Source organism: Sciurus carolinensis, chromosome 3 (assembly GCF_902686445.1).
Source record: "Sciurus carolinensis chromosome 3, mSciCar1.2, whole genome shotgun sequence".
NCBI classification, from domain to species: Eukaryota; Metazoa; Chordata; class Mammalia; order Rodentia; family Sciuridae; genus Sciurus; species Sciurus carolinensis.
In genome coordinates this window covers 20050923-20311723 of record NC_062215.1, presented here as the reverse complement: position 1 = coordinate 20311723, position 260801 = coordinate 20050923, and the positions used below count along the sequence as shown (strand labels likewise).

General features: G+C 44.3%; 11 protein-coding genes, 1 long non-coding RNA gene and 1 other non-coding gene across 24 annotated transcripts; 8 read left to right on the top strand and 5 right to left on the bottom strand.

Annotated features, from left to right (window-relative positions):
- Positions 1–3147: 3147 nt before the first annotated feature.
- On the top strand, positions 3148–23807 carry LOC124980612 (signal transducer and activator of transcription 5A). Its single transcript, XM_047546373.1, has 19 exons — positions 3148–3301; positions 4098–4235; positions 4683–4839; positions 5911–6000; positions 8695–8869; positions 14104–14234; positions 14444–14595; positions 15060–15215; positions 15523–15702; positions 17331–17418; positions 17520–17642; positions 18007–18099; positions 18571–18777; positions 19369–19463; positions 19559–19689; positions 20294–20449; positions 21059–21113; positions 21415–21519; positions 22459–23807. Exons 2-19 carry the CDS (start codon positions 4108–4110, stop codon positions 22619–22621), a joined length of 2385 nt encoding a protein of 794 aa, XP_047402329.1. The 5' UTR covers positions 3148–3301; positions 4098–4107; the 3' UTR covers positions 22622–23807.
- A 1411-nt stretch (positions 23808–25218) lies between these two features.
- Positions 25219–85698, bottom strand: Stat3 (signal transducer and activator of transcription 3). Of its 6 annotated transcripts, none has more exons than XM_047542881.1 (25): positions 85470–85698; positions 83289–83362; positions 52654–52806; positions 51346–51490; positions 50325–50423; positions 45709–45804; positions 45473–45554; positions 45053–45147; positions 44753–44904; positions 43544–43702; positions 43318–43410; positions 42490–42549; positions 38461–38490; positions 38267–38360; positions 38126–38173; positions 35351–35434; positions 34334–34432; positions 34085–34220; positions 33275–33327; positions 32977–33071; positions 32720–32859; positions 31815–32027; positions 28358–28400; positions 27955–28017; positions 25219–27315 (listed from the first exon to the last, which is right to left on the bottom strand). In XM_047542881.1, the coding sequence occupies exons 2-24, from the start codon at positions 83330–83332 to the stop codon at positions 27993–27995; spliced, it is 2238 nt and encodes a 745-aa protein (XP_047398837.1). In that variant the 5' UTR covers positions 83333–83362; positions 85470–85698; the 3' UTR covers positions 25219–27315; positions 27955–27992. The 6 variants fall into 6 exon arrangements, with proteins under 6 accessions (XP_047398837.1, XP_047398834.1, XP_047398838.1 ...); XM_047542878.1 differs by having other exon boundaries at positions 27955–28067; positions 31818–32027; XM_047542882.1 differs by having other exon boundaries at positions 31818–32027.
- Trnaa-agc (transfer RNA alanine (anticodon AGC)) lies at positions 56297–56369 on the top strand. The gene has a single exon. It is a non-coding gene; the product is annotated as a tRNA-Ala (tRNA).
- A 15986-nt stretch (positions 85699–101684) lies between the features above and the next one.
- Cavin1 (caveolae associated protein 1) lies at positions 101685–116096 on the bottom strand. Its single transcript, XM_047546018.1, has 2 exons — positions 115464–116096; positions 101685–104161 (listed from the first exon to the last, which is right to left on the bottom strand). The coding sequence occupies exons 1-2, from the start codon at positions 115935–115937 to the stop codon at positions 103460–103462; spliced, it is 1176 nt and encodes a 391-aa protein (XP_047401974.1). The 5' UTR covers positions 115938–116096; the 3' UTR covers positions 101685–103459.
- Positions 116097–137065: 20969 nt separating this feature from the next.
- Atp6v0a1 (ATPase H+ transporting V0 subunit a1) lies at positions 137066–196009 on the top strand. Of its 5 annotated transcripts, none has more exons than XM_047544342.1 (22): positions 137066–137166; positions 139779–139939; positions 149297–149375; positions 150726–150823; positions 151351–151479; positions 158091–158194; positions 158530–158656; positions 160647–160729; positions 162135–162228; positions 164760–164972; positions 167458–167608; positions 169354–169493; positions 169811–169968; positions 170408–170498; positions 174823–174941; positions 175827–176043; positions 176431–176538; positions 181434–181541; positions 182672–182689; positions 187437–187554; positions 187817–187988; positions 194415–196009. In XM_047544342.1, the coding sequence occupies exons 2-22, from the start codon at positions 139823–139825 to the stop codon at positions 194506–194508; spliced, it is 2538 nt and encodes an 845-aa protein (XP_047400298.1). In that variant the 5' UTR covers positions 137066–137166; positions 139779–139822; the 3' UTR covers positions 194509–196009. The 5 variants fall into 5 exon arrangements, with proteins under 5 accessions (XP_047400298.1, XP_047400297.1, XP_047400300.1 ...); XM_047544341.1 differs by lacking the exon at positions 137066–137166 and adding an exon at positions 137510–137589; XM_047544344.1 differs by lacking the exon at positions 137066–137166 and adding an exon at positions 137511–137589 and having other exon boundaries at positions 158112–158194.
- Positions 163551–205517, bottom strand: LOC124979736 (uncharacterized). Its single transcript, XR_007107675.1, has 3 exons — positions 204450–205517; positions 186816–186969; positions 163551–163614 (listed from the first exon to the last, which is right to left on the bottom strand). It is a non-coding gene; the product is annotated as an uncharacterized LOC124979736 (long non-coding RNA).
- On the top strand, positions 202972–209611 carry Naglu (N-acetyl-alpha-glucosaminidase). The gene is given in 9 exon segments (XM_047544346.1): positions 202972–204853; positions 204856–205067; positions 205069–205094; positions 205952–206099; positions 206719–206790; positions 206792–206866; positions 207047–207132; positions 208068–208326; positions 209476–209611. Coding segments are annotated over 8 exon segments (1014 nt in total). The 5' UTR covers positions 202972–204711; the 3' UTR covers positions 208321–208326; positions 209476–209611.
- Positions 209612–211437: 1826 nt separating this feature from the next.
- Positions 211438–213254, top strand: Hsd17b1 (hydroxysteroid 17-beta dehydrogenase 1). Its single transcript, XM_053743360.1, is given in 12 exon segments — positions 211438–211465; positions 211467–211515; positions 211604–211728; positions 211730–211771; positions 211773–211797; positions 211946–211958; positions 211960–212003; positions 212006–212122; positions 212243–212295; positions 212297–212337; positions 212768–212942; positions 213031–213254. Coding segments are annotated over 12 exon segments (897 nt in total). The 5' UTR covers position 211438; the 3' UTR covers positions 213217–213254.
- Positions 213255–217173: 3919 nt separating this feature from the next.
- Positions 217174–221179, top strand: Coasy (Coenzyme A synthase). The gene is given in 16 exon segments (XM_047547291.1): positions 217174–217210; positions 217543–218253; positions 218823–219037; positions 219281–219412; positions 219549–219611; positions 219613–219712; positions 219715–219741; positions 219827–219892; positions 220058–220135; positions 220138–220161; positions 220328–220381; positions 220384–220417; positions 220528–220567; positions 220569–220625; positions 220628–220684; positions 220786–221179. Coding segments are annotated over 15 exon segments (1710 nt in total). The 5' UTR covers positions 217174–217210; positions 217543–217553; the 3' UTR covers positions 220849–221179.
- Positions 221180–221322: 143 nt separating this feature from the next.
- On the top strand, positions 221323–225329 carry Mlx (MAX dimerization protein MLX). Of its 3 annotated transcripts, none has more exons than XR_007107923.1 (7): positions 221323–222104; positions 222478–222514; positions 222982–223071; positions 223346–223452; positions 223703–223802; positions 223984–224175; positions 224585–224717. XR_007107923.1 is itself a non-coding variant. In XM_047547289.1 (7 exons), exons 1-7 carry the CDS (start codon positions 222063–222065, stop codon positions 224871–224873), a joined length of 765 nt encoding a protein of 254 aa, XP_047403245.1. In that variant the 5' UTR covers positions 221323–222062; the 3' UTR covers positions 224874–225329. The 3 variants fall into 3 exon arrangements, 2 of the variants coding, with proteins under 2 accessions (XP_047403245.1, XP_047403246.1); XM_047547289.1 differs by having other exon boundaries at positions 223984–224083; positions 224585–225329; XM_047547290.1 differs by lacking the exon at positions 224585–224717 and having other exon boundaries at positions 223984–224301.
- A 1866-nt stretch (positions 225330–227195) lies between these two features.
- Psmc3ip (PSMC3 interacting protein) lies at positions 227196–230959 on the bottom strand. The gene is made up of 7 exons (XM_047543771.1): positions 230901–230959; positions 230722–230822; positions 230477–230566; positions 228456–228567; positions 227797–227942; positions 227631–227684; positions 227196–227258 (listed from the first exon to the last, which is right to left on the bottom strand). The coding sequence occupies exons 1-7, from the start codon at positions 230932–230934 to the stop codon at positions 227196–227198; spliced, it is 600 nt and encodes a 199-aa protein (XP_047399727.1). The 5' UTR covers positions 230935–230959.
- Positions 230960–232135: 1176 nt separating this feature from the next.
- Retreg3 (reticulophagy regulator family member 3) lies at positions 232136–254829 on the bottom strand. Its single transcript, XM_047546979.1, has 9 exons — positions 254519–254829; positions 243102–243208; positions 239894–239924; positions 238833–238959; positions 237990–238074; positions 236573–236710; positions 235436–235518; positions 234646–234778; positions 232136–234241 (listed from the first exon to the last, which is right to left on the bottom strand). The coding sequence occupies exons 1-9, from the start codon at positions 254755–254757 to the stop codon at positions 233784–233786; spliced, it is 1401 nt and encodes a 466-aa protein (XP_047402935.1). The 5' UTR covers positions 254758–254829; the 3' UTR covers positions 232136–233783.
- A 223-nt stretch (positions 254830–255052) lies between these two features.
- On the top strand, positions 255053–260476 carry LOC124980124 (tubulin gamma-1 chain). The gene is made up of 11 exons (XM_047545358.1): positions 255053–255182; positions 255495–255607; positions 255810–255977; positions 257552–257620; positions 257901–257980; positions 258398–258524; positions 258751–258837; positions 258933–259082; positions 259508–259660; positions 259742–259903; positions 260087–260476. Exons 1-11 carry the CDS (start codon positions 255134–255136, stop codon positions 260282–260284), a joined length of 1356 nt encoding a protein of 451 aa, XP_047401314.1. The 5' UTR covers positions 255053–255133; the 3' UTR covers positions 260285–260476.
- Positions 260477–260801: the final 325 nt, after the last annotated feature.

The following is a 260801-nucleotide window of genomic DNA, read 5'->3' as shown; positions in this document are numbered from 1 at the left end:
GCTCAATGATTCTGGCCCTGCCTTCCAGGTTGTACACACAGGTGCCATGATTCAGTTCAGGATGTGTGTAGAGTATACTAACTAAAAACTAGGCTGCAGATCATTATTATTCCTAGTAAAATATGTTCCACTTTTGGGATCTGTATTCCTATAAGATTTTTTTTTAGTCCTTCTTTACTCCTCACCTTATGCTACAACCTGGAATTGGGGGTGAAGGGCAGTTGGGGACAATGAGACCAGTCTCTAACCCTGGTTCAACCCAGACCAGGCAGTTTTTGATCTTCCCGAATCCCATCCCTGAGGCTTCAGTTTTCTCCCCCATAACCTGAACCCTTAAAATCCTTAGGGTGTTTTGTGGTGGGAAATAGCAGAGAACAAGCTGAGGGACTGAAAGCAAAATAAACCCCAAATTTAACATTCACGGGTAGTTGTGTTACCCAGAGCCACGACCACAGTCACCTCTGCCTCCAACCCAACTCTGACACTCTGCCCTCCTCTACTCCCTCAGGTGGCCTTTGCCCATCCTAAGAGAACTCCAAAGTTCCACCTCCTCTGCGCTTCATCTCAGAGAACAGAGGCACAGAGAAAGGGAAAGAAACGGGCAGAAGCAGAAACAGAGAGCCGGGAGAGAGAGAGAGCGAAAGGGGGTGGGGATCAAAGCAAGAGGAGGAAACAAACAATAAAAGACACAAGATTTAGAGCCTCACAGACAAAGACCCAACAGGGAGAGAGCTAGAGACTAAACAGTGAAACAGCTGGACAGAGGGAGGGGTGTGGTGTGGGGGCACCTGAGGACTCTGAAGACCCTTCCACTCCCTTTTAGGTTAGCCTTTCCAGTTCTGTTCACTGACACCTCAATAATAGCTCTTTAGGACCCAGGCTACCCACACCCTAGCTAAGCCAAACCCAACTCAGCCAGATGTTTGGTGGGTGGGGCTGCCAGCTGGAGCTGCAGGCCCCTGCAAGCCTTGGGGGAGGAGTGTGGAGAGGCAGCTGCCTGAAGTCGGCAAGCAAGGTCCCTTCACTTAAGCAGCACCCTCATATCACCTTCTTCTAGGTGCCCCAATGTGAGTCCAAGCCAGGGTGGTCCTCTGCTTCCAGTCCTTTCTCAGAGGACTAGGAAACTCAAGGAATCTGCTCCTATCCATTTATTTTCATGTTTTGCCTGCAGCAAAAGGCTGGTGAGCAGTCAGGCAGTGTGGTGCAAGCCTGTAATCCCAGCAACTCAGGAGGTTGAGATAGGAGGACAGCAAGTTTGAGGCCAGTCTCAGCAACTTAGTGAGGCCCTAAGCAACTCAGTGAGACCCTGTCTCAAAATAAAAAATAAAAAAGGGCTGGGGATGAGGCCCAGGGATAACACCTCTGGGTTCAATCCTCAACAACAACAACAAAAAGGGCTGGGGGAGCCTGCCCACCACTTGGTGAAGGATTAAGATCTGCCACTGGCCAAATCCCTTCCCCTCTCTAGCTTTTGTTTTCCCATTTGCAAAACTGTCATGATCACTTTCCTTTTCTTCTTTTTTTGTGGTACTGGGGATGGAACTCAGGGCCCTGAGCTTGCCAGGCAAGCACTCTACCAGCCAAGCTATCTCCCCAGCCCGTCAAGATCACTTTCAGCTCTGATATTTGATTCTCATTCCAGGTGATCCCTAGCTGTACATGTGTTTGATCCTCCCTCACCAAAACTATTGCTCAGGGTGACTTGAGCTTCTTCCTACCTAGGTATGCCCCCAGGAACATCTGAAAAGCAAGGTTTCCTCAAATCCTCCATGCACCCCCTTACAGTTTTCAATTCCTTTCCTCGTGATCCTGCCAAGTAAGTCACTGTGGCCACACATGGAAGGCGGGGAGAACCCAGACATTTCAACTTCTGCAGAAAAACTGTTTTTTTTCTCTGAAGTTAAAAAAAAAAAAATGAAACTGAGGGCGGTAGTGAGGGAAAAGAAGGGGGGAGTAGGAGTGAGAAATGGAGAGAAAAGGGCAGATCCAAGAAGGAATTAGGGAGGGAGGAGGCAAATGAGAATTATTCCCCCAGGACACTGGGCCTTGGCTCTGTTGGGCCATGTGTGGGCAGCCAGGCTGGCCCCTCCTTTGGTACTGCCAAAACCAGATGCCAGGCAGAGAGGAGGCCCAGAGGAGAGGGAAGCTGGGCAAAGGGGATGGAAAGCTTCCAGGATGGCCTTACCCAACTCCTCAGGTCTTGCGGGGTGGCAGGGGTGGGGAGGTGACTCTTGGGGAAGGGGACTGTGACCCAGGCAAGGTCCCAGGGAAGAGATTCACTGCTGAGGCAAGGCTATAGGCAGATGTGAGGTTGTGGGGATTCAAGATAGCCTCCTTGAACCTTTCCAAAGACAGGACCAGCCTGGGATGTGACTGGGCTGGGGAGAATGAAGGGGCAGAATAGTTAATGGATCAGTCAGCTGTGTGTTCCTGGGCAACCCCCTTCTCCTCCCTGGACTTAACATTTCTTACCTACAAAGTTCAGGAGGTGGGGGGCAGAGGATTGAATCATATGATTGCCAAGGTTCTTGTCTGCTACTACTTCAGGAAGTTCAGACGGTGAGAGTAATGGAAGGAGGAAGGAGATGAGGTGGTGGTGGTGAGGTTGGTTCCTCTGGAATCCCCAGTCCTTTCCCTCTCTAAGGTTTTGCCTCTGAGGTCACAAAAGCTGTGGCCCCCCAACCTACATGAAAACACACACACACACACACACACACACACACACACACCACACACACACTTTTTCAATCCAGAAACTCAAAGGATGACACTTGCCAGAGCTGGGAGTCATTCCCGGCTAGTCCACCCCTTCCCTCCACCCCTTTTATATAGATGAGAAAACTGAAGCTCTGGTTTGGGATTTTCAGAGCCCGGGATTTCCCTCCCAGGCTCTCTAGCGTTTCTTGCCCACAAGTCTCGGGACGCTCCCGTCGAGCCGCAAGCGGGGGCTGGCTGGGACTCCCGAGGGACCCAGCCGTCGGGGCAGCCTCCACGCGCGGCGCCGCCCGGCCTCTCCACCCGCTGAGCCCGGCCGCCGCCGCTGCGCACTCGCCGGGAGCCAGCGACCGAGGGCGGAGGCAGGGAGGGAGCGACAGGGGCTGGGAGGGGTGCTGGCGAGAGCTCGCGCGCTGTGTATGGTCTATCAGAGGCAGCTGACCTTTGAGGAGGAAATCGCTGCTCTCTGCTTCTTCCTGTAGTAACAGCCACCGCCGCCGCCGCCGCCGCCGCTGGGAGCCCGGACCGGGAGCAAGAGCCGCGGGCGCAGAGCCCGCCCCGCCGCCCGACCGCTGGGCCCCACCAGGTGGGTGGCGGGCGGCGCGTTCCGGGCTGCGCGCTGGGAGGACCAAGCGACTCCTGGCCTGGCCGGCCCCTCGGGCACCCGCCACCCTGGAGCCCGACGGCCGGGCGCTGAGCAGGGATCGCTCCCGGCTTGAAGAGGGAGTTTAGGCGCAGCGCGTAGAGCGGAAGAGGGACCCGATACCAGTCACCAAGATGAAGGGAAGCGGCACTGGGTGGGCGCCGTCCTGGCACGTAGTGGGGTGGGGCGCTGTCGGGCCGTACCGGGAGCGAGGGAGTCACTGGAGCACAGCCGAGGGGCACACCAGAGACTAGTGTCCATCTCCCCAACTCGCTCTTTTTGACAGCTTCAACCACGTGCACAAGGGGACCGGGCTGTCCAGTGGCTATGGCTGCGTTGCCCTAACTTTGAATTGGAATATCCACCCCTTCCCAGAAATTAAGAGTCGGGGTCCAAGGCAGGGAGGGGGATTTTTGAAGCCCTCTCCAGAGGGCCTGTCGGCCTCCGCTGTCAAGTTTCTCTTTCAGTTTCTAAGCTGTCCCCCCTCTGGGGAAGCCCCAGTAGTGTGAGGGGAGAGGAAGAGGAGGAGGGCACCTGCCTCTCAATACCCCACCCCAAACCTCAGCGGGTTCCTTGTTGGAAGGCAAGGGCAGTCTTCCCTCCTTACTGTCTTTCTTCCCTCGCAGGAAGGCATGTCTGGGGAACAGGGGAGCCTAGCCTGCGGTTCTGGGGTGGGCATGAAAGAGCTGGTCCGGCCTCTACTGTAGGAGGCACCTCTTAAGCCTTCTGTTTGCCCTAGGTGAAGGGCCATGGCGGGCTGGATCCAGGCCCAGCAGCTGCAGGGAGATGCCCTGCGCCAGATGCAGGTACTCTATGGACAGCACTTCCCCATTGAGGTCCGGCACTACTTGGCACAGTGGATTGAAAGCCAGCCATGGTAGGATCCCTACCATCCAGGTTTTTTTGGTCTCTAGATCTCCTCTCTCTGGTTTCTTGTGTCTCTGCTGGTCCTGTCTGTTCTCTGCGGAAGGGGTGGTGTCCCTGGGAAAGGGGAACAGGGAAATTGGAGCCTCTGAGGGGACAGAGAATGTTTCTAGATTCTAAGCTGCCAGGAACAAGTCCTGTGAGCCCTGGAGCACCCTTAGTGAGGAGCCTGAAATTTTCTTTTTCTTTTTCTTTTCTTTTCTTTCTTTCTTTCTTTTTTTTTTTTTTTCCTTTATTTTCTTTCTTTTTGTGTGTTGCTGAGGATTAAACCCAGTCCCTCACATGTGCTAGGCAAGCGCTCTGCACTGAGCCCCTGGAATTTTCATGTCATACTTTTAGTACCTGACCTCCTTGCCAGAGAGGTGTCACAGCAAGTGTCTCTCCTCTGCTCTGTCCCCAGGGATGCCATTGACCTGGACAATCCCCAGGACCGAGCCCAAGCCACCCAGCTCCTGGAGGGCCTGGTGCAAGAGCTGCAGAAGAAGGCAGAGCACCAGGTGGGGGAAGATGGATTTTTGCTGAAGATCAAGCTGGGGCACTATGCCACGCAGCTCCAGGTGGGTGTGGACACTAGGTCATCTGCAGGGAGGCCGTGTCTGCCTTCTCATTTTAGCATCAGCACCTCTGGGTTTTCTGCTGGCCTGGCCACTGACTCACTATGTGGCCAGGAGCTTAGTGGTAACTTTTCTTCAATTTCCCCCACCCCCTCTTTCTAAGTCAGACCTGTTGGATTCCTTTAAATTATTACAAAGCAAGAGGTAGGAGTGTGGGGGAAGAGTGAACCTGCATGGTGGACAGATGGAACAGAAGGGATGGAGGTAGACCAGGTCAGGATACCTTTGCTAGAGAAAGGAAGACTAGTGGATTCTAGAAACAGGGAAGGAGGCATCCCTCTTGGGGCTCTTTTTCTGAAAGGCGGGACAGTTGCTGAAGAACAGAGTCGCCTGGGAGGCAAGAACTGGATAAAAGGGCTTTGAATTAGGGGTTGGAAGGAAGATGTAGCCTCTGGGGGAAGTATAAAAGAAGAGCGGGAGGTTTTGTGAAAGCAGGAAAGGGGTGTGGGTGGTAATCATGGTTGAGCATTTATTGGAACTCCCTTGTTTTCTTAGAGAACCCCCCTTAAATCCAGAGTGCCAGGGAAATGTCAGTCCATCCCAGAAGGAGGAGGAAACAGGAAAAACCTGAGGGGAAACAAAATCAGAACCCAGGGGCAGGAGTATAGTAGAAAGTATCTTGACATTGCCATCAGATGCTCAGGGCCTTGAGTCATCTACTCATTTATTTGACTCTGGACAAGTACTTAGCCTCTCTGAGCGTCAGTTTTCTTACTTGTGAAAAGGGGATAATAATTTCTTTATGTGATAGGGATTCCCTGCTATGAAAGTCAAAGGAAATGTTAAACTGAAAGTGCTTCGTAAACTGGGTTTTCTGTCACTGTAAACCAAATAAGAAGATCTGTGAGGGGAGGTGGACCAAAAGAGAGATAGAGGTGTCTAGTGATGGCTCCTGAGGCTTCCTGGGAAGAGCTGAGGCAGGGGACGAAGGAGAAGAAGGGGTGGACATGGCACAGGGATCTGCATGGCTGGAGCAGAGAGTGACCACTGGTGGCTGCTGTTGCATCCTTTCAGAACACGTATGACCGTTGCCCCATGGAACTGGTCCGCTGCATCCGGCACATTCTGTACAACGAACAGAGGCTGGTCCGAGAGGCCAACAATGTGAGTACCCTGTGGGTTTGGGAAGAGGAGCTGAGGAGTCCCACTGCCTTATGCCTTCCTCCCCTGACACAACTGTGTTTTTGCAAAACACTGGCATATGGAGAACACCAAAGATATAGGAGGCCTAGGCAAATGTGAGAGGCAGTGTTTGTGTGTGATAGTGTGGAATGACCCCCAGTTCAGTCCCTGGCTCAACCATTTACCAGTCCTGTGACTTGAGCAAGTTACTTAACCTCTCTGAGCCTCCTTTTCTTCTTTTTCTCTCTTTTCTTCATAGTGCTAGGTATTGAACCCAGGCCCTCATGTATGCTGGTCAAGCACTCTACCCTTGAGCCATATCCCCAGGCCCCTTCTATTGTAAAATAGGTATACCTACCTTATAGGGTTATTATGATGACTAACTGAGACGCCATGTGCACCAAGGTTGGACAAACAGACCAATGGAACAAAAGAGGGACTCCTACCCACCATCACCCCCCTATCCCCGCTACACACACAAACACACACGCACCTGCAAACTCCATCTTTGTCAGAGGTGGCATTACAAATCACCAGGGAAAAGATCTGACCTTCAGTAAATAGGGCTGGGACCAAAACAAGAAATGTATCCTGCTGGTGTCTGTGAGGAACAGCAAAGGCAAGGTCTGTGTTAGAAGAAAGACAGACAGGTTCAGAAAAGCAAGACCCAGGAAGCAAGAGGGGGACTTATCTCCCTCCTTCTGAAATCTAGTGGCATTGAACATACACATGAACATTGGAAGTACTGTATTATCTGCAGGAAAGCAAAAGGAATTTTGTAAAGTGATGTCATGAAAGGCCTGAGAGCAGTGCATGAATCACAGGTGATGTTATTTATTTATTTATGTTATGGACACCTATTGCAGGAATTTTACAGTTCACTCAGTAGATGTTTATTGAGGTCCTACTAGGTGTCCAATGCTGGGCTAGGACAGGAGAAACAGATAAAGATTTTGTCCCTGCCTACAAGGAATCTCAGCAAAGATAGCTTCTCCAGAGGTGAGCCAAATGCTCAGGGGACATATATGGGAAAAGTGTCTTTTCAGATTGGGGCAACTGGCAAGGGAGTGTCTTGAAGAAGGAGCAGGGCAAGAGGGAGGAAAGGAGGAAGGATGAGTTTCATGACCCAGAGTAACAGCAGCACACGAGGGCAGGAAGGCTTCAGTCATGGACTCACATTCGAAGTCTTGTGAGTGGCCAGTGTAGCTGAGGAGAAGGAAGCCAGTTGGGGAGTAAATGGGTAAAGTTGGAGAGGGAGTGGAGACCAGGTTACAGAGGGTCTTCCCTGTGTCCTGAACTTGTAATCACAGAGCTACCTGTGGGCGTAGAAAGGATGCAGCCCTGGTTGAGAAACACGTGTCTGAAGTACTGGTGTGGTCACATCAGGGGCTCAGTCCTTCTCCTAGCCATTAAACCAGTCTTAAACATCCCTGGTGTTCAAGAGCTCAGGGACAGAGAGGTCCTAGCCCTTGGGGACCTCATATCCTTATGCAAGAAAACAGACTAGCAACAAGTAAAAAATACAAGAAAAAGGCACTTTCAGATAAGGATAATGTTGTTACCAGGCTCAGTGGCGCACACCTGTAATTCCAGTGGCTCAGGAGGCTGAGGCAGAAGGTTCACAAGTTGAAAACCAGCCTCAGCAACTTAGCGAGGCCCTTAACAACTCAGTGAGACCCTGTCTCTAAATAAAATACAAAAGAGTTCTGGGGATGTGGCTCAGTGATTGAATGCTCCTGAGGCCTGAGTTCAATCCCCAGTACCAAAAAAAAAAAAAAAAAAAAAAAAAAAGAAAAAGAAAAAAAGAAAAGAAAAAGTAGTGCTGCTGTAAATTGGCCCTTCTGAAAAGGAATGAGTTAAAGGACTTGCCTCCAGAGAATTGGGTGTCAGAATGTTCAAATCTGATGGAACAGCGATTGCAAAGGCCCTGAGGCAGGTATGTACTTGTGTTTTCAAGGAACAGAGACAGAAAACCCAGGTTGCTGGTGTGCTCAGGCAGCAGGGGATCTGGTTGGAGGCAGGCAAAGGCTATTTATCCTTCAGGCTGGCTGAAGCTATATGAAGGAGTTTGGATTTTATTCTGAGAACAGTTTATTGGAAAGTCCCCGAATGCTTGGTTCCCTTTCAGCCAGGTGTTGAAGGAATGGTGAGGTTGAAGGAGGCTGCCTTGGTGGATTCCCTGTAGCTTCATTTTGGCATCCCCGGATACCACCTGTTAGAAGTTGGGCTCCCCCCGCCCGGCACCCCCACCCCTGCTTCCTTCACACATAAGAAAGTCTTGAGTGGCAGCATGTCTGATGTGTTCATAAGTCCTGCCCTGCATCCCCAGCACCCAGCACAGGTCTTGCTATTTGCTCAGTGAATAAACCTGAAATGAGGGGTCATCCTCATCAGTAGAAGACCCAGGTGACACCTGGTCTCTGTTGAGTTGAAATTTCTCCAAAGGAAATTCACTGGACCCTGTTTGGGATAGTCTGGTGGAGGCTTTTTGTGAAATAGAAATTTCTGCTATGAAGATGCCAATTCTGGCAAGTGACTGTCCTGAGTCAGATGACCCTTCTTATCCCAGATGTGGAGTTTGGGGTCGTAGCATCAATGTTCCCCATGGCCTGAGGTTTTCTCCCCTCCTCTCTACCCAGCACTGCTCCTTGTGACTTCCACTCAATCTGTCTCTAGTGCAGCTCTCCTGCTGGCATCCTGGTTGATGCCATGTCCCAGAAGCACCTTCAGATCAACCAGACATTTGAGGAGCTGCGACTGGTCACACAGGACACAGAGAATGAGCTTAAGAAGCTGCAGCAGACCCAAGAGTACTTCATCATCCAGTACCAGGAGAGCCTGAAGCTCCAAGGTGAGGAAGAGGGTGCAGGGCCAAGGGAACCATGTGTGTCCTGGAGGTGGGAGTGAGGATCATTCTGTGAACTCCTGCAGGTTTGGGGCTGGGTCAGTGTCCGTCTCTCTAGACCTTGCCCAAAGCCTGGAGTCACGGCTCCCCACCTAGATTCTAGGCTAGGCCCTGTTCCTATGTAATTCAACCCTAATGACAAGTTTGTATAGTAGATAGCTGTGTTGCCCCTATTTTTCAGATGGTACAAGAGAGTTCCAAAGAGAACAAACAGTTTAGTCCAGGTTGCCTATAATTTGCAGAACTGGGTCTCAACTAGAGCTATGTTTTAGAATCCCTAGCCCGATTGCAGGTGTTCAGTGACCCTCTGAACAAATGAAGAGATATGGGCAAAGTTCCCCAATCAGACGGAGGATGTGGGAGGGGAGTTCCTTGGTTGAGGCAGGCTAGAAAGAGGTGCTTTAGGAGTGCCTCACAGGTTGTAGACCTGGGGTGGGGGTGACAGTGAAAGTTCCCCTGTCTCCTAGGGCTGTACTTTGCCAGCGCCTGTCATGGTGAGAGTGCAGGAAAGAAAGATGACTTAGAAGGAATTAACTCCTGGTACAATTTGAGGCATTTTGAAGTGGCCCATTTTCCACCCCCTCCAGGCTGGCCCCAGAGATGTGCCACTCCATCCTGGAGAGAATAAGAAGGGCTGTGCTTCCTTTTTCCTTCCTCTTTCTCCTTCTGGCTTTTTTTTTAGATGTTTATTTTATTCATTTACTTATATGTGCTGCTGAGACTCGAACCCAGTGCCTCACACATGCTAGGCAAGCGCCCTACCACTGAGCCACAACCCCAGCCCACCCTTCTGACTTTTGAGGTAGAAACTTAGGTCATTGATTTTAAATCTTTCTTCCATATATATACACTCATACACATACATAAACACATATGTGTATTTTAATGTATATAGATTATGTAAATGTATCTCACACAGAGAGATTATGTGTATGACATTATAAGTTGAAGAAATGAGTTTTACTTTAAGCACTATTTTAGCCACACCTCATTAGACATATTGTCTATTGCTCTCATTCACTTTGAAACTTTTCTAATTTCTCTTGTGATTTTACCTTATATGTCTTTTAGGAGCACACTGTTTCATTTTCAGCTATTTTAGGTGTCATATTGGTGTCTCCTGTTGGTATTGATTTCAACATTGTCTTGTTATTGATTCCATTGTGATCAGAGAACATGCTCTGTGTGGTCTCAGTTCTCATAAATTTATTGAGACTTTTTTTATGACCCAGCATACACTTGATCTTGATGAATATATCCTGTGTACGTGAAGAGAACATATGTTCTATGGTTGTTTCCTTTAAAAATAGCAATCATCTGTGGGGTGTGGGTGTGGAGTAGCCAAGCTACTCCAGACACTGAGGCAGATTGCAAGTTTTAGGCCAGCCTGGGCAATTTAGTGAGACCCTGTCTCAAAATAACATTTTTTAAAAAGGGATAAGGTATAACTCAATGGTTAGGTGCTTGCCTACCATATGTTAGACCCAGGATTCAATCCCCAGTACCACCAAAAAAAAAAAAAAAAAAAAAAAGAAGAAGAAGAAGAAGCAAAAATAAAAGGATAATTTTTATAAAAGCAAACAAAAAATATGTATAATATCTATTTTTTCTTTTCTTTTTTTTTAAATTTGTTTTAATTGTCAATGGATCTTTTATTTTATTTTTTATTGATTTATATGTGGTGCTGAGAATTGAACCCAGGGCCTCGCACATGCCAGGCAAGTGTTCTACCACTGAGCCACAACCCCAGCCCTCTGTTTTTTCTGAAATAAAATTTGGTGGTAAGAATGGAATTACTTTGCATATAGTCATGTGCTGTATGATGACATTTCCATCAGCAATGGATCACATGTATGCTGTTGTATACCTCATACATGTAGTAGATTATATCATCTAGATTTGTATGAGTATACTTTTACAATGAAAACATGATACCTCTTGATATTCTTAGAGTGAAAATATTATCTGAAGACACATTTCTCAGAATATGTCCCCATTCTTTTTTAAAAAATACTTTTTAGATGTTAATGGACCTTTATTTTATTCATTTATTTATATGTGGTGCTGAGAATGAAACCCAGTGCCTTACACATGCTAGGCAAGCGCTCTACCACTGAGCTACAATTCCAGTCCCATGTGTCCCCATTCTTAAATGATGGGTGACTGTATTTGCAGATCTCTTCAGTGTTAGGTTTAATAAAAGATAGCTGGGTCTTGCTTTCAATCTGTTGTAATATCTTGTAGCTTCTGGAAAGTTCCACAGTATACTTGTAAAAATATTTAAGGTGAAAAAGGAAAATAGTCTTATGAACTTATGAAAAAAATTGATTTTGTGGACACCCTATAAGGGTCTCAGGACTGTCTAGGGTTCCCTTGACCATACTTTGAGAATCACAGATCATGATCTTCTTTGTTTTGGGGTTTTGCTTAATTTTTTTATCAGTTGCTGAAAGAGAGGTATCAAATCTATTACAATTATGGAATTGTCTACTTCTCCAACTCATTTTGTAGATATATGTATTTTGAAACTATTACTAGATATGGAGACATTTATATTTATTATGACTTTCTCAATGATTGACATAATCATTATGAAATATCATTCTTATTCTCTGTTGGTATTCTTTGTTTTGAAGTCCACTTCATTAGATACTAATAAAAATATTTCAGCCTTCTTTTTCTATATTTCCCATAGCATATCTTTATCCAGGATTTTTAGATTTTGTAATACAAAGGACATATTGTTGAGTTCTGCTTTGTATTTATTCTAACAATCTCTGCTTTTAATTAAGATGTTTTGTCCATTAACATTTAATGCACTAAGTAGTGTATTTGTATGAAGGACTGACATCTTGTGTTTACCTTTTTCTATATTTTTTATTTAGTTGTACATACGATGGGATTTGTTGTTACATATTTGTACTTGTACACAATATAACAATATAATTTGGCCAATATCATTCCCCTGCATTTTCCCTTTCCCTTTCCTCCTCCCTCCCGTGGTCCTTTTCCTCTACTCTACTGATCTCCCTTCCTTAAGGGCTGACATTTTAATATTTGTTTTCTGTTATATCCTATTAAATCTTTGTTCCTCTGTCCCTTCTTTTGGTCTTTTTTATTATTTAATTTTTTTTCTAGAATTTCATTTTCATTTAATTATTTAAGTTCTCTTCCTAACCCTGCCCTATCAGTGCTTTCTGTACCCTGACCCAGCACAATGACCAAAACATGGCAGATGTTGAGTAAATGTTGGCAGGATGTTTCTAGCATGTCTTCCTCCTCCTGAATCCAGAAAACGAGCAGCTCCTTCATGAAGTAGAAATAGGAGATTTCAGGCTATGGTTTCTACCTAAGTCCTTCGATGACAATATTTATGAGCCTGGATGTGGGTTTCAGCTGCCAATATATAGGTTTAGGTTTGGATTCTGGTTTAGGTTTGCACTCACTATGTATATGGTGTCAGCTCTGTTTTATCTGCCTTACCATTACAAATACAAGATATTGATCTGTTTGTGCAAGTGAAGGCCCAGGTCCCCAAGAGCAGGGCAGTTACCTCAGGTCCACCTGGCTTCCTTCCCAGAAACACCTGCAAATGGCCAGGAGAGACCTACATGGGTCACTTGCATGGGCAAGCTGGGTATAGATGTTGGGATCACTACCACCCACCCTGTCCTGTGGGCCAGCAGGATCTTCAGGTCCTTCTATTATGTTCCTGGCTAATACTCTTCACATGTAATACTTACTCTCCAATGAGATTGGAACCATATTTCCAAGTTCTGGTTCTGGGTTTTTCCTGAATGTCCAGCATTGCTTTTGTCTGTCCCACCACTGGGGCAGGGACTAAGTCAATGTGACATACCCCTCAAGCCAGCTGGGAACTTGACAAAGACATGCCAACATATATCTTCTTGATTCAAACTGAGTAAGGATGCTGGACTGTTCAAAGGGTTATTGGAGCTGGGCACAGTGTTGCACGCCTGTAATTCCCGTGGCTCTGGAGGCTGAGGCAGGATTGCAAGGTTAAAGCCAGTCTCAACAATTTAGTGAGGCCTCAGCAACCTTGTGAGTTCCTGTCTCAAAATAAAAAATAGGAAGGACTGGGGAGGTAACTGGCTAAGGGACCCCTGGGTTCAATCCCCAGTAACAAAAAATAAACAAATGAAAAACGGTTATTGGAAGGAAGTAATGATCCCAGCACTCAGGAGACTGTTATGTTGGGAGGGGGATGGGTTTGCAGGCCGGGGAGGGTGGACAGGTGACTTTGACTGTGGACAAGTTTGTGGTTATCAGTCCTCAGGTGTTTCTTCCTTTACTCTTTCTACCTCCCCCATGTCTTAAGGATCTGTTCATAGATAGTTTGGAAAAGGTAGGGAGGCCTCCCTCCACCCTCCCTGGGATTCCCAGCAACTGGCCATGCCTCCCTCCACCCTCCCTTTCCTAAGGGAATCTTGCTGAATTGTGTCCCAGGAGGCCTGGACACTCCCTCCCTCCCTCCTGGTGGGTTGGCTGAGCTCATGTTGACTCTCCCTGGGTGGATGTGGCAGGCACCTTCTAGCTCCTAGGGAGACTCACCATCCTGGGGAGGGACTGCCAAGTTCAAGGATGGGACAAACAAGGGAGCAGGGCCTCCCAGATGAGGCTCCCATGCAGGTGAGGGGTGGGGCAGAGCAGCTGCTTGTCTCTGTCGCCTTTTCATTCTCGTCCTACTCCCCGGTCACCAATCGGGACCAATCTTCATAGAACCCAGGCCTGCCAGGCCGTTCCTGGAGCATTTTCTGTGTCATTTATTCACTGTCCACGGTAAGGCTCTTAGCAATGCCACGAGTCTCCCGTTTCACACGTGCGGAACTGAGACACAGAAAGAAAGTCATTTGCAAAGTTCACGGGGGTGGAGTGGGGGTGGGGGTTGGGGGCAAGCGGGGTCCTGTTCCCCTTCACTTGTGAGCACCCACTGCCCAGAGGGGAGGCCCAGTCAGGAGGCCAGTGAGCAGAGCCCAGAGCTGCCTTCTGAAGGTGCTCCTGCATCTTTGGGCACCCATGACTGTACATGGGAGGCCGACTGGCCATCAGTGGGGTGACTGCCCCTTGAGGTCTTGCTCCAGAACGGGTGAGTGGGATGCTCTGGGCTTCATGGTAGATGGCAGGAGTGATGGTGGTGGGTGTCCTGTCCCCTCCTCCAGCCCAGTTTGCCCAACTGGCCCAGCTGAACCCCCAGGAGCGCCTGAGCCGGGAGACGGCCCTCCAGCAGAAGCAGGTGTCTGTGGAGGCCTGGCTGCAGCGTGAGGCCCAGACTCTGCAGCAGTACCGCGTGGTGAGTAGGATCCTGGGTGTCAGGGACTGGATGGAGGGGCAGAGCCAGGAAGGGCAGGAGGCCAGACCCCTGTTCCCTGGGGTGCTGTGAGGCAGAGAGGTGGGAGAGGGAAGGGTCTCCTGGGCCTGCCTGGCTCCCTGGGATGGTAGGGGAGGCCCTGCAGGGCTGTTCGCTGGGAGCCCAGAGGGCTGCTGTCCCCCTTGCCACAGGAGCTGGCCGAGAAGCACCAGAAGACCCTGCAGCTGTTGCGGAAGCAGCAGACCATCATTCTGGACGACGAGCTGATCCAGTGGAAGCGGCGGCAGCAGCTGGCCGGGAACGGAGGGCCCCCCGAGGGCAGCCTGGACGTGCTGCAGTCCTGGTGAGGCTGTGGGGAGGCGGGCGGGGTGGCAGGGCTCCAGGGTGCGCTGCCCGCTGCCTCTTCTGCCTCCCGCCTTGGCCTGAGCAGCAGGCTCCTTCTGTCTGTGACGGCTCTCATTTCGCCACTGTCCTGGTTTGAACGTGGACTTTGGTCCCCTGATCCCTGCTGCTTTCCCCAGGGATGCAGTCACGTGCTGGGGAGGGGGGCAGGGCTTTGGTATGCAGTGACTCGGGCTGGTTGGCCCCAAGTCGGGGTGGCCCCTCGTGTGCATCGTCTGCTTGTGGAGGGCAGGAGCGTCCTCCGTGCCAGTGGGTTGGTGGGGTGGGGAGCGCCTGTGCCGTCCTGGTGGGGTTCCTGAAGATGCAGCTGTGTTGCTGGGGTCTCCCTAGACTGGGAGCCCCCAGGCTGTGGCCTGGGGTGGGGAAGAAGCCATCATTCCCCCGTGGGCCTGGGACTCCTTGCAGGTGTGAGAAGTTGGCGGAGATCATCTGGCAGAACCGGCAGCAGATCCGCAGAGCCGAGCACCTCTGCCAGCAGCTGCCCATCCCTGGCCCGGTGGAGGAGATGCTGGCCGAAGTCAATGCCACCATCACAGACATCATCTCCGCCCTGGTCACCAGGTGACTGCTGCCTCTTGACACCACCTAGAGCATGCGGTTGGCATGTGGGAGGCGGTAGGTGCCACCCAGACCTGAGGCTCTGCCCAGTCCCGTCTCTGCCTGGCACCCCCTCTCGGGGCACCTCCCGTTGCTCTGGCCGCTCGGGGCAGCCTCCCCCATTTTCTGGCGTGGACACGGTGGGAGATGCCTCCGCTCGGCCTCCCCTTCTCGCTGGGAAGAGAGGCCCCTTTCCTCACAGGGGGACCCGCAGCCCTCCCCGCACACGCCTGCATCTCATCCTGTGTCTGGTCACTCGTGTCCCCTGCAGCACATTCATCATTGAGAAGCAGCCCCCTCAGGTCCTGAAGACCCAGACCAAGTTTGCAGCCACCGTGCGCCTGCTGGTGGGCGGGAAGCTGAATGTGCACATGAACCCCCCCCAGGTGAAGGCGACCATCATCAGCGAGCAGCAGGCCAAGTCCCTGCTCAAGAACGAGAACACCCGCAAGTGAGTGTGCCTCTCCCTCCTGCCGGCTCTTCCCACACTGGGGGTTGGTGCCTGTATCCTGGGACAACACAGCCTCTCTTCCTCTTGCCTGCGGGCCCAGGTGTCCTGTCTCCCTGGTTCACTCTGTCTGCTCCCAGATGCAGTACACTCCTCCCACTCAGAGGCCTTTCCCAGTCTCTCTGGTGCCTGGCACTTAGTAGGTCAGCAAGTATTGTGCTGCCACATGTCTGTTCAGAGCAGCAAGGACTCAACTATTTCTAGACAGATCTTATGTCTCTCCTCCAGCCATTTACTAACAGAGCAAGGTGCTGACTCAGAGAAGTGGTTACTGGTGTAGCTTTGTGACCAAGGACACATTCAGGGCATCCTGGAAGGGGGTCAGGTTTGCAGGCCATGGTCTCAGGTTAATAGTGGGACATGAGGTGGCGAGTGACTGAGCCTGGAAGGGGAAGAGTTTTTCAGACACAGAACTTGTCCTGTGTCCTGAAGAAAAAGTATGAAGAAGATACATGTGGCCAGGGGTGGGGTGCAGAGCCAGGGAAGGTCACCCACAATGTATGTGGTGCATGAAAGAGTGAGTTACATGGGAGACCTGGACCCATCCTGTATCATCCAGTTAGACTGTTTGCGAGTGCCCACCCTGTGTCCTAGGGAGAGTGTGGTAAACAAGCTCTCAGGTTAGTTGGAGAATCACAGAATAGTGCATTTTTAATAATAAGGTGTTACCAAAAAGTGTGAAAGGAAATCAAAATGATGATATCATAGCTTTTGGATGTGGGAGCCGGGCAGGGTGGTGAGCAGCGCTAGACAAGTCAAGAAAGGCCTTTCTGAGGAGACAGTTGAGCGTAGACCTGAATGAGCAGACAGTGAAGAGTAGGGCTAGGGAAATAGCTCAGTTGGTAGGGTGCTTGCCTCACATGCACAAGGCCCTGGGTTCAATCCCCAGCACTGCCAAAAAGGAAAAAAAAAAAAAAAAAAAAAAGTGTTTGGTGTGGTGGGAAGAGCAAGTGCAAAAGTCAGGAGGCAAGTACAAGGCCATGTGGCTTGCATGTCCTGAGTGAAGAGAGGAGAACTCAGACCAGGGAATAGGGCAGGAGTTGATCATGGGGATCCTTGTAGGCCATGGTCAGGGTTTTCATTTTAAGTGAACTAGAAGCTTCCAGAGGCCCTGAAAGTCACATCTCAATCTCAGTACTCAAGATGCTTTTTTTTTTCCACTAGGGTGTGAACCAAGGGGCACTTAACAACTGAGCCACATCCCCAGCCTTTTTTATTTTTTTATTTTGAGACAGGGGTCTTGCTGAGCTATTTAGGGCCTTGCTAAATTGCTGAGGCTGGCTTTGAACTTGCGATCCTCCTGCCCTCAGCCTCCCTAGCTGTTGGGATTACAGGCATGTGCCACCACACCCAGCCCAAGAAACTTTTAACCTTATGCTAGAGACCTAGACCTCACCCTCAGAGACCTTGCCTTGGGTACAATAACCCAGAGTGACCAAGGAATACTCAGGGGGTGGGGACAACGGTTGCTGGCAAGGGCCAAACACTGTGAAATGACAGTCTGAGCTATGGACAGGAGGTTGCTCCTCACTGGGGCCTGTGTGGAGCTGGGGTCCCCCTCTCCTTTGCAGTGAGTGCAGTGGTGAGATCTTGAACAACTGCTGTGTCATGGAGTACCACCAAGCCACGGGCACCCTCAGCGCCCACTTCAGAAACATGGTGAGCACAGGGCCTGGCCTCAGAGGGAAGGTCTGCCCAGGGCCAAATCCTTGTAACCAGGCAAAGTCTCCCTGTCCTCCTCTGGCCTCCCTGCCCTGCAGTCGCTGAAGAGGATCAAGCGCGCTGACCGAAGGGGTGCAGAGTCTGTGACAGAGGAGAAGTTCACGGTCCTGTTCGAGTCTCAGTTCAGCGTGGGCAGCAATGAGCTTGTGTTCCAAGTGAAGGTGAGGCCCCACGCTCCCATCCCCACAGGTTACCCTGAAAGGCGGGGGATCTCTCTGAAGCTACCTGTTTGGTCTGGGAAAACCTGAAATCTCTGAATCTCCTCACTCTGTCATCCCACCATGCTGTCAGGAACCCCACTCGGCCGGCAGCTGTTTGCTGCATCCTTACCTGGCGCGGGCCCGGGGAACTTGGTCAAGGAGTTGAGAAGGAATGTGTTTTTTTCAGTTTGCTTGTGCTTAGCATTTGTTGGGAAGGGCCTGAGTTTGGAATTGTGGGTAAGGAACGAGGGCTGGCAATCCTGTCTAGGCAGAGAGCAAAATGGTGCTCATGCCCTTTCACCTCTTACTCCTTTGTCTTCCCTAGACCCTGTCCCTTCCTGTGGTTGTCATCGTTCATGGCAGCCAGGACCATAATGCCACTGCCACTGTGCTGTGGGACAATGCCTTTGCTGAGCCGGTGAGTCCCTACAGGATTTCCACCTTGGCCCCCGGGGCCCTAGAACCCTCTGTAGGGTCAGTCCTGACAATATGGGCCCCTGCTGAGGGGGTCCTCACCCCAGAACCAGAGCAAAGATGGGATGAGCACAGTGAGCGCCCCTGTTCTTAGGCCTGTCCTGGGGCCTTCAGAGTTCCAGGTTTCTGTACTGGGCTCTCTGAAGTCCAGGAGCCTGCTCTTTGGTCCCTTTTCTCTGAACGTTGTTTGCCTTCTGGCTGGGATCCCTGGTCTCTGTCCTCAGTCCCCCCCGGGTCTGGGTCTCCATCCCTGCGAGCCCACTCTCCCTGTTTCCCTTCCTTTCTTTCCCCTTGTGTTTATGTCTCCTTTCTGGATTGTCCTTGCTCCTCTCGTGGTCTCTGTCTGTCGTATGGATGTGGGAACATTTCCAGCTCTCAATCTGCCTTTTCTTCCCGTTTCTCCTCTCCCTCTCAGGGCAGGGTGCCGTTTGCCGTGCCTGACAAAGTGCTGTGGCCACAGCTGTGTGAAGCACTCAACATGAAATTCAAGGCCGAAGTGCAGAGCAACCGTGGCCTGACCAAGGAGAACCTCGTGTTCCTGGCGCAGAAACTGTTCAACAGCAGCAGCGCCCACCTCGAGGACTACAACAGCATGTCCGTGTCCTGGTCCCAGTTCAACAGGGTGAGGAACCTGGGCTTACAGCTGCCTGCCGGACACTACCAGGGTCCTGTCCTTCCTCCCTGCATCTTGCAGACAGGCTACTGCCTGGGGTTCGGGTCCCACCCTCCCCCTGCAAGCAGAGAGATGGCGGCTTGGACCCAGGAAATGCAGACAGGGTTAGCCACAAGGAATTGCACTCAGTCGTGTGAGCCAGAGCAGGATGTGGTAGGAACCTGGGGCTGGGATTCAAGTCCTAGATCTGTTACCTAATTTGTAGGCCCCTGTGCTTCAATTTTCCCATCTGTCACATGAGAGGGTAAAGCAGAAATGACCTTGGAAGGCTGTCCAGCCTGGACAATGCTTTACAGCTCCCACCCCCAAGCCAAGCAAGGTGGCATGTACCTGCAATCCCAACAACTGGGGAGGCTGAGGCAGAAGGATCACAAGTTCAAGGCTAGCCTCAGCAAATTAAAAGACACTGTCTCACACAACAGTCCTCCACCCCAGCACCCGAGGGGGTTGTGCGGGATCCTTATGTCTAGAAGTGTGGAGCAAGTTCACTCTCGGTGACTCAGACCCCAGCCCTGACTCTGGGTTTCCTGGGACTCTTAGGAGAACTTGCCAGGCTGGAACTACACCTTCTGGCAGTGGTTTGACGGGGTCATGGAAGTGCTGAAGAAGCACCACAAGCCCCACTGGAATGACGGGTGAGGAACAGGACCACGGGTCGGGAGGCCAGGGGATGGCCCCGGGGACAGTGGCTGCCAGCCCCACAGTAACACCAGGTGCTCCACATACCCAGGGCCATCCTAGGTTTTGTGAATAAGCAACAGGCTCATGACCTGCTCATCAACAAGCCCGATGGGACCTTCTTACTGCGCTTTAGCGACTCAGAAATCGGGGGCATCACCATCGCCTGGAAGTTTGACTCCCGTGAGTGCCCACAGCACCCTCACTCCTACCCAAGGGCCCGGTGTCCCATTTCCTTGCTCCACATCCTCCTTTAGGCCTTCAGAGGCACCCCCTGGGAAAAGCAGGAACTGAGCCCAGTGTGGGAGGAGTGTTGCTTGGAAATGTAACCACTTCCTATCATTTTTCATCTTGGAGAACCTAAAATCACTGGCCCCACAGACTCCAGAACTGCTGAGTGAGTCCCCAGCTGTTTCATGCTGTCCCCGCTCAGCCATGGCTGGCCTTGCTGATGTCCACTTGCCCAGTGTGCCCACTTTCCCATGCCAAGGGGCATGCATGCTAGGGTTGTAGTGTGAGCTAGGAAAACCCCAGATTTTTTTATGAACCCTCCTTCAAACCCCAGAAGCCAGGCACAGTGGCCCACACCTGTAATCCCAGCGACTCAGGAGGCTGAGGCAGGAGGATCACAAGTTTGAGGCCAGTCTCAGCAACTTTGCCAGGCCCTCAGCAATTTAATGAGACCCTGTTTCAAAGTGAAAAATACAAAACAAAATAAAACGAAACAAAACATAAAAACCCACAACCATGACCTTCTCCTGTGGGAATAAGATTGTCCCTTTCACAGCTGACCGAAACCTGTGGAACCTGAAGCCATTCACCACTCGGGATTTCTCTATCCGGTCCCTGGCTGACCGACTGGGGGACCTGAGCTATCTCATCTACGTGTTCCCTGACCGCCCCAAGGCTGAGGTCTTCTCCAAGTACTACACTCCTGTTGCAGGTGGGTCCTACCACCTGACCGCCAGGGCCCCCCAATCCCCTGGACAGTGCCGTAGGGCTGGCCAGTGAGGGCTTCCCCAAGAGAGGCCAGATGCCGTTTCCGCTGTGGATTTTGGTCCCTGGGATGGTGGAAGGGGACTTCGGGGCTCACAACTGTGGGGAGGGGAAGTGAAACGGGTCCTGGCTTTCTTCTCTGGCAAGCTAAAAGAGCTGAGTTCTCTGCTGAGTCGCGGGGGCTAGGATGATTCCCACCCTCGCAGGCCTCTGCCCTCTTCACCACACCCCACCCCACAACCTGCCCCCAAGTTGAGTGTAGGAAGCAAAGTGGACAGGTTTCTCCTCTTCAGCCTGCCCCGGGTCGCTTCTCCTTGTTTCTGTCTCTTGGCAGGGGTGGGAGCAGGAGGAGGCAGAGTACAGCCAGAAGAGGAAGCAGGGAAGGGATGGGACTAAAGCCAGGGGTCTTGGTGACACTCAGCAGGTGTTTTAAGGAGTCCTTGGGAAATCTCATCCCAAGAAGGCCCCAGGGTAGTGTGGGCAGGAAGCGGAGGGCGTGGGTGGGCTTCCACTCATGTGCCCCTCCTGGAGACCTTGCTTCTCTTTCCCTGCCAAGGGGGCAAGGCGGTGGACGGCTACGTGAAGCCACAGATCAAGCAAGTGGTCCCAGAGTAAGTGTTGGGGGCCCTGCTGCAGGCCTCCTGCTGCCTCTCCCCTCCCCCACCCCGGATACTGCCGCCCCTAACCCTGATCCCCTGAGAAACCTGGCCTAGCCCTGGGTGGGGAGGGACTGGCCTGATCATGCTGTGGCTGGCATCCAGGGCTCCATTCCCACAGCTGGGGACCTAGGACCAGGGGCGCACTTTGTCCTTCTAGACTCCAAAAAAGATGTAAAGGTGCCCCCAGATCCCTCCCCAGGTCAGCTGCGGCCCGGCCCCTGGCAGCTGAGGCTCTGTTCTCTTCGCTCTGCAGGTTTGTGAACGCATCTGCAGACGCCGGGGCCAGCGCCACGTACATGGACCAGGCCCCGTCCCCGGCTGTGTGCACCCAGGCGCACTACAACATGTACCCACAGAAGTAGGTTGTGTTCTTCTGGGGTGTGTGGGGAGGAACTCGGCCCTGGCCTCAGGCTGGAGCCCTGGCTGGAGCCCTGGAGGGCTGGTGGCGCCGAGGAATCCGGAGCTCCTCTAGGTCTGAGCCCACCAGCCCAGGTCTAGGTGGGTAGTTTTTGGAAGGTTGAATACAGGGTAGCTATGAATGGGGTGATTGTGAGTCAGGTGGGGGCAGGGTAAGGAATCCATTTCCTTCTGTGGTGGTCTGCGCTGGATGGCCACAGGTCTGGGAGGAGCAAGTGGCTGTGGGACCACCACTGGCATGGCAGTCAGGTTGCTTACACCATAAAATGGAGTGAACACCTGCCTTAAGATGCTGTGAGACTGAAATAAGGTGGTTAAAAGCTTGTTGTGCGTCCTCAGTAAAAGGTGCCTGTAGGCCATTGAATGGCATTGCAGGTCGGTACAGTTCGTTAACCCAACCACCCCATTTACAGATGAGCTCAGGGACAGGGAAATGAACTCCTGAGATCATGCTATGAGGTAGCAAGAGATGCAGGTGGGCTGGGCACAGTGGCGCACGCCTGTAATCCCTGCAGCTTGGGAGGCTGAGGCAGGAGGATCTTGAGTTCAAAGCCAACCTCAGTAACTTAGCAAGGCCCTAAGCAACTCAGTGAGACCCTGTCTCTAAACAAAATATTAAAAAGGGCTGGGGATGTGGCTCAGTGGTTAAGTACCCCTGGGTTCAATCCCCAGTACCAAAAAAAAAAAGATGCAAGTGGAAGTGGGGTGTGTCCCAAAGAGCCAGTGAGCAACTGCTATCTAGCCTGGAGCAAGGGATACCTCCAGAACTGGTTCTGTCCTCATGAGACTCTGGGCTGAGTGGGAAGCAGGCTGGGGACTGTCCTGGAGGACTTGAGGCTGTGAGATATGCCAGTTCCCCTGACATCCCTTTGTTCACCAGCCCGGACCCCGTCCTCGATCAGGATGGAGAATTTGACTTGGACGAGACCATGGATGTTGCCCGGCATGTGGAAGAACTCTTACGCAGGCCCATGGACGGTATAGACTCCCGCCTCTCCCCGCCTGCCGGTCTCTTCACCTCTACCAGAGGCTCCCTGTCATGAATATTTGAATCCACGCTTCTCTTTGGAAACAGTATTCAATGTGGAGAGTTCGTACCAGTTGTGATTGTAGCATTGCTGTGCATACCGATGCCTTTGTGTGCGTGTGTTTGGGTACGAGGTGGCCCACCTCGCCTTTGCAGTTCTGGGTGAGTGGCTGAAGCAGTGGTGGACTTTGGGTTCAGATCAAGACCTGCAGGAGCCCCCTGGGTCTGTCTGCCTTGTGCAAGAATTGGAGCTTCTGTCATTGTAGGCCCTCATTGCTTGCAAACCTCTTCCCCCGTGTCCTTTATCTGCTTGCGGCTATTTAAGTGAAATTATTCCAGAGAGGGAAAGGGGACCGGTTAAAGTTCTAAGCTGAAGTTTTACTCCTGAGCTAGCAGCTTCGCCCTCCTTATGCCTGTGCACATATATGTACACAGGTGTGCATCTGTCCTCAGGCACACATGGTGGTCTAACTGATGCTTTCCCTCCAGAGAGAGGTGGAGGTTCATTCTTGATATTTTATAATATAGCCAATGTGGACTCCAGATTTTTCATGAGCCCTCTGAGAGCACGTCTAAGCCATGGCCATTTCCTGACACAGTGGAGTGGGTTCATTTGAGCCAGGGCTATTGGAGCTGCTCTGAGTATGTAGTGCCCTGGCCTCTTGTACTTGAGTCCAGGGGCGTGGGCTTTGAGTCTCTGGCACCTTCGCCCCTGTTCCCCCTTTTCCAACCCACAGCCTCTCCCTTCTAATCTGCCCTAGGCTTCTTTCCTCACCTCTGTTGGCAACCTGCTAATAAGAAAGGAGGAAAAAACTGTTTCAGGACATGGTGGGTGAACAGAGGGCCTGAGACTTGCAGGGCTAATGCCATCCCTCCTCGGGGAGAGAGGAACTGCAGCAAGGGACAAGCTGCTACCCCCTGGTTGTGCAGGCTTGTGGGGTCTGGAGCAAGGCGTTGAAGCCTCTCCACTCTGCTGGGAGGTGGAACCTGGAACCAGCCTCATGCCCAGAGGAGGCCTCACTCCAACCTCACATGCTCCTCCCTGAAGCTACATGACAAGCAGCCAGGGCAACTGACCGCAGAAGATCGGGAGTCCCAGATTTCAGCCTCTCTGAAGGGAGGTGGAGGCAAGAAGAGGAATTCTTTTGTACTTTGTACATAGACCACACATTTGTGTAAAGTGTTTTTGAATAAAATATTTTCATAAATTTCTGGGTCTTCCTCCTGGTTTGGGGGGCTGGCGGTGGCCTCCCTGGGTGACGGCGATCACTACAGCTGGAGGCGTTTTGTTCCTGTGTGGCCTATGCTGTACGTTTTAGCCTGAGACCACAACTCTGCTCCCTTCTCTGCCTACTCTAGGGGTCTGACCACCCCTAGAACAGTATCGATGCTTCTCAGAGGGCTAAAGAACTAGGTGAGGGGGCACCATGAACGCAAGGGCTTGAGGTCTTGAGAAAAGAAGGGGCAGGACTCACGGTGGGTGGGGGCCCATAGGCTGAGCAGAGCTGAGCTCTAGGCCTCTCTTTTATCCGCCGCTCCTATGAGCAATTTTGAAGCTGGCATCTGAGGGCCAGTTCCAAGGTGATTGTCAACCCTCCTGGGGCCAAGGCATCTGAGAGCCAGGAGGAAAGTCCATCCTCCCCTGGCCTCTTCCCAGAGACCAGCAGGTGGCACCATCCAACTGCCGCTATGGCCTGAGTGTAAGGAAGGCTGGTGGGGAGGAGAGAGGACCAGCTTTCCTCCCCGTAGACCTCCTGGTGCCCAGCTGTGGTTAGTCCAGGAGGTGAGGCTGGGGCCCTGGACTCAGGAACATGCTGCTCCCTTGGGTGTGGGGTGGGGGAGTAAGGAACCGTGGGCGGGTTCTTTCAGAACTCAAAGCAGGGTGGGGGGCAGGGGCTTACAGCCTGCCCCAGGGAGGTGCAGGGGCCCAGAGCAGACAGGTTGACGGGGTAGAGGGCTGGGGGTGGAGGGAGGCAGGCGCCACTACCCGCCTCAGCCACACTATCTCTGGTTGCATCTCTGCAGGGGAAGTGCAGTATCTCACACTGGCTCTGTCTTCATGGCACTGGGGCTGTGAGTAGGGGGAGGGGGTGCTGATGCAGAGCAGGCACTGGTGTTGGTGGCCTTTTCCTGAATTATCGCCACTGACTATCCAGGGGCCCCACAGCAACCAGCCAGTGAGATGTCTGTGTGTTGTTCCCACTGAGTGAACTGAAGAAAAGGCGATAATGGGCAACTGTAGCCAAAGGCCTGGGAGGGGACCTACACCCCAACCCCCCTTTAAGTAGCTTATCGGACCCCAGACAGGACACAGCAGCTTTGGGAGGGAGGAGGGAAGAGAGGAGGGAAAGGGCTGCTCTGACACCTTTGTGTCACTGGACGATGACCCCGTGCTCCTGGGTTACCCCTCACCTGGAGGCTAGTGGCTAACATAAGATGGGAGGCCGGGCATCACCTCAGGAATGAGAGGTGAAGGGACTCTCAGACCTGGAGCTGGGGCCTCTTCTTCCCAAGGTCCTCTTGCTCCTGCCTCAGCTGGTCCTGTGTGGAAGACCCCTCCAGACAGAAGCAGGGCAGAGGGAGCCTCCGCCAGCCATAAACGGAGTTCTATCAGACGGTTCCTATATAATTTTTATTTCTGGAAGTTAAAGTAGATACAGCAATATACAAAAAAACAAACAACAACAAAAAAACCTACAATAATATAAATTTTTACACTAGGAAGTATACATTGGAATTCGAATGCAGTGGCTAGGACAGCAGCTTACAAACCACGGGAATCCCTTGGCTTGGCTGGGGATGGGCAGGGGACAATAGATGAAAAGTGGGCAGACCCTGCGGACTGTTCTTTGAAGGGGGGGCCAGACCAAGCCTCAGCTCCTGTCAGAATGTTGCTATAATCAGTTAAAGCCAGATACACATGCTACCTAACGCCATGAACTTTATAATACCCGTTCAAGAGAAGCCCAAGCCCTTGCCCTAGGTCCCTAGGGATTAAACCCAGAGGTAAGCCCCAGCCTCACCTTTCTACCTATCTCAGTTTATGAGTTCAGCTTATTGTGTACTAAAGAGTGTTACTGGAGAAGGGAAAGCTTCCTACACAAATAACCGTCTTGAGACCAGAGGACACAGGTGGTCAAGGCAAGCCCCATTTGTCCTCACCCTCTTAATCCAGGCTATAGTTAATCTGGGTCTAACAAATAGAATTCTAGGTACTCTGGTCAACTGAGACAAGGCAGTTTTGAGTTACCAAGTCCTCCTGTTCAGAGAAGGCCCATGTCACCCCTGCTAAGAGTTCTAAACTGCACAGCGGAGGTGAGCTGACAGCCTGAGTCAGGCAGGGCGAGAGGATGGCCACAGCAGGTGCAGGCTGCCTCACCAGGGCGTCGAAGGGAGCAGTCACCAGCACCAGGCCAGGTGTGCACCCCTCACAGGAGGGCCAGACCTTGACTTTATCAGTCAGACTTTGCCCCATGTTAACAAGTGAGGAAGGGCTACAGGTGCCTTTGGATGTCACCAAGAAACTGGGGGAAGAACCATATTCCCTGAGCTCAATTAGACACCGTGTTGGGGACAGAAGTCTGAGTCATGTTCAGCCTGTATCTCTCTCTCTCTCTCTCTCTCTCTCTCTCTGTCTCTTTTGTCTCCTGAGGTTCTGAGACCAGAATTCCTAAAACAAATGGGACAGGGAACCTTTAGATAGGGAAGGAGCTGTGCCACTAGCAGGGTTCTGTGGGAAAGGAAGCCAGACGGATCCTAGGCCTGATAAGGAACACGCGGGAACAAGCTGGCTCTGAAACAGGGGCCAAGGTCCAAGGAGAAAGAGAACCAGGGTTGTCCGGCCCTCTCCCGACCTTACCCGCTAGCAGGCTAACACTCCAAGGAAAATAAAACTGTTTAGAAAAAGAGTCTGGGATGTTTAGTTCTCCTTGACCTTCCCAGTTCAAAACCAAAGGCCAAGCCACAGCTTCAGATGTCTGTTAAGGGTTTGCTCTGAAACCCATTTCAGGGTTTATATAAATTATCAGCCTGAAGATAGCTGAACACTTAAAGCACCAAGGAGGCCATTAACTGAGTCGTCTTAAATGCAGAAAGGCTATGCTGCTACAGTGTGTTTTGCCCTTTAATTATTATTATTATTTTTTTTATTTAAAAAGAAACCTAGGGGCTTAGATAGTCCTATCTTCTATTTGGACGTTAGCAAGGTTAAAAGTGCAATGCCAGGAGTACGCAGCTACAGGCAGCCTGTGGCATTAGCTCACAGAAATGGGCAGAAGGATGCCGCTGGCACCAGGAGGCACTTGTGTAACAACAAATGACAATAAGCTGCTGAGAAAGAGGGCAGGGGAACAAAAGAATACAAGATATTTCCATTTTCTTCTGCTGGCCACCCCCTCCCATGCCCTCCATCATGGTCTAGAGAAGGTTCTTCTTTACATTTAGATAAAAGCACATCACCCACACTCACTCATTTCTCTATTTTAAAAAGTGCCCAGATTGCTCAAAGATAGCAGAAGTAGGAGATTAAAAAAAAAAAAAAAAAAATCTGGAACCACAAAGGAGTTTCAGATGCTCTGGGGTTTGGCTGCTTAAGGGGCGGTGGAACAGGGGTAGGTGCCTCAGTCACATCTCTGCAGCTTCCGTTCTCAGCTCCTCACATGGGGGAGGTAGCGCACTCCGAGGTCAACTCCATGTCAAACGTGAGGGACTCTGTAGAGATAGACAGAAAATGCTGGTTCAGCCACCTGACCCTGAAGCTGGCAGGGCACACCCCGCCTCCCCAGCCCTTCAGGGGACAGGGCTTAGGTTACCATGCTAATCAGTCTTCTGCCCCTTCAGGCCCCAAGACAGGGTCAGAAAAGTCAGCTTTCACCCCATCCCTACAGGGCCCTGCCCTCTGGAAGGGATCAGTTGCTTTCCTACCTGACTCTCCATGTTCAAGAAGATCTAAACATGGCAGTCATAGCCACTTGTGACTACCAAGTGCCTGAAATGTGACTAGTCCAAATCAAGGTGTGCTGTAGTTGTCAAAAGCCCACATTTCGAAGACTCAGAATGGAAAAAATGCAAGAATACTAAATTTTTTCTTACATGTTGAAATGACAGTACATCAGATTTACTGGGTTAAATAAAATACATTGTAAAAATTAACTTCATCTGTTTCTTTTTATTGTCTTTAATGGGGCTACTAGGAAATTTACATTTATATTCATGGTGTGCATTCTGTTTCTACTGAAGAGCTCTAGAAACTCCTCCTACCTATGTGGTGACAGGCTCTGAACACATGAACATCACATAAAGAGGGCCAACATGCCTCATAGGGACAAAGCCAGAGCACCAAATACTCACCAAACTGCCCTCCTGCTGAGGGCTCAGCACCTTCACCATTATTTCCAAACTGCATCAATGAATCTAAAGTGCGGGGGGACATCGGCAGGTCAATGGTATTGCTGCAGGTCGTTCTGTAGGAAATGGGGAGCGGCAGGAGGGGAAAGGGCCGGGTTGACAAGACACAATGGAGGAAAAAAAAAAAAGAACAAAACACACACACACAAGCCATCAAACTCTGGTCTCCAACAGAAAAATAAAAGCTCAAGCTTTTTAAACACACAAGGTCACTCTGAGTACTAAACACAGCCCAGGAGCTTCCAACCCTTCACGGGATAACTCTCACCCGGTGTCCTCCCTATTCCTGGGGGATAACTGAGGACATCAGAAATGAAGGCAACATTTGGGAAAGGAAGCCACTTACGGTGTCACACAGATAAACTTGGTCTTCAAGTATGGGGCAGCACCTGAGGAAAAGAAAACTGGGCTTACTGATGATGAGCTATGTGAACAGGGTACAAGGAAGCTATCGGCCTCACCATGGCAGTCACCATGGCAGACACGAAACTCCATCCTTACACAGATTTCTGGAAACCTCCGTCTGACCCTGGGGGTTGCCCTCCCTCAGCGTGTACTATTTGATGTCCTAGGCACTTGCAGTCTGAAGTTCAATTCTTTACACGAGGTCTTCCTGAGCTGTAGAGACTGTGACATACCCTGTCTCACCTGAGCCTATACTAATGCCAACCTTGTGTTCAGTCTTTCTCTAGATTATGTGAAATTCAACTGTCTCCATGTGGTTTAAGGACTCTCTTCTGGCCTGTCATATCTCTTAGATAATTTCTCTGCCTGCAGGAACCAACTCTATGTAGACTTGGCATGGTTTTCTGCCCAGATACCAATACCACCCAGTCTTTATTTCTATTCCTACTAGCACTATAATCTTCCTCTAACACACTTTTCTTTCTTCCTTCCTTCCTTTCATTCTTCCTGTACTGGGGATTGAACCCAGTGGTGCTCTACCACTCTGCTACATCCCCAGCTCTTTTTTTTTTAATTTTGAGACATGATCTTGGTAAACTGTTGAGAGCCTTGTTAAATTGCTGAGGCTGGCCTTGAACTTGCCACCCTCCTGCCTCAGTCCCCAAAGCTGTTGGGATTATAGGCATGTGCCACCACACCAGGCTTCTCACACACTTTCCTAAGAGGACATAGTAATCTCCCAGTAATCTTCCAAACGAAAAGCAGCCTGTATATACAGGGGAGATGTCATTGTGGTGCGTGCAGTACAACTGATCCAACTAGAAGTCAGAAGACTAGAGGGCCCTGGTACATCTTCAATAGCTAAGAGTCCTAGGACAAGGCACTTTCTCAAGTAGAGGAGAAGAAGAAGGTGCCGATTGTCTATAATCCCCATCATTTGTAATTCTTAGTCTATAAATAGAAATGTGAGATTAGAATCAATGAATTTTGGATGCTGAATGCTTGCACTGAGAAGTCAAGGAGGCCTGGAGACCCTGGCATGAAATCTTGAGGATTCAGGTGAACAAATCACACAGGAGGCAAGGAGCAGGGTGTGTGGGTCAAGAAAAGCACAGACACACGGGTGGGATGAATAGAGAAACTGAGGGATCAGAATGCATGATGACAGTCTGAGGGAAGGCACTGGGGGGTGGCCTGTAGATGGCCATCCAAGTTTATTTGTTGACCAAGAAATAGATTAATTCAGTATAGAATCCAAAGGAACTATGGAGGCAGAGCTCTGGTGTCTTATAAATTCAAATCTTTTTGGTTCAGACCTGAGAAGAGCTGACACCCTAGATAGGAAAGGATTTCATTCTCCAGTGATCTCGAGAACTGAGGAAAACAGCTTCACCCTAAGATGGAACTGGGGAAGCCAAGAACCAACACCCAATAAAGAAGAAAAAGCTTATTTATGTGTGGCACTATACAAGTTTGTGAATGTACTTTATCTAATTTATAGGTGGTTCAGAATCCTTCCTTCAGGCCAAAAGAAGATACTGTGTGGGATTCTGGTGGAGAAGTAAGGAGGAGGGATGAGACCTGGAAAGAGGATCTATCTCTGAGAGACTTTCATACCATAATGCTCTCAAGATGGAAAAAGAGGAAATGGTCATAGGTTCACCTCCCCAAAGAGGTCCATTTGAACATTCATGTCCCCTCACCACAATTATACCAAGCCCTCAGTTCAAGCTCCTGTGCTCACTCATGAGGCAAGCAAATCTTGGGTAGTTAGTTTCTTTATTGTGATTAGTGCCTTGTCCCCAAGGAATGTCTCCTGGCAGGAAAGGATCTGCCTTCCAGCCCACTGGATGGATGGAGATGGAGGATGCAGCCTCAGACTGGGAGCTGGGATCTTGAAAACAAAATTAGCCCAAAGGACCAGCACTTAGACCTCAATGTCCTGTGCAGAAAGAACAAAGGGGAGTGTGAGAGAGGTTGATAAGCAGATCTCCTAACTGAAGCACAAGGTGGAAAGAGAGATAAGGGGCAGACAGGAAGTGAAAGCTAAACTCTTCCACAGCATGAACTGAGTTCAGTACCAGAACAAAGGGAAAAGGAAAGTCAACTGTCAACGAGCTCAAATTCCCTCCTCCAAGTCTCACTGCCCCGCTACACTGAAAAATCCTTAGAGGGAATTCCTGTAAAAGGGTGGAAGAGCAACCAGTGGGGTTGTGCATGTGTGCGCTATGTGGACAAAACCAGGATTTAAAAAAAAAATTTTTTTTTAGTTGTAGACAAGACACAATACCTTTATTTTATTTATTCATTTTATGTGGTGCTGAGGATGGAACCCAGTGCCTCACACGTGTGAGAAAATCGCTCTACCACTGAGCCACGATCCCAACCCCAAAAACAGTTTTTTAAAAAGCAACTGAGACAAGGAAGTCAACACCAAAGGATTACTTTAAAGAGCCCTCTGTTGGCTCTACAATTAGGAAACATTAAATAAAGGGCTGGGGGGGCTGGGGAGATAGCTCAGTTGGTAGAGTGCTTGCTTTGTAAGCACAAGGCCCTGAGTTCAATCCTCAGCAGCCAAAAAAATAAAAAATAAAAAAATAAAGGGCTGGGGGTGTGGCTCAGTGGTGGAGCACCTGCCCAGTAAGTGTAAAGCTTGGGGTCAGTTCCCAGTACCGAATGAATGAATGATGAATGAATGAATAATATAAAGATTTGGCAAATAGGGATGCCTCATCAGAATGTGGACAGAGACCAGAGAGTCAAAGCAGTAAGTACTAAATGGGAACAGACCAGAGGACTCTACCTCTATGCTGGGGACAGCCCCAGAGATTACAGACTAATTTATATTTAACTTTTAGAATATATATGCTCTTGTACATTAAGAGATATCTCATTTTCAACAGCTGCTCATTCTAAATACCAATTTCACACCCCTCTCACCAGTGTTTGTCCCTCCTACAAACCTGACACTCCCCACTCAGCTGTAAACCATGCTGCAAGACACTAACAACCATCTCTTCCAGCAAGCCCTCCTTCAGCTCATCTGACAGTGGCTGTGCATTTAGTGATGGTAAAAGAAAGCACACCAGACTCAAGGCCGAGTCTCAACTCTCCAGGCATCTACTAGATAAGAAGTACCAGCAAATTCCTCTCATTTTCTCTTTTCCATGTTCTAGGCGGGTGCACATGCGCCTGAGACAGAGACTGCTGACTCTGATCCTACCCTTCCCTTGAATCCTTAGTCACCCCAAAAAGTACTCACTACAAAATTATTTCCTATAAAGAGGAATAAAGATTCCCCAAAGTTATTTGGACATTTGCCTGTCTATCCTCTAAGAACCTTACAGTTTCCCACTTAACCCTAGAAATAAGTGCCATAAATGTGGAAAATCAACAACTACCTGGGTCAGCTTCAGGATGCTCCTGGCTTTCTGGCCGACAATACTTTCCAAATGCCTCCTCCTTAGGAATGTCGGGGTAGAGATAGACTAGTGGAGACACCAGGATATTGGTAGCATCCATGATTTTATAACCCATGATGATTTCAGCAAATGACATGTTGTTCAGTTGCTGCTTGGTATATGGTTCCACCGACTGGATCTGGGTCTTTCCTAATGGAATTTGGGAAGAAAAGATAATGAAACCTATTGCTGGTAATCTCAGAGAAAATGACTTTTCCTTAAGGAGGAAAGAGTTATGCCAGCCCAGAGTCTGACACCCTGAATACCCATCCAGTTTCCTGGCACGTGTAAATGTTGGGGTTGGCTCTCCCCACCTCCTTTTTTTCTTTTGTGATATTGGGGAGTGAATCCAGGGGTGCTTTACCACTGAGCTACGTCCCCAGTCCTTTTTTAAAAAAATTATTGTTTTTTATTTTTAGACAGGGTCTCAGTAAGTTGCTAAGGCTGATCTCAAACTTTTGATCCTCCTGTCTCAGCCTCCTGCGTAGCTGAGGTCACGTATGTACCACCATGCCTGGCTCAGGCCGATTTTGGGAGAGGTATCTAGTTGGGCCCCAGGCAACAAGCTTGCATAAGAAATATTAATAGGGTAGGTAATAAAGGAGATGGAATAAAGAATAAAATTTAAATCATAATTTCTAGATAGATATCAGACACTGGAGCAAGCAAATTGGCAAAGCAATTCTTTAGCTGGGAGAATTTAGAGAGAAGTTAATCCTTTAAAAAGTATGAGCAGGGGAGGCAAGTTTGAGGCTATTTCTGACCTCTAGGGGGCAGTAGGTGCTTGGAACTAGTAGCAGCCAGAAGGTGGCCAGGGGTGGGGTAAGCAGAGTCAGGCTTACCACTGATGTCCTTTTCCACCCAAGTGAAGGTGACTCCTCCTTCTTTGCTGCTTTCACTGAATCTCAGCAGGAAGGTGCCTGGGGGCTTGGTGCTTAGGATGGCCCGCTCCCGCTCCTTACTGATGAAGCCCATTATGTACCTAGAGACAAAGAGGGACAACAACATTGTTACAGGGCATCCCCAGCCACTGGCTTGCTGAGAAAGTCTGTGACGTGTTCACCCTGGAGCCCTCTGCCAGACAGGAGTTTCAACCTACCCTTCATTCCAAAGGGCCAAGATGTACTTCTTCACAAGGTCAATGATATTGTCTAGCCAGACCCAGAAGGAGAAGCCCTTGCCAGCCATGTTTTCCTAGAGAAAAGAACAATAGGAAAGCCAAGTCTACCACCATCCAGACTTTTCCTTCCTGGGGCACAGTACACCTCCAAACCCTCCCAGCCCATCTCCCCTTCAGCAGGTCCCACTGGCTGCTGGAATAAGAGTTCAGACCTTTAGGCTTTGTGTCCTCAACTACTCACAGATGAGCACTCCACTCCCAAGAGGCGACCACTTACTTTGCAAAATTTAGCCCATGTGATCTGACACCCTGAATAGTTCACACCGGGTCCTAAAGAAAAAAAAAAGTACAAAAGTTTCAGCTTTGTTCAAGATCTTATTTCTCAAAAGAGAATGCACATATATTTGTCCCACGATGGGCCATGAACCACTGGCTTTCACGTATGTGAAGGCAGACATTGTGTGTACATGCCTCTGTACATATGTGCACAACACACACATGCAAACACGTATACTCAAACCTGTCACTAGATCTCCACACCTGAGCTGCCATTTAGCCCAGCAGAGGGAAGGTGATATATGGAGCCCCCTTGCTCTTCCTAGCCAGGGGTGGTGATCCTGGGGACCAGGCATACAGTAACAAGCTGATAGCTAGGATTATAAGGTTATATTTTTTGACAGAACAGGATAAAGCTACTTCTAGTCTAGATAAGCCAAAAAGTATTCTACTTAAGTTTTTTTAAGGGGAGAAAAATTAAAAACCAGCCTGTGGTTTACTGAAGAGATAGATGGGGAATGTCAAGCCTTTACTTCCATCTTCTAACACACACTTAAAGTATCTTCTAAGGTTAGACAGAGTACTTCCCTGGAAGGGCGAAGGAGACAGCCACCAAGAGAAAAGAAATCTTCCTCCCACCTCATAAAAACGATCACCAGGATGCAAACTTCCTCGGTGCCCTGACTTTCCAACCTGGCACCTGCATAGTGCCTTGCTCAAGGCAGACCCTCAGGAGACTGCCTGAAGGAACAGCTCCCAAGCCAGAGTCCTTGTCTGAGGAGGCAGAAGGGAGAACAGGTAAAAGGTGGACCTAAGAGTTTCTCTGCCAGCGTAGTCAACTGCTCGATGCTCAGGCCTCGCTTTGTGGTGGAGGAGAACTGCCAGCTCAGCACCTCAGCCACTTGATCCCAGGTTCCAATTGGGGGCTTGGTGAAAAAGTTCACGTTCTATTGAAAAAGAACATATTTGCTCATTTAGATGAGAGGGCAGTGCTAATGACCTGCCCCAGGTACCAAGAAGTCACAAGAGAACGTGGTTCCTGAGAGGATGGGGCACTAACCTTGGGGTTGTTGGTCAGCATGTTATACCACAGGATTGACGCCCAGGCATTTGGCATCTGACAGATGTTGGAAATCACCACAACCGGCAAGGAGTGGGTCTGTGGAGTATGTGGGGGATAAGTTAGGGAGGCAGAGGGGTTTTCATGGCTTCCAAAACCTCTTCACCTATACTTCCCAGGTTTGGAGTAAAACAATGTGCCAGAAACCACACCTGCTAATGCTTCCGGGCAAGGAGCATGACTGAGTCAGCCCCACGCTCAGAGGGAAAGCATGCCGAACACAGGCCGCAGGACTGGCTGAACACAACCAGCAACTTGTACAATCCGACTGGCTCAAAGCCTGATTCGAGCCCCCAGATTTCCCTTTTTTTTTCTTTTCTTTTTTTAAAGGAAGAAAGATGCATTTTGGTTCATGATTTCATTTTATTTATTTATTTATTTATTTTTATGTGGTGCTAAGGAACAAACCCAGCGCCCACACATGTGAGGTGAGCACCCCACTACTGAGCTATAACCCCAGCCCCAGATTCCCCATTTATAAGACCTAGAAAAGACATTCTCCAAAAACCCAAGAATCTACGTTTTTCTCATAAAACACAGAAGACTCAGAAATCAAAGCCTAGGATTCCTGCTTTTCCTGGTCTAATTTAATTTAGAAATCCAGAGGGCTTGGAAAAGAATGCAAATGCCCTGATTTTCTGCATGCTCAAAACAGTGGTTGCTAAGGATTTTGCCCAAACTTTATAGAGTTGACCCTAATCATTTTCTGAATACACATTCTTATATCAAGTCTGCCAAAAGCCAAGTATTCACATGTTTTCTAAGCACTCAAGCAAAATTTTATTCTTGGATGGGATATCAAGGATCTGTTGGAGAAAAATAACCAATAAATACATAAACAAACACAGTGCTTAGCAGACAGCCATCATTCCACCTTCTCCAGTCATAAAAGCTCACTAGATGTTCTTGTCCTGAGTCACCCCGCATGTGGGGCCATCCCAATTCTGCTGAACTTACCTCTAGGTCAATCTTGAGGCCTTGGTGATACACCTCAGTCTCAAAGGTGATCAGGTGCAGCTCCTCGGTCACAATCAGGGAGGCCTACAATAGCAAGAAAGAAGAGAGAAGGGAACTTGGTACCAACAGCCAGTCTTAGAAAGTGACATGCCACAGCCTCACTACACTAAAAAGGGTGAGCCAACAGATGGCCAGACAAACTGCCAGAGACACACACTGAGCACGCGCTCTCCTCAACACGAAGCCCTCCTGATGCTGTCCTTCGACCTGATCTTTTACTCAGATTTTTATTATAATATGACCAGATCAAACAGGCCACTTATAAAAGGTGTAAGGCACAAAAAGCAACAAAACAATGAACACTCACGCCAGGAGTGGTGGTGCACGCCTGCAATCTCAGTGACTCGGGAGGCTGAGACATAAGGATCTCAAGTTTAAGACGAGGCTTGTGCAACTTAGGGAGACTCCAAATAAAAATTAAAAAGGGGTGAGGATATAGCTCAGTGGTGGAGAGCTGCAGGCTCAATCCCTATACTTAAAAAAAAAAAAAAATCTGTGAATCTGCCATCCAGTTTGTTTATCGGATTTTCTTTTCCTTCCTTTCTTCATCTTTTGTTGTTGTTGTTGTTGTGCTGGAGATCAAATCCAGGGCCTCATGCATCCTCTACCACTGAACTACATGAACTACACCCCAAGGCCTACGATCCAGTTTAAAAGATCATTACCACTGAAATTTTGTGGATGCCTTTCCTCAACTGCAGCTCTTTCCCTCTTCCTGTAGAAGTAACCACCATTTTATTTTTGGCTTTATCATTTCCTAGCTTTCCTTTACAGTTTATTTACTTCTCTAAACAATCCGTGTATTGTTTAGTTTGAGATGTTTGTGCACTTCAGATAGATTGAATCCTACTCTGTATTCTTTTGTGTCTCACTTTACACTCAATGTGAAATTTGTTGTGGGCACCTGCAATTTATTCCTTTTCACAGCTATATAGTGTTCCATTGTAGGACTATACCACAAATCATTTCTCCATTATAATGTTAATGAGTACTTATTCGGGTGCATTTAGAGCTTAAAATCAGGTTGTGCCGATATTTTGTAAGTCTCCTGCTACTTTAATGTTGAATCCTGGGAATACCTCTGCTGGCTTATAGGGTATAGTTTTTTGTTTGTTTTGTTTTGTAAGAGTCAGAATCTCACTGTGTTGCCTGGGTGGGCCTCAAACTCCAGGGCTCAAGTGATCTTCCTGTCCCAGGCTCCTGAAGGAGAATAGCAACCTGATTTTTTGTCTGTTTGTTTTTTTTCTGGGGATTGGACCCAGGAGCACTCTGCCACTGAGTTATATCCCCAGTCTTTTTTATTTTTCACTTTGAGACAGGGTATAACTAAGTTGCTAAAGCTGGCCTCAGACTTATGATCCTCTTGCCTCAGCCTCCCGAACTGCTGTGACTACAGGCATGCACCACCATGCCCAGCAGCAACCTTAGTTTGAACAAGAATTACCAATGAATTCTCAGAAATTGAATTACATTTTTTTTTCTTTTTTCTTTTTGGTGCAGGGTCCTTGAACTTGCTAAATTTATGCTTTTTAATCACTAAGCAACATCCCCAGTCCTTTGAATTTATTTTTAAAATACTCATTTTCTGATTATGAAGGTAATACTTTCATTTTAAAATGCAAATATTACAGTTAATATCAAATAGCCTTGTCTATTAACAGTACCACTAATACATGAGCACTGTGGGTATATATTTCTCCAGATGTTTTATTTTTGTTTCTTTGAGACAGGCTCTCTCTAAGTTACTCAGGGTTGTCTATACTCCTGGACTCAAGCAATCAATCTTCCTGCTTTGGTCTCCTAAGTAGCTGGAATTACAAACATGGGTAACCACGCCTGGCTTCATAAGTTTTAAACATATATGAATACACGTAAATCAGTGTAGTGTGTTTTTTTTTTTTAAATGTACTACTCAAATTATTTTACATCTTGCTTTTTCTTTCTTTCCCCCCGCCCACTACTGGGGATCAAACCCAGGGCTCATGCATGCTAGGCAAACAATCTACCCTGAGCTACATCTGCAGCTCAGAGTGTTGCAATTTTTAAAAAATATTAAAAACTAGTTTTTGGTCATATGAATCTTATTTTTTTTTAAAGTTTTTTGTTTTGTTTTGTTTTGTTTTGTTTTTGCGGTACTGGGGATCAAACTTAGGGACTTGTGATTGCGAGGCAAGCACTCTACCAGCTGAGCTATCTCCCCAGTCCTAAAGGTTTATTCTTAACACTAAGAATCCATTAATCTGAATCAACGGCAGGCAAAAAATAAATAAGAAGAATAAAGACAAGTTTTGTTCTTTTTTAAAAAGTTTAACTCAGATTTGTTACATTTATACCCTCTATTCCATCTCATTCAGAAAAAGAGGTCAGTAAAAATGGAGCCAGCTGGCAAAAGTTGGAAGTTAATCTGGAAAGCCCCATGCAAGGTGGGAAAGCTTCCCTCCTACCAAATGGGTGTGGATAACAACTCAGCAGGGGACTTCCCACTTCTGAATGAGGCGCTAACTCCCCAGACACGTGGAGAAATGCTCCAAACCATGGAACTCCATAGGTATGGGCCTTCTGAACACCTCAGATTGGCCCACAGTGACTTTTCTGAATAACAACAGCTGAAATAACAGGTTAAAGCCTCTAATTCTGGGCAGTAAGAGGATTCTCTCTCTTTCTCTCACTCAAAAAAACCCCTCCTGGTCGGTTTTCATACCCAACAAAACTTACATCACAATTGGCACGGCCCCCATTCCCACATCTTTGCTCCCTCAGCGTCTGTAAGAAAAGAAAAAGTCACAAGAGGCTGTCCCAGACCTTTAGTTGGCCAGAGGCCCTTTGTGAAGGGGGTCAGGACCTCCTCCCACATACCAAGTGCTTGAATTCTGCAGAGAGGCTGCCGTTGTTGGACTCTTCCATGTTCATCACTTTTGTGTTTGTGCCCAGAATGTTAAATTTCCGGGATCTGAATCACAGGAGAAAAACCAACCACACGGTTGAATGAGAGGCCACAGAATAAAGTTAGATTAAACAAAACAAAAAGGAAGCTTCCAGGCTGAACTTACCCTCTGAGAGCTGCAACATCCCCAGAGTCTCTGTTAAGAACACAGATTGAGGTTAATGAGAGGACCCGCATTTCTTCAAAGAGCCTACTCTGACCACTTGTTATTTACATGGGTGGAAAACTACATGCTCCTGGAAAATTCTTTAAACTATTTAGTTACATTTCAGATATGAAACATAAAACCCTGTACATGCTTAAGTAATAGACACTCCAGAGGAATGCTGGTCTTTACATTCATCAGAACACAACATGCCCACAGCCCATAGGCCTAGGGGTGAGGACATGATCCACTTGTTTCAATCAGATATAAGGAAGATAATTCTATCCTAGGCTGGACTTATATTCTATAAGCTCCAGTCGAACATAAGCAAGAAAACATGTGACCTTAACTGCTGCAAGCAGCCACATAGCAACCCAGAAGGGAAACTTGGAGGACAGGTGATGCTTAATGATGGCAGAGAACAGAGACAAAAGATCCTGAGTCCTGGAGGACTTCTATGAGTCATTGATGTCATCATCATTAGGAACTTGCTCAAACTCTGCATTTCCAGTTATACTGGGTTGCAAATTTCCTAATTTAAGCCACACTGGGTTTTCTGTAAAGGTTTGCTGTTACCTGCAACTCAGAGCAAGTACCTTCTTTGAGACAGCTGGATATATTCTTCCAGTGTGATCACTCTCTTTTAACTCTGCTTTTGAAAATATCACTTTTTTATATAGTCACATTTCTCAGTCTTCCCTTTTTTAATTTGGGTGCCATTTTAGAAGTTCTTCTCCATTGTTATATTCCTCTACACTTATAGAATTAATAATAGATAGTTTGTTAAAGAGTACATTCTACGTGTGTTTACAGGAGAAAACATTAATTTTAAACCATTCATAAGACTTCTTTACATACAACACATTCTATTTATTTATTAATTTATTTTGGTACTGGGGATTGAACCCAGAGGCACTTAAGCACTGAGTCACATCCCCAGCTCATTTTTACACATTAGAGACAGGGTCTTGCTGAGGTGCTTAGAGCCTTGCTAAGTTGCTGAGGCTAGCTTTGAACTCGCAATCCTCCTGCCTCAGCCTCCCAAGCAGCTGGGATTATAGGCGTGTGCCACTGTGCAGGCTATCTATTTATTTATTTTAGTCCTGATGATTAAACCCAGGGCCTTGAGCATGCCAAATAAGTGCTTTATCGCTGAGGTAGATTCTCAGTCACCATACATCACATTTTAGAACATAATAGTTCTCATGATCAGAAAGTTTTCCCTCATGCCTAACTTATGCGTATGTATTTATTCATTTATTTTTATTTGCAGCACTGGGGATTGAATTTAGGGGCACTCTATCATTGAGCTACACCCCTAGCCCTTATTTTTTATTTTGAGACAAGGTCTTGCTAAGTTGCCTAGGCTGGTCTTGAAACTGCAATCCTCCTGGGTTGCTGGAATTATAGGTATACACTTGTATAGGTATATATGTATACATAAACTGCTCGCAATATATGTATGTATGTATATGTGTATGTGTGTATTTACGTATGTGTATATATGTGTGTGTGTATATATATATTTTTTTCTTTTTTTGTATTACTATTTTGTTGTATAATTGACAACCAATAAACTGCACTATTTAAAATGTGCAATTTGATGAGGTTAATTTATGGATATACACTATACACACCTGTGAAGCCATCAGCACAATCAGAAATGTATCAGTTACCCCTAAAGTGTGCCTATGCCCATTTGTAATCCATTTCCCAGGCCCACACTCTACCCTACCCCTGGACAACCACTGCTTTCTGTCACGTAGATCATTTACATTTTTAGAACATGTGTATATACATCTATATATCTCTTTTTTGAGTTCTGGTTTCTTTCACTTAGCATAATTACCTTGAGATTTACTCATGTGTTACAGTTATCAATCATGCTTTGCTTTTTGTTGGTGAATATATTCTATGGATATAGTACAAATTGTTTATTCATTCACCTGCTAATGGACACTGTGTATACTTGCTTTCATTTCTCTTGGGCTAATACCTAGGAATGGAATGACTGAATCATAAGGCAGATGCATGTTTAACTTTTTAGGAAACTGCCAAACTTTTTCCAAAGTGGTTGTGTCATTTTCCTACTATTTATTTATTCACCTATGTTCTCTAGATACCCTTGTTAAAATGTAAGTATGCTAAAATCTATTCATATGGACTATTAAAAGTAAAATTTAAATTTCCCAATTGAATTCTTAATACCAAAATCTCCTAAAACCATCTGCTGAATAATACATCTTTTCTTCATTAAGGTAAGATTCTATTTTAAACATGTACTAATTCCTTATCTAAACTAGAGGTCTATTTCTAGATTTCAGATTTTGTATCTGTGATCAATAAACTTATTCCTGTCCTAGTAACACACTAATATAGTAACTGGAATTTTGTGATACATTTTAATATCTGGGAGGGCAGCCTCCCATACCCTCCCTCCCCCAATTGCTTTCATTTCATTTAAAAAAAATTAAAGGTGGTTGTGGTAGCTCATACTGTAATCCCAAAAACAGGAGACTGAGGCAGGAAGATTATAAATTAAAGGCCAGTCTCAGGAACTTAGCAAGGCCCTGTCTCAAAATTAAAAAATAAAAAGGGCTTTTTTTTTTTTTTTTTTTTTTAAATAGAATAATGGTTGCCAGAAACTAAAGGGAAGGGGAAAGGAGGGGCAGTTGTTCAATTGGTATGGAGTTTCAGTTTTGCAAGATGAAAATGTTCTAAAGACCTATTGCACAACAATATGAATATACTTAACACTACTGAAATGTATACTTAGACGTGATAAATATGGTAAATTTACATTAAACGGCATTTTTAATACTAATTACAAATCTTTTTATTTAAAAAATAAATTGCTATCTTTTTAATAAATAAATTTGCTTACTTTTTCAGCCATAGCAAGAAGATATAGAATTTTTTTCAGCTAAGATATAGAAAAGCACATTATAGATTTTAAAGAATCCTATTCATATATTGGTTGTCGCTACATTACCTGGGAAGAATCAACATCTATATAATAAAATCAGGAATATGACTTGTCTCACTTTTAAAAAATTAGAGCACTATAGTTATAAATAGTAGTTGGATTTGTCTCATCACTTTTTAAACTATCACTTCCTCACTAAAATTTCAGTTTTCTTCAAATAGATCCTAAATATTTCTGTCAATTTATCACAATATATGTTTAACTTCTGTTGTTTATTGTAAGATCAGGTTTCTATTATAAACCTAAAACAAGGTTAAAGTTACTAATTATTGCATATTTCTTTATTACACCTACACCTCTGTCAACTTCCTTCATTTCATTAATAATTACTTTCCATATTCTCATAAAATTTCCTGATAATTATATTACCTAAAAACAAGTATACATTTTTTTCTATCTCTTCAAAGGCTAAATACATTTTAAATTTTGAAAATACTGTCATTATATGGTATTTTGTGGGGGAGGGGAGGTGCTAGAAATTGAACTCAGAGCCTTTTGCATTCTAGGGAAACATTCTACCACTGAGGCATATCCCAAGAACCAGGAACATTTTTTAAAATCCATCCTTTTTATATACTATCCATTTGGCATAATATGCATGAATTACACTTATAAGTAAAATACTAAATAAAGAAAAAGAGGGACTGATGGTCACAATAGCAATCACGATTCAAGTCTATATCACCAGTATTATTCTGGCATGAAAATGATACAATATAAGGCTTCTGGAAACATTTGTTCACAAAACAAAGATTTCTGAACAGAGATAGTCTCTACTGTCAAACTATATCTGTCAAAGTTCTCATTTTCCTGTTCCTTGTTTTTTTTAAAAAAAGGGGGCTGGGGCTGGGACTCAGTGACAGAGCACTTGCCTAGCACACGTGAGGGCTGAGTTCAAAGCTTAGCACCGCATAAAAAAATAAACAAATAAAATAAAGGCAAAGGTGTCCATCTACAACTACAAAAAAAAATTTTTTTTAAGAAATATATTTAGGAATACTTACTTGTCAATGCACACTTTAATCTTAAGCTGATAATTCAACTCAGGGAATTTGACCAGCAATCTATTAAAAGAAAAATCCAGATAAAAAAAAAAGTCAGTATGCTCCCCCACACCAAACCTCCAGTTTAGGTAGTATAAAGTTCATAACTCCTCATTTCTAAGAGGTAAAGAAGTCACAATTCCAAATTCATCCTCCAAGAAAGGCCCACTTAGGCCAAAAGGTATGGATAAAAACCTAAGAACTAAGGAGCTGGTCAAAGTTGTGGAAGATTCACAAAAGGACAATAAAAACCATTTAATGAAAAATATCACAGGAACATGCTCTGCAGCTGGTATTACTTCTATTAAACTTATAACTCAACACCAAGCTGGTCAAGATGATGCATGCCTATAATCCCAGTGACTCAGGAGGCTGAAGAAGGAGGATCACAAGTTCAAGGCCAGCCTAGGCAACTTAGAGAGGTTCTGTCTTAAAATAAAAAGTAAAAAGGTTGAGGGTGTAACTTACTGGCAGAGTGCCCTGGGTTCAATCCCCAGTACTATACACACACACACACACACACAGACATACCATGCTGACAAATTTCATATCCACAACACTGACTGTGAGGCCTTAAAAAAACAACTCTGAAAGTAGGTACAGTGCCAGTGCCTGTAGTTCAGCTACCCAGGCCAAGGTGGGAGGATCACTCGAATCCAAGAGGTAGAGACCAGCCTGGGCAATATAGCAAGACCCATCTCAAAACAAAACAAAGCCTTGGCCACCCACTCGGACCCTAAAGGCATCCCTCAACAGAATTTCCACCCAAGAAGAAGTGCCATGGCCTACCTGACTTTAGTGGTAAACTGAACACCAGTCTTGATGACTAACGGCCGGTCAGGATGCATGGGCATGCAGGGCTGCCGCTCAACCACAAAGGCACTGAAAGGGAAAAGGACAGCTTGTCACATGCTACTGTGGGGACAAGTCCTTGTTCTGTTCCTCTGAAGTCAATCACCTCAGGATATTTTGGGGGGTGAGGGGATGAGGGAAGGTGACAAAGATTTTATGTCACCTTTTCATCAAGTTTCTGAATAGCTCCACGATTCTCTCCTCCAGCATTGGCCGGTGCTGTACAATGGGGTCACCTTTGTAGGAAACTTTTTGCTGTAACTCCTCCAGTTTCTTAATTTGTTGGCGGGTCTGAAGTTGAGATTCTGCTAATGAAGTTATCCTGCCAGTAAAATAGGAAAGTTCCCAGTTACCTGAGTAAACAGATACAGGTGGGAAGGGGAAGGAAAAAAGGAAGGGCATACCATAGGTACAAATACCACGAAGAAGGGCCCTCAAATAACAAAGGGGAATTTTCTTCTATTGTGGTGAAATATACACAGCATAAAGTAGACTATTTCTAACCATTTTAGGAATATAATTCAGTGGCATTTGCTTTCTTTTTTCTTATTTATTTATATGAGGTGCTGAGTATTGAACTCAGGACCTCACACGTGCCAGGCAAGTAACTTACTGAGCCACAACTCCAGCCCATATTTTTCTTTCTTAATTTTAAAGTTTTAAAATTTTTTTGTAGTCGTAGATGGACAGAATGCATTTTATTTGTTTATTTTTATGTGGTGCTAAGGATTAAACCCAGCCCTTGCCTTTTTTTTTAATAGTCTCTTCCTAAAATATCAAATTACAAAGAGGGGGTTGGACATAAAGGAAGAAGTGTTAAAACTTGCAGCACTAGGAGGCACTGGGGGAGTCATCACTGGAACATGAAAGCACCAGAGCCCAGGTAAGGTGGATATGAACTATGGAGTTGGGCAGCTTTGGCCAAGCCTCTTCACCAGCGTGGGTCTGGTACATGAAGGAAAGGGGCTGATGTGCATGAACCCCACAAGTCTTTTCAATGTCAATTCTGAACAGATATTATGCTTCAAAATGTTAATAACATGCATACAGAAAAAGTGAGCAGAGAGCAAGGTGTGGTGGTGCACACCTGTAATATCCGAAACTCAGGAGGCTGAAGCAGGTGGATTGCATCTTTGAGTTCAGCCTCAGCAACTTAGTGAGGCCCTAAGCATTTTGGGAAGACCCTCTCTCAATATTTAAAAATATAAAGAACTGGGGAAGTAATTCAGTGGTAAAGCACTGCTGGGTCCAATCTCTAGTACCAAAAAAAAGGCGGGGGCGGGAGAGTACTAACTTTGTGGGGCTGTGGTTATGACTGTAATTCAGTCCAGCTTTCTACAAGGAAAAGGAAAGTCTCTCTTCCAACTCTTACCAGTTTTCCAGACGATCCAGGCAGATGTTGGGAGGGCCTCCAATGCACGCGATCTGTTGCCGCCTCTTCCAGTCAGCCAGTTCTTCGTCAGTAAGCGTTTTTTGCACGTACTCCATTGCTGACAAAAGCCCCGCCAGCTCACTCACGATGCTCTGGTTGGAAACCAAAACAAAGTCAGAAAACATTTCCCCAGACTGTCTCTAACCACATTCTCTAGTCAGTTCCAGAGAAGGAACTTATTAGAAACCAGTTCTGCCACAAGACATGCAAGGCACCAGGGAAGCTGTCCAAGGCGCTTACTCTTCGCATCTGGTCCAGAGCTGTGAGCATCTGCTCCAGCTGCTGCATCTTCTGCCTGGTCACGGACTGGTTGTTTCCATTCAGATCCTGCATGTCTGTAGGGAAAGGAAAGACACCTTGACCGGAGGGAATACTCTCAGCCTTCAAAACAAGGGTCCCGAGCCAGGTGCAGCGGCGCATGCCTGCAGTCCCAGCTATCCAGGAGACTGAACCAGGAGGATTGCAAGTTCAAGGCCAGACTCAGCAACTTAGCAAGGTCCCATCTCAAAACACAGACAAAAAAAAGAGGTACCATTAAGCACCAGGAGTCCCTTGCCCCCCACCATAAAGTCTAACACAGAGTTAAGACAAACAAGTCCTTAAACTCAATAACAGACTCACTTTCTATGGGAGATTTTAACGTCTCTAATATTCACTTGCCTCCTTGACTCTTGAGGGTTTTATAGTTGAAATCAAAGTCATCCTGGAGATTCTCTACCACTTTCATTTTCTGTTCTAGATCCTGTTTAAAACAAACAAACAAACCAAAAACAGAAGTTTAAAAATTTTAAAAAAAGGTTTCCTTGGGGAGAGGGGAAAAAAATGTCTGAGAAGAATGAAAAGATACACGCAAGACCCACACTCGATTGCCCCAGCAGCGCAGGGACCTACTTTACCTGTACTCGCTTCCGAACATCCTGAAGATGCTGCTCTAGCATTTGCTGCTTTTCTGTCACCACAGCAGCTGTGGGGTGGTTGGCCTGGCCCCCTTGCTGCCAAACACAAGGTGAACACACATGTGAACACACAGAACATGGGGAAAGGAACACCCCCACCTGGCCTCCATTCCACCCTCCCTACCCTCTCTGCTTGGTTTGGGATCCCCTGCCACTAGGAGAGGAGAGGACACAGGCAGTGGAGTTGTGGGCAGAGTGCCAAGGGAGCCCCCACATTTTACCTGTGTCACTGGCTTTTTACCAACAGGTCATGCTATAAACCCACTATATACTGAACTAGGAGTCCACATGTTGAACTAAGACATAGTCCCTGCCCTCACACAGTTCATGGGTAAGGATGTAAGGAAATTTCAGAACAGGCTGGGGTGGAGCTGTGGTAGATATACGCTTGGCAGGCCTGTGGCCCTGGGTTCAATTTCCAGCACTGTAAAAATAAATTCAGAATAACTGATAACAGCAGATGTCAATCTACTGAAACATGGTGTCCAAAACATTTCTGTGGAATAAAAACACCATGCTGCCCCAGGGATGAAATTCTGTATCAACGGATATGCTCTCAGGGAGGAGAGGCTAGTACCTTGAAAAGGTCAATTAGCACATAAAATTTTAAAATGATAGGTTTTGTCAAACAACAGTAATAAAAGATCTTGGATGGAAAAGACCATGTAAAAGCTAGAGATCAAGATAGTGTGGTAGTGGCCCAAGGACAGAGATGGCAATGAATGGAGCAAAATCGAAAGTCCAGGAAAGATGTTATCTTCCCAGTTGCTCAAGCTAAAAATCCTCAGGCATCTGATTTTTCCCTTGATTTCACACTGACTCACCAACCCTCCTGGTCCATTTCCTGCAATCTTTCAAATCGATCTCAGAGTGTCAAGGGCTCAGTTCAGGCCCCACCTGCTGTTCTTTTTGCTTCTAATCTCTCTTACTTCCAATCTGTTCTCTACATTGCTACCAGAAGTCTCTAAAATAGGTATGAATACACCAGTTGTAAAGGCAACCCTTCACACCTTTCCCATTCCCATCCAAGCAAAGAGAGTACAAACTTCTTGGAAATCTTGGGAGGGCAACCCTCGCCCCTAGTTACTCTCCCAGTGGTGGGATGATTCATTTGATTGGTAAGATCGAGAAAGACTCTGAACAGAGCTATCTTCAAAGAGCCCAGCCATGGAGCTTCTGTCTCCCTCTCACTGTTGCCTGCCTGAGCTTGCAAGGGGCAGGGGCAGGGCCTAGTTTCTAGAGGTCTTCCTCTTTGTGTTCAGCAGGTATCAATCCATGGCATCTTAAGCTTTGTAAAGCCCATCTCTCCACCCCAAGTTCTAATTCAGGGGACAGCCCCTGTGGTGACCAGCTTAAGCCATGCTTTCCAGTCTAGTTCAACCAGAAATACAGCTATTTTCATTTGCATTTGGCTCCCACATCCAGTTCTCAATTGGTACTGCTCTTAAAGGGAGCAGAACCCAGAACACAGAGCTAATTCAAACAATCTGATAACAACTTGCCCCCTTTTGTGTCTCAGTGGCCACTAACCACCCATTCTTCTCCGTACACAGTGTGCTTTCATTCTTCACCTCCCTTCACACTGTCCACTCAGCCTAGCGTGCACCTCTACCCAAGCACACGTGAACATGTTCACCTTCACTTTCACTTTGATGTTCACTCTCCTGTGAAATTCTCCAAAGCTTCCCTGGTCAAAATGACTCACATCCTCTTCTGTGTTTTTCTCACCTTGAGAATTTGTGCACCAATAATCCCAACTAGTTTCAGAGCCCCTAACTAGGGGTTACATCTTTTTCTTTCTTTCTTTTTCTTTTTCTTTTTTTTTTTTTGGCACCAGAGATTAAACCCAGGGGACTTAACCACTGAACGACATCCCTAGTCCTTTTTTTAAATTTTTTTTTTTTTTTGGTGCTGGGGATCGAACCCAGGGCCTTGTGTTTGCAAGGCAAGCACTCTACCGACTGAGCTATCTCCCCAGTCCCACCTTTTTTAATTTTTGAGATGGGGTCTCACTAAGTTGCTTCGGGCCTTGCTAAGTGGCTGAGGTTGGCTTTGAACCTGAAATCCTGCCCCAGTCTCTGGAATAGCTGGGATTACAGGCATGCACCACTGAGCCCAGTGGATTATATCTTTTCTTTTATTTCTTTATGTGTTTACCTATGCTGGACATTTAAGAATGTGCTGGGTTGGTACAGCCACTCTGGAAAGCAGTATGGAGATTCCTCAGAAAACTTGGAATGGACCCACCATTTGATCCAGCTATCCCACTCCTCGGTTTATACCCAAAGGACTTAAAATCAGCATACTATAGTGATGCAGCCACATAAATGTTCATAGCTGCTCAATTCACAATAGCTAGTTTGTGGAATCAAACTAAATGCCCTTCAGCTGATGAATAGATAAAGAAACTGTGGTGTATATACACATGGAATATTACTCAGACATAAATAAGAATAAAATTATGGCATATGCTGGTAAACGAATGGAGCTAGAAAATATCATGCTAAGTGAAATAAGCCAAGACCAAAAACCCAAAGGCCAAATGTTTTCTCTGATAAGTGGATGATGATACATAGCAAGGGAGGAGTGGCAGATGCAGGGGGAAGAGAAGAATGGAGGAACTTTTGATTGTGTAGAGGGAAATGGGGCGGGATGGGGTGGGAGAAGGAAAGTGGACTGAGACAGACATTATTACCCTATGTACATGTATGATTACATGAATGGTGTGAATCTACATTGCGTACAACCATTTTGTGTACAATGAATCAAAATGCAGTCTGTGAAAAAAAAAAGTCACCATCAAAATAAATAAATAAAGTATAAGCAAAAATAAAAGAATGTGCCAGGTGATATAAATGGAGAAAATAAGAGTGAGCCCTGGACTAAGGCCACAAATATCCAACTTTTATCAGAGTCTGAATATTTTCTCTCAGGGCCAGATGGTAAATATTTTTTGCCTTCTGGGTCATACAGTCTCTGCTTTAAACACTTAGCCATGCTACTGCAGCATGAAACATGCCAGAAATAATTCATAAATGAATGAATGTGGCTGGGTTCCAAAAAACTTCATTTATAAAAATAAGCCATATGCAGTGACATGTGCCTATAATCACAGTCACTTGGGAGGCTGAGGTAGAAGGACTACTTGAATCCAGGAGTTGATGCCAGCCCAAGCGACCTGGCAAGAGTCTGTGACTTGCGGGGGGGCGGGGGGGGGGGGCGCGTTGAGGAGTAGGGGAAGAGGCTGGATTTGGGCCATAGACCCCAGGTCCTACAGGGCTAAGAACATCCTTGGAGTGTTATCCATGTTGGCTCTCTCACCCACATCTGAGTGTATCAGTTTCCTGTGAAGGGTCTTCAGTGGGTTCCATTCCTCACAGGAGTGCTGATGTTGGTGATGGTGATGAATAGCAGCAGCAGAAAGCAATTAACACTTATTTCACACTTCTGTGTCGGATATGATTCCAAGCATCTTACATGTATGAAGTAATTTAATTCTCTGAGGTAGGCACACTGTCGTTCTCATTAGAGGCCGCGAGTGAGTAAGTCGTTTTCTTAGGATTGTATAGTGAGTGGTAAAGCAGTGGGATCCCAACGCAGGGAGTTTGGCCCTTGTGATGAACTGCTCTTCCAAAGCCTAGTTTCTAGGTGTGACTAATTAAAACCACTTTTATGTGGTCCCTGACTCACTTATATCCCCTCACCCAGCCAGATGCTAAACTTGCTACGTTGCTCCCAAGAACATACATGTTTATGTTCCCATCTGAACACCATCTTTCAGCCCAGCATGCTCTCTTGTCATTGCCTGTTACACCTATAGTTAGTCTTGAGGCTCAGCTCAAACCCAGCCTCCTTTCTCTGTGATACATTCCCCATGGTCTAGGTTGACTTAGATGTTCTTTCTTCTATCTCCTTAATAAATTGTTCTATTTAAAACACACAAAAAAAGTGCCCAGCATGGTGGCCCAGCCACTCAGGAGGCTGAGACAGAAGGATCATGAATTTGAGGCTAGCCTCGGCAACTTTATGAGGCCCTAAGCAACTTAGCGAGACCCTGTCTCAAAATAAATTATATTTAAAAAGCCTGGGGATGTGGCTCAGTGGTTAAGTGCCCCTCGGTTCAATTTCCAACCTCCCCCTGCCCAAAAAAAAAGGGTGTCTTTTTTTTTTTTTTGGTGGTATAGGTGATATAAGGTTTTTAATGTTATTTTTCAAAAAAAATTTTTTTGATACCAGGGATTGAACTCAGGGGTACTCGACTACTATGCCACATTCCCAGCCCAATTTTGTATTTTATTTAAAGACAGGGTTGCTCAGCACCTCACTTTTGCTGAGGCTGGCTTTGAACTCACGGTCCTCCTGACTCAGTTCCCTGAGCTGCTGGGATTACAGGCATGAGCCACTGCACCTGACTTTCAATGTATTTTTATGGCTACCAATCTATTTTAAGTGTTTTTCCTTCTTTCCTAATACAGTTAATATTTGTTTTATTGCACTGTACAATTGTTTGACTTTTTGTTTCTCCTAAACGCGTGCTGTTTCTTCCTGGGTCTCACCTGGGCTGCAGTGGCTGCAGTCTGGAGGAGGCGGGATTCTTCCCACAGGCACCTGGCCACTATTCGGGCGATCTCCATTGGCTTCTCAAGATACCTGCTCTGTATGTAGGAGAGAAAGACAATGAAAAGTTGCAGCAGACTTTGGAGATGTGAACTGAACTTTGTTAACTTACAACTAATTTCTGTAAAACTGAGGAAAGCCTTATATGTACTACATGAAACAAAAGATCAAAGGCCTCAAAGCCTGGCAGAAATCAGTGAGGGAGACAGGGGAAAAAGGAAGAAGAAAGGTTACAAGGACAACAGCATATGAGCCTAGATCTTTGGACAGTATGTTACCCTGGTTTTACAGGGAGGTACCTCACTTTGTCCAGGAGTATTCAATTTCTGGTCAAATTTTTTTTAGTATAGGGACTGAACCCTGGGGCACTTAACCACTGAGCAACATCCCCAGCCCTTATTTTTTAATTTTGAGACAGGGTCTTGCTAAGTTGCTTAAGGCCTTGCTAAATTACAGAGGCTGGCCTCAAACTTGCAATCCTTTACCTCCAGAGCTGCTGGGATTACAGGCGTGTGCCACAATGCAGTCAATTCCTGGTCAAACTTTTAACAATTAAAAGTAAGAATTGCCTAGTGCAGTGGCATATATCTGTAATTTCAAGGACTCAGGCAGCTGAGACAGGAGGACAGCTTGGCAATCTAGTGAGACCCTCAGCAACTTTGCAAGACCCTGTCTCAAACTTCCTGTGAGAAGTAGGTGTTACTAACCTGCTAAAAAAATATGATCGACATTACAACAATCACTTTATTACTTCAACTGTGACATAACAAGTGAATTTCTGGTAATGATGCTCAAGGACGAGTATACAGAAAATTAAGACAAGGCTAATTACTTCTCCGTTGATTGAAAATACAAATAGGCTCTCATTATGTAGTCAAATGAGGAAAGAAGTACTTCCAGGAAAGAAGCTAACATCCTACTGTGCAGATCCACTATCTCCTACACATTTTCCCATCCCACCTGAAGGAACTGCTTGATTCTTCGCAGATTGTGCTGATAGAGAACATTGGACTCTTGTAGGAAGCGGCTGTATTGCTGGTCAATCTCACCCAAAAGATTATGAAATACCAATGTGGCATGAGATTCTTTGCTGGCTGCATATGCCCTAGGAAAAGGAAACATAATAAAAATGATTCTGAAACCTACACATACACGCACAGAAATCATGAGGAGAGAGAAAAAAAAAAAAAAAAAGCAAACCTGATACTATAACCCAGTCATCATTTTCCACTTTTCCTGCTCAGCAACAATAAATGCCATCAACTTAATAATTATCAACTATTATTCCAGATATTATTAGCAACTCTCATAGTCTGTAATGTACATAATATTTGAGCACAGTGGACAGATATGTCATTTTGCTTTAAATTCTCATCAAGTCTGTGGTCAGATTAGTACAGATAAGCACTTATTAGTATAATAAGAATGGCCTATCTCCAGCACCTCTGAATCATGTCTTGGACCCTCACCAAATCAGGGTATGTATTCTGAAAGAACTAGATCATATTAATATAGGCCTGAATTAAATCAAAATTAATAGATAGACCTAAATATGTTAAAGAAAATAGTTGCCATTATCTCCTATATGAATGGAATCTATTTCTTTTACCCCGTGTCTACTTTAATTGAAGGGAATCATATGCATTGACTCAAATTTCTACTTGTGATGAAATTCTCAGATTAAAATATTTCTACCCCATCACTGGAGTATCAGAATACATAGGATCATTTCAAGTAAATGAGATCCAAATCAACCTTTAACACATCTACCACCAAGCAGTCTTTTTTTTTTTTTTTTTTTTTTAAGTTTTTAAAAAAATTTTTTGGTTGTTGATGGACCTTTATTTTACTCATTTATTTATATGTGGTGCTGGGGATCAAACCCAGTGCCTCACACATGCTAGGCAAGTGCTCTACCATTGAGCCACAACCCCAGCCCGAGCAGTCTGTTTTAATGTGCTTTAATGTGCTTATATGCCCTTCTAATATAAAAAATGCTTTATAAGACTAAAGTTACCTCTTATCTCTCCTGATCTCTTTTCTCCCCATCACTTGTATGTACAAGCTTTTTTTTTTTTCTGTGGTGCTGGGGATTTGAACCCAGGGCCTTGTACTTGCAAGGCAAGCACTCTACCAACTGAGTTATATCCCCAGCCCTGTACAAGCTTTTTGACAAAATGGCTAGCAAAGTGTGAAGGCAGAACAGATTGTCTCTCTTAATTCAAACTAAAACTTAACAATTTGGGGAGTTACCCAGGAAGAACTTACCAGTCTTGACTCTCAATCCAAGGTGCAAGAAACTGCCGAAGTTCCATTGGGAAGCTGTCACTATACAGTTGATGAAGCTGCTCCAGGTACCGTGTGTCAAGCTGCTGTAGCTGATTCCATTGGGCCATCCTGCTGGAATCAGAGGGGTCCCAACTGTAAACCAAAACATTCATATGGTCACCAAAAGTCCTAGAGGGGGTAAATAATCAGAAAACACCCCATCTACCCAACACAGATATCAGGTCTATGACTTGGAATATTGGGAAAGATCCTGCATGTTTTTCCCAACTTAGAACATTAGAACAATATATACACACAGTCTTTGTCTCTGGAGTAGCACATCTGTGTGTGTGTGTGTGTGTGTGTGTGTGTGTGTGTGTTTGTTACTAGGGATTTAACCCAGGGGTGCTCTACCTCTGAGCTATATCCCCAGACCTGTTTTTTAATTTATTTTGAAACACGTTCTCACCAAGTTGCAGAAGCTGGCCTCAAACTTGAGATTCTCCTGCCTCAGTCTCCTGAGTAGCTGGGATTATAGGTATGCACCACCAACACAAGTTTCTTTTTCAAAAGGATGACAAGTAGTCATGATGCCAAGTTTTAGAATTCATTATCTACGAGAGGTATGTGTAGTTGTAAGATCACTTAAGTGCAAGATTTCTAATTCCTCATCTATAATATGGAGAGCGTGATTCCCACCCATCAGGGCCTCTGAGATAATATTTCTAAAGTGCCCAGCTCCATGAACAGCACACAACAGATATTCAGCAAATGTCAGTTTATTTCCCCACAATACTTTTTAAAAAATTTATTATGTTTTTGTTTTTGTTTGCTTGCATTTTTTATTTGAATATATTTTTTTAGTTGTAGATAGACACAATACCTTTATTTTTTTTATTTGTATGTGGTGCTGAAGATCAAATCCAGTATCTCACACGTGCTAGGCAAGTGCTCTGCCTACAACCCGTCACCCACACTTCTTTTAGGTGAACTTTGAAATATACCCAGCATACCAAAATAACAGGATGTGGATGTTCAAGAAGGACCAAGAGCTAATTCCAAGTCTACAGGTTTAAGAAGATAAATGGGCAAGTGCCTGGGACTCTCCCACTCAATAAAAAGTAATTTTGATTTTTTTTTAGTTTCTAAGTCTGGGATGAGAAAAAAGGGAAGCTAAATACCAGGTATACACGTTGTTCCTGGGTTCATCAATAGCTCAGTGAAATGCTCAGGTATGAGAAACCAACCCAGTTAATCACTTTTAGTCCTCTCTGTGAATAGTCTGAGTCACGGAAATGTCAATGCAGAATAAGTAGTCTTAATAAGATCTAAAAATAGCTACAATTAAGAGCCAAAAACTAAGAAGTAGTACATACACACCAAACACTAGCTGGAACAAAAGTCTGGTCAAAGCTCAGGCTCCAAACTGAAGCCTTATAACCATGGCTATAGTAACATCAGTAAGAAACTAAAGGTTTAGATCTCTCTCTCTCTCTCTCTCTCTCTCTCTCTCTCTTTCTCTCTCTATTTTTAAGATCTCTCTTAAAGCATTCACATTAGGGTCAAGTTAAAATCTGCCTAGTATACCAAAAGCATCAAGATCTGCAGTCTGCTTCTCAGAACCTTATCCACATAAAGATCTGTATGTGAAATTTATGTAGATTCTACCACATGCCAATGTACTGAAACTCAAGACTCCACAGTCCAATATGGTAGACACTAGCCACTTGGTGGCCACTGAACACTCAAAATGTAGTTGCTTCAAACTGAGATAAGCTATTAACGGTAAAATACATGCTGAGGGCTAGGGTTGTGGCTCTGTGGTAGAGCATTGCCTGGCAATGCATGAGGCACTGGGTTCAGTCCTCAGCACCACATAAATAAATAAAATAAAGGTACTGTGTCTATCTACAACTTAAAAAATACATGCTGAATTTGAAGTCTTAGTAAAAAAAAAAAGAAGAGCATAAAGTATCTCATTAATGTTAAAATGATGATGTTTGGATATTTTGGGCTAAATAAGTTGTATTTTAAAAATGATTTTACTGATTTTCTTTTTGGCAGTGCTAAGGATTGAAGCAGGGTCTTGTACTTATTAGGCAAGTGCTTTACCACTGAGCTGCATCCCCTAGCCTTTTTATTTTCGTTGTTTTTAAACTTAAATTTTTATTTATTTATTTGTTACTGGGGACTGAACCCAGGGGTACTTTAGTGTTAAGCTACATCCTCAGCCCTCTTTATTTGCGGGGAGGGTCTCACTAAGTTGCCCAGGCTGGCCTTGAACTAGAGATCGCCCTGCCTCAACCTCCTGAGTAGCTGGCATTTTAGATATGGACCACCATATATTGGTTTGCCCATTTCCTTTTTACTTCTTTTAATATGGCTACTAAAAATTTTAACTTCATATATGTGACTTATATTTCATTTTTATAAGGACACTGCTGCTCTAGGCCATAACCAAGTAGCGGTGGTTCTCCTAATTCAGGGCCCAAAGAAACAGTCACCAATTTATCATCATATATTCCAGTGTTATAAATCAATTAAAAAAATAGAATATTTAAGCCAGGTATGGTGGTATATATCTATAATCCCAGCAGCTCAGGAAGCTGAGGCAGGAGGATTGCAAGTTCAAAGCCAACCTCAGCAACTTAGCAAGGCGCTAAGCAACTCAGTGAGACCCTGTCTCTAAATGAAATACAGAAAAAAGGGATGGGGATGTGGCTCAGTTAAGTGCCCCTGGCTTCACTCCCCAGTATGGGGGCGGGGGGAAAATATTTAATTGTGTATCTTGGATACAAATGCAGAACTATTACAGACTATTTCCTGAAGTTCCAAGTTAAAACCATAAAACTGCATCCTCCTACACCTGCTCAAATATAGGAAAAATGGAGGTCAGACATTTGCATTTTCAAGTAACACACATGAAAACTGTCTGATTAACTTTAGTCCATAACTTGGAGACTTTTTGTTGTTATTGCTGCATTTTGATGTTTTAGTTGGGGACAAGAGTTCCAGGGAGTAGTATAATAATAATGCTATTTCTTAAACCAGAGAACACCAGAGTTCTTTTTTTTTCCATAAAGTTAAAGCACCAAGAATGATCTATTTTATGTTTTACTTTTCAAGGAACGCATTGGCAAACATTCAAATAGTTATCTCCTTATAGGCTGCTAAGCTACAAACTATATTTAATTATTAGCAGCCTCGGGGTAATTAGACCCAACTTGCTTCACAAGAACAACAATATCTTTAAGAGATGACTAGCCACATTGTCTGCGAAAAATCCTTGCCAACTGACTTTACTGTAATTGTTTTACTGGAAAAATTTAAGAGTCCACTTTATTACCCAATCTCCACTCTGTTTTTTCAAATTATAAATTAACCTAAAGAATTCCACTAAATTCTAATTAAAATATTTCTTATCTACAAAATAATTCTAAATTTGTGATTCAATAACCATGTCATCAAACCCTTGAACACACAGGGTGATCTGCACAATTTGATCCCTGAGTACCATTTTGGGTGCCTGGGAGAGAAGCCCTCACTCCACATATCCCTGGTTTAAGGCATTTCATGGGGCTTAACTCTCTCATGGCATTTACTAGGCTTAGGTTAGCAGACTATAAATGCTAGCGTAGGGGCTGGAGATATAGCTCAGTTGGTAGAGTGCTTGCCTAGCATGCACAAGGCCCTGGGTTCAATCCCCAGCACCACCAAAAATAAATAAATAAATAAATAAATGCTAGCGTATAAAGGAAAGGTAAAATGTGATCCTATTTTTTGAAACTGAAGAGAAAAAAGAAAAATGAAACAGCCAGTCACCAAAGACTTTCTGGACTTTTTGAAACAACAATTTCTCAGTCCCTTGGGGATAACCAACCAACAAGAAGTCATAAGGCAAACAACTATTACCTTATGGGGAATTTATTACTGTAATAGAGATTACTAAAAATGTTTGTTCCAGGTCACAGCTCTCATTTACATACTTTAAATTATCCAAGGGATATGTTGAGAAACACAGGACCACTTACAAAGAGGATTCATGACATCATTCACGACACTTCTTCCTAAATTGAGGTTTGGACTTCACATCCACGCACCAGTGGATTCACACTAGGGGTAAGGGAAGGTGAAGAGAGGGGTGGAAATCAGGTGCATATGATAATCTAGAACAGAAAGTGGTCTAAAGATAATTTCTGTTCCACGAGATTCTTCTTTGGGTGTTACCCACACATTATAGAAATATTTTAAATAGAGTTCACCCATACTCTACCTGATGCTTACACTAAGCTCTTCTTTGCCATCAGGAAAAGCCTAGTATATAAAATAACAACAACCAAAAAAAAAAAACCAAAACAAAACTTGCACTAATTTCCATAGAAACCAGTATTTTTAAAAAGGTAACTTTAAAAAGGTGATAAAAGTAAAAATGTTCACTGTGGAAAATTTAGAAAAATACAAAAAAAGAAAAGAAAACAAAAGATAAAATTATCCACATTCCACTGTCCAGAACTACAACTACAATTGGTATGTCGATACAATTTCTTTCTTATTATGTCAGAGCATGTGTATACATACACACACACACACACACACACACACACACATATCTTAATTGGGATCATAGTATTAATTATAGCTTCATATTCTTTTTTTTTTTTTGCGGTACTGGGGATCGAACTCAGACCCTTGTGCTTGCGAGGCAAGCACTCTACCAGCTGAGCTATCTCCCCAGCCCTGCTTCATATTCTTTTAAAGCTAACTCTGGAGTAAATATTTTTCTATGAAAAGAAATTTTTAAAGGCCACAAAACAGGTATCTGGTTCTATTAGTATTTTCAATACAATCCAGCAAATCCAATTGAGAAGTCACAGAATTTATTTAATTTGCAAATTCCAATTTACTTATTCTTGCTGTAACATATTCCAAAAGGGATTTGAGGTGGCTATAAGCTCCTTAAAGTAGATTAGGAAGGAGGAAATGAGAAAAAGAAAACACAATTAAGGCTGGAGAAAAATATTCACCTTTATAAATTCATTGCAGGGTAAATAGTGTCATGGATGGCAGGGAGTCCACATTTAAATACTGAGCTTTAACTATTTAGCCATTCATAGTTTAACCACTTATAATTACTCTAGACATAAAGACTTAGGGATTTCAAATGAAAGTTAACTCAAAATATGTACATTTATAAAGTAAATACATAATCTTATTGCTTACAAGTCCAAAAAGTACCTTTATAAGGCTTAAGACTTGCTATCTGCCTTTACAGTAAGAAATGTATCTATAAATCTAGTTTTGATTTCCTAAAAATATAAGACGTTAACACTTGAATGCCCAATCTAAAACAAATTATTATAAGTATTGTAATGTTCAAATATGTTCAATTACAAATAATAAGATTTGTTTTAAAGTCAGAAACTAACCCTTCCTAGTAAAAATGAGTATCAGGATATAGGAGAACTTGTTCCTTACTTAATATTATAAAATGTGAATATGTAAAAGAAGCATAAAATCACTGGAGAGTAGAGCTCAGAGAAGTAAAGTAAATAACTTTTTCTGTTTTTCATTTCTTTGCAGTGCTGGGGTTAAACACAGTGTTTCCCTCATGCTAGACTAGCACTCTACCACACAGCAAGATCCAGAGCTTTTTATGGACATTCTGGAGAAATACTAACTCAAAAAAACTGATTATTTCACTTTCTCGCTTTTAAAATTCTAGAATCTCAGGCAGCCAACATTATTTTTTCCATTCCAACTCCTAACATGTTATAAAATCTTATCACTATCACTACTATTTGTATAGTTATCTGGTTCATATCCAGCAATATGAAGAATGAAATTGTATTAAGTTTACATTTAGCTTTAAGAGGCAGCATCCACCAAGAATGCAAATAGCAAAAAGAAAAGAAAATCTAGTGCTCTGATACATGAAGAACAAGAAGGATTTAAAAGACAAAACTAGAATCCAGGTGGGGTTATTCACTCCTGTAATCCCAGCTGCTTAGGAGGCTGAGGCAAGAGAACCACAAATTCAAGGTCAGTCTGGGCAATTTAGGAAGACTCTGTCTCAAAACAAAAATTAAAAAGGCTGGTGGTGGCTCAGTGGTTGAGGGCCCCTAGGTTCAGTTCCCAGTACTGTAAAACATGAATAAATAAATAATTTACAGTATTGTTAGCACTTGACGAACACTTATTGACACCTTTCATTCTTACAATATAAGAAATAGATACTACTTAAATCTTTATTTTTTCAAGAAGAAACTGAGGAACAGAATTTTAAGTGGTTTACCCAAGATCACACAAGGAGAAAAGCCTTGGGGCTGGAATCCTAACCCAAATAGTCTTTTGTTCAGAATTCCTGCTATTAACCACTATGAGAATTTTAGAGCTGGGTACGGTGGTGCACACATGGAACTGACTTGGAGAATGAGGCAGGAGGAGTACACGCTCAAGGTCAGCCTGGGCAATTTAGCAAGATCCTGTCTCAAAATACATTAAAAAAAAAAAAAAAAAAAAGTTGGGGATGCAATTCAAAAATAGAGGAGTTTTAATTGATTTTTACGCAATCCATGAGTCAACCATGATATCAATCCAAAGTGATCTTACGGTATTTTAATAGACACAACAGTGCTTAAAGGATCTATTAGTCTCCCTATAACTGGCCCACATCTGGAATGCTATTCTTATTGTGTACATCACAATTTAAATGAAGTTCTAAAAAATAACCAAACCCATTCAGGGATGTCACAAATCAGTGAGTAAAGAATCCAAGACCTTGAACAAATTTGCCAGTAAGGAGAAGTAGACAGCAGGAAGTAAAGTTTGGGGAGAAAAAGGATAAATTACAGAAGAGTGGTTCTTCAAATATTTGGAGATCTGTAACATGAAAGGGACCAATTACTCCAGAACCAGACTCTGATTCCCCATAACATCCACTTCTCAATTCTGCCCCTTGGAGTATATCCTTCTGTATACAGAGGTTCCACCAAGGTTGTAGACTAGTATCACGGGGATCAATATCAACAAAGGAGAGAGGGGGAGAGAGAGAGAAAGATGGAGAAAGAGGGGGTGGGGGGGAGACATAGAGGATGTCTGGGGTCTACAGCAGATGCCAAATCTGAATCTCTGAGACTGTGGGAATCAGATTTTGCAATTTAAAGGCTCTTCAAATGATGCTAACTGATGTGCAGTCCAACAAAAACCTTGGAATTAGAGCAGAGAGATCTAGGGCTTAACTCTGGATGCACATCAAAATCACCTGAGGAGTTCTGAAAAGCCAGATGCTGGTTTTTAGCTCAAATCTATGGAATAGTAACCTTCAGGGATAGGGTCTAGGCAGTTGTAATGAAGCAGAACACTATACAGACTGTACAAAAAGACTATGGCATGAGATGAGGTTTGGAGAAGGCTCTTTTAAAGCCATACTTGAAATCTGAACTTCCTTCCAAGAGCAACGGAGAAGTCTTTGAAAAGTTTTAAGCACAAATGACAGATCCATTTACATTTCAGAAAGATCCCTCAGGCTTCAATAATCAAGGTGAGATATGGTGGGAAATGTTTTGAGGTGGACATCTTCCAGAGATAACTAAAGAAGTCAGGGTACCAGGCGCGGTGCTACATATCTGTAATCCCAGTCACTCAAGAGGCTAAGGGAGGAGGATTGCAAGTTCAAAGCCAGTTTCAATAACTCAGTGAGGCCCCAAGCAATTTAGTGAGACCTTGTCTCAAAATAAAAAATAAAAAGGATGGGGGATGTGGCTCAGTGGTTAAGCACCCCTGGGTTCAATTCCCAATACCAAAAAAAAAAAAAAAAAAAAAAAAGTTGGGATGATCAGACTTGATGAGTCTTAGAAAGGGAGAATTAAGGGACACTCTCCTGGGTTCCTGGTGCATTTGGTGTTCAAATGAAGGTAAAATGCTCACCAGAGGAATGTCATAGCAGTAATCTCAACTAAACACTGGGAAGGCAACTAAACACTATTTAGTCTATAAATATACCCAATCTCGATACCTTCAAGATGTTAAGGTTGCTGCAACCCAAGAATAAATGCTGTGGTAAAAGAAAGTTGACATTTAACCAAAAAGGGCCAAATATTCAGGGTTGGTATTCTAGTTGACTAATGAACCCTGCCTTTCCCCCTCAGGAAAGGAGTCAAGTTGAAAGAAAATCAACCAGAAACCTAAGAGCCAAAATACACCTGGGCCAGCACAAGAGCTTTTAATGGTCTGGCACATCTGCCTGCTTTCCTCCAGGCCTTTTTCCACAGTGTGGGTGGAGAGACCTTTTCAAGGCATAAACACGATCTTGCCACTCCCCTACTTAAAACCCTACCAATGACTCTGCATTGTTCTTAGGCTGAAAAAAAAAATTATATATGTATCCTATCAAGGTAGGATCGTGTGGATACCAGAGACATATTGCCTGGATGTGAACCCAGACTCCACCACCACTAGCAGGCAAGCTACTGCCAGTTATTTATGCTCTTTGTGTTTCAGTTTTCTCCTCTGGGAAAAAAGGGGGTGAAAATCACGTTCACAAGCAGAATAATTGTAGTAATTAATTGAGTTAATGCACACAAAGTTCTTAGGACATGGCTGGCACTTGGTATGTGCGTAAGCATTATTAACATGACGGATGGCCTGGCTGGCCTTGCCTCTCTCTCGGCTGCCACTGCTTGCTGGCTGTTCCTGGCACTCACTGCTCTTATTTCAGCTCCTCAGAGACACCCTGCTCCTTCCTGCCTCAGGCCTTCACACATGCCTTCCTTCTAACACCACCACTTAGACCCAGACACTGGGCCTCTGCCACTGAAGTGGCAATCACCCTGCAGTACTCCAAGGTCCATGAGGACTGGAAAAGTCTCAGCTTTTGCCTACTAGCATGTCTTGCCACCTTCCCAGCATCCAGCATAGTCTCCAGCTCATGTTGAGTCCTCAAAAAATATGTACTGAATCAATTAACCACTGGAGTGAATAACTACTACATGTACTACTACTACATTCAAGGCCAGTCCTCAAATTTAGTGAGACCCTAAGCAACTTAGTAAAACTCTGTCTCAAAATAATAAATGAAAAAGGTTGGGGATGTGGCTCAGTGGTAGCGAGCCCCCAGGTTCAATCCCCAGTACCTTCCAAAAAAGATAATTTTTTGAGAATAGGATTGGGAGTTTATATCAATGGTAAAGGGCCACTGGGCTGGGGAGATAGCTCAGTCGGTAGAGTGCTTGCCTTGTAAGCACAAGGCCCTGGGTTCGATCCCCAGCACCCAAAAAAAAAAAAAAAAAAAAAAAAAGGGCCACTGGATTCATCCCCAGTACTACTAAATAATAAGTAAGTAAGCAACAATATAGCCTCTGAGCAATAATCATAGGTTGGGCAGGCAAATCGTCATTCAAGATTTCTCAGCTCAAAGGCAACAAAAGAGAGGAAAAAGACAAGTTGCTGGAAAAGCCTTTTAGTGCTATTATCCTTGACCAAATAAAAAAGTCAAAAAAGCATCCACTACTTTAAAATGTTATGTAAACAGGCACAGTCCCACACGCCTGTAATCTCAGCAACCTGGGAGGCTGAGGCAGGAGGATTGCAAGTTCAAAGCCAGCTTCAGCAATGGTAAAGCGCTAAGCAACTCAGCGAGACCCTGTCTCAAAATAAAATACAAAATAGGGCTGGGGATGTAGCTCAGTGGTCGAGTTCCCCTGAGTTCAATTTCCAGAACAAAAAAAAAAAAACCTCTACAAGCCTGCTTCCCCTCTACTCTTCCCATTTTAGTGAGTGACAAATCCATGCTCACACATGCTCAGGCTAAACATGTTGAGATAAAGCCTTAACTCCAATCTTTCTCCTCCTACTCATCTTTGCTCCCTCCATCCACTTCCATTCCATGAACAAATCCTGCTGGCTCTACCTTCTAAGTATCCCTAGAATGGGAGCACTTAATCACCACTACAATCTTAATTCGAGTCAGCAGCATCCCTTCCCTAGAAGGCTGGACCAAACTCCTGCTGGTCTATATGCTTTCACCCTCACCCCTCTAGCCCATTCTCTGAAGTACAGGTCCTAATGTAAATCAGATCATCTCATTCCTCTGCTCAAAGCCTTCTCAGTAAAGAATCCAGCCCCCTGAATAATCCATTCTGCCTTGGGAAGCCTCTCTGACCCCCTCCCCTGCAGCTCTCCCTTTGCTTACACCTGTCTCCTTCCAGCTCCTGAACACACCATGCCCATTTCTGCTCCAAGTCTTTTATATTTCTTCTTTCAATCTGGAAAGTTCTTCCCCTGGATAGCTAAATGGCCACATCCTCACTTCATTAGGGTCCCTGCACCACTGTCCATAGACAGGCCTCTACTTACTATACAGCACATCTCCCCTGCTGAATTTTTCTTCCCAGTACTCATCCTCCTTTGATATGCAAGAGTTGTCTTCTGTTATCTGCCAGAGACTGGTTCTAAGAAAGACCCCCATGGATATTAAAAGTCATGGATGTTCAAGTCCCTTAGATAAAATGTCATAGTATTTGCATATTACCTATGCACATATTCCCACTTTAAATTCTCTCTACATGACTTAAAATGCCTAATAAAATGTAACTATTATGTAAACAGTTGTTATGCTGCATTAGTTAGGTAATGATGACAAGGAAAAGAGTCTGTACATGCTCTGTGCAGACACAACCATCATGGGTGTGTCATGAACTGGACTTGAACTGGACTCAAGGCAAGCAAGGCTCAAACAATGAGAGCCGCAAGACACTGAGGATCTGTGCCCTGGTGGGAGGCCACAGCAGCTGCCCCCCATCACTCTGTTCACAATTCTTCAGCAGAGTGCTGGGGCCAACTGTGTGTTTCCTTTTTGCTTGTCCCCTTCTATTATCACCAGCTAGAAACCCATGGTTCATGAGAAAAAAGACTGTCTTCGGTTCACTGCCACTTGCCCAGCACGTTGGCATGCTCAAAGAATTGTTGAATAAATTAATGAAATTTCAATATGTTTTTTAATGTTATATGTTTCTAGCACTGAGAGGACTGAAGTTGCATCAGAGGCATCATATAATGGCATAAACTGGTCATTCTTAAGTATGAGCTAATAAATACAAAAATTTATGAAAATTTACTTTAAGTGATAAAGTTTCCCAATAAAGGACTTACACTAAAATCTAAGTTTCAAAAGAAAAAAAGTTTATAATTCAAAATTCTTATAGAGCTGTTTCTCTTTAAGCTCCAGTGATGAGACTTGAGCATCCCTTGTCTTCTACAAAAGGTTACTTCATGGCATGTGTCTGTTGGTAGTACTTGAAAATTCTAAGAAATAAGACCATAACTAAATACTGATGTGTAGTCACTGAAATGAGAGATCTCGTAAAATAAAATCACTTGGATAAGATCAGAGATCGTCCAAAATGATAGGTCTAAGGTTCAATCTATAGTCCATAGTAAATCTCTATCTCTATTGACTGCTTTCAAATGCTTTATCCTCAAGAAATGTGGGCTCCAGCTCAATAAAAAAAAAGCATTTTTGTTATTGTTGCTTTGGTGCCAGAGATTGAACTCAGGGCACTTAACCAATGAGCCACATCTGCAGCCCATTTTATTTTTTTATTTATAGAGACAGGGTCTCCCTAAGTTGCTTGGGCCTTGCTAAGTTGCTGAGGCTGGCTTTGAACTTGTGATCCTTCTGCCTCAGTCTCCTAAACCACTGGGATTATAGGCGTGAGCCACCATGCCTGGCATTTTTGTTGTTTTTATGAGCTCTTAAAATACAGAAAAGCCAACCTCCTCATTTTATAGATTTGGATATAGAATAGCGATGAGAGCACAGGCACATCCAACAGTCAACCTCTCAGTTTTTAGTCTAGGCTGCTTCCCCAACACTACAACTTAAGAGGCAAGAAGTGGATCGGGCCTCTAACTCTACAACTGGAAAAGTGTGTCTAGAGAAGGAAAAAAGTCTGATTACAAAGAAAATCATCTACCCAGTCAGGAAAATGACATTACTATTGTTATTCGCCCAAAATGTTTTGTTGCTGGCATTAAGGAAAAAAAAAAATCACAATACTGTGACCTCAGCAGATCAAAATGCAAAGAACCAAATGCATACTTTCTCAGAGGTCTTCTTGCCAACTTATGATATTTAGGCCACCCATAGAGCGGTCACTGGTTCACTGAACATCCGAGTGCCTCTTTACCAAGTTCTCTGCTAAAATGAGGAACACAGAGGTGGAGAATTTAAGACACCTACCAAGGTGTCCACCAGGACAAGAATGCACACTCTGGGAGGCACTCCTGAACTATAACTCCAAAATAATAAGGTAAATGGTGTTCCTAGGGGTTGTGCAATCCAGTCCCCACTGTCTAAGAAGATACTGGATACTGTTTTAAAAGAAATGCGTACAAAACTAGATGCGGTGGCCCATGCCTGTAATCCCAGTGGCTCAGGAGGCTGAGGCAGGAGGATCAAGAGTTCAAAGCCAGCCTCAGCAACTTAGCAAGGTACTCAGCAACTCAGTGAGACCCTGTCTCTAAAATAAAAATACAAAGTAGGGCTAGGGATGTGGCTCAGTGGTCGAGTGCCCCTGAGTTCAATCCCCGGTACCAAAAAAAGAAAGAAAGAAAGAAAGGCATACATATAACAAGATAATTGCATGAAAATGAACTAGGTGCTACAACAGAAGGCATATATTTTATGAAGCACTGTGATTCTAGAGAGAGGTCATTCTGGAGAGGAATGGGCAGCCAGTCTAAGTACGAGGAGTAGCAGGTACAAACAAGGACTACTCAGGAGAACAGCATCTCCTGGTTAAGCATAATCCAAAAGTCTACTAAAGCGCCAAAAAACAGAGGCAAAGGGTGTCAACTCACAAGGACAAAGAATGTGCAATAAGATGATAGTGAACAAAAGATGTCAATAAAATTCTAGAACCCAGAAAGTGTAGTGATGATTAAGTGGCCTAGTACAGCTGAGAAAAGTGTAAGTGCCTGCAGAAAACATCTTTAACAAGCAGTACACTATATAAACCCCTTCAAGTTGGAGGTGGTAGATATGGTTGAAGGCTAGGACAAATGTATCAACTGAAAACAGGAAGATGGGTGGAAAAATCTATATAAAGAACATTTGGGGCTAGGGTTGTGGCTCAGTGGTAGAGCACTTGCCTGGCATGTGTGAGACCCTGGGTTCAATCCTCAGCACCACATAGAAATAAATAAGTAAACAGAATAAAGGTCCACTGACAACTAAAAAAAAAAAAAAGAAGAAGAAGAAAAAAAAGAACATTTCAATTCCCCAGACAACTACCTCTCTCCAAACTCAGCAGGAGACAGTATGCTTATTGTCTGAAGAAAGTCAAGTAACTTAGGGACACCATGCACAGTTGAGGGCAAAACAACCACAAAACTAAAGCACAGAGATTTACTTGAGAGTCTACATATAACAACTCCTGGAACCTGGCAGCTGAGGTCCCCCACCTCCAGAGTAAAGCTGTGCATACAACAAACCCAAAAAGCACACAGACCATTCAATCTTTTAGTGAACAAAACCAAGAACTCCTACTACACTTTTGAAGAAAATCTCCAATATGAAGGATAGGGATGAACTCAAGTAAAGAGGTGGGGCTGGCAGAGCTCAGTGGTAGGGAGAGCATTTGCCTAGCATGTATGAGGCCCTGCGTTCCACTCCCAGCTCTGCAAAAAGAGAAAGGAAAAGAAGAATAGCAAGAGGGAAGGAAGGAATAGAAAAGGAACTCAGTAGTCAGAGAATATAAAGAACAGACAAAAATTTCACAAAACTATAAAATAATATCCTCAGAGAGGTAAATTATACACATTAAACAGGAATAGGATCAAGATGAAGATTAATATGGCAACTGGGGAAAAGAGCTTCTAAAAGTGGAAACGTCAACCAAATTAAAAATTGAATAGTGGGCTGGGGAGATAGCTCAGTTGGTAGAGTGCTCACCTCACAAGCACAAGGCCCTGGGTTCAATCCCCAGCACCGCAAAAAAAAAAAAAAATTGAATGGGTCAGGCACAGTGGCACATGCCTAATCCCAATTACTCAAGAGACTGAGTGTTGCAGGTTTGAGGCCAACCTACCAACTTCGTAAGACTCTGAGTCAGAATAAAATTTAAAAGGGAATGATGGGGTGTAGTTCAGTGGTAGAGTGTCCCTGACTCAATTCCCAGTATCAAAAATAAATAAATAAATAAATAGATGGTTTGAAAGACAAAGCCAAGGAAGCAAACAAGAAGAAGAATAGAGAAAGAGAAGGCAGTGGTGGGTGGAGGGCACAAACCAATCACCCTGAGATTATCTGTCCAGAACAATGATCTGACCAAGAGGATTCTCAGAACAAAGGGAGAACAATGGCCAGAAGAAATTCTCAAAGAAATAAGAATATCCCTTTCTGATTGAAAGAGAGTCATCTCATACTCAGCACAATGAATGAAAACAGACCCACAATAAGGCCCATCCTGTGACATTTCAGAACAGTGGGAATAAAGAAGTTGGACAGGGCTGGGGTTGTGGCTCAGTGGTAGAGCGCTTGCCTAGCATGCAATGAGGCACTGGGTTCGATTCTCAGCACCACATAAAAATAAATAAATAAAATAAAGGTATTGTGCCCATCTACACCGAAGGGAAAAAAAAAAAAAAAAAAGAAGTTGGACAGGTTTCCAGAGAAAAGAAACAGGTCTCTTAGGGAGGATCACAAAAGCACCAGACTTAACACAAATACTGAAGGATTCAAAGCCAAGCTGATACAAAAAGCTCAGTCCTTATCCCCAATATCAATTCAGTAATAAGGACAAGGTTGTGAGAAAGAGGAAAAAGAAGTTTTATTATTTTGCTAGCAAGAGAATATACAGTGGACTCCCAGGGGCTATGATTCTAAATGTCAGGGGGAACAGTGGGCTTTTAAAGAGGGGACACAAATGCTACACTCCAACTGTGCCCTGTCAGGTATCAATTCATTTGTAGCCTTGAGTGATAGCTGGTCCCTAGATCCCCAGGTCCAGCCAAGAAGTCTGGATTCCTTCTTTCATGTGGTCCATGAGCCAAAGGACAGATAATTCAGCCTAGGATGGGAAGAAGGTTAATCTTGCTTCCCCCATGGTTAGGGAGGAACAGAGGGAGAAGAGGAAGGAAAAACACATGTCAGTTATAAAATAAACCACAGTGCCCAGCAGCAAGTGTTATTTTTATTCAAAGCATGAAGTGGACCCCTGCTGCACACAGAGTGCACAATGCCTTCCAAATATGAGCTAGATTTAGCACCCACCCAAATGATCGTTCAGGTGTAGAGAGAGAATACAGATACTTCAGATACCCAACAACTCAAAAGTTTTACTTTCCACCTACCTGTGCTTGACCTCACTGGACAGGCAGCAAAGCCAGGAAGAGGAAAAGGGCCCTGAGAAGAAAAGTCCAGCACGGGAGAGTGGTAAAGGGTAACCCTGATCTTGGTAGGACTTAGGGGCAGGGAGAATGAGAGGTCACCAACAAAACCATGAATGATGAATTATCAATGTAGTTCAGTATTTAAAGTCAAATGCCAAGCCCTTGACAGAGCTGCTGGAACACATGGGGAAAGTTAGCTATAGGTATAAGAAAACTAATTATTAAAAATAAAAATATTTAAACCAGGTAAGATAAATATATATGTGTGAAAAGGAACATAATCATAGTATAATGCTTGGTCTAGATTAGAACCATATTTAATCAAAACAAAATGCACTATTCAGTGTTTTAATTAAAAATTATGAGGCCACCAGGAGTGGTGGCTCACACCTGTCATCCCAGCTGCTCAGGAGGCTGAGGCAAGAGAATCTTGAGTTCAAAGCAAGACTCAGTAAAAGTGAGACACTAAGCAACTTGGTGAGACCCTGTCTCTAAATAAAATACAAAAATAAGGCTGGGATGTTGCTCAGTGGTCGAGTGCCCCTGGGTTCAATTCCTGATACCCCCCAAAATGGCTAGAGATATAGCAGCTCAGTGGTAAAGTGCCCCTGAATTTAATCCCCAGTATGAGGGATTGGGGGGGCGTATAAACATAGAAGTGAATACCAGAAGAAAAAGCTAAAAGTGTTTTAGGGCTGCCTCTGGGAAGCAACAGTTGGAGTGAGATGGAATGAGACAAGAGACAAGAGACTGGTGTTTTCTTTTACTTCCGTTGTTGTTGTTATTATTATGATGGGATTGAATATATTATGATGATGATGATGGATGATGATGATGATGATGGGAACCCAGGAATGCCCTACCTCTGAGTTACATCCCAAACCCTTTTTATTTTGAGACAGGGTCTTGCTAAGTTGCTCAGGCTGGCCTTGAATGTGAGATCCTCCTATGGATCACAGGCATGTGCCACCATGCCCAGTTTGAAAATGCTGTTTTCAACATAAGTATTTCAGCATTCTTTGATTTTTAAATTATTTATATGCACTGATTAGATTTAAAAAAAAAGTTAACATTATTTTTAAGTGTAATGCTTAGTATTGAAATAAAATTCTAAAAATAGGTGGCAATGGTCACATGACCCACACCTGACTCTCTGATCCCAGTGTCTCAGAAGGCTGAGGTAGGAGAATAGCAAATTCAAGGTCAGTCTGAGCTATTTTAAGGAGAACCTGTCTCAATAAAAAAGGGCTGGGGATATAGCTCAGCTGTTTAGTGCCCCTGGGTTCAATCCCCCACCCAAAAAAAAGTAGTATCTTTTTATCTTCCCTCAGAAAAAATCTCCTTTATCAACTCATTCACCCATTTACTTATTCACTCCAAAAAGAAAACTACTCTGTACTCAAGGGCAGGGTAGAGATTGTGAGCAGGACAGACAGGTCTCTGCCCTCACAGAGATAGAGAAAACAAAGAGTAAACTAGTAAGATAATGACCATGATAAGAGCAGTAAAGATGACAGGATAGTGACTGGGGTCAAGATGACATACTTCAGATAGGGAAGGCTTCTTCTAGGAAATAAATGCTGTTCTCAATCCTATAGGAAAACTCACGCATAGTGGGGCATTAGGGATTGAACCCAGGCCTTCTACCACTGAGCTACACCCCTTACCATTTTTACACTTTATTTTGAGAGAAGGTCTCACTAAATTGCCCAGGCTGGCCTCAAACTTGATTCCCCTGCCTCAGTCTGCCAAGTCGCTGGGATTATAGGCATGTGTCACCACTAGTGAAAGCACACATTTTTCTGTTAAATTTCAGCTTGGAGTTTCCAGGGCCAAAACAACAGTGTATATTCAAACCTTGAAATGAGAGACCTCTAATCTGAGGCTTTTTTTTTTCCCCCTGTAGTAAGGATCAAACCCAAGGGCACTCTGACACTGAGCCACATCCTCAGCCTTTTTTACTTTTTGTTTTGAGACAAGGTCTCCCTAAATTGCTGAGGCTACCTTTGAATTTGCAATCCTCCTGCCTCAGCTTCCCCAGTTGCTGGGATTCCAGACATGTAGCAACACGCCCAGCTTTTTTTTTTTTTTTTTTTTTTATTCCAAGTGTATGAATTTTTACAATTTTTTTTTAGTTGTCAATGAACTTTATTTATTTATTTATATGTGGTGCTAAGAATTGAACACGGTGCCTCACACAAGCTAGGCAAGTGCTCTACCACTGAGCCACAACCCCAGTCATCGGCTAACTTTCTTTAGGACTAGCATTTCCAACTTCTCACCAAGACTTAGGCCTTATCTCCTGCCTAGAGTGGCTGCTTGCTTGCTTGCTTGCTTGCGTGTTTCCTTCCTTCCTTTCTTTCTCCCCTCCCCTCTTTCTTTCTTTCTACTGTGGATTGAACCTAGGGTCTCCCGCATGCTAGGCAAACACTCTACACCTGAGCTACATCCCCAGCCCCTACAGTAATTATTCAACCAAAAATCCTTGGTGATGGACATAGATAAATGACCCCTGCCATTACACACTGGCTTCTACTCCTGTTTTTGTTGAGATTGTGGTTTTTGTTTTGTTGGTACCAGGAATTGAACCTCCGGGGCACTTAATCACTGAGCCACATCTCCAGCCTTTTATTTTTTATTTTAACACAGGGTCTCACTAAGTTGCTTAGGGTCTAGATACATTGCTAAGGTTGGCTTTGAACTTGCGATCCTCCTGAACTCAGCCTCCTCAGCTGGGAGTACAGGTGTGATCCACCATGCCCTGGCTCATGTTTGTTTTTGATTCTGAAGATTTCAATTTATCCAGCATTTCTAGATGTTTTGTACCAGAGGGTTTTCAAGGTATCTACCTAGTCTACACAGAGCGGAAACAGAAGTCAAATGAGAAAAGTAAAGGGATTTGAGAAAACTTTACAGGTAGAACCAACAGGACTTGTTGAAGATTTGGATGGAAGCAGAGGTTATGAGAGAACAAAAGGAATTAAGGATGACCTCTAGATGTTTGGTTTGTACAATGGGTAGACAATGAACTATCCTTTACTTAGATGGGGAAAGAGATGAAGAGAGAGGCACAAGCTTATGGACAGAAAGCTAAAGAGTTATATTTTGGGGCTGGGGTGTAGCTCAGAGGTAGAGTGCTTGCCTAGCATGTGTGAGCCACTGGGTTCGATTCTCAGTACCACATGTAAACAAATGAAATAAAGGTCCATTGACAACTAAAAACATTTAAAAAAAAAAAAAAAAGAGCTATATTTTGGACAAGATATACAGAAGGCAACTACAAAGTGTCCAAGGGGAAATGTCCAGTAAGCAGTAGGATGCCCAGAGATGCCCAGGCAACTGGGTAGTCATCAGGGTGGTTAAAGCTTCATTACAGTAAAGGCCAAAGTCATGGATGAGATCACCTAGGAAAGAGAATATGGGGAAAGAAGGAAAGAGAGATGCAGACCAAAAGAGGCCTGAGGCACTTCAATATTTAAGATAAGGGAGAGAAGGATGACCAGGAAAGAAACTGGGAAGGACCAAGGGAATAGGTTGTCACAGAAGCCAAGAGAAAACTGCATTGAGAAAAAAGAAGTGTTCCACTGTGTCTATTACTGTTGGAAGGATGAGCAAAATGGCAGCAGAATAGTGTCTGTTCACTTTGGAAAAGCAGTGATCACAGGCCACCAGCCCACCCCCTTCCTTCAACTAGGCTCATGTTTCTAAACTCCAAGACAAATGCATCAGGAGGCACTCAAGCCACTCTCATTACTGTTCTTCCTAGAACTGAGTGCCTTAAAGGCTTACAGGACTCCTTGGAAGATCATCTTCCTACTTCTTCTTTTTTTTTTTTTTTTCTTTTTGGTACCAGGGATTGAACTCTGCACACTCGGCCGCTGAGTCACATCCCCAGCCCTATTTTGTATTTTATTTAGAGACAGGCTCTCACTGAGTTGCTTAGCGCCTCATTAAGTTTCTGATGCTGGCTATGAACTCTCCATCTTCCTGCCTCAGCCTTGCAAGGGACTGGGATCAAGGCATGCAGCACTGTGCCTGGTTCATCTTCTGACTTCTTTTTTTTAATCTGAGCCCCCAAAAAACAGCGACGAAAAAGGACCTGAGAAGAACAAGCCTAGAAATAATGATTCTCCTTCCTCAAAAGATCATTTCTCAACTATTCCAACCCTCCTAGGTTTCAGCAATGTTCAGATCCTAAGGAGAATTAACACTTCATCCAGGGTGTTATCTGAGTGTATGCACAACTGTGGTTCTGTGGTCTGCCTTATCTAAACAAGAGAATCAAGAAATGAAACTAAAAATAAGAATAAACACACATGAGAGTTTAAAGGCTAAAATTATGGAATTACTGAGCAGAGTGAGGGGAATACAAGCATTTCCTTTCCTTGTCCCCAGTAAAATACTACAAGCAGCCCAGTGTTTATTTCTGCATGGGCTTGAATTTTAGAAGAAAATTTTACACCAGCTAAGGTTTGAAGTGGATTGGGTGAAGTGACACATGTCTGTAATCCCAGCAACTCAGGAGACTGAGGTAAAAGGATCTCCAGTTCAAGGATAGCCTGGGCAACTTAGTGAGACTCTGTCTCAAAATAAAATATAAGTGACTGGGAAGTAGCTTAATGGTAGAACACCCCTGGGTTAGATCTCTAGTACCGGGTGGGGGTGGGGGATATGTTATATAATTTATATATATTATAAAATTTATATATGTTCTTTGTATAACTCTCTCTCCTAAATATACAAAGAATTTTTTTTCTTTTTCTTTCTTTCTTTCTTTTTTTTTTTTTTTTTGGCAGGGGCACTGGGGATTGAACTCAGCAGCGCTCAACCACTGAGCCACATTTCCAGTCCTTTTTATTTTGAGACAGGGTCTCACTAAGTTGCACAGGGCCTCAATAAATTGCTGAGCCTGGCCTCGAACTTGCAAACCCCATCCCTCAGCCTCCTGAGTTGCTGGGATTATAGGTGTGCACCACCATGCCCAGCTATACCAAAAACTCTCAAAACTCTCAGCAATTAAAAAAAATTTTTTTAAACTGGGTATGCTGGGTACAGCAGCACACTCCTATAATTCCAGCAATTTGGAAGGCTGAGGCAGGAGTTCAAAGCCAGCCTCCGCAATTTAGTAAGACCCTAAACTACTTAGCAAGACTATGTCTCAAAATTAAAAATAAAGAGAACTGGGGATGTGGCTGAGTGGTTAAACAACCCTGGGTTAAACCCCAGTTACCAAGTAAAATAAAATTTTAAAAAGTTGGGGCTGGGGAGATAGCTCAGTCGGTAGAGTGCTTGCCTTGTAAGCACAAGGCCCTGGGTTCGATCCCCAACACCCAAAAAAAAAAAAAGGATTTTAAAAAATCGAGCAAAAGCTGGGCATGGTGGTACACACCTATTAACCTCAGTTATTTGGAAGGTTGAGAAGGAAGATCATGTAAATCTGGGACCAGCGGAGGCAATTTAGGGAAATCCCATCTCAAAATAGAATTTTAAAAGGGCTAGAGATATAGTTCAGTATAGAGTGCCCCTGGATTCAATCACCAGTACCATAAAACAAAAAGGAAAAACTGGGCAAAAGATCTGATCAGACACTTCACCAAAAAGAATATACAGGGGCCAGGGTTGTAGCTCAGTGATAGTGCCTAGCACAGGTGAGGCCCTGGGTTCGATCCTCGGCACCACATAAAAATAAATAAATAAAATAAAGGTTAAATTATTTTAAAAAGAGAGAGAATATACAGATGACATAGAATGAAAAGATGCTCAACATCAAATGCCATTGGGAAATTGCATATTAAAACAGTAAGGATGGAGGACTGGGGATATAGTTCAGTTGGTAGATTGCTTGCCTTGCAAGCACAAGGCCCTGGGTTCAATCCCCAGCACAGAAAAAAAAAAAAAAAAGTAAGGAGATGCTACTAAACATCTATTAAAATGGCTAAAATCCAAAACATTAATAACATTAAACGCAGGTGAGGATGTAGAACAACAGGAACTCTCATTCATTGTAATTCAGAATGCAAAATGGTACAGTTACTTTGGAACATGGGTTGGCAATTTCTTATAAAACCAAACATACTCTTACCATATGATCCAGAAATTGTGCTCCTTGGTATTTACCCAAAGGAGTTGAAAACTAATGCATATGTACCATGCATGAATGTTTACAGCAATGAAAAGAAATGAGCTAAGCCACAAAAAGATATGGAGCACATGTATGAGACTGGATTCAATCCCCAGTTCTAAGAATTGTTTTTTAATGAAATTATAATTCAACAATGTTAAGTGAGGATTGGTTATGACTTAGAAAAACGGTGTAGACTTTGAAATAAAAAATGAATAAATAAAAAAGAACACTACTCCAGGGGCTAGGGCTGTAGCTTAATGGTAGAGCCTTTGCCTAGCATGTGTGAGGCACTGGGTTCGATCCTCAGCACCACACAAAAATAAATAAAGGCATTGTGTCCACATACAACTAAAAAAAAAAGAAAGAAAAAGAAACATTCCAGTTTCTGATATCTAATTTCTAAAAATCGCACCCATTCAGAACTTAGTCTTAAGTATGAATTCACACTGGATGGCCAATCACTTAGCCAGAGGGCACCTTGAAGTGACCAAGATAATGCAACAATCCTATCAAGAAGTATCATTCCCATTTTACAGATAAGAACAGAAAGGTTAAGTGAGTACATGCAGATAATGGCAGAGCTAAAATAACTTGGGCCTTCAAACTCCAGGGCTTGTCTAATTATCTGCATTTAAGTCTTATCTCTACTATAAGATCTCTGACAAGTAAATTTCTTTTTTTAATTTGTTGTACATGAGACCTTCACTATATCACATGTAACAAATTAAAGTTAACTTTATTAAGACCATGTCTGAAATAAATCAACACTTCTTATAAAATTTAAAGACAATGCCCGCCCTCCCAAGTACTTGAGATTGAACCCAGGGGCACACTCCCACTAAGCTACATCCCCACTCCCTTATTTATTTACTTATATTTTTTTTTACTTATTTTTACTTATTTTTTTTACTTATATTTTTATTTCTTAGGCTTGGTTTCACTAAGTTGCCCAGGCTGGCCCTGAAGTGGCAATCTTCCTGCCTCTTCCTCCCCACATTGCTAAGATTACAGGTATGCACCAGAAGAGGGAGACTGAGGCGGGCTAAGGCAAATCCAAGGCCAGCCTCAGCAATCCAGCAAGACCCTCAGCCACTTAGCAAGACCCTGTCTCAAAATTTAAAATTTAAAAAAAGAGAGCCGAGGGCCTGGGTTTGTGGTTCAGTGGTAGAGAGCTTGCTGTGAGGCACTGGGTTCAATTCTCAGCAATGAATAGAAATAAGTAAATAAACTAAAGGTCCATCAACAATAAAAATATTTTTTAAAAAATTAAAGAAAGGGCTGGGGATATAGCTCCGTGGTAAAGCACCCCTGGGTTCAATCCCTAGTACTAGGAAAGAATGAAAGAGAGAAGGAAGGAAGAAGGAAGGAAGGAAGGGAGGGAGGGAGGGAGAGAAGGAGGGAGGGAGGAGAAAGAAAATAAATTAACCCAAACAGTTAGAAACTGCCTTAAAATGTTCATGGATATTCTAACAAAATCAGACTAAACACTAATCTGGTAAAGTCATAATTCTTTAGTTAATAACAATTTATCAGATTAATATTCAGATGTTAATATCAAGGAGAATAAACAAAATAAAAAGAAATCTTTCTTTACAACATGTCTATAGGACCATTTATCTTTATCTCCAAAATAAAGATTTTTAAGCCCTACGGATAAGATTTCACTAATCTAAATGTTTTATACTCTATGGTCCTTGTAAGGCAGTATTTCTTTTTCTTTTTTAAAATTTGGTACTAGGGATTAAACCCAGGGGCACTTTTACCAGAGTCACATCCTTAGCCTTTTTTATTTTCTGAGACAGGAACTCACTAAATTGCAAAGGCTGGCCTCAAATTGTGATCCTCCTGTCTCAGCCTCCTGAGTCACTGAAATTATGGTCGTATGCCACCCTACCAGGACAAAGCAATACTTCTCAAACTAAGGACCAATTTGCATCAAAATACTAGCATGCCTGTTAAAATGAACCTAGAGCAACTAAATCTTACTCTTCAGTGCACATCCATAGAATCTTCCTTCATTTTTTTCTTCTCTCCCCCCACCCACTTATTTAAACAAAAAACACAGGGATTCTTATAGTTAAACAGTATTCAAAACTTTCTGCTGTCAGGAGCTCTTTTAACATCCTCAAACTTTGGTGACCCCCAAGGAAATTTTGTTCATGGAGATTATATCTATTAGAATGTGTATAGCAGCTATAAATAGGTATTAGACAATACCTATTAGGCCGGTCCACACAAGTAATCCCAGTGGCTTGGGAGGCTGAGGCACGAGGATCGTGCACTGAGCCAGCCTCAGCAACTCAGTGAGACCCTGTCTCTAAATAAAATGTCAAAAGGGCTGGGGATGTAGTTCAGTGGTTAAGCACCCCTGGGTTCAATCCTCACTACCAAAAAAAAAAAAAAACCAACCTATTAGAAACTATGTTTTAACAATTAAAATTGACAAAATTTTAAAATATTTATTAATTCATTCTTTAAAAACAGTAAACGCTAGCATAAATAACATTTTTATAAAAAATAACTAAATTTTCAAAAACAGAGTGACATTATTAAAAGTTCTGGGTATCTAATGTCTGGCTTAATAGAAAACAGCTGGATTCTCATAACTGCTTGCATTCAGTCTGTGGCAATATGTTGTTTTGGTTGAAATACTTGAGAAAAATTTGATTTCACCCAGATACATTATTTGGAACAGGGAGAAATTTCTATCTTTTCAGATCATTTTGGATACTCTTTAATATTACACCAAGAATGAAATAGTGATAATTCCTTAAAGTCAGTTGCAATGTGGAATCCAAGACCATGTTGATGAACTTCTCATATTCGGTTACATTAAGATCCATTAGTCTATCTTGCATTTTGAATATAATGTCTGCCATGTATGATTTTGTAATATCACGCATTAGTCATTTTGAAAACATTTCAGTACTCAAGTTTTCAAATGCTGACATTTCATTATATACCATCCCTCCAAATTGCTTTTGTTAACACTGAAAAATGCCACTCCAACTGGTGATACACACCTGTAATTCTAATTACTTGAGATGTTGAGGCAGGAGGATGTTCAAGGTCAGCCTGGGCAATTGAGTGAGACCCTTCTTCAAAATAAAAAATAAAAAGGATTGGGAAAGTAACAACTCAATGGTAGAATGTCCCCCCCACACCCCCCAGGTTCAATCCTCACCACTACCACAAACACAAAAAAAAAAAATTTCAGAAGAAAAAATCATTTTCGTTAATATTGGGAAACTGTCAAACTCACAGTAGTGAGTATAAGTTTTCTCAAATTTTAATTTTTACTCTAAAACTCTAATTTTATCATTGGCAACAGATATTGTCAGTTGTTTTCCTTGAACAGACAGCTTCCCTTCTTTCATTTTTGAGAAAATGTCTGCCACTATCCAGCTGGCCTCTCAGTCATTCTTTCAAGTCAAAATAGTATTTCATGAAAAAAGCAAACTACTGAAATCACAACTCAATTCAGAAGTGCTTGTTCAGAAGACAGCCATTACACTTCAGCATACAGAAACTGCTTTATTTTGTGCCTCCCAGTTCATTACAGAATATCAAAGACATGTCCTCAAGGGTTGAGAGAATGAAATTAATACTGTTTATTGTTTCACTAGGGATATTCTTAAATGAAACCAGTATTTTTTCCTGAGTGAACTGAATATAATGTCAACTGGTATAAGTGCAAATGTCAATTAAGATAAAATGCAAATATCTATATTATGAAAATAGTTTCATGTTTGGGTTTTCTTGGGGTTTTTGTTTGGTGGTTTTGGTGCTGGGGTTGGAACCCAGGGCCTTGTGCATGCTAAGCATGCACTCTCTCTTGGAGCTATAACCCCAGCTCCCTATTGGGTACTTCTAACCCAGGATCTCAGCTCTCTGCAGACACGGAAATATTTCTTTGATTAATAAACTTTATTTATTTATTTATTTATTTATTTTTGGGTGTTGGGGATCGAACCCAGGGCCTTGTGCTTGCAAGGCAAGCACTCTACCGACTGAACTATCTCCCCAGCCCCTAAACTTTATTTTTTAGAGCACTTTTAAGTTCACAGCAAAACTGAGAATACAAAGAGTTCCCAAATAATCCCTGTCCCAATCACACATACAGCCTCCCCGACTATGGACATTCTGCACAATGGTATTAGAAACAGGAATCTTTGATGGCTCCATGAACTTAAGAATCTCCTATATGCTAAACCTTCCACAGGATTCTACTCTTACAGTGTACTCCCACACAGAACCTGGCCTGATACATGAATTCACATTGTATATTTCACTCTAATGAAAAGAGACAATCACACAAGAATCAAGAATAGGTATTGATATTGATCCAGAAAACTTCAATTATTCCACTTGCCCATATGCATAAAAGAGTTACCATCCTAATTATGTTTTATTTTTATTAATGTTTCAGTAAATTTGCTTTCCCTACACATATTGATAAAAAAAAAAAAAAAGGCCCACATACAATACAAAACTGATTTGTCAGGGAAAGTGAGTCTGAGATTAAATATTTATTGTGCTTGAACCACAAGTAGAAAAAAAAAATTTCAAAGGCTGACTATTTTAATGCTAACTCGATGCAATATTGCACTTTGGTTTACAGAAGAGGTAATTACACAGCTAGCATCGGGGTTTTGAGGTTTTGAGGATTACATTTAGGGTGGCAGCGGGGGCGGGGCGAACAAAGGAAAAGTCTAATGCGTTTAGATTCTGCCAGAAAAACAGTGCTGTTGAAAAATAAAACAAAATTAACAGTAGAAAAGATGCAGAAAACATGCATTTTAGGAAGCTTTCACCCAAGGAAGTGCTCAAGTTCAGCCTCAAATCCTCTCAAAACAAGAATAAGAGGTCACAGCATACCACAAACTAATGCAATCAATCAACAAAATAGGAAAACAGGTGGTTGACACAGACTGGGCAGTTTCCTAAATTAGGCTCACCTTCGCTAATCCAAATCAGTTTTCAGAAATGGCTTCTACAAAAACTACCCAAACATCCCCCTAATAATTTACACTCCTCCTCCACGATATGGAAGCCATTATTTACCAGAAGTTTTACTTTCTCTTTCAAGCTCTGCTGGCTTCCTCCTGCCCCACATTTGGCCAAGAAACAACTGTGTAGCCTTTTCCTTTCTGTCTCCTCCAATCCAAAATTGGAGAATTGGGGTGAGAAAATCTCTTTCATGTAGAAGCCAAGTGGTTATTCCATTTGCAAGGTTGTTTTGAATACTGATTAGTTTTCAAAGGAAAGTTACAAGGGCAGGAAAATAAAGCTCTACACCTCTGATTAACTACAATTATACACGTATACACCCCCTCATATACATTGACTCATGGTACATACATACAAACACCAATAGATGTGAAAGGACATCTAATTCAGCTGAATAGTGCACAGCAAATCAGTTCCCAGATTCATACAGATCATCCATACCATCTGGGACGCCTCCTCACCCCCAAACTAAATGATATCCCAGCCAGGTACCTGTGGCTCGAGCCCATACCTCCAGCTACGCATGGACAGGCAGAAGGATCACTTGAACCTAGGAGTTGGAGGCCAGCTTGCGTAACACAGAGAAAACCTGTCTCAAAAACAAAAAATTGGGCTGAGGATATAGCTCATTTGGCTAAGTGCTTGCCTAGCATACACTAAGGCCCTGAGTTCAAATCCTCATCACCACCAAAAACAAAACAAAAAGTTGTCCTGTTTTCCCAGTCTGACCCAAAATTAAGTTCTTCTCATTGACTTCTTTCTGAGAAACACTCTAATCACTCCTCTAACCTCTCAAACCTTCAATATTATCTGTACTTTTTGTGTCATGAAAAACCCCAAGGGACTATTCCTGAGTGGTAATCAACTTTTAATGTGTTGAATATTAAATAGGATGTAATCAAAGCTTTTGGAGAAGGCAAAGAGACTTACCACAAGGGCCTTTGTGTAAACAGGAATTTACAGTTTGCCATGTCTATACCTTTTACGTGAAGGCCTCGGTCTCCTCTACCACAATGTAAATCCCCAGTCCCTATTCATTTTGTTTTTTTCCCAGTAGCTTAGAATCTCCCAATTACTCTTTATTTCCTTTGGGTCATTAATGACTATCATGAATCATAACTTGCCCAACTTTGTAGTTAGATACTGCAGTTTGTAATAATTGTGATTATTAGCATTTGAATGTTGGCTATTTACCAGGCACTATAAAAAGTACTTTATGGTATAAGCATTATCTTGTTTAATCCTTACAACTCTATAAGTGGACCTGATATCCAGGTGGATACAAAAACAAACCCAAAGAAGTTAAAGCATCTGGCCCAAGATCAAAGAGATGGTGGATCTGGGATTAAAGTTCAAGGTCTCATAGTCCACTCTTGTAACTCCTATAGCAACTATGCACCATGAAACCCTCAAACACACTGCACAAGTGTTTCAATACTACAATAGTTTACCTTTTAGGAAAGTTCAAAATATAAGTTTCTTTGCTGATGCAATGTAAGTCAAAAGTTAGGTGAATGTTCAGTAATTAGTAAAGTTACTTATTCCTTTTTTTAAAATGGTACTAGGGAATGAAACCAGAGGCACACTATCACTGAAATACAACCACAAACTTTTTTCTTTTTCTTTTTGAGACAGGATCTCACCAACTACCCCAGGCTGCCTCAAACTTGTGATCCTTTTGCCTCAGCCTCCTGAGTTGCTGGATTACAGGTGTGAACCACTACACCCAGAAAAAGTCATTTATTCCTATAAATGGGGCTAACAAAAGGGAAAGGCAGATAGTTCAAACATTATTTCCTTTTGGGGACAGATTTGCCTTCCTTATTATTCTTTTGATTCTTAGAATGAATTTACAGTAAACATATCCAAGATAAACTGGTAAACAGAAAAAGTTGCAAAAGATCTGGAGAAATACTAAACTATTGGTATGATAATAAATTTAATTTTTTATAATAGCATGTATTACTTTTGTAAAATGGACAAAACAACTTATTTTAATGACATTTAAACTCCATTATTGAGAAGGGACCAGAGATGTGACTCTGTGGCCTCCTCACCCTCAGTTTAGTTCTCCTAAATTAAGAACTTCCACTTATAGCTCCCTGAATACACTGTGCTGTTTTAAGCCTCTGCACACTCATGTTCTTTCAGCCTTGAATGAACTGTTTACAACTGAACTTTGGCAGAATTTCTATTCATCCTGCAAAACCCTATTCAGGTGTTCTTACCTGCTAAAGACCCATTGTAATAAAGTCTTTCTCTACACCATGTAGAGAACTAATCTCTTTTCTTGGACATTTAATAAGAATTTAGACTTACAGAGCTCTCACCATGTACCAGCATAGTGCTAAGCATTTTATCTGTCTTTTCTTACTGAATTTTCAACAATACCTACAAGAAAGGTACTCTTAGCATCCTCTCCTTTTACAGATAAGAAAACTGAGGCTCGGATTCTGATTAGGAAGCAGCAGACCCAAGACCTGATCCCAGATCTATTTGATTCCAGAGCCTGAGTCTTGAACCACTACCCTCATTGCCTTAAATCCACACTGGCACAGCACACATCCTGTTCTCCCCAACATTTCTAGTTCTATGAAAACAGGGATGATATCTCATTCTTCTTGGATTCTGCGTAGCACAATAATTGGCTTTCGGTGTATATGATTGCTGATCTGAATTAAGAATTGTGATAGTCCAATGGGCATGGTGTTGCATGCCTGTAAACCCAGCGGTTCAGGAGGCTGAGGCAGGAGGATTTTGAGTTCAAAGCCAGCCTCAGCAAAAGCAAGGGGCTAAGCAATTCAGTGAGACCCTGTTTCTAAATAAAATACAAAATAGGGATGGGGATGTGGCTCAGTGGTCAAGTGCCCCTGAGTTCAATCCCTGATACCAAAACAAAAAAATTGTGATAATCTTAACATGACAAATGAGAACTGACTATAAAAGAAATTCATTCTTCCAGATGCTATTCCTTTTAAATATTGGAAGCATTTCAAACAATTGATCACCAAATACCATCTGGCCAGTATGACTAAAGTGCACCAGAGTAAGCCAAGGTCACCAGCAACAAGTGTGTAAGCACCATAAAAATTCTTTTCACCATAGTCAACAAAGTCAGAGACAGCTCAGCAATGTCATCCCGCTGTATCTCACAGACTGCTCCAGAACACCAGCAGTTCTTCAGGATTTGGGGATGTCCCTCAAGTACTCTTTAGGTGATTTTTAAAATAAGTTACCCAAAAGTTATAGGACAAAAAAAAAAAAAAAAATTCAGTATGAAAGATATAAAATGTGAGTGATGGGGCTAGAGGTGTGGCTCAGAGGTAGGGCAATTTGTCTAGCATGATGAGACCCTGAGTTAGAGCACTAGGTCAGGGAAGGTGTGGGAGTGATTTGTAGCCAATCAAAAATCCTCAAAAAAATACTTCTGCACTTAAACACTCTATGCTTTTTTCACCTCTCTTTGCATGCTGGCCCCATGTGTAAGGTCAGACTCAAGTGACAACTCCCCTAGGACAGAGGGCATACCACTGAATTACTCTGTACAAATCAGAGGACCAGGCATGTGTCTGACATAGGAGGTACTCCATAACTCTAGCACTTGGCCTCAAAATCCTGTACAAGTTTCCCCTCCAGGACAGAACTGCAATTCCTTGGTCTTGCATTCAAGACCACTTACTTACCTTCCTAAACTCCCAGGATTTTGTTTGTGCTATATCCCCATACCTCCTTACCCCTAGCTCTTTATACTCATTATTTGGGACCCGGTTCACTTCTCTCCTTTGACAAGACTACCTAGACAATTCTAAACCTTGTAACCTTTCCTTACTTAAGAGATCTGTACCATTCAGTGTAGCACTATCCAATAGAACCTGCTAAGATAATGGAAATGTTCTAGATCTGTACTATATGTTCTTTTGTATATAACAGCTACTTGTTGGGCAGCACAGGCATAATGCCTCAATAGCTCTTTGGTAACATCAACCTGCTGCATTGGATGGTTAAAACATTCAAATTACCCCTGTAGACTGAAAATTCTGTGAACAAGTCACATCTTATTTTTCATAGCAAGTCTCATAACATTGATAAAAGTATTTGTGGATGCGCATACCAGTTCTCAGAAAATATCAGCAAAAAGGTGCTGGACTCAGGCATCTGGAATGATGTTCACCATCTCTGCCCCATCTGAATATCAAGACACAGAAGCAGGAAGGAAAAAACAACTTTCTGTAGACACAAATGACCACTGATCAAGCCACAAGGCACTCAGGTTTAAATGACATTTAGGTCATAACTTCCCTTTACATAAAACTTGCCTAAACATCTCCATTAGCAGGTAGGTAAATTCTGATGGCAAATTATACGGACAAAAAAGTTAATTACTTCCCAAGTTAGAAATAGAAGTTACACAGTAAAATGACCTAAACCAGTCCTATTTGTAGGACTGTTTCACCTGTTTATTGAGCATGTATTGCCACTGAAGTCCTTCAGCCTACTGAACATATGTTAGAATCACTGACATTTTTCCCAACAGGGCATATATTGGCATATATATATACTTAGAAGTATCAATAGTCAAAAGAACACAAAATACATAGAAGGCACAAGTTTCACCACTGTGGTACCTTCACCCTGGGTGTCTTGTCCCTTTGGCTTCAATTTCTTATTTTCAAAATAGGGTTAACATTAAGTGAACTACCTACCACACAACCCCTTTGTAGATAAGTCACAACTATGGGTTATTTCTAAGTGGTTAGTCTTCCCAAATGAACTACATAAAAAGATAAAAGATTTATGAATTTGCTAATGGTTCTTAGTGAAGTATATGCCAACAAATGGACTAAGATCAACACTCCAACATTTTTTCCCCCAGATTTCTTTATCCCATCCCACTGTGCAAATACCTGAGCAAAAATTCTGCAAGTACTTAGGTCTGGCACATGTAATGAGGAAACAAATGTGTTGACTCAGGGAACACAGATATATTTAATATAAAATATAACAGAAAATTGGCTGAATCAAGTCATAACACAGTCTAACTCCTCATGTAAAAAACTGAGATTTACTGCTTTGATTTATTCAAACCAATGCTTCATCAGAACAGTCAGTCAAAAATAAACAACCCAAAGAATAAATAAACCCTTTAGATGTAAAAAACAGTAGGTACACACTATCTACATGTTTAATAAGAAAAAAAAAAAAGACTTACCACACACTTCATATTACAAAGTGATATGTACTAAATGTTAAAAAAGCAACGTGGATGAGAGTTTGAATTTTGCTAACTAAATGCAACCACACCCCTCAACAGGTAAAGTTCGCATACAGGGCTTGGCCAAGGCCAGCCTGTCTTTGTTTCCCTCTATTCTACATTTACCCAAGACCTTGGCTCTGAGACAGAAAACTCCCACTCTTGATTGGTTCATTCTGTCCCATGCAATTAAGCAACACCACAATCCAGTAAACGCAATGGTTCAATTATTTATCTTCTAGTCGAGGTTACCAGGTGTTTATAAAAGAATAATATCAAGGAGGAAAGAGGTTTATTGCTCTCTAGAGAAGGCTTGACTGGGTATTTGTCTTTTTTTATTTTTACAAGGTAGAGAGATGCACAGCTTAGACCTAGAAAAAGATGGGGATGGGGCAGAATTTTTAGAGTATGAGTCTGTCAATTTCCCTACAGGAAACTTGATTATTATGCAATAATCCTACCCACAACCAGCCAGCCCGTGAGGCTATAGGGGGACACCTATTCCCACCTCCAGAGGGGCACAGCTGGCTTCTGAAGGGGCAGGAGCAGGCCAAGGCGGAGGAAGTGGCAGAGCCCGCGAGGGGGGCAAGAGGCTCTTTCCAACACGCGCACCACCACCCCATCAGTGATCTCCGCCGGCGTGACAGTCGCTCCCGTGCCCAGACGGTCCCCAGAGCCCCAGGGAGCAGGAAGTTGGGGGGCTGTCGCTCACTCTGGCCATCCCCAGACTAGTATGTCCTCGCTCCATGATTCTGTTCCTCGAGCTCATTCCCACTCTTCCTCTGCTTCTCCCCTTTCTCCCAAGACCGAAACTTCCTTCCAGCGCCCCCTTCTCATCCGAGACCTGCTCCTGTCATCCCAGGGAGTTGTCCCTTCAGTGCGATCCTCCGTGACTTCTCATATACCCCCAGCTCCACTGAAGTGTTCATTCGCAACTACCCCCAAACACTCGCGAAGGCTCCCAGACCCTGCCGCGCCTCCCCCGGGTCCCCACGCCAGTCGGCCGTCTGGGGACGCGGCCCCACCCTTCGCCCCCTTCACCTGTTTCTCCAGCTGTGAAGCCCGACAGGCCGGGGCTGCGCTTGCGCCGGGTGCGGGTGGCCGGGCTCCCTCAGGCCGCCGGGCCTCTCCTAGCAGACGCAGAGACGCAGCGCCGAGCTGGGGTGCTCGTCAAAGATCCGGTTAGGGCTCGTTCCCTCCGCTGCGACGTCGGAACCCCAGGCTCCCCCTCCCGGTCTACACCGCCGCAGCTCCGGAAACCGCTGAATTACAGCCCCTCCAGCCAATCCCTACCCAGCCCCTGCCTAGCCAAGACACGCCGTCATGCATAATTCATGAGACGGCCAGTTTGTTTGGCCACCCAGAGGCCCCCAGAGCATGGCTGTATATCCGAAGCCCCACCCACAGACCAATGAAAAGAGCCCCTAGGAGAAAGGGCGGAGTCAAAAGAAGACTGGGTACGCCCCCGTGCTGGCTGTTCCAAGAGCTTAGTGCTCCTCCCTCCGTAATAACCGGGGAAGAGCCCAAGTCTTGGGCACAGAATTACGGGGGGAGGTGGGGAGATGACCGGAATGTCCTGCTGAAAACTCAGCTGAGTTCCTGGCAGTGCGTGACGTCAAGACACTTTAAATGCCCTGATACGGCTCCCTCCTGCCCGCTCTCCCTTTTCCCGGCCCTTGGCACACGTGGGGCGAGGTTAAGAGCTTCTTACCACGTGGGAATCAGCCAGTTAAGACTCCCAGGTATCACCGGATCCTCTGGGGGCCCTACTCTTGAATTGGGTGTCTGAGGACAACAAAAAAGAACATGGGCGACTCCTGCCTGCTTTGAACTTCGGTTTCTGCGTGAGTCGTGGCACACACACCCGGAAATATGACGTGAAAATAGAGTAATTACTAGATTGCTTGGGGAGAAGATAGTGAATATAACCCCGTCCTCCTTCCATAGCTTCAAGCATCAAACGCCAACAGCTAAGTTACTCGCTGGTACAAAGAAATGCAGACATTATATATATATATGTCTGCAATATGTATATGTATGAAGACTGACACATATACACAGTATTTGACATTTTTAGGCTTCTGAGTCGAGTTACCTAAAATTGCCTTTTTCTTTTCCACCTTGTCTATTTGATATGCAAGTTTTACAGAATTGAAGCCAATAACTCATAGGAAATGTAGACATTTTGGCTTACACAATAGAGGATGAACTTTGCGGAACGGAGTGTGCTGATACTATCAGGGTTTTTTTAAAATACCAGTTGTTAGTACTTCTGTTTGTTATCTTCGTCTAACACAAAGAGGGATAAAGATAAAAATCTAGCTGACTGAGATTGTGAATGCCTATAATTCCAGCGACTAGGGAGACTGAGGCAGGAGGACCCCAATTTGGAGACCAGCCTCAGCAACTTAGCGAGGCCCTAAGCAACCTAACCAGGTCCTCTTTCAAAATAAAAAATGAGAAGGGCTGGGGAGCCAGGGATGTAACTCGGTGGTAGGGTACCTCTGGGTAGAATCTCTAGAACAAAATAAATAAATTAATAAAATCTAAAAAGGGTTCATTATCTTACTATAACAATTTTTTTTCAATGAAACTAATACATGGTCGTGTTTTTTAAAAAAAAAAAAGAACAGTTCAAATAGGTTGAAAATGTTAAATGAAATCTTCCTCTCCTTTCTCCATCATTCTTTCTCCCTAAAGATAGCTATTCTTATTAATTTCTGGTGAGAAAATCAATGACTCTTAACCTTTGATGGGTCACAAATCCTTCTGAGAATTGATGGAGACTATGAATTCTAGCCTCAGACATAGACAGCACAAACTGAGCATGGTGGTGCATTCCTATAATTCCCAGCTACTTGGGAAGAATAGGCAGGAAGCTACAAATTAGAGGCCAGCCTGGTCAAGTTAGTGAGACCCTAGCTCAAAAAAAAAATGAACTCGGGATGGTGGCACACATCTGTAATCCCAGCAACTCAGAAGACTGAAGCAGAAGAAACACAAGTTTGAGGCCCTGTCTCAAAATTAAAAATAAAAAGGGCTGGGGAGTTAGCTTAGTGGTAAAGTGTCCCTGAGTTCAATCCCTGGTACCCAAAAATAGTAATAATAACCAATAAAAGAAAATGTGCATACCTGTAATCCCAGCAGTTTGAGAGGCTGAGACAGGAGGATCTCAAGTTCAAAACCAGCCTCAGCAATTTAGCAAGGCCCTAAGAAACTTAGCAAGACCCTATCTCAAAATAAAAAGGGCTGGGAATGCAGCTCAGTAGGTGTGAGTACCCCTGGATTCAATCCCTGGTGCAAAAAAAAAAAAAAAAAAAAAAAAAAAAAAAAATGAAGAAGGCCTGGGTTCAATCCCAAATAGTATGGAAAAGAAAGAAATATACAGCACAGTATTTTACTCACGGATTCACATGACTCTCCAAATACCTGAAGCCTATCTGAATCTGGATGATTCAGACTTCTTGTACCACCTCATATCCATTTGTATTTGTGTGTGTGTGTGGCTTGTGAATCAAACCCAGGGCTTCACACATGCTAAGCATGTGCTTTGCCACTGAGCTACATTCCCAGCCACCATCTCAGATCCAAGTGAGATGTGAGAACCTCTACAGAGCAACTGGTAGGGTCACTGATGGTGGACTTGTGTCTCCCATTGCCTGGTAGACCCAGACCAGTGTGAAAATTGCCATATTTATTTATGGACAGTGTTTGTATTGATCACTGTTTATCTTTATCTTCACTACTGGACAGATATCTCCTACAACAGTAAACCGTCTTTTAGTTGTGGTATCCCATACAGTTGATGGTTCCCTGATAACATAGGGTATGGTATTTGTTTAATGATTTACTGCTGACAAACCACTGACATACTTGTTATCTCTTTTCTTTCTCAAAACAATCATGTGTAGTGGATAGGAGAGACCATGCTATCCACTGATGGAGAAAGAAGGTCAGGGATGGGGATGTGGCTCAGTGGTGACGCACTCCTGGGTTTGATCCCCAGTAAAAAGAAAAGAAAAAAGTAAACGAAAGCCAATGGCCCTGTAATCCCAGTGGACTGTGAGGCTGAGGCAGGAGGATCTTAAGTTCAAGGCCAGCCTCAGCAATTTAGCAAGACCCTAAATAATTTAGTGAGACCTGTCACAAAATTTAAAAAATTTTAAAAGGGGCTGGGATGTAGCTCAGGGTAAAGCATCCCTGGGTTTAATCCCCAGTAACAAAACAAACAAACAAACAAAAAAACCCTACTATGACACTCTCAAGATCACAGAGGTGCTCACAGGTAAAACAGTTTAGAGCTAGGATTTTGGATTCCACAACTTTGTCCTTCCACAACTTTTGCCTACCTCCTCTGACTGCCCAGGAGCTAGCCTTCTTTTCCTTCACAGTCCTCCCCACCATTCACACATAAAATCTACCCCCTGAACCTATCTGTTCATCTTATGAAAATTTTCTTCATCCCTGCCGCTGTTCTTTTTACACACTTTTTTGGGCAGGGGAGAGGGGAGGTTGCTGGGAATTTAACCCAGGAGTGCCTTACTACTGAGCTACATCCTCAGCTCTTTTTAGTTTTTATTTTAAGATAGTCTCCCTAAGTTTCTTAGGGCTTTGCTAAGTTGCTGAAGCTGACCTTGAACTTGCTATCCTTCTGTCTCAGCCTCCAGAGTTGCTGGGATTACAGGCGTGCACCACCATGCCCAATCCTTTTTCCACACTTCTTCCAATCCCCTGCTTGGCTAAATGCTGTAGCTTCTTTCATTTGATTTTGTCTCTTCACTCCATCCCATCCTTCCCCTGGCTGCTATGGACATCATCCTAAAAATTAAATACACAAGTAAATATTTAATCATGTCACAGTTTACTTTCAAAGCTCTACTGTTAAACTGAGCACAGTGCTACATACCTGTCATCCCAGCAACTCCAGAGGCTGAGGCAGGAGGCTTGAAAGTTCCCTAGGCAACTTAGTGAGACCCTGTCTCAAAATAAAATTTAAAAAGATCTAGGGGTGTAATTCAGTGGTTGAGCACCCCTGAGTAAGTTAAATCCCCATAACCACCAGAAAACCCCAAAACAAAACAAAACAAAAAAAACTTTAGTGTTCCTTGATATCTACAGGATAAAATCTAAATTAAAATTTAAAAATACCACTGACAAGCATAATCAATGTCCTTTTTTTGTGTGCCCCCCCCACCTAGTGGTAGAGATTGAAATTAGGGTTTTTTGCACATGCTATGTGAATGCTATACCACTGAGTCACATCCCCAGAGCTCCCTTCTTTTCTTTTTTGGTACCAGGGTACCAGGGATTGAACCCAGGGGCACTTAAACACTGAGCCACATCCCCAGTCCTTTTTGTACTTTATTTAGTGATAGGGTCTCATTGAGTTGCTGAGGGCCTCGCTAAATTGCTGAGGCTGTCTTTGAACTCTTGATCCTCCTGTCTCAGCCTTCTGAGTTGCTGGGATTACAGGTGTGTGCCACCACGCTTGACTTCCCCTTCTTAATTTGACACAAAGTCCTGCAAATCCTGAACCCCTCTTACATCCTTATCCCACACACTCTAGGCTCCCACCCTGAATACATCAGCTTCCTCCAAACATGTCAACCCCTTCTGTAACTTTATGCCTTGCAGGTGTTCTTTCCTCCTTAGCATATCTTCCTTTTCCACAGTCCCAACCTGAGAACTCTTACTTGTTCTTCAAAGTCTAGTTCCCACATCACCTCTTCTGGACTTTTCCTAGATGCTTCCAGGAAAAGTTAATCTCTTTCTCATCTAGAACAGCATTCACCACCTTGAACTGTCATGCGTCTATTTATTAGGCTTTTTCCTACAACATTTATTATGCAATTACTATGTTCCAGGGACTATAATAATCATTTTACATAAATTATCTCAATTTAATCCTCACCAGAACCCAGTGAGAGGGGGTATTATGATTTTTATCTTATAACTGAAGAAAATAAGGCTTAGGGAGTGAAAGATTAGTCCAGAACTGGTCCCACAGCTAGAAACCAGGGGCAAATTTAGACCAGGTGTGATGGTACACACCTATAATCCCAGCAATTTAGGAGGCTGAGGCAGGTTCACAAGTTCAAAACCAGCCTCAGCAACTTAATAAGGTCCTAAGCAACTTAGACCCTGTCTCAGAAAACAAAAAGAGCTAGGGATGTGTCTCAATGGTTATGCACCCCTGGGTTCAATCCCTGGAATTTAAAAAAGAAGAAGGAGAAAGAGAAGGAGAAAGAAGGAGGAGGAGGAGGTGGAGGAGGAGGAGGCAAAGGGGAAGGGGAAGGGGAAGGGGAAGGAGAAAGAAGAAGGAAGGAGAAACAAATTAGGGTCAAACTCAGAATGACAATCAGGTCTGACTGACTCCAAAACCTGGACTCTGCTAAGATTCTAGAAAACATCTCCCTCCAAGCTTTGAGTTCCTGGAAGCTCTAACCCCTTCAAGCTCACTTACATAACTCTCACATCTAGAATTTAGCCCTGAACTCACCTAACAGTTGAGTTAATCGGGTGGTAGAGCACTTACCTTGGGTTTCATCCCAGTAGCACAAACACACACACACACACACACACACACACACACACACACCAAAAAAAAAAAAGAAAGAAAGAAAGAAAGAAAAAGAAAAGGACCTGAGTTAACTAAATATTAATAAATAAATGTGTTGTATCGAATAATCATATATGCTATAGCAAACACTTTATGGACTTATGGAGTGTTAATTATCTACTAATCACTGACTGCTGTGAGCCTGTATTAGCCCATGTAACACATCTGTAAATTCATTTAATCCCATGAGTAAATGTTATTTTATATAGTGAAGAAAAGGAGACCTATCCAAAGTGACTTATCCAGGAACATAGAGCTGGTAAATGGCAGAGCCCAGATTCAAATCCAAGTATATCTGATTCAAGAGCTTGAGTAGACCTCAGGCTTAAGCTCCCTCTTGGATTCCCAAGGAAGAGTCTAAAGGAGAGAAAGAACACTGCCCTCTACCCATCAAAAGAATAAAGACAATGTGGATGCTGGGTGAGTCTATGATGGCTTATAAACATGTCTACAAACTCTTTGCTAATTCTCCTATATAAAAGTAGTCTTAACGGAGCATTTGCCTACCATGCACAAGGCCCTGGATTCAATCCCATCACTGAAAATAAATAAATAAATAAGATCTAATCCATTCTGCATGACTCATTTCTAACAAATGGAATGCAGTGGAAGTGATGTGGCATGAATTTTGAGGTTAGGCCAGACAGCTTCCACCTGACTCTTTCTCTTGGACATTCACACTTGGAACCCAGCCTGAGTCCAGCCAAGGCCCAGGTGACAGCAAGCATCACCTACAAGTTAGCCAGCCTCATGATTCCAAGCCCCTGCTTTTAGGCCACTATGATGGAGGCCAAGTAGAGCAGAGATGAACCATTTTTGCTGAAACTTCCCCAGATTACAAATTCACAAGTAAAGTGACTGTCATTGTTTTATGCCACTAAGCTTAGGAGTGGTTTGTGGTTTTTGTTTTTGCAGTGCTGGTGATTGAACCCAGGGGCACTCTACACTGACCCACATCCCCAACCCTTTTTATTTTTTATTTTAAGACAGGATCTTGCCAAGTTGCTGAGGCTGGCCTCAAACTTGTGATTCTCCTGCCTCAGACTCCCAAATTACTGGGATTACAGGCATGTGCTACCCTCCTCAGCAGTACTTACTCAGGATAGTTTTCCATTTATCACCTCAGAGACACTCAGGAACCTAGGCTAGATGAGGACCTGAAACTGATGAGACTTAGTAAATTTATAGAAACTTTCATTTACTGCCCTAAGTCAAGAGAGATATATGGCATCCAGGTGTGGTGGCACACAATTATAATCCCAACTACTTGGGTGCAAAAACACTTCTTGGGCATCAAGCAAGCATTTCTTTTCCCTCCTGCCTGAAAAGCAGTTCCTCACCACTCAAATCTGTCAAGCCTAAGCTTCCTCCTACATTGATTGCCCTGTCATTCTGTTCCTCTAGTGGCTTCCTGTGACCCTTAGGATAAAGGAGTTCTTCATCTCATCCCCTTCAAGGCCCTGCCAATGACTTCCCTGCTGCCCACTGAATTCCAGCCAGTCCATTTCCCAGCTCAGGATCTTTGCATCTGCTGTTCCTTCCCTTCCCTGACTCTGGCATAGCCAGTTCCTTCTCACCCTTCCCCTTACTCAGAGAGACTTTGTCTAACCACCCACACCAAAAGTTGCTCCCAACCTATTCATCTTTATCTCTTTATCCTGTTTCCTGTGAACTCTTATCACGATTCTTATTTTATTTATCTCTTGGCAGACTTCCATATCTGTCTCCTCATCATAGTGTCAGTGCCAGGAAAATGGATCTTGTCTGTTCTTAGGTATTCCTTTGTCTCACCAGTACTGGGCACAGTGCAAAGCATATAATACATGCTCAATAAAGAGTGAATGAGGGGCTGGGATTGCTCAGTCAATAGAGTGTTTGCCTTGTAAGCACAAGGCCCTGGGTTCAATCCCCAGCACCCCCCCCCCAAAAAAAAAGAGTGAATGAAAAAAAAAAAAAAAGAGTGAATGAGGGGCTGGAGTTGTAGCTCAGCAGTAGAGCACTTGCCTAGCATGTGTGAGGCACTAGATTTGGTCCTCAGCATCACATAAAAATAAATAAAATAAAGGTATTGTGTCCATCTACAACTACTTTAAAGAAAAAAAGTGAATGAGGGGTTGGGGATTTAGTTCAATGGCAGAATGCTTGCCTAGCACACAGAAGGCCCTAATTTTCATCCTTGGCCCTAAAAAAAGGGGGCGAATGAATGGCTGGGCCTGTTGTCCTTGAATCCCAGAGATTCAGGAGCCTGAGGTAGGAAGATCCCAAGTTTGAGGGCAGCCTCAGAAACTTAGTGAAACCCTGTCTCAAAATAAAAAATAAAAAGGGCTTTGGGGCTGGGCACAGGGGCACACACTTCTAATTCCAGTGGCTAGGAAGCCTGAGGTTGGAAGATGGCAAGTTCAAAGCCAGCCTCTGCAACTTAGCAAGGCCCTAAGCAACTCTGTGAGACCCTGTCTTAAAATAAAATACAAAAAAGGGCTGGGGATGTGGACTCAGTGGTTAAGTGCCCCTGGGTTCAATTTCTGGTATGTAAATTAATAACTTTCTCTTGCTCCCCACTTTCTGTCTCTGAAGATACTTCCTCCTTCCAGTCTTGACCTTTTGTTTCCTCAAGTTCCCCCTCTTACCATCATTGCTGACTTGTTCCACCAAGGTAGCTTCTGCCCTCTCCTTTCTAGAGGACAGAGTTCTTGAAGGCCTACAGGAACCACCTCCTCATCAAAATTGATGCCTTCTTCTGAGTTATTTAATTTTGTTGTAGAATCTGGTGCTGTTGGTTATTCTCCCTCTTCCTGCTGAGACACTCTTTCCTTTTTTTTTTTTTTTTTTTTTTTGGTATCAGGGATTGGTACCTCGCTAAGTTGCCGAGACTGGCTTTGAACTCACAATCCACATGCCTCAGCCTCCCAAGCTGCTAAGATCACAGTCTTGTGCCACCATGTCACATTTATATTATATATCCTTATTTTATGAGGATAAAAAATGAGTGGAGGAGGGACTCATAGAAAGGAACTGAAATTGCTTCCAAATCCAATGAAGAATTGAACATCCACATCATGGGAACAGCAATTCCAGGGACAGGAGTTTGTGGAATATTCCACTGAACCTCTTTGCTCATCTTGATTTTACTTGAAATGTTCAGCTCTGTGTCAGGTCAAAATATAAGTTCCTGAGCTGGCGACATAGCTCAGGGGTAGGGCGCTTGCCTAGCATATGTGAGGTCCTGGGTGCCATCCCCGACAAAAAAGAAAAAATACCTTCCAAGTTACTGGCAGCAGAGAGGATTTCACTGACTCAGATAGGACCAGATAGCCATCTTTGACAAAGCCACTGTTGACAGGGATAGGAGTCTCTGGTCACCTAGCAGACAGGAAGCCTGGAGGGTAGGGGCTTTTCTGAGCAGGGGACATCCCATCTCATTTGCATCAGGATTACCTGAGATGTTTATGAAATTGCCCTACACCTTTTTTTCTTTTCTTTCTTTTTTTTTTTTTCTTTTTTCAGTGCTGGGAATTAAACCCAGGGCCTTGTGCTTGCAAGGCAAGCATTCTACCAATTGAGCTATATCCCCAACCCTTACCTTTTTTTCTTTTTGAGGTGCTGGGGATGGAACCCAGGGTCTGGTGTATACTAGGCAAATGTGCTACCACCGAGCTCCATGAACTCCATTCCCAGACCTGTCCTTCTCCTTTCTGGTCATCCTATAGTCTAATTTACTTTACTGGTTCCCATTCCTCCCAGTATCCTCTGACGGAGGGCACTCCTGCCTTAAATTCTTTTTTCCCCCCCAAGTGTTGAGGATGGAACCTAGAACCTCACGCATACCAGGAACTCGAACATGCTCTATCACTGAGCTGCCCCCAGCCCTCCGCCTCCAATTCTAGTTCCACCCTCTCCCCCACCAAACTCCTTCCCTTGGAAAACTCATTTAATCCTACCATTTCAGCAACCACCTTTTTTTCCAATTAACTCTTATGCTGCATCTCATTTGGTGCAGATATACTACTTTCTGTCCCGGGTCTGTAGGGACTTCTGCAAAATGACACCTTCTATTTTCTCCTCTATGAACAGAATTCTGTTTTAGTTATAATATTCCATCATTCTACTAACTGTTCCTCAGGACTTCCCTCAGCCATCCTGCCCCTATGCCTTTCTGCACACTGTTCCCTTTGCCTGAAGAAATTTCCCTGCCCCATTTCATTACCTTTATTTAATTAAAACGTATTGAGAGCCGAGCGTGGTGGCACATGCCTGTAGTTCCAGCAGCTTGAGAGGCTGAGGCAGGAGAATCATGAGTTCAAAGCCAGACTCAGCAATTTAGGGAGGCCATAATTAATTTAGTGAGACCCTTTCTCTAAGTAAAATATTTTAAAAAGTGCTGGGGATGTGGCTTCAAGGTTAACCACCTCTGGGTTTAATCCCTGGTATTAAAAAAAAAAAAAGGATTGAGACTGGGCAGGGTGACCCATGCCTATAATCCCAGCAGCTCAACAGGAGGATCAAAGCCAACCTCAGCAATTTAGCAAGACCCTGTCTCTAAATAAAAATTTTTGCTGGGTATGGTGACGCAGCCTGTAAACCCAGCAGCTCAGGAGGCTGAGACAAGAGGATCACAAGTTCAAAGCCAGTCTCAGCAACTTAGTGAGGCCCTAAGCAACTCAATGAGACCCTGTCTCTAAATAAAATACAAAATAGAACTGGGGATGTGGCTTAGCAATTAAGCATCCCTGGGTTCAATTTCTGGTACCTGAATAAATAAACAAACTGTATTGAGCACCTGCTATTTTAATAGATACTTCTTGGTATTCTGCCTGGCTCACAAGTCCTCCTTTCCTGGGATTTGTTCCTCCCAACCCTTCAATCATACACTAGAATGAATTCCTTCAGTCACATCTATTATATAATCCTTTCCCCCGACCATAGATTATTAAATCCAAAGTGAACACCGGTGTTAACTAGTTTAATCAGATTCTCTCTGCCAGGAATCTGGAACTTGAAACTGAGAGACACAGAGCCAGGACGCCCTGAGAGCTGAGTTCCATCAATGCCAGCACTTCTGAGAGGGCAGCCCATCAACTCCCTTCACAAAAGCCCCTGGAGATCCCCTAATTCCTACCCTTCCTCGATGACTGTGCTCAGTGATTCCATGGAGTCCAAGGGATCTCTTGGCAGTTATCCAGCATTAACTTCCTTTTCCCCATTAAGCCACCCAGTGTCCTTTTCTTTATAAGTCATGTGTCACATAATGACCTTTTCTGCAAAGATGTTGTAGTGTTCACACAACATCCAAACTGCCTCAGGACTTAAGTCATACTTGATTGTTCTTTCAACCAAATAACAATAACTAATACAAGGATGTTTGAAATACTTTAGGTTCTGGTGATTTGAAAATCAAGTAATGTGCTGAAATCCTACCTGCATTTAGAATAGCAATTTAAAAGTCACCCTCGTCCTTTAAGTCTTCCTATATTCCCCAAGCAGGATCAATCCTCTCCAGCGTGTTGTCCTTACACTTTGCTCTCTCTCTCTTACAGTCAGCTCTTTGGGCTGTTTCGAACATCTGCCTCTCTCACTAATTGCAAACCCTTTAAAATCAAGGGCTAGATCTTGTCTTTTTCATCTTCGTCTCCTAGCACAGGATCACAAACTGACCATTTGGAAAGAAGATCTGTTGCTTCGTCTGCTTCTCTTCCTCTCCCCTTTCTTTCATTTAAAGATATTTTTAGTTGTAGATGGACACAATACCTTTATTTATTTATATGCAGTAGCTGAGAATCGAACCTAGTGCCTCACATGTGCGAGGCAAGTGCTCTGCCACTGAGCCACAGCCCCAGCTCTTCCTCTCTCCTTTCTATTGATATCAGCAAACCAATTCTCCTCTGCAAATAGTTCTCCTTTACTCTTTCTTATTTTTTCTTTTTCTTTTCTTTCTTTCTTTCTTTCTTTCTTTTTTTTTAAGAAACAGAGTCTGACTGTGTTATCCAGGCTGGCCTCAAATTCCTGGGTCGAAGTGATCCTCCTACCTCAGCCTCCTGTGTGGCTGGGACTACAAGAATGGACAACCACACACACCCTACTTTCCTTCGCTTCTTTTGCAGTGAGGTGGGGGAATGCTGTGAACTGAACCCAGGGCTTTGTGCATGCAGATCACGTGCTGTATCACTGAGCTACACTCTCAGCTTTTTTTTTTTTTTTTTTTTTTTGGCACCAGAGATTGAACCCAGGGATGCTTGACCACTGAGTCACATTCCCAGCTCTTTTTTTTATGGGGGGAGGGAGTGAAAGGGGGTACCTGGGATTGAACTCAGAGGCACTCGATCACTGAGCCACATCCTCAGTCCTATTTTGTATTTTATTTATAGACAGGGTCTCACTGAGTTGCTTAGCCCCTTGCTGTTGCTGAGGCTGGCTTTGAACTCACAATCCTCCTGCCTCAGTCTCCCAAGTTGTTGGGATTACAGACATGTGTCACCTCACCCAGTTTTTTCTTTATTCTTAATTCCATGTTTCAAGTGAGTTCCATGACTTCTATTTTGTCAGAGGCACAGTGATTTGGATATGTGACCTGTTGGAGTCAATGGCCATCATATCTGAGATTCTGGCTAGAAGAATTTGGACAGAGTTTCTCTTGGGCTGGGGATATAGCTCAGTTGGTAGAGTGCTTGCCTCGCATGCACAAGGCCCTGGGTTCAATCCCCAGCATCGCAAAAAAAAAAAATAATAATAATAATACCTCTTCACTGAGTTTGCTCAGCTGTTAGGGTGTAAGCCTGTAGATATGATGGTCATCTTTACCACCACATGGGAAAAATATGATTATTAACACAGATTAGTGTGTTGTAACAAAACACAGAGAGGAGTTAGAAGAGATAGATTCCTAGTAATCCTGGAACTTGTTTCTGGGGATTTTTTTTTTTTCAAATAAAATTTGCCAATTTTATTTTATCATTTTTTTTTTTGTGGTTCAGAGGATCAAACCCAGGGCCTCACATGTGCTATAACTCCTGCCATCGGACTTTTTCAATTATATAAATTCCCTCTGGGTTTGTTTTTAACTTCAGTGTTTGTTTTGGTTTTGCTGAAACCAGTTTGAGGTGACTGTATGACACTTTCAAGGGGAAAAAAATCCTATAATTCACATGTGATCATTCAACAAGATTTTATTGACAGAAAGTCCTACTGAGGTCTGAGAAGGAGATGATTAGCTTGACTAGGGTTGGGGCTGGAGAGGAAGGTGGTTTAAGAGGAGAGGTGGAGGGGTCTGGAGGTGGAGCTCAGTGGTAAGACACTTACCTAAAAAAAGACACTTGCCTAGCATGTGTGAGGCCCTGGGCTTGATCCCCAGCATGACAAAATGTAAAAAAATTTTAAAAATGGACAGATGGAAATGGGGAGGTCATTCCACAGAGGGGGAACAACCTGAGCAAAGGCCTGAAGGCCTGTAATCCCAGCAAATCAGGAGGCTGAGGCAGGATTCCAAGTTCAAGGCCAGTCTCAGCAATTTAGCGAGGCCCTAAACAACTTAGTGAGACCCCGTCTCTAAATAAAAACAAAAAGGGCTGGGAATGTGTCTTAGTGTTTAAATGCCCCTCGATTCAATTCCTAGTACCACAGAAAAAGAAAAAAGAACATGTTGAAGAACAGCAAGACCTGGGGTAAGGACCAGATTCTTAGAGGGCCTTGTGAGCTGTGCCGTGGAGTTTAATTCTTTGGGAATGGAAGACATTTAAGCCACAAATCATGTTTTCTTGAAAAAAGAAAATTCAGACGTTTCTTGACTTACAATGGGGTTATATCCAGATAAACCCATCATAAATTGAAAATAAGTCAAAAATACATTTAATACACCCAGCCCACTGAATATCATCGCTTATAGCCCAGCCTGCTTAAATGTGTTTAGAACATTTGCATTAGGCTACAGTGGGATGAAATTATCTAGCACAATCCAATGCCTGTTTTATAATAATGCTCAATATCTCCTGTAATTTGCTGAATACAGTACACTGTATAGTATCAGTTGTTTTCCTTTGTGATCATGTGTCTAAGTGGGAGCACCAGCTCTCCACCCCTGACCAGCAGCATGAGAGTATTAAGATTGCATTCAGGTAACCTGTGAAAAGATTGCAATTCAAAGTATAGGTTCTATTGAGTGTATATAGTTTTACTATCAATTTGAACCATCATTAAGTCAAACCACTTAAAGTTGGGGACTGTTGGTGCATATCTCTGGCAGTAGGGTGGGGAATACAGTGGAAAGAGAATCTAAAGGCAGTTCAAATGCTTCAGGTGAGAGCAGATGAGAGACTCAACTAGTCCAAGATGGCTGCTACTGTCTTTTCCTGACCCCATGGAAAGTTACCTCATAAAGACTTGGAAGATGTTAGAGATGTTAGAGGAACTTCCATAGGTCCCAGGTGACATTTAACAGGATCCTTTGGGAGACAACACCCCTACTTTATTGTCTGATTGTAACCCCGGAAATAATGCTAATGAAGGGTGGACAAGTTCATGACTTGTAGAAGATGCCGTGTGGGTGTGGGGCCTCAGAATGTCTATCAGCTCCTACTGGCAGCCAGTTGACTATTTCTCCAATGCCTGCCACTGGCATCCCCGCCTCAGACACTAGGGGAAAATCGAGTCTGATTCAGAAAGGGGTTCTGGAGCAGCAGCCAGCACTGGGAAATAAAGAAGGAATGCCACAGGGTGCCAGGGTCCCCAGGAAAATGGCTGTTCAAAGAATGAGGACCATTCTTTACAAAGTGGAAGCCATAATAGAACTGGGTGAGGATGTCACCAGGCATAAGTACCCTGATCCTGAGAAACGTTCCTTCTTGCTAAGGGTTTTGTTAGCTGAGAGTGCTGAGGATTGAACTCAGGGGTGCCTTACCACTAAATTCCCAGTCCTTTTTATTTTGAGACAGGACCTTGCTAAATTGCCCAGGCTGGACTCTTAACTTTCGATCTTCCTGCCTCGACCTCCCGAGGTGCTGGGATTACAGGTGTACGCCCGCACGCCTGGCTCTCCTCTTACTCTTGTGAGGACCCTCATCCTTTGTCCAGGTGGAAACCAATCTGAGAGTTCTTTCTTTCAGCTTTTTCTTATTCTCTGGCCAAAGAATACATTTTCCTTCACTACGTGACCAGCACTCAATTTTGTTGTTTCAAGATTCTGAAGGGGAGGAAGCACCCAGTTTGGCTTTGAAATTGGTAACGAGGACAGTAAAGCAAAGTGACTCATTGGTAGCAAACCAGCAGCAAGTAGACGGGTGTGTGGGGGGAGTCCCTCATGGAAGAAGCGGGAAGAGCCTGTGGGGGGTATTTGGGTGATGGTGCTGCAGGGAAGGCGTAACTCTGCACCTGGGGTCCTCCCATCATTCCCTGCTTTTTGCAGCTGCTTGTCTAGGTTCCAGAAGAAGGATCCCTGGTGTCTCTCCTGGCAGGAGGGAAATTTACCGGCTCCCAGGCTCTGAATTTCAGCATCAGCGTCCATTTCTTTTGGTGAAAAGTCAATACGCTGCACTCTCCTGGAAATGTGTGGTCACAAGGAAGATTCATCCCTTTTGAGGTACTGGCAGGAGGCAGGGGTACCATCCCAGATATGACATTATTTTTATTAGGGACACCCCTCTTCAGGTGATTCTGAGGCAGGCAGAACCACATGATGATCAGTCTGTTGCTCTAGGAAATTCCTTACCTGTGGGCAGGTGGGGACAACCTGCTCACTGGGAAGAGAGGCAGCCATCCAGGAAAAGGTTCCCATGACAGGGATGCGGGGAGAATGAAGTCTGCTGTGTGGATCTGCTGGTGTCCTTTTTCTCTGATATCAAGCCGTCTGAGGCAGAGCTTCCAAGTTCCCCCTCTCCAGGATGCCTCCTCCAGGGCTGATTCTAGGGCAAGTGTTGTGAGAAGCCCAAGCTGAGAAGAGTGGACATGTCTGAGGATGGACACCCTGATGGCTGGCAAGTGGACCCCCAGAGTACAGGGCTATAGACTGTGACCCTTAAACAGACTGTGGAGCCAAGCTGCTTGTCTTTGAATCCCAGCTCTGTCACTTACCAGCTGTGTGACCTTAGAAAAGTCACTCTTTCCTCTTCTTTCAAATGGGGGTACCATTTGAAAGAATTATTAGTTATCAGAATTATTTGTTATCAGATTCAATAAATAAGTCCATGCCAAAGTGCTTAGAACCAGTCCTGGCAGAGTCTTAATAGTCTCAAACAGCTGGGCATGGTGGCTCATGCCTGTAATCCAAGAGACTCAGGAGGCCAAGACAGGAGGATTGCAAGTTTGAGGCCAGCCTCAACTTGGAGAAGCCCTAAAGCAATTTAGTGAGACTTTGTCTCAGAATAAAAAATAAAAAGGGCTCTGGAGATGTGACTCAGTGATAAAGCACATCTGGTTCAATCGCCAGCACCAAATAATAGTAATAATAATAATAATAATAATAATAATAATAATAATGGCTCAATACATTGGCTATTGTTATTCTGTGCCCCCCCTCAACACACACAACTGTAGGGAAATTTGTATCAACAGTCGTTCCCCTATTTCTCTCTCCTGCCTTCCCTTCGTGGCTCCCTTCTGTTCTGTTCAGCTCATCATAAGCCACTGCCTTGGAGAATACAACCTAGCACAAATCATTTTAGAAAAGCAGGTTTATTGGTCGGGCTGCTCACCAGGACACAGCAACATGAGGGGCTCCCCAGAGCCCATGAGAAACTGCATCTGCCCACAACTCAGACCCCTTCAGTTCATCAGCACCAAGGGACCTTGTCCCACAATCCCCATCCTCCCTCAGCTGATGTGTCTCCAACCATTCAGAGGAGAGAAGGGAACCAAGAAAAGGAAAAGGCTGGGGTGGCGGGGGTTGGGGAGGGAGAAGCAAAGCTTTGTATTATATAAAAGATTTGTGTTCCCAGGCTCCCCACCCCCACCCCCACCCCTTAAAACAATTAGCTGAAATTCTAAAAGGCAAAGCTGGGAAGATAAGGAGGAAGAAGTGGGGATTGGGGGGAAAGAAGGGAAGCCTCCTGCCCTTCCTCGGGGCTGCAACTTGCTTCTGGAGAAAAACAGAAGAACTGAAGTTACTGATAGCCCAGCAGTGCACTGCAGGAATCAGGCCGCACACTGGAGGCAGCACGCCCTTTTCCGCAGGTTTCAGGAAAGGCAACCCCAAAGGCAAGGAACACAGCAGGGTCTGGGAAAGTTCTGCAACTTCATGACACCAACTCTAGGGAAGGTCTCCTACAGAAGCTCCCAGGAGGGGGCTGGGGCTGGCTGCTCTCCGCTGTGCTTCCCTGCTTCCACCTCTGGCTCTCCGTTCAAGGCCTGGCCATTAGCACCTGGCTATTTTCAACCTGCCTTCCTAACTCCCAGCTCTCCACGGCCTGCTGCTGCCCCCTTCTGGGACCTGAATTTTCTCTCTGCTTTCAGAACTAGGCTTCCTCTGAGGGTAGTACCCAGATCCTAGCTGAGGGATCAGGCAAAACATACCTCTCTCCTCTTTGGATCATCTCTTTCTCACATTGTCCTCCCTTCAGCTCCTGAAAATAGTCCTGCCATCCTGAAAACCCCATTAAGATGGGATTCTTGTCCTGTTTTCTCATTAAGCTAATAAGGCCACTTCTCTCTTCGCCCATTTCCATCTCCTATGTTCCCGTTCTCCTTCCCAAATCCACAGCCATGTGCTCCTGTGTGCAGATGCACAGAGGAGGAAGTGGGCCCCTCCCCCTCCTCTACGTGCTCTCCATGTCTCCGTAGCCCTCTGGCCCCAGGTTCTGCTTGCGTCCAGGCTTCCTTTTTGGGGCTCTTTGTGGACAGAGCCTGTGCTGGACCTTCATCTAATGTCAAGGCTCGCTCTGCCTCTCTTCCTCACTCCTGAGGGTCTTCCCCCAAAGACCTTCAGGTCTTCTGGTAGGAGACATCCTGTGTGGGCAAGGGTCCTCTTTAGGGGTCAAGCTTTCCTCTTGGTAATTGTGGTTTTGGAGCCTCTGGGGTTGAGGATGAGAAGGAAGGGGAAGAGCTCAGTGAGCAGGAATGATGCAGCTGGGTGTGAGGGCGCTGTGCGAGGCTGAGGGCAGGCAGCCCCCCCATGGGGCCCAACCATGGAATTAAGCAATTTCCTCTGGGATCCCCTGACTTGGACAAACAGGGCACAGATCACTTTTCTTCCCATTTCCACTCAGACTTGTGTCCAGATTGGGGATGTCCATGGTGGGGGCTGCCTCCCCCTCCAGTCTAACAACTGTGACTTGGAGGGGTGTTCCTTGAGGGGAGGTGTTTTCAACTTAGAAAAATCTCAACCAGATCAGGATTGAGAGAGAATGCGAAAGAGAAAGTTTGAAAAGGGAAAGGAATGGGGTGGTGTCGGGGATGGGGAGCGGCAGGGGAAGGCGCTGGTCTTGCGTCCTGCTCAGTCGCTGTCGCTCTTGTCCACCAAGACTGCATCCGACTCCTCGGTGATCTCCAGCAGCGTGTGCACGTCGGGGCTGCTCCCACGCAGCAGGTCGGTGGCCTCACCTCGCTCTGCACCAACCTCCTCGTCATCCGGGCCCACCTCCACCATCTCAGTGGCCTTCAGCACTTCCACCTCGCCCTCGCGGATCTTCTTAACATGGAAGGTGAAGGGCGGCACCTTGTACACCGCGGTCTTGGAGCGCGCGTAAACCACGTGGTCAGGTGTGAAGGACTTGCGCAGCTTGTCACGAGAGGTCTTGAGCTTCTCCCGTCGCTCGGCTGGGACAAGGCGCGTGCCCAGCTTGTTCATGCGCTTCTCCAGCGTGTGCCGCGTCTTCTCCAGGTTCTCCTTGGTCTTGAGGCGGGTCTTCTCGAGGTTCTCACGGGTGCGCACCTTGGTCTTCTCCATCTTCTCCTTGGAGAAGGCCTTCTTGAAGTCGTCCACGCGCCGTAGGCCGCTGCGCTTGATGCGCTCTGCACGCGATTCTTCAATGACCTCCTCTACCTCCACCGCCTCATCGGAGGACAGCTCAAGTGCTGCCGTGTCCTCCTCGGGCCGCTCTCCTTCTCCCAGCTCATCACCCTCCTTCTCCGGCAGCGCCTCTGATTCTTTCAGCGACTTGCTGACACTCAGTTTGGCAGGCAGTTTCACTTCATCCTAAGGGGAGAGGAGAGTGGAGATGAGAGGGTGCCAAGGGAGAGGGCAAGTGAGGATTGGAGGAACGCGAGGCTACCTGGAGGCAGGATGGTGGCAATTGGAGAGAGGTGAGATTTTTTTCACCTTTGTATCCCTAGCACCTAGCACAGAGCCGGGCACAACATAGGCACTCCATACACGTGCACTGAATGAATTGTCACTATACAGACTGCACAAGAAGGGAACAGAGCTTCTGATGGGAAATCGACCTACATTATAATTGCACTTTGAATATCTCTGCTATCCTGCACCCTGCCCTCTCGCCTTTGGTCACGTAACTGATTAAGTTAAACCACTGCAGCCTTAGGGCTCTCTAACTTAAGAAATGGCAGAGCGCCCCCTAGTGCTCTAAATCACACACTGCCCAAATGAGGCCGAAAAGCAAGCGGGGTTGCCAGTCTTCTTAGGTTGAGTAAGGATGGAGGATGAGCTTCAAGTCGGGTAGCTTGAAGATAAAGTTAAGGGAGTGAGTTTCCCCGAATTGAACCACTTCAGAACCAGCCTCGGGGAGGAGAGCTTCTCCCCCCATCCCTCCTCTCTTGACCCCCTCATGCTATTGGGATCACCAGTGGACATCATCCCTTCCCCATGTGTAAAGTGATGGAGGAAAGAGGAAGAAGCCGGTTGGAATCCAAGGACATGTTTTTCCCCTAGCCTCGACATTTCTTCTGGTTCTGACTTCCCTAGTTTGTCATGGGAGGGAGGGTTTGCTTTCTTTCTTTTCTTTTGTTTTCTTCAGTACTGGGGGTTGAACTCAGGGATTCTCTACCACTGAGCTACAGCTTCAGTTTTTGTAATTTATTTTGACAAAGGGTCTCCCTAAGTTGCTTAGGCTGGCCTTGAACTTTGGATCTATCTCAGCTTCCTGATTAGCTGGGATTGCAGGCTTGCACCATGGTGCCAGACAAGGGTTGCTTTACTATTCTTGCTTTTTCACCCCAGGTCTGATTTCAAAGAACCAGGGGTGGGAAAGTTGTCCCAGATTGCCCATGATCCTAGGGCTAAGCCAGCTCTTTGATTTTTCCTCTTTCCCCTAGAGTACCCAGCACTACTCCTATTTTTCCATTCTGGGAATATTTTCCAAGATCCTGATTCTGGATCAACATTTCAGCATCACCCCCCCAGTCCCCACCCCACACCACCACCACCAAAAAGGAGAGCATTCTGAGCACAGAAAGGGAAGGAGGACTGATCCAGAATGTAAACAGGGGCTCTTATTTAGCCCAGATTCTCCACAGGCACTTTAAACAAAGAAATGAGAGATGTTTCTTTTTTTAGGTACTGGGGATTGAACTCAGGGGCATTCTACCCAGCCCTTTTTTATTTGGAGACAGAATCTTGCTAAATTGCCTAGGGTGTCCTCAAAATTGTAATCCTCCTTCCTCACCCTCTTGAGTAGCTGGGATACTGGTGTGTGCCACTCCACCAAGCCTGACAAGAGTTTTTCCTAAGGGTTTCATGAAGATAATCTCCTGGACTTGTAAGAAAATCTCATCTCCTGAGAAAATGAACTGAGCCCTTTTATAGAGAACACATACACATCTATATGTAGGCAACTCTGCACCACCTGCCTCAGAAATTTCTTCCCCACCCCCAACCTCTTTCCTCTTCCCTCCAATCCACATCTCCCCCACCCCAGAGTTTCCTGGTTTATACTGAAAACTAGGAACACCTCCTCCCAACTTCCTTCCCTCCCTGTCAATAGCATTAGCAGGGACAAAGAGCGAATGCTGACTCCACCTCTTCTCCCAACTGGGCACCAGCTTTGCTGGGCACCAAGCCACCTCCCGCTCTCTTATTCTACTACACCTCCCAGCAGGCAAGGTGACCTGGACACAGGGCATGCTGGGACTTGTAGTCTCCACCTGTCATGGGTGGCTTAGAGCTATCCCAGGCATCCTAGGGCATTCTGTCCATCACTCTGCCTCTTATTCACAGAGGCACTGAAGGGGTGCTCTTCTGGTTCTGAGCAGGGAGGTTCCAACCTCTCACTGCATTCCCTCTGATTTCAGTTGTATCCGTTGGGTCTCCTGCAGTTATCCTCTCCCCGCCTGCTACTGGAGACTTATATCAAGATGTATGTCACTAGGACTTACATGTTATTTTAGGATTCTCTAAGATCTAAAGTATCTGCCTCCCTCCACCCTGCCCATTTCCACCTGGAATTTACCTGTAGCCCCCGAATCAAAATATTTTCAGCTCTGATCTCTTCTTCACAATCTCCAGGACTAAAAACCACCCACATCCCACCAGAGTGGAAGAGAGCTCCTCTTCACTAAGCTCAAACAATGTGAATGTGCTGGGGAGGGATTAAGGACAACAGCAGGGAATCATCAGGAAACAGTCCCAGCTACTGGAAAACAAATCCATATTGTCTCCTGGCCCCACCCAGCCACCCCACTTCTCCCCACTGCTCCACCCTAACCCCGATAGGCCCTAAGCAGGCTGATTTCCTTGGTCTCTGGCTTTCTAGATAAAGGTCTTTGCCAGCTGAACTTGGAATCAAGGGCTAAGGAAAGAGCTGCAGGCTTCCCATATCAACCCCATTTTCCCAGTATCCAGTGAAAGGCCTCAAACTACAATATCTGGGAGCAATTCCAGTGAGGGGTTTATTCTTGGATTAAGGGGAATCTCCCCAGACCGGAAAGGTATGTGTAGGATATAACCCACTCATTGTGGGCTTCCTCAGAGGAGCTGCCTTCTTGGTGGAAGGTCAGGAGACAGGAAGAAACAACTTGACCTGAATCCCCGAACGAGTCCAGTAGGCTGGCCCTGGGGAGAGTGTACCACCACTAACTGTTCCCCTCCATTAATGGGTTTATCTTTTCTCCCCTTTTCCAAGTCAGGTTTCCCTGATGACTCACAACCTTGGAGTGCAGTCTTGGGCCCACCTAGTTGGTCTGTTGCTACAACAACCATCCTCCCCTGAGCCTGGGCACATAGGTCAGGCACCTTTGTCCCACCTCTACTTCCCTGGCAGAGCTCCTAAGCCAAAGAAGGGGTCTCAGGGGCGGCAAGGCTGGCCAGCTCTGCTTGTTCCATTTTCCCATTTTTATTAAACAAAACCACCACTCCCAAAAAGCTTGGTTTCCAGAGTTACCTTTAATGACCAGGTCTGAACAAAAGCATGCACAACTTCCCTTAACCCCTGGCAAGCACACACAGCTCAGAAGGCATGAGACCGTGATGGACATAGAGAAGGCCCAAGGAGGCTCCCAGTCTTTTCCACCACCACCACCATCAAACTCCCCATAGAAACTTACAATCTTATGCCTTAAGAAAGTCTTTATAAAATTACAAATTATGCACCCAGCCCTTAGTCAGGCAATTTAAATTTGTTAGGAAGAAGGGACAAGTGCCATACAGCTCTGGGTAGGAGCCTCCCTACTTAGTGCTAATTAGTTCTGCCCCAGACTAATCATTGCTGGGAAAGACACTGGAGAGATCATTCAGAGACCCAGAGTCTACTTAATGGATATGTTGGAAGAGAATGTATAATGGAAGAAAAATGAAGAGGAGTCTTAAAAACCCAGGACCTCCCCTTTAGGTTACCAAGATAAGGAGATGATAGCCATCAGATGCAGAAGGGTCCTTCCTTTTGTTGTAGCCTGCATTCTCAGACAGGACTGATATTGCCCCCAGGAGGGTGCAAATTGATTCTTGGCTGTAGGAGAGACAGATAGTACAATTGTTTGTGGTGCTGCAAAGGGCCCACCATACATAAACAGACAGATGGCATATTCATTGCATTAAAATTTCATGGTGGAGCTGGGCACCATGGGGTGTGCCTGTAATCCCAGCAACTCTGGAGTCTGAGGTAGGAGAATCACAAATTTGAAGCCAGTCTGGGCAACTCAGCTAGACCCTGTCTCAAATTTTAAAATTAAAGCCAGCGGTGGTGGTGGTGCACACCTGTAATCCCAGCAACTTAGGAGACTGAGGCAAAATTCAAAGCCAAGCTCAGCATCTTAAGTAAGACCCTGTCTCAAAATAAAAAAAAACAAAGAGGGCTGGGGATATATATATAGCTCAGTGGCAAAGCACCCCTGAGTTCAATTTCCAGTAACAAAATAATAAAAATCATTAATAGATAAAAATCTAAAAGGGATAATGACGTAGCTCAGTGTTTAAGACCTTGTCTGTTATATGTGAAGCCCTGGGTTTAATCCCCAGTACTGCACATTAAAAAAAAAAAAAAAAAAGTCTTGGGGGAGATGGAAATTAAGGGGAAAAGTATGTAAAGGATTCCTTAGGGATATGATCATTAAAAAAAAAATTTTTTTTTTTTTTTTTGAGAAACTGTGTGGTATAGGGCAGCAGTGGATCTAAGACAGAGCCAGCTAAAATGTCTCCCTTCTGCCTCTTCTCTGAGTTGGCAGCTTTTGGGTGCCCCACCCAACACAGGATCTAGCAAACATAAGGGATCTCTTTGCAAAACACTTAAAAAAAAAAAAAAAAAAACTGGAAAAAAAAAAGTGTAAATGTTTTCCTCAGCTACAGGGAGCCAGAGGAGCGCATAGAACAAACCCCAGGCCTGGGCCTCATGAGGACCCCCTCCAAAGAAGCTTTGTGCCAAACTGGCCTGTCCCAGGAGGCGGTGGGCAGAGAGGATCAGAAGCCATGCACAGTTTCATGCAGATTCATGCAAGGCAGCCTTAGGGAACATCTACTATTAAAACGCAAACCCGGGATTGGGGGTGTAGCTCAGTGGTTCAGTGGTTGTCTAGCAGGCGTGAGGCCCTGGGTTTATCCCTAGCACTGAAAAAAATAAAATATCTAAATAGAAACTAAGAAAAGGGGAAGCCCCTTCCCTTTGCCTCCCACCCCCACCGCACACACCACACTCATCGGAACTCCGCATAACTGGAGAGTGACTTCCCAGTGCTCATGACCCAACCACAAAGGGGGCAATGACTTGGAAGGGCTGGCCATCCTGGCGCTGACCACAACCAGTGAGCTGACAGCCTGGAGTGACACCCCACACCACAGGCCCCAGGGGACCAGGAGACCCTAAACACCCCCACAGGCTGTTGGCTCCTCTGGGGTGGGCCGAGGCCCAGGCTCTGGGTAATAGGGCAGCGTCCTAGGTGTCTGCTCAAAGTCTGGGAGCTCAGGCACTGTCTCAGGCTTCAGGTCAAAGGGCTCAGTCTCAGGCAGAAGGTCAAAAGGCACGATCTTGGGTGTGGCCAGGTCAGAGGGTGCAATCGGCTTCTTCTTGGGCTAAGATGAGGAAAAGGGGTTTAAATGGGGTTGGGGATGGATGCAGAGACCTCTGTGGCATGCAGTGTTGGGGCTGGAGGAGACACACAAAGTATCAGGGTGGAAAGAAACTGCTTTTGAAATGCTTCATCAAGAGGACCCTGGGGCCAAAAGGGGTGTGACAAACCCAAGCCCATGAATTAACAAATAGTTTACACAGAACCTTCTTCCTGCCGGAGTCCATCCTTGGGCTCCCAACTTCTCCCCTTATGGAGTCACAGCTGTAGGATAATCATGGCTACTGGGGGTCCAAGAGGTAAGGTCAAAGAGGCTATTGGGCATGGAATTTTCTAAGAGGCTAGTTGATAGAATTTAATGGGGGAGGTTCAGAGGAGTGAAAGAGAAGGCACCCACTTCCTCGTCCTCAGAGGCAGGCGTAGCTAATCCAGCTCTCGTTATTCCCAGAGGCAGGGTGGGCCACTGGGTGCCGCCCAGGAACAAGGAGAGGGACAGGCATGGAAGAGGGACATCCTGGCGACTTCCTTTTGGCCACATCCCCACCTCCTGCCTCCCATGCCACCCTCCCCCCACTTCTACCCAGGGTTTGGAAAATCAGACACTAAAATGCACAGAGAAATCAGGATCTAAAACCAGGCTAGTTTTATGGCAGGTGGGCCTATGTCCTGGGACACTCAGCAACTGCTTCCATGTCTTCCTCCTGGGACGGGAGCTGAACTGCCGCTCTTGCTTTAGGCCTTTAGAAGTTAAGAGAGAGGGACAGTTGGTGACACTACCAGATGCAGACAATAGCAGTATTCAGTAAGGTCTATAGTCAAAAAAAAACCCAAAGCATCAGGTCCTAACCTGCCCTGTGGAGTGAAGGGAGGAGGTGGGAGTGGTCGGGAGGCTGAAGAGGAGTCAAAATGGCCCTCTCCTTGGGCAAATGCAGAGTCCATGCCAGGGGATACCCATGACTGGCCAGGAGCTCAATTCTTAGACCCTTCACCCCTTCCCTCCCACTGTCCTTGGGCCAGGCGCCACTTTGCCTTTAATTCGGCCTTTGTGAAAGCTGAGCAGCTAAGAGCCACCAGTGCTGTAGGCGACCTGGCACTTGCGCTCACCCACACATACAGCCACCCGGTGCTGTGACCATGCAACTGTCACTCTCAGAGAATAAAGGTTGCAGAACCAACCCTAAGCCAGGGCCAGTATCCACCCTGATTCCTGGTGCAGAGCCCAGGAACAGGAGCATGTGGGAGCGGGGAGTGTAGCGCGAGGAGGAATATACCTGGGCTCTGGCCCCTGTTTCGACCCCCTAAACACTTGAGTGACAATAGGCAAGTGACTTCCCCCTTTGGGCCCCAGCTTCCCAAGCTACACAATGAAGGAGATGAAGCTGATTATCCTTAAGGTGTTTTCTAGTGCAGAAGGTCTATAAGGACAGAATGATGACATATTCACAATGGTGTGGTTCCAAAAACCAGCACACACCACGGCTCATCTGCAAGGCTGTTGCTTAGCAATAATACCCCCTACCTTCTCACAATTAGTTGTCCACTTTATGCCACTACCTCTCCTTTTTTACTTTGACCTTTATAATAGTCAGATTTTACTTTAATGAAGGGAAGTGCAAGCAGATAAGATTTCTTTCAGTTTGGGCACACCCCTAAAAATACCCTTCCTGATTTGGGTTCAGGGACCAAAGCAACAATAACCACCCAAACTCAGCTTTTTGGAGGACAAGAGCGGCAAGCCATATTCCCCATGGTCACTAGACTTCGAGGGTGAAAGGGACCAGAGCACCAAGCAAGGAGTATTTCTGGACAAAGTTTTGGGGTTCTTCTAGAGCAAGGTAGCCATGACTTACCTTGAACCCAAGAAGGAAGCAGTTAAAGGTCAGGTTAGGATTTGGGGAGCAGAGGCTAGGAAGCCCTCATTCCAGCCTCCCTACGTTTCCTTTTTCTCTTTTAGCATATATGTGTCTTTAATTTTTTTTTTTTTTTTTTTTTTGGGTGGGAGCGGGGTACTGGGAATTGAACCCAGAGCACTTTACTATTAAGCTGCATCCCCAGCCCTTTTTATTTTTTATTTGGAGACAGAGTCTTGTTAAGTTGCTTAGGGCCTCCTTAAATTGGTAAGGATGGCTTTGAACTTGTGATCCTCCTGTCTCAGCCTCCTCAGCTGCTGGGATTCCAGGCATGTGCTGCTGTCCTCCCCTTAGTGTCCATGGGCCAACTAATCCATTAAATGTTTCCCAGTCCTGTCCCAAAGAATTTAGAGCAGGTTTGAAGGGGTGGGGGTGACACACGCCTGTGATCCCAGCAGCTGAGGAGGCCGAGGCAGGAGGATTACAAATTCAAAGCCAACCTTAGCAATTTAGCCAGACTGTAAGCAACCTAGTGAGATCCTGTCTCTCAACAAAATATAAAAAGGTCTGGGATATGGTTCAGTGGTGAAGTACCCCTGGGTTCAATTCCCAGTACTAGAAGATAAAAAAAAAAAAAAAAGAGCAGGTTTGATGGGTTTTATCTGCTGGTCACCAACTTTGCCTCATCAAAACTACTCCAGAGCTGGTCACAGTGGCACACACCTATAATCCCAGAGGCTGAGGTGGGAGGACTACAGGTTCAAAGCCAGCCTCAGCAATTTAGCGAGACTATAAGCAACCTAGTGAGGCCCTGTCTCAAAAAATAAAGGTCTGGGGGTGTAGCTCAGTGATTAAGCACTCCTGGTTTTAATCCCTGGTACAAAACAAAACAAAACAAAAAACTATTCCAGAACACATTTATTTTCATTCCATCCCCTTTCTGGATTCTCAAATAACTCTAAAAATTATCCAGCTGGGTGCAGTGACACAGGTTTATATTCCCAGTGACTAGGGAGGCTGAGGCAAAAGGATCAAAGTTTGATCCTTGTGTACATGCAGGGACAATTTAGTGAGAACTTGTCTCAAAGTAAAAGATGATTCTGGGAGCAATGGTACAAGCCTGTAATCCCAGAGAATTGGGAGGCTGAGGTAGAAGGACTGCAAATTGGAGGCCAATCTCAGCAATTTAGGGAGAACATGTCTCAAAATAAAAAGGGCTGGAGATGGAGATATAACTTGATGGTAAAGCACCCCTGGGTTCAATCTCCAGTACCTCGAGGAAAAAAGAAAATCCAAACCATTGCTCTGTAACAATCATAGCTCCACCCAAGAGGCATGGTGTTCTAGAGCAACTGCCTCCATATGCACAATCTGGCCTGATCTTCCCAGAAGCCCTCAGTCTACCAACTTCTTTTACTAGTAAAAATTTCCTTCTCTCATTCACTAGCTGTTGCCTAGTTAAGTGTCACCAGATAGGATGGGATGCCAAACTGCTATAGTTTGGCTGTGGGTGCACAAGGGATTCCCTCCTTTCCTCACTGAGAATGGGGGTATGGGTGACCAGATGTCCTGATCCCACAACTGGGCCCTTCCTATCCTTTGGTGCACTCCTCTACCCAGCCCCCAATGCCACATCATCACTTCCCACATCTGCGGTGGAAATACAGTCTCTCCTCCCTACAACCCCTTCAAAAACCCACACCATCCTGGGAGCCACTTTTCCAAATCTCCCTCTCCTTGCCTGGCCACCCAAGTATCGTCCCTCCTAAGCCTGACTTTCCCATAAACACTGCTGCCCCCAGCCTTCCCTATTAGGTCTGCCAAGACACACAATTATTTTTACTACATTCTCTTCTCAGGCCACAGACCTCCGCAGCCTGGGAGGAGAGGCCTCTGCTTTCCTCCAGCAGTGGAGGCCCCACCCCCTCATCCCTACCTGGCACAGCCTTGCTAAAGCTCAGAGAAATTTTGCATCCTGAGACCCACCCCTCTTCCTGGAATTTTTTCCCTTAACCTCAGAGCTTCTCCCAGGGTAGGGAACATTCTGTTCTTAGTTACTACTGTGGGTTTGGGGCTCATCCTAAGCCACTCTTGAGGCCTCAACTCTCTGCCCTCCACTGGTCCTGGGTTAGTACAGATGCAGTCAAAGCCACACTGTGACAGGACCCCCCCCCACACACACACACACACACAACACACACATCACTGATCCTGCTAAATGCCAGGGAGGGCGTTTCAAGGGAGGCCACAGGCCCCTGTAGAGAAGTCTTTCTCCCTCCATACCTCCATACCTGTCCTTTTCTCTCAGACTCTCCAACTTTAGCACAGAACTTTCCCAGGTTCCACAGTCTGGGACAATCAGGGTTAGCTCTCCTCGGCAACCCTCTACCATACTAGGCTCTGGAGAAAAGAAAAAGTTGGCTGGGTGTGATGGCACACACATGTAATTCCAGTGACTCAGGAGGCTGAGGTAGGAGGATGGCAAGTTTGAGGCCAGCCTTAGCAATTTAGCAAGACCCTGAGCAACTTAGTGAGACCCCATTTCAAAATAGAAAATAAAAGGGCTGGCTATGTGACTCAATGGTTAAACACCCCTGGGTTCAATCCCAGGTACCAAAAAAAAAAAAAAAAAAACACTTGGTTTTCTGCCCTAGACCCCTTTTCCTCTTTCCTGGATGCCACCCCAGGCCAGGCAGGTCTAAAAAAAACAAAACAAAATAAAACAAAACAACTCACAACCCCCTCCCCACGCTGCTGCCTCCAAGCAGATAGATTAAGTGGAAACAGCTCTGGGAAAACAGTTTTCTACCAGACAAGGCTGTAACTGGGGGAGCAACACTTTTTAAAGCCCAAGAAGTGCTCTTGGGAGAAGAGAGCCAGAGGAGGGGGATCAGTGCCATGTTTGCTTCTATCCCAGCACCACGTCTGAGTGCTCGGTCGCAGAGATGCTGGCTCGTCACCTCAGTTTCTCTGTTCTCCCCAAACCTAGTTCCAGTCTGCATACCTAACTGTCTCTAAAGAGACAAAGACAAGAACTTAACCTCTCCTCTAGCCTTCCTTTTCCTTACTCTTGGTCGGGGAGAGGACAGGGAAGAGAAAGCATAAACTATCCCCTACGGTCTCCATGATCCTGACTCCTTGGGGTAGGAGCATCCACCAGCTGTGGGGTTCTGGGCTGGGCACATTCCTGCCAGCCCAAGATCTACAAGTCCTTAGCTCAGACTCACCCCTAATGAGGCTGGGGAGGGGGCGTGGAGAGGAGCAGCAACACTGAGATTCCCTGCTTTATTTGGGATTATGATGCAAAAACTACATTTATATCCAGGCAGGAGGAATGGGGAGAAGGGCAAAGGAAGCAACAAGAGGGCGCGTCAGCCTCCTCCCGCCCGCTCTTCTGCCGCTCCCAGTTGCAGCCCCCACTGGCATGCGGGGTGATTCACCGCGCCCAGAGCGCAGAACTCTGCGGATGCTGTTCACCCACCTCCACCAGACCCTCTCGCACTCCTAACGCCCACTCTACCCCGCCCCACCCGTTTTCAAGAGGCCAAGGGCGCCCGCACGCCGCAGGCTAGGGTGTCCCCAAGGACCTGAAAATGTCTGGAGCCAGGAGCAGAACGCAGTGAGGGGATCAGGGTGGAGTGGGCAGCTAATGCGGGGGCGCGGGGAAAGGCGAGGGGGGATGGCGGCTGCATCCCACGCCTGGCGCAGCCCCCGCCGGTGCGTGCCTGAGCCCTGAATCACCCGCTATATCGGGCCCGCAGCGCCCGAGGCCCCAGACCCGGGCCCCGCCACCAGTGTCCACTTTCGGCGGGCCCTAGCGGCCGCCAGGGACCCCTGGCATTCCCCGAAACTTTTCCCAAGTAGGACAACGTTTGACAGAGTCAAGTTGGGAGCAATCTGCCAGGGACAGCGTTCCGGAGTCCGGCCCTCTAACATTTCCGCTGCAAGTTGGAGCCCAGAGGGTGGGGCCTGGAAGGGAAAGCACAGGGTGCAGAGCGCGCCCCTCTGCGCGCCCAAAGAGTTGGCACCCCCTCCCCCCACCAGCTGGGATCGCCGGAAGGAGGTTGGATCTCCGGAGCTCCTGGGTCAGGCTGGCTCGAGAGCCGCGCCGCGGGCAGGTCTCCCCACCCCAAGCCTAGGGCCGGAGACACTGGCTGGGTCGGGGAGCTCTGGGCGCGGTCTGTCTCGCGGGCTCACCTGGTAGATCATGACTTTAAAGTTGCGGCGCCGTAGCAGTTCGGCCTCGTTGACCTCCAGCTTCTTAATCTGGCCGGCCTGGCGCTCCAGGCTGCCGCGCACCGTCTTCACGTTGACGCTGACCTTGCGCACCTTCTCCAGCAACTTGCTCACAGTGTTACTCGTGGTGGCGTGTGCCTTGCCCAACTTGCTCAGCTCTCCCTGGATGCTCTGCACGGCGCCCTCCATCTCCGCCTGCCGCTCCTCCAGCTGGGCTTGGGTCAGCTGGATCTGGTCGACCGCGCCGATGATTTTGTCCAGAAGGCTCAGCACCAGCACGCCGTTCACCTGGTCTGACTTGATCAGCTCTTCAGAGCCGGCCCCCGACCGCTCCTCAGCTGCCGGCGCCCCTACGGACGAGGGCTCCGCGGCCTCGGAGGCGTCGGGGAACCCGGAAAACGGCCGCTCGACGATCTGGAGCGTGATGTCCTCCATAGCTACCCGGAGCCGTGAGGAGCCGGCCGGGTGGAGGTGGAGCGGGAGACCGGGAAAGAAGGAAGAGCCGGAGAGGGAAAAGCGAACGAGTGGAGAGCCGGGGAAACTCGAGCCACGTCCGTGCGCACCGGGACCGCGGCCAGAACTGTGGGGCGGGGGATCCGCGCACTGCCCCGCTCGCAGGCCAAACCCAGGAGTCTCGTCGCCCATTGGCTGGCCCTACCCCAGAAAGGGAGGGACGGGGCAGAAGGGGAGACCGATGTGGTGGTGGGTGGGGCAGTGGAGGGGGACCCAAGAGCCAAGTGCCCCACCCTGCCCAGGATGGTTGGAATAGTTGGAGCGGGAGACCAGGGCCCCCGCTGGCAACAGAGGCGGCGGGAGCGGGACTGGGGCGGAGGAATGTGAATGTGAGCTACAGAAAAGAATCAGGTCCTGAGAGTGTGCTCTACTTTTCCTATGACTTTCCCTCACCCACCCACCCTTGTCCACAAACACTCACTTCATACCTTTGAGATCCAGAGCTGGAAGTCAGGTGGACCCTCATATCCTGCAATTATGTATAGACAAACTATTGTATTTGCCTGTGCCTAGTTTTTGAGAGCGAAAGAATCCTTGCCCTTTGAAAAGAAGGGAGAGAGAACTAGTTAAGGTCTCCTTAGTGGCCAAGGGCTGCAGAACTCCCCTAGATTCTTAGAATTGTCCTAACAGTGTAGGATTAAGATGGGCAATAAAAGAGGAGAGGTGTAGCTTACGGGTAGAACACTTGCCCAGCATGTGTAAGACCCTGGGTTTGATCCGCAGGAAAACACCCCCCCACACACACACACACAGCAATAAAATAGTAGTCTTTTAAAGCCTTTTACTCACCTCTCACCAAAATCATCTTCCCCTATGTCCCTATATGCCAGAGATCTAGCTGACACCAACCTCAGAGCGCAGGAGCTAAAAGTTATTCATTTCTCTAGATCCCAAAGACTAGTGGTAAGTAATTGGGGTGATAATCCAATCCCCCTCCCACTTGATAGGAAAAGGAGAGCCAAGAGAAGATAAGTGACTTAGCAGAGGTCTTTTGCAAGTTAGCATTAGTACTTGGTAGAGGTGTTTTTTTGTTTTGTTTGTTTGTTGTTTTGGTGTGTGTGTGTGTGTGTGTGTGAGAAGAAAGTGAGTGTCGTGTGGTCCAGAGAATGGAACAGGGTTTTAAACATGCCAGGGAAGTGCTCTGTCACTGAGCCACACCACCATCCCTGGGATTAGCACTTGAACCCTGGTCTTTAGACTCCTGCTCCCTTGTTCTTTATGCCTTAGTACTCTGAATCTTTCATTAGGACAGGGAAACAGGCAACCATGACCACCCACCTCAACCTGCTGTCCTGAGGCTTAACTGAAGCATAGTTTCATGCATGGTGGGAGAAAGGAGCAGGCAGTTCTAAGCAGGCCCAAGAAAGGTCCTTAGTGAGGAGGTCCAGAAAGAGGCTGCCCTCCTGCCTTCTGGCCCTTTAGCACAGCATGGTCACACTGAATCTCTGGAATGACTTCAGCTCCCTTTTCCACAGAAATGCTGCAAACCTTTTCCCTGCTTAGGAAACCAGGCTTGGGTTTCCCCAGCTGGATGGATAATGGACTCAGCAAAAGGTCACTCCTAGTTTGGCGTCCATTATCATTAGGAAGAGTGAAAAACTGCTTTGTGGGAACCCTAGGGGTCATCAATCCAGTCAAAGAACTCCCCCACTCCATAAAGGAGCTCTGTGTCTGGGATAGTGCTTAAAAGACTACTGAGTAAAATACTTTCCCCAACACTTCCAACAGTTTTTTTCTTCACCAACCAGTGGCTTTCTCATTTCAAGTTCATGTGGAATGAGCTGGCATAAAATATCATATTTTATATGCCTATATGATTGCCAGAACTGTCATATTACCCACTTGTTTAAGAATTTAAGAGAAATGGGATATTCCTCGCTTGGGGAGACCCCTCCTTTTTGGGAACTCTGCTTTCTTTCTAGTACTCTAATCAATCTTGTTACTTTGTTCTTCTTCTTCTTTTTTTTTTTTTTTTTTTTTTTTTTTTGCGGTGCTGGGGATTGAACTCAGGGCCTTGTGCTTGCAAGGCAAGCACTCTACTAACTGAGCTATCTCCCCAGCCCCCAATCTTGTTACTTTGTTCTCAAAAAAAATTTAAGAGAAATGTATTATCACAATTTAAATTCCTTCTGTTATGAACAGATATAACTTTGAGGAAAGAGTGGCAGCAGAGGGCTTTATTGAACCTTCCTAAAGTTCCTATATTTTTATATTGATTAGATTATTTAAAGATAATTTGCAGGGTACATACTGCAAATAGTACACAAAGTAATACATTGTGAAGTTTTATTTCTACTCCCACTCCAGCAACTAGTTTCTCTCCCTCCTAGGAAGCCATTGTTATAATTTTCTTTTAGAATCTTCTACAGAAAATTTCTGCACTTTACTTTTTTCAGTTATTAATATATCTTAGCTATTAATACATATTAGAATTATTCCATGTAGAATTGCCTTGCTTTCCAATGGATGGATGTACTATAGTTATTTAACCAGTTCTCTACAAGTGGACATTTACAGATTACAAGTTAAACCTCCCTGGAGTGGGGGTACTTACCAAAGAGGTTTTTATTTTTTTTATTATTTTTATGTGGTGCTGAGGATAGAACCTAGTGCCTCAACGTGCTAGGCAAGCACTCCGAATATCCAAAGAGGTATTTTAGTGGTTGATTTGTGTGTGTGTGAGTGTGTGTGTGTGTGTGTGTGTGTGTTTACATGCTTGCTAAAAGTTGTTAAGTTCACACCACTCTGGCTTTTCCATCAGGAAAACATTTCTATTCCATTTCTTCAAAAAGGAATGTCAGTATTGTGGATGAGTCAAGTTATTTTCCAGGGATAGTCTAATGAATACACCTCTGACTCATTTAATGCCTGCTTAACACCATTTTTTTGTGAAAGAGCCCTACCCTGGCATAGTTATGTTGGAAAAGTGTCTGCATCCATCTTTCTCTCGCTGTACCTCTTCTTACCAAATACTAGCTAAATCCAACAGGGGGCATGCTGAGCCTCATGCACTAGGTTTCCCAGCACAGATAGCCCTGGAGCAGAACAATCTTTTCCAGAACATTTCACTCCATTTCATTGAAAATAAGCAATTTCTCTTTATTTGTAATTAATTGCAGTTAGCATGCCGTTGCTTGCATTCAGGCTTGATGCTTTGCTCCAATTTTCCATTGCTAATTCTATTTGCTGAGAGGCACACCGTTCCATTGTGTGCTTTCTGTCGCTGAGAAAGAGTGGAATAGTGAGGTTAAAGTAAACTCCTTTGACCCAGGAAAAAAAAACAAAGCACAAACAAACCAACCCCACCAGGATGCAACTGTGTCAGCAACTAGGATCTCACAGTGCTCTATTGTATTCTTCCATCCAGTCATTTGTTCAATAAAGTGTGATTACTTGCATGAACCAGTTGCTGGGTTAAGGACTTTAATAAGGGTAAATGAAGTCCAATCCCTCCTGTTGAAAAGTTCACAGTGTAGCAAGGGAGACAGAAGCATGGGTCGTTTCTGATGCAATGTGGAATGTAAGGGGAGGTGGTCACTACTCCTAGGGGAGTGGGGAAGGGTCCCCAGAGTGGGGGAGGGTCTCCAGGTACAAAGAAAGGGATCTCCCCAACTCTAGTAACAACATGGGGTGTGAAAGTGCACAGAGGAATAGCCAGGCCTTGCTTATCTCCTCTTATCTTGTTCTCCCTCATTCTTATCCGTTTACATTTAGGGGAATCAGTAAAAGGTGTGATATGTTCCAGTCAGTTTTGGATCTGTTCTGGGGGATCTCCCAGGGAGACTGTGTGTTTTGTTAATAATAAACAATTGGGATGGATGATGTGTCTTCACATCAGAAAAACCAAGACCAATCCTCAGCAGCTGGCTCACAGCTGCCACAAACAGCAATGACTTGTTTTTTGCCAGCTTTATATATACTATTCTTGTCTCTCTGCTATATATGAAAGGTGCCTATACTATTTCTCGCCCTCAAAAAGCCTATCATCTTCTTTTTAAGTCTTACTATGTTGGGCAACTTTTCTATGCTAGAAAATGACCAAAATTACTTATTAAGTGCTAATTTAAGCATAATTTGATGCTAGAAACTGGTAATTTCTAGCATTATTGAAGCAGTAATTCAGAATAATGGAAAATATCAAGGAAACATGTTAGGAGAAATGACATCAAACCTTTTCTTTTCTCAGGCTGGTGCTTGGCTAGCATTGCCAAGTCCTGAGTTCAATTCCCAGTACTGAAAAAAGAACAATCTTTCTTCCATAAGCACATATTCCTTTTATCCTAAAAACAAAATAAGCCGGGCACAATGCATAGGCCTATAATCCCAGTGACTCAGGAAGCTGAGGCAGGAGGATTATAAATTCAAGGCCATCCTCAGCAATTAGTGAGACCCTGTCTCAAAATGAAAAAGACTGAGAATGTAGCTTAGTGGTAAAGCACTCCTGGATTCAATCCCAGTACAAACATAAATAAATAAATAAATAAAAGAAAGGGCTGGGGATAGCAGGATATGGTTTGCATACATCCGTAATCCCAGCAGTTAGGGAAGTTGAGGCAAGAGGATGGCAAGTTCAAAGCCAGCCTCAGCAATTTAACGAGGCCCTAAGCAACTCAGTGAGACCCTGTCTCTAAATAAAATATAAAAAAGGTCTAAGGATGTGGCTCTGTAGTTAAGTGTCCCTGGGTTCCATTTTTGGTACCAAAAAGTAAAATATATAAAAATACAAAAAAAGATCTGAAGCTGCAACTCAGTGGTAGAGAGCCCCTGGATTTAGTCCCCAGTACTGGTAGGGGGGACCTACAAACTTCAGTCTTTTTTTTTTTAGAACTTGGGATTGAATTCACAGATGCTGTTCCACAGAGCTGCATCCCCTCCTTTTTAAATTTTGAGACAGGCTCTCGCTAAATTGTCCATACTGGCCACAAATTTACCATTCTCCAGGCTCAACTTCCCAGTCTCTGGGATTACAGGCAAGTGCCACCATCCCTAGCTAAGAACTCCAGTCTTCATAGGTTTTACCCTCCTGTCTGCTCAAGTTGGATCAACCTGTTTTCTCCTCTGTTCATCTTTATCGTCTTCTACAGCTGCTATAGTGAATGCCCGCAATTCAGTCCTGAAACTTCTATATAGTTCTTCTGAAAAGGTGTCTTCTCTGCTACAAGAGCACTTAAAGATCCCTAAGAGCCAAGTGCAGTGGCTTGCACCTGTAGTAACAACTACTTGGGAGACTGAGGCAGGAGAATCACTTGAGCCCAAGAATTGGAGACCACCCTGGGGAACATCCTGGCTCAAAATGAAAACAAAAACAAAAAAATCATTAAGAAAGTCTATATTCCACCAATTATCTCTTCTTTTTTTTCTAATATATATATATAAATATTTATATATAAACATAATATAATAAATATATATAAATATATATTATAATAAACATAATATTTATATTTAAATATATATTTATATATAAATATATATATATATATATATAATATATATATATATATATATATATATATATTTTTTTTTTTTTTTTACCGGGGAATGAACACAGGGTCTCTTAACCACTGACCCACATCCCTAGCTTATTTTATTTTTTTGTTTTGAGACAGGCTCTCACTAAGTTGTTTAGGGTCTCACTAAATTGCTGAGGATGGCCTTGAATTTGCAATCCTCTTGCCTCAGCCTCTGGAGCCACTGGGATTATAGGCTGGCACCACTGCACCTGGTTCTAATTTTATTTGAATATTGCATGATTTGACACAACTGATTATTTGTCTTTTGGATTCTTCTCTCTTGATCGTAGGACACCATAGTAATTTTTATTTCTTGTTCCATTTATTAACTTATTTTTTTCTTCACTTTCTTAAAACAATAACGTATTTTAAAATTGCTTTAAAAAGGGACTGGGGTGGTAGCTCAGGAGTAGAGCACTTGCCTAGTATATGTGAGGTACTGGGTTTGATTCTCAGCACAGCATATAACAAATAAATAAAGGTTCACTGACAACTTAAAAAATATTAAAAGATGGCCTAGGGCTGTAGCTCAGTGGCAAAACGCTTACCTAGTATCATGTAAGGCAGTGGGTTTGATTCTTAGCACCAAATAAAAATAAACAAATAAAAATAAAGGCATTCTGTTCATCTACGACTATAAAAAACTAAAAAGAATATTAAAAGAATTGCTTTAGGGCTGGGGCTGTAGCTCAATGGAAGACCACTTGCCTAGCATGTGTGAGGCACTGGGTTCAATCCTTAGCGTTGCATAAAAATAAACATAAAATAAAGGCATGCTGTCCATTTACAACTACAAGATTAAAAAAAAAAAAGAATTGCTTTTAAAAGGGGGGGAATAAAAAAACTAAAAAAAAAAAAAAAAGGGAAGAAGCAGCTTTGAGACATAATTCACATACCACGCGATTTACCAAAAGTATATAATATAATTCACTGGATTTTAGTATTTTTCAGAGTTGTGCAACCACAGTCAACCTTAGGACATTTTATGAAATTCAGACTTAGTAAAGAGAGACTCGATTCAAAAGACTTTTTTCAAGGGGAGGACAGGAATGTCACAATAGGGGAGGGAGTCTATTAAAAGAGGGAAAAGGCCATAACTCTAAGGCCTGCCAGCATCTCAAGGGCTGGGTCTTTCTTTTATAGAGAGGAGTAAACAAAGCCAGAAAGAACCAGATGTAGAGAACGGGACAGAAGGTAGCATGATTGCAGAGTGGATCCCAGAGTGTTTTACTCTGAGGCCAGCCCCCGTGAGGGTGGGCCAAAGTTCAGGGGCCTGGAGGAAGGAGGAAAGCCTCCACAAGGTCCAGTTAACCAGCACTTTGTTCTGAGTGATCAGTGGGAGCAAGCGGTTCAACTAATCAATAAGGAGAAGAAGGGAAATTTGAAGGGTCTGTGTCTGTCCTGGTCATAGGTAAACCAGGAACACATCTCTGAGTCACATGCTCAGTGTTTCTATTTTTTAATTTGAGACAGGGTCTCACTAAGTCCGTTAGGACCTCGTTAAATTCTTTACAGTAAGCCATTCCCCAGAACATAAAAATGTCAAGGAATCCCTTCAATCTTCATTGTTTTCCAGGAGTCCAGGACTCAGGAAAGATTCGTCATTGTCACCCCATACCAATTAGCTGTCACTCCCCATTTTTCCCTTTCCCTAGCCTCTGGCAGCCACTAATCTTCTCTAATCTAGTCTAATCTATACTAATCTACTACTGTAAATTTTCTGATTTCATATAAGTGGAATCATAAAATTCATGTAGCCTGTTGTTATCTGGTCTCTTTAACTTAGCACAATGTTTTCATGTTATAGGTCACAGCAGGTATTAAGACCATCCCTCTTTATAGCTAAATAGTATTCCATTGTACAGCTATGCCACATTGTGTTTATCCATTCATAAATTGGTGGACATTTGAATCATTTCCATTTTTAATTATTCAGAATAACTCTGGTTGGGTGTGGTGGTGGTACTTGCCTGTACGCCCAGCAACTTGAGAAACTAAGGCAGGAGGATCACAAGTTCAAGGCCAGTCTAGACAATTTAGCAAGACCCTGTCTCAAAATTTTTTAAAAATTCAAAAAGTGGGTGCTATGGTGCATGCCTGTAATCCCAGAGAGTAGTGCAAGTTTGAGACCAGCTGCAGCAATTTAACGAGGTCCTAACGGACTTAGTGAGACTCTGTCTCAAATTAAAAAATAGAAACACTGAGCATGTGGCTCAGTCGTAAAGCACCTCTGAGCTGAGTTCAATCTCCAGTACTTAAAAAATAAATAAAATAAATACATTTAAATAAAGAAAGAAATAACTGCTGTGACATGCATGTAATTTTTCTTTTTTGTGTGATACTGGAGATTGAACCCCAGGGCTCTTTACAGTTAAGCTAACATCCCCAGACCTTTTTGTTATTTTTTCATTTTGAGACAGGGTTTTGCTAAATTGCCCAGGCTGACCTTAAACTTGTGATCCTCTTGCCTCAGCCTCCCAAGTACCTGGGATTGCAGAAGTGTGCCACTGTGCCCAGCTTCATGATGCTTTCTTAATTTAAGATAGGTTCTGTCTCCAGTCCTTTGATCTTCTTTCCATCACCTTCTCTCTTTCCTTTTCATCTTCTCTTCTGGCATCCTCTTTACTCTGATGCTAAAATAGATATCTTGGCTGGCACAGTGATGCATGCCTGTAATCCCAGCAGCTCAGGAGACTGAGGCAGGAGGACTGCAAAGTCAAAGCCAGCCTCAGCTACTTAGCAAGACCCTAAGCAATTTAGAGTGACTCTGTCTCAAAAAATAAAAAGGGCCAGGGATGTGACTCAGTGGCTAAACCCCCTGGGTTCAATCCATGATACCAAAAACAAACAAACAAACAAAAATAGGTATCTCTTCTGGGTGTGGTGGTATGCACTGTAATCCCAGTTACTCTGAAGGCCAAAGTAAGAGGATTGTAATTTCGAGGTCAGTTTAGACAATTTGTTGAGACCCTGTCTCAAAATTTAAAAAGGGATGAGGATATTTTGGTGGTAAAACACCCCTGGGGTCAATCCTCATTATCACAAAAAATAAAATAAAATAACCACATGTGAGGCACATGACTATAATCCCAGCAACTCAGAAGGCTGAAGAAGGGGAATCACAAGTTGTAAGCCAGCCTGGGCAATTTAGTGAGACCCTCTCTCAAAACGGAAAATAAAAGGGCTTGTTATGGTTTGGATGTGAGGTGTTCCCCAAAAGCACTTGTATTAATGCAAGAATGTTTGGAGGAAATGATTAGATTTTGAGAGCTGTGGACCTAATAAATTCATTCAAGTTTGAATGGACTAATTGGCTGGTAACTATAGGCAGGTCGGGGATGTCACTGGTGTTGGATCACTGGGGTTGTGCCCCGGAAGAGTGAGTCTTCCCTGTGGCACATCTCCCTGGTCCTCTCTGCATCTTGGCAGCCGTGACGGGAGCAGACTTCCTCTCCTGGGCCCTTCCACCATGATGTGCTGCCTCAGCTGGGGCCCAGAACTATGAAGTCGACTGTCTGTGGACTGGGATCTCTAACCGTGAGGCCCAAATAAACTGTCCCTCCTCCACGTTGCTCTTGTCTGGTATTTTGGTCACATCAACATCAAAGTTAACTAAAATTAGGCTGGAGATGTAGCAGTGGTAAAGAAACCCTGGGTTCAGTCCCTAATACTACAAAAATCAATGAATTAAATAGGTATCACTGGTCCTGGAATAAGGAGATATTCATATTTAAAGCCAAGTGGCACAGACATCAGCTCATCAGAGTGGATGTGACCGTCAATAGTGCTAAAGCAGAATTTTAGTCTCTTAAAAAACACCAAATGATTCTGGTATTTTTAGCAGTCAGCCTTGGTTCTAGCCAATCTCCCAGTTGCCAGGCACCCCTTTCTCTCTCCTTATGGCCCTTGTAGGATGTCCCACCATCACCACAACTCAACACATATAAACTAAATATCTTTCCTCCCAAACCAGACCCTCTTTCTTATTTATGTGGATGACACCATCATCCTCTCGAATCGCCACAGGCTCCAACTTTGGAGTTATCATTAACTGCTTCCTTCTCCTTACTTCCCAAGCCAAGTTGAATCCCACATCCTGCTGTCCTTCCCCCATTATTGTTCTCCTGTCATTCCCATTCTGTGGCCATCTCTTTGGTCCTATTGTTCCAGCTAATGCCTGCATTCTTCCTGTACTTTCCTAGTTTGTTTCTGTGTCTCTAACCTCTTCCCTCCAATTCATCCTGCATATGTAGCACTGCCAGTTAATCTTCCTAAAACGTGTCTTGGATCCTTGTTTCCCGTCTGTAAAAAAATCCTTCAGGGGCTTCACCTTACTTACTCAAAATAGCAGAAATTTATTAGTGTTCGGATGCCAGGCTTTGCCTGGCACCTACTCCTTAATACATATTGATTGTTATCATTAGTGTCTCCTGTTCTTTTACATTAAATTCCTGCTATTCCAGTTTGCCCCATGGATCCTGTTCCTAAGATATTCCATAAGCATCTTTCATTCCTCTTGACATCTCCTGCATTCGTTATTACTTCTTTCTGTGTATATGTTTGCTCTTTGAAGTAAGCTCTTATAGGACAGAACTTCTTGGCAATCTATCCAGTGCCTAGGACAGATAGATGTATTTAAAAGGCACTCAGTTAGAATTATGGCTTGAAATCAATGAATTATAGCATGTTAGAGCAGTAAGGGACTCTACTGGGGTCATGTTCTTACAAGATCATGTATCACTAGATAATCATCTAGTTAAATGTTTTATATGGGAAAAATAAGACCCAAAGAGGCAGAGTAAATAAATGGAAACTTGATTCAATGTCAATTATTTTAGAAAATTAATTAATGAAGTTTAAATTATAAAATTTATTTTATTTTTTGCAGTGCTGGAGATCTAACCCAGGGCCTCGTGCATGCTGAGCATGTTCTCCATCACTGAGCTACTTCCCTAGCCTTAATATAATAAACAATAAAAAAAAATTTTTTTTTCCTGTGGTGCTGGGGATTGAACCCAGGCCCTCCAAGTGCTCTACCACTGAGTCACATCCCTAGCCCCAATTTTTAAAAGAAACTCAACTTTATTATTTCCTTGTTTCCTTGGTTAGTCTTGATTGCAAAAATTTTCCTAGTAGACTTAATCCTCCTATGATAAACAGATAAGTGGAATTTGAAATGAGAACTACTCATTTGCTTACTTGTAATATTGAGCATAAATCCCTCTATTAAGAAGAGGTGAGGGCTGGAGTTGTGGCTCATGGTAGAGTGCTTGCCTGGCATGTGCAAGGCCCTGGGTTCCATACTCAGCACCACATATAAATAAATAAATAATAAAAGATCCATTGACATCTAAAAAAAAAAACACACACACACACACAAAAAAGAGGTGGGAGGCTGGCCTTGGTGCACACCTGTAATCCCAGCAGCTCTGGAGGCTGAGACAGGAGGATCTCGAGTTCAAAGCCAGCCTTAGCAAAGGTAAGGCGCTAAGCAACTCAGTGAGACCCTGTCTCTTAATAAAATACAGACTAGGACTGGGGATGTGGCTCAGTGGTTGAGTGCCCCTGAGTTCAATTGCCAGTACCGAAAAAAAACAAAAAAAAAACAATAACCAAAAAAACAGAAGGTGGGAACTGGTACAGTGGCACATGCCTATAATAATCCCAGTTACTAAAGAGCCTGAGGAAGGAGGATCACAAGTTTGAGGCCAATCTCAGCAACTTAGCAAGACCTTAAAATGGATGTAGCTCAGGGGGAAAATGCCCCTGGGATCAATTCGCAGTACCAAATAAATAAATAAATATTTTTTGAAAGGAGGTGGGTTGGGGTGCAGCTCGGTGGTAGAGCACATACTTACTACGTTGGAAGACCTAGGTTTGAGCCTCAGCATCACAATAAATAAATAAATAAATAAATAAATAAATAAAGGTGTCTATATATTTTATTTTATTTGTTACTGGGAATTGAACCCAGGAGCACTTAACCACTGAGTCATATTCCCAGCCTTTTCCCTTTTTTAAAAAAAATTTATTTAGAGACAAGGTCTCCCTGAGTTGCTTAGGGCCTTGCTAAATTACTGAGTCTGACTTTGAACTCTCGATCCTCCTGTCTCAGCCTCCCTAGCTGCTGGGTTCAGAGGTGTGTGCCACCATACCCAGGTGCAAAAATAATTTTAAGAAGGGACTACCTTTTTTAAGTGTCTAGCATCATCATAGGTAAAACTGGTGGCAATAATGATTTTCTCTTAAATAACTTGGAAATACGACTAGCCTTTAGAGTTGTTTTTTTTTTTTTTTTTTTCCTTTAGTTGTAGGTGGACAAAATACCTTTGTTTTATTTATTTGTATGTAGAGCTAAGGATTGAACCCAGGGTCTCACACATGCTAGGCAAGTGCTCTACCACTGAGCCACAACCCCAGCCCCTATTCTTTAGAGTTTAATTTGATTAACACAACTATGAATATTTAGAATGTCTCCATAAATCCATGGAAGTGACTTGGTTGAGTTTAACCAGAGACAATACTAGACTAAAGAAAATAAGGATCCCTGATCAATACAAGAGCAAAAGATTTTCCTAGTTTAAACTGAATTATTATAAACCCTCCATCAATGGGAGTTGGGGTCAGCCTCTTCCTGGTCTAAATGAGGCCTAAATGTGGGAAGTACCATTTCTGCTTTTATGTACCCCACCCCATTATCGCAGCTGCCTTTGTGTTTGTGTCAATAAAAAGTCAAATCCTAAAAAAAAAAAAAAAAAAAAGCCCATTTATCCAAAAATACAGAGGTTAATGTAATGTTTGGTTAATTAAGTGTATAATCTGATTATAATAGAGTATACATAATCTATTAGAACAAATCTATTTTATAGTATATGTTTGCTGAACATATTGTTCATAAGTGGCGATGCATCTTAATTGGTGTGTGATTTCAGTAAATTAATTCACTTCTCTTGTAGTCCTTCATTTCTTCTTCTGTAATGAGAAAACAAAAGTACGTGATTTCTAAAGTTCATTCTAGTCTGACATGTGATTCTATGATTCTAATCTTCGAGAGTTTGGATGCTCTTTAGGATCTTAGAGTATTTCAGAAAAAAAATCATTTTGAACATCACTCAAATAAAATCTTCCACAAATATTTATTGAGTGCCTATGAACTACCAAATGCTTTGTTAGGAGATGAGGATTGGGAGATGAAAAGGCACTATCTTTGCTATAAGGAGTTTATAGTCTAATCCGGAAACTGGATATGTGCCTCAAAAACCACAATGTAATGGGGGAAACTGCCATGAAAAGAAGAACAGACAAGAAGCAATGAAATTACAGGGGAAAGAATGTGTGCATTTACCTAAGGGAGATAGGGGACGTTAAGAATTGAACTGTGTCTTAAAGAGTGAACAAACAGGTTGGGTTTGTGGCTCAATTGGTAGGGCACTTGCTTAGCACATGTGAGGCACTGGGTTTGGTCCTCAGCACCACATAAAAAATAAATAAATGAATAAATAAATAAATAAAAATAAAGGATTGTGTCCATCTACAATTAAAAAAAATGAATGAATAGGCAGAGCTGGGCATGGTGGTGCACACCTGTAATCTCAGTGGCTGGGGAGGCTGAGGCAGGAGGATTGCAAGTTCTAGGTCAGCTTCATCAATTTAGTTAGGCCCAAGCAATTTAGCAAGTCCCTGACTCAAAATAAAAAGGGATGGGGATGTGTCTCAGTAGTTAAGTCAACCTGGGCTTAAAACCTGGTACCTAACAACAACAACAAAAAAAGCAGCTGAGTGTGGTGTCACCTGCCTATAATCCCAACTGCTCAGTTTGAGGCAAGCCTGGGCAATTTATTTTTTATTTTTAAAAATTTTTTTAGTCGCAGATGGACACAATACCTTTATTTATTTATTTATTTTTATGTGGTGCTGAGGATCAAACCCAGTGCCTCACACATGCTAGACAAGTGCTCTGCCACTGAGCTATAACCTCAGCCCCAGCCTGGGCAATTTACTAAGATCCCATCTCAAAATAAAATAAAAAGGGCTAGAGATGTAGCTCTACATAGAGTGATAGAGTGATAGAGTGCTTGTGTAGCATATGTGAAGCCCTAGATTTGATCCCCAATACTGGGGGTGGGGAAAGATATGATAGCAGCATTCTGGATATGTTTTGTTTTGAAAATAATCCCGAGCTTGGTGTTACTCAGTAGGCTGTAGCAGGAGAATTGCTTGAGCCCAATAGTTCTAGGCAACATAATGTGACTGTCTCAAAAAATAAGTAAAATCTCAAAGATAAAGTCATTCTTATATTTTAGAAATGTATACTGAAGTATTTACATATGCTATATCCCATAAAGGATGATTCAAAATAGTTCTGGGGGAAGAAGTTGGAGTATTAGGTAAACAAATTTGGCCATGAGTCGTTCACTGTCAAAGCAAGGTGATAGGTACACAAGGATTCATTATATGATTCCCTCTACTTTTGACTACATTAGAAGTTTCCCACAAAAATATACATAGGTATATAGATATATGCACATACTAAGGATGTTCCAAGGATGAAATATGTTCCTATCTGTGAAGGGACATGTCCAAACAGTTGACTTTCAATTGGTGGCAAGAAAAGTGCATGACCCTATACCTTCTCTCACATGAACCAGTCAAGAATTTGTGTTCCAGACTGGGTTTCTTTTGCAGTGCTGGCTGTAGAACCCATTGCCTTGCAAGATCTAGGCAAGCTCTCTTCTACTGAATGATGTCCCCAGCTTCCAAGACTGCTTCTGTTAAACATATTCTGTTGTAGGTTAGAGGAGGCCCCTTCCCTTCCATTTTCTATTTTGTAGAACAGATTACTCACCCCCTGCAGTACTAGGGATTGAACCCAGGGTCTCACACATGATAGGCAAGGATTCTACATTTGAGCTACAATCCCAGCTCAACTTTCTATTTGGAATCAATACCAAATTTTCAAAATAAGCCACTTTCCATAAGCACAGTAAGTGTTTAGCAGCTGTGCACATTTAAGCAAAACTATTTCATTTGTGGAATTTGGCTCTTTTCCCAGGAAACAGTGTTTCCATTTCACAATGTAACGGAACAGGAAGAGTGTGAACTCTTGTTCAGATATAGATTCCTTGTTCTTCACTCATTTTTCCACATTTCCATTGTACTTTGGGTGTGAGAGGCCAGCTGTGCCTTGGTGGAATGACTCATGTGTCCAAAAGACACATTTTTCTATGAATCCCAGGGGCTTGTGATTGGTGTGAAAGAACAATCAGCACAGACTCTGTTCCTGAATCCGTCTTTTGACTTGAAAGAAAATTTAAATGTTTTTTCATGGGCTCAAATTGAAAGAGGCAACTGAACTATTCAGATAATTCATGCTCTAAGCCCTTTGGTGTTTACAAGTGGTTAAGAGTGGCTACTTGCCAGGTGTGGTAGTGCAGGCCTGTAATCTCAGCAACTCCAGAGACTGAGGCAGGAGGATCACAAGTTCAAAGCCAGCCTCTGCAATTTAGGGAGATCATAATTAATTTAGTGAGATCCTGTCTCAAAATAAAAAATAAAAAAGAATAGCAATGCAGCTCAGTGGTTAAGTACCCCTGGGTTCAATCCCTGGTACCAGAAAACAAAAAACGAAACACACACACAAAAGGAGTGACTACTTAATAACCACAAGGAATATGAACGAAATTGAAGCATAATCTGTCCTTTAGGTGTCTAATAATCTCAGGGAGTCAAAAAAAAAATAAGCAAGAAGTAGGACTTCCAAACAAGTGGATGGTATCCAATATAAATGGTTATAAAATAGATTAGTCAATGTTTACCAGCTCCAGAATAAGAGTAATTAGAATGGGAAATGACTAGTGCAGTCCATATAGCCCATCTCGTAGAGTGCCTGTCTCTCATGCTGGAAGCCTGGATTTGATTCCCCAGCACTCTGAGATTGTGGAAATAAGAAACAAAGAATGGGAAAAGATTTTTTTTTTTTTTTTTTTTTGGCAGTACTGGGAACTGAATTCAGGGTTACTCTACCACCAATCTCTATCCCCACCCCCTTTTTATTTATTTATTTATTTATTTATTTATTTATTTATTTATATTTTGAGACAGGGCCATGCTAAATTGCTAAGGCTGGCCTCAAACTTGTGATCCTCCTTCCTTAGCCACCCGAGTTGCTGGGATTACAAGTGTACACCACCATGTGTGGTTTGGGAAAAGACTATCTGAAAAAAAAAAAAAAAAGGGTTTCACTTTTGAAGTGCTTAAATTATGCCTGGTGGTGCAGTGGCACATACCTGTACAGGAGGATCAGGAAATCAAAGCCAGCCTCAGCAACGGTGAGGCATTAAGCAACTCAGTGAAATCCTGTCTCTAAATAAAATACGAAATAGGGCCGAGGATGTGGCTCAGTGGTCGAGTATCCCTGAGTTCAACCCCTGGTACTCCGCCCCGCAAAACAACAATTAAAAAAAAAAAAAAAAAAAAAAAAACTGTCTCAAAATTAAAAAAAATTTTTTTTTTTTTTGTACTGGAGATTGAACCTAGGGGTGCTTCACCACTAAGTCACATTTCCAGCCCTTTGTATTTTATTTTGAGAAAGGGTCAGGGTCTTGCTAAGTTGTTAGAGCCTTGCTCAATTCATGAGGCTGGCTTTGTACTTGTGATCCTCCTGCTTCAACCTCCAGTTGATGGGATTATAGGTGTGCATCACCATGCCCAGCAGAAGTAATTTTTTTTAAGCCAGGCTGAGAATGTATGTCAGTAGTATAGTGCTCACGTAGCATAAAACAACTCCACTAAAACACAAAATCTCCAGCCATAAGTAAAACTCAACCATATCACTACAAATACAGACAACCCGCATCAGTTTGCCACAAGTTAAGAAATTACATTCCCAGTTTTTTCTTTCTTTCAAAAATGTTTACTAAATACATACTGAATGCCAGGCAATAGAAATATAGCAGTCAATGAGATAGATAGGGCCCCTTCCCCTCTTATTTTATGTCCTAATATACTTCAGATCTCTCCTTCCACCATTGAATTGACTAGATCTTTTCTCTTGAAATTTCCCAATGCATTTCTTCGCTCCAGGACACTCTCTACATTACTCACCCAATATAGATACACTTGTCACATTGTTCAGTCCAGAAATCTTTAGAAATCTTTTTTTTTTTTTTTGGTACTGGGATTGATCCTGGGGTGCTTGACCACTGAGCAACATTCCCAGCCCTTTGGAGGGAATATTTTATTTGGAGGGAAGTTCTAGCTAAATTACTTAGGGCCTTGCTAAATTGCTGAGATTTGTTTTGAACTCCCAATCCTCCTGCCTCAGCCTCCCAAGCTACTGGGATTACATGCCTTGTTCCATCTCAAGTTTTCTTTCTTTAGGAAGCCTCTTCAATCCCAGCATCTCGGGAGACTGAGGCAGGAGGATCACAAGTTCACAGCCAGCCTCAAAAACAGTGAGGCACTAAACAGCTCAGTGAGACCCTGTCTCTAAAATAAAATACAAAATAGGGCTGGGGATGTGGCTCAGTGGTTGAGTGCCCCTGAATCAATCCCCAATACCCCCTCACCCCCGCAAAAAAAAGATGCCTCTTCACATGGCATTCCTAATTCCCACAAGTTAAAAAGGTTCCCTGCCTCATGTGTCTGTCACAGGAATCGTGAGGGTTGAATAAAATGTCACATGCCTTGGAAACATTCATATCTCCTAGTCCATATAATCACTAGCAGAGTTAAAGAAAATTGACCTTCCTTTAACTTCAAAGGAAGTCTCAAAATCTAACAAGAAGTGTTTGTTTATTGCCAAAAGACCTTGATCTTAAATATTCACAGGTTTTGAAAGTAAAAGCAGAAGTGTTATTTTGAGGAACTCAGTGAAATCATGAAAAGGAATACTTCTATGGAAACAGACTAAAACAACATTTCAAGAACAATGGTGAAAGTTTATCACAGGTCACCTAAAGGGTGTAGTGGACTTAGCTCATCTAACAATCAGATTCCTTTTTTTTTTTTTTTTTTTTTGGGTGCTGGGGATCGAACCCAGGGCCTTGTGCTTACAAGGCAAGCACTCTACCGACTGAGCTATCTCCCCAGCCCCAACAATCAGATTCCTGATAGAAGAGTTTAAGAATTAGAGTTTAAGCTGGGTGTGGTAGTACCCATCTGTAATTCCAGGTACTCAGGAGGAGGCTGAAGCAGGAGGATCATCTACAAGTTTGAGACTAGCCTGGGTAATTTAGTTAGACCCTATCTTAAAAAAAAAGGGATTAGGCAAGGTGGTGCACATTTATAATCCCAGTGACTGAAGCGGCTAAGTAGGAGGATTGCAAGTTTGAGGCCCACCTCAGTAACTTAGTGTGACACCCAGTAACTTAGCAAGACCCTGTCTCAAAATATAAAATAAATAGGGTTGGGATGTAGCTTAGTGGTAAAGCTCCCCTGAGCCCTTGGGTTCAATCTCCAGTACCAAAAGACAAAGACAAAGAAAAAAAAAATTGAAGGTCAGCATAAGCAACTCAGGGGACCCTCATCAATTTAGCCAGACTCTGTCTCAAAATGAAAACATAAAGGACTGGGAATGTGGCATGGTGTTAGAGTACTTGCCTAGCATGTGCAAGGCCCTGGGTTCAATCCCCAGCAAAACAAAATAAGCAAATAAAAAATAAAAAGCAGTGGGGATGTAGCTCAGTGGTAAAACACCCCTGGGTGTTCGATCCTTAGTACCAATAAATAAATGAAATAAAAAGGACTGAGGATGTAAGTCAGTCCTCCTTGGTTCAATCCTCAGCACCAAAAATAAATAAAGAAATGAATGAATAAAATGTTTGGGGATATGGGCACTGGGGTTGTAGCTCAGGTAGAGCATTTGCCTAGCACATGTGAGACCCTGGGTTAGATCCTTAGCACCACATAAAAATAAAAAATAAAGGTATTGTGTCCATTTACAATTTAAAAAAAAATCTCATAAATGGCCCATTTGTAAAATGTCTGGGGATGTAGCTCAGTGGTACTTGCTTAGCATGTATGAGGCTCTAGGGTTACATTTCCAGCACACAGAAGAAAAGTAGCATTAGTTTAGATGCAGTATTATTGGCTAAGCATTACATGAAATTGCTCGCATCTGGTGAGCTCAGTGGTAGGGCACTTGCCTGGCGTGTGTAAGGCCCTGGGTTTGATCCTCAGCACTGCATAAAAATAAATAAATAAAGGTTTATCAACATCTAAAAGGAATTTTTTTTAAAAAGTAGTTAAATTTAAAAAATTTACATCTTTTAAGGCCATGGGTGGTCAGTAGAATATTATTTTATTATTTATCTACCATTTTCTTTGAACTCACTATGCTGCCCAGGCTGGCCTTGAACCCAGGGCTCAAGCAATACTCCCATCTCAACCTCTGGAGTAGCTGAAACTGCAGGTGTGAGCACAGCTCCTGGCCTAACAGTTTTGTTTTTTGTTGTTGCTGTTGTGCTGGGAATTGAATCCAGGACCTTGCACTATCTGTGAGCTACACCCCAACCTGAATAGCATTTGAAATTTGATGTTTTTGGACACATACCTCAATACCACCATATCCTCTGTTAAATGGGTATATATGCCTCTTAGGGTTATTGTGAGGATTAAATGAATTCATATTTACAAAGCACTTAGAAAAGTGCCTAGCACATAGTGGAGCTATTAATCATTGCACTCATTTCTCCCTTTTGTAAATATGGGAACTTTATTTCTCAAGGAACTGTAAACTCTTCTAGAGTATTAAGTGTGTTTGTTTCATTTTCCGATCCCTATCTAGTACTGTGTCTGGTACATAGTAGGTCCTCAGCAAGTATCTCTTGCCTAAAAAGCATTACCCAGCAGGCACTTAGATATTCCATCTCTGAGCCTTGGAGAAGAGAGGGGAACAGAAAAATAGATATGAAGCCCACACATAGACATTTAAGCCAAGGAACATGGAGGGAAAAGAAATTCAACACTGGGGAAAAGATTGATGGCAGGAGATGAGAAAAAGAAACAAACAAACAAACAACAACCAGAAAAGAAGCTCTGAGAGGCTGTACTTTCAAGGAAGACATGAGAAGAGTTCAAGGGAATTGAAGTGAGTCCAAAGGAAAGGATGTCTTAAAGATGGAGTATGAAAAACTTGTGGTTAACAAACAGCTGACTCTGTGGTTAATCTTTTTAAGTCTCAGAGGAAGGACGTGACAGTCATTGTGTAATAGTCCTCTAAAACTTGGCAGGTTTTCAAATATGGGTCCCTATCCGCCTTGCCAGGAAAGTTGAGAAAAATAGGAAGCAGAGAAAAGAGAAGGTGGTTTGGATCTTTCCAAGACACTGCGTATCAAGAAAATTGTAATGAAGTCAAGGTGTATCTTCACTTACAACATGAGACAGAAGATTCAAATAAAATTTCCATTTTTGCCCTTCATTATTTTGTTTAGGCTATTAAAGCAGGGTTGATGATGCTTTTGCCAGGAAGACAAAATTATCAGCACTGGTTTTTAATCTGAAATATCTCCCTCTTTATACTTCAATCTCAATAGAGTTCCACCACCACCCACCCACGTAGAATCGAATAACCGGTTTTCCGGGTTCTTCCTGATAGGATTCTGGTTATTGCAAACTACCTGGGATCCCTACTCCTTTTTCACAGAAGGGAGGGAAGCAATAATTATTGACATTTTGACATTTGAAAAAGGAGCTTTAAAAATAATCATTTTGCATTAAAAATATGATTATACCAAATTTGAGGAACTGAAAACCCCTAAGCAGTCAAAGGGGTTCACAGGAATCTGTCAAATGATTGAAGACATGACTTTCACAACATATGGTCTTCTGAGGTTTTTCCTATTATTTTGAGAAAAATAAACCCTGGGGCGGTTGCTGGAAGGAATGAATCATGTACTTTTTTGTGTTTATGGTGCTGGGATTTGAACCTAGGGCTTCGCATAGTGGTGGACAAGAACACTACCCCTGAGCTGCACTCCCAGTCCAATCGTGTATTTTCCATATTAAGCATACGAGACTCTTAAAGCTCTCAAAAAGTTCTTTTTTTTTTTTTTAAATTCAACCCTTATTTTTTATTTATTTGTTTTTTTCTGTGCTGCAGAGGATCGAACCTAGTGTCTCACACCGTGCTAGGCAAGCGGTCTACCACTGAGCAACAATCTCAGCCCTCAAAAAGTTCTTAAATGATGTCACCCTTTCCTTCATGAAGAAAAAGGTGTGAATCAATTATCTGCAAAATAAAGAAGGGCAGGCAGCTTGCCTGAAGAAAAGTGTTATAGAGAGGGGACCCTGAAGGGCTCGGAAACCCACAGCACCCAGCACCCAGCTCCACCCCCCCCCACCCCCACTGCTAGCTTCGCTCGGGTCAGTCTTCACCGCGGGGAGTCATTGCGCAGGGACCAAGATGGCGTCACCAGACTGAGGCTCGCCCGCCCCCGCGAATCCGCATTGCGGCAGCCCGGGCGAGACGGCACCCTATTGGTCAACTGCGATGAGGTCATCGTGGAGGCGGGGGCTGGCGGGGGCCGGCGGGGGCGCAGGGGCGGGGTCTTGCTGACGCACGCACGTCGAGGTGCTGCTACCCGGAGCCGCGGAGGCTGCTAGCTTGGTTGCGGCGGCTGCTGGGCCGGCGGCCGGAGGTGAGCGGGGGTCATTAGTATAGTGCGTCCGGGAGCGGCCTTCGAGGAACGCAGGAAATCCTTCTATATCCCTCTCGCGAGTCGAAGGAATGAGCAGGGATCTTAGGGCTCTGAGAGAAAATGGGGAATCATCCCCCACCTTGGGCACCCCTCCTTTGGGCAGAGGAACCGGAGGTTCGCTGCCCTTTTGAAAAGACCTGAATCCCCTTCCCCATTTAAGGAGGAGGTAGAGGGACTGAAGTTGTTTTTGGGTAGGCAGAATAATCGGGGGTGCTTGATGAAGGGTCTCCTAATTTGGGGAATCCTCTCCTTTTTCTCCCTTACCCCAGGGGTAGGTGTGCCCGAGTCCAGAGAATTCCTCCTTTCTCGCTGGGTAGGACAAGGAAATGAAGCATGTGAATAATACCTTGGTGGATGACCGCCGTGAGTTCCTTGGAGGCAGGGCGCAGGGGTCGCCCTGTTTGGACTTACCTTTTGCAGAATTGCTCTTAATGTTTCATTTTGCGAAACCAGTGGTTTGATTCCAGTGGGATAGAGATTCCCTAGAGATTCTAGGGAGATCTGTAATCATTAAAAAACAAGAGGGAGGCCACTCGTTGGAGGCTACCATCATTGGCAGCCCCTGGACTATACTGAGCAAGCATAATTTTATGCGTTTGGAGGTTGTGGACTCTATCCTTACTGAACGTGATGGGGTGGGGCTGGTAACAGCTGATTTGGATGATTCAGGTACACAGTCTTAAAATCAACCCACAGTCTCTTGAGAAATCTTTACTTATATTGGAGTGTGTGTGTGTGTGTGTGTGTGTGTGTGTGTGTGTGTTTGCCGCCTTGAACATCAAATGCAGAAAGGTTTTGTTCTTCAGATTTCTCAATATGTCTCCCAGCCTTCCAGAATAGTGAATCTTCCTTTTATGTCAGTCTCACTTATCAATAGGGAGTATGTATGACCTTATGATACTAAAAATAGTGTTTGTTTTGCTGCGGTTAGATACTGTAGAGTCCAGTGTTTTACATTAGCTGTTTGGGAATAAATAATTACACTTTCAGGACCACTGATAGCGCCAATTGTCTTTCATTCGCGGCAAGTGTTTTCCCAAAAAGGAAACCTTTATTGGCTTTTGTGTGAGAAAATTTGACTGGAAGAATGTAATTATCTCCTCCATGGGGATGAGAAATAGAAAGCTACAGACGTGGAAAGCTTTTTCTCTGTGGCTTGTTAAAATTGCTTTGTCATTACAGATGTGTTCCTGTTTTGTTTGATTTCAAATTGAGCTTAATATGCAGTCTCCTTTTTGTTAGATAGTAGTTATTAGGATTCCTTAGCGGAGGAATGATATTTTCTGAGGAGTCTGGAAGGTTAAACCCCTTATGTAGCCATAGTTTTAGGTTAGTGCTGGAGCTTTGGCCTAATGGGCATTGTCAGTGGAGGGGAGAAAACTAGTAAGGATGCAGACATCTTTTATAAGAGGACAATCAAGGGTTGGGTGTATGGCTCAGTGGTAGAGTACCTGCCTACCATGTGCAACACCCTACGTTTGATTCCTAGTCACAAAGAAAAAAAATTAATCAAGATCTCTTCTGTTAGTTTTCTGCTCAAGAACAACAAAAAAACTGTGCAGTGTGAATGTCACTCTCATATTATATCCAGGATATTTAAAGAGCTGTTTGGAGTTCCCAGTTCCTATCTTTAATCCGTATACATTCTTATGTATTGGGTTGCCCCAAGTATTGTCATTTGATCTTGATGTTGACTGCGGAGGAAGTGACTTTACATCTGACACTGCAGTCCTGGACTCAGTAACTGCTTTTGCAATTTTTCTTTTCTTTTTTTTTTTTTTCAGTACTGGAGATTGAACCTGTGGGTGTTTTTCTACTGAACTACCTTCCCATTGTTTTTTTTATTTTTTCAAATTTTTTATTTTATTTTATTTTATTTTATTTTTGCAGTGTTGGGGATTGAACCCAGGACCTTGTGCTTGTGAGGCCAGCACTCTACCAACTGAGCTAGATCCCCAGCCCTGTTTTTTATTTTCTATTTTGAGACAGGTTCTTGGAAAGTTGCTGAGACTGGTCTTGAACTTTTTCTATTCTCCTGCCTCAGCCAGCACACCAGACTACTCTTTTTCCATCTTTCTAAGATATCAAAACAGTTGCCGGGCACAGTGGCGCTTGCCTGTAATCCCAGTGGATCAGGAGGCTGAGGCAGGAGGATGGAGAGTTCAAATTTAGCCTTAGCAACTTAGTGAGGCCCTAAGCAACTCAACAAGACCCTATCTCTAATAAAAAATAAAAAGGGGCTACAGATGTGGGTTGGTGATTAAGCACCCCTGGGTTCAATCCCTGGACCAAAAAAACCCCAAAACACCCAAAAAACAGTTATTAGAGACCTATCAGAGGGCTGGAGTTGTGGCTTAGTGGTAGAGGGCTTGCCTAGCACATTTGAGGCACTGAGTTTGATCCTCAGCACCACATAAAAAGTAAATAAAAACAAAGGTATTGTGTCTGTCTACAACTTAAAAAAAAATGCAAAATGAAAGAGCCTCATTGGAGTGTTGTTTTTAGTCCTACAGGTGATTTCCAAAGTCATATCATTTTCTCTCTTCCCTCAGGTTGGAGCAAATTCCAGATACTCAGTTGACTACTTTCTGCTACCATGGGGGAGCTTTTCCGGAGTGAGGAGATGACGCTTGCCCAGCTATTTCTACAGTCAGAAGCTGCTTATTGTTGTGTCAGTGAATTAGGAGAACTTGGAAAGGTTCAATTTCGTGATGTAAGTAGTTAATGGGGCTGCTTCTTGATTACTGTATTCACTTTTTCTTGTCATGGCCAATGACTTTATCATGAATGATTTGTTTTTTTATTTGCAAATTATCATATTAGGCTGGGTGCAGTGGTTCATGCCTGTAGTTCCAGCTATTTGGGAGACTGAGGCAGGAGGATTTCAAGTTCGAGGCCAATCAATTTATTGACCCTGCCTCAAAATAAAAAATAAAAAGGACTGGGAATGTAGCTCAGTGGTAGACCCTGGGTTCAATTCCTAGTACCACAAAGAAACAAAAACAAAACAAAGAACATTTTAGCACTGGCTTACTATTGGTTGCTTTAAGTTCTCTTTTCAGAGGTGAGACTGTTTTGTGCAGCCCTTCCATGCTTTTGCTAGCTCCTTTTTTGAGTCATCCTAAGCACTTTTAAAGTAATTGTTGGGATGCCAGAAGAGTATTCCTACTAGCCTGTTCTAGCATTTTAAAGGCTTTCACTTTGCTCTGGGGGCTCTTTAACACACATAAATAAGATATTTTTAAAAATTGTTATCATTCTTCCATACAGTAGGTTGTTTTTTTTTTTTTTTTTTTTTTTAAACAATCTGAAGGGCTGGATTGTGGCTTTCTGGTAGAGTGCTTGCCTAGCATGTGTGAGGCACTAGGTTCTATTCTCAGCACCACATATAAATAAATGAATAAAATAAAGACCATCAACAACTAAAAATATATATTAAAATTAAAAAAAAAATCTTAGGCATCCCTACAGATTTATAGTGTATAGCTAAACATATATTGCTAATCCATTATTTGAGCACTTGGAGAAGATAGCAAAAGAAAATGAACAGGCTTGGGGATAGAGCTTAGAAGTAAAGAGAACACTTGCCTAGCATGTGTGAGGCCCTGCCCTGGGTTTCATCACCATCACTAAAAATAAAAAATTCATGCCTCATGGGCTTTATAATCTGTTCAGGAAGGCATAATATACACTGCTAAAAGGAGGGAGAAGTTAATAATTCAGCACTCCAGACCCTGATCCTCCTGTTACACCATCTCAAAACTCCATGTCCTCTCTTTCATAATATTCACTGTTGACGTGATTTTATATTTATCAGTGGGAGTGGTTGATTTAAGTCTTTCTCCTCTATTATCCTTTGTGTGTGTGTGTGTGTGTGTGCATGTGCGCTTGGTATTGAACCCAGGGCCTTGTACATGGGAGGCAAGGACTCTACCAACTGAGCTATAATCCTTCTCCTCTATTATCTAAGCAGCATGAAGACAGGGGCATTCTTTTTGTTCATTAGGATTTTGTACTGGGGATTGAATATGCGGTGCTTAACCTTTGAGCCACATCCCCAGCACTTTTTTTGTGTGTGTGTGGTACTGGGGATCCAACTCAGGGCCTTGTGCTTGTGAGGCAAGCACTTTACCAGCTGAGCTATCTCCCCAGCCCCCCAGCACTTTTTGAGACAGGATCTTTCTAAGTTGCTTAGGGCCTTGCTAAGTTGCTAAGGTTAGTCTCAAATTTGTAATCCTCCTGCCTCACCCTCCCAAGTTCCTGGGATTATAGGCGTGCCCTACCATGTCCTGCTCATTTTTGTGTCTTTTGTATCTCGTGTCCATACTCAAATACTCAATCAGTCAAATACGCAGTCAGTATTTGTTGAAATAAATAGATGAATGAAAGAGAGGTGATAACAAAAGGATGGAACTAATTAATGTAGGCCTCTTGGAATTGGCAAGCTTTCAATTTCTCAGTTTGAGCTGAAATTGGACGAATGTAGTTCAGTGACTTTGTCTTGTTCTTCATTCTCTTTGAACCATTTCTCTTTAACTGTTCTTCTCCTTGATCAATTTCTTTTTTATTCTGATGAACTCTTTATCTTCTAGCATTTCTTCGATCCTCCCTGTCCCCACCTTGGGGGTCAGTGTTTACCAATATCTCTGTTCTCTCTGGGTAAGCTTCTCTGACCCCACAACTTTCTTTATTACTTGTTTTGGTGATCTGTCTAGTCTGAAATCTTTCACCTTTATTCAATGAGTCCCAGAATCTGTTTCTCTGATTCTTACTTGTTAGACACCATCCCTGCTATTTCAGCTCTGAGATTATTGTCCTCCTGCAGTTCTGTTTCTTAGGATCAGTAGGTCTGATTCTCAGCACCTTACTTTTCACTAATTATTTCATTATCATGACTTTCTATGTTCAATATTCTTTCAGTTTTTTTAAAAGTATATTTTTAGTCATAGATGGACACAGTACCTTTAATTAATTAATTTATTTTTATGTGGTACTGAGGATTGAACCTAGTGCCTCACATGTGGTAGGCAAGTGCTCTATCACTGAGCTACAACCCCAGCCCTTCTTCCAGTTTTCTAGACTTGGAACATAAGTCAGACCTGTCATATTTAATTTGCATTTCTTCATCTAGTTCTATGGTATCTCCTTTCTTAACATCTATCGTCTTCTTACCTTTTACTTAAACTGTATTTATTTTTTGTGCTTGGTATTGAACCCAGGGCCTTTTGCATGGGAGGCAAGAATTCTACCAACTGAGCTATAATCCTTCTCCTCTATTTATTTGTTTCAGTCATACAAAGTAAGTATAGAGCCAGGCTCGGTGGTGCACACCTGTAGTTCCACCAGTCTGAGAGGCTGAGGCAGGAAGATTGCAAGTTTGAGACCAGCCTGGGCAATTTAGTGAGAACCCATCTCAAAATAAAAAATAGAAAGGACTGGGGATGTAGCTTTGTGGTAAACTGCCTCTGGGTTTAATTCCCAGTATCTAAAAAGAAAAAAAAAATAATAAGTATAGGGAATAGTATAATGAACACTTATGGTTCTGCTATGTATATAAGAGTTATACATTCCTGCAGATTCTTCTATGCCATTTCTCTCCCTTCTTCCCCTGAGATAATTGTATAGTCATTTTTTCTTATTGCCATGTCTTTTTAAATTTTTTGTATTTATTTATCACTAAATAATATGTAGTATAATTTTATTTATTTATTTATTTATTTATTTATTTATTTATTTATTTATTTATTTTTTCTGATACTGGGGTTTAAACCCAGGGCTTCATGCTAGGCAAGTGCTCTACCACTGAGCTATATAGCTCCAGTCCTAATTTTTTATGTTATAAAACTATATAATGGTATCCTACTATATATATCCTTCAGCAAAAACTTTCTTTTTTTGAGTGCTGAGGAATGAACCCAGGAATGCTGTGCTACTGAGCTACATCCCCAGCATGTTTTATTTTTTTTGTTTTGAGATTGAGATTGAGAATTTGCAATCCTCTTGCCTTAGCCTCTCAAATAGTTGGGATCACAGATATGTGCCACTGTGCCTGCTTGTAATTTTTTTTTTTTTTTTTTTTTGCGGTACTGGGGATCGAACTCAGGGCCTTGTGCTTGCCTCGCTGAGCTATCTCCCCAGCTGAGCTATCTCCCCAGCCCTTGTAATTTTAAAAATGATTTAATAAATAAATATTTTAAACACTTCTCAATTTTAGTTTCCAGTACAGGAAAGATTGATAGCTATAACTGCCATAAGCAGAAGTTCTTTGGGGTCTTAAATAATTTTTTTAATATATATATTTTTTTAGTTGTCAGTGGACCTTTTTTTATTTATTTTTATGTTGCTGAGAATCTAACCCAGTGCCTCATACATGCTAGGCAAGCTCTCTACCACTGAGCTACAACCCCAGACCCTTAAATAATTTTTAAGAGTGTAAAAGGTCCTGAGAACAAAAAGTTTGAGAACCACTGTCCTAGAGAAACTATCTCATAGATTATACCAGAAAACATATACAAGAGTCTACACTATAAAACTGATAATTAAAATCAGTCTAAATGTTCATGAAAAAAAAAAAATGTTCATGAGCAGGAAAAACTGATCAACTGTGTATGTGCTTAATATAACTATACAGGAGTTTAAAGGAATGAACTAGAGCTGCCTGTATCAAACATGATCAAATTTCAGAAACGGGGGCTGGGGATATAGCTCAGTTGGTAGAGTGCTTGCCTTGCAAGCACGAGGCCCTGGGTTCAATCTCCAGCACCAAAAAAAAAAAAAAAAAAAAGACAAATTTCAGAAACAATGTTGGTTGGTTGGTTGTTTTTTTCCCATACTAGACATTGAATCCAGGGCCCTTGGCATGCTAGGCAGTGCTTTACAATGGACCTACATCTTCAGTCCTGTCTCAAAATAAATTATAAAAGTACTGGTGATGTAGCTTAGTAGTAGCATGTTTGCCTAGTGTGTGAGAGGTAGTACCTACAATATCATGTCCAGTACCTCCAACAAAAAATTGCAGTGATAAACTGACTACATATTATAAATAATGTTTTTATGAGTTGGTTATGGTGGCATATGTCTGCAATCCCAGGGACTTGGGACACTGAAACAGGAGAATTGCAAGTTTAAGGCCAGCCTCAGCAAGTTAGCAAGACCCTCAGCAACTTAGTGAGATTCTGTCTCAAAATAAAAAATTAAATAAAAGGACTGGGGATGTGGCACAGTGGTAAAGTACCCCTGAGTTAAATCCCTGATACCAAAAAAAAAGTGTTTACTGAAAATAATTATTTTCCAAACAAAAACTAATAAGAGTGGTGTGGATTTTTCTTTTACTTTTTTTGATACTGTAGAGGGACCCTAGGACCTTTTTCAAGCTAGACAAGAGCTACACTCAGCCCTGTTTTTACATTTTTTTTTTTTTTGTCTGAATCACTAGAAGATGGATAGATCTCATATCTACTTCATCATTCATTCTGTTGTGGTATGCATCATGAGCCTCTGCAAAACTTCATGGAGGGGGTCTGGGGAGATAGCTCAGTTGGTAAAGTGCTTGCCTTACAAGCACATGGCCCTGGGTTCAATCCCCAGCATCGCAAAAAAAAAAAAAAAAAAAAAAAAAAAACACTTCATGGAGGGCTGGGGATACAGTTCAGTGATAGTGCTTGCCTGGCATGCTCAGGTTTCTGGGTTTAGTCTCCAACACTGCAAAATAAATAAAAGAAAACTTCACTGAATACTCATGAAAAAACGAGAATGATATCTTTGTATTATCTTTGTGCTGCTCTGGGGCTTATAACTAAGAAAGGTCTTTGCTGAGTGTTGTGTGCATCTTTGTTAGATGTTGTCACAGTGTGTTTCACAATGAAAGTACCTTTCCGTTCACACTCCCATTAGTGCTGTCATTCCACAGTTTTGTCAGAACTTTTATGCTTAGTCTTACATTTTCCAATCTGATGGGTATGAAATGATATCTTATTGTGGTTTTTAATTTGTGTTTTCTGCATTAGTACAGTTGGTATCTTTTCATTTGTTTGTTGAACATATAGGCTTCCTCTTCCATGAAATGTGTGTCTGTATAGTCTGCTTGGGTTTTTTTTTGTGTGTGTGTGGGTGTGTACCAGGGATTGAGACCACAGGCACTTTACCACTGATTCACATTCTTAGCCCCTTTTTAATATTTTATTTTGAGATAGGATCTCTCTGAGTTGCTTAGGGCCTCCCTAAGTTGCTTTGAACTTGATGATCCTCCTGCCTCAGCCTCCTTTGCCTTTGCAGTTACAGGCGTGTGCTACTGCACCTGGCTTCGTCTACTTGTTTTTCAGTTAAATTGTTTGACTTTTGCTTATTGACTTTTGGAATTTGTTAAAAAACATTTTTTTTTTTCCATGTATTCTGCATACTGATCTTTTTCTGATCCTTTACTCCTAAGTTCTTCCAGACTGTGGCTTTTCTTTTCCTTTTGCTTATTTTATACATATATTTTGGTACTAGGGACTGAACTTAGGGGTACTTTACTACTGAGCTACATTCCCATCCCATTTTGTTTTTTTATTTTGAAACAGGGTCTCACTAAGTTGTTGAAGCTGGACTTGAACTTAAAATTCTCCTGCCTTGGCGCTGGGGCTGTAGCCCAGTGGTGGAGTACTTTCCTGGCATGTGTGAGGCACTGGGTTCGATCCTTAGCACCACATTAAAAAAATAAAAGTTATAAACAAAAAAAAAAATTCTCCTGCCTCACCCTCCTGAGTTGCTGGGCTTACAGATGCGTACCACTGACTCTGGCTCCCTAGCTCTGGACATTCAGAGATTTTTTTTTTTTTTTTGTACCAGGGATTTAACCCAGGGTGCTCTATCACTGAGCCCCATCCCCACTTCTTTTTTTAAATTTTTCTTTCTTTCTTTTTTTTTTTTTTTTATTTTGAGGCAGTTATTTGCTAAATTGCTTAGGCCCTTTCTTTCTTTCTTTCTTTCTTTCTTTTTTTGGTGGGGGCAGAACTGGGAATTGAACTCAGGGGCACTCAACCACTGAGCCACATCCCCAGCCCTATTTTGCATTTTATTTAGAGACCAGGTGTCACCAAGTTGTTTAGTGCCTTACTTTTGCTGAGGCTGATTAAGAACTCATGATTCTCCTGCCTCAGCCTCCTGAGCCACTGGGATTACAGGCATGCACCAGGCCCTTTCAAAGTTGATAAGACTGGTCTCAAACTTGTGATCCTCCTTCTTTAGTCTCCTGAGTCACTGGGATTTATAGGTGTGTGCCACCATGCCTGACTCATACATTTTTTTGATAGCCACAATCCAATGATCACATTAAAGAAATTTAACATTAATGCAGTTTCATAATGAACAGTCATATTCTGATTGCCTCAGTTGTTTCAAATAATGTCCTGTGAAGCTATAGGTTCAAGGTGCTTGTTGTGTGTGTGTTTTTTTTTTTTTTTTTTTTTAAAGCCTGTGTTGATGGAATGAGGAAGGAGTGAGAAACACAGGGTGAAATTATCAATAAAGAACCACTGAGGGGGCTGGGGAGATAGCTCAGTCAGTAGAGTGCTTGCCTTGCAAGCACAAGGCCCTGGGTTCGATCCCCAGCACCGCCAAAAAAAAAAAAAAAAAGAACCACTGAAAGGGCTGGTGAGGAATAGCCAGGGAGAAATGCAGTCTATTTCTCAAATTCTACATAAGTATAGCTTGGCATTTGGTCTTCTACAATATTAAAATTTTTTTTTGTTGGCAATGGACCTTTGTTTTCTTTATTTTTATGTGGTGCTGAGAATCGAAACCAGTGCCTTGCACATGCTAGGCAAGTGCTCTGCCACTAAGCCACAACCACAGCCCCAACATTAATATTTTTGAGGAGTCCAGTCCATTTGTTTTAGAGAAGGCCCCTCAGTTTGGAGTTGTCTAATTGTTTCCTCATTATTTGTTTTAAAAGTTAAACATTTTTTGGCAAGAACACTACATACATGAATGTCCTTTTCAATGTATGTTAGAAGGCACGCAGTGTCATTTTGTTCTATTAGTGAAGATAAATTCGATCACTTGATTAAGGTATTGTTTACTGTATTTCTTCATTGTAAAGATTTCTTATTCCTTTTGTGATTAATAAATAATATGGGTTGATTCGTTGAGACTGTGAGTATACTATTCCCCAAAACCTTTGTATCTTTTTTTTTTTTTTTTGTGGTGCTGGGGATCGAACCCAGGCCTTATACTTTCGAGGCAAGCACTCTACCAACTGAACTATATCCCCAGACCCCTTTGTATTTTAATAGTTTTTTAAAATACCTCTTAATTGTAGGTGGACACAATATCTTTATTTTGTATTTATTTATTTTTATGTAGTCCTGAGGATCAAACCCAGTGCCTCACATATGTGAGGCAAGCCCTCTACCAGCAACCCCAGCCTGTCTTTATTTTTTTAATATTTTAGTTGTCCATGGACCTTTGTTTTATGTATGCTGTTTTTATGTTTTATGTTTATATGTATGCTGAGACTCAAACCCAGTGCCTCACATATGCTAGGCAAGTGCTCTACCACTTAGCTACAAGTAAGTTTAACTACAACTAAGCAGTCCCCCCAGCCCCTCTTAATAGTTTTTTTTTTTTTTTTTTTTTTTTTTTTTTTTGTGGTGCTGGGGATTGAACTCAGGACCTTATACTTGCAAGTCAAGCACTCTACCAACTGAGCTATCTCCCCAGCCCTCTAAATAGTTTTTGTATCCCTTGACTGAACCTTTCTTGCGTTAATGATTACAGTAGTACTTACAAAAGTGACTTTCTAATTCTGTTATTTCCTGTTTTTTCTTTTTGCAATACATTTTTCTGTATTTTGTTGTGAAATTTATTTTAAAAGTATTTATGTTTAGGTTTTGATCTACTTGTGCTTTTTAAAAAGTATTTTTTTTTACTTATTATTATTATTTTTTAATGAGATGCTGAGTATTGAACCCAGTGCCTCATACATGCAAGGCAAGCGCTCTACTACTGAGCCACAACCCTGCCCAGATCTACTTGGACTTCATTATTATGAATTGAGTGAAGTAGGGGTCTGATTTATTTTCCCATGTGAAAAACTAGTTATCTCAAAACAACTTTTTGAGTAGTTATATTATTTTATTACTTTTGATCTCTTCTCTAAAATACCAGGTTTTCATACATATTTGCATCTGTTTCTGGGTTCTCTCCTGGTCAATTAGCTTGTTTTTTATTGCTGTGGTTCTAAAGCAATACTATAATTGCTATAGCCTAATACTAAGGTTTGATATTGTGTAGGATACAGGTTTTCCCATCTTATTTATCATAATTGTCTTGGCTCTTCTGGTCCCCGTGCTCTTCCATAATAATTTCATTTATTTATTTTTGGTACTGAGGATTGAACCCAGGTGTGTTTAACCACTGAGCTATATCACCAGCCCTTTTTATTTTTTATTTCGAGGTAGGGTCTTCTTAAGTTGCTTAGGGCCTTGCTAAATTGTTGAGATTAGCCTTGAGTTTGCAGTCCTCCTATTTCAACCTCACAAGTCACTGGAATTGCAGGTGTGCGCCACTATACCTGGCAACTGAGATTTTTGTTCATAAGGAAGTAGGGCAGAATGCGATGTATCTGTCATTCTTGTCTTATTCCTGACTTTAAGGGAAAAAAAAAAAAAATATATATATATATATATATATGTTTATTTATTTATTTATTTCCCCCCCTTGTACTAGGATTTGAACCCAGAGGAGCTATACCACTGAGCCACATCCCCAGCCCTTTTTATTTTTTGTTTTGAGACAGTCTCACTAGGTTGTTGAGGCTGACTTCAAACTTGTGATCCTTCTGCTTCAGCCTCTGCAGTTGCTGGGTTTATAGGTGTGTGTCACTGTGCCTGGCTCCTTTGCCCATTTACCTCTGTTCCAGCTTTAGCACAGTCACAAGGCAGTTTATGTGGATCAGTGAACAGTTTTGGTTAGTGTTGGATTATACAGTGACTCAAAGTTAGGTTTTCAGTTTGCAGTATGTGTCACTTTTGAACAGAGGAAATAGATGCAGTATTTGAATGCTTGGTATTATGTTCTTATTTCTCAGTTAAATCCAGATGTGAATGTTTTCCAGCGGAAATTTGTGAATGAAGTTAGAAGATGTGAAGAAATGGATCGAAAACTTCGTATGTTCCTGTTGGTCTTATATGATGTTCTTATAATGAATCATTTGTCTTAGATTAGATGTTAGTCCTCTCAATAGAAATATATGTGAGAAAAATAAGAAAAATCTTGTGATCATATTTTAAGATGAATACATATAGATTATGTGGAGTTTGGGGTAGGTAGTGCTTACTGGAAACCTGTTCTGACAAGAGCCTGCAAGCCAAAAACACTGTGGTTATTGTGGGATTTTAACAGTACAACTACATTACAGAATTCTGAGTGGTAAGACTCAGCATCATCAATTTTAGATATCAGAACTACTTTTTAAGGTGAGCTATTTATGAGAAAAGAAACTAACATTCATTAAGTTCCTGTTGAGGGCTAGGATACTAATGAATGAATGAATACTTTGTTTCATTCATTTCCCACTACATTCCTTTAATATGGTATTATCTCATTTAATAATTGAGGAGACTAAAGATCAGAGAGGTTTAGTGATTTACCCAAGAACATAAGCAGTTGTGATGGAATCAGTATTTTAAACCAGATTGTTCTGTCTGTCTCCAAACCCATGCTCTTGCCATTTTACCAAACCAGTTTAGTTAGCTGATAGGGTGAATTTGGTCCCCACTTTAAAAAAAAAATGTTGGTAGTTGTCCCCTGGAATATTGGTTTCTCTTTTGGTGTTTTAGGTCCTTTATGTTTTTTCATTTTTATTTTTTTGGTACCAGGAATTGAACTCAGGGACATTTAACTACTGAGCCACATCCCCAGCCCTCTTTTGTATTTTATTTAGAGACATGGTCTCACTGAGTTGCTTAGTGCCTTGCTTTTGCTGAGGCTGACTCTGAACTCGAGATCTTCCTGTCTCAGCCTCCTGAGTCGCTGGAATTAAAGGCGGGCGCCACCATGCCTGGTGTTATTTTTATTTTTTATGCTTACTGGTCTGATTGTTTTCAAATTTAACAAACCCTTTTGATCTAGAGTGGCTTTACAGTATTGTGTTATCCAATACTTAGTGGCACTCTTCTGGAGCTCTCCTTGACCTATTACAGTATCTGAAAACGGACTCCTCATACTTGGAGAAGCAGTTGCATAGGGTGGAGAATTGAAGTTGGTGAAGTCCAGTTTTTTAAGATTCGAAGAGGAAAAGAAAGCAGCTGGGAACTAACCGACCTCTTTGGGGTAGTGTTGGAGAATGTGAAGTACAAGAGAGGGATATGGAGAAAAAAGGTGCTTCTTTTATGTGAAGGTTCTTTCTTAGAATGAAATTCTTTGTAGCCAGATTCCGGCCCCCTTCCCCCCTCCTCCGCTAATGGCAATTCCAGGCATGCTGCTAGACATGTATTTTTTTGACTCTATCATTTTAGGATTTGTTGAGAAAGAGATAAGAAAAGCTAACATCCCAATTATGGACACTGGCGAAAATCCAGAAGTGCCCTTCCCTCGGGACATGATTGACTTAGAGGTAAACAATTCTAAGAAAGCCAGATAAGTTTCTTTCTACTTAAATGCCAGAATTACTTTCTTGAGTAGGTAATTCTTGCTAACTTTGTGAGCATTTTCTATTGATTTTAAGTTTCCTATAGGTGGGATTGAAGTGAATTCTCTTTTTTATGGTATCAAACAGTATCTCAGATAGTATCATATGCTAGTAATGAAATGTTTATTGAGTGCTTATTGGATTAATTTCGCCTTGTCTTATAGCTTATTAACCTCATAGACTAAATGAATTGCCACTGAGTTTTTTGATAATATATTATCCATCTCAATTACTCAAGAAATTTACTGAGTGTTCCATAGAATCTATAGACAAAGAAAGACTTGTAAGCAAAACTTTGCAAAAAGAAAATGTAAATCATCCTTTGCTAGGTAGGTATAATATATCTTTGACCTATTGGTGTGGCAGTAGTTCTGTGAGATAAATTGATTACTGTCTTTCAGAGTAGCAGCATATTAAGCTTAGTTTGAGTTAATTTATTTTCCCCCCTGTAGGCCAATTTTGAGAAGATTGAAAATGAACTGAAGGAAATCAACACAAACCAGGAAGCTCTGAAGAGAAACTTCCTGGAACTGACTGAATTAAAATTTATACTTCGCAAAACTCAGCAGTTTTTTGATGAGGTCAGACTATTGTTTCTTTTAGTGTTTGAGAAAGCTGATATAAACCTGCACAAGTGGGCCATATTTTGATTCCAATAATTATTTTAATTTGCTAGTTTGGAAGCAATACCATTTTTGCATCCTGTTTTAGTTGAAGAAATGTCAGATTATGTTCCATTTTTCATGCAGTACACAGCCAATCATAGTTTTGTATATTTTCACATTTTTTGCAATTTTTCATCTCAAGATGGGGAAAGGAACCCTAAATCATTGTATACACATAGTTGAAATTTTGCATTATATTTATATGTTAGAAGGTAAGTATATGCTTGCAATTTAACTTGAAGAAATAAACATTTGGTTACAGACAAAATAACAAAAGTTTAATCTCTAAATCTTTTGTCAGCAAAAAAATTTTTATTCTCTGTGTTCGTTTATCAACCATTGGGCACATTTTTTAGCATGTCACATTGATTTTTTAAAATTTTTCATGTGATATATGAAAGTATTGGTAGGATGCATGTTTGAATTTTTATATAAATGCAATTTAATTATCTTATAAGGAAAAAAGTCAATAAGCTCCTGGGTTAAACATGTAGATGACTAAATTGCCAGATGACAGCTTGCCAAGGGGGCTCCCATGGAAGGACTTGGAGTCAGACTTGTAGAAAGCTTCCTTCTCCTAATTAAACCTGGGGAGGAGTCTTAACTCTCAACCTGAATATGGTTTTTCTGATAGCCTAAAATATTAGTAACTCTGTTTTTGACAAGTGTCTTTGCCACCAGATTAGAAACATTAGATACTCCAGAGATTGTTCTAATCGCTGCTCAATGTACCTTCTTGTAAAGTTTATTTCCTTTTCCTCAAAAAAAAGCTTAAAAACAGCTTTTAAATATAGATGGACCATTTTAATTAGGATCTTATATGTTCTCAGTTTTACTTTTTTAATTTCTTTTTTGCTGGGGTTTGGATGAAGGGGTTCTATAGGACTAAGCTACATCCCCAACCCTTTTTATTTTTAATATTCAGACAGTGTCTCATTAAATTGCCAAGGCTGGCCTCAAACTTGGATCCTCTTGACTCAGTCTCTTGAATAGCTGGGATTATAGGTGTGCACAAAAATGCTGAGCTTTACTTTTAATTTCTGTCTTTTGAGAAGAGATCAATTCTCTGTAACTCTCTGGATTGGAGCAAGAGTTCTCCAACCAGCAAGTAATAGCCTCACCTGGGCTTTTGTCAGAAGTACAGATTATTGCCCAGTCCAGTGCCTGTAATCCCAGCAACTCAGGAGACTGAGGCAGGACAATTGCAAATTCAAAGCCAACCTCAGCAACTTAGCAAGGCTCTGTCTCAGAAAACAAAAAGAACCAGGGAGATGTAGCTTAGTTGTAAAGTGTTCCTGGTTTAATCACAGTACCAAATTTAAAAAAAAAGAAAAGAAAAAAGAAAAAAGAAAGAAAGAAAATAAAACAAATATAAGTGATCAATCAAACTCAGACCCATGGAGTCAGAAATCTTGGGGGTGGGGTCTAGTCAAATGTTTTAATAAGGTAATTCTGAAGCATTCAAGTTTCAAAACTGCTAGTCGAGAGCAACTCTGCTGAGGATGTGATACATTCAAAAGTAAGGATTTAATTCAGAGAAGCTATTCTAATTGAAAAGATCTGTGGAGGCAAAGAATGGTGGCAAAGCTCATGTGAATTTAATTTCCTGGTCCTTCCAAGAATCAGAATCTGGCTGTATATCAACAGAGGTTTGGTGTGAATTTTCAGTTTGCTCACCATGTTGAGAATTTTGAGACTGGTGTAATGTCTTTCCCTAGTCCCCAGTATCATTGCATTAGAGGGTGTGGGACTATGTGATTAACTCCTTTAAGTGTTTTAAGACCTTTTGCAACAGGCATGTGTTTCAGTGAACAAATGAATGTGGAATTCCAGTATGCTCACCACCTAAACATTATTATAGTCTTATTCGTTAATTCCTTGAGCTTATAACACACCCCTACTCTTTGTGAAGTACAGTTAGTCCTATTATGAAATATCCCTGAGCTAGTGCTCCATATGTTCATAGATGGGTGCTTTCCTAAACATGTCTCAGTGGCTGTCCACAGATCCAGTCTATACCTGGCCTCATAGTCAAAGCTCCCCTACTTTTTAGCATCATCTTGAACTTATTTCTTTTATCTTCAGGTTTTTTTTTCTCCATCTTATGTGACCTTTAGTTCACTATTGGGATATTGCTATGATATATGAAAATATCTTTCATGACCTCCTGAGTTTAAGGATTGGAGGAAGCTTCCTCTTATTCTGGTTAAATTTTTATAAAAAAATGTATTTATTATTATTTTTTGGGATACCGGGGATTGAACTCAGCAGTACTCAACCACTGAGCCACATTCTCAGCCCTATTTTGTATTTTATTTAGAGACAGGTTCTCACTGAGTTGCTTAGTGTCTTGCTTTTGCTGAGGCTGGTTTTGAACTCTTAATCCTCCTGCCTCAGCTTCCCAAGCATGCCTCACCATGCCCGGCTATTCTGGTTAATTTTGAGAGAAATTCTGAATAAAAACTCATAACTGGACAAATGAGCTCCCTTAAGGGAAGTAGTTATTTAAGCTTCTAATTTTTTTTTTTTTTTTAGTACTGGGAATTGAACCAAGGGCTTCACACATTCTAGACAAGTACTGTAGCACTGAGCTATATCCCCAGCCTTTTTTTTTTTTTTTTTTTAACTTAACTTAATTTAATTATTTATTTTTTTGGTACCGGGAATTGAACCCAAGGGTACTTAAATACTGAGCCACATTCCCAGCCCTTTTTATTTTTTATTTTGAAACAGGGTCTCCCTAAGTTGCTGAGACTAGCCTTGAACTTCTGATCCTTTTGCCTTACCCTGTGGAATAGCTGGGATTACAAATGTGTGCAGTTGCCCGTGACTAAGTTACTAATTTAAAAAAAGAGTAAAAATAAACTAAGAGAACTACTTGGAAAGATGATATACGATTTAAAAATTCTAAGTTAGGGGTTTAGGAATTTTACTTTGTGCTTACTAAATCAAAACATTAAATGCCCATCCTGAGAAAGCGGATTCATGATCCTCGTGACCTTCTTGACCTTTCCATGGTGAATTTCTTTCACCTTCCTGTTTGTACAAAACTCTTTTCCCCAGGCTCTGAAGGGGCCTTGACCATGAGAGCTTCTCCCACTGCCTTTGCCATCAGTTCACCTTTCATTCCTGACACTCATAGCAGTGCCCAAAGGCTTCTGGCAAAAATCACTCTGCCTTTTCTCTCCAAGTGCACTGTCAACACTGTGCCCGTTCTTGCCACTATTTCACAGCCTCAGTCAGGTTCCTTTCCATAGACTTTGCCCTGCTGCTGCTGGGCCTCACAGAGTGGTCACATGTGTGCATGCAAGTGCACATTAAATAATGCAAAAGGTGAGCAAACTTGGGACCCTCAAATATTGAAAACTGAGATTTCATGAGATTTTCTTCCATGCCTGAAATTGCAGTGTTTGCAAATGGCCTAAAACACTACTAATTGCAAACTCCTCTTCTTTTTAATAATTGGGTGAATGTGTAATTAATAATGAGTTAGCAGAAAATGGCTAAATCAGGGTGATTCTTTTTCATATTTAGGTGTATGAGTAATATTGGCAGGGTGTTTAGTGAGGGAAAAGTAAATATATATTGAATAGTCTTACTATTTAAGATGATTACAAATCAACGTAGCCATTCTTATCCAGAGCATTTAAAATGACTTGTTAATGATTATCCTTTTCTCAGTCTTCTTGCTTATGAAGAGCTGTAAGAGCTGGAGAGATTTCTCTGCATCTTTTACCATAAGCACCATAACATATGAGAACGTAAAGAAGACTGGAAAAGTAATGGTTAATGGCATGCAGATCCCTGCCTTCCTTTCCTTCTGAGTTTTCCATCCATCTGCTTTCTTTATTTTCCTTAACCATCTGCCATCTCCTTTAGGGCTGGGGTGAATACCTTAAGTGATGAAATGTAATTTCTTTCTTCATGTAGATGGAAGGTAAAAGTGTTTACTTTTAGTAATTGATGTAGCTGGCCTGGATGTGCTGCTTATTACTTAAATGCTATAGAAACAGAACCAAAGTTTGTTCTACTTGTTTTAAGACATGGTTTTCAGCATTCTAAATGGGGGCAGGGGAACTCAGTAGAACATAGCAAATAATTTAGAGAAACAGTGATAATATTACTATTGTTATTAGAGAACCCAGGTTCTCTGTGATTTAAGGTTTTGTTTTTTTTGGTACAAGGGAGTGAACACTCGACCACTGAACTACTCTTCAGCCCTATTTTGTATTTTATTTAGAGACAGGGTCTCACTGAGTTGCTTAGTGCCTTGCTTTTTGCTGAGTCTGGCTTTGAACTTGAGGTCCTCCTGCCTCAGCCTTCCCAGTTACTGGGATTACAGGCATGCACCACCGTGTCCGGCTGATTTTTTTTTTTTTTTTTTGATGCCTAACAACATGCTTTCTATTTAAAATACCCTTAGTTAGTGGGTCTGGTCCTCCTAGTTTCCCATCAGGCATAATTAAATTATGAATTTTAAACTTTCTAAGACTTGGTATTCTTAATATCAAGTAATGAAATTAGTGTTTAGAATATTGAAGTTTCTGCTTAATTTTAATTCTGTTGCTTTTATTCTTGGAGAGTCTCAAGATATAGTCTTTGGAGTAGTATGGTTGCTACATGCTGTTTGTTGTTCTATCATTTGTCATCTTTAGGATGCATGTATTTGTACTGTGTCTGATGTTTGGGATTTACTTAAACCAGGTTCTGTGAACCACACAGGCACATAGGAGGGAGTCTTGTGAGTTGCACTCTGTTTCACTGTTTTTTGCCAAATGATATTCCAGGAACAAGTTGAAATGTCATCTGATCTGCACAAAAAAAGTTGCTTATAGTCAGCCTATTTTAAATAGAATCCCATTTTTCCTCATGATGGCAGATGGCAACCAGTTGTTCCCATTATCTCATTTTAGTTTCTAAGTCATAACAGTATTTTTTTGCCCTTCTGGTGTGCCTTCTTTTTTTTTTTTTTTTTCCCCCCCTTGATTAGCCTTGATCCTTACTTCCCAAAACAGTTGCTTTCACTTTTTTATTTAGTCTTATCTGGTTTATACTTAGTATCCCCCCCGCCTTGTTGCATTTATGATCTTGTGACTTTATCAAGTGAGGTTCCCATGTGGCATTTTTTGATAACGTTGATGGGAGTAGAGTCAAATTGAAATTTATAATGAAAATGATAGAGGAAAAATTTTCCTTTTTGTTTTGCTTTTGAAAAAGATTATTCTGGCTACTTCTAGTCTTTGGTCAAGCAATATGGAAGTTAAAGTTGGGGAGATCAAGCAGTGAAGTTGACTGGACTTTATTTTTGGAGGCAGCTTCTCTTTTCTGATGTGAGTAAAGCGTGTATCAGGATGAGTTGGGTAGAGAGAGGTAAGGAGCTATAGACCTCCATGTGGGAAGATCCTTCTCCTCCTTCATTGCATTGTATAAACTGTCATGGTGGAACTCATTTTAAATCTAATCAACTGCACCAGCCCGGGAGCTCTGGGTTAGGTTATTATCTGTTACTTTTTCTTCACTTTACTTGATTTTTTTTTTTTAAAATGGTACTGGGGATTGAACACAGGGGTAGTAGAGTTACATCCCCAAACCTTTTTATTTTTTGAGACACGGTCTTACTGAGTTGCCGAGGCTGGGCTGGAACTTGTGATTCTCCTGCCTCAGCCTCCTGAGTGGCTGGGATTACAGGTGTGCACCATCCCACCTGACTTTCATTTGATTCTCGAGCTGTGATCTCAAGAATCCTTCCACTGTAAAACCTATATGAATCTTAAAAATATTCCTAGATTCCTGGTCAGAAGATAGGATGTTAAAATATGCAGCGAAGGCATAGACCTGCCTAGGTATTGTGCCTCTTATCCTTTTGAAGAAAGAAATACTCTTTAAATCCCATGCTTTAGGGCATTCTATATGTGACTGTGCTGAGTCTTCATAGTCTGTCTAAGGGTCTGGAAAACTCAGATGCCTTGGAGATACTCCTGTCTTTCTCCAGGTCATACCATGTTCAAGACAGTGACAGTGCCTTGTTTCTCACTTGGAAAGAGACTCCACCTTCAACTTTGTCATATGGGGCAAATTCTAGGCATTTTATAGCTGCCTAGAAATTAAATATTAAGAATATCCTCTGTGTACTACACTTTTGTTCAAAAGAGAGAGACATTTCAACTTCCTGTCCATAAGTAAAGGTATTTTCCTGGCACTTTCATATTTCATTCAGGGAAACATCAGAGAGAAAATGGCTTCCACCAAGTAACAGATTTATACATGTCACCATCACTTAATGTTTTTCTTTTGTTCCTCATTTCTGAAACCATTTGCCCAGATGCTTTACTGGGGCAATTATGCTCTCTTTGCCTCATATTTATTTTCTTTGTTTTCTTCCCTTGTTTCTTTTTTTTTTTTTTTTGGGTGTGTCTTATCTTTTGGTGTCCCTTCTCCCATCTTTATTTTCTGAAAGTCTCCTGGTTCCTCGTTCCCTGCATGCCACTAACTATTTTCATTAGATATTAATTGATTTGTGAATTCAGGCTGAATTGCATCATCAGCAGATGGCGGATCCAGACCTGTTGGAAGAGTCTTCATCCCTGTTGGAGCCAAGTGAGATGGGAAGAGGCACGCCTCTAAGACTTGGGTAAGTACCACGTCAGCCTTACCTTCTCAGTAGGGTCATGTTCATCCTTGCTGTTCAAAAGAGCAATGAAGCTAGGGGTTCACTCGCTACAAGGAAGTGCTACCTTCTGATCCTTTTGAGAGGTGTTTCTGAGTCTTTTTGGATTGAGTTGTCTGTCAAACCTCTTCTGGGTCTGGAAGTACAGTCAGGAATAAGGCTCTGGCAGCCCTTTTGACATAACAACAGATAGTCTCCTGTGTTTAATCTTTGCCTTTCTCTTACTTTCCTTTTTCTCAAAACCTCCCGTCCCTTGACATGAAATAGAATTCCTAATCTGGTTTTTCTTCTGCCCACAGATTCGTGGCTGGTGTGATTAATCGGGAGCGTATCCCTACTTTTGAACGCATGCTATGGCGAGTATGCCGAGGGAATGTGTTCCTGAGACAGGCTGAAATCGAGAACCCCCTGGAGGATCCTGTGACTGTAAGACAAGGAAATTGCATCCTGTGGAATAGGTCTTGTAAAGGGTGCCCAGACCAGTAGCATAGCATGGTGCCACCTGAATCCTACCCTTCCACAGAGCATCCCTGTGTTTACCCCTGCTTTGATCTGAGAACTTGAAGGACTGCTCTGGTATAACTCTCACTTTGTGTGTGTCTAATATACACAAGACATATACATTATTTTCAACCTTTACCCAAATATGCTTTTTTCCAATTACTTTAAACTTTAATTGTATATATTTCCTGTTACTAGTCTGGGACTGAAAGAAAATTTGCCTTATTTAAAAATTAACTAAAAGCAAGTCATCTTGTTCCAAATTTGGTCATATTCATGCATAAAAGAAGAGGTTTCCTAAACAGATCTTTATAAGCTTGTGAAATTTTATGTGGTAAGATTTTATTGTTTACTTGTTTGTTGGGAAAATCAGAAACTTAGTTTAAAAATATTTATTGTAGCCAAGCCTGGTGGGCACACACTTGTAATCCCAGCAGTTTGGGAGGTTGAAGCAGGAGGATTGTGAGTTCAAAGCCAGCCTCAGCAATTTAGTTAGGTCCTAAGCAACTTAGGGAGACCTTGTCTCTAAATAAAATAAAAAAAATACATAAAATCTAGAAGATAGGATAATCTTTCCCATCTAGTGCTTTGGAAAGTAGGAGCAGCCTAACATCTTGGCATTTTGACATAATGGGACAGCCTTCATAACCTAAATCTACATGAGCATGATGGGTCCTGATTTTAGGGATTACAAACAAAGGCTAAATGTATTGCAAAAATTTTCATGTCATTTTTGTATTAATGTTATTTAGAAGTCTAGAGTTGGTTTTTCTGTTCTAGATTATTTTAGGAATTTCTTAAATTAGTATTCTTTATTTTACCTAAGAAGAGATTGAATTTTGAGCTTTCTCAGATTGGTTGAATAGTACAACTATTTTATGACTTTTATTCTCCATACTGAGTAGGATTGTGGTGATATTTAAAGTGAATCACTTTACATTGGGGGGTACAGTGTGAGTCTTACTGAAGACACTTGTGTTGTGGAAACATTGTAATCTTCAGTCACACCTAATATGGAGCTGTTCTCTGGAATATTCAGTCAAGTTTCCTCTTGGCAATAGAAAGGTTATATTATCAACAAATCCAGGAAAGGGGAGGGCTGATCTCTATAACAGAGCAGCTGCACAAAGAATAGACCCCAGGATAGCCTTCAGACTTTTTTTTCCTCCACAGTGCTAGGAATTGAACCCAGAGCCTCACCACACATGCTAGGGAAGCTCTACCACTGAGCTACATCCCCAACCCTAAATTTAAGACTCTTGAGCATAACTTTCTTCACTTCTTTTATCCTTCTAAAGTTTTGTTTTTTATTGTAAAAGCAGTACATACTCTGAGTATGAGAAACTACAGATAGCCAGAGATAGTCCTAGTTAGCACCATGTATACCTTATCTTTTTCTGATCTTTCCTTCTAGTCCTTGTATCATATTTTAGGTGTAAATTTGGTATTTGGGATTGATTTCCTATCCCCCTTTCCCACTGGGTCTAAATTAGCATGAGTCAACCATGATTCATGATTCATCAACATTCTCCCCAGTGACTCAGTTCCTTATACTTATTCAGCCCCCTTTTTGTGGAACTTTCTAAGCCCCAGAACAGATGGGACTAGCTTCCTTCTTTCTTCCCTGCTATACTTTTGTCATTCAGGGCATATAAGATTTAAAGTTGCATTGGAAAATAAATCTAAATCGTGCTAATTGTGCTTCTAGATCAAGTTTCTGGGAACGATTTTTGTGAATTAGAGATTATAGGACAGCTCTTCTCTTAATGAAGCTTAACCTGTTTAAGTAGTGGTTAAAGTACCATATCCTTAAAGGATTACTTTTATTCCTTTATTGTACAGAACGTTAGTTGTTTAAAATATTTTCACCCAGATTTAGAGGTCTGAACTCTTGGTTTTTGCTTCTGGGGCCTAGGGTGACTACGTGCACAAGTCTGTGTTTATCATTTTCTTCCAAGGCGATCAGCTGAAAAACAGAGTCAAGAAAATCTGTGAAGGGTAAGAGAGACCTGCCTCCATCCCATATGGCACAGCTGTGTTATTTAACTGTTGAGCCTTAGGATTCAGAATAGTGAAGTGCAGATTGTATTTTAAACATTTAGGAATAGTCCAAACTGGGCACGGTGGTTCATGCCTATAATCTCATCTGCTCAGGAAACTAAGATAGGAGGATCACAAATTTGAGGCCAGCCTCAGCAGTTTAGAAAGAACTCTGCCTCAAAATAAAAAGGGATGGGGTGGGGGCATAAATAAGTGGTAGATCAATTGCATAACCATGTGCAAGACCCTGGGTTTAATCCCTAGTACTGCCCCAAATAAAAGAAGAAGAAGGGAAAAAAAAAAAAAAATAGCCAGGTCCACTATTTCAAAAAAATAGCCAAAACCACTATTTCAAGCCTTGGTGTGGTGGCACACACCTGTAATCCCAGCAACTTGAGAGACTGAGGCAGGAGGATCGAGAGTTCAAAGCCAGCCTCAGCAACTTAGGCCCTAAGCAACTCATTGAGACCCTGTCTCTAAATAAACAACAATAACAACAACAAAAACAAAACCCACCCACAGTTTCAACTAGGTACAATGGTACATGCCTGTAATCCCAGTTATTTGGGAGGTTAAGACTGGAGGATTGCAAGCTTGGAGCCAGCCTTAGCAACTTAGCAAAGGTCCTGTCTCAAAGTAAATAGGGCTGGGGATACAGCTCAGTGATAAAGTACCCCTGGGTTCAGTCCCCAGTACTTAAAAACAAAACTCCACAGTGTCCTGGGGCTATGCGTGTGACTCAGTGGTAGAATGTGGAGTGCAAGCACAAGGCCTTGGGTTCAGTCCCCAGCACCACAAAACAAAAATAGTTTCCTTTATTTTTGGGACACAGGATCCATAGACCACTGTAGTGCCACAGACACCGCGGCCTTAGATTTTCTAAAATTTGCCTTATAAGCAGAATTTTTTTCCATTCCATTTTTCTCCAATGGTTTATAGTATAATTTGTTTAATTTTTTTTTTTTTAAGTCTCAGGGAAATTTCATAGCTACAGAGAATGTCAAAATAATTCAACTATTTTCAACTATTGTTGGGTGTGGTGACATGCACCTGTAATCTTGGGTACATGGGAGGCTGAGTCTGGAGGATCACAAGTTTGAGGCCAGAATGGAAAACTTAGCAAGACCCTGTTTCAAAGAAGAAGAAGAAGAAAAAAAAAAGGACTGGGAATGTGCCCAAGTATAGAGTGTCCCTGAGTTCAATCCCCAGTACCTGCCCCCTCCCTACCACACAAAGAGTTCAAATGATACTGTTCTACCTACAGGCCACTTAACAGAAATAATTAGTGTTGGTTAACTCATCAGTCTGCCTTAATCATATTTAGAAACTTCAATATTTCTAAGGCTGCGTCTGTACATTCCAGGTTCCGAGCCTCACTCTATCCCTGTCCTGAGACACCACAGGAGAGGAAAGAAATGGCTTCTGGAGTCAATACCAGGATTGACGATCTCCAAATGGTACACAGAGGATCAGAGGGAATTTATTCATGTGAACTAACTATAGTGGAGGACCATTCTTCTTCTTCAAACTGACAGTTTATTAGATACCTGTGCAGTTCCGGATACCAAAAAAAGAAATGTCTTTGGGTACTAATCCCTTTGGGAGCTGGGGAAAGGCTCAGGGAATGACTGTTAAAAATAGCATTAGTCATCTGCAGACAAGACAGGAATGCTGTACATCTGGAGTCTTTGTTATTTAGAGTATTCAAGTCCTTTCTACCTCATGAGTCTGAGATATTTTTTATAATAAAAGGAAAAAGTATGCTTTCTTAAGAAAGAAAGTCTAATACTCCAAAAGTAATGTAAAGCCAGTTTTGCCCTCACTCTCTACTCCCCAGGCATCCACTCTCAACAGCATGGCTATACTTCTGGTCACCACAATCTTAATCACACAGTCCATCTATCAAAGAACCCTGGTGTGCCTTTTGAATCCAAGAAGTGATTGAGTTAGATTTTTACCAGATCACAGTGTGTGTGGTTTGTGTACATCATGGTCAACACAGTGTTCTAAGGAAGCAGTTTATGTGTAGTGGTTTATGGAAGGAAAGAGTAAGTCCCTGGGGCTTCTTCCCTCTTGAAAGAAGGAATGTGATGATTGCTTCCTTTGAATCATGTCTCATCCCAAAGGCAGTTCTTTTAGCAGTGGCAAAATTGTTAAAGATACATAATAATTCCCATTTCAATTCCCTTTCTGATCTTTCAACCCCATTTTATATGACCCACTTTATATGACAGTAACTTAGTGGTAGTGAGCTTTTGAGATAAGCTTGTCAGTTCAATCAGAGGAACAGTTTTTTAGAATTTCTGGTGGATGATAGTCAGTGTCAACACATTCTGGTGTTTAGGGCTGTTTGATCTCTTTTAGGGTTTTTAGGTAGATTTAAAGAGCATGTACAGTAGTCATTATAAATGACTAGAACTTGACTTTTTTTTCTTTTCAGTACTGAGGGTTTAAACCCAGGGCTTTGCACATGGTAGACAAGTGCTCTACAACTTAGCTACATTCTCTACCCTAAAATTTGATTTTTAAAAATTCAGTTGCAATTGGGTGTGGTGGTACATGCCTGAAATCCCAATAACTCAGAAGACTGTGACAGAAGGATTACAAATTCAAAGCCTACCTCAGCAACTTAGTGAGGCCCTAAGCAACTTAGAGAGACCCTGTTTCAAAATAAAAACTAAAAAGATGTGGGGGATGTGACTCAGTGGTGAAGCATTCCTGGGTTTAATGCCCAGTACCCCCCCCCCCCAAAAAAAAAAAATCCAGTTGTAGCGCTTACCTAGTATGTGTGAAGCCACGGATTTGATCCCCATCACAGGGTGTGAAAATCCAGGAACTGAAACCTTAAAAAAGAAATTGAATACCAAGGAGTAGGATGGGGAAAGAGAAAAGCCAATAGAACATTGGTTGGAAACATATTTAGTATCCTATCAGAAGTTGTAATAGTAATTGTGAAATAGTCCACAACAAGAAGAGAAAGTAACTATCCTAAAATGACTTAAGTTTCCCTAGCATACATGGTCGTTTTCTTCTTTTTTTAAACCTCTCTATGGAAGTCATCCTCCTCGTGCAAGACAGTTTTCAGGGAATAGTTGCTGCTTTGTTCTGAACTAATGTGAAGAACATTAACATGATTTGTATGGAGCTATTTCCTCTTTAAAGAAATGTGCAGATTTAACATGGATTCTCATACAGAAGTATGGAGAGTGGATCATTTACCCAGTTCCTTCTAGGTGGAACAGTGAGCTTAGCCTCTCTTCTGCTCCTGAAATCTTAAATATTTGGTGATTAAACAAGGCAATGAAATTTAAAATGTCCCTGCATCTTCCTCTGAGAGAAATCTACTAGTTTCCAAAGGCTCAACACAGAAACTATTTTCCTCCCCAGAATCCTACCTAAAGGGTAAATAAAACTTTATTGGCCCCTTGATGGCAGTGGTGTATGGCAGCCCAGATCCCTCTGGGGACTGTGGGTGCTCCTGGTATTAGAGTGCCTTCTGGCTAATGTTTCCAACATAGGCAGGTGATCAGCTCTGCCTCTTTCCCATGTTCCTGATGCTGTTGCACGTGCAAGGCATTCTGCAATTTGCTGTTTTTGAATGTTCGTTTATAATTTTCAAACTCCTGGGCCTGTGTTGCCCACTTTGAGTTCAGGCTCCATGGAAAAGTCACTGTTCTTTAACAAGCAAAAATGAGTAAAGGCCAGATACCTACATTTATTATGCCTTGGATTGGTGTTAAAATTGAATATTGAGAGAAAAGCTGAAAATGAATATTAGTAACTACAACTCTTTTTTTTTTTTTTTTTTTTTTAAATAATTGGATTACTGCCCCTGCTCCCCTGCCCCACAAAAAAATTTAACTAGAAGAAGAATAAAATAGTTCCCTGGAAACCTGTTTTTGAAGACTGTGCTCCTTTGCCATTCATATCCTGAGATCTAATACTAGTGTTAGAAGGATACCTCATCTGTTCCCATCTCTGCTAAAAGGTTCTGAATCAAACAGAGGATCACCGCCAGAGGGTTCTGCAGGCAGCTGCTAAGAATATCCGGGTCTGGTTCATCAAAGTGCGGAAGATGAAGGCTATCTACCACACCCTGAACCTGTGCAACATAGATGTGACCCAGAAGTGCCTGATTGCAGAGGTCTGGTGCCCGGTCACCGACCTTGACTCCATCCAGTTTGCACTTAGAAGGGGCACGGTGAGTTCCCAAGCTAGCATAAAGCTTGCACCCAGGAAGAGAGGGTTCCATCACTAGTAACTTTAACCACTTTCATTTATGTGGCATTTTAACTTTCAGAGTTCTTTAATGTATTCTTCTTATATCCTGACAGTACATTTCATAGCCTAGAGTACTATCATTTTACAAATGTGGAAATTGCAGTTCATTAAGGTGAAATGATTTGGTTATATACCTATGATTTTTCAGGGTAGCGCGTGACTAGAACATAAGTTTCTTGACTCACAATCTATTTAACTTTCTGAACGGTAGTTAATTAATTAGAGCTGTTGCTCTAAGACACTGATCTAAGGGTCTGGAGGGGCACAGAGATGTACAAAACATGCTTTAAGTATTATACTGCTTATAAGGAAATAATGATGTGCAAATATACCAGACAGTCTGCTGAGTGGCATATGTATGTGGAGGGAGGGTGGAGCATTACTAACTAATGTGATTAGAAAAGGCTTCAAAAAAAAGTAGCATTTCAGGCTGGGGAGATAGTTGGTAGAGTGTTTGTCTCAGAAGCACAAGGCCCTGGGTTCAATCCCCAGCACCACCACCAAAAAAAAAAAAAAGCATTTGGCAGGGCTCCGAGTGTAGCTCAGTGGAATGTTTGCCTAGCAGGTGTGAGCCCCTGGGCTCAGTCCCCAGCACTACCAAAAAACAAAACAGCAACAATAAATTTTAAAAGATGACATTTGATTAGGGCTTTGGATTAGATATTAATCATTAATGGCAAAGAAAACAGTGCTGAATGTGGTAGAGCATGCCTGTAATCCCAGTGGCTCAAGAGGCTAAGGCAGGAGGATTGCAAGTTTGAAACCAACCTCAGCAGTTTAGCAAGGCCCTAAGCAACTCAGTTATTGAGCAGAGAAGGGATTTGATCAAAGCAGTTTTCAAAAGAGTAATACGCTAATAGTAGCAAGGAGTGGAAAGATCCTATAGTGGAAAGATCCTGACTGGGCGGCCAGTCAGGAGTTCACTGTGGAGTAAGTGCTGTAGACCACCAGGGCAGGACTTGACAATGGGAAGAAAATATTATGGATTTGTGAGACGTTTCTCAAGGAAAAAATCTGTAGTATTCTTGGTTTCTATCAAGGTACAGTACAAGAGAAATAATTAAAAATGTTTCTGAGGCACCAAAGCTGTGGGGCTCAGAGAATTCGGGTTCTGTTCATGGAGGAGAATTTTCCTGATAGGGGAGGATGTTAGGTCATCCTCGGTTATGTCACACTGAGACGCTTGGCAGAAATCCACACAGAAATGTCAAGCAGATAATGGGACAGAACTAGAGATGGGAGTCTTGAGAGTAGAAAGGCTGAGACGTTCCAGAGAGAGATCAGAAAACAAGAAACCCTTGGGACCTGCAGTGTTACCAGGTAGGGGAGAAAACCAGCAAAGAGAGGGGAGCAGGAGGGGGCTGCTAAGGGAGAGAGGAGGAAGAGCTCCCCTGCTGTGCCTGCACCTGGCAGAGAAGGCCTTTGCCTCTGGTGGTGAGCCCGGCACTTTGAAGGAGAATTCGGGGGGCTAGACTGCTGGGTCAGGGAATGAAGGAAAGGTGGTGGAAGAGAGGCAGAGTGTGCTTTGCCTTTTTCAGAGGAGGAGGAGAGAACAGCAGTACTCATAGAAAGGCGGGTGTGGGAGGAGGTTCCATGTTTTCATCAGTTACATGTTTTAGAGTTTTTTTTTTTTTTTTTTTAGTTGTAGATGGACATAATGTCTTTGTTTTCTTTATTTATGTGGTGCTGAGGATCAAACCCAGTGCCCCATGCATGCGAGGCAAGTGCTGTATCACTGAGCCACAACCCACCCTACTCTCAAACTTCTAAGCTCGTGTTCCACCTGCCTCAGCTTACCAAGTGCTGAGACTACAGGCACATGCCACTGTGTTCAGTTTAAAGTTAAATTTTTTTTCACAGTGAGGATATACATCCCCAGACTTAGTTGAAATCTTCCATTATAAATTTATACTTAGTCCCAGTTTCTCCAAAGATTGGGAAAGATAGCCTATAGTCTTTTTTTTTTAATATATATATTTTTTAGTTGTAGATGGACATAATACCTTTATTTATTCATTTTTATGTGGTGCTGAGGATTGAACCCAGTGCCTCATGCATGCCAGGCAAATGCTCTACCACTGAGCCACAACTCCAGCCCTTATAGTCTTTTTTTCCCCCATTAGATTTATTGAGATATAATTTATACAAAAGAAAATACAGTGCTGGGGTTGTGGCTTTGTGGTAGAATGCTTGCCTAGCACGTGTGAGCACTGGGTTCAATTCTCAGCCCTGCATATAAGAAAATAAATAAAGGTCCATCAACAACTGACAAAAAATTAAAAACAAAAGAAAATACATAGATTTTATTTGTACAGTTTGATAAATCTCGATACATATATACATCCCTATAGCCACCATAAGTAGGAGTATAATCTAATTTTGATACTTGTGCTGCTGTTTCCCAGGAACACAGTGGTTCCACTGTGCCCTCTATTCTGAACAGGATGCAGACAAACCAGACTCCTCCAACCTATAACAAAACCAACAAGTTCACATACGGCTTTCAAAACATAGTAGATGCTTATGGAATTGGGACTTACCGAGAGATAAACCCAGGTAAAAAGTTTGAATCATTTTCCTCTAGAAGTTTTTGTTCGTTTGAGTTTTTTTTAACACTTCACTTTAAACCCTGTTGAACAATTGGCTTAAAACTAAAGATTTTGGGGGCTGAGGTTGTGGCTCAATGGTGGAGCACTTGCCTAACATATGTGAGTCACTGGGTTAGATCCTTAGCACCACATAAAAATAAACAAATAAAACAGGTATTGTGTCCATCTACAACTAAAAAGAAAAGAAAAATAAAGATTTTGTCAAGACCTCAGCTTGTGTGTAATTCCTGTGAAGAGGTGCCCATTTGATGTAAGAAGCAGGTTTATCATCCCATGGCACTTGTTTTTCATTGTTTTGTTTGGGTACCAGGGATTGAACCCAGGGTGCTTAACTATGGAGCCACATCCCCAGCCATTTTTATTTTGAGACAGGGTGTCTCTTAAGTTGCTTAGGCCTTGCTAAGTTTCTGAGACTGGTTTTGAACTTGTGATCCTTCTGCCTCAGCCTCCTGAATGCCCAGCCAAGTGGCACTTCTTTAAGAGTTTATTGGATTGGAGTCTCTTTTTTTTGGTACCAGAGATTGAACCCAGGCGTCTTAACCACTGAGCCACATCCCCAGCCCTCCAGCCCTTTTTATCTTTTATTTTGGGACTGGGCCTTGCTAAGTTGTTTAGAGCCTTGCTAAGTTGCTGAGGCTGGCTTTGAACTTGTAATGCCTCAGCCTGCCAAGCAACTGGGATTATAGACATGTGCCACCATGCCCAGGTGGATTGGATTCTTGCATGTACCTTTACAGCCATAAAACACCCATCCTCTAGCAAATCATTTATAGCAACTGCCTTAAGAAAAATGTTTCTTCCAAGCCAGGCATGGTGGTGGCACATGCCTGTAATCCCAGTGGTTTGGGAGGCTGAGGCAGAAAGATTGCAAGTTAGAGTCCAGTCTGGACAACTTAGACTTTTCTCAAATTTTTTTAAAAATTTAAAAAGGCCTGGGGTTATAACTCAGTGGTAAAGCACTCCTGGGTTCAATTCCTAGTACCAAAAAAACACAAAAAACAATGCATACACACAAAAGAAAGAAAAATGTTTCTCTAAGATGTCTTATATTTAAAAATGGCTTCCTTCTGTCTTCCCTGTTCCAAGGTTAGAAAGAGAAAATATAGTAGCTATTGATCGTTTTCACAATCATTTCTCTCCTCTGTTTGAAGAATTAATTATTAAATCAGGACTCTGAGGGGCAGGGAGTGTGACTTAGAGCACTTTTATAGCATGTATGAGGTCCCGGATTCAATCTCCAGCACTGCTTTAAAAAAAAGAGAGTTTGAGGATTCCTGTTCAGCTGAAGCCTTTTGCAGGACCTGCTCCTACTTTTAGGATCTTTTCCCCATTGCTTAGATGGTAGGTAGTTTCATTCTGCTCAGAAATGGGTTGCTCACAAAGAGAAGACAGCTGGAATGTCCTAGAGTAGTGTCCTAGGGGTAATGGAACAAACCGCAGTGCTACCAGAACTACCTTTTCATTTCCTTGTTCTTAGTTTAAAATGTTAACACTAGCACACATTCCATTAGATTTTTTGTGAGGGTGTAGAGTTGCTGCCATGCAAGATCTTCCCTGAGAGTTCATCTCTTCAACAACCTGGGAATAAGCCACCTTATATTGATCTTAGAATATGGAGAAGAATGTGATATTTTGGGGAATTGTGCTTTCTTTTATGTACTTCGTGATTTAATTTCTTTGGTTTCTTTGTAGCTCCATATACCATCATCACTTTCCCTTTTCTATTTGCTGTGATGTTTGGAGATTTTGGTCATGGCATTTTGATGACCCTTTTTGCTGTGTGGATGGTGTTAAGGGAGAGCCGAATCCTCTCCCAGAAGAATGAAAATGAGGTAATGTTTAAGTTACATCTGTACTGGACTTTAGTTTTTATAATTTCTCAGGTGTTTGTTGTGAAATTATGGTCTAAGAAGTCTTTTCCGCACAAATTTATCAAAAGGGAATCAAGAATAAGTTCATTTTTAACAGCAGAGAGACCATGTGCTGTACAAGTGAATTTCTCTTAGCATCGCATTTGATCTCTACTTCAAGCTCTCCGAACCAGGATGGAGTAAAGTAGCACAGGAAGCAGTGTATTCATGTCACAACTCATGTCACCTCATGGACTGCAACGAGTGCATTCTCATTACTTCTTTCTCCTGATTCCCAGATGTTTAGCACTGTGTTCAGTGGTCGATACATTATTCTATTGATGGGAGTCTTCTCCATTTACACTGGCCTCATCTACAACGACTGCTTTTCCAAGTCTCTCAATATCTTTGGTTCATCCTGGAGTGTGCGACCAATGTTCACCAAATATAATTGGACGTAAGTTATAGAAGAAACTAAAAGTCAAAACATAATCCTTTCATGTTCAGCTCTGATTTGTAAGACAAGCAATAAACTAACACCGTGGGAGGAAGTGGTTGATGATGTACCTGTTTCAGAAGAATGCAGTATTTTGTCTTGTTTATACTTTAGCCTGTGAAGTGCTTTGTGATTTGTTCTCCAAGTATCAAGGAATCAAGATGATTAATTAAGTGCTTTTTTTTCTTTTTTGGAAAATTAAAAAGCAGATTCCCCAGATTCCCTACTTAATTGTATATGTTTTTAATTTTTTTTGTGTGTTATTCTTGGCTACTTGTCCCCCCTCATTTATTGAAGAGATAAGATCACTTTAGTAGTTTCTTTTGGGGAAAGTTTATGGACCCCAGTAGTTTCCCTCTCTTGATCAAAAATTAATATGGTTTTCCTCCTAACATGATAGGGAAGAGACGCTTCGGGGGAACCCTGTTCTCCAGCTGAACCCAACTGTCCCTGGAGTTTTTGGTGGACCATACCCTTTTGGCATTGATCCGGTAAGAGTATTCTTTCAAATATGCTATTTCCACATGTAACCCTGAAATGAGAGAATTAAAATGAAGATAGTTACTTACTTTTTTTTTTTTTGCAGTGCTGGGGATTGAACCCAGGGCCTTATACTTGCAAGGCAAGCACTGTACCAACCAAGCTATCTCCCCAGCCCTAGTTACTTACTTTTGAGTTGACACAGTTTTAGGAAACCTTGATGTATTTGTTCAGAGTACTTCAAAGCCAGAAGAGACTCACACTGCTTCTTTCTTTTTTCTTTTCTTTTTTGTAGTAATGGCGATTTAACCCAGGGGCACTTAACCACTGAGCTATATGCCCATTTCTTTTTATTTTTTATTTTGAAACAGGTGCTTGCTAAGTTGCTGAGCCTGGCCTCAAAACTTGCAATCCTCCTATCTCAGCCTCCCAAGTCACTGAAATTATAAGTGTGTCATCACATCCAGCACTGCTTATTTCTAAGTTGGCTAATATTGACTCTGGGAAGTTTGGTTTTTCAAGTCCCCTTTCCAGTATTTTTAGCAGAAGGTTTAACAAAGCCAAAATACTTCTTTCCTGTGGATTTCAGACTTCTTTTCTTATCTTTGCAAACTTAAAAAAATTTTTTTTCTTTTTCAAATACTTTGGCAAAGTATAATCAATCAAATTTTTTTTATTGTTTACTTTTTAAAAAGTGGGGGCAAGAATTTAAGAATAGGGGGCTGGAGTTGTGGCTCAGTGGTGGAGCACTTGTCCGGCATGTGTGAGGCCCTGGGTTCGATATTCAACACCACGTAATAATAATAAATAAATAAATAAAATAAAAATAAAAGAAATCCATTGACAACTAAAAAAATATTAAAAAAAAAAGAATCTAAGAATAAACAATAAACAATAGTAAGGATTACAAAGTTCCAGAGGAAAAACTGATTATCATAAGCTGAAAAGAGTATGGTTTCTTATAGAAAGTGGGAATTAATTTGGCCTTTTAAAAGATGTTCACATTGTTACAGGTAAGAAGTGTGTACAAAACATGGAGATGGTGACATATAAAGTTAATTACAGTTAATTGTACTATGCTATTAGGGGCTGGGGACATAGAGCACTTACCTAGTGTGCAGGAGACCATGGGTTTGATCCCCAGCACTATAATAAGTATATATAAATAAATAAATGCTATGTGAATAGTTGTTATACTATATCATTGAAGGAATAATGACAATAAAAAGTCTGAACTTGTTTGATGCAGGTATAGTTTTGTTTTTAAAATCTTTTTTTATCTGTGGGGTTGAATCCACTGATGTAGAACCTGTAGATACAGAGGGCTATGTTTTTGTTTTATTTTGTTTTGTTTGTTTTTTAGTTGTAGATGGACATAATATCTTTATTTTATTTATTTATTTTCATGTGGTACTGAGGATTGAACCCAGTGCCTCACACATGCTAGGCAAGCGCTCTACCACTGAGTTACAACCCCAGTCCCCAGAGGGCAATGTTTTAATTATAACAGAACTTCAGTCCCTAGCACCAAAAATAAATATGTAAATAAATAACAGAAGCTAATATTACTGAAATGCTTAACATGAACCAGGCACTTTGCTTGACCTTGACAGATCTGACTTTATCCCCAAATAATTCTGTCAGGTCGGTACTCCTATCCCTGTCATATACCTAGGAACACTAAGGCTTGTACAGGCTTGATAACATTTTGCATATTCATTCAACAAATGTTTACTTGAGTCTCTCTTGTCCATAAGGCATAGTCCCTGCTAGTTGAAACATAATTTTAAGATGTAGCTGCTACCTTCAAGAAGCTAGGAGTCTAATAACAATAGTATTACCTCATACATAGATAGGGTTCTGAGGTTACTGATTTTTTTTTTGCATAGATTTCATTTGATGCAGACCAAATAGATGTTGAGTGTGAAGTACACATGGGACACCTAGGTATGAATATTATCAGGCAGTTTCAGAACTGAACTTTGGGCAAACTGGGGTTGGAAAGAGAATCAAGTCACAAGTTTTCATGTTAGAGGTCACCATGGATGAACAGATAGAAAAGATGCTGAGCTAGGAGGTACAAGCTCTTAGGCTACAGAGTTTGCACTTTAGTCTAAAGATGACAGTGGGGGTTCTGGGAAGGTTTTGACACAGGAGGATGACTGGAGGAGAGCCATGGTTTTGGCAGCGTGAACAGATGGCCAAGTGGAGGCAGATAAAACTGTCAGGACAGTATTGACAGGCATCCAGGCCTTAGGTGATAAGGAGCTACTGCAGTTGATAGTGAAAGATAAAAGTGTGTGCATGGTGGCACACACCTCTACCACTTATAATCCTTGCTAGGTACTTGGGAGGCTGAAGCAGGAGAATGGCAAGTTCAAGGCCAACTTAGGCAACTTGGAAAGAACCTGTTTCAAAATTTAAAAATAAATGAAAAAGGGAGAGTAGCTCAGTGGTAGAGCATCTCTGGATTCAATTCCCATTTCTATTAAAAAAAATAAAATAAAAGATAGGTGGGAGCTGGGGATGTAGCTCAGTGGTAGAGTGCTTGCCTAAAATGTGCCAGACCTGGGTTCTGTCCCTAGCACTGCTTGTGCATGCACACACAAACAGATAGATGGAACGACATCAGCAAAGGAATACGATCAGCAAAACACAGGTGTGGGAAAATCTGCAAAATAAATAACCTAGCTTCTTCAACAAATATTTTGTAGGGAATAAAAATGGAGAAATAGAAGGAGAACCTATAGATTACAGACTTAAAAACTATGTCAACTATTCCAGTGTATAGACCTTAATTGGACTTTGCTTCAAATACATGAACTCTGAAAAATACTCTGGACAAAATCAGAGAAATTTAAAATTTTGAATATATATTTTATGATATTAAAAAATCATTATTGGGGGGGGCTGGGGAGATAGCTCAGTCGGTAGAGTGCTTGTCTTGTAAGCATAAGGCCCTGGGTTCGATCCCCAGCACCAAAAAAAAAAAAAAAAAAAAAAAATCATTATTGGAGTTGGGTGGTAACTCAGTGGTAGAACATATACTTAGCACATTTAGGGCCCTGAGTTCATTTCCCAGCATACACACACAAACACACACACACACACACACACACACACACACGCGAAGATAATGCTTTTTGGTGTGGTGACTATATTATAGATGATTTTAAAAAAGGAGTTCTTGGGCTGGGGCTATAGCTCAGTGACAGAGCGTTTGCCTAGCATGTGTGAGGCACTGGGTTAAATCCTTAGCACTACCTAAACAAATAAAATAAAGGCATGCTGTCTGTTCATAGTACTACAAAAAATAAAAATAAAAAAATAAAAAAGGGGTCTTCATTTGGGTGTGGTGGTGCATGCCTATGATCCCAACAAGTAGGGTGGCTGAGGCAGGAGGGTATAGATCTGAGGCTAGCTTTGTCAACTGAGCAAGACCTTGTCTCACTCAAGTGCCTTGTCTTGCACTGGAGCTGGGTGCAGCGGTGGGTGCTTGTAATCCCAGTAGTTTGGGAGGCTGAGGCAGGAAGATTGCAAGGTCAAAGTCAGTCTCCACAATTTAGTGAGGCCCTAAGCAACTTAGACCCTTCCTTAAAATAAAAAAATAAAAAGGACTGGGGATATTCAGTGGTCAGGTACCTCTGGGTTCAATCCCTAATACCAAAAACAAAAAAAGACTGGGGATATGACTCAATAGTAAAGCAACCCTGGGTTCGATTCCCAGTACCAAAAAAATAAAAAGGCGTCCTTATCAGGGCTGGGGATGTAGCTAATTAGTAGCGCATAGCATGTGTGAGGTCGTAGGTTCAGTCCCCAGCACCACACAAAAAGTCTTTACCATTTAGAGATCCATAGTGAAATACGTACAGGTAAAGTGACCTGGTTTCTAGACTTTGCTTCAAAATAATATAAAAGTGGAAAGTGGGCATGGTAAAATAAGATTGGTGTGAATCCACGAATTGATATTAATTGTTGAAGTTGACTGATATGGCAGTTTGTTATAATATTCTATTTAAATATAGGTTTAGAATTTTTCATTTAAAAATCAAACTAACAAACTCACTCTTAGCTGAATGTGGTAGTGCATGCTTATAATCCCAGCTACTTAGAAAGTTGTCAGGAAGCTCGCAAATTCAAAGACAGAGTGGGCAACTTAGCAAGACTCTATCTTAAAGTAAAAATATAAAGGGCTGGGGATGTAATCCGTTCCATGACAGAAGCCCTGGGTTCAATAAACAAAACAAACAAAAAACTGTTTTAATCCAATGAATAATACTTTCCCATTTGAGAATTCTCTGTGTAATACCTTTTTGTTTTTTGGGGTTGTGACAGATTTGGAACATTGCTACCAATAAGCTGACCTTCCTCAACTCCTTTAAGATGAAGATGTCTGTAATTCTTGGTATCATCCATATGATGTTTGGAGTCAGTTTGAGCCTTTTCAACCATATGTGAGTTGCTCCGTTCCTATCTTCATAAGAATGTGTGTAGTTGCTGGGTGTGGTGGCACACGCCAAATAATCCCAGAGATTTGGGAGGCTGAGGCAGTAAGATCACAAGTTTAAAACCAGCTACAGCAGTTTAGCAAGGCCCTAAGCAACTTAGGGAGACCCTGTCTCAAAATAAAAAATAAAGAGGGCTGGGGATGTGGCTTAGTGGTAAGCCACTGGATTCAGTTCTTGTACCAAAAAAAAAGAATGCATTATTCAGATAATGCTTTTGCCTAAAGACATCATAACTTATTTGGGAGGGATTAATAACTCAGAACCTGACTGTATTATAGAAGTAATTTTTCAAAAATCTTACGGTCTTAAATGAGGCTGAATTTTAGTCCCTTAATTTGCAGCAGCAGTAAAGATCTTTGAAAAGCAACCCAGGCAGTTTTCATCAAATTGAGTGAATTAGTTTTCTTCCTTAATGTGAAACTCACATAAAGTTACAAACTGTAGTCCCAAAGTATGCGAAATATGTTACTCTCTTTCTCATGGAGAGAATGGTGGGTGTGGTTCTGGAGCTATTCAAGATTCAGAAATTTGAAAGTGATAGTTAATTCTGCATTGTCTCTGTTGCTCCAAGTGCTTCTGGCTGCTGCTTCTTAGAGTGATACAGACAGAATTGAGGAAGCCAGCCCCGGCAACTTAGCAAGACCCTCTTTCAAAAAGGACCAGGGATGTAACTTATTGCTTGCCTTACATGAGGGAAGCACTGGGTTCAATGCTCCATACCACAAATGTGCCCCTGGGTGAAAAATGTAGTGAACTATAGTTATATTCAGTGAAAGAGAGGCCCTGAGTCTGTTCAGCTGTAAATTCATTTTTTCCTCTCTCCCTTTTTAGCTACTTCAAGAAACCCCTAAATATCTACTTTGGATTTATTCCTGAAGTAATCTTCATGTCCTCTTTGTTTGGCTACTTGGTTATCCTTATTTTTTACAAGTGGACAGCCTATGATGCTCATTCATCTGAGAATGCACCCAGCCTTCTGATCCATTTCATCAACATGTTCCTCTTTTCCTACCCGGATTCTGGTATTTCAATGCTGTATTCTGGACAGGTGTGTCAGCCCAGAGGGTGGCAATCATTGGTGGTTACCCTAGGGCAGGAAGCCACATATTTCTCTGACCCTAAAGAAAACCTAAAACACACCTTTCTGTAATATTTGGTTTTCAGCCCATACACCCAGATATAAATTGAAACCATTTGTCTTAGCTTGGGAGGGTTCACTGTCATTTCTGTATCCAGAAAAGATAAAATTTAGAACTGTCATCTTATGGGACAATTCTTTGGTTTGTGACAGCATCTGCTAAGTATTTTGAGAAACTAGTGTTATTAATAGACCAGTGAGAAAAACTGTTTGGAGGAAATTTGTGCTGGATTTAGAAACTGCATATCTGATTAATGTACTTTATTTAATGTGATGTTCCCTGTCCTTATTTTGCAGAAAGGAATTCAGTGTTTCCTGGTAGTGGTCGCTCTACTGTGTGTACCTTGGATGCTACTGTTTAAGCCACTGGTTCTTCGCCATCAGTATTTGAGGAGGAAGCATTTGGTAAGTGTATATCTATTGTTAAAAGTTATTAGATTTTTTTTTTTTTTTTTTTTTTCCTTTAAGATCAAGGCAACAAGACTGGGGATGTAGCTCAGTTGTAGAGCACTTGCCTAGCATGTGTGAGGCCATGGGTCCAGTCCCCAACACTGCAAAAAATAATAGCAAGATGATTTCTCAGAGATATAATTAGCTGTGCACAAATTTGTATACTCTTAAAACACATTCATTTTATATCCCAGCATGAGTAGTAGGTCTGCCAAAGTCAGAGGATTATGTACTTGCTGCTCAGACATATGGATTTAGCTTTAGTAGCTGGGTTAGAACAAATCACAAGTTTTTACCTTTATTGGTCATGCTTTATTCATGCTGTGCTCAGCAGAATCCAGGCTTTAGCCTGTCCAGATGCAGCATCAGCCAAAACAAGGTTGCAAGAGCTGCAGACAGGTGAACCCACTCATGTGATTTACCTGGGCAACCACAGGAATGATACTGAGACTTTTTTTTTTTTTTTTTTTTTAATGATACTTTCACCAACCATATCATCTGGGAGAAAGGTTTGGTTTAAAGCACGTAGTTTTTTTTTTTTTTTTTAAAGCAGCATGCATACATATATATGTTTGCTTAATGTATATGTACGTATGAGTTCTACACACATACACACACACGCACAAAGTTAGATTTACTAAACATCAGTATTGTGCATAATTTCTGACTATCCAATAATGCTTACACATTGCACTGCCTGGGAAAACCCAAAAGATCTTATTGCATGACTCTCATGTAGCTGTGAGATTTTTCCTCCTATTGGAGAGCAGCTGAGTTACAAGACCCTCCTTCTCCCTTTTCTGACCATCTTCATCCTTCCATGTACCCTCCATTCGTCTCCCCTTTCCCTTTCTCCCTCTTTTGTTTTCTTCTCCCTTCTTCTTTTCTTCCATTCACTATCAGGAAGGGCAACCTGTGGAGGCCCCAGTCAGCCCAACCCCGAGCCAACAGGGACTAGAGGCAGCAGCGGCTGCAACAGTGAGTGAATTAAATCCAGCAAACCAAACATTTTGTTAAAGAGGTGGCAAACAGTGCAGCAGAATTCTTTTTAACACTGTTGAGAGCATGGGACATGTGCACTCTTGGAAAGTATATCCTTGTTACTCATTGAGATGATGACAGAAGAGCTTTCCACCTCTTAAGAATAGATTCTGGTATCATCTTTACTTGGTCTACTAAGTTTCTATTCAAATATGTAAGTACAGTTCTATCCATGGGAGTGAAGTGGATATTGTACCCTTTCTGAGTCCCATCATCTTAAACCAAGATGGCAGCTCTTGGACTCATCCACTTTTGTATCTGTATTTTGTGACCATATATTGGATGATTTTTCAACATGGAGGCAAAAACATCTCCGATTCTTAAATTAATTTCCTTGTACTTTAGAGTTCCGCTTCAGAATGGTGCTTGGACTTTGGGTCCTTTTTAGCAAAATGACAATGCTCTTTCGAGTGAGAATGTATACATGTTTCTTTTTTGTGAAAGACTCAGAAACCCTTATGTCCTCAGCTGTTTCAGTGAGACCTCCACTTTCCCATGTGTCTTGTGCCTGCTGTATATCAAATGTAATAACCAAAGTCATCTTCTGTCTTGATTTTCCCCTCTTCTGATATTAAGTTGTGATTCAGTAGTAGCACTTTGAATTTTAGCATTTGAGTATTTGTCCTTAAAAAAATCTCTTAACCCTAATCCTAAAGTGCCACTAATATCAAATTAGCTCAGTATATTCTAGGTTATGAATCTATAAGATTTAAAAAAGAATCTTAAAGAAAATGAAGTGCTTCGATGGATAACCGTTTCCTCCCATAGGTGTTCCTGATCCTTTTGAAAAACTGCTTAGCCAACCTTCTAGAACTAGTCTAAAGGGGCTGGTATTTTGGGTCAAAAGAAATTTTAGTCAAGTAGAGGCTTACTTTCTTGTTCCCTGTAAGAAATAAAACCCTTTAAAGTTAATTACGTGCACTTTCCTTTCTGCTAGTCTTGGCATCATAAAATACTTCTGAGAAGGTCTTGATGCTTTTAAATCTGGCAGTGACTTCTATGATAAACTCCAAGTTAAAAACCCCAGCCTGGAGCCCTTCACATCCATAATGCCTTCTTATCTCACTGATTCTTTAACCAAACATCTGCTTCTGGGGAGCAGCCCAATGGCTTCAGGATGACCACTCTGTAAGAAGACCCTAGATTCTTAATGCCAGAGGGCCGAGGATTTGAACATGGATCTGTTTTCTGTCCTCTTGGTTGTCTGTGAATGGTGTATCACAGGTTTAATTTTCTTTTTTGTACTGATATGTGTCTCATCCCCCTACCTGTAACTCTTATTCTCTGCCTTCTGAAGAGATACTTGGTACTGTCTGGTTGGGAGATTTAACCTGTCTGCACTCACTTTATCTGCTGGTTGGGAAAGCAGAAAAGCCTTCTGCTTTGTTAACTTTGAATCTTGAAACCTTCTTGAAGCCTGTAACCCAGCCTAGGACACACTAGAGTTCCCTTTTTTTGGGAGAGGGTACTGAGGATTTAAAGCAGTGGCGCTCTACCACCGAGCTACTTACCCAGCCTTTTATTATTATTAATTTTAATTTTAAGACAGGGTCACACTAAGTTGTGAAGGCTGGCCTCAAGTTTGCAATTCTCCTACCTCAGTCTCCCAGTCACTGAGATTACAGACCTGTACACCATTCCCAACTTCTGTGCCCCCTTTTTCTTTTTTTTTTTTTTTTTTCCTTTTAAAACATTTTTAGTCCTTGTTTTGAGAGTGTCAGGTATCATTTGTGCCTGACTTGGAGATACCCAGGTTTCAGTGGTTCCCAAATATGACTACACATCAGAATCACCGGTAAACTTTGGATTTGTTTCTTAGGGTATTAAAACAAAATAGATAAGTGGAAGAAGAAATAAAAGTGGTCCATAATTCTATGGCCCAGACAATCCCCTATTGACATTTTGAAAAATAAAACAGTAGGTACATTTGGCTGAAGAATGTGTGTAGTAATAACTGAGAAGAAAACATCAGTTCCCACTGCAGTTCTCCTCCAGGGTGTTATTAACAGGGAGGGGCTTTGCCTCCAGCATGTATCTGTCATCTGTGGATACAATGTTGTGTGTGTTTGTGTGTGTGTGTGTGTGTGTGTGTGCGTGCTTGTGTATGTGTGCGCATGTAGCAGGGGATTGGGGAACACATTAGGAGTTGTGTTTTAAACTGGTGCTCTCCTGCCCCTTATTTATTAGGTTGTTTTTTTTGTTTTTGTTTTTAACATTGAGTGTATCTTAGTGGTTGCTTCATAGTGATAACTACTGTCTTAGGTAGCCTACCATTCCATAGAATATTGTTGGATATGCCAAAATTGTGTAATCACTCTCTCATTGATGGATGTGTTGGTTTTTCCTAATTCTTTGCCATTACAAACAATATGGGGAATGTCTTTGTTTATCTTATTAAAGTTTTGCAAACATGTCACACAGTGGGATTGCTCCATCCTGAAGGCTAGAGCAGTGTTTTACATTTTGATAGACTCTTCACGATGATTAGGTAATTTCTACTTGGGGAGTGTTTTCCAAATAGAGATTTACTATGCCTCATCCAGAGCTACCAAATTTATGATTTCTGGAGATAGTGTTTGAGAGTCTGTTAAAAATATAGCTTCCAAGGTGATTCCAATGCTGCTGGTTCTCTGACCAGCATATGAGGACCATTGTTAGAAAAAGAGGGAGATTCTAACCAGAAGTGGAACCACATACCTGTAATCTCAGCGATCCTGGAGGCGAGGCAGGAGGATTATGAGTTCAAGACCAGCCTCAGCAACTTAGCAAGAACCTGCTAAGTGGGATGTGGCTTAAGGGTAAAGCAACTCTGGGTTCAATCTCCAGTACCCCCACTCAGAAGAAGAAGGGAGAATCTGCAAACACTGGGGTCTCAACTAGTCAGTGAGCAGTGGTAAAAGGGGCACCCTAAAAGGCAAGGCTAAGGAGGGGGACCACAGGGCAATTAGCCAAGCTTCTTGCACATTGTGCTGTTGCCCTGAAGGCCGTTTTGCAGGAGGATGGCCCTCCACCTCTTACCTGGACAGAGACTTATGAAGTGGTTCTAGGGCTGCTTCTCAAGTTGACTTTAAAATTCTGTCCAGAATTTTAGTCTTCTGCTGAAGACTGTATTTGTGAAGACAGAAGAAGCAAACACGCAGTCTGTATCTGCCTTGTAACAGTTATTTTAACATTCCAGCACCCTCTGAAGCACCTCTTTGATCTGTGTTATTTTTTGACTCAGTACTCTCTAGCCACAAATAAATGTACATTAAATGAATGTACATTTATTTTTCATTTTTTTAAACTTCCCTAGCCTAGGCAGTCCTTTGGTCCTGGGCAGAGACCCTGTACATTTTTGGGAGAGATTGCTGGAACTCCTGGACTCATGTTGAAAGCTTATCAGACTAGCATGCACTCATCATGTCTCTTGGCTTCCCTCCCTCTTAGAAAGCCTAATCTTTGTTTCCAGCAAAATTTAAGCCCTTGCAGACTATACCATAGAGTTGCACTTGTTAAGAGAGTGTGTTTGTATTCAGCTTTTCATTTAAGCAGGGTTCTCAGCTTTAATCAGGGTGAGGTTGATACCTCTTGATGAAGCTGGGTGAGGTGGTAAATGCAGGTTACCACCTGTAGGGTCTGGAGCAGTGGTGATTGGGGTGGGAACAGTTGTTCATTTTTACTTAGCTGTTCAGTTAGTGGGTTTTGCCTTTGTTGTTAGGATATATGCTCTTCTGAGGTTTGTATATACTAACCATCATCCTTCCCCACCTCACAGAATGTCACATTAAAGCCCAGGCAAATTCTACTCTTTCTGTTCATCTGTGTAGGGAACTCTCAACTTTGGTGGGATCAGGGTGGGCAACGGACCGACAGAGGAGGATGCTGAGATTATTCAGCATGACCAGCTCTCCACCCATTCAGAGGACGCAGAAGAGGTAAGATCCAGCGGTGTGGGCTTCCTCTCCTTCCACCTTGGGTCAGTCCTACTCTTGTTTTCCTAAGAAGCTCACTCCAGTCTTCTTGAAAAATAAAAATACTAACAATCAGCCTGCCCTCTGGACTGCTTTTTCTGTGGGCCGTTGCTCTAAACTGCAGTGTTGCCTGCCAAGCTCACAGCAGCTTTGCTCTGCTCTTCTTGAATTCCTGCAGTACCCTGCACACAGTCTCAGCTGCTAACTGTTCTCCTCAGCTCAGGCAGCACCCAGCATCCCAGCTCTTGTTACCAGAAACACAGACCACTTAGGATGACTTCTTCATCCCTTGATCTTTCTAGCAGTTGTTCTAGTGATGTTGTTAACCAATATAATCAATCAGTGGTATTTTTTTAAGTCCTATGCCACTGATGTGTTCTTGTTGTAGATATTTTGTTTTTGTTTGGGTTTTTTTCTTCTTCCTATTTTTACTTCTCTCTTTTTTTTAATAGGTCATTGGCTGACCACTCATAGCATGAAGTCTCTGAACTGAACTATTAAATCTTTAACTATTGGACTGGGACTGTAGCTCAGTGACAGAGCACTTGCCTAGCATGTGTGAGGCACTGGGTTTGATTCTTAGCACCACATAAAAATAAACAAATAAAGGCATTCTGCCCATCTACAACTATAGAAAATATTTTTTAAAAATCTTATTCATTCTATTTATTAAAACAGAATGTTCTTTTTTGTTGGTTTTTTTTTTTGTTTTTGTTTACTTTTGTTTTTTTGAGACAGGGTTTTGCTATATTGCCCAGTCTGATCCTGAACTTGGGCTCCTCTTGTCTTGGCAAAATGTTCATTTTTAAAGTGAGTAAGGGTAGAGGACCCAGATTGAACTTCTTAGTCTGTCTGACCACTTTCAACCATGGATGTGATTTTTTTTTTTTTAATTGCAAACATTGGGGTGCCTTTTAAAATATTTATCTTACTGCTCTAAGTTCCTGCTGTTCTCACTTTGTGTGTATGGGCTAATTTATTAGTCCATTTAATATTAACAGTTTTCCCTAGGAAGCAGTCAGTAGTATGTGCTTATAACTTGTGATCTTGTGTGTGGTGTGCATTCCCACTAAGTGTAAATTTGTGTTTTCAAGCCTACCGAGGACGAAGTGGTAAGACAAAAGCCTTCATGTTTATTTGGGGGCTTCTCTTTTCCCATCCTTGTGATCAGTCTGACCCTGCCACACCCTGGGGCCACACATATGACACTGTGCATCCTGCATCTCACTGGCCATTTCTAACCAGTTTGTGAGCCTGTGTTCTGAAAAAGCTCATCTCCATTAACTGCATCTCATGTTGTCACCTCTGTCTTTGTGTCATTGACTTTGCTGATCTAATACCTCTGAGAGCTGATCTAATACCTCTAAGAGTGACTTTGGAGGAGCTGCAAGTAATGTCTACACTGGCATTCTTGAAGTGACTTCCCTTGGGGGCTCAGTCCCATGGGTCTTCACATTCCTCTCCTGTGATGTTGTTGCTCTCTCACTGGGGGTAGCTGTCCGCCCTGCTCCTCTTAGTGCTGTTGAGCAAAGCTTACCCTTTCTCCCTGTCTGAGATGCAGCCAACCACTTCCTGTTGCCCTCATCAGCTTGATGCTTCCCCTTAGGACCTCCAGACCCTTGCTTGGGGTCAGCTCTACCTCCATGTGACCCAGTGGAGAGGTAGACAACTTTCAGGAGGTTTTGCCTCTCAGATGCATCCCAGGAAGGGTAATCCATCTGGTGAAAAGAGTTCATATGTCAGACAAATGTTAAGTACAACAGAATAAAAAGAAGGTTGGCTAAATATGCAGGCCACATCTAGAGTGGAAGGCCTTCTAGCTTAGGAAGACTTCAGGTAGCAACACATGTTTTGAACCGGGTTTTTTAAAGGCCTTGCTGCACTGTTTGCATCTTTCCTGTAAACTCCCCACCACCACCAAAAAATTTTTTTTAAATGCTTAGACCTGTGAACTATACCCTCCCCTTTCCTGGCTCTCCTGGTCCTCTCTAAGGGGCGGTGGGATGGGAATGGAAAACCTGCTGTTCTGTGTAAAACAGGCAGTGCTTGCCCTCCTGACATTTGGAGAGGTTCCTTTGCTGGCATCAAGGGCTTTCTTTGTTCCTGGACTTCTCCTCCATGCAGTCACTGGCTGAGCTGCCTGGCATGACTGGGGAGACAGTGTTCCATGTTGGCAAGGAACCCAACCTTCTCTCAGTATCACCACCTCCCACAGTATTGCTTTCTAAATGTTGTTCTCATTGAGTACCCAATGCATGGTCATAGTCAGAATGGGTCAGCCAACCATCTCTTATCAATGTCCTTGTTTGTAGCCATGTTCTTTGGGTTGGACATCCAAAGAAGATAGACTCTAATTCAGCCTTCCCAGTCTTTGGCCACTCAACTCAGGGATTTAGCTTACTGTGCTTCCTCAGTAGTCATAACATTGTATCTTTATCAGGCACTGATACTCTTCAGTCAAATTTGGATAACTATATCAATTACATAATGATATCAAACAAAGAAGATTCCTTTAAAAAGTCCAACCTATTTCTAGAATTTCCCCACTTTGCTTGACTGCAAAAACTTGTATGTTCCATGCAGGCCATTGTTCTGTCTCCCTGGGGGCACTCAGTTTAGTTGCAAATCAGGACTGGGGACACTTGGTAGTCTCAAAAGTTGTAACCACTCAGCCAGGGCCAGCAGCCCCCTCCCCACTGGCTTCTCATTCACCAGCTCATGCTCACATTCATCTGCCCCTCAGCGCACTCACTGCCCATCTATTTTTTCACCCTCTGCATGTCAAGCACTATGTTTAGTCCTTTAGAAACCCAAGGGAGAAAAAAACAGTTCTTGCCTTTCAGCATCTCCCAAAGTGAGGAGACAGTCTGGTGATGGATGCTAAGATAGATGCTGTCCAGGATGCTATGGGAGCAGAGAAAGGGCATCTGAGAAACACCAGGCTGAGGTTGGGTGAAGAAACCAGGAAAGGATTCCTTCAGGGACTTAGTCCTGAGTGTAGCCTGGCCAAGCAGGAGTTGGGAAGTTGCAGGCCCATCACATTTTGGAGACTGAGCAAGTGTTCAGCTTGGCTGGAGCAGAGTTGGGAGTTGGAAGACTGGTGAGAGGAGACTAGAGGTTGGCAGAAACCTCTAGTAGTTGTTGCCTCATTGGAGTAACAAGGAGCCATCAGAGAGTGGCAGAGCTGAGGTAACACAGGCACATGTGCGTGGCTGAAATAGCTCCAGTGTTAGAATTGTAGGGGGTGTTGGGTGGTGGAGGGGCCCAGTCTGAAGGCATGGACACCATCTAGCCTGATGTGATTCAGTAAAGAACTGGGCAGCCTGAAGTGAAGTAAGGCATTTACAGGAGGAGTGAGAAAAGAAGGGGCCAATATGAGAAATTTAGAAAGTAGAAGCTGCTGGAGCTGGGCGTGGTGGTGCACACCTATAATCCCAGCAATTTGGGAGGCTGAGGCAGGAGGATCACCAGTTCAAGGCCAGCCTTAGCAACTTAGTGAGATCCTGTCCCCCAAATAAAAGGGCTGGGGATGCAGTGTAATGGTGGAGTACTCCAGATACAAAAGCTAAGGTCCCAGCGCCTTAGTGAATGCAGAGGTTCACTAAGAGAGTGAGATTGACTGCCAGATTGGACATGGAACAGAAATAGTCTTGATGGAGGCAGAGGAGAGCAGCTGAGGAATTTTATTCAGGTGGTGTTGAGTCAAGGCCTGTGGTGTATGTAGCACAGCTAGTTGAGAATAGGCAACAGGGAGATGGAGATGTTCATTTGGTGACCTAAGTTTCAGTCCCATGGGAAAGACCTAAGGGCTGAGGCTGGAACTACAGAGATCCTCAGTGTTTAAGGAAGAACTGTGGTGGAGATTTAAGAATGTCCAAAGAGTTAGAATAATAAAGTCCAAGGGAAAATAAGTGTCTCAAAAAGGAGGATGTGACAGATACCACAGAAGCACAGTCAAGGACATAGAGTTAGATTTAACCATGGGGAGGTAAGGTGGCCACCTTCCTAAGAAGAATCATTTTGTAGAGGGCAGAAGCCAGGATGTGGAATGAATGGGCCGGGGAAGCTGAGATGGAGACTGCAGATGGGAAGTACTCAGTGACTCTTGGTTACATTCAAGATGACTTCTGTTGGACCAGTGCTGAGTAACTGATTCCTTCCAAAATGCTGGGGTAGACTTTTCACTTAATTCTCACCTCAGGACTGGGGAGATAGCTCAGTTGGTAGAGTACTTGCCTTGCAAGCACAAGGCCCTGGGTTTGATCCCCAGCACCAAAAAAAAAAAAAAAAAAAAAAAAAAAAATTCTCACCTCACCTCAGAAATTATGTCCGAGCAGAAGAATGGGAGCAAAGGAGAGGAGAAAGGGTAATTCCTGGAAGGGTAGCTTACGGCTCCTCTCCTTTCCTTTTTCAATGGGAGAAACCTGAGTGGAATAAAAATGCTACAAAGGGCTGCTTCCCAGGGAGCCCCTGGGCCTCTTGGAGCTGTGGACTTCCCTTCCCCTCAGCAGATAGTAGTGGTGGGGAAAAGCTCTTCACAGTGTTGCTAAGGTTACTGTGGTTTTCAGGGTAAGTAGGTTCAAAGAGCCTGTTCATGAGAAAAATCCAGAAATAAGGCAGGGTGTAGATAGTCAGAGGTGAAGCAAAGTGAGCCATTCCCTGAGAGATGGCGTGCTGGTTCCACTGCACTCCAGTTTTGCCAGCCCAGCCCCTAAATACAGTTTAGAAATGGGGATGAAAACAGACTCTGACTTGAGGGCCTGGGCAGTGGCTGAGCAGCAGTCCCAAGGCCCATGAGGATCCTGGCAAGGCTCTGGGAGGAGATCCAGGAAGGGGGTGCCCTGTGGTCTTTGATGGGCTGTTGATTTCTCCACCTGGGGCTTCTAGAACATACTTATTCAAAAGCCTGCATTTCCTTAAAGTGGACTCCTCAGAGCTTGTTCTAGTCCACCCCTTTCTTCTAGAAATAATTCTTGGTGTTGAAAGGAAAACTTGAAGAAAGGGAGCATGAGGAAAACAAAACAAAACAAAAAAATGCACGACAAGCTGTTTGACTTTAAGCAACTATCCATGTGGGAATTGGTAAGACTGCCAGAATTTTCCTGGGTGATGTTTTCAGAAGTCACAGAAGAAAAAAGGTTATTTTGATCCCAAAGGCTATAAAGAGAACAAGTGAAGATGCCACAGATGCTTAGTCTCTGCAGGCCTGAGAGTGCTGTCAGGGGATACCCCGCCTACCTTGCTGCCTGATTCCCAGCAGGGCTGCTTCACTCCCTGGTGGCCATCAGCTGAAGGTGGGAATCAGCTGGGATGGGTCCATTGACAAGTCCTTATGGTCCCAGATCCAGACAGTCCTCTTCTCAACTGAGCGCCAGACACAGCATATACCCCACTTGAGTTCAAAGCCCAGCAGGGAGAGAAAACAAACATGTTGAGAGGAATCTCATTAACCAGTCAGTCAGGCGGGAGGCTGAGGCAGGAAAATCACAAGTTCAAGGTGAACCTGGACAACTTAGACCCTGTCTCAAAATAAAAAGGGCTGAAGATATAGCTTAGTAGTAAAGTACTCCTAGGTTCAGACCTCAGTACTCTGGGGGGAATTGATGCAGTGTAGTATATTGAAGGGGCGGGGCTTCCCAGTTGAGGGCTAAGCCAGACAGGATTTCTGGAGAAGGTGTCCCTGTGGTCAGCACCTGAGTACAACACTGGGTGTTCCCATCCCCTCGAAAGGTGAGGTGTCAGACTTAGGAAATGTAGTCCCCTAAACTGGTCCGGGCTCAAGAGTACTATGAAACCAACTCAGTACTCCTACACTCCCTACTGACCTGATAGCATCTCTCTGATTACCTCCCATAACAGTTTGACTTTGGGGACACCATGGTCCACCAGGCCATCCACACCATCGAGTATTGCCTGGGCTGCATCTCCAACACCGCTTCCTACCTGCGGCTCTGGGCGCTCAGCCTTGCTCATGCACGTGAGTGTTTCCCCCAGTCCAGAGCTGTGGGTTTCCCTTTCTCTGGGCACACCCTTAATTGAGTGAGGGTTTATCCAGCATGGAAAGCGCAAAAAGGTTCTAGAATTATTCTGGCACCTAAATCTAAGGAGAATGAATACAGATAGGAGGATCACGGTGATCCCACCAAGCTGTAGGAATCCACAGGGCAGGGAACCCTCCAGGAGAGATGGCAGAGATAAATACAAGGCTGGACCAGACTTCCTGTCTCCCCATTTCCCAGAACTCTCTGAGGTGCTTTGGACCATGGTGATCCACATCGGCCTGAGCGTGAAGAGCTTAGCAGGAGGTCTGGCGCTGTTTTTCATCTTCGCTGCTTTTGCCACGCTGACGGTCGCCATCCTGCTGATCATGGAGGGCCTCTCAGCCTTCCTTCATGCGCTGCGGTTACACTGGTAAGGGGCAGGGGGTACGGGTTGGACACCTCCTTGTCTGCAGGGAGCGGGCAGCTCTCTTGCGCAAAATCGAGTCTGTCTTCTAGGAAGTAGGAGCTGTCCCTTTGCGGGCTCTCATGGTATTACCCCAGGGCCTGCACTGAGCTTTGGAAAAAGACCACAGAAAAGCCCAGGTTATCTTTTCACGGGTTCCAGGGAGAGCTCCCTGGTAAGTATTGTCAGGTTCCCACCCGCTTCCTGTAGCATTCTTCAGTGCTCTTGATTTGACTTACATAGCTACTGGAAGCTGGCTGGTGGCACTTACCTATAATCTCAGTGACTTGGGAGGCTGAGGGAAAAGGATCACAAGTTTGAGGCCAGCCTCCACAATTTATTGTTTTCTTTGTTGTGATACTGGGGATTGAATCCAAGGCTTCTTGCATGCTAGGCAAGGGTGCTACTACTGAGCTACACTCTAGCTTCAGCAATTTAGCAAGACCCTGTCTCAAAATAAAAAGGGTTGAGGATATAGCTTAGTGGTAAAGTGCGCCTGGGTTAAAACCCTAGTACCACCACCTGCCCCTGACCCTGCCAAAAAAAAGTTGCCAGAGTTGGTATTTTCTGTATGAGACTTTTTTAGTTTGGTTTTGGTTTTTCTCTCTAGCATTAACTCTCCTGTCTTTAGAGCAGTAAAAGCAGTGTTGGAATAGAGTCTTGGTTCATGCAAGAACTAGAGCACACTGTATCCCAGCCTTGTCCCTTTATCACTGTGCCAGTGCTGTGTGGGCAGGACAGTGGCCCAACAGCTTCCCTGAAGCCAGGGGCTCCTGGCTGCATCATGTAGCTGGATACACTAAAGAGCTGCTTCAGAAAGACGACTTTGGGTTTTCTTGTTTGTTTGTTCTCTTTAAGGTACTGTGTGACTCTTAATGGCTCTACCTGGAGAGAGTAAACTCAGGTGTGGGAAGGCTTATTTGTGACTGGTGACCTCAGTGAGGGTTGCCAGATTTAGCAAATAAAAATATAGAACACCAAGTTAAATTTGAATTTCAAATAAAGAATGAATAATTTTTAGTGTATTTCCCAATGTGCATGGAACATACTCATACTAAAAAGCTGGGCAGCCTGTATTTTATCTGGTGGCCCTACTCAAACTCTTCCCTTTAGGTCTCCATTTCCTTCTTTATGTTATGATTCTCCCTCCTTTTTGGAGTCTCAAACACCAAATTTCTGGGAGCTCTGGATCCTGTCCCTAGAGGAACACTCACCTCCCACCCCCACTGTTTTACAGGTGAGGGGACATAAACTCACTGAGCCTGCCTCAGTGATGTGTTGGTGGCCTTAAGGCCAGAAGAGGATTTTGAATGTCTGTCATGTTCTGCAGACCTGAGGACATCTAGCATCTGATGAGGAACCTCTTCTCACTCTCCTTTGCCTTTGCCTTTTCTCTTGACTGGGTTGCAGCGCAACCTCCTCACACTTGGTTGTGCTCAGTTATGGGGGAAGAAGGAGGTTTTGGCTGGGACTACTCTTCCCTCAAAAGCTGCCCTGGGAGACTGCCGCTGTGTCAGTAGATTCTTTCTCTGGTCTGGCCCTTCCCCTCCTGGCTGCCTCCTCCCCACCCAGTGCCTTGTTTACTTGGAGCCTGGGGGTTGGGAGTGCTGGTGTTTCAGACTGCTGGCTTGGCTCCCTGTTCTCAGCTTATCAGTGAACTCTCCCCGCCACACTTCCTCGGCCACTCTGGTGAGGGAACGTCTGAGTAACCAGCCTGGTGACTCACTTTTTCTTGCCTGCCCTCTTGGCCTCCTCCTTCCTTTCTTGTTCATGTCTCTGTCTCCTGAGCCCTGAGCTGAGGGAACATTGACTACCCACCTTGATTCCAGGTCACATGAAGGCTGGCTACCTCTTCCCTAGGCAGGGTGAGGACATCAAGGTCCTGGACAGATGGACACACCATGTCACTTCTTGTGAGGTGCCGTGGCACACACCTGTAATCCCAGTGACTCTGGAAGCAGAGGCAGGGGAATTGCAAGTTTGAAGCTAGCCTGGACAACTTAGTAAGACCCTGTCTCAGAATAAAAATTAAAAAGAACTTGGGTTTTAGCTCAGTAGAGAACTCCTGGGTTCAGTCACCAGTACCAAAAAAAGAATTACTTTTTCCTCATGCTCACACATACTCTTCAAGTGAAGGTGTCTTCCCATGTCCTTCTGAAGGAACCTGAGGAGGTGGGTGAGTGGCAGGAGAGTAGGCTTCTGAGTCAGGCTGACTTGGGTTGGGATCCTTGCCCTCCTATACTGGGCAGGTGCCCCTGAGCAGAGCACCACCTCTCGGAACCTCCCTTTCTCTCTTGGAGAGAGAGGACAATATCCTTGTGACAAGGTTACAGTGAGCAAACAGTAAATGCACACACCAAGCGTCTGTCACAGTGCTCTGGCACATACTTTAAACAAGTGTTTAGGTACAGATTGTGGCTACCCTGATGAACAGTGGGATGCTTTGGAGAGAGGGCATCTGACTAGGGTCCCTCATAAAGAAACTATTTTTGGCTTCTTTGGAGAGAGGGGAGGCCCCAAAAGGAGGCACATGATACCATCTGAATACCCTTCTGTAGTTTGCTAGGAATAGGCCTGCTGTGCATGTCATAGTTTTATCTTTACTAGTTAATTGGTAGATGAGAAAAAAGTGAAAAACTCCTTTCTGAACTTCCAGAATCCCATCTTTGAAGGGGCGTCACCAGTGGCACTTTTGGGGCCACGCCGAAAAAGTGAATGAAATTGGTACTTGTGCGCCCTCTCCTGGCTGAATGTGAGTGTGTGCCAAGGGTTCTTGGGTCTAACAGTTGTCCAGAGCAGCAGGAGGAGCTCAGAGCTGTGGCCACTGACCAGAAGTAGGAACAGCTGGTCCTGTGGAACATGGCCACAGGGATCCATCTGCCTGCTGGTTTTTCAGGCATCCAACACAGGCATCTTCATACGTCTCATTTCATCCGTGGAGTTGCCTGATTCAGGGGCCTCTCCATTGTACAAAGTTTTTAGTCTCTTCAGTGGGATCAAGAGGAAAAAATATTTGATGTGATAACATAAGCAGTAGTATAAGATCATGAATTGTCATAAGAAGGTGGGTCATATATTTTAAAACATAACCCTAGTTAGACATCTTTTCTTCCTCAGAGAAGGCATAAGGCAGGGATCTGATTATAGTGATAACTGATGTTTTTGCAGAAAGACTGTTGCCCTGTGGCCTCCCTTCCAAGGAACCCGATCCCTTCTTATCTATCAGATTCTATATGTGTCTAAATGTGCAAACTTGTGCAGTCGCAAATTTGTTGATGGTTAATGGGGCAGAAATGGGAAGCAGTTTGTCATAAGGAATGCAGTGTTGCCACAGCCTGACAACATGGAGTGTTGAGACAAAGGCAGCCCCAGGAGAAGTAAGAACCAGGCAGGCGACATTGACTGACATTTGGACAATCAGATAGGACATCAGACTGAACTGCTCAGAGTGAAGAAAGAGAAAAGCAGTTTAGCCTAGATTGACTTTCCAAAACTGCCTTCCCTCAGTCACACCTCTCCAGAAAAGGAAGGGCCCCAGAACCCTTTTCTTCTTCACCTAGTCAGGAAAAAGGTTTTTGTTCCATGGCAGGAATGATCTCTTTTGGTCTCCCAGTTGACCCTCTGGCCTTTGCCAACTGTGGGAGCTGGAAGCCATGCCAGAGGAACCTGTCAGACTTCGCAAGGCTCTTTTCATAGCAGTTTGGATTCTAGAGGTGCGTTTTAGTGGCTCGGGCATGGCAGGGCCAGGGAGACTCCCTGAGTACAGCAGTGCAGTGGCCCATAAAGAAGAACTTTCAGAGCGGCCAGGAGGCTCTCCTTGTCCCAGCACAGAGGACTTCATGTCTGTACATTTGCAGGAAGCACACGTTTCCCTGGTTCAGGGGAAGAGGGTAGGGAAACTGACAGGGAAATTGCTTTCCAGATTTGTGCTGGGAGCTTGGGGTAAGGACCACTGGGGAGAGCTGAAGTCAGATGAACCTAGGTAGACTCAAGGTGTTGAGCTGAGAATGTAGCTTGGTGCTTGACTGCTTGGCTAGCATGTGTGGGGCCCTGCATTTGATCCCCAGCAGTAGGGAAGAAAAGGAAAAAGCAAAAACAAACAAAAAAAAAGATGTCCCTGGTTGTGGCCACCTAAGGCTCCAGTCTCAAGTAGCTGGTGGGAGGGGCAGTATCAGGTGGTGTCAGAGGGACCCTCTGTCTGCCCACACAGCAGAATTTATTGCCCCAGCCCAGGCAAGTGTCCCCTATTAGACCCCAGTGGGTCCATGAGGTAAGCAGAAGTGAACCGAGAGAAGGGTGGTACCCCTACGGCCATCTACAAGCAAAGCACCTGCTCCATTTGCCTTGTTTGGAAATTAGAATTGTGTGATTAGCCAGCCAGAGGGTCAAAGTTCTGAATAATTCGCTAGAACTCAGGAGCATTATATTCCACCAAGACTGACAGTTGCCCCTAGGTCTTGAGCTGGGAAGCTGTGGTATGACTTGTTCACTATTAAATTGTTTGAAAATACCCTTGCTAAGCCAGGTGTGGTGGCACATGCCTATAATCCTAGTGACTCTGGAGGCTGAGGCAGGAGGATGGTAAGTTTGAGACCAGTCTGGGCAACTTAGCAAGACTGTTTCAAAATGAATTTTTTAAAAAGTGCAGGGGATGTAGATCAGGGGTGAGGCACCCTGGGTTCAATCTCCAGCACCACACACACACCCCTTGTTATATGCAAACACACACAGCTTACCCCACATGAAGCATTTAGACCCAACAGAGTGAGAAGCAGGAAGCTACCCATTCCCCACCTTAAGCCCCCAAAGGCAGCCTCAGTAGCTGAAACTTGCAGGAGGAATTTTTAGGGCATTGAAAGTGGGGTGATCCAGGTCCTGTAGCAACCCTGTGATTAACTTCACTTGGAAGAACTATTCTGTTTCCTCCTGGATCCTGTTTCCCTGGAGGAATGGGCTGGCCCAAGTGGGAAGTGTCCAGGCCAGGGAGGCTGTGGGGCCTTGGCCCAGCTCCTGTGGAACGCAGGAGTGGAGTGACAAAGCTGCGCTCACGCCCACACAGAAAATCCCACTTCACTCTTCTCCCAGGGGTGGAGCTCGCAGCTGCCACTTGGTGTTCCCGGCCAGCACCCCAGGGCCAAAGGGACCTCTGGGGACTCCACAGTGCCACTGGTCATCTCCCACCCCGTGGCTAATTCCTGCCTTCTTGGCTTGGAGGGCAAGCTGTGGCAGATGCCAGAGTTTAAGCAAGGGAACTAAAGGAATCTTAAAGCTTTAAAGTTTCTTGAAGCCTTTGCCCTGCACCCTCACGTCACCTGTCCTGTGGAGCCTCAGTCCCCACGCCTGCCTATTCTTGCAGGGTTGTGGTGCCCCCAGGGTCACAAAGTACCAAGTGGAAACTATGCCTCAGGGCAGCTCTCCTTGGCTTTTTTATCCTCTGAATCATGCATTTTTCTGCCCTTATTTGGTGGTGGTTTGGCTGCTGGGCAGCTCTCCAGGGCGAGTGCAGGAGGAAGCAGGCCAGGCAGCCCTGCTCCCGCTTCTTCCTGCCCCTCTGAGTTAGAAAGGGCCCCAAGGAGAGCAGCAGGAATGGTCGCCTGCCTGGGAAGGGAATTAAGGTCCTGTTTTTCCTTCTGGTCCCCAGAGGAGAATTTTTTCTCAGATGTTTTTGTGGCTGGAGAATATTTTTGCCATTGCTTTCAGAAGACTTCCCCTCCTAACTTCCCTGCTTTCCTGAGAATTTCCTCCCCCAAACTGAACGCCTTCAACATGCACTCTCAAACCCCCCCTTCCTTCCTCCTCCAAAGAAAAGGAACAAATAAGAACAGTGGTGTTGGCCCACGGTCCCTTAAGGGGGCTTCCCTTAGAGGTGGGCTATGCAAGCCCTTGCCAGAAAGGCCATTTGGGGGACTCTTCTTCAGGAACTTCATTGCTGTTAAAAGACTCAAGCCAACTTGATGCTTTTTGCATGTGGCTGTCTACAAAGAGTTCTGCTTAAACATCCTCTGGACAAAGCAAGAACTGGAACTGAGGACCTCCTTGTCCACTCATCCTATATTGAGTTCTTGCTGAGGGTAGGTCTGGGCTTTAAAAGTGGTTTCTGGACATGGGAAGTGGACTGAGGACAGAGCTTTCACAAGCACACCCAGGAAGGTGAAGCCTGGAGGAAGGTAGGCACAGCACGTCTTTCTGGGTCTACTGGGAAGTCCCAAAAAGCTTCAAAAGCTTTCTATGGGCCAGGCATTGTGGTGTGCCCCTGTTGTCCTGGGGAGGCTGAGGCAAGAGGATTGCTTGAGTCTAGGAGCTGGAGGCCAGCCTGGGCGCTATACCAAGACCTTGTCTCAAAAAGGAAAATAGTTTCTGTGGGATGACAACTGTCCTTTTCCCTCTTTCCAGGGTTGAGTTCCAGAATAAATTCTACAGTGGAACCGGTTTCAAGTTCCTACCCTTCTCCTTTGAACACATTCGGGAAGGGAAGTTTGATGAGTAAGCCCCTGGTGGGGCCATGTGCCCAGGTCCCCTCCCTGCCTCCCTCCATTAGGTGTGCTCCTTTTGCCTGTTGGTTGTGATTCCTGGACACCAGGGCACTTGCGTCACCCCTGCCACCACCTTCCCCAGCTGTCATTAAGAGCTGGCACCCCCGGGTCTCTCACCACCCAGCGTTGTGTGTAGGGTACAGATTTTTTAGAGAAGTGGAGCTCTGGCTGCCTCTCATAACCCACTGGGCACCGCATTTAACTCCCGGCCTCTAGCCAGCTGGAGACTGCTCTCTTCCGCCCCCTGGTGGTGAATTTATTTGTGCAGCCACGCAGTGTTCTGAGCCCCAGGCTTCAGAATGGAAGAGCAGCCATGCCACTGGCATCTAGACTTTGAGTCCCCCCTCCTGCTACTGGAGTTACTGCCTAGGGACTGGAGCGGCGCCCGACAGTTCTCTTCCGAGGGAATGCTCTAACACGCCCTACTCAGATTAGCAGGAGCGTATCCAGGAAGATGTTTTCTTCTTTGCCACCCCCTCCAATGCTTTTGAATCAGGAATTCAGCTGGACCTATCTGGCCATTGTGAGTGGCTTCTCTTCGTTTTCCTCAAGGGTCTCAGGATACCCACAGCACCTTCCTAACCCCCATGCCACATTCCCACCCAACACCTGGTGGTACCCAGCACAACATAGCACAGGTGGGAGTGCACAGGACAGAGGTCCTGGTGGGCTCACCAACAGGCTTCCCTCCCTTGAACTGGCTACTGCCCAGCAGCACCTCAGGGCAGAGGGTTCAGATTCAAGCTCTTTCCTAGTGAGACCCTGAGACCTTCCCCACCCCTTGATCATGATGTCTTGAGTGTAGGGCTACGGTCATCAAGGCTGGTTCGGCCTGCAGGCCTGCTTGCTCTGCCCAGCGGCGCTCCCTCCTACTTCCACACTGACCCCTGGTCTCAGGAGTGCAGGCCTGGGCAGGGAAGGTCAGCATCATTTACAGTTTGCTGATTAGAGGTGACTGGCAGGGCTGCCAGTAAGAGCTGCACAGCCCTGCCAAGGAACCACACCTGTCACCCCTGCACACCCCTGGGTTGTGGATCACAGGGCCTTCTAATCATGTGCCGGCGCAGCAGCCCTGGCTGCTCTGCTAAATTCATGCCCACAACCTTCACGGTGAAGGTAACACCCTGAGGCAGCCATACCATGCCCTCCTGCCATGCTGGCATTTCTCAGTGAGCCAGAGAGCTGCTCACACACTCTTCTAGGCTGGGCTGGCCCTGGACATGGGCAATTCTGCCCCAGCTTCACCGTGTGCTGGCCTACTATGACCTGATGTAGACCTTGTACAAAGCCCCACCCTTCTTGTGCCCTGGTTCACATGGTGATCTTTGTTCTGTGTACAATGGGGTTTGAAGCAGAGTTCTTTGGCGGGGAACCCTACCCAGGCCCCTCTGTTTAGACATTCCTGTGCTCAATAAAGTGTGTTTGACTCTCCCAAAGAGGCTGCCTGTGTCTGTGCTCACAGCCCCTGTGTCACTCTGGGCTCAGCCCTTGAGTCCATTTGGTGCCCCACACATTCCACATCCCGCCAGCATTTCTGCTTTTATTTCCAATCAGAGACCACAGCTGCCAGCCCCTGGCTGGGCTGTGAATTTGGAAATTCTCACCTTATCTCAAGTTTCCCAGGTGCCTGCCCACTCAGATGGGCCAAGGCAGCTTTGCAGATGCTGCAAGTGGCATGGAGGGGACAGGGAAGCCCGTCTTCATCTTGTCTTCCCTCACTGCACATTCTAACAGGATGGGAAGGGAGAGGCCTGGGCATCTGACCTCCCCCTTCTCCAAGTGTGCTCTCCGGGGTCAGTGGCCTGGCTATTTTGAGCTCTGGTGCTCCTGGCCTTGGTGTAAGTGGAGGCTCTGCACGGGTTCCTCAGGGAGGCTGGAGGACATGAAGTGCTGAGGGTAGCAGGCAGCAGGCCAAAGAGCAGCAGAACCTTGCAGGAAGCCCCTGGGCAGGGAGGGGCCATCTTGCCCTGTGAGGTTTACACTCTCCCTCCACATTCCTCCAGGGCAGGAATTTGACATCTGCTGCTCAGGGACGGGGCGGGGAGGGTCTGGGACACCCTGTTCATTTTGTATTCCTTATCTCACCCTAGCCAGAACCTTTGCTCCCCACTAGCAGTGCATCTGCCTCTGAAGTAGGCCCTGGGGTGTTCCACCCCCACCAGGCTCATCAAATAAAAGGTTTAGAAAGAAAATTTTGGTTAGTGAGCTCTTTTAGCCTGTGCTCTGGTTCTTACTCAAAAAAGCTTTATCAGAATAGACATTTAAAATCAATGAAACAGAATTGAGAGTCCAGGAATAAATTCCAGCACTTATGCCAGCTAATTTTTGACAAAGGGAACAAGGTAATTCAATGAAGAAAGAATTGTTTTTTTAACAAATGGTGCTAGTACTGGGTATCCACATACAAAGGAACAAATTTGCATTGCTGCTCCATACTATACAAAAATGAACTCAGAAATACAGTTAGTTAAAACCATAATGCCAGGGCTGGGGCTGGGGCTGGGGCTCAGTGGTAGAGCGCTTGCCTAGCATGTGTGAGGCACTGGGTTCGATCTTCAGCACCACATAAAAAAATAAAAATAAAGGTATTTTGTCCATCTACAACTAAAAAAAAAAGTGTACCATAATGCCCTGAGAGGAAATCCTAGAAGCACATCTTGGTGACCCTGAGTTAAGCATTGATTTTTAGATATAACACCCAAAGCATAAGTAACAAGATAAAAATGTAGATAAGATGTGCTTTAAAAGTCAGAATCAAGAAACTGGAAAGAAACATCAGGTATGGTGGTGCACCCCATAAGGCTAGAAGGCTGAGGCAGGACTGCAAGTTCACGGCCAGCCTGGGCAGTTTAGCAAGACTGGCTCGAAAGAAAAATTAAGTCACACTTTTTAAAAAGGTTGGGGCGGGGGCAGAGTCTACCACTTGCCTAGCATGTGCAAAGCCCTGGGTTCAATCACCAGTGAGAGAGAGAGAGAGAAGAAAATATTTAAGTATTTGCCTCAAATCATATATATGGTAAGGGACTTAGAATGTATAAACAACTCTTCCAAGAATAAAGACTTTTCCCTCCTTTGATGTACTGGGGATTGAACCCAGGGGTGCTTTACCACACTGAGTTACATCTCTAGTCCTTTTTATTATTTAAAAATTTTTATTTATTTATTTTGGTACTGGGGATTGAACTCAGGGGTATTCAACCACTGAGCCCTATTTTTTGTATTGTATTTAAAGACAGGGTCTCACTGAGATGCTTGGCACCTCACTTTTGCCGAGACTGGCTTTGAACTTGTGATTTTCCTGCCTCAGCCTCCTGAGCTGCTGGGATCACAGGCATGTGCTACTGCACCCGGCTATATATTTTTGAAAGAGAGTCTTGCTCAGGCTGGCCTCAAATCGCAAAGCTGGTGATCTTCCTGCCTCACCCTCCCAAGTAGCTGGGATTATGGTCATGGGCCACTGTGCTTAAAGACAATTTTTTAAAACAGGCAAAGGATTTGAAGAGACATTTCTTCAAATAAGCTATTTTCAATGGTCAAAAGGTGCTCAACAACTTTTCACGGGTTTACTACACATCAAATATACATCAAATGCAGGTCACACAGTACTCCACTGATAAGAAAGACAATTCCAAGTGTTGGTGAGAAGTTGGAAGCCTAGCTCACTACTGATGGGAATGGGGAGTGTGGAGCAGCTACTTTGGAAAACAGTCTGGCAGTTCCTCAAAATGCTGAACATAGGCCAGGTGTGTAGCACACACCTATAATCCTGTCGATTCTGGAGGGTGAGGCAAGAGGATTGCTTGGGCAATTTAGCAAGACCCTGTCTCAAAAAATGAAGGACCAGGGACGTAGCTCAGTGGTAGAACACTCATGTTTCAATTCTTAGTGCCCCTCCCCCACCACACACACAAGTGTTGGGGGAGACCACAATTAAGGGCTCTTTTGGGGGATGATGAAAATAGAGTTAGCCTAAGATGATGGTTGCACAATTCTAAAACCACTTCATTGTATATTTTAAATTGGTAAAGTTTTTTTTTTGTGTATGTAATCTCAACAAAGTGGGAGGTAGAGAGGTCCAGGGTTTCCCTGGAAAGAAATTCCTCTCTTGTCTAGCTGATAAAAAACTGGTGGGGAAGCATACCCAATTGGTCCTTGACAGGGTTGAGTTCTCAAAATATAGTGGCCTTGGACTGTTTCCAGAGCAGCCAGCTAAAGATGGGCTGACCATGAGCTGAGTTGGAATCTGTGGGAAGGCCCAGAATCCTGGGTGGGGGTAGAGAATAGAATGGCTCTACTGCTCCTGAATTTCTCTGTGGTACTGGGGACTGAACCCAGGGCCTCATGCATGCTAGACAAGTGCTCTACTGCTCAACTATATCCCCAGCTCCCACTGTTTTTAAGGGACATGCCCTTTTCCTTGACCCCCTTCTCGTATAATCCCCGAACCCTAGACATCTGAGTGAGTCTGTATCCCTGTTCAGGAAATACCCTACATCTGAGGCCTTAGAATCATGGTAGGATAGGGTCGCCACGGGCCTGCTGGGGAGTCCCAACCATGATAGAGATAAGGGACAATTCCATCACCACCTTCACTGGGGGGACTGCACGTTTCACTCCCCAGGAGCCCTGGGTAGAAGGCACATGGTATGGGAGTGCAAAGTTTGCTGACAGCCTCTGCCCTTTGGTTCATGGAGTGCACCCCAACCCCAGCCTCAGTCCCCCAAAGCACGTCTTAGGTGTGGACTGCCCCCTGGTGGCCAGACGGAGGACTCATTCTTCAGGCCAAGTGGGCCGGGAAGTAACTGGACTGGCAGGACAGAGGAAGAAGCTATCCTGAGACTATTGTAAGGTTTGTGGGCAGAGCAACAGGCTGGCCAGGGGCACAAGACAGATGAGATGGAGAGCAAGCAGGGACCCAGCCAACTTTTTTCGCATTAACTGGAAGAGTAATAAAATGTGTCACATGGTCAAAGGCTCAAACACTATAAAAGGCCCTATTTTAAATAAGCAAGTCTTCCACCCTGTGTCCTGGTACCCCATCACTTTTTTTTTTTTTTTGGTGGTGCTGGGGGATCGAACCCAGGACCTTGTGCTTACAAGGCAAGCACTCTACCGACTGAGCTATCTCCCCGGCCCACCCCAGCCCTTTTTAAAAAAAATATTTTTAGTTATAGATGGACACGATACTTTTTATTTTATTTAATTATTTTTATGTGGTGCTGAGGATTGAACCCACTGCCTCACATGGGCTAGGCGAGCACTCTACCACTGAGCTACAACCCTAGCCGCCCCCAACACTTTTATAGAGTTTTTTTGGGTTTATTTTTAACACAAATTGTAGTGTACTATACTCACTAGTTTGATCTTTTTTGGGGGGAGCAGGGTGTGTCTCACTGTTACTCAGGCTGGTCTGGGACTCCTAGGCTCAAGGGATCCTCCTGCCTCTGCCTCCCAAGTAGATGTGACTATAGGGGCTCACCACACCCAGCTTGAATTAATATGTCTATATTTATACACACACACACACACACACAACACACACACTTATATATTTGGTACTAAGGGTTGAACCTAGGGACACTTTACCACTGAGTTATATCCCCAGTCCTTTTTTTGAGACAGGGTCTGGCTAAATTGCTGAAGCTGAAGTCAGCCTGGAACTTGTGATCTTCCTGCCTCAGCAGTTGTTAGAATTGGTAGAATTACAGATGTGGGCCACCATGCCCCGCCTTTTAAAAATAAATTTTGTAGAACATTCTGAACCAGCACACATTGTTGGGGAAGAAAGGAAAGGTGTGATACTTTTCCTTGCCCATCGGAAAAGTCATGACCAACAACCCTACCTACATCAAAAGACTGATTAACAAAAGAAAAGCATGACTGATTTATTTAATCCAAGTTTTATGTGACATAAGAGCCTTCAGAAATAAAGACTCAGGAAAAACTGGCCCATTTTTATGCTGAGATTTGATGAAGAGTGGAGGACCAAGTAGAAATGGACCAAACAAAATTTCTGAGTCTGACCTAATGGTAACAGACTGAAAAGGGAAACCCAGCAAGATCTGTCTAGATTCTTGGCCTCTGTTTAGCATTCCTTTCTCCTGGTATAGAGCAAATCCTCTCTGGAAGAGTCTTATGACCTAATAGCAGACAATGTATATAAATTATATTGTATATAATTTTTCTTTGGCCAGCTCTTACACAGAAAAACAACGGAAGACCACCAGGTACAGTGGTGCATGCCAGTCCCAATCCCAGGGACTCAGGAAGTTGAGGCAGGAGGGTAAGTTTAAGGTCAGCCTGGGCCACTTAGCAAGATCCTGTCTCAATTTTTTTTAAAAAAGGGCTGGATGTAGCTCAGTGATAGAGTGCCCCTGGGTTCGATCCCTAGTACCACAAAAAAGAAAAAAAAGGAAGAAAGACAAAAAGAAGAAAGTCAGGGGAAAGACTAATAGTTCTAGGTTTTATGGCTGGCTTTCAGGGCAATGGGTTTCAGTTTCTATCACCCACCGTGGGGAAGAGCTTTCCCTGCCTTGGTGGGGAAAGGGGGGCAGGAGATCAGAAAAAAGACTTTCTGCACTGCAAAAAAAATAAAGACAACTAAAAGAAAGAGCCTTTCCTTCTGAGGCACTAATGTCCTTTACTTCAAAGTACCCAGTGCACCAAAGCACCATATTTTGGGGTATCATTTTCTGAGCCTCATCAACATCTTCCCTTTTTTTTTTTTCTTTTCAAGAAAGTGCTTGGGGCTGGGGAGATAGCTCAGTCGGTAGAGTTCTTGCCTTGTAAACACAAGGCCCTGGGTTCGATCCCCAGCACCCCCCCAAAAAAAAGAAAATGCTTAATATTTTATCCTATAGATGTATCTTAATCTATCCAGTCAGCCCTCTACTAAAGAGTTCCCAGTCTGACGGAGGTGTAGGGGTGCGGTGACAAGAGATACTCCCCATCCAGAAACCATGGACTTAGGCTCTGAAAGTGTTACCAACGCCCTGGATGGTGGCCCTGCCAGCCAACCCCCTACCACCTGGCTGAACCCAGACCAGACAGAGAGGCACTCAGTCTGACAGTAGCCCAATCCCACCATCCATGTGTTCCCTAAGATCTAGAAATCCTGGTGAAACAGAATCTGAAGGAGTCTAACAAACCTCACCCGGAGCCAAGGAGGATTTGAAGGGGGAATTGAGGATGGCCTAGGGAGAAGGCTCGGGGGCAGTCTTGGAGCTTCGCCCTGGGGAAGGCTGAGAAACTTCCAGATGCTAGCAACTGAGTGGGAGCAGGGGCCACACCTATAGGAGCTGCTTGCTGAGCCAGGAACAGAGTAGGGCATTGCAGCTTGTGTTTGCAGGGAGGAGGAGGCAGACTCCTCTTTCAGGATCCTCTGCACTATATAACCCCTCTCAGACCCCTTCCCTGTCCCTATACTCCTCCACTCATGATGACAATCTGAAAAAATCAACTATGACTCCAAAAGGACTCAGCATCCTTTTAGAAACAGCAGTCTCTCCCAAGAGCCCACCTCAGCCTGCCCCACATGCCGGTCAAACCCTCCCTGTCCAGACAGGCAGTCTGAGAAGCTGCACTGCCTGGGGAGTAGTGGCCAGAACCCTGCTCTAGGAATCAGGAGCTCCCTGTTCTAGTCCCAGAGATGTTCCGCTACTGTTACAGGGGTGGGGTCTGCCGGGAAACTGAGGCAGCAGAGACATCCCCCTTCAAACCCTGATTCTTGCAGTCAGTTCAGAGTTTTCAGACATGTTAACTCAGAGTAACAGGAATGAATTCATTAGAAGGGACAGGAAAGGGGGAAAGGGGACACTCTCAAGGGAGAGAGTGGGTCCTCTTGGAGAGAAATAGTGTATGTTCCTCCTGCCCTCCAGTTTATTGGAGACTCCTGCCTAGATACTTTTTTATTTTTGGTACTAGGGGATTGAACCCAGAGGGGCTTTATCACTGAGCCATATCCCTAGCCCTTTTTATTTTTATTTTGAGATATAGTCTCACTAAATTGCTGAGGCTGGCCTCGAACGTGTATCTTCCTGAGATGCTTCCAGAGATGCTGGGATTGCAGGCGTAGGTCACCATACCCAGCTCAGATACACCTCTTGACTTCTGACTTGCAGCAGGATGACATCAGACTTTCAAGTCCCCACTGCCAAGACAACTCTAGGTCACTTTGGCCCATGCTGACCAATTCTAATTGGAACCTGTTCTTAACAGATTTTATGGTTGAGGGAATTATCCTTATCTCCCCGAGTTCTGGAATCTGGTCTGTGTAATCACAAAAGTTCCCTGCTTAAGGATAACTTATGTTCCTCTTAACTGCATTATTTCAGGATTACATTTCTCCTGCAGATAACAGGTAGTACCAGTACTGCACCCAGCTAATTTTTTTTTTATTTTTATTTTATTTTTTGTGGTGCTGAGGATTAAACCCAGCCTTGTGCATCTGAGGCAGGCACTCTACCAACTGAGCTACATCTCCAGTCCTAAATTGTTTTTATAAAAGTGAAAGCATATGGGGGTTAGCACAGTGGGCCCATCCCTCTACCCCATATCAGGGATTGAACTCGGGGACAGTGAGCCACATCCCGAGCCCTTAGCCCTTTTTTTATTTTGAAATAGGGTCTAAGTTGCTGAGGCTGGTTTTGAACTTGTGACCCTCCCACCCCAGTCTCCCAAATTGCTGGGATTATAGGTGTGCACCAGCATGCCTGGCTGATGGGCCTTTTATAGAACTATTCCCTTAACCTCATGTTCCCATGTCTCACGTCTGTCTGTTCCCTGTCACTACTGCTTATGGACCTTGCCCAAGCCACTTCCTCTGGGCTTCAGTTTCCCAATCTGTAGAAAGAAGACAATTCTGTGCTGCTGCCACCTTTTATTTATTTTTCCAGTATTGGGGACTGAACCCAGGGGTGACCTACCACTGCGCTTCTAATGTTTTGAGACAGGGACTCACTAAATTGCAAAGCCTTCTTGCCTCAGCCTCAGGAGCAGCTAGGATTACAGGGTGTGCGCCACTGTGTCTGCTGTTGCTGCCCTTTAAGGGTCAGAAGGAGTGCCCTCCCATACCCACCACTCCCTGCTACAGCCATCCCTCCTCCAACCATCTGTCCTTTCAGTTCCTCAAATTCACTAAGTTCTTTAATTCCCTGGTGCCTTTCTCTGTGCATCTCTCTCCATGGAAGGCTTTTATCTCTTCTCCTAGACAAGTTCTACTCATGCTTGGGTTTCAGATTAAATGTGGTTGCCTTAGGCTAAGTTCCCTGCACCACAGCATCACAGCTATGATGGAAATTCTAATATAAATATTGTATCCAGGTCTTCCCCAGGTAAGGACGGTGGGGACCATCTATTACCTTGCCAGTAGCCTAGTAGCTAAGGCAGTGCAGCTGGGTACAGTGGCGTACACCTGTATCCCTGCGATTTGGAAGGGTGAGGGCAGGAGGATCCCAAGTTCAAAGCCAAGTCTCAGCAATTTAGCGAGACCCTCTCTTTAAAAAATTTAAAACGGGTCGGGGTTGTGGCTCGGTGGCTAAGCGCCCTGGGTTCTATCTATCACTAGTATGTATAAATAAAGAAAAAATAAACTCCAAGTTCATATTTATTTGATAGGAGGGGAACTGGGTATGTAACTCAAGGGAAGAGCGCCTGCTTGCCAGCATGCGCGAAGCCCTGGGTGATTCCCCAACTCTACCCCGCCCCCATTTTTGTTTATTTATCTTGAGCCATGGTCTAACACTGCCCAGGCTGGCCTTGAACTTGCGATCATTCTGCTTCAGTCTCGCGAGTAGCTGGGACTACACGCGTGAGCCACGGAGCACGTCCCCGACCCCCATTTTCTTTTCTTTTTTTTAATGGGTTGTTGGTTGGACGGAAGGAACCCGCGTTGTACCTGAAGGCGCTTTGGGAAGGGCAATGCGCCCCATGCGGCCCTGGGTATTTGATGGAGTCACGCGCCCCCACTCCGCGTGTGGTCAGAAGACACTCTCAGGGTTGGGTCTGGGCCCGGAAGCTGAGTCTCACGGGCCGCGAGCGGGAGTTCCAGCCTAAGTTCCACGTGGCTGGAGGTCCACAGCTGATTGGACACTAGCTGTTCCGCTCCCCTGGTCCCGAGCCCGGATTGGTTGTTGGCTGGGCGCCGCCATGCTGGGACCATGGAGGCCGCTACGGTGGCCGCAGCTCTGGGGTTCCTGCTCCTGGCAGGGGTTGGGAGCTCCTCGGTCGATGAGGCCCGGGAGGAGACGGTCGTGCGGGAGCTGGTGGTCCGGCTGCTGGGGCCCGGGCCGGCGGCCGATTTCTGGTGTCTGTGGAGCGCGCCCTGGCGACCGAGTCGGGCTTGGACACCTACCGCCTGAGCGGCGGCGGCGGGGCGCGCGTGCGGGTGCGCGGCTCCACGGGCGTGGCGGCCGCCGCGGGGCTGCACCGCTATCTGCGCGACTTCTGCGGCTGTCAGGTGGCCTGGTCGGGTTCTCAGCTGCACCTACCGCAGCCGCTGCCAGTGGTGCCGGGAAGAGCTGGCTGAGACCACGCCCAACAGGTATGGGTCCCGACCGCTCCCGGGCAGCTGCCTCCAGCCCTCCAGCCCTGGGGACGCCCACCCTTTCGTTGATGCCCCGCCTCACTCCAGCAATGAGTTGGAGCTGCAGAAAGCTGAAAGCCTGAGAAGGAATTGCTGACCTTAGGGTCCAGTGCTCTGCCTTCAAATCCTAGCTTCGCCTTTAACAACTATGCTTCTTAAGTCAGCCTCTCAGAGCCTCAGCTGGCCCATCTGAAAAATGAAAACAGTGACGTCTACCGAGCAGTGTTGGTTGAGGGTTTGCATCATGATGGGTGCATAATTGCGATGGGCAAGTTCTATTTCATTCCTTCCCTACCCTCTATTCGAAGATGCTGAACTGAGGAATGACGTCCACCCTGCTCACAGGCCTCTATTCTAGCTCTTGCTACACTGCATGAAGGTGATGTGTTCACATCTGCCTCCCCCTCAGATTGTGGGGCAGGGAGCCCCCTTCCTGAAATGGGACCCCCCCCCACTTCCTAGTCAAGGACCAGGACATATAGACACTATAGCTGGGGCTCTGAAAGTGTTGAATGGAAATGGAATATGCTCCTACAAATATCTGCCAGGCTAGAGGGCTCTGGGGGAAGTATTGAGAGTTGGTGGGCAGGCACCTCAGAAACTAAATACCCAAGCCTAAGCTCCACCTGGGGTGGATCCCAGAAAGAAGCAGAAGAGGGGCCATGTTTGGAACCCCTCCCAACTCCATTAGGTGACAGGGGAGTTTATTCCAGAGCCATGCTATCTCTGAGCTCTTCCAGGTGATCGACACTCAGGGATGGGAAAGCATCTTCTCTGCCCCCAGTGACATGCTGAACTCGTGCCTTCACCTGCAGGTACCGATATTACCAGAATGTGTGCACACAAAGCTACTCCTTCGTGTGGTGGGACTGGGCCCGCTGGGAGAAAGAGATTGACTGGATGGCGCTGAATGGCATCAACCTGGCGCTGGCCTGGAGTGGCCAGGAGGCCATCTGGCAGCGGGTGCGTGCCCACCTAGCCCCTCCACACTCTACTGCCTACCACATGTCCCCCAGTTGTGTCTGTCTGCCCCTGCCAACAGTGTCAGGCATATAGAGATAAGGACTCCAGAAATGTTAGTGGAGTGCATGATGGATTCAGATCTCAGAATTTGAGGCTTTCTTTCCTGAGGTGGACACATCTACATGCTTACCCTGGGCTAGACCCCAGCATCATGCTAAAACAGTTGAAGAACCCAGGGCTTCTCTCCCTTAACCCCTACACAGACCAATCTTCTGATCTTGCAGATTCTCCCATATTAGCAGTCTTGATCTGCCTCCCTGGGAACCTCCTAATGCTTTTGACTTTTTGCCCTTCCATCTGGCCAACTTTGCTCCATGAAGCCTTCTAAGATTCCTCCCTGGTTTGGGGAAAACCCCTTTGTGTCCTATCTCCTTACCCATGCACCAAAGATGACAGCTTAGTGAACTCACAGATCTCTTTCCCCTGGACTGTGGTCCAATTTTGTCTTAGTAGCTGTAGCTTCCAGCACAAAGAAGCAATGGATGAATGTTTGTTGAACGAATCAGTTGGCAAATGGTGATGAATATATTATATGTGTAGGGATCTCCCTCTTCCCCAGGTGTACCTGGCCTTGGGCCTGACCCAATCAGAAATCAATGACTACTTCACTGGTCCTGCCTTCCTGGCCTGGGGGGCGCATGGGCAACCTGCATACCTGGGGTGGCCCCCTGTCCCGCTTCTGGCACCTCAAGCAGATTTACCTACAGGTAAAAGATGGGAAAGGGAAGGGGCAGAATTGGTGCTGAGGTCACAGGCCTAGGGAGGGTGTGGAATTTGACAGCCTAAAGGACTTAACCAGATCACAGTGACTGTATCGTGAGTGATTGAGGGACCCCCATGGGGGCTGCAGAGGTCAAGCTCACCAGCCCCCCTCCTGTTTCTCCCAGCATCGGATCCTGGACCGGATGCGCTCGTTTGGCATGATCCCCGTGTTACCTGCATTCGCAGGGCACGTCCCCAAGGCTCTCACCAGGTGAGGCTTTCCCTTACTCCCTATGCAGCTCACGGAGGGAGTTTTTCCTTCTGTTAAAACATGACTTAAACACTTAAGCTATGGATGTAGGCTTGGGTTTGATTCCTGCTACCAACCGTGACCTTGGACCGATTACCATGACTCCCCTTGTGCCTTAGTTTCTCACTTGTAAATAGATTCTTACCTTCTTTAACCACCAGGGTTTGGGTGTGAATATGACCTGGCAGAGTGTTAGTAGGGATACACTGGTCTCTGTTCCTCTTTGTACTATACACCCCTCTCTTGTGGACTGGGAAAGTCTTCAAGGCTCAACTGAGACTTCCCTCATTCAGGAAGACTTGCCAGCACCCAAGGGCCTCCTTCATGCTCACAAGCACCTAGTTTCCCATTACTCACAGTGCTGGCCTCACTTGCACTGTGAGTTGTGGCAGGAACCTCATTTCTGTGAATGTTTGTCCAGCTGTGCAGGGCTGCCAGACCCTGCTGTGTGCTTGGCCCTAGGGATGCAGTGATGAAGGTGCCGTAGGGCTCTTTCCCTGTGAGAGATAAGCTAGCAGGGGGATATGACAGTGACAGGGCAGGAATGTACATGGGCCCACATGGAAGAGGGCCAGAAAGGCTCAGGCAGAGCAGTATTGGACCTTATCTTGAACAAGAAATGTTGCTGCTTTCAGCCAGTAGGAAGTAGAGAGATAGCAAAGCTTTCCCAGACAGGTGAAACGTAAAGGGTAGTGGGGAAGAACTAGGGGATGAGGGAGGAAGCGAAGGAAAAAATGCCCAGGCAGGGGGCAGTGTACAAAAAGTACAGGGGCATAAAAAAAACACATGCACTCCAGGAACCAGAGATAGGTTAGGCTGGTGAGGAAGGGATTATGGGCCAAGAGGAATTCTATGTCAGTCTCCAGTAATTCTCTGAGCTTTTTGCTCTCCACTAGGGTGTTTCCCACAGATCAATGTCACCCGATTGAGCAGTTGGGGACATGTCAACTGCTCCTACTCCTGTCCCTACCTTCTGGCTCCAGAAGACCCCGTGTTCCCCTCATTGGAGAGCCTCTTCCTATGGGAACTGAACAAAGAGGTTTGGCACCAACCACATCTACGGGGCTGACACTTTCAATGAGATGCGGCCTCCCTCCTCACAGCCCTCCTACCTCGCCGCAATCACCACTGCTGTCTATGAGGCCATGATTGCAGGTATGGTGCCCTGGGGAGGTGGGCAAGGGAAGTCCCCTAGACCACCAGATAGATGGGTATGGCAGAGGTCAGTAGGGATGGGAGGAGACTGGGAATAACCTATTGCTGTAACAGCCCTTTGCAGTTTAACAGGCACTTGTACCCACATGCCATCTCATTTAATCCCTGTGGTTGAGAGATGAGCTCTGAATCAGATAACTAGGGACAAACCCTGACACTATTGTCTTTGGCTGTATGACTTACGTTACCCTCCTTCCCAGTGTCTCAGTTGCTTCGTCTGTACAATGGGCCTACTTTATATATACATGATGCCTGGCACTTAGAATCACTAAGTGCTACCTATTGAAAAGATTTGATTTGATTTCTCCCTCATTGCTAAAGCAGGTAATGCAGGCCAGGGTTAGGGCTTGTACCCAAAGATAGTACGTATCTATCTTGCTGTACAAATATGAACCCTAGACTCCTTCCTGCCACTTATAAGGACGAGTAGAGCAGCCCAAGGCAAGAATGACTTAATGGAGGTCTGTGTGTTAGCTGGAAGGGAGCAGGTTGGCTCAGTCTTCCTTGAGCAGGGTTGCTCCAAGTCTAATCTACAACTAGTGGCATGAGCACCACTCTGGAGCCTATCTGTATTAGTCTACTTTTAATTACTACAATGAAATACCTGAGGCTTACTCCCAAAGCCCCGACTGCAAACCACCATAATGGAATTAAGTTTTCCACCCTCTTAATACCTCATATTTAGGATACAGTTAAACACATGAACCCCTGGAAGTTACACGTCAACCATATCCAAACCATAGCACTGTCAGACATGCACATTTTTAGGCCCAACCCAGAACTTCTGATCAGAAGGTTCAGAGCTGGGGCCCAGGAATCCATGGCTTAACACAATTTTAATGCCCTTGAAACTCTAATGTCACTATCCTGGAGTTCCCAGTTGCGGGGAGACAGGAGGAGGAAGGAAATATGGTGGTGGTATATCCCATCAGTGGGGCAGTCAGTCACAGGGTAAGGTGTCCTCCTGTGACAGGGTCGCTTGCCTTCTCTGGACCTCTGTTTCCATTATTTGTAGAAATGGGCCAGCACTCCCCTGGCCCTCTCCTCTCATCACCCCTCTTGTCTGTCCTCCCACTCCCACCACTGCAGCGGATCCTGATGCTGTGTGGCTGCTCCAATGCTGGCTTTTCCAGAATGAACCCCAGTTCTGGGGGCCCGACCAGGTCAAGGCTGTGCTTAGGGCTGTGCCCCTGGGCCGTCTCCCTGTTCTGGACCTGTTTTGCTGAGAGCAAGCCTGTGTATAGTCGCACAGACTCCTTCATGGCCAGCCCTTCATCTGGTGGCATGCTGCTATTTCGGGGGGCAACCATGGCCTGTTTGGAACCCTGGAGGCTGTGAACCGAGGCCCTGAGGCTGCCACGCCTCTTCCCCAATTCCACCATGATAGGCAGTGGCATAGCTCCTGAGGGCATTGGCCAGAATGAAGTGGTCTACGCCCTCATGACTGAGCTAGGCGGGCGCAAGGACCCAATGCCAGATTTGGTGGCCTGGGTGACCGGCTTTGCTAAACGGCGGTATGGGATCTCCCAGGGGGATGCAGAGGAAGCCTGGAAGCTACTGCTCAGAGCGTCTACAATTGCTCTGGTGAGGCCGGTGTTGGGCACAATCGCAGCCCACTAGTCAAGCGACCTTCCCTAAAGATAAATACCACTGTCTGGTACAGACCGATCGGATGTATTTGAAGGCCTGGCGGCTGCTGCTGAAAGCTGCCCCAACCTGACCACCAGCTCAGCCTTCCGCGATGACTTGGTGGACATCACCCGCCAGGCAATCCAAGAGATGGTCAGCTTGTACTATGAGGAGGTGACGATCTCCTACAGGAAAAAAGGACCTGATTCTCCTACTGCAGGCTGAGGTATCCTGGCTTATGAACTTCTGCCGGTACTGGATGAGATGCTGGCTACTGACAAACGCTTCTTGCTGCGGGCAGTTGGCTGGAGCAGGCCCGGCAGTGGCAGTTAGTGAGGCTGAGGCCCATTCTATGAGCAGATAGCCTCTACCAGTTGACTCTGTGGGGTCCAGAGGGCAACATCCTAGATTACGCCAACAAACAGTTTGGCGGGACTGGTAGAAGATTACTAATGGCTCCACGTTGGCGCCTCTTCCCTGGAGACACTGGCGGGCAGCCTTGGCTCAGAGTGTTCCTTTCAGCAACAGCAGTTTGACAAAAATGTCTTCCAGCTGGAGAAGTCCTTTGTTCTGAGCAAAAAGAGATATTCCAGTCAGCCTCAAGGTGATACTGTGGACTTAGCCAACAAGGTCTTCCTCAAATATTACCCCAGGGTGGTGAATGGCTCTTTGTGACAGATTAACCATCCCTGGGGCCGAGTTCTTCCCAAACTCCAGGCTAGCACAGATTCTAGAGCCTGGAGCTAGATAAGTATCAAAGATAGCCCCAGCCCACGGAGGAGTCCAAAGGCCTGCTGTTGGGGCAGATCTGGTAGCTTGGAGGGAAATGAACTGCCCTTTACCATCATCCATAAGTTGGGGATTAAAGTACTGTTTTCTGTCAATATAATAAACCGGTGAATCAGCCTGGGTCTGTCAGAATGAAAAAGTCACTGCCACAATGTTTGAGCTATAGCATGGACCCTGGTGGGGGCCAGTTTCCCCCACCTCTCCTTGCCTCAACTTCCCTATGTTTAATACTAACCCCCGAACTTTGAACTGAAAATTGCCTTCCCAAAGCATTTACTTTCACAGCAAAGCAGCAAACTTTGATAACTAAATTGTCCCTTAGATACAGGCATACCCAGGAAATCTGCCCATGGTGCTGCTCAGTGCCCTCCTGCTTGCCAAACACCCCCGCCCCCAGCCAGCAACTAGGGCAGTTTGGGTGTTAAATCAGTGGCCTTTTCTCTGCTTTGATCCAGAGCAGGGTGGGGAGAGCCGGCCAGGGACCCAGGGAGGACTCAGCCTTGAGAGTGCCACTGAGACATAACAAGGGGTGGGGGGCACCACAGCAGGGGCGGGGTGAAGGCAGGGTGATATCCCAGGCCCAGAGATCCACGCCTAGGGCTCATGTGCTGAGCTGCTGCCCAAGATTCTTCCCATGGACCGCACCGTGGTGCTCATCACTGTCTTGCTCCTCGGGCAGTGGCCTGCACCTGGCCCTTCGGCTGGCTTCAGGACCCGTCCCGGAGCTTCAAAGGTATACGAGAGACCAGCATGGAGAAAAGGTAGAGCCCCCAGAGGTAAGCAGGGCATTCAGATCTTCATCCTCTCCCAAACCTTCAGTGTATGCCAACGATGAGGGACCTGAGGGGCGCAAGGCTCCGCTGTGGAAGGCGGGCCCGAGCCCGGGGATGCCCTTCAGACTCCCTGGAGACGCTGGAACTGGAATGTGAGGGACTCAGATTCTGTGGCTGCTGCCCAGGCACGTGTGAACCGAGGGCCGCGTGGATGTGCTGGGTGACCTCCCCGAAACGTGTACAAGAGCTGTCCCTGCCCCGGAGCCCAAACCAGAATGTCCCAAGCCCAGGGAACCCTACGGGATAGTGGGATAGTTCGGAGCTGCCATTGGTCATTAAGACGCACAGTGCGGGCTTCTCCTCCGCAGTGTGCAACGCGGCCGGGTCTCCTTGGTCCTCTAGAGGCCCATGGTCTGGGCGCCGTGGGCTCGTACTGGACGTGAATGTGGTTGGGACCGTGCGGACGCTGCAGGCCTTCTTGCCAGACATGAAAAGGCGCCGCTCAGGACGCGTGTTGGTGACCGGGAGCGTGGGAGGTCTGATGGGTGAGTGGGAAAGGGCGGAGCCTTTTGGCAGGCGCACACCGCCTGGAGGCTCCTTGAGCAGGCGGCAATGTCTTGACTTGGCAAAACGGGCGGAACTCAGCGACTCATCTCTCCTGCAAGGGCTTCCCTTCAACGCAGTGTACTGCGCCAGCAAGTTCGCTCTTGAGGGTTTATTGTGAGAGTCTGGCGGTTCTGCTGCTGCCCTTTGGAGTCCAGTAAGTCACAGGAACATTCTGAACCCTTGGGAACCCAAGCACCAGGTTTGCCGGGGTCACTCTTGGGTGGGCCCCCGCCCTCCTTCCCTGGCCCATATGGTTGTATTGCAGGCATTGTGCTGGGCTTTTGACACACATTATCTCCTTTCACTTGCCGACCTCGCTCTTAAGGTGTCAGTATTGTGATGGAGCACAGGTCCAAAGAGGTCACACAGTTCTACGTTACCCAGCCAGACTCAAATTCCGTCGCTAGTCTCCCTTGAAGCCTCAAGTAGACATGGGAGCTCTTCTCGGGCCGTCAACCGCTTTGCAAACGCTTTGGTTATCCTAACCACCCGCAGCCTGCGCGCAGCCACTTTCCAGTCCCCTCTGCACGGACCCAAGTTGGCACTGGTGTCCGCCTCCACCCACTCGCGGTTCTTGTCTGCAGCGTGAGCCTCATCGAGTGCGGTCCAGTGCACACTGCCTTCTATGAGAAGTTAGAGGGCGGCCCGGGAGGGTCTCTGGACCATACAGACTCCCAGACCCGTCACCTCTTCTCGCTCTATCAGCGGCACTACGAGCAGATCATCCGCGAGGCGCAGGACCCAGAGGAGGTGACAGAGGTGGGTGCTCTCAGGGACTCCGAGGGAGTGGGGTAAGAGCGAGCAGCGCCGCTGTCCAAGCCCAGCGTTTCTATTCCGGGGCCCGCAGGTCTTCCTCAAGGCGCTGCTCGCCCCCAAACCAGCCCTGCGCTACTACAGCACCGAGCGCTTCCTGCCCCTGGCCCGGCTGCGCCTGGACGACCCCAGCGGCTGCAGCTACGTGGCCGCCATGCATCACCTGTGTTCGCCGACCAGCCTGCCGAGGGCTGGGGCCAGAGGACTAGGGGACCCCTGAGCTTGGCGCTTCTCCCGCTGCCCTAAATAAAGGCTACTGTCCGCTACTGTCCCCCGTGCCCTCTTTTGCCTCCCAGGATGCGCAGGGGATAGGATAGGACAAGGGTGGCAGCTGCATTGCGCTGGCGCGCAGTATGTGAATGATCAGGACAAATCATGGAGCCCCAGTTCTACCTACGTGGAAACATAGGGTCCAGCAGAGGTAGATAACCCAGGTTCACGCCTCACAATCCAGGGCACTGCCGGCATAACTAGAACTGTCTCTAGCAGCGGGAGTTTATGTGGACTTGAGTTTGAGGAAAGTCCGGTTGTGACCTCCTTCATTATTCATGAGACCCCAGGCAACGCCCTTACCCTCTCTGAATCTGTTTTCTTATTTGTAAAATTAGTCCCATACCTCTTTCATGGGTTGAAAGCCAAGTGAGATAATGACTGAAAAGTGCTAGTATAGAGGGTTTTGTTGGGGGTGCTGGGGATGGAACCCATGCTGACTTAGGCAAACACTCTACCACTGAGCTAGACCCCCACTGAGCTAAATAAAGCAAAGCCCCCCACTCAATACCTCTCCTTGTTCCCCTGCCTCAAACAGAACTCCTCAGAAGAAGTCCCCACCAACCCAAGGCTGCCTCTTCCGGGGAGGTACAGCTGGGGCGCCAGTCCTGGCCTAATGTGTTCAATGGTCTATACTTAGTGATTCTGCAGAAGGGCACTGTGTGGCAGGAAACACTGATAGGAGTCAATCTCCTAACTTCTGTGAAGGTCTGATGGGGAACAAGGAGAGAACAGGTGAGAATTGAGGTTTACAGGCAGGGTAAAAGGCCAGGAGTCTCCCAGAAGGGGGTGTACTGACACAGGGACAGGTTGTGGGTCATGTCTTACAGGAAGTGACGGACCAGGAAGATGGCCTGAGTCATGGAATAGGAGAGAAATCTACTGGGGTTCTTGGGTCTCTGTGTGGGACTCAGGGAAAGGGGGCACTACATTCGGATCTGTCCTCCCACAAGGGTCATCTCTGGCCCACTGGACGTGCCAGTTGCCTCTGCAACTTGGAGGAAGGGGTCTCAGCTACCCCACTCCTGCTGGTCTCCCTGCTCTGCAGACCATAGTGAATCTGCTGTCCTTAAAGCATTCAGAAAGGCCACAGGAAGGGCATAGGGCCAGGTTGGTATGAATTTCTGAGGCATGTGACCTGCTTCATGAGCCTGGGTGCCTGCCCCGGACCCAGGCTTCTCCTTTGTGCATCTGTGAGAGAGTGAATGAGCAAGTGTGCAGGTGGTGAGAGAGGCCAAGTGTGACCCCTTTCTATTTCATATATCCATATTCTCAATATTCTATGTTGTGGAATGATTTCAAATACCATTTATATTTTAATTATCCCCTACAACACCAAACCCCCCTACACATCTCCAACCTCATTGTTTCCTACAACACCAGGTTTATATCTCCACCAGCTGCCTACTCAGTATCACATGATGTCTAGTAAATTCAATGTGTCCATACCCCAATGATTGGGGAATACCTAATCCTCTTTCAGTCTTCCTTATTCCAGTGTGTGACAACTCCCATTTTTCCAAATGCTCAATCCAAAAACCTTGGATTATTACTTAATTTCAACCCCATCTTTTTTTTTAACACTAGGGAGTGAACCCAGGGGCACTTACCCACTGAGCCACATCCCCAGCTCTTATTATTATTATTATTTATTTATTTATTTATTTATTTTTGGCAGTTCTGGGGATTGAACCCAGGATCTTGTGCTTGCAAGGCAAGCACTCTACCAACTGAGCTATCTCCCCTTATTTTTTGAGACAGGATCTGGCTAAATTGCTGAGGCTGGCTTTGAACTTGTATTTCTACTGCCTCAGCCTTCTGAGCTGCTGGGATTACAGGTCTGTGCCACCACACCCAGCTCCCCTCCTTTCAACCAGTGTATCAGCAAATACTGACAAATCCACTTTCTATCTTCAGCCTTCAAAGCATATTGGGAAATCATCCTGTTGCACATACTATCATCTCTCTCTTGCCAATTAATTTTCTTGATTTTGCTCTTGCCCTCCAACAGTAAAATTTTCAGTGTAGTCAGAATAATTCTTTTTTAAATGAAATTCTGATCATGTCTCTGTTCAAAATGTCTTCTGTTGCTTCCCATTTCAGTAAAAGCCAATGTTTACAAGACCTTCTGTGATTTGACCCCTACATTCTTTCTGACCTTATCTTCTACCATTCTTCATATCTATCCACTTTGGTCCTCCTGGATCCGCCTCAGGATCTTTGCACTTTCTGTCTCCTCTGTCTGATTTGCTTTTCCCTAATCTTTGATTTTATCTCTTCCTTCAGGTGTTTGCCATTTCCCTGGAGCACCCTATCTAAAATAGCATTCCTTTCCCTCCAGTGTGATCCCCTTTCTCTGCTTTATTTTTCTTCATAGCCCTCATCACCAGCAGATATACTACATTTTTTTTTATTGTTTAATTCACTACCCATCCCAAGACACACAAGAATCTAAATTCCAGGAGGGCGAAGACTTTGCTATTTTTGTTCACTGCTCTATTTCATGTGCTTAGAACCCTACCTGTACATGAGAGGTGTAAATACACATTTGCTGAAAAAAAGTAACTCTGTGTGCCAGACGAGACAGTTGAGATGTTTTGGGACATTCTCAGACAGCCTTTGCTTTTTGCTTCTTTAAATCAAGTCCTCTCTTTAAAATCCAACTTAAGATGTCTTCTGCAAGCAGCCTGGTCCCTTAATGCCTTTGTGACTTTATAACTGTGTATTCCTTGACTACAAAGGTAAATTTGTGGGGCTGAGGTATTATACACTTTTAGAGGCCTGCTTTAAGAATACAACAGAAAGGGCTGGGGTTGTAGCTCAGTGGTAGAGTGCTAGCCTAGCACCGGTGAGGCAATGAGTTCAATCCTCAGCAACACATAAAAACAAATAAATAAATAAAGGTTAAAAAGTCTTAAAGAAAAATACAACAGACAGGGACTGTGGATGTAAGTTGGTGGTGGAGTATGGGGGAGGCCATGGGTTCAATGTCAAGCACCTCTTCCCCCACCCCTCCCCCCCGCAAAAAAAAAAAAAACAAAAACACGAAAACCCTAAGTATCAAAATGAACTTTTTCAAAACCACAGCACATTACTGGACTCTTGAGGGCTGACTGCTTTCCCTTTTGAGATCTCCGTGGACAATTTACCAGAAAAGTCTTCTAATAGCAACCTGGCTTCCAGTTCAAGCCGCGACTACCAACTCCAGTGTAATCGACCCTCATTAACTTCGCGGCACATCTTTACCACTAGGTCTCATGCCCTTGCCCACTTCCCTCTTGTTCAGAGACCCTGGCAGCTCTACTCAGCTCACAGGCAGAACTCCTTCTCTCTCCTGCAAGCAGGCGCAGTAAGGTGCGTGGTGCCGCGAGCATCCTATAGAAGCCATGAAAACCGGCCTCTATGTACCCCCGGAACATTCAGGGTCCCAATTACCTCATGTGTGAAATAGGGACTTGGGTAAAACTGTCCAGTAACCTCCCAAATGAAAATACTCGGACTGGGAGTGGGAGCACCAGGAGGGCTCTGGGAACCCTATCCTAGTGCAAGTGCAACTCTGTGACCCCTTTCTCTGTCACTGGAATTAAGGAGGAAAGCCAGTATAGTTCTGGTTTCGCGGCTGCCTCTCGGTTAATCTAGCTGAAACCAACCTCTCCTCTCCAGACCTGAAGGGAATCCGCCAAGTGGGCTTTCAAGCTTGCCTGCCCTTCTCCGCCCAGTTCGGATGGATGTGGAGCCAAGGCTTAAACAATCTCAGAGCCTCCGCGTTCAGCTCCACCTCCTCAACAGGACACGCTCCACTCTACGGGAAATCTCACGAGAATTCAGTGAGATTTGAGTTCCGAAGTTGAGATGTTTGGCCTCTCTCAGTTTCCGTAACTCGGAGTTGTAGTCCCCAAAGGCAGTACTTCCGGGCCGCTGTTCGGGAAGCCTCAGCGGCGGGTGTAAGTGGAACCAAAGCCCGGGGGGTTCAGTGAATAGGGAAGCAACCTAAACGTCAGCGTCCCCGTTTAGGCCCCTCCTTCGATTCCTTGAAGACCCACTGCAGCTTACTAAGAGGACCCACGATTCCTGGATCCCCAGCCCTATGACGCAGGGGTTCCTCTCCAGTTCCCTCTTTCCAGGATTTTGGTTTACTTCGGAGATGTCATTGCGCGATCGGCCCAGGCCCTATCCCTGCTCCATGTCCCCTTCCGGGGCCAAGGCCCAGTGCAGGTCTCGGCCTTAGTCACTGGCCCCTTAGCCACTCTCGTTTCCTCTCCCTGACTGTCCGTAGGCCTAGGCAGCATGGCTGTATTCCGGTCGGGTCTTCTGGTGCTGACGACGCCACTGGCCTCCCTGGCCCCTCGCCTGGCTCCTATCCTGACCTCAGCGGCCCGCCTGGTGAATCACACACTCTATGTACACCTGCAGCCGGGCATGAGCCTGGAGAGTCCGGCTCAGCCCCAGTCCAGCCCGGTGCAAGCCACGTTTGAGGTTCTTGATTTCATCGCGCACCTCTACGCTGGCGCCAACTGCCACAAGCACCTGGACGTCAGAGTTCTACTGACCAATATCCAAACCAAGAGCACCTTTCTCCCTCCACTGCCCAGCTCAGTCCAGAATTTGGCCCACCCGCCAGAAGTAGTGCTGACTGACTTCCAAACCTTGGATGGAAGCCAGTACAATCCCGTTAAGCAACAGCTAGAGCGTTATGCCACCAGCTGTTACAGCTGTTGTCCACAACTGTCTTCAGTGCTGCTATACCCGGATTATGGCACCGGAATGCTGCCCGTGGAGCCCTTGGATGTTCCCTTATCCTCCACCATTAGGCCAGCTTCCCCTGTGGCTAGGTCTCCAAAGCAACCTGTGCGTGGCTACCACCGTGGGGCTGTGGGTGGCACGTTTGACCGCTTGCACAATGCCCACAAGGTGTTGCTCAGTGTTGCATGCATCCTGGCCCAGGAGCAGCTTGTGGTGGGAGTAGCAGACAAAGATCTGTTAAAGAGTGAGTGAGAGCCTTGCATTAGAGTAATGGAGGACTCCCCAAATTACCTCCCCCAACCACCACCGTTAATGTCAAGATCAAGGAAGGGTAGGACTATCCATTAGTTCTCACCCTTCCCAAATGTCACAGTTGGTGCTGAGGAAGCTCTCTTAGCATGTGGTTCAATCACCAGTTAGGTCCCCCAAATGTGGAACTAAGGAATCTGTACTTTTAAGGTTCTCCAGATGATCAATTGTAAAATTTGAGAGACTGGGAATAAATGGACATATGAATTGTAAGGTAGTAGTGCCACAGACAGCAAGAATGAACTCAAGGACGGTGTGGCTCTTGGAATTCTCTCACTCTGATGCCCACTAGCACTGTTAGTTCTCTGGAGTAATTTCTTGGTGGCTTGTTCCCTGGACTCATGCCCACCCTTGCGGACTAGGTGCTTGCCTGTTTCTTCCCCTTTGTGCCCCTCCCCTGTTTAATGCTTTCTTCCTGTAACCCTCCTCTGGAGATACAGTGTCTAGGGACACACTTCTTTCTCAGTAAAAAGACCTCACTGTTTTTCTGGGCTCCTTCCCCAGGCAAGTTGCTTCCTGAGCTGCTCCAGCCTTATGCAGAACGCGTAGAACATCTGAGTGAGTTCCTGGTGGACATCAAGCCTTCCCTGACTTTTGATGTCATCCCCCTGCTGGACCCCTATGGGCCTGCTGGCTTTGACCCCTCCTTGGAGTTCCTGGTGGTCAGCGAGGAGACCTATCGTGGGGGGATGGCCGCCAACCGCTTCCGCCTTGAGAATGTAACTGCTGAGGGAAATTGGCAGAGGGTGTGGATGGGAAGGGGGGGAAACCTTTATGGGGGGCTGTTGGAAGTACCATGGCCCCAGAGGAGGGAAGAGCGGGGTCTGGGTGGTGGGAAGAAGCAAGGAGAAATTTGTTCCCAGCTTCCCTGTCTTGGATTGGTAGGAAAGGATAAGGGGGCAGACTGGGGATCTGGATTCTTCCTCCTCTTACTCTTTTTCATCCTACCCCCTTTACCGCAGGACTTGGAGGAGCTTGCTTTATACCAGATCCAGCTGGTGAAGGATGAAAGCCACAAGGAACACGAAGAAGAGAAAGTCAGTTCCTCCAACTTCCGCCAAAGAATGCTGGGAAAGCTGCTTCGGCCTCCAAATGTAAGCCTACCTTTCCTGTTTCACTTCTTGTGTTTGGGTGTGCTGGAAATGCTGGAGAGTAGAAATTGAGGGGTTCAGCCTCAAGCATGAGCCTAAGGGCCTTAGTAACTATGGGGTTTCTTCTCATCTACCCCAGAAGAGGCCAGATGCTCCCTTGCGGGGTCTCTACGTGCTTGGGCTGACTGGCATCAGTGGCTCTGGGGAAGAGCTCAATAGCTCAGCGACTGAAGGGCCTGGGGGCATTTGTCATCGACAGTGACCACGTGGGCCATCGGGCCTACGCCCCGAGTGGCCCTGCATACCACCTGTGGTGGAGGCCTTGGAACAAGGTAACTAACTGGGGAGGGCTACAGGTGGCCTGAGGTGAGGAGATGACTTTGTCTCTTGGCTCAGTTCTACTTCTCTGTCACCCAGATATTCTCCACAAAGATGGCATCATCAATAGGAAGGTCCTGGGCAGTCGGGTATTTGGGAACAAAGGTAAACACAACACCCCTGAGGGCTCCTTAGCTGCTGCTAGACTCATGGCTTTGGATTCCTATGGACCTCCGTGGTCTTATCCAGATTTGGATTTCTGCTCATTTGTTCCCAACTCCCACCTCCTGGGCTGGCTCCATCACTCAGGGAGATGTACCTCTGCGTAAGTCCCTCTATCCCCTCCCCAGAAGCAGATGAAGATACTCCGGACCATTATGTGGCCAGTTATTGCAAAGCTGGCCCGAGAGGAATGGATCTAGCTGTGGCTGAGGGTGAGTCGGGAGGGATGATGGGGAACAGCTGAAGGGCCAGAGTTGAGCAGATTCTCCTCCTCAGAGCTTCCTGCCCCAGCAGAGCTATCCACTTTCCCTGGACTTTGTTTGTGACTGATAGCAAGCCAATTAGGGTACTGCTGGCAGTGACTGGGGTCTCCCACAGGAAAGGATGTGTGTGTGATTGATGCCGCCATTGCGCTTGAAGCCGGCTGGCAGAACATGTACATGAGGTGTGGACCGTTGTCATCCCTGATGAACAGAGGTATCTGGACCCCACCTTACCCCATCCCTACTGCAGATGGTATCCTGGCTCTGATCCGAGCAGGCTGAGCTGGGATCCTTCCTGACAACATGCCTCGTCTGTGCCCAGGCTGTACGACGCATTGTGGAGAGGGATGGCCTAAGGTGAAGCTGCCGCTCAAAGCAGGCTACAGAGCCAGATGAGTGGGCAGCAGCTATGTAGGACCAGAGCCACGTGGTGCTGAGCACCTTGTGGGAGCCACATGTCACCCAACTCCAGGTTGGGTGCCCAGGGGAAAAAAAGGGTTGTGGGAAGGGAATGTCCAGTGGGTGTGTTTCCTGACCTTGTCCTTTCTTTCCAATATTCTGGACTGGCCGAAGTGGGAAAAAGCCTGGAATCTCCTGCAGAAGCGTATACCCAAAACTCATCATGCCCGTGACTGACAATGAGTTCTCCGTGGGGCCAAACTGGCCTCTGGAGTAGATGAGGTCCAGTGGGGTGAGGAGGAATGGGTACCTTGTGTCTCATCCTGTCTCAGGCCTAGAGGGCTTCAAGCTAAGGCTGTGCAGGACACAGCTGGGCCCTGGTAGACACAGGAACCCTATGCAGCATGCTGATTTTTAACCAACAGTAAGGATGTGGCTCATGGGGGAGCAGGCCCCTATAGAGTTCCATCCCCATTCTTTGCCCACAAATGTCTGATGTCCACCACTGACTGGAGTCAGGGCAAATACTGGAACTTCTAACAGAATTAAAGGTAAATGTTTACAGGTGCTGCCTGTATGGTGTCCTGCTTCCTGCTCCAGCGCCTCTAAAGTATCTTTGGATCGTTATGCCATAAGTTCAGAGCCTCGACCCAAGCCAGAGTCAGGAGTGCAGTGGTTAAGTGTATGGCCTTTGAAGCTGGCCAGACTGAAGTCATCCTTGTTCCTACCATTTACTAGCTGGGTGCTTTGAGTTAGTGAAAAGATTTTCTAGGTACTTCCATTTCCTTACTATAAAGCAGCATAACAACTAACAAACTTTTTGCAAGGGTTATTATATCCACAAGCGCCCTGCCAACCACTGGGCTGAGTTTTGGAAGATCAGTGCTGGTGTGGTGGCCTCTGCCTTCAGAACTTGCAGCCTGTTGGGGTCATTAGCTGTGAAGCAGGAGAGCTCTGCCCAATTTCTGACATAGTGGCCAAGTCTGCAGGTGCAGGTGAGGTGCGCATGCGCACAGGATCTAAAACAATATTTAGACATTTTTTCTCTCTTGGAAACTGAGCTGAGGAGGGAACCCATGCTCCTGCACATGGAAGCACTGTGCTCTACATCTAACTATATAACACACCCCAGCCCGTTCACAAAAGCCTTTTGAGGGGATCCTATTTCATAATAGGTTGCTTCACGTGACCGCCATTGTAGATCCTAAACTGCAGAATGGCAGGGACGGGCGAGGAGCAGATCCCTGGCGCCGACCAGTTATATGTCCAATACCAAGGATAACCACCTTCAGCCAGTTTTAAAGTCTTGAGAGGCGCGTGCGCAGTACTCTTGCCTCGTCCCCTGCCTCTTCGTCGTGGATTGGCGAATTCCAGTCACGTGGACGCGCCTCGCCTCTTCCTCGCAGCAGAGGGCTCGCCCGCTGGCTTGTTTCCGGTTCCGTAGGTCCAAGATGACGGAGCCGGGCGCCTCTCCCGAGGACCCCTGGATCAGGCAAGCCCCGTGGGCGCGCGCAACCGGCTAGGGAAGGGCAGGTGGGCTCGTGCACATAGTGGGTCCGGAAGATTAGGGGTCTCTATCGTCTCCCCTGCTCTCCGGGCCCCCGGGGCTACAACTAAGACAATTCCTCACCCCGCGGGTGCCAAGGTGGGGAGATAAACGAGGCGTGGGCGCGCGAGCGCGGGGGGAACGAGGGGGCTTGGGGACCCGAGGGGTGGAGGCGGGGCGAAAGGGGAGTCACGCAGAGGCGGGGCGCTCTCACTCCTATCCCAGCTTGGCGTTCTGGGAACCCTTTCGGCTGCCGGTACGTGGTTTGTCGGTGTGCGGGTGTGGTCTGATAGGGCTTCTCCCTTGCTTTGGTGCTGCGTGTGGAGTACGCCTACAGTGACAACAGCCTGGACCCTGGTGAGTGCCTCCCCCACTGTCTTGGGCTTTGTAACGACTCTCCCGTTTCAGCTATATAAATTCTTGTGGCCTTGCTAGCCACACCTGAGCACAGTCCAGTCTCTGAGCCAAGGTCCTGGCTTGATGCGTGAAAAAGGGAACTGGGGAGAATGAGCAGGAAGCAACCAAGGGTGACACCTGATTCCTCTGCCCTGGACCAGGAAGTGGTGGAAATAGTGACAGCTGTTACTCCCTTCTCATAATGTTCAGATGTCCTTTGTGAGTCAGAGGATTTGACTGCAGGCCTATGGAGCCGTGTAGATACTTGAGACAGGAGCTTTGCAGCAGGTATGGCAGGAAGTGGGTGACCCAGGATGGCTGGCTTTTGGGTTGAAGTCATTTGAGGAACCCTTGTGCCCACAGCTGTCTATGAGGGCTGGTAATGCACTCCACCCCAGCCCTTAGTGATTGGAACCTCTTTTTTCCAGGGCTTTTTGTAGAAAACACCCGTAAGGGAAGTGTAGTGTCCAGAGCTAATAGCATCGGTTCCACCAGTGCCTCTTCTGTCCCCAACACAGGTAGGCAGCAACACCCTCCTGCCCACCTGGGGGGATTCAGTTATGCCACCATTTTAGTATCTTTCCCTAGACAAGGAAGCTCCAGCTGACCCATTGGGTGCTGGAGCCTGAGTGTCAGACACAGGGTGTGTCTTTCACCTCATCCAGGATATTAGGGTCTTTACCCACGCTGCCATCTCTGGGCACCGGTTTTTCTTCCCATCAGGGAAAGGTGGGTAGCTGGGTCCCACTGAGCCCTAAGGTGACCTCTTCCTGCCCCCAACTCTGAGCATAGATGATGAGGACAGTGATTACCACCAGGAGTCCTACAAGGAATCCTACAAAGACCGCCGGCGGCGAGCACACACCCAGTCGGAGCAGAAGAGGAGGGACGCCATCAAGGTGATTGGGGAGGCCTGTGCCTCAGCCTGCAAGGGATGGCTCTGTGTATTTAGATTTACTCTGCCTGCCTGACCTCCTCAGACAACTCACATAGCCTTAAGGGCAGCTGATCTAGTCCCTGAGCGTGAACATCTTCTTTCCAGTCCCCCACCTCCGAGTTCTTAGAATGGTACTGTTGTCGTGGAAGCTTGTGCCAGTCTTGATTTAATCCCTCGGGGTTAAGGATCCTGTTTCTCCTCCTGTTTCACAGAGAGGCTATGATGATCTTCAGACCATCGTCCCCACCTGCCTAGCAGCAGGATTCTCCATTGGTTCCCAAAAGCTCAGCAAAGCCATCGTTCTACAGAAGAGTATGGACAGGGAGAGCATTGAGGGTGGAGCCAATGGGGCGGTAAAGAGGCCAGCATCCACATACCCACTCTTGGCCTGGCCCTGGTTGTGGGGCAGTAATGGGATAGTTGGGGTGTGGAGGAAGGGGAAACAAAATCAGCTTTCTCCTCTTGGTTGAGACTTCCTCTGCTCCCACCCCAGCCATCGACTACATCCAGTTTTTGCATAAGGAGAAGAAAAAGCAGGAAGAGGAGGTGTCTACACTACGCAAGGATGTCACAGCCCTAAAGATAATGAAAGTGTAAGAGGGGCACTGAACTGGGGAAATTAACTTCTGAGGGGACTGAGGCTGACTTCAGTGCACACCTTTGCCTTGTCCAAAGGCTACGCCAGTAATACATATAGATAACATTCTCACTCCCTGAGCCAGCCACTGTGAAGCAGGACTCTGTCCCAGACAGCACCTTATATATGGCACTCAGAAAATGGCTGTCCAGATTAGTGAAGGACAGCTGGATACTCACCATTTCTTTTTTTTTTTTTTTTTTTTTTTTTTGGCGGTGCTGGGATCAAACCCAGGGCCTTAGTGCTTGCAAGGAAAGCACTCTACTACAACTGAGCTTATCTCCCAAGCCCCTGATACTCACCATTTCTAACCTAGAAGTAGTATATAGATGATACTGAGTACATCCCCCAAAGCTTCCAGGAAGGGATGCGGGGTGGCCAGGGCGCACAGGGTAACCTCATTTTTCCTAACTGGCAGAGCTGCTGTAGCACCATCATCTATGCCTACTTCCTTTCAGAACTATGAGCAGATTGTGAGGCACATCAAGACAACCCCCACGAGGGGGAGGACCAGGTATCTGAAGAGGTCAAGTTCAACGTGGTTCAAGGTGTCATGGACTCCCTGTTTGAGTCCTTCAATGCCTCCTCTCTGTGGCCAGTTTTCCAAGAGCTGTCAGCCTGTGTTTTCAGAGCTTGGATTGAGGAGCACTGTAAGCCTCAGGTATGGGGCAGAAATGAGCTGGGGTTCTCCAGCTACCCATAGGATAGTGAACAAAGCCACTTTTTGTTTCAGAAAAGTAGGATAGCCTCAGTGTCTTGGAGTGTATCTTCAACTTCCAGTGTTCTGTTTCGTTCTGTCCATGCTTCCAGCTGACGTTTTCACGTTAAGGTCTCATTTGCAAGTAGGGTGTGAGCGCTCAATGCCAGGGCCCTCTTGTGGCTTTTGTTTAACCCATGTTATGCTATTGCTGCCTCGTTTACCACTTGTTGGCTGCCTTGTGTGGAAGCCCTGTGATCACCTGCAGCAGTTACGTGCAGTTTTCGGAAATATGTAGATTTCAGGCCCTCACTCCCAGGCCCACTAAAATAGTTGCCCCAAGAGCTTTTGATTATTTAAGAGAGATGGTACTAATGGTCTTCTGAAGTCTGGGTGCTTTTTCTCAGGCTTGAACTTGTATCTGAGAATCATGTAATCATGTTTCCCAACATTATAATTGTATTTGCTTTATCATATGTCTGTCTCTTCATGCATTTTTTTTTGTTGTTGTTGTTGTTTTTGTTTTTTGTTTTTAGTGCTGGGGATTGAACCCAGGGCCCTGTGCTTACAAGGCAGGCACTCTAGCAATGAGCTATATCCCCAGCTCTCCATGCAGTTTTGATGTTTTTTGCCATGCTGGGGATGGAACCCCCTAGGCAAGTGCTCTGCCATTGAGCTATACCCCTACCCTTTTAATGCACTTTTTTTTTTTTTTAAGTTGTAGATGGATACAGTACCTTTTTAATTTATTTTTTTATGTGGTGCTGAGGATCGAACCCAGTGCCTCACACATGCTAGGCAAGTACTCTTGTCACTAAGCCACAACCCCAGCCCTTGATGCACTTTTCTTAAAGAGCAGGTCAAAAGATGGCTCTGTGCCTTTCTGAGCTTTGTCTTCTACTGATCCCACCAGACCCTGCGGGAGATCGTGATTGGCGTCCTGCATCAATTGAAAAATCAACTTTACTGATGGCTCTTGGAAATCTGCAGAATGGCCAGCAAGAGGTTTTTGAGTCTGTTTGGCCATGGAACTGCTGGGCCTGAGATTGGACTGTGACACCTCACGCCGGTCAGCTGGGTTCCTACATGGTGTTTGGTCTTCTCAGCCCAATTCACCTTTAGTGGAGCTGGGGTGTTTGTTTTGTGGAAAGCTTCTGATTAATTTATTATACTGACCCATAAGTCAACCTACCCAGTCTCCCCCCCACATAAGTCCTCAGGATAGGAGTCTGTTCTGGGTACCCCGAAGAGCTCCTGTCCTCTCAGTTTCTTTCTCTAAGCCTCAGATTTCTGTTCATGATGTGTGTATATGGAAACTGCCTGTTTTGGTTTCTTGGGCAACAGGTGACTCGATTTGGACATCATTGGAAGTAGTGTGATGGGAAAAAAGGAGTGAGAGGAAATAGTCCCACAGCCATGAAGGTTGAAAAGCCTAGACTAGGGCTGCCTTGTTAGTCCAGAGTGAGACAGGCTTTCTGGCCAGCTGAGGGTAGGACTACCTGGTTCCTACCTTTGTCTTATGTTCCATTACCCACCTTCCTCCCTATCCAGTCCCTGCCCTCCGTTCCCCAGTAGTGCTGCACAGCAAGGCAGGAGAGACACAGCACTACATATTTGAAATTTTTTATTTTCTAAACATCAACAATGGCAATTTTGCTAAAGTTACAATTTTTGGAAAATTATCTGGGTCTCAAAACCACCTCAGGCTTTCTGCCCATTCTGTGTCTATCATCTCCCAGTGTTGTCTGCACTTCTCCCAGGACTTAAGGAGTGGGATGAAAGGGTACAGGAAATAATCAAAATGTATCCTGGGACGAAAGTCCTGGATGATGTCTCAGGCTCCTCAAATACTGACGTATAGCAGCCTGCCTCTTATCTTGTCTCCCAGGCTCCCTGCTGCTTTCTTCAGATTTGATATCTGGAGGTTTGAATATCCAGAAGAAATTAAATATTTTTATATCAAATTATATCCCAATAAATACTGTAAAATGCTTTCTTTTAGCTTTGTTCTAAGTGCATGTTAAGCTTGAGCTGTTATAATGTGGAAAATGAAATGGGTGTGACCATCCTTTCCTGGCCACAAGTCGTCCCTCCCTCTACCCAATACTCAGGGCTAGTGCCTCTCTCCTCACTGCTCTGCTTCAAAGTGAAGAGCAGCAGGAACAACAACAAAAAGCCATTCTAAACAAGGTGGCCAGTCCTGCGCAGCTCTGTGTTCCCCCCCATTTTCAGAGGGTCTCTCAGGGGGTCTGGAGGTAACTTTATAATCTGCATCTGTTTAGCCCAACTTCCTCCGGGAGGGCAGAAGAGACAAGTGAATGAGACACCGCCCTGGGTGAAGGCCCCAGGGGAGGAAGGGAGAGAAGTCCACTTACATATAATTGCTTCTTGCTCTTGGGGGAGCAGTCAGGATTGCATCAGATAGCTCTGTTGCCTGATGAAACAAAATCAACCCCTTGTTATTTTTTGGGGGGAGGGGTATTTATTAACCAGGATTGAACCCACGGGCACTCAACCACTAAGCCACAATTCCAGCCTATTCTGGAATTTTTATTTAGAGACAGGGCTCACTGAGTTGCTTAAGCCCTCGTTTTTGCTGAGGCTGGCTTTGAACTCGCCATCTTCCTGCCTCAGCCTCCTGAGCCCCTGGGATTACAGGCGTGTGCCACCGCACCCAGAAAAACCACCCCTTTTTAGATGGGCAACACTGGGTACTACCTGTCAGATCTTGACATTGGGCAGCAATTTTTCTGGCTGCCATTTTAAAAGCACTCCAGAGCCTCCCTTGGAGCTCCCACTCACGTACCATCCTCTTCCGCGTCCTCCACTCTTTACAGAATTTCTGCCTCTCTCTGTATACCTAGAAGGAAAAAACAGGTCTCTCTAAATCCCTCAGGCTCACAGTTGCCTATTGAGGATCAACTCTCATCTTCACTCTTGCACAGGCAACTCTAGCCTTTTGCCCAGCTCACCTGCTCCTTCTCCTCTGGAGTCACATGGTTGGTGGCTGCTTTGATGTTCTTCAATTTCTCTAGGTAGCCAGCACATTCCTGTTTTAATTCCTGGATCTCTCTCTGCATCTCCGAAGTGGTCAGGGCACTAGTTAACTCCTTCAGCTCTGAAAACCATATCCACCTGGGGTCATTTGCCACCCCTGAGAGAGAGAGTCTGTCTTTCCCCATCAGTGGGTACTCCTTGAGGTAGGAATTTGAATTCTATCTTGCTCTGATATATATCCAAAATAGGACCCCACATTCTGGAAATGCTCAGGAAAATAAGGCTTGTAGAATTACCAGTTCATTCTAATTTTCTTTGCTCTTCGATCTACAAGTAGTGGTGGGCTATGAGGTTGAGCAGACTAATGTGTAGCCAGTTAAAGCAGGAATAGAGGGAAAACATGAGGGCAGTGTGCTGAAGTTCATGGCAGAGAAAGCAAATGCATGTCTTGCCCATTTGTACACAAAAGCCATTAGTTATTCTACATTTCTTTTAATGTAAACCTGAGGCAGCCCAGCAAAGAGGTCTTCTCTGCAATGAGACACTGTAGTCAATGAGCTATTCACTTAGCAGTTCCTGACCTCCACACTGAACCTGACCCTATGGGCACCTTGCAAGGGCTCCCCAGTCCTACCAGCCTCCATGTGGCGGCAACTCTGCTGCAAGCTCTGCACCTTGGCAGTGAGGGCCACAATTTTGGCATCCAGGCCGTGGAGATCAGCATCACTCACCATGTCAAACTGGTTCTGCCAGAGACAGTATGAAAAGTACAAGTGAATTAATATGAGGCACAAAAGGGAACAAACATCTGGGAAGGTAATAAGAAATCATTCACTTGAATACTGGTTCCAATGAAAAAGTATAAAGAAGTTGAAACTTAATGCCTAACCTCAAGAGCTTCACTGGGCTAAAGGAGTAAAAAAACATTCTTACCAAGGTGGGGACACCTAGATCATGAGTATCAGCAATAGGAAGACTCTAATGGGGTTGGGGATATAGCCCAGTGGCAAAGTGCTTCCCTAGCACCACAAGGCCCTGGGTTCCATTCTTGCCTAGGGGAGTAGGGAGAGTTGGGGGGAAACCCAAAGAATCTTACAAGTGAAGAGGCACAACAGGATCTATTTAGATAAGGGGCTCTAGTGGAAGTCTAAGGAGCCCTTCTCATGAGAGGCTGCAAGAAAGGACTACGGGGGGTTGGGGCCAAGTGTAGCTCAGTTGGTGAAGCACTTGCCCAGCAGAGTGAGGCCCTGTGTTGAATCCTCCGCACCACAAAAAACAAAAACAACTATTGTGGATCAGTGAGATTCACAGCACCTGGGGATAGGAAGCAGTTTAGAAAGGTTGGGAATGCCAGCTCGGGCAGTTTAGACTTTATCAGTAAGCAAGGGAAATGTTTACAGCAGGGACCTGCAAACAGCACAAACTAAATTCTGCATGTTTTTGAAAAAGACCATAAGGTCTACAAAGTCTGAAAATACTGTGAGGCCCTTGGCAGAAGTTTTCCAACCCCTTCTTTAGGGGATTCTCAATAGGGTAGTAATCTGTTACAGGAAAATTAACCTTGAAAGTACTTAGTTCAGTTAAACGAGTAATGTCTTCTAGATGTTAGATAATGTGGGGTATTGAGTCAACAAAGATGAATGAAAAATGGGGTCTGCCCAGAGGAGCTTTAGTGAGGAGGACAAGTAAAAAGAAAATCATAATACAGCATGACTCAAAATACGTAAGACCCTCAAAAAGGAGGAGTTGGCTCACAGCATTCAGAGGTTTCTGAAGAAGGTGAAGACTGAGTAAAATCTCAAAGGACTGAATAAGAGTGAACTGAGGCAGGAGGAAGACAAGCAAAGGCCAGAAGAATAAAACCTATCTGAATTGTCTAGTATTGATGGGTGGAGAATAAGGGCCGGTGAAGCCAGAGGCTGCTGCAGCAAGCCTCCAGGTGCCTTTTACCTGTTCTATGGAGCACTCAAAACCAATGAAGAGTTTTAAGTAGCAGACAGTGCATGACCAGATTTGCATTTAGATAGATCATTCTGACTGTAGTGTTCATATTCAAGGTGAGATCTGTTAGGGGGACACCAGTAGACAACAGGGCTTGGACTAGAGCAGTGATAGCAGATGGAAAGGAGTGGATTCAAGGAGGAAAAATTCAGCTCTACTTGACTGACCAGACATGAGATGGAAAAATTCAGGAATTATTCTCAAGTCTCTGGTTTGGGTGAAAAGTGATTCCATTAAGTGGGGAAGAATGCTAGAGAGGAGCCAGTTAGGGAGGCATTCTTTTGCAATATTGATTCTGATACTTAAGTCAGAGACATCTAGGTGGAATTCTAGGCTGGAGAATACAAATCCAATTTGGGGAAACAAATTCATCTGGCAGAGAGTGATGCTAGGCTAGGTGACATGAAATAAGCTTCCAAGCAGAAATGGGTTTTGGTAGCAACAATTCAGGATCTTCTGTCATCCATCACATTTCAACTCTGGAGACCTCAGGAAGTTTAGATATTGAAAAGGAGTATGCACCTTGATTTAAGGATGTCGAGACCCTTTTAATGGCCCAAGATAGGTTAGTTTTGTGGGGTGCCAAAGAGTTGATACTAGGTGATTCAATGTTGGGTTCTGACATACGTGATAATGTGCGCAGGCTCTCCTCACCTGATCCGCAAAATAGATCTTCTGCTTGCCGTACATTTTCTCTTTGATCTTGCCTTGTTGGGCCAGCTGGTCCAGCGCCTTCACCACCGCCTGGCAGAAGGGAGGGGAGGGCAACAGGAGGATCTTTGGGTCCAGGCAGGGAAGAGATTTCGGCCACTGATGGAAAAGGGCGCAAGGCCTGGGGGGTCAGGAGCCCAGCCTGATTATAGGGGCACCGCGGGGAGGGAATCCTCAAAGGTCCTCACCGCCTTGCCCAGACCGTGTTCCCTCTGCAGGTTCCCGAATACGTCCTGGGCGCTATAGGGCCGGTTCTGTTCCTGCAGGTACTTCAGGAGGATGCCGAGGGCTGCGGAGAGAGACGAGACGGTGTCACTATGTCGGTCTCTCCCGCTCCCCTCCAGAATCGAGCCCGCGCCTCCGTTACCTCCCGCCGCAGCTTCCGCCCGGCCTTTACTCATGGCCTTTCCCGCCGCCAAATTCAGAATGCCGGATGTCGTGGTTGCTGGGGGCAACAGCTCCTTCCGGCAACGGGAGTGGGGGTGGGACTCAGTGATTGGCTGAAAGGGAAGGATTCCCGCGGAACTCCGCGGCCCTGCCGGGACACCGTAGTTCAGTTTAGCCCCGAGCTTGCGCACCAAGGCTTGACCCTTCCATGACCCGGGCGTGTGTGGAGGCTGCGACAGGCGTCCCAGACCCCGGAACGAAGGCTGTAATAAGCAACGCCTTCAAGTTTTAAGACCCAGTTCTAGCCGCCCCTGAGCACTTGCGACCTGGAGATCTTCCTGTTCCCAGAGTTGAAACGGGAAGGATTTCCAGGGATGAACTCCCCGCCCTTGGCAAGGAGCTAGCTCAAGGTGACACCCAGGGCTAGTCGCCTTCACGAACATGTCCCGATCCCACGGTCCAGTGCCCTTTCGGCAGTCTTAATCCTTGTACAACGAGACCAATAGGTACTTGGAGGACGGTTCTGAATACCACACTAGCTTTATTTGCCCGTTACCGAGCTTCGCACACAGAGGGCGCTCCACACCTGCTATGGTTTGAGCACCGAGGAAAGGCAGGGTTGGGGCCCCAGGTGGGGTAGTCTTAAGCACAAAGCTTGTAGAAAAGTGTTAGCCCAGGCTGTCTCACAGCAACACCTGGTAGGTGCTTTCCACTCCCAACCACAGTGGCCAGCAGGACAGCCTGAAATAAGTCTTTCTAGTTTCTGAGGTCAGTCGAAGCCCAAAGAACAGCTGCCCCTGCAGCTCCAGGATTCTAAAGGCACACGATACTACTTTTCAGTCTTCAGCTACCTAAAACATTATTAGCCTTTATTTAAAACGTGTGCTTATCTCTGTATGTTTAGGGGACAAAAATTAAGTATTAGAAATGATGGAACCGCTGATTGAATACCAGCCAAGAAGCCAGTTATAGTCATGTCTGGGCCCTCTACCAGGAGAGGAAGTGGCCTGTTCTGTGGTGATTGTTCTGGCCATCACAAAGGAAAAATAAGGATGGGTGGGTGGGTTCCTCACACCTGGGCTTCCTCTTTGGAGGCTGTCATCTCAAATTAATCAAAACTCAGATTGGCAAGAGTAGACCTATCAAGGAAGGACACCATTCAATATCAGATTGTTCTCATACAAGATTTATTCCCCAGCACCCACCCACCCCCAATTCACAGTGGAGGATTAAGGAGATTCAGAGCAGGATCCCCCAGTAAAAGACCTTCCAAATGTTTTGCTCTTCTTCCTTCCCTCCCTCTTGTCAACTCCCAAGGCCTGAAGCTACACACATTCATGCAAACACACAAAATCCCACTCCTTTCCTACACCTCCCATTTTTTCCACATCAGAGCTCACCTGTAAGACATCTGGACTCTGAAAAGAGAGATGTCATCCAAATTGTTTGAGAACCTAAAGTGAGGAGATGCCATTACCCCTAACCTTCACACATAAGTGACTATGACACAGGTACCTAGCTCTTCCCCTTTTTACACTGTTAACTATTTTCACTCCCTGGCCTCTGTACTTTGTCCATCAACCAAGAGCAAACATGTTAGTACACCCCCACCTGCAGCATGTGAAAATGGGCTCTGTTCAACATCCTCACCCAAGAATGGGGGTGTCGGGGGAGTGGTCCCTGAGGATTGGCAAAGGATTAATACAAGAGGGAAAGAGGATAGAAGAGTTGGCTTGAGCTCTGATTAGGAGGCAGAGAGGGAATAGGCTGGCACAGGTTTAGAACCAATTATTTTGGGTTTTTGTCTCACATTTTACTAGGGGTTGTAGAACAGATACCCTTAGAGGGGTGTCTGCTGCACAGACATAATTCTTGCTAACTGGGTTCATCCTTAAAGGAAGCCCTGCCGAGTTGGGAAGCAACTGAAAATAAAAGCAGTAAGGGAGCTGGTGCAAGAGCTGATGGCTCCTAGGATGAATGCCACAGAGCCATTTGTAAAGTGCTACTTTGCCATCCTCCATGGAATTATTGCTTCTCCAGAGGAGAAGCAGAGGAAGGAACAGAACATAGAAATGGGTATGGTATTGCTTTGCTCACTGCTCAGACTGTTGGCCAAATAGAGCCAGGGGTTAGCAGCACCAAAGACACCACACAGCTTCAGAAGATTCAGTGAGACCTCAAGACACAGAGGCACTCACTAACCCTCTCAGCCAGCTGACCCCTATTGGCCCCAAGGTAATGTAGAAGACTCCCATCCCTACATTATGTTCACATTTCTTAAATTTCACAAGCATTATTTTGGAATACTGGAGTCAGCCCTCAAGAAATGAGGACAAGCTAAAGGGAGAGGGAGCAGGCCTGCTTTGCAGAACCAAAGAACAAGTGTGCTTTGAAAAAACAAATCAAAGCATGGTCTAACAGAAGATGACAATTTAACTCTTCCAGCTGCTGCCTGACTTTTGGGGGCTTTAGGGAGGCGAGGGAAGGAAAGAAGGGGACTCTTCTATCACTGAGGGCCCCTGAGCACCCAGACCTAAAAGCAAACAGCAGCACGTCTCAAAGAGGAATCAATATCCCTGACTACTTTGTTCCCCAAAGTACCATCCTGATGGACAGAACCCTCCTTTGGGAGAGCACTCTTAGTTCAATGCCTAAGCACAGAAATGGGTGTCTCGCTGGCAGTGGGGGAATGAGTATCCTCTCTAAACAGGCCTTTGAGCATCAGTCAGGCCACCCAGCATACAAATATAATTCCGGAGATGGGACCTGGGTTCTTCCCCTGCCCCATCACCCTAAGTAGGATGGAGAGAAAAAAAAAAAAAAAAACCTAAACCACAGTGACCCCTAAAAGGAGTCTGTATCCTCATTGGCTCCTGGAACTGGCAGGGTCCAGCTGATTCAGCTCTGACTGGTCCAGAAGTTCAAAGTCATCTCCCTCAGCATCAGTGTCCAGGTCTGAACTAGGAGCTCTAAGGAATCCTCTTGTTGCTCTCCGGGCAGGTGGGCCAGAAGGGCCTGATTGGGAGGCTCCTGACATGGCCAGCTGGATCATACCCTGGGAGACCAGACTGGCAAGGTTGCTGGTGAGGTTGGATCCTACAGGCAGGGCACCAAGCAGGAGCTCTGGCAGTACAGCCTCATCCCGGCTGGCAGGGGGAACCTGGGGATCCTCAGCTCCTGGTGCAGAACGGTACATCAAGCTGGGCATTCCAATGCTGGTATCATCCTCATCATCCAGGCCAGCAGGATCCACGTTAATGGAAGGGAAGTCTGGAAGGTCTCTGGCGAAGGATTCCTCTGGATCACTATGACCATCTAGGTCTGAGAGAATACAGGGTATATTAGACATGGCAGCTACCTGGTCCGCCAGTGCTCCAGACTCACAAAATGTTAACCCCACATAACCATATTTTTCTCACCCTGGATTTCTCATAATGAAGCAAAACCCATGGGACTAGTTAGCTCTTCTCTACTCATAAATGGTTATGATCACTGCTGGCCATAGAATTACCCCCTCTCTTCCTCTACAGTGCCCATGAAGCTAGAGGCTGAGGCTACTAAGGGACTGAGGGCTTCAATGATAGAAGCAGTGCCATCCTGGCTGCAGCCACACCCCTTAGGCTGCTCTGCCAGGAGACAAGGGAATGCCAGTATCCCCTCTGTCCAGGGAAGCTGAGAAGCAACAGTCAGAGTCACCATCAACTCAGGTCAGAGGTTCCCCTCACCTTCAGAACCTTCTGTTAGAGGTGTTTGGCCCCTGGAAAGATTAAATGTGCCATTGTCTGTACAGGAGACCTCAGCATCTGAGTGCTCTGAGTCAGTGATAGCCAATTCTCTGGCAACGGCAGAATCATCCAGCTTAGAAAAAGAAAAGACCAACAAATCTGAAGAGATGATGCCATTAGAATCAGAAGCATTTCCTAGTTATAGCTCTACTAACTCAGAGACTACCCCCAAGGTCATCAGTGTAACCAGGAAGAGATGGGGACTTTACTCAAAATCTTGACCCCTTTTAGGTTATTCACGCCCAAAGAAAATGCTCTTATTTGTCAATCTCTTATGCATAGAAAGAAAAGCAATTTTGGGAAGAACCGATTCGTTACTTATTCTTAAGAAGTAACTGACCACACATACACACACACACACACACACACACACACACACAAAATGTAACTGATCACGAGATTACTTTTCACAGGTAACCAGGAGGAGACACTCTGCCAGAACCTAAAGGTGGGCTAGGTGTTTAAAAAATGATCATACCAGCTCCAGAAATTCTCTGTGATGATAGGGTAAAGGAGATGTGGGAGGGGGTGTGCTGGTCATCAGGCTCAAGTTGAAATCTGGATACAAAATCCCAGTGTAATATTTGTTTCCCTCCCTTGTCACTGATATCAGAAGCAAGGGGATTCTAGGGTCTTGAACTCTGGTTACTGCCTAAATGTGAGCTGCTGGATGTATAAAAGGGAACCTAAATAAAACTGGCCAGTGGAGTAGTTCCCACATTCAAGATACCTGAGGACAGAAGGCAGCAAGCTCCTCTTCACTGTCACTATGGTTGTCCATGGTACGTTCTGGGTATAGAGCTCTGCGACGCACTATGTGGAAAGAGCAGAGGCCTTGATGCCTTCTCTCAAGGGCGAGAAAACCCTCTTTGGACTTCAAAGGCATAAAATCAGAACATAAAAGAGACCCTCTGAATATGACCCTATGCCTATGTAACAATACATGAGGGTGAGGTTGCTGAGCCTAAGTGGCAAGATAAGTTCAAAACACAGGAGAGAACATCTCTCTTCTAACATCCTTCCTTCTACCAACCCTCATGTTTCTATTATAGTCAGATGATCAACTATCAGGCTGGTTAACACCTCTCGGGATCAGCTAGGGCAGACTCAGTGTTAAGGTTAGTAAGTGGACACTATAACAGAGGGCAAAAGGAGATGCCCACTTTGGTTAAATTATGCTTTTGAAGGCTGATACCATTCAGTTGGCTGGCCCAGGATATGCTGGGTCTTTATGACAACATGTAGGTTTCTATGAAGGCCAAGGCTTAATAAAACATTCAACCTGACAAGACCAAAGAGAAGGAAAAGTTTGCTCTACTACCACTCATGTTTTGGATGGATCTCAAGCTGGTATGCTTCTGGCCTCTACGGAGGCAGTTTTTAATCTCATTTGGAAGGCAGCTTTTGGTAGTGAAAAGAGGCCAGGTTGAGTTGGAAAGACCTGTACTGACATTTACTGTGGGCCTCAATTTTCTCAACTAGAAGCGAATAAAACTACCCACTTCTCAATGTTGTAAAGGTTAAATACAATGATGTATGAAGAGCCATGAGTAGTGTTTGAACACATGGAAAGTGCTTTATAAATGGCAGATAATATTAGGGACATCTTCAATTTTCCTTCATTCAACTTGGGAGATTTTTTTTCTCAGATTAAATAGGTGAGTCTGGGACACCAAATGAGGAAAACTGGCAAACCTGCATAGGTTACCCTGGAATAGCATATTGCTTTTATTTACCTTCTCCACCCCCACCAGTCAACCCCAACTTCCCCCACTTTTAAGGACCTACCCTGTATGTCAGATCTATGGACTTTTCATTCTCTTCCTCAAACTGCCCAAGTGGAAAGAGACCTCCCCATGACACTTACATTGTCTGTCTCTCTGCTTGGACATCATGTAGCCACGGACACTGAAATCCAGCCGCTGCAGAGCTGGCTTCAGACGCACATAGGCTCGATCCCACAGTCGGTGGTACACAGCAAGGGGCCACATCATGACAGTGACAACTGAGAGTAGGAGTGGGAACAGTAGCAAAATGGAGAAAGGGTTGCAAGAAGCAATTCTAACTCTCCTGTTATTATGTCTCCTATGGCCTTAGGGCTTGAACATTAAGTGTGGAACAGCTGTGCTTAATTCTGCTGGTCAACTTCTCCAGTCTCCCCTGGGGGTTTTGAGGGCAAAGACTTCTGTAGCCACCCACAGGGCCTAGTAGAGCTCTGCACAGCACAGTAACTTGCTGACAGACCAAGGACAGAACCTGGCAGTATGGTCACTTGCATAAGGGTATCACTGAGCCATAAACAAGGCCAAATGGTAACAATTCCTCAGAAACGATGCAACCAATCATGTGATTCTAATGTATAACAACCACAGCGGGAACTACTGTTCTTTCAGTTCCAAGCAGAATACATGCCAAGAGGAGGTAACTAAATTGATAAAAATAAAATGTACTCTAAGGAGGAAAACAATGCTCCAGGGTAAGTAGAATCTAATAAAGGAACTCTTTAAGAATTATGTTCTATAAATTCCCTCCTTTATAGGGATAGGCAATCATTTATAGTAGGGTATATAATATATTCATATATGTTAGTGGACCCTCATCTTTTTTTTCTACTACTGGGGGCTGAACCCAAGAGTACTCTACCACTGAGCTACAATGGTAGAGCCTTGCTTTTTTTTTTTTTTTTTTTTTTAATATTTTTTAGTTGTAGATGGACACAATATCTTTTTATTTTATTTTATTTTTATGTGGTCCTGAGGATCAAACCCAGTGCCTTGCACATGGGAGGCAAGCACTCTACCACTGAGTTACAGTCCCAGCCCAGAGTCTTGCTTTTTATTTTTATTTTGAGACAGGGTCTTGCTAAATTGCCCAGGCTGGCCTTGAACTTGCAACATTCCTGCCTCAGCCTCCTGAGTGAGATTACAGGAGTAAGTCATCATACCCAATACACCCTCATCAATTTCTAAAACTGACTTAGTAAGGAATGGACATGAGCTAGGACTATAGCTCTGTGGTGGAACACCTACTAGCATGTGTGAGGCCCTGAGTTTGATCCTCAGCACCACAAAGAAAAGAAATGGAATAGACTTTATATGTGGAGAGCCTACTACAGGTGAAAAGACATTTTCATGACACTAAACAGGTCATATAAATATGGAAAAGTCATTTCCTGAAAAACCAAAATATAAGACAGTTCTCTCCCTCAATCCAGAGTAAGCTGTGGGTCGTGAAAGCAAGGTACTGCTCATAAGGGGGGGGGGGGGGTTATACACCATACTTACGCATCAAGTAGGACAGCAAAAGCCCAGGGATGTAGCGACCCAAGACAGCCAAAAAGGTCAGTATCCCACAGCTCAGCAAGCAGAACTGGGAGAGTCAAGAAACAATATTAAGTTTCTGCCATATGACATGGAACTGGGGTGTGGATGGGAAATTACAGAGGAGATGTGACTGAAGATTCTTTATGATCTAGAGCCAAGCATAGATATGTCAGAATAAAAGATGTAGCTACTCTTGCATCCAATGGTAATTTTGTTCAGAAGGAAAAGAAGGATATTTCCTTCTATTCAAACTCCTTTTACTTGGCTAACCCCATATGGCAATACCTTTCATGCCGGGAAACTGGTTTGAATAGGACTTAGCCAAACATTCTCTCACAAAGCAAGTGCTGGTGGTGGGATTTTAAAGTCAAAATAACAAAACAGAAGACAATTAAAAAAAAAAAAACCAACAACAACCTACCACATGTTTAGTATGACACAAGAATGCACAGAAGCAAGCTTTCTTTCCTGTCTTAGGGCAAGAAGATGGCTTACTGTATAGGGAATACAGGTGTAGCTCAGTGGTAAAGTGCTTGCCTAGCATGCATGAGGCCTGAGGTTTGATCCCCAGCACCACAAAAAAAAAAAAAAAAAAAAAAAAAAAGAAAAAGAAAAAGAAAAGAAAATGGCCTACTCTAGGTAACAAGCACACCAACCAAGTTATCAATCTCTTGCCTTAGTCCTAATGTCAGTCAGAAGTCCCATCCTACAACTTCCCTCTGTTTCTACAAACACAGCAGTCTTTTCTTTCTTGAATGAAGATATACAAGCTACAGATGAAAGTGAAAAAGGGAAGAATCTTACCTTGCCTGGGTTTTGCTTTTTGAAAAGCAAAAGATTCCTTATGAAAATGGTCCCACTAACCCAGACTTCAGCTACATGGTGGCAGAGCTCGGGCACGCTGAGTAACCGAGGGTGCACAAAGCCCCAGCTAAGGGAGAGAGAAGGGGGAGCTGTGAAAGGAGGGTGTTAAAGGTCCCCCCATCTTGCTATGCAGGCAGTGCTTCTGGGTTTAAACAAGGGATGGGGAGTGGCTAGTCCCAGGAGCATTGGAGGTGAAGCATGACTTTCTTCTTGACTCATCAGGTTGAAACTTGAATTTAGGGACTAGGAGGGCAAACTTGTTCTGACAACTCCACCCTGTGAGCAAGCAGCCCAATCCACATGTGTAAACCTGCCACCAACTCCAAGGCCCTTTGTGCTTAGAAACACTCCCCAGCCCCCCGCACTCAGATTATTGCAATTTACTATGATTGCAATCCAAAGATACAAGTAAAGCACAGTCTGACTGACACCACTGCTAATAGGAGGAGGGCAATGGTGGATGTGCCCCCAGAAAATAAAGCAAAACCAAAATAAACCATAGCAGAGAAAATTCCTTGGACAAAACATATGAGATGGATGAACTGAGAAATGAAGCAGGAGCTGTAAGACACAAGAGGAATCTTTGGCATTGGCTTGCTGATGCCAGGAACCCTTGTGTTTTCTGACCAGGAACTTTAAATAGCCAGAGGTCACAGAAAACACGAAAAGACCTGGTATAAAAGCCAGGAGACAAATGATGTTAGTTGCCTTTAATTTTTCACACTGGGGCTGCATAATGCAGCTACTTCCCTGGCATGTCAGGTTATGGGGCTCTGTAATGCTGCTTTTTCCAGAAACTTCTCTTATGAAGATCAGCAAACACTGGCCATCTCAACATGTTGCTGTCTAAACTTTAGGATTTGTTAAAATGATTATTTGAAAAAGACTAGGTTTCTCAGTTTACATTGTGTGTCCAGAACATGAGGTTAAGAACATGTAACCAGAATATTACAAGAGAATCAATCAGAGCAACAAAAAGGGATTTAATTAGTGTTCCATACCTCTCATTGTCTAATGCGTCGGGTCTTGGCACTACAATATTAAAACAAACACCAGCATTAGTTGGTAGGGAAAACTAAACAAGAAAATGTTAGGCTGTTGGTCTGACAGCTCAAGTTTTAATAGGTTCAGGGAAAAGAAAATCAGTAATAGCCAATAAAAAGGAGACACCATGTTATATTGCCAGAGTTAGGGAGCTGTGGGACAAGTGTGGGACAGGGGGTAACTGCTGTGCTATTCAAACAAGGAAATAAGGCTTATGCCTGCTCATTTTGTGGGGAGGAAGGAAGTATTGTCCAAATGGACCACTACAGCCCCTTTATAATTACCTATATAAGAAAAATGGTTCATCCCATCTCTTGAATGAGTCTGGGTTGCTCATATACATCAGTGTATGCCTGGTTACAGAGGCATGATGTAACTACTCCAACCCTAGAAATCTACCTACTCTCTTCAAAGAGAGACCCATTATTTACTCTGAATGATATAAAGTCTTTTGACGTTCACCAGCCATGAGATAAGCACATGAACTACATGATTCCTTGAAGCCTCTATAAAACAGGATGGGAATGTGTTTAAAAGCTATATAACTTAGTTTGAATATCCTGCCAACACTTCAACATTAACATGTCCAAAACCTACATCGAGTCACTCTCCTCCCTAAGAGGACCCACTGTCTCCCTTGGGGATATTTTCCTTCCCTTTTTTCTTTTCAATAAACTTTGCTAAGTGGGGGGGGGAAACTATCAATTTTCTTCATTCACACTTCTACCTGTACCAACTTCCCTGCCTGCTTTGGTAATACCTGCAAATGTATGTCATTCTCCTACTCTTCTACCTTTAAAATGCCAAAGTTGGATTTTTGTTGTTGCTATTGTTGTGGTGGTATAGGAACTAAAGCCAGGAGCATTCTACCTCTGTGCTACATGCCTAGGCCTTTTTCTACATTTTGAGACAGAGTCTAAGTTGCAGAGGGTGGCCTTGAACTTGCTATCCTCCTGCCTGAGCCTCCCAAATTGCTGGGATTACAGGAGTATGCCACCATGTCTGGCACCAAAATTGGTTTTTATCACTTACTATTTTCTTTTTGGAGTCACTGAGTCATATCCCCAGCACTTTTTATTTTTTTGAGACAGGGTCTCAGCTAAGTTGCTTAGAGCCTCACTAATAAACTGCTGAGTCTGGTCTTAAACTTGCAATCCGGCCTCAGCCTCCCAAGCCATTGGGATTACAGGCATGCGTCACCATGCCCAGCTAATCACTTACTCTTTTAACCCATTTCCAACTACTTATTAGTCTTGATGTATCTTCCTTCTTTACAGCTCTCTAAACCATTCACCATTTGTTTTTATGGATGTCTTTCTCACTATTTCCCATAAAGACACTGCTATAGTCTCCTAACAGGTCTTCTCCTTTTATCTCTTTCCATAAAATGTTATCAAATTAATCTTTACTATCATCCGAGTATATAGTTGTAATTTAAAAAATCTTCAATGACCACTCACTACCTGTAGGATAAAATCTAAACTTCTAGACTAACTTTCAAGCCTTATAAAATCTAACCCTAAACTGGACGTGGTGGTGTACACCTGAACTCCCAGTTATTCAGGAGGCTGAGGCCTCCTGAGGAGAATTAAAGTTCAAGAGCAGCCTGGGCAATTTAGCCCAAAATGAAAGATCTTTTACAAAGGACTGGGAGCTGGGTGCAGTGGTACAAGCTTGTAATTCTATCAACTTGGGAGGCCGAGGCAAAAGAAACACAAGTTTGAAGCCAGCGTCAACAAATTAGCAAGAAACTCAACAACTTAGCAAGATCCTATCTCAAAATAAAAGATAAAAAGGACTGGGGATGTAGCTCAGTGATAAAGCACCCCTGGGTTCAATCCCCGGCACAATTCCCACCCCCCAAAAAAAAGAAAAAAAAAAAAAAAAGGCTGGGGAGCCAGGTGTGGTGGTGGCACAAGTCTGTATTTCCAGAAACTAGGGAGGTTGAGGCAGGAGGATTGCAAGTTCAAGGTCAGCCTGGGAAACTTAGTGAGACCCTGTCTCAAAGTAAAATAAAAAGGGCTGGGGTGTATTTCAGTGGGTTCAATTCTCAGTATGCCCCCCCCCCCCCACACACAAAAATCTAATCTAATTCCAGGATACTTTTAATTTTATCTCCTAGCACTCCCTTTAATACATTGTTCATTCTGGCCAAAATGCTCAATTCTCTGCTCTCAGGACATACTTTGTAGCTTGTGGTTTTGTTTTGGGTTTTGGTGCTTTTCCCCAACTCCCCAACCCTTGTCCCCTGGTACTGGGACTGAATCCAGGGGTGCTTTACCACTAAGACTTATCTCTACCCTTTTTTAAAAAAATTGATTTAGCTTTTGGTGGACCTTTATTTCTTTATAGGTGATGCTGAGAATCGAACCCAATGCCTCACACATGCTAGGCAAGTGCTCTACCACTGTGTTACAACCCCAGCATCCCTAGCCCTTTTTATTTTTTATTTTGAGACAGTTGCAGAGGCTGGCCTCTAATTTGCCATCCTACTATCTCAGCTTCCCAAATTGCTGGGATTATAGGCACGTGCCACCTTGCCTGGCTAGCTTGTGGTCTCCTGTAACCAAGCTATTGGACTGTCTAGAAACACACTTTTCTCTCCAACTGGCCCAATGTTTTTCTTCACTCAAGGCTTGATCAAGGCAAAAATACATCAATATATCAATCACAGACTGCACTGTGACATCTTTGATATTATTCTATAACTGTAATTTAACGTTTATGTGTAATTATTGGAAAAACAAATCTTAGGGTACTTTCGGTAAGTCATAATTCCTATCTTAATGCCTTGCAAATAAGTAATTCAAAAGAAATCTTGAGGGATAAATTGATGCTGCCTCAGTAAAAATGTATATTCAGTAAGGAGATTTATTTTTAAAAATCTTAAAGACTACTTATTCCTCAGGCCAATTATGTAGGTAAGAATATCTCAGGTGGTAGATACAGATTTCCTGAACTTAATAACAATAGCAAAAGCAGAACTCAGCTTTAAGGAACCACAGACGGGGAACATGCCTTTCAAGTGTCTCCTAAAGCAATAATTCAGAACTCAAAAAATGGTCCTCAGCTCCACATGCCCCCCAAAAAACCCCAAAAGTAGAGGCAAAAATCAGAGAAAAGGCCATTTCCAGTTGACATTATTCTATATGTTACCAAACTCACCTTTTATCTCAGGCCAGATTTTGTTCTTCCATTGATCAATACAGACAATGATCATCAAGCCAAATGCAAGTAAAAATACAAGGCGAAGGGATGTCAGTGCAAAGAACCTACAGAGAAGGAAAAACAGGAGATCATTAACTAATTAAGCTAATTTCAGAAAATAAAACACATGAACTACAGGATTTGTAGCAAACAAACTTGAATTCTACTTGGTTTCTATTGTTGTTGTTGCTGTTCTGACACTAACTAGTTATACACCTTGGGTAATTCATTTAAATGTTCTGGACTTCAGCTGTTTTACCTATGGACAGATATAATTTTCTTCTCTAAAGGGAGAAGACTAAATCAAATAATCCATTTTGTTGTTGTTGTTGTTTTGGTACTAAGGCTTGAACCCAGGGGCACTTTAGCATAATTACATCCCCAATTTTTATTTTTTGAGTCATGGTCTTGCTAAGTTGCTGAGGTTGGCCTTGAACTTGCAATCCTCCTGTCTCAGCCTCCTTAGTTGCTGGGATTACAAGTTGAGTGAATATATGAATACACAAGAATATACAGGGATTGGCAGAGGAACTTTAAATTTTTTCTCTAGACACTTGTGCTTTCTTTTTCATAAACACAAATGCATGTTAGTTGTATAATCTTTAAAAATAGCATTTAAGCCAGGCATGGTGGTGCACACCTGTAACACCAGCAATTCAGGAGGCTAAGGCAAGAGGATGGCAAGTTCAAGGCTAAACTCAGCAACTTGCAATTTAGTGAGGCCCTGTCTCAAAATAAAAAATAAAAAGGGTTAGGAACTTAGCTCAGTGGTTAAGAGTCCCTGGGTTCAATCCTTAGTACAAAAAATAAAAAAATAAAAAATAAAAATTATTTTTAAAATGAGGGAAGAAAAGAAATAAGGAGAATCAGGAATTCAGTCACTCATGACAACCCTATTCAAATTTTTTCCACCCCACTACTTAAAGGATACTGTAATTATATATGAGATTAAAGAATGAAAGCAGCTTAGCAAAAACAAGCCTCTAGAATTGCCCCAAGCCATTACTCTTCTCTCCAAAGCCAGTGCACCATCTCAACCAATAAGCAAATTTAACAAGGCCAAGGATAAAGGCTCTAGAATTTCTTGCTCTAGTGTTTTTTTCAGTGCTGCTCCTCTTTTTCATCCCAGCAACAATATGTGGTGCACCCACTGTTTTCTCCAGAGTACCTGAAGGAGTTCTCTAGGGAGGTAATCCAGACTGTCTGCAATCTCTTCTTCCCTGAGTATGATTACTAACACAAACAGACAGTGGAGTAAGGAAAGGATGCTAAACTTTCCAAAGAGGGTGGTTTTCCAAAGATAACAACAATATTAATGTGCCTCTAAGAGTGGCACTATATCCTTTGGATTGAACCCAGGGGCACTTTGCCACTGAGCTGCATCCCCAGTCCTTTTTATTTATTTATTTTAATTTTTAAGAAAGGTTCTCTCTAAATTACTAAGGGTCTTTCTAAATTGCTGAAGTTGGCCTCAGACTCCTGAGTTACTGGGATTACAGATGTGGGCCACTGTGCCCAAAAACCTGAACTCTTTTAGTAGCCAGTAATAGCCCCCACTTTCTATTCACATAAACTATGTTTCAACTTAACTGAACATGTATTGAGTGCTATTTGCCAAGGCCTTGTGGTAAGCAGTCCATTCACAGAAAAGTTAAACTTGAACCTTACTTTCAAAGTATATTTGCATGTAGTTACAGTATAAATACAACAAGGTAATAAGAACCAATATCTAAACTAGGATTTTTTTTTCAGGCGGGGACTGGAGACTGAATCCAGGAGTGCTTAACTACTGAGCCACATCCCCAACCCTTTTTTGTTGTTGTTGTTATAAAAAGTCTATTTCAATTTAATAGTAATTTTTAATGTGCTTTGTTACAATTAACACATTTACAACATAACAACATGTTTACAAGGAAATATTCAAAACTAAAAGAAGTTTATAAGTAACAAATTTGTATTGAGCCCTTAGTACTTTGTCAAAAATCTTCCCACTCACTGTCTCATATGGTCTTCACTCTGGCCTCATTTTACTAAGTTAGTAGAATCTCCATGAGAAACTCTGAACTCATATCCATCCTGCCTAATCTCAAGTCTGGTGGATTACAGTTATTTTCACCAGGATCACTGATCATTTATGGATCTCTGTGGGCCTTATGTATCTCAAATGAATAGACACTGCATAAGGGAAGATCAGGATTCTAGCACATCCTCCTGAAGACTGGTGCATGTGTCTCTGCAGGACATATCTAAGTACAAAAGCACTGGAAGTATTTCTAAGTATCAAACAGAGAAAGTACATGATCTAAACATGAGCCAAACCTTTATTATCTATAGCATATGAACTGAGGTCTCTAAAAAATGTTAAGTAGATCTGGAAGTCATTATAAAATGAAGCCATTATAAATTTCCCTTTAGAAAATCAGCAGAAAGATTATAAAGGAGAATAATCTTTCACATTATTCTTTTATGTTATTATGTCTATTGTGCATCAAGGCAGTCAGCAGAAGGAGGGAGTGAAGACATGCACAGTAACCTCAGGATTGCTGTTTAACATCACTTTTGACAAATGGCACCAATTTCTGGTTGACTATATGGTGCTGAGTCCTCACACATGAGAAACAGTAAATGGAACTGGTGACTCGAGACTCACAGGCAGAACAATTTTAACTAAAAAGGCACTGCTAACTCCAGTTTAATCAGTAGTATAGTCTAAATTATTAACTTTATAAAAAAAAGAATAGTCCATTATTGTCAAATATATACTGCACAAAATTACTTACTTAATTAAAATCCATAATAATGTTTACTGCTATTGTTTGAAATTAGTATTCTGTTCATGGTATGCAAATACCCAAACCCTTCTTATTTCTTATTTTGAGACAGGGTCTTGCTAAGTTACTTGTGGTCTCACTAAGTTGCTAAGGCTGGCTTTGAACTTTCGATCCTTCTTCCTCAGCCTCCCAAGTTGATGGGATCACAGGTATACACCATTGCATCCTGGTTTCTAAGCTGGGATTTAAAAGATGATTGGTAAGAAAACAGGGCAAAATGACGTGGGAAAGAAAGGACATTCAGAATGGGAGAAGACTGAGCTAGCAAAATGTATTTAAGGAATTACCAGTAGTTTGATTGAACAAAAACAAAGAACAAAGGACAGGGATCAGAATGAGGAGAGAGGCAGGAGTCAGATCATGAAGGGCCTTGTATAACAAAGGGTACTAGGATTTTATCCTGCAGATGACAGCCAATTTCATGAAGGGTGTATTTTCTGGGTCATGTATGCTAAAAATTTGAGCATTTTCCTGAACAAAATTAATCCTGGTCCATAACATCAAATTTTAAGCCTAGATATATCCTTTTCTTGAACAAACCTCTGTAGGAACTTAAGAGGAAGGAGAGTTTTTCTGTGTGGTATAAAATAATATTCCTTAGGAATATAGTTTCTTTTAAACAGATCAAAATTCAATAAAAAGATCATTTTAAAGAACTAGACTTGATCCTTCCAAGGTAACTAGATAATTGATATTCTCTCAGGGGCCTGTGGACAAGTGTGTGTTCTTTTGTTCTTTCCAGCCCTAAATGCAAAATTCCTAAATATAAAGAGAATATTAATCTCAGATTGCTTATACCTCAGGTTTGGGCTATAATGAGGTCACATTATGCTTGTAATTTTATAGAAGCAACCTAGAAGGTCAGTAGTAAAAAAACAAAACAACCAATTCTGCAACTATGTGTAAGGGGAAGACATAACTGAAGATATGGTACTTATGAGATTCAAACAGGTAAAGTATAAGGGATGAAAAGAAGGAAGGCAAAAGGGCTGGGGACATAGCTCAGTGGTAGAACACTTGCCTAGCATATGTGAGGCCCTAGAGTCAATCCCCAGGGCTGCGGGGCGGGGGAGAGTGACTGAAGTAGAAAAAAGAAGGGAGGATTCCTCTGTTAGTTTAGTCCTGCAATGTTGATTTTTGCAGGCCAATCATTCACAAGCAGATATAACAGTGCAGAAGTATGATAAGACAACATGCAAAACACTTTTCAGCAACTTTAATCAGCATGAGAACTTTCCAACTTAGCAAAAACAATGTAAATATAGCCAAAGCTGGATATTCACGTGTAAATTATTCAGTTGGGGACTGCCATAGCCCATTACTACTTCTACTCATTGTGGGCTCATCATCTATTTTTTTCTTAATGGTATTTATTTTTTATTTCTAAAGATAGCACGTTTATTGAGGAAAGTTTAGAAACTGTAATGTAATCTTAAAAAATAAAAATGAAATCAGTACATCCCTATCTATGAAAAATAATCTTGCCAAAAAAAGGCTTTTTTTTTTTTTTTTTTGCCCTAACACCCCCCCCCCCCAAATGTAAACTTGAATCTGATCAAGCCTCTAGATCCAACTACCAGTTTACAGGAAATACAGAACACAGGGGCCACAGGGATGCAGTCAGCAAAATCCAGTCTCTAGGACACTTTGTAGGACAAAAGACTTCTTCAACAAAACAGACTAGTCACAGTACGTGGACTCAAATGACTCTTACCCAAAGAGTTGTGTTGTTTTTTTTAAACCCAGAGTACCATTTATTTGAGAAAATTGGTCTTTTGAACACTGACTGGAATCATTAACTTTTTACATGTGATAACAGTTGTGGTATTTTTAAAGTCTATTTTTCAGACATACTGAAATACCTAAAGATTAAATTACATAACATTCAGGATTTGCCTCAAAACAATGAGAAGGATCCAAGTGTGGAGGTATATTCCTATAAACCCAGCAATTCAGGAGGCTGAAACCAGAAGGATCACAAGGTTCAGGACCAGCCTCAGCATCTTATCGAGATCCCAAGCAACTTAGGAAGACCCTATCTCAAAATAAAAGGGCTGGAGATGTAACTCAATGGAAAGGTACCCCAGGATCAAACACTAGTACAAAAAAAAAAAAAAAAAAAAAAGGAAGAAAATCATCATAGTATATACAAAACTGGCCATGAATTGAAAAGAATTAAAGCTGGGTACATGGTGGTATATATTATTCTGTCTACTTATACATATGTTTAAAATTATTCATAATAAAAGTTTTAAAGCTGGATGCAATGACACAAGCCTATAATCCCAGCTACTTGGGAGATTGACACAAGAGGATCACGAGTTCAAGGTCAGCCTGGGCAGGTTAGCAAGATACTATCTCAAAATTAATTTATAAAAAAAAAAGGACTATGGATGTAGCTCAGTGGCAGAATGCTTGCCCAGTGTGTGGGAAGCCCTGGGTTCAATTCCCAGTCATGCCAAAAAAAAAAAGTTTACAAAATGATATGTCATCCACACATTCCCTAAAATGTGAAGATTATTCTTTAAAAAAATTCACCCATAAAAATACTGTGAATTGGGCTGGGGTTGTGGTTCAATGGTAGAGAGCTTGCCTCACATACATGAGGCACTGGGTTCGATCCTCAGCACTACACAAAATGAAGAAGTTGTGTCCATCTAGAACCAAAAAAAATTTTTAAATTAAAAAAAATACTGTGAATTAAGCTGGGCATGGTGTCATACACCTGTAATTCCAGAGGCTCCGGAGGCTGAGACAGGAGAATTGAAAGTTCAAAGCCAGCCTCGGCAATTTAGCAAGACCCTAAGCAACTCAGTGAGACCCTGTCTCTAAATAAAATAGAAAAAGGCCTGGGGATGTGGCTTGGGAATTAAGAGCCCCTGAGTTCAATCCCAGGTGCAAAAAAAAAAAAGAAAGAAACTGTGAAAGTACATGACGTTTCTGGTTTAACAACCTTCTTTTTCACTTAATGGCACACAGACGTGCCTTGGATTCCACCCCCAGCACTACCAAAAATAAAGTACCTAGATGTGGTTTTCTAGATCACCAGAAAAATATCAAAAACTTTAAAAAATGATTGCATTATACATATATACCATTAGTTCTCTAAAATGTTCCTGAATTAGCCAGACATGGTGTCTGGACACTTGTAATCCCAGCAACTGGGAAACTGAGGTAGGAGGATTTTAAGTTTTAGGCCAACCTAGGCAACTGAGCAAGACCCTCTCTCTCTCTCTCTCTCTCTCTCTCTCTCCATATATATATATATATATATATATATACACACACACACACACACACACACATATACATATATATATATATATATATATATATATATATATATATATATATATATATATAAAGAACTGAGGGGCTGGGGATGTAGCTCAGTAAAGCACTTGCCTCATATGTGCAAGGCCCTGGGTTCAATCCCCACCCTAGCACATGGCGGGGAGATCTCCTTTCCGTAATCAAAGTATTCCCTACTTTCGACGTAATAAAGAAAAATGAAACCATAGAACACTAAACATAAATCTTTGCCCTTACCTATGATTAACTACTTTAAGTAGAATACTAAGTCAAAAGGCATAAACTTCCCCCTCCCCAAATAGGCGAATGGGCCTAGAGTTTTACCACTGAGCTACACAATCAACCCTTTTTTTTTTTTTTTAATTATTATTATTATTGGAGGGCGGTGGGGGTGGTGCAGGGGAAGGTACCAGGGATCGAACCCAGGTGTGCTTAACCACCGAGCCACATCCCCAGCCCTTTTTGTATTTTATTTAAATACAGGGTCTCACTGAGTTGTTCAGGGCCTTGCTAAATTGCTGAGGCTAGCTTTGAATTGGTGATCCTCCTGCCGCACTCTCCCAAGCCCACTGGGATTACAGGTGTATGCCACCAAGCCCAGCTTATTTATTTTTAATTTTGAGACAGTCTCACTAAGTCACCCAGGCTGGCCTCACACCCATTAACTTTTTTTTTTCCAACAGCTTTATTGAGGTGTAGTTTGCATACCATAAAACTCACTCACTCAAGTTGTCTGATTTAATGGTTTTTAGTATATTCACAAAGCTGAGCAACTATTACCATTATCCAATTTTAGAGCATTTTCCTCACCCCAAAAGAAATCCATGCCCATTAGCAATCACTTCCTATTTCCCTCCCCTTTAGAAAAGGTATGAACATTTAAAATATCTTAATACATGTTGCCAAACAATTTTCTAGAAGAGCTTTCCAATTTATGTTGCTATCAGTCATATGTCTGTTTTTTCTTGTATTCCCCAGAATTAAATATTATCATCTTTTAAAATTTAATAAGCAGAAATTAGTAACTGTCACTATATTTGAATTTTTAAATTTCTATGAAATGAAACTTTACATATTCACAGTTTTTCCTTTTGTAGAGTGTACCTTCATTTTGTCAGGGTAATCCAATTAAATTGTCAGTCTAAATAAAATGCCAGAACAGCTATGGTCTACAGAAAGATCATAAGAAATTCTAAAAATAAGTTTAATAGTTAACTATAGATCCTCATTATTAGTACAGGTTAAGTTAGAGTTTGTTAATAATAAAAAAAAACAATGACTATTCAACTATTTTTAATCAAAGAAGACACTATTTCTAGGTTTGCTATTATATAGTAAGCTTGTCTCAAGTGGCACTTCAGAACAAAGCACCCATCCTATAGAGACAGTAAGCCCATTATTGTACAGCACTTGTGACTGTCGGTTAATGAGCCAGTCATTGATAAATAAAAGGAAAAAAAATGACCTAATCTATGTTATCTAATGGTAGTAGTTGTTGTTTGCACAAAAACAGAAAGGATATCAACTATCTGTTAATGTCCTACCCTTATGCTAATGGAGAGAATGCACTCAACCTTACAATTTGGATAGATAAAAAGCGAATGAAGAAAGGAAATGTTAACCAAAACATTCTTGGGAATCTTGGCTACCAAAAAGCAGCAAGAACCTCCCTCCAAAGAATATCACCAGAAACACTGATTTCCTATAAAGTTCAATAGGTTTTTGGTGGTTGTTGTTGTTTTTGTTTTGTTTGCAATACTGAGGATAGAACCCAGGACCTTAGATATACTAGGAAAGTGCTCTGCCACTGAGCTACATCGCCAGCCCTTTACTTTGAGACAGAATCTTGCTAAAGTTGTGGAAGCTGGCCTGGAATTTAAGACCCTCCTGCTTCAGTCTCCCACGTAGCTGGAAACAGATGGGATTACAGGTGTGTGCCACCATGACCCATGAAAAGTGAATTCATTTCCACGGTACTGGGGCTACAACTCAAGAACTTCACACATGGTTAACTAACCTTTAAATCAGAATTGCTTTATACTCTTAATCATTTCTCAGATCGTTTTAAATTTTTAAATTTATTTTGGGAGAAGGCAAATTACCCAATCTAGCTTCAAACTTCAATCCTCCTGCCTCAGCCACCACACCTGGCTTAGATATTATTTTTTCCCCTACATAACAAATGTTTCTACTGAAATGGGTCCTCCCTTCCATTTCCTGTTCCTATTATTTTTAGTTCAAATTCTAACTTTGTGTGTGTGTGTGTGTGTGTGTGTGTGTGGTGCTGGGGATTGAACTCAGGGCCTTGTGCATGTGAGGTAAGAACTCTATCAACTGGGTTATATCCCCAGCCCTCAAATTCTAATCTTTTAAATTAGAATTGCTTTATACTCTTAATCATTTCTCAGGTCATTTTAAATTTTTTTTATTATTTTGGGGAGAAGGCAAACATCTTTTACTTATTTTCCATTTGTGAAAACAATAAGATTCCATAATGACCCCCAAGTATATATGGTTGTCTTAGGCTAAAGACTAAAAGCAGATCCCAAAAGGGAAACAGCTTGCTTCTCCCTAATTCAAAGGCTACCGAGACTCATAGAAATGTTAAAAACTGGGAAGGAAGTCTGCAGTCATCCAGCCCTCCTTGAACCATGCTGTCTTTGTGGAAGTGGGAGGAGGGATTTGAAGTTGCTGCACATTTCCAGGACTTATTTACCAACCCCTTTATCTCCTAAGGGGCGAATCAAAAAGTTACTAAACCTGTTCTTTTTTTGAGGCTATCAGGATATATTCATATTTTTCCCTCAAACCACTCATTTGATATAGATGGGGCTGAGGCTAATGAAAATACAAACTATTAGAAGGAAAGGTTTGACATTTCTATTATTATTCTATAGATAACAATCAGTGACCAGAAGTAATTTAGGATAGAACATCTCTGATATGGCCACCATATCAGTTCTGGAATCTGAAAAAAAACACAGAAAGCCTCAGAATATTATGGTGACAAATTACCTACATCAATTTGTTTTATTCATCTATTTATTTTTAAGATGCAAGAAGGCATAGTCACAGGTACAGAAAAATGACTGAGAATACAGAACACTGAAAGTTAAGAGTTACCTACCTGAATTCGGATAAAATTTTTGTTCTCCTATCCAATCTCTTAATATCTCAAAATGTATAAAATATCTGTTAATGGTGTGCCATTAGTCATAACAAACTTAAGTATTTATGACCTAAGTTAATGATCCTCCTTCCTTCCCTAAACATTTAAAATATCTGAGAACTAAATAGTCACTTTTCCACATTCCTAACTGAAATGTTAGCATTCATATTCAATATGAAACTACTGGTAGGTGAAGTCTAATGTTCAGTTTAAACCTCAAACTATAGTTTCCAAGGAAACTCATTTCCCCAAACAATTCTATGACTACTTCAGTAGTCTCTAGGACCTTAACACCATCTGCGCACCCTTCATATGCTTGAATCCTCTCTATAAATGCCATACCTGTTCCTTTAGTCTCAAGTCACACCTGATTTTGCTGTATCTTTCCCCCACTTTCTTAAGAGTGTAATGGGAATATAACAAGAGTAACTGTTATGGATACACAGCAGCCAAGTTACCACGAAATGCCAGAGATAAAGACCAAATCAACAAAGTTTTAAGAGACCCAGAGTACAAAAGGGGGGCTCTGAGTGAGATTCTAAACATAGCATATTAGTAAACTTAAGTAAATGCTGTTAGCGGCCAGCAAATGAAAGCTCACTGTAGCATTTAAAGATGAGTCTGGGTCACAGTAGCTCCTCATATGCAGACCTCAACCCCATATTCTACAAACTGGTTTAATGAGGACCAACTTTCTTCCTAGGGGTTACTAAATCCATTGTGAGAAATGAAGTTTGGATACATGCTCTAGAATGAGAGGCGATAGTTAAGGGTTCTCACAGTGAACAATGGGAGGAAATTTGGTACCTGGGTGTCAAGGAAAAAGCATTACCAAAAATGGGTCAGGTATGTGGTAGGAAAATTTTGCCTTCAAGTTTACAAAAGACTCTTATCAAGAAATGCCAGAGACTGCTGTGATATCTTTAACCTAGGTTCTCTTCAAACTGGAAGGGAATGACAGTAATTGAACACTGTGTCTTCAAAAGAAATTGGAACTATTTATTCTGTTCCTGCTCACAGAAAACTTTTTCAGATGAGAATGTTTTGATTTCAAAACCAATAATTTTAAGAAGATAGCAATTTTGGCAAAAAAGCATTTTTAAAAACATACTTTGTTGTTTGGAGGTATACAGGATAGTTTTATTTCATTCAGTCCTGTAGAAGTTCCCCCTAAATGTCAGTTCCCTTGGAGTAAGATCAATAACACTTCTCTAATTAATAATGAACCCAAACGGTGCTTGTTAGATTCTATGACAACCTAAGTCCACTTTAAGTGATGACAACTTAGGAGAGGAGCAGCAATGCCAACTTTCCAGGGCATGACACATACAGATACTTAAAAGTATATTTATAGAGCCACTTGTCAAGCTTAGGAAAACTTACACTATCAGACATCGTCAATTTCCTTGCTTATAAACCATGGCTATGGATGCCTTTCTAATAATTTGGAACAGGGAGGAGTTGTAATCATGAGTGCTTTTAAAACGGTTGAAATCTCACAATCACTATTCCACAACTGTTACTTAAAGAGCTTATAATTTTCTGGGGGCTCACACTGATGCTTAGCCTTCACCAACTTTCTTCACTGGTGAGAGCATATCTAACATGCTAATTCATGGCAACCGCTCAAGCTTGCTTTCTTATCACACCTATGGGTAACACCTTAAGCTTCTATTCCCATAATAACTACTAAAATCTCTGGAGAGAATTTTCAAACCAAGCTTGAGCAGGCAACAGAAGAGAGGTTAAAGAGAAACAGCGTTCCCTGGCTAACAAGAAGCGCCCTCGCTCACTGCGAGCGGTTGAAGATGTTACCAAAGCTCCTGCTAGAAGTGTGGGGCGAGTGTGCAGGCGCCGATAAAGCAGAGAAGACAGCTGGAAGGTCCTGGGAAGAACTGGGTACCAAAGCCTGGAGGCGAGATGAAGTGGAAAGTGAGGCAAAATTAGGCAGGTACAGAAAGGAGCCATTGCAGCGAAGAAAACAGGGCAGGCGAGAGGTACAGCCCTAGAGAAACCTGACGAATTCGCGCCTTGAAGGATTTCTGAGGGTCCAGTTCTCTCACCAGAAAGTCGCGTTCAGCCCCAGGCACCACAGGGCGCTCCTGGCTGGCCGCTCCCACACCAGAGCTGCCTGCACCCGGCTCAGCAGAGGCTCGTAAGGCCCCAGCATCTTCACCAGGGCCCGCTGCGCCGCCTCAACTTGCTGGTCGCGCTCCCAGGAGCCCGACATAGCACGGCGACTCCTGAAAGCCGACCCCGAAGCTGGGCCTGGGGCCTCGGGCACCCCCTCAGCCTCCGCCATCTCCCCCCGGCAGCCACAACATCCGGGGCCGCGGCCCGACAGTCACAATAACACCAACTGCGCAGACGCGTAATCAGCTGGGAAGGCCGCCTCTCGCCGCCGCGCGCATGCGCACAGGAAAGAAGGAGGAGGAGGATACGTCAAAGCACGTCCCCAACGCCGAGGCGCCGAACCAGGTCCGAAAGCACGCACGCGCAATCCGCACGACCGAAGCCAAATGAATAAGGAAATGCCATCTCCAGAACTCAATTCTCATTGGAAAGGGGAAAGTTCGTGGGTGGGGCGGGTTGTTTGGCGCCTGCGTCTTGAGGCGAGCGGGCAGGCGAGCGGCGGCGTTGCTGGCGGGAGCGGCTGCAACGCCGGTGCCTGAGGAGCGATGCCGAGGGAAATCATCACCCTACAGTTGGGCCAGTGCGGCAATCAGAGTGAGCGAACCTCCGGCCCCTCGGCTACCTAGGTTCCTTACATTCGATGGGATCTCACTGTGGAATCCTAGATTCCATCGGTCTTTCCTAAAATCGTAGTTCTCCGAAAGGCGGGACGTCCCTGACCCAGTGTCCAACCCGGAGGGACCCTCCCCTACCCATTTACTGGCATGCAACCCTTTCCTCACACACGAGCGAGTCCTAAAGCTTCACTTCTCATCCCTGAACCCTCGAGCTCAGTCCCCCATCTGCTAATTGGATCTTGCCCAGACCCAGATATCCTCTTTCTCCCCTGCCTGCCTCCTCCCCCAGTTGGGTTCGAGTTCTGGAAACAGCTGTGCGCCGAGCATGGTATCAGTCCTGAGGGCATCGTGGAGGAGTTCGCCACCGAGGGCACTGACCGCAAGGACGTCTTTTTCTACCAGGTGCCCCCAGCGACTTGGCCAAGGCCTACAGTGACCCAGGGGGCCTGAAGGGAAGGGCAGTGGCTTGGTATTGGGAAACCCTGTGGACAGAGTAGCCAGGGCAACTAGTTTGAGGAGGGAGGGTCTGCAAAGCCAGAGATTGGGAGGTCTCAGGACTTGGCCCACCTACTTGATTGAGCCCCTCCTGGATTCCCCTTGACAGGCAGATGATGAGCATTACATCCCGCGGGCAGTGCTGCTGGACCTGGAGCCCCGGGTGATCCATTCCATCCTCAACTCCTCCTATGCCAAGCTTTACAACCCAGAGAACATCTACCTATCGGAACATGGAGGAGGAGCTGGCAACAACTGGGCGAGTGGATTTTCCCAGGTCATTTGCTATTCTCCGGCCCACAACTCCCTGTGTGAGGACAGACCCTATCACTTCCTAGAGAATTAAACCAGATCAGGGATGTGAATGCTGGAGGGCAAGAGACATGTTTGCCTAGAGTTAAATTTATAATATCATTAACCTGTACTAGCTAGTGTTGTGTGCCAGACCATTCTAAGTGCTTTACATATGTTAATTTATTTATATAACCCTAGAGGTAGGTCCTCAGTCTCTTCTTTTCCCTTCCAGAATCCAAAAAGCTCTGATGCCAAAAGACTTTTTGTAACGTATTTAGCAGTAAAACCAAATTTCAATGGAAACAGGATATTTTATAGCTTCTATCCAACTTAATGTCATTACCCAAACTTTCATTACTAAAATATTAAGGTGTTTGATTAATGCACCTCAGACCCCCATGAGGTTATATTTAATATGCATTATATGTCTCACATTGCCTAAAATCTGATATGTTGCTGGCCATGTCAGCACATGCTTTTTAATCCCAACTACTCAGATGGCTTGCTGTCTTTGGAGGCAGGAGGATTGAAAGTTTGAGGCCATGCCTGTAATTCCACTGGCTCGGAGGCTGACCAGGAGGATTGTGAATTCAAAACCAGCCTCCCCAACTTAGTGGGGCCCTAAGCAACTTATTAAGTTCTGTATCTAAAGAAAATATTAAAAGGGCTGGGGATGTGGCTCAGTGGTTCATTGCCTCTGGGTTCAAGCCTTGGTGCCAAAATAAAGAAAGTTTGAAGCCAGGCTGAGCAATTTAGCAAGACTCTGTCTCAAAACAAAAAATTAAGAAGGGTTGGGGATGTAGGTCGGTGATAAAGCACCTCTGGGTTCAATCCTCAATGCCAAAAAAATAAATAAAATCTTTTTAGCTCCAAAACGTAACTGGCCCAAGCATGTTAGATAAGGGAATGTGATTGTGGGTTATTATCTTCATTATACAGTTAAGGAAACAGGTGTAAAAATTATGTAGGGCTGGGGGTGTAACTCAGTGGTAGAGCAATTGCCTAGCATCAGCACCACATAAAAATAAATAAAATAAAGATATTGTGTCCTTCTAAAAAATAATAATCTGCCTGGCGGGGTGGTGCATGTAATCCCATTCGCTTAGGAGGCTGAGACAGGAGGATCAAGAGTTAAAAGCCAGCCTCAGCAAGAGCAAGGCATTAAGCAACTCAGTGAGACCCTGCCTCTAAATAAAATACAAAATAAGACTGGGGATGGGGCTCAATGGTTGGGTGCTCCTGAGTTCAATACCTGGTAACCCCCCCCAAAAAAAAGAAGATTGTGTAATCTGCCCAGAGTCACTCAGCTGTATAGAACTAAATCTACAGTGATAGAACACTTGCCTAGTGTTCATGAGGCCCCAGGTTCAATCCCCAGCACCACCCAACTTGCTTATAACTGCTGGGCTGTACCACCTCTCCATGCAAATAAAAAGCAAAGCAGCTGTGCTTCATAAAAGGATTTTTAGGTGCTATAAAGAAAATTAAGGGTATTCTTAGGTCAGAGTTTTTGTCTCATGGTCCTGTCCCACACTGATCCTTTCCATGTCTGTTCAGGGAGAGAAGATTCATGAGGACATTTTTGACATCATAGACCGGGAGGCAGATGGCAGTGACAGTCTAGAGGTGAGTGTATCAGTAATGCTAGTGGGACTCAACATGGAAGGTTTGGCAACACCCCATAGAAGCCACCTGTTAAGCATTAGATCAATCCATTTACCCCTTGCACTGAGCAGAAGCTACCAACCTTATTGAATAGAAGGTAGGATCTCCTAAGCTGTATGGGTGAGGGACAGGAAGGGAAATAAGAACATAGGAAGACAGGAGTCCAAAAAATTGAGAGATGGATCTAGTTTGAAATCCTGCTACTATATACATAGACACTGACTGTCCATTTCTAATGCAGGGCTTTGTACTTTGCCACTCCATTGCTGGGGGGACAGGCTCTGGCCTGGGCTCCTACCTCTTAGAACGACTGAATGATAGGTAAGTCTGTGTTTGTGGACTAGAAGAGACATGATCTTAAAGTGGGTTTCCTAAGTGACTGCGAGGCCCAGCAGACATATCACCCTATTTACTGGAGCAGGAAAGAGCCCTTCTATTGCCTCCTATAATGGGGAAAGTGAACTTATGATGGAGAACCAGATCACATTCCAATTGGTCAGAACTAGAGCCTAGAATCTGGCCTCTGGTTGAAGGTCCAGGGAGGGCTGCCAAGTTTGGAGTTGAAATCCTGGATTTTGTGATGTCTGTTGGCTCTTCCCCCTCTGTGGTTATGGACTTTGAAAACTCAGATTCCCTAATTTCCCCATCCAGATTTAGCTGCTTCCAGATAGCTGTCGAGGAGGCCCATGTTTACCAAGCCTCCAGTCTGTTGCTCTCTTCTTCTCCCAACCTCACCAGGTACCCCAAGAAGCTGGTGCAGACATACTCAGTGTTCCCAAACCAGGATGAGATGAGTGATGTGGTGGTCCAGCCCTACAACTCACTCCTCACCCTCAAGAGGCTGACCCAGAATGCAGACTGTGTGGTGAGTCTAGGCTTCTGTCTGTCCCCAATCCCAATGCCCCTGTCTGTTTAATCATTTTCATGCATTCAAGAAGTCTGTTTTGAGTCCACCTGTTCCACATGCCTGGGAAAGTTCCTTTAGGGTGAGTTCCTCTAACCATGAGACTCAAAGCTTTAGAGCCTAGGCTCATGCAGATCTTCTGATATTCCTGTCCCCATAAAATCTGCCACTATCTTCTGTCCCCCAGGTGGTGCTGGACAATACAGCTCTAAACCTGATTGCCACAGACCGCCTTCACATCCAGAACCCATCCTTCTCCCAGATCAACCAGCTGGTGAGCCCCCTTCAGAAACCCTACTTGCTGGAAGGCTATCTGGGAAGGGAGGTCCCATATGGGCCAAGACCCATGATACACACACCCGTTTCCAGGTGTCCACCATCATGTCGGCCAGCACCACCACCCTGCGCTACCCCGGCTACATGAACAATGACCTCATCGGCCTCATCGCCTCGCTCATTCCCACACCCCGGCTCCACTTCCTCATGACCGGTTACACCCCCCTCACCACAGACCAGTCAGTAAGAGCAGCCCTCAGTGTCCCGGCCAGGGCTGGCCTGGACCCAGAGACACTGACCTTGCCTCTCTGTTCTCCCCTCTGTCCCAAGAGCTGTCCTTTGCTGCCCCGCAAGGCTTTTGCTCAGGGACTGGCAGGAAGCATGCCACTTGCCTGCTGACTTGTCTTTACCTTCCTTCAGCCTTTGGCTCCCGCAGCAACTGGGTGGGATGGGGTTGCTTCTGCTCCTGCGCTGGAGCATGAATCTGCTTAGCAGAGGAGGGCTAATCCTCCTCCTGCCTCAGAGACTCAGGGTAGACCTGAACCTATAGACATGCCCCAGAGATACCACAGCACCCCAAGTCTGATGGGGACATGTGTTGGCTCCTCTTCTGGACTGGACTGTGCCTTGAGTGCCAGCCTGGTCCCTGTGACCCACCTTGCCCTCAGGTGGCCAGCGTGAGGAAGACCACAGTCCTGGATGTCATGAGGCGGCTGCTGCAGCCTAAGAATGTGATGGTGTCCACAGGCCGGGACCGCCAGACCAACCACTGCTACATCGCCATCCTCAACATCATCCAGGGAGAGGTGGACCCCACCCAGGTAGGTGAGGCCCCTTTGCCCTATCCCCTGACCTACAGAGTAGAGGAATGGCCCCCACCAGTGCTCCTGTGCCCGCCCCAGGTGCACAAGAGCCTGCAGAGGATCCGTGAACGGAAGTTGGCCAACTTCATCCCCTGGGGCCCAGCCAGCATCCAGGTGGCCCTGTCGAGGAAGTCACCCTACCTGCCCTCAGCTCACCGGGTCAGCGGGCTCATGATGGCCAACCACACCAGTATCTCCTCGGTGAGTCTCACAGTGTGCATCTTTTTCTCTAAAGTCAGTTTCCTGACGGTGCCTCTCCACTCTGCCTCCCTGCCCCCCCTGCTTCTGTATTTTGTTGTGGGGATAACAGCCTTGGTGTCCTGGCTGTCTGGGCCATGTTGCTCCTTGATTTCTTTGTGACTCCTGCTTTCTAAATGCCCCAAGCTCTTTGAGCGGACCTGTCGCCAGTTTGACAAGCTGCGGAAGCGGGAGGCCTTCATGGAGCAGTTCCGCAAGGAGGACATCTTCAAGGACAACTTTGATGAGATGGACACATCCAGAGAGATTGTGCAGCAGCTCATCGATGAGTACCATGCAGCCACACGGCCAGACTACATCTCCTGGGGTACCCAGGAACAATGAGTCTCCCAGGACAGGGACCCTCATCTGCCTTACTGGTTGACCCAGGCCCTGCCTGACTGACCACTCCTCAGCACAGATCAGGGACCTCATAAATATCTCACACACACACGAACACGCACTCTCTGTTGGCCTGGGGACACGTTTACTTCTCCTCTTATGAGACTATTTATCTTTAATAAAGCACTGGATATAAATCAAGTCACTGGTCTCTTCGAAGGCTTCAGCACTGGGGAAGAGGGATGCCTGTTCATCACTGACAAGGTCCTCCCACACTTCTAGCATCTTCAACTCTGTGAAAACAGCCTTCCCTGGCTTTTCCTTCAACCTAGTTTCAGAGAGCACAGGTAGGGTTTGACCCACTTGAAATTCCTTTCCAGGTAAGAATGTCCATAGATAACGATCTTGTTCTGACACAAGTCATAGTTCCCTCCCACTGCAAGTGTGGAACATTTCACCTTTTTCATATTGACACATCAGTGTTCTCTTGATCATCACAACCACAGGCCTGGGAGCACCA

Excerpts from the sequence above, each read along its gene's own strand:
- LOC124980612 (XM_047546373.1), top strand. The coding sequence starts at position 4,108 with ATGGCGGGCTGGATCCAGGCCCAGCAGCTGCAGGGAGATGCCCTGCGC. Across the intron at positions 15,703-17,330 it reads AAGAACGAGAACACCCGCAA|TGAGTGCAGTGGTGAGATCT; the intron begins GTGAGTGTGCCT and ends TCTCCTTTGCAG. Across the intron at positions 18,778-19,368 it reads CCTGGTCCCAGTTCAACAGG|GAGAACTTGCCAGGCTGGAA; the intron begins GTGAGGAACCTG and ends TGGGACTCTTAG.
- Stat3 (XM_047542877.1), bottom strand. The coding sequence starts at position 83,332 with ATGCCTGAGTCCAGCACCTTTTTGCTGATATTTTCTGAGAACTG. Across the intron at positions 35,435-38,125 it reads GGGGCCGTGCCAATTGTGAT|GCCTCCCTGATTGTGACCGA; the intron begins GTAAGTTTTGTT and ends TTGCTATTGTAG. Across the intron at positions 28,068-28,357 it reads AAGTTTATCTGTGTGACACC|AACGACCTGCAGCAATACCA; the intron begins GTAAGTGGCTTC and ends CATTTCCTACAG.
- Cavin1 (XM_047546018.1), bottom strand. The coding sequence starts at position 115,937 with ATGGAGGACATCACGCTCCAGATCGTCGAGCGGCCGTTTTCCGGGTTC. Across the intron at positions 104,162-115,463 it reads TTAAAGTCATGATCTACCAG|GATGAAGTGAAACTGCCTGC; the intron begins GTGAGCCCGCGA and ends CTCTCCCCTTAG.
- Atp6v0a1 (XM_047544342.1), top strand. The coding sequence starts at position 139,823 with ATGGGGGAGCTTTTCCGGAGTGAGGAGATGACGCTTGCCCAGCTATTT. Across the intron at positions 149,376-150,725 it reads AGAAATGGATCGAAAACTTC|GATTTGTTGAGAAAGAGATA; the intron begins GTATGTTCCTGT and ends CTATCATTTTAG. Across the intron at positions 176,539-181,433 it reads ATTTGAGGAGGAAGCATTTG|GGAACTCTCAACTTTGGTGG; the intron begins GTAAGTGTATAT and ends TCATCTGTGTAG.
- Mlx (XM_047547289.1), top strand. The coding sequence starts at position 222,063 with ATGACGGAGCCGGGCGCCTCTCCCGAGGACCCCTGGATCAGG. Across the intron at positions 222,515-222,981 it reads TGACAACAGCCTGGACCCTG|GGCTTTTTGTAGAAAACACC; the intron begins GTGAGTGCCTCC and ends TCTTTTTTCCAG. Across the intron at positions 224,084-224,584 it reads GCCCTAAAGATAATGAAAGT|GAACTATGAGCAGATTGTGA; the intron begins GTAAGAGGGGCA and ends TACTTCCTTTCA.
- Psmc3ip (XM_047543771.1), bottom strand. The coding sequence starts at position 230,934 with ATGAGTAAAGGCCGGGCGGAAGCTGCGGCGGGAG. Across the intron at positions 228,568-230,476 it reads AGATCTATTTTGCGGATCAG|AACCAGTTTGACATGGTGAG; the intron begins GTGAGGAGAGCC and ends TGTCTCTGGCAG. Across the intron at positions 227,943-228,455 it reads TTGCCGCCACATGGAGGCTG|AGCTGAAGGAGTTAACTAGT; the intron begins GTAGGACTGGGG and ends TATGGTTTTCAG.
- Retreg3 (XM_047546979.1), bottom strand. The coding sequence starts at position 254,757 with ATGGCGGAGGCTGAGGGGGTGCCCGAGGCCCCAGGCCCAGCTTCGGGG. Across the intron at positions 238,075-238,832 it reads AAAAGCAAAACCCAGGCAAG|TTCTGCTTGCTGAGCTGTGG; the intron begins GTAAGATTCTTC and ends TGACTCTCCCAG. Across the intron at positions 235,519-236,572 it reads CAAGCAGAGAGACAGACAAT|TGCGTCGCAGAGCTCTATAC; the intron begins GTAAGTGTCATG and ends CTTTCCACATAG.
- LOC124980124 (XM_047545358.1), top strand. The coding sequence starts at position 255,134 with ATGCCGAGGGAAATCATCACCCTACAGTTGGGCCAGTGCGGCAATCAG. Across the intron at positions 257,621-257,900 it reads ATGGCAGTGACAGTCTAGAG|GGCTTTGTACTTTGCCACTC; the intron begins GTGAGTGTATCA and ends TTTCTAATGCAG. Across the intron at positions 259,661-259,741 it reads GAGAGGTGGACCCCACCCAG|GTGCACAAGAGCCTGCAGAG; the intron begins GTAGGTGAGGCC and ends TGCCCGCCCCAG.